This window comes from Cupressus sempervirens, chromosome 4, assembly GCF_028749045.1.
Source record: "Cupressus sempervirens isolate cs-2001-9-10 chromosome 4, ASM2874904v1, whole genome shotgun sequence".
Classification (NCBI taxonomy): domain Eukaryota; kingdom Viridiplantae; phylum Streptophyta; class Pinopsida; order Cupressales; family Cupressaceae; genus Cupressus; species Cupressus sempervirens.
In genome coordinates this window covers 347,284,200-347,572,557 of record NC_143121.1, presented here as the reverse complement: position 1 = coordinate 347,572,557, position 288,358 = coordinate 347,284,200, and the positions used below count along the sequence as shown (strand labels likewise).

General features: G+C 35.0%; 2 protein-coding genes across 5 annotated transcripts; one reads left to right on the top strand and one right to left on the bottom strand.

Annotated features, from left to right (window-relative positions):
- Positions 1 to 91,197: 91,197 nt before the first annotated feature.
- LOC149561457 (Transducin family protein / WD-40 repeat family protein) lies at positions 91,198 to 266,449 on the bottom strand. Of its 4 annotated transcripts, none has more exons than XM_089825160.1 (23): positions 266,206 to 266,449; positions 249,642 to 249,955; positions 249,317 to 249,458; positions 234,726 to 234,808; positions 234,060 to 234,280; positions 233,741 to 233,876; positions 214,053 to 214,135; positions 213,608 to 213,826; positions 176,894 to 177,253; positions 176,603 to 176,795; positions 175,772 to 175,969; positions 175,389 to 175,610; positions 175,085 to 175,177; positions 174,763 to 174,977; positions 173,894 to 174,472; positions 173,632 to 173,712; positions 173,362 to 173,447; positions 94,912 to 95,727; positions 94,696 to 94,776; positions 94,232 to 94,397; positions 93,985 to 94,109; positions 93,652 to 93,713; positions 91,198 to 92,247 (listed from the first exon to the last, which is right to left on the bottom strand). In XM_089825160.1, exons 1-21 carry the CDS (start codon positions 266,327 to 266,329, stop codon positions 93,998 to 94,000), a joined length of 4,524 nt encoding a protein of 1,507 aa, XP_089681286.1. In that variant the 5' UTR covers positions 266,330 to 266,449; the 3' UTR covers positions 91,198 to 92,247; positions 93,652 to 93,713; positions 93,985 to 93,997. The 4 variants fall into 4 exon arrangements, with proteins under 4 accessions (XP_089681286.1, XP_089681285.1, XP_089681287.1 ...); XM_089825159.1 differs by having other exon boundaries at positions 91,198 to 92,244; XM_089825161.1 differs by having other exon boundaries at positions 91,198 to 92,244; positions 94,696 to 94,770.
- Positions 191,437 to 211,350, top strand: LOC149561458 (uncharacterized). Its single transcript, XM_089824161.1, has 3 exons — positions 191,437 to 191,756; positions 191,861 to 192,096; positions 211,272 to 211,350. Exons 1-3 carry the CDS (start codon positions 191,526 to 191,528, stop codon positions 211,348 to 211,350), a joined length of 546 nt encoding a protein of 181 aa, XP_089680287.1. The 5' UTR covers positions 191,437 to 191,525.
- Positions 266,450 to 288,358: the final 21,909 nt, after the last annotated feature.

Sequence of the window (288,358 nt, the reverse complement as noted above, 5' to 3'; positions counted from 1 at the left end):
GAACATAATGGAAATGAGGGAGGGTTCGATGAATCTACCCTAACCCTAAGAGGGAAAATTGTGATCAAGAAATAAGAGATCAAAATTATCTATTTAAGGAGATACATGGTCAAAAGAAAAGTGTGAGTGAAAAAGTGTTCAAAGTCTAGAGGTGTTACTTCATATGGTGGCCAAACAAATGAACCTTCAATTGACATAATAAGCATGAAGGCTTAAGGAGATGAAGGCTTAAAGGATGAACAAGCATTTAGAGATTAAGGGGAATGAATGCCATGAAGAATGGAGGATTGAATTAGAGATCTAAAATTTGAAAGTGAGTTTTTTTGCTATCAGATCAAGTCCTACTATTACACTCTAACAATTGTATTAGTCTAGATAAATCTATTAAATTAAAGTTGACCTAACAGTCATGAGTAAATCATTTAACTAGGTGACATTATAATGGAATGTTCTAAAGTCCTCCAGTAAGGCTCACCTTTAATAGGGTGATTGAAATCCTTTAATCAAGGTCACATTTAATAGTGTGCATTATAACCTTTAATAGGTTTGGCTCCTCACAGAGCTCACTTTAGAAGAGTGAAAATTGGTAGCATGTTACTAGTGGTTTTTTCCAAATTGGGTTTCCACATTAAATCCTTATGTCAAATTGTGTGATTGAATTTTTGATGTTTCATGTTTCCATTTCTACAAAGTTCATTTGATCTAGTCAATGCATGTATATACATATTTTTGGAGTACTAAAAATTTTATTTGTACATTTGGTCCTTGGATAACTAATTCACCTCCCTCTTGGCTATTCTAGATTATTTTGACAATTGGTATTAGAGCTATTGGTGCTTGTGAGGAAATAGTTTGAAGGCACTTGAATCTAAAGATTACAATGTATAGAAAGGAGGTACCCAAGCTAAACAATGAAAATTTTCTTATACGAATTTTTTTTATGAAACCACATCTTGGTGGAATTGGATATTTCATAGTGTGAATTGTGACCACTAAATATGTGGAAGTGATTGGAGCCTCTACTATTCAACAACCTAAGCTACTTAGAGTTTGATGAAATCAAAGAATATACAAATGTTAAACAAATATGGGATGCTATAAAGAAAATCTATAAAGGAGATAAGAATGTACAAAGGGCCAAAGTAGAAAGTCTAAAAGGAAAATTTGATGATATGAAAATGCAAAAAGGTGAAACTATAGTTCAATATTGTGGAAGAGTCAAAGATGTTGTAAATGCAATTATAGGATCATATGGAAAGATTGAACATGAAACTATAATAAAAAAAAAATTAGGAACTATTGGAAGCATGAATGTTGATGATACTTCTATGGGGGAGTATTGTTGAAACATGATTAGATCATTATCATGATGAGATTTATGTTTATGACTTTTTTTTTCATTGATGTTAATGTAGCAAGTTTCTATGGTATCTGATAGAAGAACAGTGGTACAAATCAAGTTGGCACAGATGGCTAGTTGAGAATTTTCAACAAGCAAGGTTAAAGGGAGATTATACTAAGTATCTAGTATATGTAGCTAACCATAGAAGCTTAAGATATTAAGTCTAGAAGGAGTTATGCAAGTTTTGTTGAATACTATTCTAAGATAGAGTTTACAGAGGCATGTTCTAGTAAACTTGTTATATCTCTTAGTAGAGTTGATATTCTAAGAAGCCAAAGTAAAAGATATGAAGAAGACATTCTAGATATGATGTAGCTAAGATTTCTTGTCACAATGTTGCATGTACAAAAATTTATTCAAGTTATAAGGAAAAAGATTAATGTTATCGCTAAGTGTAATGTGTTCTTAATGTGGTCCTATAATAATTAATTGAGAAGGTGTAATAGCCAACTCAAAGAATTGTTTCATGGGTTCAATATAAAGGAAGGAAATTTTCCTTTATCAAGCATGGAATGAATTAATGATTGCAAGAAGCATGAAGAGCAGAATGCAAAGATAAGTAGAGCAGAGTGTATGTGAAGTAAAATTCATTACTGAGGTTTTATTGTATGATTTGAAGTTTGATACAGGTTCAAGACCTAATCTACAAGGTCTGATAGTGATTGGTCTAGTTGACAGGATAGAGGAAAGAAGTTAAAGTATAGTATAAAAAATTATTCTACAAGGAATAGTTGAGAGATTAGTTGGACAATGAGTTCAATGGTCTTGCCCTAGAAGTTGTTTGGACAGTGGTTCCTTCTATCATCCACAACTCCTAACAAGGTTGGCACAACTCCTAATAGGGTTGGAATCTCCTAATAGGGATTCAAATTCTCCTAATAGGGACTCATATGTACTAAATGTTGTAATAGACTCCTAATAGGGTCCATCCTCTAATAATGAATATTTATATTAGTACATGATCTTGTGGGCATTATTCTCACTGGGGTTTTCCCTTTGATCAAGGGTTTCCCTAGTTAACATATCTAGTGTAATTGTATATGTACATCTTGTTATGGTTTTTGTTTACTTTGGTTGAATGGTTAAGATTATTTAAGGTTGACAAGTGTTTTAATTATTAAATAACTAATTCACCCCCCTCCCTCTCAGTTATCTTGGTGGATTATTGTTTCTAACAATTGGTATTAGAGCATAAAGTCCTTGAAAATAAATTTTAACAACTTTGGGAGATCCATAGTGAACACATTTAGAAAGGATAGTCAAAAGTTCAATAGAACAAATTATGAAAATTGGAAGGAAAAGATGAAGACACATCTATTGTGTATGGGTCCAAGATATTGGATCTTGAAAAAATCAAAAAGAAGAATCATTGCTAAAAAAAGATTTGGAATCTTGTACCAAGGAAGAAAGGAAACTTTTCATGTGTGACATGAGAGCTAGGGAAGCACTCTTGTCTGCATTTCTTGAAATTGAGTACAACTGGGTAAAAACACTTAATACTTCTCATCAAATTTTGAAAGCTTTGGAAAATAGTTTTGAAGATGATGAACATTCTAAGAAATTGAGGTTACAATTGTAAATTTGTGCATTTCAAGATGCTAAGATGATGGAACATAAATCTATAAGAACATATGTAGGTAGGATATCAGAAATTACTACAACTATTAGATCTCAAGGAGGAACCAAGGAAGATGATGAGGTGATCTAGAAGATAGTGAAGATCTTAACACCACCATTTAAGAAAGTAGTTCAAATGATACATTGTTGGTCTCTTGTACCAAATATTTCACAAAGGAAACATTACTTGGGAGACTTTAAGAAGTTGAGAATGAGCTTAGATAGTCTAGAGAATTAACTAGAATAGAAACAACATTCAGTGCCCTAAATATTCAACCTAATTTATCAAGGAGAATAAGTGCTAGAGGAGATTTTGCTAGTAGTAGCAGATCTGATGAGGACAAAAAGATAGGCATATCCCTTCTAGTAAGAAGAGAAAATGATGGTAAGAAAATATTTAAATGTCAGACTTGTAATGGATTTGGTCATTATGCATCTAAGTGTCCTAAAGAGAGATAAATTATAAAGGAAAGTTCAAACCTAGAAGAGATAGAGAGTGTTTGTATGCTAATGAAGAAGAAGATTCTAATGAACAAGTAGTAAGTGCTAGTGATGATGAAGTAGAATTTGTAGCTATTAAAAAGAAAGTCTAGAGAAGATGACTTTGGTATCATGGGTTGAAAATAAATTTAACTTGATAATTGATAGTGGTTGTTCACATCATATGACCAATCATATGAATGAGTTTCTTGACTTTAAAAGTCATGATGAAGGCATTGTTAGAGTTGGAAATAATGCAGCTTGCCATGTTAAAGTTATTGGATCTATAACTCTTGATGGTAAGACTAACATTGAGGATGTATATTTTTTTGATGATTTTACTAGAATGATGTGGGTTGTATTTCTTAAAGAAAAATATGGGGCATTTGATAAGTTCAAGATATTCAAGAATAGAGTTGAGAATCAATCAAGTATAAAGATTGAATGTTTAAGATCAAATAGAGGAGCATAATTTACTTCAAATGTGTTTAACATATTTTATGAAGCTAATGGAATCAAAAGAAAGTTATCAACTCCAAGATCCCCTAAACATAATGGCATTGTAGAGAGAAGAAACAAGTCAGTAACAGAAGTAGCAAGAGCTATGTTAGCTGAGAATGATGTATCCAAAATGTTTTGGAGAGAAAATGTGAATACAATAGTCTACACTATGAACAGAGTGCTAGTGAAGAAAGACACAAACAAGACCTCTTATGAACTATAGTTTGGTCACTCACCTATATTAAATATTTTAGAATTTTTGGTAGTAAATGTTATATCAAAAGAGAGGATGATATTGGTAAATTTGATTCTAGAATTGATGACAGTATTTTTTTGGTTATTCATTGAAAAGAAGAGCCTATAGATGTTATCATCAAAGAACTAAGACTTATGTGGAAAATACAAATTTAAAAGTTGATGAGAAATTCAAGAAACAAGAAAGAGTAGTTGATTACAATTTTGATAATGAGAATGTTGCTACTAAACTAAGGAATGATGAAGTATTCTTTGAGACTAACAATGGTTTGTAGAGTGAACGTGAGAAAAGATAGGAATAAAGCTCATAACCTTTAACAGAGCTAAGATTTGAGATAACAACTACTTTCTGTAAGAATCTGACAAGGAATCATCCACTAGAATAAATCAATGGAAGTAGAGATAAAGGTGTGATGACAAGATGCATAATCAATGAAGAACTATGTCTAATATCTCAAGTTGAACCAAAGAATGTAGATGATGCATGCAAAGATGACTATTGGACATAGGCTATGAAAGAGGAATAGAAAGATGACTATTGGACACAGGCTATGAAAGAGGAATAGGATTAGATAGTGAAGAATGAGACATGGGAATTGGTCCCAAGACCAATAGACAAGAATATAATAGGAACAAAATGGGTATTCAGGAATAAGATGAATGAACAAGGTGAAGTTCTTAGGAACAAAGCATGATTGGTATTCAAAGATTACTAACAACAAGAAGGAATAGATTATGACAAAAACTATGCTCTTGTGGCAAGAATAGAAGTAGTAAGGTTATTCATAGCCTATGCAACACATAAGAAATTCAAAGTGTATCAAATGGATGTCAAGTCAACATTTTTGAATGGAGAACTTGAAGAAGAGATATACATAGAACAACCTAAAGGTTGCCCTTTAATAGATGACAAGAACATAATATGTAGATTGAAGAAAGCAGTGTATGGCTTGAAGTAAACACCCAAGACTTCGTATGCAAGGTTGGACAAACATTCAACAAAGCTTGGATTTTGCAAAGGCATGGCAAATAGTAATCTATATTGGAAAGAAATAGATGATGAGTTGATGATTTTGGTAATATTTGTTGATGATATCATACTTGGAAGAAATGATGATAAAAGTGACAAGTTTGCAAAAGAAATGAAGAAGGAATTTGAAATGAGCATGATAGGAGAAATGAAATATTTCCTAGGATTATAGATTGTGTAGGACAAATCTTTATTTCTCAGACTAAATTTTTGAAAGATCTACTAAAAAGGTTTGGTATGGAAACATGTGAACCCATTGGAACACCTATGGTAATTGGACACAAGTTATCTATAAATGATGAGATACTTACTATTGAGCAGAAGAAGTACAAATCTATGATCAGAGGATTACAATATCTGACTCATGCAAGGTTGGATATAACAAATGCAATTGGAATTATTGCAAGATTTCAAGCTAACCCTAGAGAAGCACATAATGCAATAGTTAAAAGGATATTTAGATATCTTAAAGGAACACCAAAGTTCAGATTGTGGTATGATAGATGTAGTGATTTTACTCTATATGCTTATATTGATTTTGATTGGACAAGCAGTATGGATGAAAAAAAAGGGCACCAATGGTGGAGCCTTCTTTCTTGGAGGAAGATTGGTTTCTTGGTTAAGCAAGAAGTAGGACTATACCTCACAAAGTAGAACTGAAATAGAATATGTTTTAGTAAAAAACAATTGTAAACAAGTTGTTTGGATGAAGTAGATGCTAAAGGATATGAGGATAGAATTCAATGAACCTATTTTCATACATTGTGACAACACAAGCATAGTGACTATGTCACAGAATCTAGTGTTACATTCTAAGACTAAGCACATTTCTATTAAGTATCACACGTTGAGAGAGAAAGTTGTAGAAAAGGAAATTAAATTGAAGTATGTATGCACCAAAGAGAAGATTGTAGATATTTTCACTAAGCCTCTTCCCAAAGAGACTTTTGAGTATTTGTGAGGTATGTTAGGGGTTATGCCCCTTCCTACATCAGAATAGATGATACAAGAGTGCATTAGTCCAATGTGTTAAGATTTGAACCCAAGAATCAAAAGATAAAAATCAATAAAGAAAACATAAAAGAGATACAATCAACACCAAAAATATCCTGGAAAAACCCTTCAAGAATGAAGGGAAAAACCTCGCCACACAATGAAAATATATCTTTATTGATAATGAAATGTTCAAGTGTACAATATCCTTTACTTGATACAAATATATAACAATAGGAGGGACTCTTCATATTATAACTGAAGGTATCTTGAGTTTCTCATAACTCCTATAATTAAATTATGACTCTTCAAATATTCATGCCTCACTACATGTGAATAAAACATGTCATTTACATTTATTATTAAAAATTAAACTTAAGTGATCTTTTCAACTGAAGAGGATAATAATGGTAATAACATCCAAGTTTTGATAGATAAAGATCTCTATTGCAGCTACAAACTTTAACACTCCCTCTTAGCAAGAGAAAGATCTTTAGTTGAATAGTCACAAAGAGCTACAACTAAAAATGTCAATGATAAATTCTGATTGTATGAATTCAAAACATAATTCATAGAATTACTAAACATGAACACTTGTAACAATCAATCATATTCATGGAATCACTCAACATGAAAACTTATAACAATAAGTTATATTCATGGAATCACTCAACATGAAAACCTATATGATCAATCATATTCATGGAATCACTCAACATGGAAACTTGTAACAATCAATCATATTCATGGAATCACTCAACATGAAAAGATTTGAAAGACTCATAGCTAAACCTTTGTTCATGGACTCTCTCAATGTGAACTATTATGGAATCTCTCAACATGACATCCAACTCCCATCAGGGAATCTCTCAACATGATGACATCATCGACTCTCTTAACATGATGTTCACTATCGCATAGTGAAAGAGTTATCATAGCTAATTTTTTTTATTCACACAAGATAAAAATAGGTATAAAAAAAATGAGAATTACTTCCATTTAAGTCTCAAGTTTTACAAATACCACAAGCATCACAAGCATATGTGAGAATGAAGAGACTTCCATGAGCACTCCCTCTTAATTATAAAGCCTCGCTCTGGTTGTTTTCTACAACAAAGGGAGATTAATAACAACTCATAAAATTATTTGCTTATTCCAAAATAAAAATATGATTTTACTCAAAATACTTATCTGTTGTAGTAGAATCAATAACCAATGTTCATATACAAGAAATAATACTTATCTTCTAGATCAGCTTCAAGAAAAAAAAATTTGAAGGTAGAAACCAACTCCAGGCATCCGCACACTAAAAGGAAAAAACATACATGGCATATACAATACCATTTCATGAGTTTGCCTAAAAAAATATTATCAAATCTCTAGGCATCAAACTAAAGAATGTATCATTCTAAAAAATGATCAATTGAGTATGAAAAGAAGGTAACATTAACAAAAAACTCTTCTTCTCATACGTTAATATCCTTTTAGAGTAACTGATGCACCCATATTTGATTTCCAAAACATATAATATGTGAAAGTTGCACACATGCTTTGAATGCCAACAATTGTTAACCTTGCAAAAGAAATGCCACTGACCTAGTAGTGATAGTTATAGATTGAACAATATATCAATACCTCTTACTTCCTATGACTCCCAACCAAACATTCTCATAAAACATAGGATTAATCTTCTCGGTAAGAAAACATGGATGAACATCAGAACAAGATATTGCATAAAAATAATCAAGAAAAGATGAAAGATTGCAAGCTTAACTCCTATTGAGCAAGGAAAACATCAGACTCAAGCAATATCTAGAAAACCTCACACACCACAAGCATTCTTCCTTGCACCATTAGACCTACACAAAATGTAAAATATGATGCTACCAAAAGCTTGATAGCTTGATAATTAGAAAATAAAGAATATATTCCAATGCCTGTACAAATTGACAGAATATACTCTTGAGATAGCTTTCAACTTTTTCTTTTCTCCATCATGGTTTTTGGAAATAGATCCTCTTTTTCCTATCTTCTAAAGTGAGAGCCGGGTGGACATCATCAAACTTTTCACTGATGAAACTTTTGTGCATCAGGAAAGTATGATAAGGGAAAGAAAAGCATCTATTTGGGTGCATAATTGGCTAAGATCAAAGCCTGGCTTATTTTACTTTGTCATTAAAATTTCATCAATGAGATAGGTAGGAGTGATTATAGACACAAGTGGGAAGTAGTAGAAGACATGTTCAAAGTAATGATTTAGCTACAAGAGACTGTGCAAATGAATCCACTTTTAAAACCCTTAAAAAATACATAGAAAATTTGAAAAGAGTCTCCATGTGAATTTGATAAGAGAACGATCAAAAAGAAAGGGCTAAGACTAGTAGTCACAATAAAATCACCCCGATAACTCTTGATGCTTCTCAGATTGCAATATGGTAACAAATCTGATGGATGTTAAAAATAATTTGACTTGGAAAAGTGAAGAGACACTAGATAATATTGCCAAATATTGAATTAGCTAGCATCCAAATTCATACAGGATTAAATAGGTGTAGTGTGATTCTGACAAACACTTCTAAGATAAAAACACCACACAATATACTTGTATAATAAGAAGAAATTTTATTTGCTCAGGCATTAAATTGGTCATGCCAAGTATTCTTAATTGCTATCATTAGAACCTAGCTCTGATACCATGTTAAGATTTGAACTTAGGAATCAAAAGATAAACAACAATAAAGAAAACATAAAAGAGATACAATCAACACTAGAAATATCCTAGGAAAACCCTTCAAGAATGAAGGGAAAAACCTAGCCACACAATGAAAATATATCTTTATTGATAATGAAATGTTCAAGTGTACAATATCCTTGGCTTGATGCCAATATATAATAATAGAAGAGACTCTTCATATTATAACCAAAGGTCTCTTGAGCTTCTCATAACTCCTATTATTAAATTATGACTCTTCAAATATTCATGCCTCAATGCATGTGAATGACACATGTCATTTACATTTATTATTACAAATTAAACTTAAGTGCCCTTTTCAGTTGAAGATGATAACAATAGTAATAACATCTAGATTTTGATAGATAAAGATCTCTATCACATATACAAACTTTAACACAGTGTAACAAAACACTATTGTTTGCCTTAAAACTAAATGTTGATGCTTCCTATATGGGGGAGTATCTGTGATGGATAGAGTCATCTACAACTCTTGTTGGATGTAATTTTGAATAGTGTTTTTTGAAACTTGAGCTAGTCAGGGATACTTTTTGTAGAGCTTGATGGTTGCTAAAAACTTTGATATTGATGTCATTGAGAGAAGTTATACAACATGAAAAATAGTGAAAAATAGTTTACAATAGTTTAAAATTTCAAAATAGTTTTTTAAAAATCACATTGAGGTATATCAATGAGGGATATTGATTGATGAAGATGATTTAAAAAGAAATGTTAATAGTCTTTACAGTTGGTATTTTTGGAACTATATGTTTTTTATCTATATTTCCATCAATGCCAAAGGGGGAGATTGTTAGAAGCATAAATATTGATGATAATTATATGGGGAAGTATTGTAGAAACATGATTAGATCATTACTATGATGAGATGTTACATTCATGACTGTGTCTATCATTGATGTCAACATAGTAGCTTTCTATGGTATATAATAGAATAACAATGATAAAGATCAAGTTGGTACAGATGGCTAGTTGAGTATTTTCACTAAGTGACATAAAAGGGAGATTATACTAATTTTCTAGTATATGTAGCTAACCTTTGAAGCTTAAGATAGTAATTCTAGAAGGAGTTATGCAAGTTTCAGTGAAGACTATTCTGAGATAGAGTTTATAAAGGCATGTTCTGGTAAACTTGTTATATCTCTTAGTAGAGTTGATATTCTGAGAAGCCAAAGTTAAAGATGTGAAGAAGAAATTCTCAAGATGATGTATCTAAACTCACTCATCATATTATTTCATGTACAAAAATTTAATCAAGTTATAAGGTGAAAGATTATTGTTATCGCTAAGTGTAACATGTTCTTAATGTGGTCCTATAATAATTAACTAAGAAGGTGTAACAACTAACTTAGGGAATTATTTTATGGATTTAGTATAAAGGAAGGAAATTTTCATTTATCAAGAATGGAATGAATTATTGATTGCAAGAAGCACAAAGAGCGAAACACGAAGATAAGAAAAGCAGAGTGTATGTGAAGGAAACTTCATTTATGAGGTTTTTTTTGTATGATTTGAAGTTTAATACTTGGATCCAAGGTTTATGGCCTAGTCTTCAAGGTCTGATAGTGATTGGTTTGGTTGACAAGATAGAGGAAAGAGGTTAAAGTACAATACAAACAATTATTTTACAAGGAATAGTTGAGAGATCAGTTGGACAGTGAGTTCAGTGGTCTTTCCCAAGAATCTATTTGGATAGTGGGTCTTTCTATCTTCCACAACTCCTAACAGGGTTGGGACAACTCCTAATAGGGTTGGAATCTCCTAACAAGGACTCATATGTACTAAATATTGTAGTAGACTCCTAACAAGGTCCATCATCTAACAAGGAATATTTATATAAGTACATCATCTTGTGGGCATAATTCCCACCAGGGTTTTCCCTCTAATCAAGGGTTTCCCTAGATAACATATCTAGTGTAATTATATATGTGCATCTTCTTATAGTTGCTATATATTTTGGTTAAATGGTTAAGATTATTCAAGAGTGACAAATGTTTTAAAAATTGAAAAATTGATTCACCCCCACCCCCCTCTCAATTATCTTAATGGACTATTATTTCTAACAAGAACACTACTACCTATCCATTATATTAGATTCTTTGTTACACCAAAACTGAGATGTACTTTTGGTAATTATCTAACCCTTGAAGAACTGGTTGGTAGACTCACTACTTTTGAACTTTCAAATTTTGATAACTTCAAATTTGACAATGTTTACTTTACTTTCAAAGCTAAAATAACACTCAAAGAACCTAAAGATAAGAGAAATAAAAAGGTCAAACATGTAGCTACTGATATTGAAATAGATAATGATGATCTAGAAGAAATTGTAGCACAATTGCCTAGGAGAATTCATAGAGGCAAAGAAAAATACAAAGGTAAGTTACCCATCATATGTTTTAATTATAACAAAGTTGGTCATATTGCAGCAAGATGTCCTGAGAAGAAAAATAATAGAAATGAAGACAAATATAGAAGTAGAAAAGATGAGAGTAATAAAGGCTATAAAGATGAGGGAAAGAAAGATTGCTACATTGTTGAAGAAGAATCTAATAGTGAATTAGATGATCATGGTTAAGAATCTAATGATAAATTAGTATCTTATGTGACAAAAAGTGATAGATAGATCATTGGCAATGGATGTTCTCATCACACGACTGGTGACAAAAGTAAGTTCAAAACCCTAAAGCATTATTATGGAAATAGTGTTAAATTTGGTAATGATGTACCATGTCAAATAAAAGGTAAAGGATCAATAAAATTGATAGGAAAGATCATGTGTGACAATGCTTAATATGTAGAAGGACTTAACCATAATCTATTGAGTGTGTCACAATTGAATAATTCAGGATGCAAAATTGAATTTGATAACAAGAAGGCTAAGATCTATGATGATGATGGAGAAATCATTGGAAGTGGTGATCAAACAAGAGGTAATCTATTTTATCTTGACATGACTGAAGCAACTTTTTTTGTTGTACAAATGATGTGTGGCTATGGCATAAAAGATTATGTCATGTAAAGTTTGACAAGTTGGTTAGTATCAGTAAGATGAAAAGAGTCAGAGGTCTGTCAAAACTAAAGAAACTTGATAATGTGATTTGCAAATATAGTTAGTTAGTCAAGATAATAAAGTATAGTTTTAAAAGTAAGACTCATACTTCAAATGAAATTTTGGAATTATTTCATACTAATCTATGTGGACCAATTGATGTGCAAAGTTACAAAGGTGACAAATATTTCATCCTATTTGTTGATGATTACTCTAGAATGATGATAGTGATGTTTTTGAGAGAAAAATATGATGCTTTTCAAATGTTTAAGTGGTATTTGGAAAGAGATGAAAAGAAAACTGGTAAGAGTTTAAAATATTTGAGATCTGACAGAGATAGAGAGTTTACATCAAATTAATTCAATAATTTCTGCAATGACAGAGGAATCAAAGGACAAACTTTTTCACCAAGGACCCCTCCATAAAATGTGATAGCTAAAAGGAGAAACAAATCTATGATGGACTATGAAAGAACACTAATGATGGTGTGAGCCCTCACCCCAACCCGTCATAGCATAGATATTTTTACTTGCATTTGATATTTGGAACTTGGACATTTAGACATTATTTGAGACTTAGATGGGTAGTGGCTTATTTTATCTATTGATTTTGACATCTATGATATCTACTAAGAACCTAATATTGTGTGTAGGATGATCAAACAAATATGGATGCAACTTTACACATGGTATAATAGAAATTAGATTATAATGTGATGAGAAATGTTAATTTGATTATGATGACTTACGTTTAAAGGTGATATGTAGATTTTGATATTTTAATGTTTTTAATGTTTTATTTCAAATGATTAAGAAAATGAAATTAATTATATTATATTAATTTAGATTATGTAGCATTTAGTTTATTATATTGATATGTATTTTATATGACCTCCTCAGACTACTAATGCTCTAGTTTAGTGTGCAAGAAGTGGAACCATGGAAATTTTTAGGGGAAACAAGGTCCAAACTTATTTGAACATGGTTTAGCCAAGGCAAATATTTGGAAGATTCAAAAGCCTCATTGTGATGTATTTTATTTCATAAATGTAAGTTTTCTTGTGTGTCAAAATTTTAATCTCAAGGATGCATTAGGGACATTTCATGATGATGTGTAAAGTGCTTCTATGTGTTACTTGACACTTGTGGATTTTTGTGTGTCAATGACATGTCACTTAGGGTTTTGGTCATGGTAGCATTTTACCCTAAAACTAATTACCTTGTTCATGATTAAGTAAACCCAATTGAAAAGGGATAGGATGAGTCATTATCAAAAAAAATTCGAATTTGGACTTGAATGGAGTTTTGTAGGGTCATTAGGTGGTCCCAAAGTGTCTTTTGTGTGAAAATAAGCTACCCATATGATAGTATAACATGTTATGGACCTAATTTTGACCCTGATAATACCTAGGTAGTCTAGGGGGGGGCCTTTACCCATACATTCTTCCACCAATTCGAAAATGGAGCTGTCACATGAGTTCTTCCCCATGTTTCCACTAAGTCAAATATAGCAAACTTAGGGGGAGACAAGTTTGTAAGAGGAAGTGACTTGGTGTTTTTGCCAAAATAGTTAGTGAGAATTCCTCTTTAGAGAGTCTTGGAAAAACTTGTGGGGTTTTCACTCACTCTATAAGTTTAGAGACAATTAGAGTTTTGGAGGAAGGCTAAGGGAGCTCTTCATCAAATAGCATTGTCTTTAGCTTGGACCAAGGTTGCTGCTCAAACCATGACCATTTTTTAGCATTGCATAATGAATCTGCAAGTAGAGAATGTTGTTATGGGATCATGTATTGTTATTGTAATATTGCATTGTGTTGTGATTTTGCATTGTGTTTCATGCATTTTCTTGGTTTTCTTCTTTGAGCTCCTTGTTTTGTTTGAATGTTGAATTTTTTAATGGGTGTGAAGGCTTCACTCACCCTTGGGAGAATAGAGAAGTCTAGGGTGAAGGGGTTAGTTCGGCTCAAAAATGTAGTAGAGAGCCTTTTCTCTTGGAGGGAAGGGGGAAATTTTATGGAGTATGAGCTCCATTGAAGCCACTATCATGATATTATGATTTGGGGGTGATAAGTGGAAATTGTGAAGAGAAGCATGTATGATTTAAGCCTTGTAGAGGAATGGTGAAATTTAATGTATGTTAATTGTATTGACATAGAAAATCTCCTCTTTGAAGAGCTCACCTTCACCCAATGTATTTATGATTCTAATGGTGAATCAATGTGCAAGCCATGGAAGGGATTGTTATGTGTTGTGTTGTGTGTTTTCATACATTAGCAAATGTTGTGTGTGTAATCCAATTAGGCTTTGTTTCCCCTACTTGGTCGGTGGATTCATAGAAGCCTAGGATGGGAGGTGAGCCTCCATGGTTCCTAGTTTTTGTGTTATTTTGCAGGTTTTGTGAGAATGGATTCCTTGAAGAGATTAGGATTACATTCTTGGCATTCTTTGAAGAAGCTTGTATTGTGAAATCAACCTCCATTATTGTTTCTTTGTTATATGAGAGGGATTCATCTCCTATTGTATCTTGTTGTAAGTGTGTAAAGTAAAATTTGAGACTTTGCATATAGTTGTCCTTGCAAAGAAAGTTTTTGTCATTATCATAGTTGTGTAGGAAGGAAAAGAGATAATGTCATGTTAAAAAAAAAAGGATGAACATGTTTTTTTGGAAATTATCAAGTAAAGTAATAGTCAACATCCTAGAAAATTCATGTTGTAGATGGGAGACTAATTCATTGGACACATTTAGGTTGGTGTATTCAATCTATAGCTAAACTATGTAGAAATTTCATGATAGAAAGTTAGTGTTAACATTTTATTTCCAAGGTAGGATGAGTGAGAGTATTGCAAAGTTCTTGTTATGTGATTAGTAAAGCATGAATAAAAAGTTTCAATATGGTATTTTTATACAAGTATGCATTGAAAAAATTCATTTGTCTCTATGAATAATGGTTTCCATATATAATCCTAATCATCCCTGAATTCATTTTTTCTATGAGTAGTTGTTTTCTTTCATATGTGTTAATAAGCATCCTTTAGAAATGTTTAAAATAGAACATATAAATTAAAGTGTTAAACCTAAAATTATCTTGCATCATGTAAAACTCTAAGGTTATATAGGATAGAGGATAACATCAATTTTATCATCAACAAAACATCCTATCTTCATAGTTGAAGTGAAAGAAAATAACTTCATATATGAGATAGTTTTAAAATCTACAAGAAAAAGCTTGTTGTAGATGCACCTTTTCCTCTCTAGAATTTGTATGGAGAGTAGAAGTAATTCATATTCTACTATAGGCCAATAAAGTATCTAGAAATAATATTCCTTGGGATACACTATATATAAAATCAATAATATAATATGGCCAACTAAGAAATAATACTTAAATTATCCTTAAAAAAATGCCTAGGAGACTAAAACATAGCCAAAACTCAAGATAATAATTCAAATAAAGAGTGCTTGGAAATTCATGTGCCTAGAGGAGGGCTTAGTCACTTCATCTTAATATCACCCCTAAAATTAAATAAATTAAATTAAATTAAAAATAAAACAAATAAAAGAAACCCCTTATATTCTTTTTTTCTTTTCCCTAGGAGATCGATCCCATAACTGGAAAGGAGGAAAGTTGAAAGGAATTAATACATATTAAAAAATGGGGGAAAGAAACAATGTTGGATGTGGCACTTGATAAAGTGCATCCTTGGGAGGAGGGAGGTGGTCCCTACCACTCCCTTTTTCCCTCCACACCAAGCAAGGTTAGCAAGGGAGAGTGGCATCTTCTCCAATGTAGCTCCCCATCACATTAGGTCCCCACCTCATGAAGAAAGTGTGAGGGAAGGGGTAAGTGAGGACACTAGGTAATAGCATTTATAAATGCACATGGGGAAGAGGTCTAGGGAATCGGGGAAGGAGATGTGCTTAGTTGGAAAGTCAACTTTTGCATGGGGGAGTGTGTGCAGATAGGACTTAGAAGGTGATGGTAGTAGTTGTTGGTTGGGGTATTAAGTCAAATTAGGATGTTGTCTCCGATGGATGAGAAAAATTAAGGGTGGATGAAAGTTGGTTAGTAGTAGAGGATTGCTATTTTATTTAGGATTTAAGATTGGTATAATTAAGTGGATAGGCTAGTGGTTATCATCACTTAATTTTATTACCTTTATTTATTAATTAATGTAAAATTCTTAGTACATAATAATAAGAGTGTAGCAGTGTTAGATTTAAAATAATTAGCATATGATTTCAATAATTAGTAGTACATAGTGAACAGGTTACTAATAGGATTTGAGTATAACTAAATAATAAAATGTAAGAGTCCTTTTAGTTAGATAAAACATATTTTTAAAAATGAAATGACAAATGGAAAAGCAAGGTTACTATATAAATGATAAGAAATATATATATTGCAAGAATAACTAGATAATTAGAGAAACTATGGATATCTACATATTTCCATTTACCAAGTTTATGAACCTATATTTGATAAGAATCTTGTGCTTCCCATTATAAGTGCAAATGGTTACTTGCAAGTTAAGAGTAATATCTCAAAATAACATTTAGCCCTTATGTTGCTACTTAAATTTTTACTAATGAAAGCATTGTGCAAACTTATGAAAGGTAGGCCTTGCCTGAATTTTTACTAGAGTACTGAATGAAATGAACCCTATTACATTGTCATCAACTAAAAATATTGATTTAACTAGCTATGTTGTAAGGGTACATAGAGCATTAATAGTCTACCCTTGATACATAACACCTAAACATAAATGTCAACACTACTTAGAAGTTTATTAGTGACTTTACCGTAAGCTAAGCCAACTAACCTAAAGAATTTCTCTAAATCTAATGATTGAGGTATGCATCACCCTAATGTATATTACTATTATTCACAAAACCATGAGTAGGTAATTTTTGAACTCCTACTTGTTTGGTAGATTAAACAACATATTTATGTCTATACATGACTCCTTAAGCTCAAAGAGAAACCAATATAAAAAGAAAAAAAGAAGAAAAAAAAATTGGTTGAGTTTTGCCTTGTAAATTTTGGCATGAAATAAGGAGAAGAATGTTTTGGATACAATTGATTAATTGTGTGTTGTCTTTCATGTTACAAAAATGTCATAATCATTATTAGTTAGTATATGCCAAGCTCACCTAGGCCATGAAGATAGTTCTCAATGTCTACTAAGCATTCTTTTGTTTTCCTAGTTCAAAAGGCAATGTCTACCAAGTTCACTTGGGTGTCGAAGGAAAAGTTGCAAAAAGCAAGTGTTAACCAAGCTCACTTGGGTAACAAAGGAAATTTGGATGGAACCAGTGCTAACCAAGCTTATTCGGTTGCCAAAGAATTATTATAAGTTTGTAGTGTTAACCAAGCTTCTGTTGGTTATTAATGGAAACAATTTTAGAGTTAGATTCTACCGAGCAAGGTTGGCTAATGAAGGATTTTCTTATTTTGTTGTATTAAGCTTAATTGACTTATCTATTGATTCCATCTGACTAAGGTGATGAATATTGATTATTGTAAGTTGTATTTGAGTTGACTTGACAAAGTGGAAGGTATAAGTATATGGTCAAGTTGTGATTTCAAAGTGTGAAAAGTATAAGAGAATGTGTGAATTATGATGATGTGATTGAAGATCTATTGATGAGCAAAGGAAGAAAATTTCAAGGATAAGTAGAATATCATTATGGTGCAACAAAGCCATATTCGATTAGCAAGGATCAAGTACAAACCAAAATAGAGATCTAAAATCAAAAAATTAGTTGTAGTCAAATTAGGTCATCACATTCTTACTCTCTAACCATTGTAGCAATGATCTAAATCTCCTAACAGAGTTGGATTAATAGTTATTTGTAAATCCTCTAACAAGGTGGCAATTCCATTGAATTTTTCTCAAGACCTCTAACCAAGCCACTGCTAACGGGTGATTAAATCCTTTAATGGGGTCACACCTAACAGTGTGTTTTGTAACCTTTAACAGGGTTGGCTCCTAATAGGGCTCACATCAGAAGAGTGAAAATCAGCAACTAGTTGGTATTAGTGGTTTTTCCCAAATTGGGTTTCCATGTTCAATCCTAGTGCCAAATATGTTTATTCTATTTTCTTTATGTGTTTGCAACTAAGTTAAAGTAATGGTAATCATGGATAATAACTAATTGTTTATATGTTAATCTTTTACTTAGCTAATCTAGTTATTACTGAGTTACTACATTTTGTGTGTTTATCAAGCTTCAATAGTATTTAGTTATCTGTTTGCATTCTATACTAACATCTACGGGATCTAGGATTTATTTTTGTAGTAACTAATTTACCCCTCCCCTCTTAGTTACTCCTCTTATAGTTCCAACAATTAGTATCAGAGATTCTGGTGCTTAAAGAGAAGGTTTTAAGGACCTAAGCTAAAGATCAAGATGTCTTACAAAAGATGTTGAACAGAGACAATTTTGCAGCATGGAAAGGACTTATGAGATTACATTTGGCTACCATTAGTGATTTAGGTTGCAAGTATCTTGATGTTGAATATAAGACTCCCACTAGAACATTATCATGATGATTGATATTGCATCTACTCTCAGTTATGCTAAATTTGATGAAGTTAAAGATTGCAAAACTGCTTTTACAATGTGAAAAAAACTAAAAGATATCTATGAAGGAGATGAGAATGTAAGAAGAGCCAAAGTAGAAAGCCTTAGAGGACAATTTGATCAAATGAAAATGAGAGAAGATGAAAACATTGAAAAATATGTGGAATGAGTCAAGGCCAGTGTAAGTGCAATCTAAGCATCTGGAGGAGACATCAAGGAGGAAACTATTGTAAATAAAGTACTTAGAACTCTTCTTCCCATTTATGCAATTAAAGTATATGATATTCAAGAAATGAGATGTGATCCAAATAAAAATATAGGTTTGGATTATCTAGTTGGAAGATTAATAGCTTTTGAGTTAGACAATTATGATAACTATGTTCCTGCTTTAAAGAATATTAAATCTATATTTAAAGCTAAGGTTTCACTCAAAGAAAAGGGTAAAAAGTCAAAATCCAATCAATAAAGAAGTGAAGAAGATGGATCATCAGAAGAAAGTTCAGACCGTGATCTTGAAGTTCTTCAAGCCCTGCTTACAAGGAAGTATTTCAAAGGAAGAGGAAACTACAAAGGTAAAGTTGTTCTAATCTACTTTTCTTGTGAAGAAATTAGTCACATTGCTGCTAGGTGTCCAAACAAGGAAATTAAGGATGAGAAGAAAAGAAATAAGCATAAAGACAAGAAGGACTCCAAGAACTACAAGAGCTTTAAGGACAAAGGTAAGAAATCTTGTTTCATAGTTGAAGATTCTAATAGCTATGAAGATGAAAGTGTATATATTGCTATGAAAGATGAATCTAATGATGAAGGAGGTAAGATGGCACTTATCTCTCATGTTAGCAAAAATGATATATGGATTTGTGATAGTGGCTGCTCACATTATATGACTAGTGATAGAACAAAATTTGAGCATATGGAATATTATGATGGAGGTAGTGTAAGATTTGGAAATGATGAACCTTGTAATATAAAAGGAAAAAGATGTATCTTGTTGACCAAAGAACTTGTGTGTGATAATGCTTATTGGGTTGAAGTACTAAAGCATAATCTACTAAGTGTGGCATAGTTCAATAACATTGGATTCAAGATAAAATTCATGAATTGACAAGTCAAACTATTGGATGGGAAAGAAAATTTGGTTGGTTATGGCAAGCAAAAAAAAGGTAATCTATTTTATCTTGATCTTAGTGATTGTTCATGTTTTATTGCTCAAGAAGAGGAACTTGGTTATGGAAAAAAAGGCTATGTCATGTAAACTTTGATAATCTAGTTAAGATAAGAAAACATAAAAGAGTTAGAGGTATTCCTAAGAATCTTGACATGGGTCTATGCAGAAATTTCCAAATTGGTAAGATGGGAAAGACAAGCTTCAAAAGCATAGACTATCAGTCAGAAGAAGTCTTGAAAATTGTTCATATAGACTTATGTGGACCTATTGGAATAGAGAGTTATAGTGGAGAAAAGTTTTTCTTCTCTTTTTGGATGACTACTCTAGAATGATGACAGTAATGTACCTAAAAGAAAAATTAGAAGTCTTTCAAAAATTCAAGTGGTATCTGGCAAGAGTAAAAAAAGAAATTGGAAAGAAGTTGAAATGCCTAAGATCAAATAGAGGTGGTGAATTCATCTCCCATGAACTCAATAATTTTTGCATTGAAAGAGGAATCAAAAGACAAGTATTTTCCCCTAGTACACCATAACAAAATGGTATAACAAAAATAAGAAATAGATTTGTCATGGACTATGCAAGAACCCTGATGATTGAAAAGAATGTTGCTCTCAAATACTAGAAGGAAGCTATTAGCATTGCAGTTCATACCTTGAACAAAGTTCAGTTGAAGAAAATTCAAACAAGACACCTTACCAACTATGGTATGACTACAAACCTAATGTAAGTTACTTAAAAGTATTTGGCAGAAAATGTTACATATTGAAAAAATCTAGAAAAGTAAAATTTGATGTAAAAGGTGATAAAGGAATATTTGTAGGATACTCCTATAGAAGTAAAGCATATAGATGTTTGAATTTTCCTACTCACAAAATTATAGAGTGTGCACATGTTAGAATTGATGAATTTGTAGAAAAGAGTGAAGAAGAAACTAACAAAGAACCTAAAGATTACAAAAGATTTGTTTATTATGAACCTAATACCCTTCCAAATCTATCTAAGAGAAAAGAATCTTCAACTTCTGAGTCCCCAAAAACTCCAATAGTTATCGAGTTACAGGTAGTGCAACTCAAGCTGCAAGGACCAAAGTCAAAGATAGAAGGACCTAAGCTCGAAACTAAAATTTAAAAAGAAGATGGTGGAACCCACGCAAAGACCAAGGAGCCTATGTTAGCAATATATGTCAGAAGACATCATGCACCTAATTAGATCATTAGAGATAAATCGAATGAAACAATGACAAGAAGAAAATTAAAAGGTACATGTTTACTTGTTGAATTTGAACCTAGAAGTGTTATAGATGCTCTAAAAAATAAAACTTGGATTGAAGCAATGAATGAAGAGATAGAACAGATAGAAAAGAGAAAAACTTGCACTCTTGTTCCTTGACCCAAGGATAAAAATGTAATTGGTACAAAATGGATATTTAGAAATAAGTTGAATGAAGATGGAAAGGTATCAAGAAACAAAGCAAGATTTCTATACAAAGTTTATTCTCAAGAAAAAGGTATTGACTATGGTGAGACTTTTGCTCCTCTAGCAAGACTTGAAGGTGTTAAAACTTTACTAGCATATGCAACGCATAGAAGATTTAAAGTATATCAAATAGATGTTAAATATGCATTCTTGAATGGAATTCTTGATGAGGAAGTCTACATTGAACAACCAGAAGGTTTTGTAGATCCTAGCAAAGGAGACCTAGTTTGCAAACTACACAAAGCATTATATGGTCTCAAGCAAGCTCCTAGAGCTTGGTATGGAAGACTCCATAATTACTTGGTACAGACTAGTTTTCAAAGGACTAATGATAACAGTAGTCTGTATATCAAAGAAGGACAAGATAAGAAGATTGTGTTAGCATAAATATTTTTTGATGATACTCTATTTACAAGAAATATTCCATTGTACTATGACATGTTGTGTTGCCATCAATGCCAAAGAGGGAGATTGTTGGATACAATTGATTAATTATGTGTTGTCTTTGATGTTACACAAATTTCATAATCATTACTAGTCAGTATATGTCAAGCTCACTTAGGAAGTGAAGATAGTTCTCAGTGTCTATTGAGTGTTCCTATGTTTGCCTAGTTTAGAAGGTAGTGTCTACCAAGTTCACTCAACTGTCGAAGGAAAATTTGTAGAAACCAAGTGTTAACCAAGCTCACTTGGGTAATGAAGGAAAATTGGATGGAACCAATGCTAACTGAGCTCACTCAATTGCCAAAGGATTTTTGTAAGTCTGCAATGTTAACCAAGCATCTGTTGGTTAACAAAGGAAATTTTTTTGGAGTTACTTTCTATCAAGTAGGGTCTGGTAATGAAGGATTTTCTTATTTTGTTGTATTAAGCTTAATTGACGTATATATTGATTCCAACTAACTAAGGTGATGAATATTGATTATTATAAGTTGTATTTGATCTGACTTAACAAAGTGGAAGGCAAAAGTATAAGGTCAAGTTGTGATTTCAAAGTGTGAAAAGCATAAGAGAATGTGTGAATTATGATGATGTGATTGAAGATCTATTGATGAGTAGAGGAAGAAAATTTATAGGATAAGTAGAATATCCTCGTGGTACAACAAATCCATATTCAATCATGAAGGATCAAGTACAAGATAGAATAGAGATCTAAAATCAAAAATTTAGGTGTAGTCAAATCAGGTCATCTCATTATTACTCTCTAACCATTGTAGCAATGATCTAAATCTCCTAACAAAGTTGGCTTAAAAACTATTTGCAAATCCTCTAACAACGTGGAAATTCTAGTGAATTGTTCTCAAGACCTCTAACCAAGCCACTCCTTATAGGGTGATTAAATCCTTTAATAAGGTCACATCTAATAGTATGTTTTGTAATCTTTAACAAGGTTGGCTCCTAACAGGGCTCAGTTCAGAAGGGTGAAAATCAGTGATTAGTTACTATTAGTGGCTTTTCCCAAATTGGGTTTCCACGTTAAATCCTAGTTTCAAATGTGTTCATGTTATTTTCTTATGTGTTTACAACTAAGATAAAGTAATGGAAATCATAGCTAACATCTAATAGTTTAAATATTAATCTTTTATCGAGCTAATCCAGTTATTATCGAGTTACATAATTTTGTGTGTTTACTAAGCTTTAGCAGTGTTCAATTATCTATTTGCATTCTATACTGATGTCCAAGGGATCTAGGATTTATTTTTGTAGTAACTAATTAACCCCTCCCCTTTTAATTACTCCTCTTATATTTCCAATAGAATGTTTCTTTGATGTACTAGAGACAAGTTGTTGGTACAACTATCTATAACTTGAACTGAGTATAATTCAAGAAATGTACAAATATCACACCTTTTGAATTATGGTATGGATACCCACCCAATGTCAAATATTTTAAAGTAGTTGGAAGCATGTGTTACACTCTAAAAGACAACAAAAAAGGTAAAATTGATGGTAAACATTCCTAGGATATTCCACAAGAAGTAAAGCTTATAAGTATTTAAATACTAACTCCAATAGAGTTGTTGAAAGTGAAAATTTAAAAATTGATGAATATACAAAAATACATGAAGATGAACAAAAGAAGGAACCTAAAGATTACAAAACCTTTATGTACTACTATGAAGGCATGTCTGTTAATATCGATGATTCTAAAAACCAAGCTACTAATCAATAAGAATCAGTGATTGTCAAGTCACATAAAATAGATGCCAAGTTTTCGACTACGGTAAAAAAAAGTTTTGAAGGGACCTTGAAATCCTTTCACATCCTCAAAAAAGGAAAAAGAAAACCATCCAACAAGAAAGAGCCCATAAACCTACTAAAAAGTAGAACCAAAATTAGGTTTTATAGGAACCTAAAACCACTAATAATGTCCAAATAAAGTACCTAGGTTTTACAAGGACCTAGAACCGTCAGTACAAATTAAAAACTAAAAGCCAAAAAATAGGACCAAACACCGCAACCAGAAGTAAGAGTCAGCAAACAGGACCTGAACAAGAACCCGACCAGAAAAGAAGACCCAAGAAACTATTGTGGTTCTATAATCATCTTCACTACCTCCTTACCAATCTTAGTCGTGTCCTAGATGGAGTTAGTAGTTGAAGAAGCAGTAATAATCAAAGATTTCTTCCTTGAACTCTATCTTTTCCTCTTGCTTGGGCCCTCTGAAGATATTGTTCCTTCATTTGCTCTTTTCCCCAATGTTGTTGTAGTTGCACAGATTCTTGAGCTTGCTTGCTCCATTTTTGTTCCACTTTCCTTGATGAGCTCTCTAAGATTCTACTCATAATCCTTTAGTTTTTTAGGGATATCTCCCATTTGCACCTCCATGTGTTGAATAATAGCTTGGTCAACCTCCTGGTTATGTTGCAAGGCATCCACTTTCTTATTCAACCCCATTATTTCATTATATAACTAGGAATCAACCTGAAGGAAAGAGTCAGCTTTTTGTTTAGCAGAGTGAAGGAAGGAAAGTTTGGTTTCCCTCATCAGGGAGTCACCCATGTCATCAGTAGTGGTATGTGGTAAGGGGCCAAATTTATCAATGTGAATCCCCCCATCCAATGACTCCTCCTCACCAGACTCTGCATGAATATGATGCCTCTGGCCCTCCTTATCTTGTCCCTCAAAATAGATGCCAAGTTATAGTTATGAGCCAAGATACATTTTGATGTTGAGATCAATATATAATAAAGGAATGTCAAGTTACCTGAAAGAGCATTACATAGTGAACTTGATCTTGAACTTCATAAACAACCTATTGTTGAAGAAAGAAGAACAGAGCCAAGATTATCAAAATATGTTAAAAGACATCATTGTGTTGAACATATCATTGGAGAAAAAGAGGATGGGATAATGACAAGGAATAGATTAAGAAATGACACATATTTATTAAGCATACATGAAACTAAAATAGTGAAGGATGCACTAGAGAATGAAGACTGGATTCAAGCCATGAATGAAGAAATTGATAAATTGAGAAGAATAAAACTTGTACGCTAGTGTCGAGACCATAGGACAAGAATATTATTAAAATAAAGTGGGCATATAGAAACAGATTAGATGAGAATGGTGAAGTAAAAAGGAATAAGTCAAGATTAGTTTGCAAAGGTTATGCACAACAAGAGCAAATTGATTATAAAGAGACATTTTCCCTAATCACAAGATTGGAAGGAGTAAGAACTTTGCTTGCTCATTTTTCTTATAAAGTATTCGAAGTTTATCAAATGGATGTTAAGTCAGCATTTATGAATGCTATACCAGAAGAGGAGGTTTACATCAAACTGTTGAATTTTATGAAATATCAACACCACAACTCCTAAGAATCACCTGCATGCAAACAATTTTCACAAAAAGAGATAAGTAAAAGCTATGGAGGCTAGATTTTCCAAAACCATAGATGAGACATTCTTGATGAGAAAAAAACAAAGAGTACTATTATCAAAACTAAATTGATCAATAATTACAAAGTGAGATCATCCTTATAAAGGAGACTGAAAACCTAGAAAGGTCTAACCTAGGTTGCATCATAATAATTAATAAAAGAATTAATTATTAGATGCCTAAATTTTAGCTTAAGAAAACTAGAGTTAATTAGGAAATATCTAATTACTCTAACAACCCCTCCCCCACCCCCCCAAGATAAACTTACGGAGTAGCTAAAAACTTAGAAACTACTACTGAAAGTAGATTTGAGTCCCAACAACAAGGCTAATGAGGTACCCAAGCACAACCAAATATTTAAAAAGATGAGAAATAAAGAAAACCACATGGGAAAACTCTACTCCAAAAAGATATGGAAATAATACTGAAAAGAAACTAGTGAAGGACTAAAGAAGCCTCCAAACTAGGGAACATCCTAGAAGATTGGAACAAAAAATGATCATGCAAAACACCAAAAAAGCATGTAGAAGCTACAAAGCTCTATCAAAAGTAACTACTAACATTGGAGAACTTCCACTAAAATAGAACCTAACCAAGTAGAGAAGACTATAAGCTACATCAAATCAGGAGGAACACAAAGGAAAACAACTAAACTCAAAGATAGAGATGGCATGAAACACCAAAGCTTGAAGAGCTAATCAATCAAACATGGAAGGCATCAACCAAAGTAGGAATGAAAAGAAGAGTGTCTATATGGTAGATGATCCATCTCACTACAATGCATAGGTACCTAGCTACTGCATCTTCCTAGTACATAGGAGAAAAAAATGAATACATAGCTCACTCCATTGAACCAAGGAAGCATGAAAAATAATAGAACAAGGGTGAGGTGATAGGAAATTAGAATAGTGGGCCAAAAGAATTGCATATCAAGGAATCACAACCAAGATGCACAAAAGAGTATATATGTGTGTACTGAGGTGATCAGTCTAAGACACATCACAAGGCTAATGTCATAGAAGGGAAGCTCACTAGACAAAGGAAGATAGAAAAGAAAGACAAAATATCAACTCCCCACCCATGGCACTTAAATAAGAGTAGTGCATGTATAATAAGTCACAAGATATGGGGAATCCCAAGAATGCAATAATTTGCATAAGTTTCCTCATATGACATTACTCAAATCAGAAGGCAAAACAATTGAAATAAAAATACAGATGCAATATGGCACTTTATTTCAATGTGTTTGCAAGAATGCATATAAATGATGTCTAAATAGGCTAGAAGGGATGTAAGACTAATATAATAGATAGTAAAAGTCATGATGAATTATATGAAGCAACAAAATTGATCCCTAGACCTAAAATAACCAAGATATCCACTAGAATGCAAAAGATTAAATAGAATGTGCCTAGAAAATAATTTGGGAAGACAACCAACATCAATGGAAAGAGCTCAAAAATCCATTTCCAATGATATAAGTAATTCCCAAATCAAAAATTTGATGCTTAAGATATGCCTCTCGAAGTGCAAAATTGTAGCCCTAACTTTAACATAAGAAAAAGTTGTAAAAAGGAATCAAAACTCAAAATTAATTGTACCATTTTGATAGGCTTAGAACTAGCTTTTTGATGGGCTCAGAAGTAGCTTTTTGATGATATATTATTTGCAAAAAATGGAGTCTTTATGCCTGAGATATGAAAAACATGTGAAGGTAGGTTTTGGACAGAGCATGAAGAGGTGGCCAGATTATTGATGCAATGTTGATACCAGCAAGTGACGTGCATAAAATTGAAGATCAAATGACTATTTAGAGAAAAAATGTGATAAAATGACCCCTGCTAGAAAGAAGTATCCAGCCACTAGAAACATGTGTTGGAGAAAGGGCTGGTGCCAAAAAAAATAATTCTAATGGCCAATGTCAAAGTTTGTGTTTTAAAAAAAACTATTTTGCATATCAAAAATGCAATACTACCAATCAAGATTGATTACTGCTGACATGCTCTGAGTGCATGGGGTACCAGGAAGTGACTTGGCACCATCTCCAAAACATAAGTCACTACCCAACAATGGAGGTTGAAAAAATACAACAAATCAAAATAATTTGAATGCAAATCTGCACCAAAATCAAGGCCCCAAAGTGAGCACAAAAGACTAGAATCACCCATGAAAATAAACCATCATGCAAGTAATACAAAAAAAATAGCTAGGTGTGAGTCTCCCAAGGACACAATTAACATGGGTTTAAAAAAAACCATCAAAAGCCATGAAACCTCTCGTAAAACATGAATGACCAAAAACACACAAGAGGGGCCACATAATCTACACATAAAGAAACCAAGTGCAGGAGAGGATACAAAAAGACCTTGAAAACACTAGATGAACTCAAAGCAACATCACATCAATGATAAAAAGGTCTTTGAAAATCATGGCTTGGGCTTAAAGGTGAACCAGAACTGTATGATGTGGGTTGGAAAAATGCCATTGGCAGTTGGTAAAATTGAAACCCACAAAAAGGGCTACTTTGCCAATCAAAAATGGTACACAAAAAGATGAAACCACCTTGTTAATGCAAAAACTTCCAAGCAAGTTAGGCAAAAATTGCCATAAAATTTGTCAAAAAAATGTTGAAGACCACCTTTGGAAGACAGTATGGGTGCATGAAAGGGCAAGCTAAACATGACAAGCCCCATAGCTAGTGGAAGTGAAAATCCAAAGGGCCAAAAATAACTATATTCACATATTTCCACCAAAATACCACTGAAACAACAAGGCACAAGAGTGAAAATTCCCATATCCATCATTGAAAAAGGTAATGGAGCCATTGATGACACTATAGAAGGATAGAAATATGGTGTCCAAAATCTCTATAAATAATTATGGTTGGCCTAATTTACAGGGACCTATATTCAACACCGAAAATCATGCCATAACCATTGAAAAATCATGCCATAAAGTTAGGAGCAACAAAGGTGTAAATGGAGTGCTAATTTGTAAAGGTCAGTTGATCTATCAATAAATCCCATGAATCATGCCAAAAATCTCAAAAATGGCCCAATGAAGCCCATAGATCCACATGAGTTGAGGTGGTAGGCTCAAAAAATGCAACAATTTATGAAGTTCCAATGGAAGGCACCATCTCCAAAATAAGAAAAGCAAGAGATTTCAAAAAAAATTGTAGATAAGCAAAAAAACTACCTACTATATGGGGCTTTGATGATGTGACCAAGGCACCAATCCAATCGCATGATTGGAGGGTTGGAAGTTAGTTACAAAGGACACTAATGTGGTTGTTGATGTACATGAGTATGCATGAAGATCCATGAAAGAAATATAAAGCCTTTAGAAAAACTCATAAATCACCACAATGAAAGAGAAACAACCACTTCAATTAATTTGTAAACTTCTACTCAAAAAATTGGTTGATGCTAACAATAAAAGTCAATGGCCAAAAGCATGTGCTAAAAATGTTTACGAATTCTCCAATAAACCCTAAATTAATGGGAATGAATAAGGAAAACAAAATAATAAAATTGTGTGTTCCATCAAACTAATGAGAAACCAAAAATAATTCCTAATGTGTTCAAAGTCCAAGGAAGCAACGTGTACAAGGTGGGGTCAACTCTTAAGATGTATGGAACGAGTGTAAAAAAAACATACCAAAACTTGCCAACGTAGCAACATCAATATAGAATGTTGCTTACCAAACATGCATGGACACCCCACCTTCAAACAAGTAGTTTTGTGCAAAAATATATTTTTGATAAAAATATATCAAAAAATATTTCCACATTGATTTGTGTGCTTAAGTAAACAATGACCTAGGTGCAAGAAAGTTTTGCTTCAGATTTCAACAATGTCCAAACTAGATGTATTATATATGGAAGTGGGGTTTTTCAAGCACTCTAACCTAAATGGTGATGTTTTTTTGGGATCAAAGTGATACAAAAATTAGGTCTACCCTAGATCCAATACAAAATACTTCTAAAAATAAAACCCTCTAAAAGAGAAAGCTCATATCTAAAAACCAATGCCAAATCTCTCACAAATACAATAGGGGTATGAATATGAAAAGCTTTGATACCATTTTGATTTGATGAAAGATCAAACACACAACTCCTAAGAATCACCTGCATGAAAACACCTATGACAGAAAGAGAGAAGCAAAAGCTATGGAGGCTAGAATTTCCAAATCAATAGATGAGACATTCTTGATGAATAAAAAAATAGATTGTTATTATCAAAACTAAATTAATTAATAATTACAAAGAGAGATAATCCTTATAAAGTAGATAGAAACCCTAAAAATGTCTAACCTATGTTGCATCATAATATTAATAAAAGAATTAATTCTTAGATGCCTAAAGTTTACATTAAGAAAACTAGAGCTAATTAGGAAATATATAATTACTCTAACATGAACAACCTAAAGGATTTGTTTATCTAGACAATAGAAACACGGTGTGTAGATTGCACAAAGCTTTATATGGTTTAAAGAAAGCTCCTAGAGAATGGTATGAAAGATTGTACAATTATCTTGTGAAGATTGGTGTTGAGAAGACTAATGACAACAATAATCTACACTTGAAGATAGAACAAGGTAAAGGAATTTTACTAGATGAATTTTTTTTTTATGATATCATATTTAGAGGACAAAATGCATTTTGTAAGACATTTTTAAAATAAATAGTGAAAGAATTTGAGATGTGTATGTTTGGAGAAATAAAGTTATTTTTGGGTTTACAAAAATATCAGATAGATATGGTATTTACATTACTCAGTCCAAATATGTAAAGGAAATCTTGAAGACTTTTGGTATGGAAGATTCAAGAGTAGTTAATACTCCCATGGTGACAAGACATAAATTATCCAAAATTGATGATTTTATTGAGGTAAATCAAACATTGTACAGGTCTATGCTTGGAAGTTTGCAATATGTAGTTCATAACATACTAGATATTGCACACTAGCTATTGGAATTGTTGCAATACTTTATACAAATCCTAAGGAGAATCACTTAATGGCTTTTAAAAGGATTATGAGATACTTAAAAGGGATAGGAGACTATGGTCTATACTATAAGAAGAATGCCAAGGTTGACTTGAGAGCCTTTATAGACGCTAATTGGGTTGGAAACACTGATGAAATGAAAATCACAAGTGGTAGAGCATTTTTCCTAAGAAAAATATTCATTTCCTAGACTAGCAAGAACCAAAATTGTATTTCACAATCTACTATTGAAGTTGAATATGTGGCTGCTACACTAAATTATACAAATGTGGTATGGATCAAATAGTTACTCAAAGGAATGAAGGAAGAAATCACTAAACCTATGGTAATCTACCATGACAATACAATTTAAAACATATCTAAGAATCCCATGATGCACACAAAGACAAAGCACATTGTAATGAAATATCATTATTTGAAAGAATTGGTTTAGGAAAAAGAAGTGAAAATGGAATATGTGAATACAAAGGAACCAATATCTAATATATTCACAAAGGATTTACCTAAAGGAAAACATGAATATATTAGAGGTAAGCTAGGGGTGATACCCCTATCTCAAGCTACTTAAAGAAGCAATAATAGTGCCTTGCATCAATCGAGTTGAATGGCATACTTTACAACTTGATGTAGTGGATCTTACTTTAGGAACTTCCTAAAGTAGGGAAGGAACTGAAACATAAGATTTATAGTCATAATCAAGGTGACAAAGGGAGAACCTTATCAAGGAAACCTGAATTGTTGATATCGGCTTGAAGAGACAATGAGTCTATGGCATTGTTGTCAAAGAGGGAGATTTGTTAGAACATTGAGGAAGAGTTTACTAGAAATATGAGGGAGAGATTAAAGGAAAAAAAAAATTTCTTCCTTGGTTACCCAATTATCCAAGTTGTTTATTTTGTCATTCCCATCTTTATCATCCTTCTTTTCTAGACCCTACAACCTATTTTTTATCTCCTCAATCTCATGAAAAATCCATGTAATAGACTAAAATTTGTTCACCATGTTGTTCCTAGTATTATTGAGGAGATTCATCTCTATTTCCCTAGCATTATCACTAAGGAATACTATGGCCAGATCAATGAGCTCATCCAGATGAATTTTTCCATCATTTCCCTCCAAGACCTTAGGCTATATAGTTTCTCTAACAATGCCCATTTTTGCATTCCAAGTTTCAAAGTTTCTCCAAACCATTTTCCTACCCTTTGACATAAAAATATAGGTAGTTTTTTCCATGCCATAATCCTCATTTCTCTCATCCTTGGAGTGGAGGGGGGTTCTTGTCTCTTACAAGAATCCTAATATGCATCCATGTTGTTGCCCCTTCTCTTCTTGGTTGGGCTTTCCACCTTCCTATGAACTAGGACATTGCTTTTAACCTCCTTATTCACATTATTATCCTCATCTATGTTCATTCCCTCATCCTTCTCATTATAGTCCACTATAAAATTAACGTCAAATTTAATAATTTTACCTATCAAGCCTTTCCCAACCTTGATTATATTCTTCTTTGGTTCATTTTTCTTCTTGTTTTTTTTTCAAATCCTTAATAATCTTGGCTACCTCCTCTTCATCATCTAAATGAAGCCCATTATTGTCCTTAGTGTTAGATGGGAGATAGGATCTTTCCATGTCCTCTGAGGACTCAAATTTTTGGACTATGAATTTTCCATGGGTTTAAATTGTAAAGTCCTCATACATTAGTAACATCAAGCCCTCATGGAAAATAGGGTTGGCATAAGATTTTTTTTTATACCCCATGATATTCTTATTAATAGAGAAGAGGTAGTAAGGGATGGAGATCTTAGTGTCATACTTGAAGTGGTTAAGGATGAAAAAGTGATGGGTACGGACTCTATCATACCTTATGTCTAGCATAATGTAAGAGATGATGATCCTAAGAATGAACCTCCAAAGTTTTCTATAGAAGTTGGTTCATAGTATGCTCTCATCTTCACCAAATCCTTCACTCCTTAGCATTCTTGGAAAAATATTTGACAACATTGAGGGAAACCTTCTTATCTCTAAATAATTTGATGCCCTTAGAAGGGGAGTGAGTGACCTTCGCAATAACACTTTCATTAACCTAGAATTCAACTCCATCAATTTTAACTTTCCCTTTTCTCCAAGAAGTGACTATAAGTTCAGTAAATGTTATGTTCTAGCCATGGAATTTCTCAATGTGATTTGAAATGCCTCCTTCCTTCATCTTCCCCTAGACCTTTGACCTCCTTTTCCATTTCTATGCTTCATCCTCTGGCTCTCTACAATGCCTTTCTCCCACCATAGTGCTATTATAAGTTGGGATGGATCTCTGTAAAGTTCAGAAGAAAATAACAAACCTTTGATATTTCTCACAAAAACTAAGCTTTATTTTTCCCTCAGGAATAAAAGAGGAATTGTGATAGAAAACACCCAGAAATCATGCTAATAAGCCACTGAATTAAGTATTCTCATGTTTGACCCATGCTTAGCATTCATTAAATGGGATGTGCAACTAACAACATTACCTTTCATCATTGCTTTTTTATACTACCAGTCCTTCCCAAGATTATTTCTTTCTCAATCATTCTTTTAACTATCACTAGTAGCTTATCACCATTAATCAACCTAGTTGATATGCCCCTTTTAACTAACTTGTTAGCCATCTAGTTAGCTACCAAATTTCTTCTCTATATTCATGTGACACATAGACCTTCTCAAAGGTAAGCATGATTTGTTTAGTTTCTTCCACTATATTCTCAATAGACTAGGAAGGATAATGTTCACCTTTGAGGCACTTGATGATTTTATTAGAATCCCCCTCAAGCCAAAGGAATCTTATGCAAATTTCTTTAGGAAGATTTGTAGTGTGAAGGGAAGCACAAGCCTCAACAAAGTGATTGGTTTCATGCCCTAGAGGGAAGGTGACAACCACAATTCCATAACCAAAGTAATTTCTAATCACCCCACCACTTCCAACTTCTCCTGGATTGCCTTTTGTTGTCCCATCAAAATTCACTTTGTGTAACCCATCTAGGGGTTTAGACCGTTGGCATTCTTTTCTTATTTTTTATCTATCATTACTTCTTTTGTTGTCTCTTACAAATGGGTTAGAGCCTTTGCAAAATAAGAAAATTTTCCATAAGGACATTAAGAATTTTACCTAACATAATCTTGGTAGGAAGGTTGGAATCCTTGAAGGTATGATTATTGCATTCTTTCTGTATTCCCCAATTAAAGTGGGGAAGAGCACATCATTTGATGGTAGAAAGATAAATTCCCTTTGAAGAATTATTCCATTTCTTGAAGAAGTTAGTAGTCATGGTTGGGGCACACCAGTCCAAACCAAAACCTTGACTGAAACTAGACCATGCCTCTCTCATAAAATTATAATGAATAAACAACTGATCCACAAACTATGCCTAGTTTTTGCATAGAATGCATCTATTAGGAATATATAGGCTCCTTTATAGAGATTATCAATAGTTGGAATCCTATTCTAGAGAAAAATCCAAAAGAAGATGTTGATTTTAGGAATAAGGCTAGGGTATCAAGTATTTTCCATACTGGTTTGGAATCTTGCTTCATCAAAGCTTTATACCTAGAAACCACCAAGTAAATTCCATTAGAAGTTTTCTCCCACACTAACTAGTCCTGATCATTGTTCAAAATCATAGAGTGGATGACAGTCATCAGAGGTTTCAAATCCTCAAAGATAGAAGAAAGGTTTCTCCACTCTTGGCCTAATGTGTAGTCACTGACTTTAATACCAAAAATCTGAATGCAAGTATCATCCCATCTATCAAAAGTGGGAAAATTAAGGAGAGGCCCCTAGAACAACCAATTATCTTGCCAGAAAAGAATATCATTACCATTCCCCACTCTCCACTTCACATTTCTTTTGGCAATATCTTTGGCTTTGAGCATGCCATTCCATATATTTGAGCCATTGGGAATGGCTTCTTAATTGAATAAGTATCGAATGGAAGGTCTTCAAAGATATTTGTCCTCCATGATATCTCTCCAATTCCCCCTTGCTACAAGAGATTCTCCATATTTGTTTAGCTTGAAGAGCATTATTGAAAGGTCTTAGTTTTTTGATACCCAAACCACCATATTGTTTGGGGAGGTAGACATTGTCCCAAGAAATGGGAGGAAATCTCTTGTGACCTTCGAAACCAAACCATATAAAATTCCTTTGGATCTTCTCCATGACGTTGGCATACTTTTTGGGAATCCCAAAGAGGTTAAATGCATAGGTTGGAAGATTTTGAAGGGTGGATATATGTTTCTTAGTGGACATAGATAACACATTTTTGTAGGCAATGAAGCTAAGGAAGGGCTACAAGAATTTGACTATGAAATTGATAATGATATAGTAAGTGCAAATATTGTTTCATTACTCAAAGAAGAGATTGACACTAAAGCTAAGCATGTTGGGAAATATGAAGAAGCTAAGGTGAGAATTACTATTGATATCAAAATACCTTCTAAAGAGAAGAAAAGAAAGAGAATTATTGAATACCTAGAGGCAAAACTAGGCACCCAAGGCAAAGGAAAGGAACCTTTGGAACTCATACAAGGTATTTAAGAAGATAAAGAAAAAGATAGTGCTGACAAGGAAGAGGAAGAAGAAGGAGATCAGGGTAAAGCCCTAGTTTTTGTTGCACCACCCACCAAGAAGGATAAATCTATCAAGCCTAAAGAAAAGAAAGTTGAAAAGAAGACAGTGGTGGCACCTCTCTCTCCTCCACCACTAACAAAACCAATCATCAAGGTAGAATTATCTAGTGTAGAGCTATCTACAAAGAAAGGAGTATCTAAAATCACTAAACCAAGGGGCTCTAGTGTATAGAAGAAGAAATCACAAGCCCTAGAGGGCCATCCAAAGAGGAGAAGTCTAGTAAAGGTAAAAGAAGTTGAAGAAGATGATCTAGAGAAGACAAAATCAGATGAACTGGCCACAGTACCTAGAAGAGAAAAGAATATTGATAAGGTATGTGTCAATCTAAGAAGCTTTGCAGGCTTATCCAATTTTATATTTTTTTAATATATGACACATTGGGTAATGTTATAAAAAAAAAGTTGAGGAGATCATGATAGATATGATGGAAAATAATAAATTGGTTCCTAATAAAGTAGAGAAGAAGATTCATATTTATTTTTATAATAGATTAAATAAAAGATGGGAATATGCATCATTAGTGGAAAAATATATTAGAGAAGGCACATTAGAAAAAGTTATGCCTTATTTATCAAAAGAGAAGAAGACAACATTTTTGGAAAAGTATAGGAATCGATTTCTTCTTAAATTCAAAATTTTTATGATTTTGCAAAATCACATTGAATCTTTGGTACAACAAAATGAGTTACTATGGAAAAAAAATTTGGTATCATAACTAAATAAGTGACACAAGAAAAAGAAATTGAGACAATAACCATCAAGGATGATCAAAATGATGAAATAAGTTTAGGTGTGTCAATGCCACAAGGCAACATTTTACCTATTCATGTCGACATCCCTAACACTCTAGTTACTAGGAAAAAAAAGCCCATAGATGTAGACAAAGAAGAGAAAGAGGAAAAGGAAACAAACAAAGACACAAGTGTAGAAATTTATACAAAAGGTAAAGAAATATGAAATGTGGTAATTGAACCTTGAATTGAGGAAAAAAAGGAGGAAACTAAAATAGTGTTGAGTGTTACTATTTTTGTTTCTAGCATTGATATACAAGCGAGACCAAGTGGTGATATCCCCTCACCATCTCTTAAGGAAGTGTCAAGAAGCAACACTTCTTCACCTAACAAAGGGAAAGAAATAAAGGATATCTCTCCAGCTATTGAAGTTAGTCTAGACAAATTTATTGAGATGCCACAATTGGATTTTGCAAATCTCATACTTTAAAAAACCATTTTGTTACAAGAAATTTTGGTGAAGAAGAAGAAACAAGAAGAGATGAGAAGGTAACATCAATAGAGGAAAGTACTACATGGTGTTAAGGACATAATGTTGGAAGCATTTGATTTACAGAATTTTGATGGGTAAACGCCAATAATTTTCCAACTTGTAACTATTGTTGATCAAATCAATGCTAGAGATAGAAGCAAATGAGAATTTGATGGCTTGGTCAGCCAAGAAATTTTAGAATAAGGTTATGGAGAAAGTCTCAACAACCATTTTTGAGAAAAAAAAATTATTATAGGAATGAGTACAAAATACCATGGAACTTATATAGAAATTACAACATTTGTACAATATTTTGTATGGTGTGCCAAGATTCACTAGTGGTCTTCAAGAAAACATCCAAAAAATTTAGGTTGATATGCTAAGAAAAAGTAGCATTATTTCATAGTCAGTAGAATCTAACTCTAGCCATTACAATAATTTATTGTATGCTCAACAAAAATTGGTTGAACTTTAAATAGTTAATAGCAGCATGAGGTCAAAATTGATCTCTATCCAATCCATGTTGATGCCTTATTTGGAGGTTATGCAATGAGAATAAAATTAGCACAAGACCTTATTCAAGAGGATCTTAATCTTTTGGTGGCTAATATTTTGATTGATTTGGCAACTAGATTGGAGTTATAGAATCATATTTTGGAATCAATAAGGACCACTTGGGATCAAGCACTTTCCATGATTAAACAAGTTCACAAAACATTTATTGAAAAATATAGTTTGATTCCACCCATTCAACCCTAGCAAAAGCCATAAGTGATAAAAACAAGGGAGAATTTAATGATGATTATATATTTTGAATGGAATAATGATCATAAAGGAAATGTTGGATCAAAAAAGTCAAACTCAAAGAATCTAGAGATCAAAGTTTAGAAGAAAAATAGGGTATGACACTAAACCAATCAGACTACTTAGAGTCATGTACATATATGTATTGATACATTGTTTACTTTTCATTGTTTATTCAGCATAAGTCAAAAGTATTGTAGTTCTACAAGAACTAAGTCATAGGCTTAGGGGGAGTACTCCCATTTTTATTATAATGATATAATCATGACAAAGTATTTTTTTCACTAATATCAGAGGGTGAGATTGTTGGTATCTCTAACCATTGTTGTCTATTAGTGTCATGTATAAACATGTATATGTCTAGATCTATAGGAGTTGTGAAAGTATTTAGTCATCAAGTATTTTTAACATGAGTCTAATGTTTGCTAAGCAGTTCAAGCATATTGATGTTAGGTTACATAGAAGGTGTCGAGCATAGTAGAGATTGAACATCAACAATTTGTATAGTGAATATTGAGCATCAGAGATAGTAAATGTTGAGCAATGTTGAATGATACAAACTTTGAGATAAACTATTTTCGGCTGACATTGATAAGATATTTAATACTTGTAGGGGTTATTATGCATTTTATGATGTGGATCATAGATCCCTATGTGATGTGATTAACCAATCAAATGAAGAGGAAAAATAACAAAGCATCTAGGATACTCTTTAAGAAATCTTTAAATAGAGTAGATCTAAACCTCTTTGAGACATAATATGATGATGTAATGAAAAGGAGTGAACAAGCTATTCATGAGATTATAGAGCAGTTTAGGTATGAAAATGTGAACATTGAGAAGAAGGCAATAGAGTTAAGTCTTGTCATTGCATAGCAAAGCAAGTGACCTTGTCAAAGAAGTGAAGGATAGTAAAGCTATATTAGATTAGAGATCATACTAGATTGAAGAGAGGAGACCCAAGGCTAGCTTATAAGACCAAATTGAGGATCAAGTACTAAATCAATTTTAATAGATTGAGTCGTGGATAATCTATTAACAGAGTGGTCTTAACAAGTCTTTGTAAATCTCTTAACCAAATCTTTACCTTGTTGTAAGTGTAAAATCCTCTCATAGGGTAAGACCTAACATTCTTAACAACCTTTAATAGGAAAGACCCCTCATAGGGTAGATCATTATATATGGTCTAATATTATAACCCTAACAAGTTAACTTTATTACTATGGTAGTGAAGATTTGTTGGTATTATCCCCACCCAAGCTTTACCTTCACCTTGAAGGGTTTTTGGGTTAAAAATTCTTTGTGTTGTGTTTAAATTTCATGCATGTTATTGATAGATTAGATCTATATGTTACTACAGTTTGATTTTACAAGCTATGTTATGCATGCATTATATATGAGATGCTAAATATGGTGAATACACTAAAGAATTGTTATAGAGCTTTAAGTGTTATAGATCCTAATTCACACCCCCCCCCCCCCCCCAACCTCGATCTTAGTATCTTAAGCTTTCCAATTAAGACTTTCAACATTGCAAATATGATTCCACTTATGATCTAAATTATATTAGCTAGGACCCAAAGGAAGAAGGATGTTAGTACTAAATCCAAGTTCTAAAGAGGAATGCAATACTAATATATACACTCTCTTAGGCCCTTTGATAGGATAATGCCAATGTGAACTAATTTCTTAGGAAATGTAAATTGAGATGCTATGTCAATACAATCAGCCCAATTAAGATGTAAATCTAGGGTAAAGATATGAAATGAAATGAAATATGAAAAACTTGTAACATGAAATGCATATAGGAAGATTCATTGTTTCTCAATAACTTTCAGACCTAAATATTTTTTTTTTAACTTTCAACCACAAATCTCAAAATGAATTGATGAAAGGAACAAAACCCATAATTCTCCCCAAAATCCAAGACTAAAGGACTAGATCAACTTGGAAAGATGTCCTACAACAAGTTGACATATTCCATGACTCTAAAATTGATGACTCCAAAAATCTTGTGAACTATAGGTTCCAAATATATAATCCTTTTTGCTTCCAACCTACAAACTAGCATAGAAAGAAAGGTTTGGGGGTTAGGGTTTGATGAGGGCTTACCTTGGTCAAGCTCTAGGTTGAGGATTTAACCATAATTGAGAAATGTAAACATAAATGAAATGCTTGGATGTAGTAGATTTGAATAATATCAAGTGAAAGATACAATTACTTCTATAGATGCAGTCACCTTTGATATTTGATCAAGTATGTAAGTGTAGTAGCATTGACTCAAAGAAACCACAAGGAAATCAAAGAAACCATAAAATCATATATGGAAATGTATGTGGCATGCCATGGATGAATAATGGAAGAACTTGAATGAATAGGAATGATGGATCTTCCCCTTAGAGCCAAACTCGGCTCCAACCTAGAAGAATGAAGCTTGATGCAAGAAGGATATGCTTGGACTTGAATGCTTGAAATTATTTTCATAAAGAATACCTTGAATGCTTTCTTGCTTGAGAGAACATAACTTGAGAATGCATGATATGTCAATGAATCATCCAAATATCCTTTTATACTAGTTTTTGGGAGATAAAATAACTCAGAAATGTTAAGAACTTTTGGGCCTTGAGCTCTAGAACTATCAGCAACTAGGTCATCCTAGGTCAACCTTGTTAACTATGTTGACCTAGGTTGACCTAGTCCATAACTATGTTGACCTAGGTTGACCTAGTCTAGGATTGTGTCAACTTGGAAGGAATAGGTTAACCTAGGTTGACCTAATTCAACTTTGTCTAGGAGGATGGTCCTACGTGCTAGAGGAATCTCTAGAATGTGGCACAGATGAGATATGGTTGAAAGGCTATCAAGATGGTACCTAGAAGATCATGTTAAAAAGATAGAGATGATTAAGGAGCATGAAATGGAAGAGGTGGGGAGAAAAAGAGACCAAAACCACACTAGGGAGGGCTAAAAGCTCTCAAAATGAAGTGTGTCCATTTTCATACAGTGCAGTCATGAAGTTAAATCTCAAGAGGTAGAAATGCTAGTAGCTGTACTATATTGTTTGGGTGTATGATGACCACAAAGTCATGGTTAATGAGAAGTGCCTAGTGAAGTTCAAGATCAGAAGCTACTAGGATGAGGTACTTTGTGATATCATACCTATGGACATATATCATATGTCTTTGGGTAAGTCATGGTTGTTTGACAAGCATATTGTACATAATGGGCAAGAGAATAACTACACTCGGAGAAAGGATGGAGTAAATGATAAGTCAAAGGAATTGAAGGAGAAATAAGAAAAGCTATGTAGTGTTATTAGAATATGTTTTGTTGATGGAAAGAAGTTTCTCAAAGGTATGAAGCATAAGCATGTATGTTTTTTTGTAATCTCAAAATAAGGTAAAGAATAAGTAGAGCAGGTATCTGAAGAAGTTACAAATTTTTTGGGAGAGTTTCCAAATATTAGGTCAAATAATTTACCTAATGTATTACCCCCAATGAGGAATATCACTCATGAAGTCGACTTGATCTTAGGAGCCAGTTTTTCAAACAAGGTAGCACATAGAATGACACCAATAGAAAATGAAGAGTTGATAGACAAGTACATGAGTTATTACATAAGGGATTGATTCAAAAGAGTTTGAGTCTATGTATTAGGCTAGTAGTATTAGAACCAAAGAAAATGGAGAATGGAGGATGTTTATGGATTCTCAAGCTATAAAAAAAAAACACAATTACGAACCAATTTCCATTGCCATAAATGGATGATATTGTGGATTGCTTGAGTAGAGTTGTGTATTTCAGAAAGATAGATCTGAAGAGTGGGTACCATTAGTTTCACATCAGACAAGGAGATCAATGAAAGACTACCTTCAAGACAAGGGAAGGAAAATATGAGCAATAATCATACCTTTTGGGCTAACTAATGCACTAAGTGCTTTCATGAGGCTCATGAATCTGGTACTAAAGGAGTTTCTCGGTAAGTTTATCATTATTTACCTAGATAATATATTGGTCTTTAGTAAGATATTAGAGAAGAATTTTATGCATATTTGTAAGGTGTTTGATAAGTTAAGGGAAGAAAGGTTGGTAGTAAATCTAAAGAAGTGTAGTTTTATGAAGAAGGAGTTGGTGTACCTAGGATTTGTAGTTTCAGTAGAAGGTCTAAAAATGGACCCTAAGAAAGTGAAGGTTGTCCTTGAATGTCCTACTCTAAAGAGTGAAACAAAGGTAAGATCTTTTCATAGACTAGCTACTTTTTACTAAAAGTTTATCAAAGGTTTTAGCAATATTTGTGCACCTTTGACTAAAACAATGAGAGAGGATAGGAAATAATTTAAGTGGATTGTAGGAGAAGATAAGAATTTTAATCTATTGAAATAGTAAGTTATCTAGATTAACCTATTTTATCACTTCTAGATTTGGATAAGTTGTTTCAAGTAGACTATTATGCTAGTGATACTACAATAGGAGTTTTTTTGAGCCAATAAGGTAGACTTGTAGTTTATTTCATTGAGAAGTTGTCATGCCCAGCTTTTATGAGGTAAAATAAAAAAAATAAAAAATTGAAAGGTGAACTATAGGATAGCACAAATTTGTTATGAATATTCTACGTTGTTTGGAATATAATGACTCATGTTACTCGAGGATATTTGAATGTTACTTTATTTGATCATTGAGTTGGAGCTAATTAATTCTAGTTGGTGTGGGGAGAATTGTGTTTCATTTGAAATTCTGGACTCCAAGTTTCCAAGGGAGACCAATTAGTTTTCTAACATTCATTGGAACCTAAGTTATAATATAGGAGCAATATAATTTTATCATTTCAAATCCACGTCCTATCCTTGAAATAAGACATTATGTATGTAAATGTGAAGTAAAAATTTTGTATCAATTTAGATGCAATAATTTTCAATCATTTGTGAATGTGAATATGTTTATAATTATTCTAGATACTCTAATTACAAGTCATATAACCTTAACTTGTTATGTTCTATGTCCAATTCTATTCTAGTTTATTATGATATAGATATAACTATTTCAATGAAAATCTTACATTTTATCCTTTATTAACTTCAACTAAATAGATGTCTTACAGCTAGGTATTTTAAATCAATTATCAATTATTTATTTTCTCAAACTACTATAATGTATTGCCATCTAATGACCCTTTATCAATAATTAATATTTTAATCTCTCTTTTTTTAATAATCTTAACGTTAAAACTAACTAAGCCTACATGTGTCACATAACCCTTTCTTACTAACAAGGAATCTCCACTAACATCTTTTGTATTATTCCACATATAAATCTTGTCTTTAATCAACTTCTTTCTAGGTAACTTACTACTAGTAGGATACTTCAAACTACAAAAATTATGTTCATTTTTCAAAATTTATAGATTTAGATATCATCAAGAGGTATCCATCTTATTTTATATTTTAATAGTTTGGATTATAACTAAGTACCTACTCACTAACATAGATCAATTATAGTTCTGATCTCACATATAAAGAAAGTCATGTTGAATATATATGTATTTAATTGCTAAGCTAAGATAATTTCCCAAATAGGCTCTATCTCATGATACCCTAACTAACCCCAAAACCCATCTAAGAATCACTTTATTATCATTTAATAAAATTAATTGGATATAAAAACTCAAATAATAATTACTAACTATTTCCTAAATTTTAATCTTTAAATGACTCTACAACTATCATGTACTCTCCTACCTACTATCTTACCTTACCACACAAAATCCCCTTCACATTATACGTAACATAAATAATTATTACTATATAATCAACTTACTCCTAACACACCTACCAATACATAAAATTATTAGAAAGATTTCACCCCTAAACATTACTAATTACCCCATACTAAATAACATCTTCCTATCTTAAACTAGATGTTATCTCCCTTTTCCTATAATTACCTACTAACTTATCCTACTTCCCACCAACCCCTATCCCATCCTATAATTGTACACTTTTCCCAAGGTGCCTACTCACCTAGGTGGGCGCATTCCCTTTTACCAAGCATGGAGGTGCATATGATAAGCATTTTCTAACTTATGTCAGAACCAAGACAAGATGTGTTTCCTTTTACATGCACCAAAAGGAGGCATGAAGCACTTGGAGAGGGGTGGATTCCATTGTCCTCTCATGTTTTCAACATTTAACTTTCCTTCTCCTTAGAAAGGTGGGCACCTAGTTTTAAGTCGTTAATTTTGTTTCTTTATTTTATTTTATTTTATTAACTTGATGATGTTTTTTTGTTTCTTGAGTACTACTTAGGTCTAGGGGGTAGATGCCTAGGCCTTTCATTATTCTAGACTTGACATAACCTTATCTAATTCTTTTTGTGAATTTGTGAGATTGTGACACAAGGGTCATGAGACTTATATGAGTCTTTACATACCAATGTTTATGAGCTAGGAATCTATTATTTGTTTGAGTCCCATCTCTAATTGTATTAATTATTATTATTCTATGTATTGGATTTCCAAAGTATATTCTCTCTGGATAAAATATTATTCTATAATAGGTTTCAACTTATTCTTTTTTTTTCATCTTCATACAAATTCCAGAGAATAAAAAGTGTAGCTACAAGAGGGTTTTCACTATATGTTTAATAAATTTCTCTCCTTTCTCATTCGAGGAGACCATGTTGATCAATTGCAAGTTTGATATTACTATAGCATCTATCTCATATAAGGATCTATTAGAACTTGAAACCAAATGAACCAAATTTGCATGCACATAAAATGAACTATCAAAATATAATAACTTTCTTTCCACTGTATCAAATACATAACATATGATTTTACAAGTCAATCACTTAATTTTCAAATTTAGTCAACTATATCAATAATAATTTTCCATACAAACAAACTATGAAATATTTCTACTAATTGATTTATAGGTCAACATAAGGAGTATCTCATGTACATAACTTCAATGTGATTCTCCACAATAATAGATAACCTATTACATGGAATGATCTTTATCCTTCCTACCCAACTATGATAGTACCACAAACTTCCTCTTGCAAAGACAACTAAATATAAATCTTCAAACATCACTTTACACATTTACAACAATATGAAAATAGGAAATAAATCCCTTTTATATTAAAATCAAACAACAATGGAACTTAACATGACAACACATTATGACATGGAAAATATTAGTCTCTCCATAACACTTGATTTCTCACATTGCCAAGGGTGAAACCCTAATCTCTTCATAGGATCTACTTTCTCAAAAAACCTAGAAAACAACACAAAACTAGGAATGATGGAGGCTCACCTCCCATCCTAGGCTTCTATAAATCCACCCACCAAGAAGGGGAAACAAGATTCAAATTGGGTTTCATTCCAATCTTACAAATTCATATACATCACATTAAAACAGTTCAATAATTCCATTCCAAGGGTATTTCACAATGGTTCACCAATGGAACCTTGAACTTAAGGTGAAGGTGTGCTTTCAAATAGGAGGCCTACCATATTAGACCAAATATGCAATAAACAATTTTCATGCCCTTTTGGGGCTTTCACAAACATCCTCCAAACATACTACCATCATCTATAGCATCCTTGAAAACTCATACTCCATAAACTTGCTTTCTACACCATCATTTCCCTTATTACCCCCAAAGAAAGATATGAATAAATATGGCATACAATGGAGCCCATAATCCAAGGTTCTCAACTATATTTCAAGCCCAACTAACCCCTTCACCCTAGACTTCTCTTTCCTTCCCAAAGAGTGAGTGAAGCCCTCACACCCATAACAAACACTCATGCACAAAATCATGGAAACTCAAAAAAAAATAAGAGAACAATGAAAATCCAAACTTCATGCTCATCACAACACAATACAACACAACAAGATACAAGATGATACCACATATTCTTCTTAAAATGGCATTCTTCCTACCTACATACCCATGAATGCAACACCAAGATTCAACTTCAAAATGGAAGGAGTCAACTACATGATAAGAACACCAACCTTGAATTCCTCTGCAAATGGAAATGAAAGGTTGTAGAAGAGCTCCCTCCCAGCTTCCAAACCCTAAGAGTCTCTAAACTTAGAGAGTGGGTGAACACTCCACTAGTTTTTCCAAGACTCTCTAAAAAGGCTTTCCCACTAATTATTTTGGCAAAAACACCCAGCCACTTCCTCTTACAAGCTTGTCTCCCCATAAGTTGTTATTTTTAACTTAGTTGAAATATAGGAAAGAACTCATGTAACAACTCCATTTTCCAATTGGTGGAAGAAGGCATTGGTAAAGGGGGCCCCTAGGCTATCTAGGCATTAATATGGTCAAAATTAGGCCTCTAACATGTTATACTATCATATGGGTAGCTTATTTTCACAAAAAGGGAACTTTGGGACCACCTAATGACCCTTCAAACCCTTGGTCAAGTCTAAATTCGAATTTCCTTTGATTTTAACCCATCTTATCCCTTGTCAAGTGGGTTTACTTAATCATTAACAAGGTAATTAGTTCTAGGGTAAATTACTACCATGACCAAAACCTTAGATGACATTTCATTAACACACAAAATCCACAAGTGTCAAGTGTCAAGTGACACATAAAAGCACATTCCACATCATCATGACATGTCCTAATGCATCTTTGAGATTAAAAACTTCACTTCACATACAAGAAAACTTACATTTATGGAATAAAATACATCACAACAAGGTTTTTCAATCTTCCAAAGATTCACCTTGGCTAAACTATGTTCACATAGCTTTGGACCTTGTTTCCCCCAAAATTTTCCATGGTTCCACTTCTTGCACACTAAACTCAAGCATTAGTAGTCCAAGGAGGTCATATAAAAATACATATCATAAATGCATATAAATTCAAATGTTACGTAATCTATATTAACATAATTCAATTAAATTTATTTTCCTAATCATTTCAAGTAAATCATTCAAAATGTTAAAATATCAAAATTTATTTTCTCTCAAAATATTGAATCCACAACTATTGAGTCCTTAGGCATGTGAATTAGGTCCTAATGAATATCACAATCTATCCTTTAACTCTAATTTCCACTCAAACATTACAACTTCATATTACAAGCATATCTACAATTTAATTTCTATCAAAGCAATTGCAAAACATTAGAACATGAATGAAATCATTCAATATATCATTTAGGTCTTAATGTGTAGGCATAAATGTGAATAATCAAAATGAAGGTATTAAAATAACATAGCCCTATAGTCTCAAAAGCTTATCAAAACATCAAATTAGGAGTATCATAATGCAATTATGTCTTCTATACCATGATGGATGAGTTGAGGCCTCACAGAGGTTGAATGATGCCAAAAGAAAATATTTTCTTTATGATTAGGAATTTTATTCTATAGTTCAAGCACTAAACAAGTGGAGACACTATCTTCTTCCTAAGGAGTTTTTTTGTAAACTAATCATTAAGCTTTACAATATTTGAATAGTCAAGAAAAATTGAACCAAAGGCATTTGAAGTGGGTTGAGTTTTTGTAGAGTTATATATTCATTTTGAAACACAAGTGTGTGTTAGGATGAAACCACAGACAAAAAATAACAATTACATGCAAATATAACCAATATCAAAAAATAATAAATCACATAGAAAAGAACACAAGACACCAAGATTTAATGTGGTTCACCCAATCCCTGGGCTATGTCCACCAAACAAAAAATCTGATATTATTACGATCCAATGATTACAACATGATTACAACCCGTAATCCCTTACAGCTCAATACCATTGCAAGAACCAATTTTTGCATCACAACTATAAAACAATCCCTAGCCCTAGGCCCTTTAATACAATTATTTTTACTACTTTAGGGTTACAATTAATAATTACATGTCAGCCCAAAATCTTGATAAAATAGGACTCCAAAAAAATTCTTTCCTAATCAATCACCATGATCTAACAAAGTGAGATGTCTAATAGACTTGTATATTCTCATAGTAGAAGATAAATTTTCCTAATAGAGATGCAGATTGAGGTGGTTGGATTTAAGGAGCTCAAAAATTGGCATCCAAAGGATCTTGATTTTGGAAAATCTTGAAAGGCTTGTACAAAACATGTTACACTTGATAGGACAAAGTGGTTGGATTTCATAATCCAAGATGGTATGATATACAAAGGGAGTCAATTACGCATGCCCTGAAGTTATATGAGAGAGAATATCATCAAGGAGAAGCACAGTAGAGGTTGGTTGGACACTTTAGTAGAGATAATACCATTGTTTTGGTTCCTGAGAATTATTATTGGCCACAATTATAGTAATATGTAAACAAGTTTGTGTAGAGTTCCAAAGTATGTTAAATGGAAAAAGGAGTGAAGCAGAAAATTGGGTTGTATCATCCATTACCTAAACTAAAGAAATCATGGGAGGGTGTTAGCATGGATTTTGTTCTTGGTTTACCAAGGAAACAATGAGGTTATGATTCCATATTTGTGGTGGTTGATGTGTTTTCAAAAATGACACATTTCATTCCCTACAAGAAGACTAGTGATGTTGTTCATGTGGAGGAGTTATTTTTCAGAGAAGTGGTGAGACTACATGGTCTACCAAAGAGTTTAGATTCTAATCAAGATACCAAGTTTGTTGTGTATTTTTAGTGAACATTGTAGATGAATTTAAAGATGGATTTGAAGTTTAGTTCATCACATCATCCACAGGCTGGTGAACAAACTGAAGTTGTGAACTAGAGTTTGAGGAACTTGTTGAGATGCTTAGTTGGAGATAAACCAAAAGGGTTGGGATCTGAATTTACCACAATATGATTTTTCATACAATAATTATATCAATAGGATAACTTTTAAATCACCATTCCATATATGTTAGAAATCCCATAAATGCTCTGAATTGAGGTAATTGCATAAAGGAGAAATAAGTATTATTGAAGTGGAAGATTTCATTAAACATTTGAAGAAATTTCATTAGAAGGTGAGGAAGAACATTATTAAGATGAATGCATAGTACAAGGCTAAGGAAGATGTTAAAAGGAGGTATAAAGAATTTTAGATTGGAGATTATTCATGATTCATTTGAGAAAGGGGTATTTTCTAGTGGGTACACATAATAAGCTAAAAAAAAGTTTGAACTGTACAAGATTGTAAAAAATGATTTTGGAAATGTCTATGAAGTAGAATTGCATTTTGATCTAAATATTTAACCACTATTTAAAATTTTATATTTTGAAACATATCATGAAGAAGGCAATGGAGATGCCACTATAGAAGTATAGTGGACTATTCTAGTAGCTAGTTCATCTACAAAAGAGATCGGGGAGCTATTGCATAGACATGTTGGTAAAAGTATAAGGAATAGAACTTATGCAGAGTAAAATAAAATGGAAAGGGGGGATAGTAGAAGATTTATCATGATTAGAAAAGGAGGAGGTTAACCATATTGGTTTTCCTCTAAACACCTGAGACATGACAGGGTCACTTCTCAAATTACCACAAGTGTGTGATGTAGGAGAATCCTAGGTGTAAGAGAAATTTTGCATCACCCAAAAATATTTCCTTTTTTTTCTTGAACAAGGGTTATCTCAAGACAAATTTATTGTTTCTAGAGGCTTGCTAATTAGTAAGTCAATCATATATGCTCAAAATGTCCTAATTTAAAAGATGGATGTACATCTTGGATATCAGCCCACCAATTGAGGCTTAGTGCCATATTAGAAGTATTCATGGAGTTATTGTGCATATTTGGTATGAAATTTTGGTATAAAAATTTTAGGCTTAGTGTTGAAGGTCTTAGAGACCCCTAGTGGGCTCTAAAATGGGGTTGACTAGAGCTTGTATGAGTCAACTTTTGTATATTAGAAGCTAAGGATATTGAAAAGGTATTATAATAGCCAATTAGAGAAATGATTCAAAATCTATGGTCTTCCCAAGTTGGGCCAGCTAAAATTTCTAAAATAAGTGTCAAAGGTGTATCAGTCAAAATGATTCTATATGTAATTTTAAGGTTAGTTAGTCTCAAGGTTTTAGGTTTGATGTCTAGAAACTTCTTGGGTAGTATAAAAATGTCTACATAGTGAGTGCCTATACATTGTCTAAAATAGGTTTGGGTGATAAATTGTAGCTTTACATTGCAAATTATTATAAGGAAGGCACCCATGTGGGTTTGTAAAATATATTTCCAAATTTTGTAATTCTACATTTGCAATGATAATAAGAAGCCCATATTTTATTTTCATGTATTATTGTTATTTCTTTATTTATGTTATGTGTTTATGGTAGTACGGGGAGCACCCTTCATCACCATAGCCTCATAAAATAATATTGGCCATCAATTATGATTGATCTTAACTCAACCCATACTTTAATCTAGCCATTCAAAATCACCCCCCCCCCCCCCCCTCCCCCAACACATGGGATGCATTCTTAGATAATATCATCCACCTTCATTTCAAGCATCCAAATTATGCCATGTTTTGAATTCATTCTCATTAGGTAATTGCCTTCTTAAGCATGTTTGCATTCATATTAACATAACATTATAATTTCCAAAATTGATATAATTGAGAAATATTGTATTTTAGTGTTCTTCATCGTTTAGTATACAAATTGTATTAGTGTACTATTTTCACTCATCTTAGCATTAGGTTCATGGGTATGTGCAAGGTCATGGTGTGCCAAAAAGTTGTGATATGAAAAATGTTATTTTAAAATGTCTAAAAGTGTTTCAAAATCTGTTCTAACTTTTTTCCATTCATCCTAATACCAAAGAAAGAAGGTAATACCTTGGTAAATTGGGTACTTGGTGTCATATCAAGTATCCAGTATTATGTTACCTAACATAATATTGGATACTTGAAACATGTGACTACAAAACAAAATCAAACAAACCCAAGAGCATAATTTTTATTTTTGTTTGCCCCCATTTCATGTATACAATATACAATCCCAAATGAGGTATAGGATCAACGTCCACCTTCAAGGATCAAAGGTAAGTTTTATTTTAAATTGTTTTCTTGATTTTTTAATTATTTTTAATTTAAAATCAGATTTTTTAATAGAAATCAAGGTTTTTTAATTTTAATATTAAAATGTGAATGCAATTAGTAATGTTTTAATTCTTGTAATTTAATAGGCATGGTTGAGTCAAATGATGTTAATAACACTGAGCCATAAAGTGATGTTCCTTGAATCCTTTGCTAAATATTCCACAACTCCAACAAAATGCTCAACCTCGGATCTACTACCTCCTAAAATTAAAGATTTCATACAAGATAATCTTATCCCTATTTGATGATGGGTTAGACTATGATGAGGTTGTGGCCCTAAACATAACCAAAGATGATATAGTTAACCTTTTTGTGAAACCAAAAACTAGTAAAAAAATTGATTACACAAAACCCAAATTATTAATTAAATGGTGCATGAATGAGGGTATGCATGTGAACTTTTGAGATTTTTGGTGGATGGGTTTTTAAAAACCACCAAACAAAAATTTGGATGTCCCATTTTATTTAATTAAAAAAATTTATGCTAAATTTGTGTTGGGCCTCAAAGTGAACTACTAGAGCATGAGACTCAACATGGTTGTAGAAGGAGGAGCTCCTTAGGATGGCCCATTTTTCTAGTGGAAGAAAGCTAACACTTATATCCACCCTACTAATGTTGCAACCCCTCCTCTAATGCAGCATCCTGATGTCATTGCATAGGATAGCTCTTAGACTATTAGATCCATCCATAGATTGAGTAGCCTTCTAATCTCCTAGACTAAGTCATTGCTTCCTCCCTCTATTGGTGATGCTGGTGCAAGTTCATCATCGGCAAGCACATCACATTTTTTTGTACCCCATACTCTTATAATTTACAATAACTTATGTTTGGGTCTTATTGGTGATCATTCTAATTATCAATTTATATTTAAGGAGAATGATACAGCACAAATGACTACAAATACTATAGACCCTGACGTAATAAAGGAGGAAGGTCATGCAAAGCCATGGGCTCCTTCTGTGTCTATAAGTGTATTTTTTTTGTTATATAATAGTTGAGTTAAAATTAATCTTTATAATAAAATAATTTTAAATTCTACACACTTATACATGTATGTGATCTTCATTCACGTTCAGCTGATGACTAAGGAGGAGCTTAGACAAGTCAATATTGTCACACTCTCAAGTTTTCACTTACCCTCAAGATATCTATGATGCATTATGTTGTGTTCTTTTTACTTTTCTACTTGATACTGGAACATACATGGTTTCTCATCTTTCTTTTCTCTTGCAAGTATCACCTATCAGTGGGGGCCAGAGCATGAGGGGTGAGCCATATCGCATTGACAAGGGAAAGATAATTAGGTTTTTTATTAAATTAATTAAATATAGATTCATACTCATAGCTTGTGTGTACCAATAAAATTTGATTCCATTCTTTATTGTAAAGGGTATGGCCACTAGTGATAACTCTAGAAAAAATAGTCCTCCCAAACCCTCTGGCATTTCCATTCATACCAATAGCCCTATTGTATGTATATTTATCATTTATTTGTTATTTTCCTTTTTTCTTGTAAATATTTACAAAACTAATTTCCATGATAGTAGCAACTATGTTTTTGTATCTTATAAGAAATAACTAGTGCTAAGGAGGTTGGATGTTAGAGTTATGTATCTTTGTTGACACAACAATTGCTTCCAAAGGAGGGATCAATAGAGGTAAGTTTTAGTTTTAATTCTTGATTATATGTTATAAACTTAATATTCTATCAATTATAATGCTATAGTTTAAGTCGTAGATCAATCTCACAACCATACATAAATATACATGACAGAATCACAAGGCTTGTGCATTGCTAAGGACATATGAGAGAACTACTCACCATCATAGGAGGTTGATGCAAGAGGTAATGATGAAATTTTGAAACTATAAATCTTCATTAATAATTTGATCAGTATGAATTTGATTTAATTAATTTTATATATGTACAATCATATAAATTTAGTAGTCTAACTTTTAGTTTTCCTTTTTATTTATGTAGGAGGCATCTAATCTGCATACTACAAAAAAAAGGCTAAATTTTGATGATTCACCAACAGCATAGGATAAAATAGTTTTTTAGAGATGTTTCATGAGATATTTTGCAATGGAATATGTCATATTGTATACATAAACTTTTATATTATACACATTTCTATGTCATGATCAGCCACATTTTGTATATCAATCTATGTATTTTGATATATACTTGTGTAATTTATCTATGCATACAAGTATTTTGATAAAAAAAAAAATTATTTATCTACACATGCATATACATTTTAGTATATTATATTATTTTTCAATTTATTGTGCATCATGTGTATTGTTCATGTTTATATAATATCATTCACTTTGATCATATTTAGTATATACAATTCAAATTTACTAATTTATGAAGAACATTTTTATTAACCTTTAGTATCAAAATTTAATCCAATGTTAATTTGAAATATATGATAAGTTCAATTTGAAATGATGTTTAACTTGTTGTCCATACTATGACCCTTATGTTTAATTATATCAATGCCTATTCAAATTAAGTTTATAAAATATTATCTCCCAAATCTTGAAACCTCAAAATAGTCTCTTAAGATGTCTCTACTTAGCCAATTTCATAGCCAATTTGGTCTTATGATCCCATCTACTATGAAAGCCCAAAATTTGTCTTCAAACCCTTACAAAGCTAGGGCCTCTTCAATGTACTCATTCCCAATTTTTCTAGAACTCAAACAATTTTTAGATAGCATCTATTAGGCATGAACTAGATGTTCCAATCATTAAATAGGGTGCTCCTTTAAGTCAATTTCCTTCTAGTGCTTAGTACACCTTAGGGGACACTTTGGTAAATAGTGGTCATGAACATTATAGGGGCTACATGGTCAAAATAGGGGTGTCACTAGGGTTGACCCACCCGTCTTGAGCTAATGGTGCTTACAATTAGATGTCACAATAAGTGGTTTGAAAATTATGCAATGATGCTCCAATGAACTAAGGTACAAGGAAAGTTTTAGAATTGAGAAACATGGCTATGTGAAATCCAAATGGAATTGTATCTCTTTGAACTAAGAGAGATTGGTGTAGACCATGGAATTAGTGTCCTATATCATTGGATAGATAACCAATAGCCCTCATGAGCTTTGAGTTATGACCCTCAGAAGATCAATCTTCAAACACCTATTAAACCTCAGAGACACTTCAGTGTTGGGTGGTCATGAATGTTTAACTTATTTTTCTATGGAATAGGGGTTGCAATAGGGTTCACCTACTCATGTAGAGATAATGGTGCAAAAAATTTGATTCCATGATCAACAATTTGAAAGTTACGTATTGATGCACCAATCAACTGAGGTACAATACAATGTTTTGCATCTAGCGAGATTGTTGTTCCAAATTCATATGGAATGTATCCTCTCTAAATTGAGAGAGGTTTTTATAGACCTTGGCATCACTATCCTATAGCATTTGATAGAGTACTAATAGCCCTCATGAGCTCCAAGTTACAACCCTTGAAAGATTAATATCCAAATGCACTTAATACAACTTGGGGATGCTTTAGTGTTGGGTGGTCATGAACATTCTATGCTCTTTTTTTACAAAATAGATGTGTCAATATGGTTCACCCACTCATCTAGAGCTAATGGAGCTGACAATTTAATGCCACAATCAAAAGTTAGAAAGTTACACAATGATGCACCAATGAACTAAGGTATAGTACAATTTTTGGCATTGAGTGAGTTCATTGTGCCAAATTCAAATGGATTTTGATCTCTTCACATTAAGATATTTATTTATATTTCTTGACATAAGAATCATGTAGCATTTGATAGAGCATCAATAGCCCTCATGATCTCTAAGTTATGACTCTCACAAGATCAATCTCCAAATGTACTTATGACACCTTGGGGATGCTTTGATGTTGGGTGGTTGTAAATATTCTAGGATCTATGTGGATAGAAAATTAGTGTTTCTAGAGTTCACCTATCCATCTAGAGATAAAAATGCTAACAATTTAATACCACGATTAGTGGTTTGAAAGTTATATAGTGATGCACCAATTAACTAAGGTACACTACAATTTTTGGCATTGGGAGATATTATTGTACCAAATTCAAATGGAATGTGATCTCTCTAGGATAAGAGAGGTTCATTTACACATTGGCATTAGAATCTTGTATCATTTCATAGAGCACAAATATCCCTCAAAATCTCTAAGTTATGATTCTCTGAAAATTGATCTCCAAAGGTACTTAATGCACCTTGGGGGAACTTTTATTTCAGGTCATTTAAAATGTTCTAAGATCTTAGTAGATAGAATAAGAGTGTCACTAAGCTTCATTTTCCCATGTGGAGCTAATAGTGCTAATGATTTGATGTTATAATCAATGGTTAGAAAATTACATAGTGATGAACCAATTTACTAAGGTACACTAAAATTTTTGGCATTAGGTGAGATCATTATTCCAAATTCAAACAAAATGTGATTACTTCAAACTAAGATAGGATTCTATGGACCTCAAGATTACTATCCTATAGAATTTGATAGAGCATAGATAGCCCTCATGAGCTCTATTTTACAACCCTTTGAAGGTTGATCTCTAAATGCACTTAGTGCACCTTTGGGATGCTTTGGTGTTGGCTAGTCACGAACATTCTAAGATTTTTGTGGATGGAATAGGGGTGTTACTAGGGTTTTCTTTCCCATCTATAGATAACATAACTAATTATTTGATGTCATGATTATCGAATTGAAAGTTACATAGTGATGAACCAATGAACTGAGGTACAGTGCAATTTTTGGTATCAGGTGAGATCACTATGCCAAATTCAAATGGAATATGATCTCTTCAATCTAATTGAGGTTTTTGTAGACCTTAGGGTCAACATCTATTAGAATTTTATAGAGAACCAATAATTCTCTTGATCTCTAAGTTACAACACTCTAAATATTGGTCTTCAAATGCACTTAGTGCACCTTAGGGGCACTTCAGTGTTAGGTGGCCATGGATGTTCTAAGCTCTTTGTGGATGGAATGAGGATGTTACTAGGGTTCACCCACCCATCCATAGCTAACAGTGCTAATGATTTGATGCCACAATCAGAAATTTGAAATCTATGTAATGATGCACCAATAAACTAAGATACACTCTAATTTTTGGCATCGTGTGTGATTTTTGTGCAAAATTCAAATGGAATGTGATCTCTTTGAATTGGTAGAGATTTTTATAGTCCTTGACATTACCATCTTGTAGTGTTTTATACAACATTGATAGCACTCATGAGCTCCAAATTAAGACCCTCAAAAGATCAATCTCCAAATAAACTTAGTGCATCTTGGGGATGCTTCAATTATGGGAGGTCATTAATGTTCTAGGCTCTGTATGAATGAAAAATAGGGGTGAACTAACAGAGTTGATAGTTTGATGCTAGATTCAATGGTTTGAAAGTTATATGGTGATTCACTAATGAATTGAGGTATTTACCAAGTAAGTTAGACCAAATAAAACATTATTTTTAGATCCCTCCATGTTATTTTTTGATTTTTTTCTTTTTAGACCACTTTGAAGGTTAGAGGACCTTATGAAAATATGTATTAAATCAATGAGTTCATTTTTACAATTTCTCGAGTATTTTATCATTATTACATCAATAAGTAACTACCAAAAATCCTAGTGTCAAAAATATAATAGAATTTTCTTCATTATGCTCCTTTGGGTTTCTAACTTCATGCATTGCCACTCTTCATGATGTACATGCATTTCAATATCATAAAAAAATATCAGTATTATGCAGGCATAATAAGAAGTAGATCAATAACCAAGATTTAAACAATATTCTAATTGGTTCACCAACTCATTATGAACAAAAGAACATAAGTAAATATACCTAGTAGAGCATTCCTATAGGGTCCTCTCTCTTCTTGAGGATCTCCAATAGGGAGTCATGATCAACATTACTAATAGTTAAAATTTCTTTTACTTTTGGTCTTCCTTGATGCTTCAACATCTTTACATGTGTTTCTATAATAAGGTGTGAATATATGAGAATTATTTAGTGATTTTCATAGCCTTCAAACATGAGAATATAACTTCTAAGAATGCATGTCTATAGCCATGTTCCATCTATAACAACTAAAGTAGTAGGATATTTTAATCAATCATTATTTGTAACCATTTCTTAAAAAAAAAATTAACCTCATACACAATGCGCTAACCAATAGTTTGATTTCTCATCAATCCCTTGTGGTGCAACCAATGCAAAGACCTATCTTGGTTCAAGAATATCTAATAGTTGGTTATGCTCAAAAATATTTCCATGTCATCATCTTTTATAGAGGAAAAGAGAGACCATAAAGTAAGATAATGTGGAGCCCATGTATCCACCCATTCACTTGACTCAAAATGATCCCAATCACATGGAAAACAAATAAGATAAATAAAGCTAGTTATTGTATTCAAATGGTCCATGTACAAGAATTAGAGATCCAAAATGAATGCATTTTTAAAGAATATCTGACAATAGCACAATCAAATCTATCACCTATGGACCTCTCCTCGACCAACCAAAAGAACCTGGGTGTTGTTAGATCAAGAGTGCCCCTCTATGATAATATTGAGCTACACCAATCATCAATGCTACAAGCATCAAGAATTTCAGCATCTAAAATATTCAATTGCTACTAAACTAGAGCTCTTTTTACACATGTCTCTTCTTCATGATATTCCCCTTTCCCATGGTTGAACTCAAAAAACTCCTAATATGAGGAACCCCCCTCTCTACATGCATCTGACACAACTAATAAAACATGTGACCATTCTTGAATTAACATGTGCAATTATCTCAACAAATGATATGTCTACCTATACTAATGTCATGCTCCCACAAGAAATCAAAATAATTCTCAAAACAAAGTTGCACAAACTCATTAGAGTGAGATCTTTCATCGCTCATGTAAAAGTGGTACTCTCTAATTATCTTATGTACTATTAGGGATGTGTCTATACAATATGTGGAAAAATTGCAATCTAAATGGAGTTGTAATATTGAGATTGTCTTGTATTTTGGGGTTGTAGGTGTGTAGTTCTTTGCAAAAAAAAAAATTGATATAATAGTGCTAATAAGAAAAGTGTCCTTACAAATTATAAATTATTGATCCAACCAATGAGACCTATGACTATGCCTTGCATACCTGTAGAAAATATATTTCTTGAAATCTTAAATAAAATCAACCATGTTGATTTCTTTTTCAACCAACTCACATCTAGAGCCCTCATCTCCACTCTTCAATGTGTATTTCAGTGTTTCATATATCTTTTTTCTACTATTGTCCTCCAAAGATCTTGTTTTCACCTCTCATGGATACATGTTATAAATTGGATAAGCCACCACATTATGAGCACTTCTCATTCAAGAAATCATTTCTATAAAAGAAACAACCATTAACTCTAGGACATAAAAATTGATCTTGCAAGTATCTTGGTGATTTTTGATTCATAGTGGCACCTCAATTATCCAACTTTTCATTTATGAAAAATAGAATGGATGAGTGTAATAGTTCATGGTGCATAGAAAACTCCACATGATATTTGCAACATGTATTGTGAATCTTAAGTGGCACACAATATAATGACTTCAATGATTCAAAATCCCTTTTTGATAAATACAATTTTTGATGACTCTCTCAAAATTATTTGAACATACATTGACTCACCTCAAAATAATGTTTAGAATGTGATGTGCGCTCTCTATTGCCAATTCTCAACTTCAACACATCCTTATCTTTTAGTGAGACTATTGAGCTAGAGTTCCATGATTTTGTAATTTCTTTTTCATATCATCAGTTAGCTTTTTATCACAATGTGGAAGTCTCCCATCATAAGCCTTGTTGGAAACAATTCTTCAAATTTTATGTTTTTATTGATGTGACACAAATGCTAGTATTAACCAAGCATGAAAATATTAGCCAAGCTCAGTTGGACAATGAAGGAACTTTAGTATTAATCGAGTAGTTTGGCAATGAACAAATCATAGTTTTAATCAAGTAGTCGGGCATCAAAGGAATCACAGTGTTAACTAAGTGCTTAGGCATCAAAGTAATCACATTGTTAGCCAACTAGTTAATTCTAGTATTAACTGAGTATTAGCATATTACAATTATTAATTAATTGACTAATTGAGGCTGACTAGTTGGATGTTTAATGATTATTTAAAAAGGTATTCAAGACAAATTGGAAAAGATTATGATATATAAGAAAGGTCAAGAATTTTAATCAAGTACGGAAGTGAATAAAGATGGATATGTAAAGATAAGTAGCAAAGAATATTCTAATTATCAAGGATCCAAAGGTCAAGCCAAACAGATATCTAACTATGCAAATGAATTTGCTTCATAAATCAAGTCAAATTATTGTTACCTTCTAACCATTGTAGCAATGAAGAAATCTCCTAACAAAGTTGAATTAGTAGTTAGATTGTAAATCCTTTAACAAGGTGACATTTCAATATTGAAGTGTTTGAAGACTTCTAACCAGGCCACTCATAACAGGGTGAACTAAATCATCTAACAAGGTCATACTTAACAATATGTAATGTAACTTTTAATAGGGTTGGCTCCTATTAGGGCTCACTTCAGAAGAGGAAAAATATTGTAACTAGTTGCATGGTGATTTTCCCAAACTAGGTTTCTATGTTAAATCTTGGTGTCATCTGTGTTTATGTTATTTTCTTTATGCTTTATGTATCTGCAACTAAGTTACTAAAGGATAAAATAGATTAATAATCATAAGACTTCTTTGCTAACCAAGTTATAGAAAGAATATAGTTTTAACCAAGCTAGATAAAGAATAGCATTGTCAATGAAAAGTTTGATTTGGCATATAGGGATAGGGAATTTTTTTCTAGTAATTGATTCACCCCTCCCCTCTTAGTTAATCTCATCATTTCCAATAGTTGGTATTAGAGAATTTTATGCTTGCAGGAAAGGTTTGAAAGACCTAAGTTAAAGATAAAGATGTCATGCAAATGGGAGATTCCCAAGCTTAACAAAGAAAAAAAATTAGCATTGAAGGAATTGATGAAGATACACCTATCAAGCATTGGAGATACTAGTTTGTTCTACTTGGAAAATAGATATATTCCACCACCTAAACCTATAACTTTGGAACAAATGAAGGAGATGAAAGATCACAATATAATGATGATTGATATAGCTTCCTCTCTCAACTATATCATTATGAAATACAATTGAAACTTAGTTCAATCCTATTTTGACTTTCCCTAACATATTCAATTTAGTATGTTCTAAACATGTGTTTATTAATTTTATAAAATAAAAATTGTTAATGTGTTTTTACACCAAATTTTTGGCATGAAATTTTGGTATTAGAGCATTAGTTTCAATACTAGGAACCTAAAACCATTATGTTTCAATTTATTCAAACTTTAAAGTTTTGTAAATGATGTCTCCTATCACACAAAATGTTTAACAAGGTAGAGGAAATAGAGCTATAGGGGTTTGGGTAGAATAGAGGGATGGAATACCACCACCACCATAAAACCCTATTCAAGATATTTTGGATGACCTCCAAATATTGATTTGAGTAGTTCAGTAGAGACTACCACCCATAGTACAGCCTGAGTAGTAGATTCCCAAAAGGAAAGCATAGGTACCAGAAGGAGGTAGCGAAGATACTAGAGAGAGTAGGAGCACCCCACCAAGGAAGGTTGAGGGATAGGGTGATCAAGAGGGTGATTTAGTGCAATAGTTAGAGCCACCACTTGATAGACCTCTTAGATATGTAGAAGTGATCATGTAGTTGATACAACTCCAACCACCATTATTTTTGGGTTCCATAGATGGGGCAGTAGCGGAGGCTTGGTTATAGAGTCTGCAATGGTGCCTTAGATTATGCCCTTATGGGAGTGATCTGAAGGCATGACTTGTAGTCCATATACTATGGGAGAATGCCTCCAACTAGTGTCAGCAAGAAGAGTCTATAGGAGGAGTAAGGATTGACACCCTCACATAGGAGACATTTTTTACAAATTCTGTGAGGAATTGTTTTAAGCACATTAAACAAAAGTACATAGATGAGTTCCATTCTCTATAGTAGAGGGGCCTCATAGTAGCCTAGTATGAGAGCTGGTTTCTCAAGATCCTTCCTTATGTTGAATACATGAAGGTTGAGAAATTGTGGATCCACCATTTTATCATGGACCTTAATCTATCTCTCTAGGGTACAATCTTCTTGGCATTCCCTATTGCTTTTAGATGGGTAGTTGAGATATCACTAGTTGATGAGGATACTTGGGGTAGATGGGAGTCTCAAGATTAGTCTCAAAACTAAAAACTTACCCAGGAATCAAGATAGCAGAGACCCCCTTGGAAAGGGAATCAAAACAACTCGCTAGGGTCCTCTAAGAGCCAATAGTTCTAGTAGCACAAACCATAGCAGGACTCTAGGTAGAAACCATCATAGGGATATCAGAGCTCTAAGCCCAAGTAGTAGTAGTCATAAGTCCTAAATAAGATTAGAGGACACAGACCCCACAGTCACATCAAGTGAGGACTTAGCAATTGTCTAGGAGTGGTTATAGTAGATCAAGTAGGGTTGGAGCTTCATAGTAGTCCAGATAATAGGGTGTATAGGTTTATACCCAGAGATTGTGCTACACTTGTGGTGGCATGGGTTGCCTAGCTAGAGAGTGTCTACAAGGAAAGTTAGTTGGTGGTTAGAGAGGGGATACCTTAGAGCCTATAGTTGGTGATATGCATAGATCCCACAAAGTATTGCAATGGTTGACAACCTCTAGGTTGAGCATCAGACCATAGCTATCGAGGCCATAGATATAATACGATGTAGTATGGTTGCTATTTTATTTGATTTTGGAGCTACTGAATCCTTTATATCTCCATTTATAGTAGAGTGTTGTGGCCTAGTGGCAATTAGGTAGGGTTTCAATTGCGAGATAGAGTTAGCCTCAAGAGCTAGGGTGTCAGTTAGTTCCATGGTATAGAATTTTCAAATGTGAATTGGAGACATGTCCATAATATTTGATCTACACATAACCCCTCTAGTTTCATATGACATTTTCCTTGGCATGGATTGGATTTATTCCCATAGCGCCAAGATGGATTGTCAATAGAAGAGGGTAGAATGTGTGGATGAGCATGGGATTTCTAGGGTGATCTTTAGAGTGAAGAGAGCAATATCTCTTTGCATGATTTTTGCTATGCAACTTAGATGGTGCATGTAAAAGGGATGTCAATTATTTTCTATCACCATTAGTGACAGAGAGGAGGATTAGGAGGGGGAGCCATCCCTCAATGATTTTCCAATTCTACATGAGTTCGTACATGTTGTTCCTTCAGAGCTCCTTGGTATGCCTCCACCTAGAGCAGTGGATTTTCACATAGATCTTGTGCCATAAGCTAAACTTTCCATGAGCTTGGTGAGCTAAGAACCATATTGGAGGAAATCTTAGAGAAAGTAAATATTCAACCTAGTGTGTCACGTTGGGGTGCACCAGTGATCTTCATGAAGAAGAAGGATGGATCACTTAGGTTGTGCATAGATTATCAATAGTTGAACAAAGTAACCATTAAGAACCAATACCCACTTCCCATGATTGATAATCTCTTTGATCAGTTATAGGGTGCCTAAGTATTCTTGAAGATAGATCTAAAGTTAGGTTATCATTAGTTGATGATTTTGGAGAGTGATATCCACAAGACTACATTTTGGATGAAGTATGGTCACTACAAGTTCTCTATAGTACCATTTGGCCTCACAAATGTTCTATCTATATTCATGAGCCTCATGAATGGAGTATTATGTACCTTTTTGAATAATATTGTAGTCATATTCCTTGATGATATTTTGATATATTCTCATAATCAGAAGGAGCATGTGGATCACCTAATACAACTATTACAGAAGTTGAAAGAAAACCAGCTATGTGACATCTTGTGGAAGTGTGCATTCTTCAAACCTAAGATACATTATTTAGGCCATGTTATATTAGGAGATGGAGTCTTATTAGATCCATCAAAGATTAGGGCCATCATAGATTGGCCAGCACCCAATAGTGTCACAGAGGTGAGGAGCTTTATGGGATTAGTAGGATACTATAGACACTTTATTGTGGGATTTTTGAGATTGGCACACTTGATCACATCTCTTCAAAGAGAGGAGAAGAAGTATGAATGGATAGATAAGTGTGTGAGAGCTTTCCAAGAGCTCAAGAGATCCCTCACAAGTGCATCAATCCTTGCAGTGCTAGATCCTTCTGCAAATTTTTTGGTGTGCACAAATGTATCTTTGGATGGTATAGGGGTAGTCCTTATGTAGGATGGATGACCTATTTCCTAAGAGTCTAGGAATTTGAAGACTCATGAACTTAATTACCCTACTCATGACCTAGATCTTGTAGCAATTGTACATGCTTTAGTGAGGTGGCAAAACTTCCTTCTAGGTCATAGATTTGAGCTATATTTTGACTATTAGAGCTTATAGTACATATTCACATAGCCAAACCTTAATTTTAGGCAAAGAAGGTGGACAAATTTCCTTTGTGAGTAGGATTTCAATGTTTAATAGATCAAGGGAAAGGAGAATGTGGTTGTAGATGCCTTAAGTAGAAGGTGTCATGAGCTTTCATCTATGACTAATTGTACCAATTTGAGAGAGTGTATCCTACATCATTTTCCATAAGATGAGCTATATGTAGAGGTTAGTTAGTTGGTACATTCATAGAGACCCTTAGAAGGTAAGTACTAAAAGTATTCATTGGAGTCTAATGGAATTTTGTGTCATAGACAGTGTATCTATGTACCTTCTACTGAGGGTTTGTGTAAGCTCATTGTACTTGAGGCTCACAAAGCACCTTATGTAGCACACCTTGGTGTTATGAAGTTGCATAAAAATCTAAGATAGTTATATCATTGGCTAGGCATGAGAGTGCAGATTGCTAGCATTTTTGCGAGATACCATGAGTATTAGAGGGTGAAGGCAGAGCACTGTCATCCTAGTGGGCATCTTTAACCTCATGAGATTCTAGAGTAGAAGTGGGATGCTATATCTATGGATTTTATTATTGTTCTTCCCATGTCTTCTCACTACCATGATGCTATTTTGGTGATGATTGATACATTGATTAAGGTTGCCCACTTTTCACCTGTGCATACTACTTTAAAAGAACAAGACATAACTTAGGTATTTTTGTAGGATATTGTTAAACATAATGGTATTCCCTATAAGATCATCTCATATAGAGACTCATTTTTCACATCATCTTTTTGGAGAGAGCTATAGGTGACATTGGGCACTATGGTCAATTTTAGTTTAGTGTACCATCCTCAAACTAAGAGAGTGAACCAAGTATTGGAGGATATGTTGTGCATGTACATGATGGACCATTAGGTTGAATGGGAGGAATACATGCATCTTTTTTATTTTGCCTATAAAAATAGGTACCATTCCTCTATAGGTATGCCACCTTATCAAGCTTTGTATGGAAGATGTTGTAGGAAACCCTTGACTTGGGACATAGTCAAGGATAGAGTGTCTATAGGTCCTCAAATAGTTAGAGAGATAGATAAACAAGTAGCTTTGATTAGATAACATCTTAGAGAGGCATTTGATAGATAGAAGAAATATGCAGGAGAGTGCTACTACACAAGAGTTTGATTCAATTCAGAAGGAGCTCTAGCCCACAACTGCCAAAGCAAAAGAAAACCCAATAAAGAGAAAATAGTTTGTTCACCTAAGTAGAACATTCCTTAGAGGCTGAAGAGAAAACTAAAAGACTTTTAGCATAGGAGGAAGAAGATGAAGAAATCAAGTCTAACAATTTGAGAAAAATTTAGATTCTGCCAAGGCCATCTCCAACAATTATAGATAAGGTATGTCAAGAAATTACTAAACTAGCAAGCTTGATAGGATTCAAAGATTTCAATGGTGATTCCTTAAATAAAGAAGATCAAGTAAAAGTTCAAAAATATTTGATAGAAATGATGATAGAATTTAATTCTACACCTATAGAGTTAGGAGAAGGCATTCCATAAAAATTGTTCAATAATTTTCCACTAAAAGATAGATCACAGAGACCACTTTGGCACAAATAATGCTAGATTTAAGGAAGATACATATTCCTATTTCCTTATATGATTTTTTGAATAAATTCATGCCGAAAGAAAGGGCATACAAAATTTTGATGAATAAAGCTCATGAAGTTGAGGAAGAGAGCATAACTATATGGAAGGAAGAATTTGAGTTTCTCAATCCATCAATAAATAAAGAAGATGAGGAAGAAGAGGAAAGAGATGGAGAGTTCAAAGAAGAAGAAAATGATGTAGCAAAACTTACAAAACTTGCTGAGGAAATCATGCAACTAGTACAAGGATGTGAACAACGAGATGTTGTCACTATTGAAGACATTCATGTTTCATCACCACATGATGAGAATGTGTTAAAAGAAGAAGACCTGAATAATTTTGAATATGATACATCTCTACTTAGAAAAAACCCAATTTTGTTACAAATCATAGATTATCCAAGGATTGGCAGTATAAAGACTGATAATTTTGATGTTACATCAGTTATTGAGGATATAAGTTTTGAGAAACAAGGAAAGGCTATAATTGTGTTTCCATAATTCACTTGTATGCCTATGTCTCAAACTAAGGTTAAGATAGAAAAACTAAAGGGTACAGAGTCAAAAAAAAGAGGATAAGACACCAAAAGAGAAAGAAGATACATAGGATCTTATACAATTGCCGAGTGAAAAATCATTAGAGCCATTGATTGGAACACTTGAATAGCAGGTAACACCTACTCAAGAGGGGCAACAACAAGTATCTAGATTGGTTAAGAAGGGTAAACAATTAAAAATATTAGTACCTAGTGATACAACCCCACTATCTCAAATTATGACTCAAATAAAAGAGATGACAGATGAGTCAATAATTCTAGATGAGGTAATTACTTTACCCATGTATGACTTAAAAAAATTGACATTGAAACAAATGCATGAATTACAAACTTTGTTGAGCTGCAAGGAAAACAAATAATAGCTAAGGAGAGAGCACAAAAAGAAATAGGTATTACATATTGTTAAAGAAATTTTTGTTGATGCATTTGGAATCACCAACTTGAATAATCATCATCAAATTTTGGATTAGTTAGTGTATATAATTGATAAGATTCAATCAGAAGATATTGAAACCATTGATAAATCAATGCAATGGTTTGAGAGATAGTTTGAGCACAAAGTTTTGGAGAATATTTCTCAAACTTATGTATAGACAAGTAGAGATTTCTAATTTAGTCACACAACTAGAAGAAATTTTGAAGACTATTCGTTCATTGTATATGAACCTTTGTGATGTTGAGTTCTTCACATTGGAGAACCAATGATCTATTGATTTAATATCTACTAACATGAGGACTTGTGTTGTATCATTGGGCATGAACACAAGTTCAAGCTCACCCTCATATCATAATTTTACATTTGGTTGGCAAAAGATAGCCAAACACACAACTCGAGACAATGAAATGAGAAATAGTTTGAACTAATTCATTTTTTCATTACCACACTTGGAGATTATGTAGAAGGAAGTTTCTATGGCATCGAATATCTTGAAGAAAGACACACATTTCTCAAATATTGAAATCCTAATTGATCTATCCTCTAGGCTAGAAATTAAATTTCAAGTATTGGAAAAAGTAAAGGAGCAATGGAATAAAGGCTTTGCAAAAATTTTGGCAAATCATCAAAAGTTTTTTTATAGGTACAAGTTAACCCCAAAAACCCCAACCCACATGTGACAAAAAAAGGGGGAAATAAGAGTATAAAATAATAAGGGGGAAGTAAGAGTACAAACAACATAATATACTACATATATGTCATAGAAATCAGAGATAGATGCATTAGATGGAACAACATCAACAAATCTAGATTGTAGATCTAAATTATAGTGTTAGGGGGATTATTATTGCATGGAATGATAATTCTTGACAATGTATTTTTGCCACGAATGTCAAAGGGAGAGATTATTGATCTCTATGCCTAAGTTCCATATTAGTGTTCAAACACTTAGTCATTTACTAGGAAAGGTGATCAAGGCATCAAGTATAGGTTTAGTTGAGACCAAGCACATATACAAGACAATCTTACATAGTTGAGATTGAGTAAAATTGTAAGACAATTTTTTCCAAGTGAACATAATAGATCAAGTGTGTATAAGTTGAGTGTTAGCATGAATGTTAGTTATGACTGAGTGTCAAAACATTCAAATGTCGAGTAAACCAATTTTGTCATATGAGTTTGTAATCACACTATTGGAAAACTAATTGAAAAGGTTTACTATCAAAGAGGGAAATTGTTGGAAATCTAATTGAAAAAGATCAATGTAAGAAGAAGATTGATTGAAAGAGGGAGATTGTTGTTAAAAGAATATTTTCAATCATTGTTTTGTCATTGATGTCAAACTTGATATTTGTAGGAATGACAATTGCTTATAAGATCCAAGTATTGTAACTTAGTTGATTGATGAAGAGGATTTAATCAGCAAGATGTAACAAGAGTACCTAAGGGAAAGGTTGAGTTATGGTTTTGTAATAAAGTGCAAGGATCAGCTAAGACAATGATCAAATGATGTATTGATAACATACTTAAAGATATAGAGATTGGTCACACTTAGAAATACTGAAAGTATAAGTTGGAACAAGGTTGACTGCAAAGCTTAAACTAAGATCATTAGTAAGTCCCAACCAAGTTAGTTTAAGCTAAGCAAATTTTTAGTTAGAGCCAAGCAAATGGAAAATCTAATATATGCTGAGTGAACTTCAAGTGCCGAGTGAACTTTAGGTGTTGAGTGAAGTTCAAGTGTCGAGTGATATAGAAGGTGTTGAGCATCAGTAAAACATAGTTGATGCCAAGTAACACTCTATGTGCCAAGCACTAAAATTTCAGAAGTGTTGAGTTGCTACATTATTTGAGAAGTCAAAGATTTTCCAAATCTGAGCTGACAAGTTTGTTATCTTAAATTTTGTGAACTAATTGGAAGATAAGGATGATGAGCTAGTGGCACATAATTTTATGTAAACCATTTTTTAGCGAATTCAAGAGGATTCTTCATGATGTTTTTAGAAGGAACAAAATGCAGGTTAGATTCAATGAATCCTACCTAATCCATTCGAATAGAAATTAAAGGAGGGAAGAATTGAGTGGGAAAAAAATTCCAGACTTCTATTTAAGGAGTCATAGGCCAAGAAGCAAGATTTTTTGGTGTGCCAAATTACGAAGTAGTTGAAGGGTGTCAAGGAGAAGACATCTAGGAGAAGGAAGAATAGAGCACAGAGACTCTGCTTTGATAAGTATTCAGAAAGAGAGGATTGCACTAGTACATTGAGCATGAAGACTCAAGGAGACAAAGCTTGAAAAGAGGGCAAGTTGTTAGAGCTATAGAGATTGAAAGCCAGGCAAATTGTGAAGAGTTGAAGAAGTGATCTAAAATCTACAAGATAAGTTGTATGTTGTAATAAGGTCAAAACCCCTTATTGTTATTCTCTAGCAATTGTATTAGTTAGGGTAAAATCATATGGACTTAGATTGGTTTAATAGCCATTTGTAAATCTTTTAATAGGGTGACATTTGAAGTTAATGTTCTAGAGTCCTCTAACCAGGCCCACTTCTAACAAGGTGGTTAAATCCTTTAACTAGGTCACATTTAATAGTGGATTGTAGCCTTTACTAGGGCAAGCCTTTCACAGGGCATCACTTCAAAAGAGTGAGAATTGAGTAGCATGTTACTAGTGGTTTTTCCCAAATTGGGTTTCCACGTAAATCATTGTGTTATGTGTTATCTTTTCATGTGTTATGCTTGCATGTTGATTTACAATAACTTGTTGAATAGGAAAGTTAAAGCTTGGATGAATAAATAGTTAGATGGGCACACTTTACTTGATGAAAAGTTTGAATTGGACATTTGGACCTTGAATAATTGATTCACCCCCCCCTCCTCTCAGTTATTCTAAAGAATTTGTAACACAAACACCTATCTAAACTATTTTTGATAAACTTCTATATAACATTTAATGATTGTAGGATAGTTAAGATGAAATTTATGCATCATTACATAAGGTAATGATCCTTAGAAAATTAAAACAACCAATCAAAAAATCAGAAGGGAGATGACAAAAAGGGACAAATTGTGAACCATTGATTATGATCCAAAACTTTTGAAGATTATATATTTAGTGATGGATCTAACCCTGGTATCATTATGGATGGATATGAGATGTAATGGAGAATAGGTGATCAATAATGAATGGATGAATGTGCAAGTAAAGGAGTGAATAAGGATACAAAAGAGAAAGGAAGATTGAGTCTAAAAGGATCTAATTGAGACATTAAATAGAGGAAATCCAAAATCATCTTTTAGAGAAAATCAAGGGTCAGGTACTGAATCAATTTTAACAGATTGAGTTGGGGAAAATCTCTTAACAAAGTGAGCCTAAAAAATCTATTTAGAATCTCCTAATAGAGTCCTTACTTGATTTTTAAAATCCTCTAATAGTGTGAGACCTAACAATCTTAAAGCCCTTAATAGGGTAGACCCTTCACCTAGTAGATCATCTATTATGATCAACATTGTAACCTTAATAGGTTAACTTTATTGTTGTAACAGTGAAGATTTGTGAGTTTCATCCCCATCCTAGCTTTACCTTCACATTGAAGTATTTTTGGGTAACCAAATCATTTTTGTTATGTGTTGAAACTTTTTATGCATGTTACATTTTAATTTCATTTCAGCATTACATTTTTTATGATAGATCTAAGATATGAGATGAATTAGGTGTGGAATCAATAATTTATTTTAGAACGTAAAAGTTTAAGATCCTAAGTCACCCCATCCCCCTCTCAGTATCTTGTTTCCCACTAAATCATTCCAAGAATGACAACATCTATGATCCTAATCTAGCCAAATTTCCAGCAAAAAATTTGAGTCATTGCATTTTGAAGATGTTGAAAATTGAGGGATCTTTGTTACCAAAAGATTCTTGCTAAATGATAAGAAGGAACATGAGAAAAGGAAGAATTTGTTTCACACAAAATATAAGTGTAATGGTAAAATATGAAATATCATTATAGATAGTTCTATTACTAATAAAAAAATTACATATATAATGGTTATTAAGTTAAGGTTAGAGAGAAGGAAGCACTTTTATCTATAGCATATTACTTGGTTGCGAAAGTATCAAAAGGCTTTGGTTAATGAACATTATCTATTAAAGAATAGAATTGGAAACTATCATAATAATGTATTATATGATATTATTTCCAAGGATGTTTGTTATCTATTATTAAGTAGATCTTAGTAATTTAATCACCATATTGTACATGATGGGTATTCAAATACCTATTATTTGATGGATGAGGTGTGACACAAATCAAATCCAATGAAAGAAATAGATGAAAATGTATGTAAATGAAAAAGTATGTTTAGTTGATGAAAGGAAGTTTATAAAATGAATTAAACATGAGAAAATGTATTTTTTCTTTAATTCCAAAGTTAATAAAGAGGAAGTAGAAGATGTACAAGTGGATGTTGAAAAAATTATGGATGAGTTTCAAGATATTGTATTTCATAATGTACCTAATGCATTTCCACAAATAAGAAACAATATTCAGGACTTGAATCCTAGAGATATTTTCCAAATAAGGAATCTCATAGAATGCCTCTAGTAGAGAATGAAGAATTGAATAGACAAGTGCAATAGTTTTTCTAGAAAGGGTTGATTCAAGAGAGTTTTGAATCCATGTGGTGTACCAATAGTACTAGATCAAATAAAAATGGACAATAGAGGATGTGTACATATCTTGAGGCTTTTAATAAGATTATTGTCAAGTATAGTTTTTCATTTCTAAGGATGGATGACATTATGGATTGTTTAAGTGGAGCTAAGTACTTCATAATGGTAGATATGAAGGGTAGATATCATCAAATCTAGACAAGAAAATGAGATGAATTAAAAATAGTCTTCAAGATAAATAAGAGCTTGAATGAGTAGCCAATCATGCTCTTTTGGCTAATTAAAGCATTGAGAAAATTCATGAAAATCATGAATGAGGTAATGAAATAATCTTTGAGTAAGTTTTTTATTATTTACTTGAATGATATATCCATCTTCAACAACACATTGGAAGAGTATAATTCTTTTTCACAAGTTTTGGTGTTATTTAATATTCAATGAGTACACTTTACTTAAGCTTGTGTAGGATAGTGCATTACATAGTAGTTTGTCATTTAGATACCTAAGATTTTTCAACTATGTTAAGCACATGAAGTAGGATAATTTCACATTAGGTGGTGATATTTGTTATCAAATTCTATTTTATGTATGAGATCCATCGTTAGTGCATATTTCACATTATCATCCTTATCATATGGAACATAATTTGTTGCATAATAAAGCATGGTCCACCTTTAGGTAACATTTGATTACACTATCCAATAGCTTTTTAGATTCTTATTATTGCATTTTATTACCTTGCCTATATATGTAAGCCTATTATATATTTTAATTATGTCCATTATCAATAGTATTGGTCTTGTTCAAGGGGTTTATCTTAGTTGGTTGAAGAAATGAATTATCATTGTGGAGGCCATGGTACAAATCCCAAGAGGGAAATCTTTGTGGAATTCTAAGTTGTGACTCTTGGTCTTCTATTGGATGTATTTATCTCATTGTAAAAGAGTGTATCTAGTTGTGAATCTTGGTTTTCCAATTGTTGTTTATAGTGTGGGTTTCTTGTAAGGAGCTCAAATAAGCTTTAAGTCTCATGTTCTTTCTTGAATAAGAACAAGGTTTATAAATTATCTTCAATATAGAAAAATTAGTATCATTCTTGTATCATAAAGAATTGTCTTCTCATTCTCTTGTGGAAGCTAACCTGATTTTTCATTTTTCTAGGGGTGTTGTAGAGTCACTTGCACTCTAAAAGTAAGGTATTTGATAAGTTAAGGGAAGAAAACTTTTTGATTAACCTAAAGAATTATAGTTTTGTGAAGGAGTTAGTGTACCTAAGATTTTTTATCTCTATAAATACTCTTAAAATGTACCCAAATAAAGTGAAGGTTGTCCCTGAATGGCCCACTCCAAGGAGTGCTACTGAGGTAAGATATTTTGTGGCTTGGATAGATTTTATTAAAATAAAAAATAAAAACTATTAGTATATGTAGCCCTCTAATTGAAATAATGTGAGTGGATAAAAAATAGTTTAATTAGACTAAAAGAACAAAAAAAAAATTTTGATTTATTGAAAGGAAAAGTCACAGAGAAACTTGTTTTGGCACCTCTAGATTTTTAAGGTATTTAAAGTATACTATGATACTAGTACCAATGTCATTAAAGTAGTCTTAAGTCAAGAAGATAAACCCATTTATTATTGTACTAAGAAGTTGAGTGGTTCCAAAAGAATAAATTTTGTTTATGACAAATAGCTTTATAATATATTTTTTTCATTAATGAAGTGGAGACATCTCTATGTCTTCTACCTAAATATTTTTTAATATTTATTGATCATCAAGCTTTAAATATTTGAATAGCCAAGGAAATTTTAATCAAAGGTATTTAAAATGGGTTGATTTTTTGCAACATTGCACATTCATTCTAAAGGATAGGAGTGAAAAGTCAAATAGAGTTGTAGATTCCTTGAGTCGAAGGCATAATGTTTTGGTGGAGATAAAGATCAAAGTTATTGTGTTCCAAGAACTTGAGATCTAGTATCCTAAGTATTCTAATTTTGGCAAGGCCTAGAGATCTTGCACACATGACCTTCTGCTCTAGAGGTGGACACATGGTTGGATTTTATAATAAAAAATTGTATGTTATTCAAAGGTAATCAATTATGCATTCCAAGGAATTCTTTGAGAGAGAACCAAATGGAAGAGAGGCAAAATGGAGGATTGATTGGACATTTTGGTCAAGATAAAACCCTTTCTCTGGATAGTGGGAATTATTGCTAGTAATAATTACAATAGGATTTTGAAAAATTTGTAAAATATGTCATATGGTAGAAGGAACCAAGAAAAATATAGGGTTATATCATCCATTGACTTACCAAAGAGGCCATGGGAAAATATTATTAGTGGTAGAAAGGTTCTTGAATATGACACATTTCTTTCCTTATAGAAACACTCATGATGTTGTTTATATGGTATAGTTTTTTTCCAAAGTAGTGGTGAGACTGCATGGTGTACCAAAGAGAATAGTTTTAGATCAAGATATTAAGTTTGTTGGGTACTTTTGGAGAACATTGTGGAGGAAACTAAATACAATTTTGATCTTTAGCTCAGCATGTCATTTGTAAATATATGGGTGGGCAAAAGTGGTTAATAGAAATTTGAAAAATTCATTGAGATGCTTAGTAATGAGAAAAAAAAAAAAGGAGACCACAAACATAATTATAATACAATAGGTCTACAAATGGGAGAATTGGTAAATCATCATTTAATATTATATGGAAGTAGTGCCAAAAATACTTCTAAGTTGAGAAACTTGGACAATGGAGAAAAGAGAGGTGTTAAAGTTGAAGACTTTCTAGAACACTTAAAGAATTTTGATGAAGAGATGTGAAGGCATATTGTTAAAATGAATGTGTAGTACAAGGAAAAGATGGATAGGGAGAGGAAATATAAAGAATTTCATATTGGTATGGAATTTATAGTTCATCTCCATATGAAGAGGTTCTCAATAGGAACATTATTAAGATGAAGGTGATATTTGAATCATGCAAAACCATGAACAAGCATGATTCAGGAAATGCCTATGAAATACAATACCTAGTGAATGCAATATTTCACCTATGTGCAATATTTCACATTTGATAGAGTATTGTGAAGGAGGTATTGAAGATGAGATAGTAGAAGCATGGTTTAATATTCTACCACCTACTTTAGATGAGAAGAAAATAGAAGACATCTTTGATAGTCCTATTGGAAAAAGTGTGAGAAATAGGAGGCATGAAGAGTAATTAGTCAAATGGAAAAGAAGATCAAGACTCATCATGCTTATCATGAGACAAGATCAATTATCTTGGTTTTTATCTACACACTTGAGATATGACAAGGTTAGCTCTTAAAGTACCCCAAGTGTCTAATATAGGAGCATCGAAGGTGTAAGAGTAATCTTGCATCATCCAAACACATTGTCTAGTTTTTTTATAAGGGTTATTCTGGGTGGGGTTACTATCTTTTATAAGTTTACTATTTTTAGTAAGTTTTAATTTTAAATTAAGTTGTTCCAATTACTTCCTTGCATATTCATTTAAGATATGTCAATAAAGATTCATGGTACGATCAAATCCAATTTTAAAAATATTGAGGTTTCTATTTTAATAGGGTAGTACAAAAATTTCAAATCTAATTTTGAAGGTCTTGGAGGATTCTAAAGATCATCAAAAGTTGTTTGAGATGGAATTTCAACATCCAAATTGTAGATATCATAGAAATTTTTTTTGAAAGTTCTTATAATGGCCAATCAGGTACACATTTTGCAAGATATGGCCTTTAGAAGTTGCACTATTTAAGGAGGAAAAATAAAATCCCCTTGAATACTTCAATTAGTGTCAAAACCAATTTGGGGCATATTCTCAACATATTACAATGTAGGGAAGAATAATATAAAAGTGGTTGACCTAAAAATGGGGTTACAATTTCCAAAACATTCTAGGTCAATTAAACTTCCCAATATTTAGAAGACAATTAGGGGTTACCAAAGGAATTTCTTATCATGCATATGGTGGTTTTGGCTTGTAGATTGTTCTAATGAAAATTCTCATGTAGTTGTAGTGTGTTATTTTTTGAATACTAAAATCTCATTTTTAATTGAATATCATATAGTGCAAGCATTTCTATTTCTATTTATTTTTTTATTGTGTTGTTTTTGTTTGGGTTGGTAAAGGGTGTAGCCTTCATTAAAAAATATCTCCAAGTGTTGAAAATTAAGATAGCCTATTATAAAAGTTCATCATGTGACCCTATAAGTTTAAATAGAATGTTAAAATGTGATATGGATCCTAAGAAACAACCCATCAAATTATTACATTTTTTTGCACCTATGACACTCAATGGATAATATAACTATAGTTGGATTTGGACATTTGGAAAAGCTATAAATCCAAAACTAATTTTGGACCTAATATCATTTCAAAATGAATCCAACTAGAGTGAAAATATAAAATTAGAAATGTTTGACAAATGCAGTAAGAGACTGTAATGTTGGACCTCTGTGTGGGACAAGAGGTGTACTAAATCTAACTATGTCAATCTTCTATGAACACTTTTCTATGAATGTAATGGTGTGGTGTGGGTTTCTTCTCAATAGACCAATACCTCTAATCATTCATCTATTGAGACACAAAGACATTATACCTAATGATAATTGTGATCATAACTTTGGTGATTGGTTCCTACTTGCACTTCAATACCATTAGTGTATGTATGTTTTTGTGCACCATATTTTTTACCTTGAGTTGGTTCTCTGAGGTTAGACTTGATTTATTTGGAAAATTATGTGGCTATAGGAGTTCAATAAATATGATAATTTTATCCATGTACTATGGTGTGTCAAGTATATTGACTTTTGAATTGAATGTGATACTCTAGATAAAGTTTAATAAAACCTAGAAGTAAGAGATAACTTGAGATATGTAAAATTTAGACCATTTGATCCAAAAGGATATATGAACAAGCTAAAGTATGAGAGATTTAAGAGGTGTTAGCTCATCCATTAAATTTATTTTGAAGAGGATGTCATGAGGAATCTTCTTAACCTACTACAAGTAATTTAGAGAAGGAAGAAGTGGGTTATCTTATCAAGAATTGAGAAAGAGAAGGTAGACTTAAGAGTCTATGATTTCTTGGCTAATGAAGCAAATGAAATGTATATTGAAAAATTAATGTTTGAAAATTTTGATAGAAATATGTTAAAAAATTGTTTACAAAGAAAATCCCAAAGTATGTGGCTCCAAGGTTGGAAGAGTTATAACCAAAAATGATCAAGATCTAGGAGATTGATGATTATCTCACATAGCTCCACCAAGAAAAGCAATGGAACCAACATATAAGATGCAAACAATTGAAGTTCAACCCTTACTATTGCCTTATATAGAAATGGGTGAGAAAGTAATAGATATGAGTGAGGTCAATGATGCTATGTGCAAATTAGGATTTGAGGAAGAAGATCACCAACCACCAGCATCACCACCAAGGAAAAATGTTACTTCTGAAGGAGAGGGTATACATGCAAAAGACTACCACAATGGACCAATTTGATGATAAAAGGATGATTTTTTCTTTCCAATTCATGGAGGATGATGACTTCATCTAGAGTCCTAAATTTAAGTGTTTTTGATTAAAGATGAAAATGAAAGAAACAGAAAAGGGGTTATCTTTTTCATCTTTCAATTAAATGAACCCAAAAGATATTGTCATAACTCATGATGGAGTTAGGAGGATGGTTCAAAAGAGTGGCATGTTAGTAGCAACCAATTAACACTTTGAAATTATTTCCCTACTAGATCAAATTAGAAGACAAGATGGCCCTTTGTATTGATATTAAAGTTGATATTAAGTATAGTATTAGAAAAATGAGGTACCACACAAGGCTTAAAGTACTATCTCAATGGGTCATAACCCCAAGAAAAAATAAACCAAGATTACTATAGGGTGTGCATGAGACCAAGGGAGTTTTAGTGATTGGAAATTTGAGAGATACCAAAGTAGAAAAAGACTACTATAACTTTTCACTCTATAATCTCAAGCTATAATAGAGGCTAGAAAAAAGAATCTCGATAAATCAATACTTGCTCTATTTTTGTTGAATGAGACATATAACAAAGTGTATATGGATTATGAAAATTTGATGAGTTGTCTCCAAGTTAGAGATCAACCTCATATTCTTACAAGTACAATAGTTGTATAGTAGTCTCCTATTGCCACTTGTGAAGCCTCCTCATGAGGGGAGACAAAAAAAATTAACGATAAGGTAGAGGAATGCATGCATGAATGTATTATATGAAGTTAAAGAGATGACAAAGCATAAGATAGTGGAAGTGACAAGTAAATGTTAAAAATGATTGTCAGTAAAATGAGAGAAGTGCACTCTTTCTTTCACTCTTTGATACAATTTTTCCAACAATGTAAGGATGTACTACCAATTCTTAAGACTATACATGAAATATGGAAACCTAAAGCATGCATTCAAAACATTGATTTTGGATACCAGATAATTACAAGATTTCCTTCCTTTAATTAAGCTAACAAAAAAAATGATAAGGATGTTAGTGAAGAGGTCTCATATGTAAAAGCAAAGAAGAAATCCATATAGAGAGAAAAAGATCTCTTACATGCTTTCAATCATTGGTCAATTCAAATTACATTGAACAAGAGTGGATGGATGAAGTCCCTTGAGGTTTGGAGAGAGGAATTGACAAATATGTTCCCCAAATACTATAAAAATTTGATGATTGAAACAAGTTGCAAATAGTCATATGTCATCATATCCTAGACAAAATATTTTTCATATATATGAATTATGCAAGGTTTATAGTGATTACAAAAGCCATCATGGACTTTATGTGTAGAGAGAGTCCAACAAGAGTGCAACTTCTACAAACATGTAATTGTCCATCAAATGTTGCAGTAGGGTAGTGGAAAATAAATATTGCAATATTGATGATTGAGAACATGTTACAAGAGATAGTAAGCTCTGGAATTATGAAATTTTTCTAAGAAGGTACGCATGCTGATGATGAGGTTACATTTATGCTCCAACTTATAATCAAATATTTCTTAAATAAAGACCTTTCTAGACCAATCAAAGTTATAGATTATTTATTGATTATTATATGAAATTGATCATAGTCAAAAGAGAAACATAGACCTCAATGCCCTAGTAGTCTTACCCCTAAACCATTCTCCTTTTCTTGTCAGCAATTTATTTAATCAACTCCAATTTTTTTGAGAGTCGACAAATCCTTGTCTTTTCTAGGAGCTAATCAATTAGGGTGGAGAATATTTCGTATAATGAAAAAAATAATTGTGATTATGGTTTTCTAGGAAAATGATCCCAAGTTTGTAGCTTTCCTTGTTTTAGTCAAAGGAATTCAAATACCATGTCCCACTCTTCTAAAATATTTGTTCTAAGAAAATAAAAAAATTGTGAGTCTTAAACTTCATGATAGGATGTCTAAAGTATACAAGTTTCTTAATGGAAAAATAAAATCTATTTATAGATTTGCAAACAACTTCACAATATTGTCTCCAACTTGTGTACTTTTATGTAAACTCAATATATGAAGCATGTTTGAATTTTTCATTTCAGTGTCTATGATCTTGTTAGTTGTTTTTTGTATTCTTTTAAGGAAATGATTCAATTACACTAAATAACTAATAATAATAAAATTGAGTACATATTTAGGATCTACAAGTAGGATATTGTGGTAATATGTATAGGATTGTTAATGCTAGGCATTAACTAAATGGAATCTAGTAGTTTGATGTGGATTTGTTGATATAAAATGTTTGGAATTGTTCATCTAACTCCATGGCTCTAGGATTATGCATTAGTCTCTAGTATTTATTTAGATCTTGTTTAGAAGTATTCAAATATTCAGTCTCTTTTAATTTTAATTTTTTAGAGTAGTTTACTATAATTCTTTGTTCCCAATTGTTGTAGCAAACTATGAAAGCCAATAGTACAACTAAATTAAGACTTATCTTTTATTTCCTTGGTATATTTTTATTGGGAAGTCTACTAATCTTAAGTAATTGAAGTGCACTCGCCTAGGTCTTGTAGAGCTCAAAGTGAAAAAGTATTATACCCCTAGATATAACTTATTCATTGGCCTTCAAGTTTTATTTTCTATCGATCAAAGATGGTATATTAGTAGGATTTTTAGGAACATTAGTTGGTGATACCAAATGAACCATAATGAAAGTGGGAGGCATAAAATTTGGTGGATAGCATATTAAATTAATGTCTTCTAGTTTGCATATAAACAAGAGATAAGAATCTCTATATGGCCATTGGTATTTTATTCGATTACATATTGGTCTAATTGTGAAAGGTCTCCTACAGTTGAGTGTGTTGTTAGAATTGTCTTTATAGAAATTATTGACCCTATCTCTAAGGAATATTCTTGTTCTAAATACAACAATTCTTGTGATGTCTTTGTGGATATTTTTAGCCCCATTCCATGGGTGGATACTACATTTATCTCTAGTTCAGCTTAGTGTGCCCTTGTAGTTGGATCCTTTGAGTTGGATTCTTTAGCATGGAAGAATGCAACTACAAGGGTGGAAGATGGTTGGATTATATTAAAAGGTCAAAATTCTAAGAGATATTTTCCCTCTTTTGGCATGGCCCTTTGATCACATAAGAAAGCGGGTAATGGAAAATCATAATCTATTTTTTTGGCACATGTTCTTCTCATGTTATGTCAATTTTGGGTGGGGGATCCTATAGTTAAAATCATTTTTTAGGTCATGGACCATCTCATGTTGTGGGCTTTCTCTAAATATCTTGTGACTAGTCTCCTTGTAAAGGGTTTTGGGTCTCTTTAGACATTTGTTCACCTAATAAAAACTAAGAGATTTGTCTTACATCTCTTATTGAATACAGAAGTGATAAAATTGTTCAATTTTTGTCCATATCACGAAGGCTTCACTTAGTGATCCTAGTTCATATCATGTGTATTTGTATCATACCATTAAAAAAACTTCAAAAATATTACCCCAAACTCCTTTTTTGTCACTCCATCCAATTAACACCCATTTTCCTCTATAGCTCCCCTCCACACACACCCCAAAATATAGGTATTTTCAAAAAATACTACCCCAAACTTCTTTTTTGTCACTCCAATTAAACATCAATTTCCTATATAGCTCCCCTCCACACACCCACAAATGTTTTGTCCATTTTGAACCCCACAATATGAATCCACATGATATGGTAGTTTTCCATTTAAAGCCCTCATGGGCCAATTCCATTAGTCCTCAAATAATTGACGAATTGTAAAATAGATGTTAAAATGAAATGTGAAAAATAATTTGAGACCTTGAGATAAGGGTATTGATCTAATAAAAGTGTTAACAATAGAAGATCATCACTTAGCATTTGTGTGATTTTAGATGGAAAGTGAAGTAGCTTGTAAGGATTTTCAAAGAAATAGAAACAAAATTCATCTATTTTAGATATCCTACATTTTAATATGGATGGAGATACATTTTAATTTAGATTCGATAATTGGTATAATTATTAGACATTTGCAACCTCGTGTTTTATCATGGTTAGTTTATTAACATTCTAAGAAGTGTCCCAAGAGATGAAATAATTCAAAAATGTATTTCCTTAAATTTATCGTAGTAAACCAAAAAACTTGAAGAGAATACAAAAGGAACACCTAGTGCTTTAACCAAATGACTATTGAATGAAGACAAACAAATGTGTAAAGGTTGCAAATTTTGATGAGATTAATATCATTATGTCATGATCCCTATAATGACTATAGGATATAAACTAACATGATAGTTTATTATCAACTCAAATGAAAGACCTCCATTATTATACACACAAATATATTAAATCTAATAATACATATTATCATTTATTTCAATCTCAACTTTAATAATGAATATTCCAATGTCAATCTTATTAAGATAATAACAAGTTAATAAAGTTTAATAATTATTAACAATCACAATTCAATAATACAAAATAACAAAGATATTATATAACTTATGAAAATAATAATATTGACTATATAATGACAAGGATAAACTATTTTACTTAGTTAAATAAAAGAGCCACGTCAATGAACTAGTGTGTCTTGTATGCCCAATAGCATATATATAACCCATTACACTACAAGGTCAAAGGCATAATAGAAAAATGGTACAATAAAGGAAAGAATATATGAAAATTATGGAATATGAAATAATTGTGGAAATAATTATTGACGATGATAAATTTACAAGAGGGAATACATAAAACAATATCAAGGAAATTACCAAAAATCCAAAATAATAGGATGGCCTTAAATAATAGGGTGAAAAAGAATAGACATGAACATTCAAGTCTTCAAGATGGTCAACCACTTATGTGGTACACATATTTTATTATTATTTTTTGCTATTAAATTTTAACATATTGAATAACATATGGGTTATGTTAAATAAAACTCTAAAATCAAGAGAACAATCGTATGATTAAGAGGGCACCATAAGTAAAATATATGACAATAATAAATATGGAAAAGACTATAACATGTGTAGAAATATAAATCCAATGACAAGGAGCAACATAGGAAATATTTATATAGTTGGAAGCACTACATGAATATGTTTTAATGCAAAAGAATTAGGATGTTTATAGTTTGTTCCTATATTATATAGCTATAATCTTGGGAGTTGATAATTGGTGTTGTGTAGGGAAAGGTGAAGTGAACCTAGAGAATATATTGGTGTCAAGTGTCCTTTGACAAGTAAATCAACAGTCTCTTTGGGATGATTTTTGGAGGGCAATAGGGAAGAAAGTCCAATTAAATATGATAATTACTAGAAGCATTATGAACTATATATTATTTCCTCAAATTGAATTAACTTAGTTACATAGTAATAAGTGTTAGACTTTAGTTATGATTAACCTCTAAGTAGGGATCATTACCGATTGTTGTGGATAAAGTCATCATGCCATGCACTATAATAAGTAAACAACTTAATGTAGCCAAGGGAAAGCATGGGGTCCATGGTGACTTTTGTGAGGATGAAACTGAATATGCTTATGTGTTCAATGATTGTATTCTAGAGGAAACTTTCTACAAGATAAGTCATCTAGAAAAATAAACTTTACATCTAAATGAGAAGATGTGGTTCTTCAAAGTTCCCCCAAAAAAACTTCTGTAAAGGTCAAAGTTAAGAAGAATTATTGCAAGTGAAGTCATTTAGACCAAAAAAATGATGATAGAAGTTGTGTGTACTATCTTATCTTTTAGTGAGCAACATAGTGTTCAATTTGATATTCATATGTCACCAAATCAACATAGTAGTGTACATATTTATGTGTTCATTGGGTCATCAACAACTAAATGATTCTAACTAGGCATAGATTTCCTTAAGAGCGGGCTACTATCAAAGTTCTATTGGAGAAAAAAACTTTCAAATGTATATTGGACACATTAAGTTCTTGGCTATACAATTTAATTTCATGAATGCATGCCCAGGTTGCATTCCACGTTGAGGAGAATCAATTTTTTAATGTTCAAATGAGCCAAAAGAAAATCATTAAAAAGTAATGATATGATGACATACAAAAAAGAATGGAAGGATTAGATATAGCACTTAAATATAGTTCATTAGATTCTAGAGCATAAATTTCACTTGATAAAATAAAAGATTAACTTGAACTTCACTACACAAATTTTCTATACCTGGGCCATATTGTTATAGTTCAATGCACACAATAAGTCAAATGAGAATTCAAATTTCTTTAGTTTGGGCTTTCACTACAACACTAACTCTATGGAGAAGATTTCTTAGTTTATATAGCACCCATTGCAATAGGGTTCTTAAGGGATATTTTCATTTAGCGGCACCTTTAACCAACACAACATAGAAAGGAACTCGGTGCATAGATGGCTTCCACACAAGATTTTGAAATTCATGTTAAGATAAATTATGATATTTTAGGAGAAATTAATAAAAAAAAGGGATTCCATAAAAAATTGAGAGCACCAAGTTCAAATATTCAAAAATGGGTTCTTTTATGTATGATGAGAGGATGTATGTCATTATTTATGTTTTCCAAAAAAAAAATAGATATCCAATTGATGCTAGATCTATGGTGGAGGTGAATTTAAATAGATTTGATCCCTTTTTGGGTCAACATAATCTAAAAATGAGCTACAAAAATGGGTGAGAAGAATTCAAGTTTATGATTTGATATAGAGTCTACAAACAAAAACTAGAATGTAGTTGTTAACACTTCTCTACGATACCCTCTCCATGTTCCATTTATGTCATTTTTTATGATGGGAAAATTAAGCTCATGAGAGAACAGTCCCTTAATATATTTTTTTATAATATCCTAGATGGGAACATGAGGGATGAGATGTGCTAGCAAATGATCTCATTTTGTAAGAGGGTAGAATAACTTTAAAGTGCTCAAATCTAAAATGAAGGGAAAGGTTTTGAGTATGCCACTCATGGTGGGATACTCTAGATCCTATAAATTTTGTACCAAAGAAAGAGGGAGGTATGGTCAAAGTAGCTTAAAGGGCTATTTATACACAAAGGATGAAACATAGTGTTTTTTTAGCATCATCTATTCTTGTGAGGGAGTTGAGATCGCCAATATTTTTCTTCTCCATGACATGCATCTACCTAGTGACAAGTTTTTGTTTCTTTCACGGTTATAGTGTAGTTTAGTTAGCAAAATCTACAGTAGATTTTGTATTACCTTTGATGGTAAAATCATACAAATACAAGTGTAGAGTAAAAATATGATATAATTTATTTTAATAAAAAAGTTATGATATGATGACATAAAGAAAAGCACGTTAGGATTAAATGCATCACTTAAAGTTAGTTCACTTAGAGTGGAGATTTTACTTGAAAAAATAAAAGATTAACTTGAAATTCACTACACAACTGTTCTATAGGTAGGCCATGTTGTTATTGCTCAATGCACACAATGGAGTCAAATGAGAATTCAAATTTCTTTAATATGGGCTTTCACTACCACACTATGGAGAAGATTCCTTAGTTTATATAGCCACTACATAAGGCTTCTTAAGGGATTATTTCATGTAGCAGCACCCTTAACCAATACAATATAGAAAGGCACTCAGTTCATAGATGGCTTAAATACGAGATTTTAAAATTCTTATTAAGATAAATTGCAGTAATTTGGGAGAAATTAGTACAAAAGGAAATCCATAAAAATTGAGAGGACCAAGTTCAAAGATTTAGAAATGGGTTCTTTTATGTATGATGAGAGGATGTTTTCCATTGTTCATATTTTCCAAAAAAATAGATATCCAATTGATGCTAAATGTGTGGTGAAGGTGAATTATAATAGATTTGATATTCTATTGAATCAACATGATCTGAAAATGAGCAACAAAAATGGGTGAGAAGAATTTGAGTTTATGATTTGATATAGTCTACAAAAAAAACGTAGAATGCAGTTGTTGGCACTTCTCTATGATACCCTTGCCATGTTCCATTTATGTCATTTTTTATGATGGGAAGATTAAGCTCATGAAAGAACATTTCCCAAATATATTTGTTGCTAATATCCTTGATGGAAACATGAAGGATGATATGTGCTAACAAATTATCTCATTTTGTAAAAGAGTAGGATATCTCTAAAGTGCTCAAATCTAAAATGTAGTGAAAAGTTTTGAGTATTGCACTTATGGTGGGATACTCTAGATCCAAAAAAATTTATAACAAAGGAAGAGGAACACATGGTCAAAGAAGCTTAAAGGGCTATTTATACACAAAGGATGACATTGGGTGGTTTTTCAGTGTCATCTTTTCTTGTGAGGGAGTTAAGATCGCCAATATTTTTCTTCTCCATGACATGCATCTTTCTAGTGACAAGCTTTTGATTCTTTGATGGTTATAGTGAAGTTTATGTAACAAAATCTATAGTAGATTGTGTATTACCTTTGATGGTAAAATCATACAAAAGGGTAGAATAAACAAACCTGAATTGCAAATACTCTCAAGAAAAATAATTTTTTGTTAATTCTCATGCCCTTGTCCATTTGATATGTGGTCATGTTAAGCATTCCAAAACTTGCCTTCAAATCTACAGTTATAAAACTTGGTTATATGGAAAAAAATGTCCAGCCTTAATGGGCCTAATAGTGGAAACATATGCAGCCGAGGGATGACACACAAGTTCAAATCCAAAGTAGGATACTGAGAAATGGAAACTAGAAAAACCCACATGCAACTCTTGTGCTAGTTAGAACAAGCAATTCTCATTCAGAAGCTAAACTAGTAATACTAGTGAAAACTAGATCAAACCACCAAAAAATGCTTGGAGCTAATAATATTACAAGTTAAACAAGTGTTAATGACAAACCTAGTGGTTCTAGTATTTCAAAATGATAGCTTTGATTTTATGAACCCCTCAAAATCCACTTTTTGGTAATTTTTTCCCTTGTGGCCACAGTTAGTAAAAATTACAAACTTTTACCATCTCCTTTTCCCCTAATTTTCCTGTTTTAGACCCATATAACTAAATTGCATTTATACTTCGATTTTTCCATTAAAAAAAATTGATACTATGCTTGGGTACACTATATAAATCCAACATGAACAATATATAATCTATGTTACACAAGGTTGTGTTTCTTGTCCCCAAAACACTCATCCCTATCCCTAAAATGTTTTGGGAACAATAGGGTGAAAAAGAAATGTCCCAAAGCCGCCCCACATTTCAAAAATTGCAAGGAATGTCCCCTGACATTTGGTGGTAGTTAGCCATCCTCAAAACAATAAGGGGACACCTAAAACATCCCCTATCCATCCCTGAAATGAATATGTGACTTATTTACATATCATCTTGTTATAAATTATTGACATATCTATCTTCATGTCCCTCACTATATCTATAATATCTTGTAGTTTGAAAATTCATATATATATTAAAACAAAATTGTATAATGTCATCCCCAAATGTCTCAGAAATGTGTTCCCTTTCATTCACATGCCACTGTCCCTATCCCCAAAACATTGTGAAACAATAAAAGGTAAACAAAAATCAAACTCTTTGTCAGCTTAAAACTTTAGGTTATTTCTTTTGGATCCCTTGGTAGGGCGTTACATCTACATCAAGAAATTGTGCACGAAATTAGCTCTATTGCTCGGTGGTAAATTAAAACATAACTTTACCTTTTTGTGCAAGCCTTATAATTTCATATAAATTGTCATAACAATTTTAGTAAGTTTAAATTTGAGTTGCTAGCAGTAAAAATATCAAGGATGTCTTAAACAAGTGGAAAGAAAATGTTTAAGTCAATTTGAGTTTATCTTAGCAAAAGTGCTTGATAGAATAATCATAGTTCCTTGAATGAAATGTTATATGAGGACATGTCACCAGTATCTTTTCAGTTGTCCTTGTCCTAGAAATATCTTGGAGACTTGGGGACACATAAAGGACTTTGACTTTGTCGTCTAGAACAAATTAGACTTTGACTCTCAAAGTAACACAAATTTGGCATATGAATTCTACCAATTCTTTTGTTTTAAGGTTCTATTATGTGTAAGTACATGCTTTATCCATGTTTTCATATAAATATTTTGAATTTCTTTATATATTTTAATGTTTTGTATTGTTATATAGTCGTTCCCATTTGTCATTCCCCTCTGCCCCCAAAGTTAGCAAAATTGTATGTTGTCTTGAATACCTGCCCCATTGTCCCTTATCATTTTTGTCTTAGAAACTTTTTGTAATGCCTTGCTCGAGAACCCAAAAGAAATAAATCTAATATGTTACAAAGTGTACTAAACTAAAAAAAATTAAACTTTAAACAACATCAAAGTAACAACATAGAGCTAATATACAGAAACACAACATTTAAACAAATACAATTACAATACAGATTTCATTCCTGAAGGGTTCATTTGTGTTGAGTCACATTTAAGAAAGTTTTATTAATAAGTTTAATTGTCAATTACAATGTTCATAATCATAAAATGAATAAACACATATATAGTCTCATATACACATACATAAAACTAACTAATATGATAAAATACATTCAAATAACATCATCCATTGCACATGTTGTGAGGTATGCAATAATAAATGCAAGTTCAACAATATACAGTACATCTCATAGGATCTCAAAATACAAGATACAAAATATGTAGATACATCAAATGAATAGAAGTTTCAAAGATAAGAAGAAGAATGATAAAGGGACAGTTGTATCCATGAAAATCTGAAAAGTGTCAATTTGTGGGTGAACCCAATGGTAAGAAGTCATTGCCTCCCGACCGCGTGGTCACCTAATTATACTCCCACTCCCACCATGCATGAGAGATAATGCACAATCCACACACAGATAATTAAATCATAAAACAATCCTAGGAAAGGAATTCTGATAGCTAAATTTACCTCGAGGGTACATAAACTACTAATAAAGAAAAGATAACCGAAGTTGAAAAGATGCACATCCAAACCAACATCACATACCAAAATCAACAATAGATACCAAGTACAAATCAAATATCAAAACTGAAAAGACACAACCACTCTAAACCAATGTCAAGTGTCACAAGCACAATAACCAACAAGTAACAAGTGTCATCAATAAAAGTAAACCACAAATCACTAACTTCAACAATAAAAGCACCACCAATAAATAATTGACACTCATCATAAAAGTCAACTATCAATGATAAATAACATTCAATCAATAAATAATGAATACACCATCAAAAATAACATCCAACGAGTACACCACCAGAGGCAAATATAAAAAAGTCATGAAGGAGACCTAGGCTACATATTATGGAGTATCATCACATGAGTCAAACTCTAAGGTTACCCTCGTAGTCTCTCAGGACTTTGGACCCACAGTGACTCTATGCAAAACTAGAATACCCTCTCGTGAAGACGAGGAAACTAGTCATACCTCTCAAAGTATCATCTCATTCTCATTTTTAGCCTATACAAGCACTCGAGGCATGGATGAGTAAAAATCTCTAAGTTATCTTTTTAATTTATCTCAAGGCATTGGTGAGGTAAGATTTTTAATTACTATGTTATCACTTGTTACACAACTTACAATGAGTTACCTAACCGCCACTTTAGGCCTTGGTTCCAATTACAAACCACTCTCATAAACATGCACCTAGACTACCTTCTCAAAACTCACAAACCACAATTGTGTCTCATACCAAAAAAGCAATATTGATCAAATTTGTTTCTTTAATAGGCATCTTGAAAATAGCATTGGTTCTTAAAACCCAAGTTCTCATGAATGTTCAGCAAAGGAAAACTAATCCATAAATCTCAATTTAAAACATAAAATGCATCATGACATTTAGTGAAATAATCATAAAAGAAATCTAAAAAAATGTATCTGTTGCACATCCTAACTTGGCTAACTAAATAACCCACAAAGAAAACCATTGCAAAAATAAACATCACAAGCTTATAAATAGAATGTTTAAGAAAAACACATAATTTTTAGCCATATCATTCATAATTTTTAGCCATATCATTCAATTCCATCACTTTCTCTTATTTAGTTTGGGCTATAAAGATGTGTTTAGAAATAAAGTAAGAATATAAATTAATAAGTATTTAAGTGTCAAACTTTTTTCAATAAATAAAATATCATGCAATATTATCATGTTAATTTAAATAATTCTAAATCATGAATAAGTTAATTATTAACATAAATGGATAATATTAGATTAAATATTAATATAAATTTCATTTCTAAAATATTAATTTGACTTCTATTTAAGTCTAATATCAATATTTAAGTTTCCTTTAACTCAATATGCAATTATAAGCAACTCAAACTTGAATTAAGGTATTTACAATTTCTCTCATAATATTTAAATATTCATCACTGGATGATCATATAATAAACTCCACTATAACTTCTCTTAAAATATAACTACATCACAATTATATATTTATTAATTTGTAACTCAACTTGCATTTATAAATATATAATAAGTTATAACCAAGAGTTTTAAAAATGGTTAATATTAAAAACTCACTTACAAGAAAATATGTAGTAAATTTAATTAATTTTTAAAATAAATGAATAATAAATTTTTAATTGAATTTTAATACTTTTTAATTTTTGAAATTAATAATAAACTAAAAAATCTTATTATTATTAATAACTCTAAAAATTAAATTAATTTTTTATAAAATAAAAATAAACAATTAGTATTTTTGCATGCCTTTGATCTCTCAAATCATGCAACCATAATATACTTAGTTTATATCTTTAGTATATTTGTTTTCACATGCATGTGTAAGTTTAATTACAACATATTTTCCTCTTAATTAATCTTTTATTTTTTCAATAAATTATGCAACCAAATTATTTTATGTATAATAAGAATATATATATTTATTTAGAAAATTCATTATAATCATGTGGTTCTAATAACAAATTTAAAGTTGAAACCTTAATTGTTCAATTTTTTATGTTTTCCTCCAATTTTTTATAATCAAATCTTCCTTATATTAGAAAGGATTTTAACAAAATAATCATAATAATTTTTTAAATTTTTCTATAGTTTTTCTTAGTCAAGTTTTCTTGATTAATAAATTTTTATTTTCAAAATCTACAACATAAACTTTTATCCAAAAACTAATACAATAAATTAATAAACATTATGCAAACATTTAGGAACACACAAAGTAGACAAATCTTTCAATAAAATTATACAATGAGTTTTCAAAACCTACCTCAAAACCATGGCTAAAATCTGAAATATTTTGTGAACACATACAAATTCAAACCCTATTAAACTTTCAACAATTCACTTACTTCAATTATGAATTGTGCTCTCCAAAACCTGTCTGAAATAATGATCCAAAAACCTCTAATATAGAGCCCTAACTCCTCTTGGGGTTTCTATCTCTAAAAGCCCTAAAATAATAATTATTTTATTTAATTAAACCCTTCATGCATTTTTAATTCACTTTTTAATTAAATTAATTCTTTAATTTTATTTTCTCACTTTATTATTTAATGCAAGCTCGTTGAAAGCAATTATTAATTATTTAATCAATGAAGATAATTAGAGTTCATTATTTAAATACTTCTCTAATTTTAATCAATATTAATTAAATATTCACTCTAAAATAATATTTTATATTTTATATTTATATTTATTTTATTTTACTTTTTAAATTAGGACTTTTAGTTAAATCTTTTAATCAGGCCAAGTATTCCAATAATTCAATGATATATTGTTTTATTTTAAATTTTTTTTCATTTTTAATTGAATGACATTTAATACTTGATGTGGAAATTATCTCCTACTTATCAACATTTAATACTTCAAATATCAATGATTAATCCAAAAAACCATAAATAAGCATTCTACCAAGCACACCCCAAAGTCAAAACCACATTAAATGCATAAGGAACCAAAGCAAAAGTCAAACAACATACATATAGAAAGAAAAACTCACATGCTGAAAATGGTAGATAGTCATATACGAGTCCTTGTAGGATAAGTATTTAGCCTATGGTTGGTATTGAATCTGATCATTAACTTTTCATTCTTACCATTGAGTTATTGTGATAGGGCATACTCATCTTAGCAATTCAAGAAAGTTGATGCCCCTGATAGCTACAATGCGTGCGTGTGTGTGATTTTTTTAATAAATTATACAACCAAATTATTTTAGATACAAGAAGAATGTCCATCTTTATTTAGAAAATTCATGATAATCATGTAGTTTTAATAGCAAATTTAAAGTAAAACCTAATTGTTCAATTTGTTGTTTTCTTCCAACTTTTATAATCAAATCTTCCCCATATTAGCAAAGGTTTTAAAAGAAGTCATAATAATATTTTAAATATTTTTACAGTTTTTCTCAATCAAATTTTCCTTATTAATAAGTTTCCCTTTTCAAAATCTACAACATAATTTTTTATCGAAAAATTAATAAGCATTACGCAAACACTCAGGAACACACAAAGTAAACAAATCTTTCAATAAAATTATATAATGAATTTTCAAACCCTACCTCAAAACCACAGTTAAAATCTGAAATAATCTTTGAATGTATACAAATCCAAACCCTTTTAAACTTTCAACAATTCACTTGCTTCAAATTTGAATTTTGCACTCCAAAACCTATGTGAAATAATCACCCAAAAACCTCTAATATAGAGCTTCCTACTTATCAATGTTTAATAGTTCAAATATCAATAATTAATCCAAAAAATCATAAATAAGCATTCTACCAAGCAAACCCCAAAGTCAAAACCACATTAAATGCATAAGGAACCAAAGTGAAAGTCAAACAACATACATATAGAAAGAAAGACTCACATGCTTGAAAATAGTAGACAGTCAAATACGAGTCCTCCTTGTAGGATAAGTATTTAAGCTATGGTTGGTATCGGATCCGATTATTAACGTCTCATTCTTACCATTGAGTTATTGCAATAGTCATGCTCATCTTAGTTGATGTTCGATAGCTACAACCTACATAAAAGAAGAGTGTGTGTGTGTGTGTGTGTGTGTGTGTGTGTGTGTGTGTGTGTGTGTGTGCACGCGTGCTAAATTGACAATGGCAAAGAGTAGTACATCGTGTAAACCCTCACTAGCAAGTGACTATGACTCCCTCCCTCAACCACATCAGACAAAAAATAAAAAAAACACACATACAATACACATGCAAGTATGGGTAAGTACCATAATAAATCTCATGTACAAATAATCGCATGCTCAAATATAACAATTTATCATTATGAATATAAAATAATCATCATTTATAGATCATCTTATGATATCATCATGAAAGCAACACTATTTACTAACTAATAATCATCAAAGCATCATTAATGTGCAAGTAACCATAATCATCAAATAACATGTGAACTATAATCAACTAAGTAATTCTTTACTGATATATGTGTAATCGAAGTCATAAAATAATGTCATATAACTATAAATCAAATATCTCTAAAACTAACACATGCATAAAATAGGCCTAAAAGAATTTGGCAAATCGAACAGAAAAGCAACATACATGTGGCATTACACTTTGGGGAAGATAGTTTAAATATCACTGTGAAATTTTCCTACACCTGCTTTCCTAACTTTTCTTCACTTTATGTATACACATTGGCATGCATCCTAGCACTCTCCATTTTCTTCGAAACATGCATGTATATCAATATCAATAGCTTAAACAATATTTGAGATTATTTTCCTTCATGTATTGTTTACCCTGGGAAGACTTGGAATAAGACAATCAAGATACATGTTCTTATATAATGATCTAAAATTCAAACAATTATTGAGTGTGAAGTTGTGAACTGAGTAAACATGCCAAATGGCATGTCCCATACATGAGGATGAGATCACAAAGACATGATTCTCCCTATTGAAGTATATAATTAAGCATATGATACAGAAAATTTGATGGCAAACATCACAAAATTGACTTTTATTCAAACTGAAAAACCTGTTTACCATGATCTTAATTAAAGGAAATCAGAATTATACTTTCCTTCTTCTCTCCAACTCAGCTTCATTCTAAAGGTGTCATAGAAATTAATTCATAAGTCCAGGATAATAGAACATTCAAGTTGTTTTTCCCCGTCAGCTTCATGATATATGGGATCCTTACAGAACGGTTTTAGTTTAATGCAATTGCAACCTTTAATTCTGTTGCTCAATTTGAATCGTTAACATTATATTTATAGAAGTCTAAATTCAATGTTAACAGTTTACCAAGTGCCTGATAAGGACAAATCCATAGAGATTACAAGAACATTGCAGCAACTTTTGGTAAAGTAGACTGCATGGACTGCAAAGGACTATGCTCACTGCCCAGTTGATTTCTGCATTGAAAATGGCACTGTTTTGCCAATGTAAGGAAGGGCATAATGTGATATGGGTCAATACATTCACTAGACTATACAAAATCTTTGAGAGATATATGCATATACAAAGCTTACAGAGTTATATGCATATGAATTACTATTTGTCAACAAGTACCCTCTCAGGTTAGACTAGAATCTTGCAAGGTGATAGTGGCAGACAAGCAAAATTGAAGTTGGTAGTAGTAGTCATTAATTAGCAGAAAAAGAAAACCCATTAGTACTGTTATAGCGACTTTCCTCCTGACTCTGTACTGCTGTTGCTGCTATGGTGGTGTGCTGTATATATAAGGATGCTGCCAAGTGGTGCCCCTCATGGAGCATTTGATTGAACATTTTCCTCTGTTGCTTGTCTCTCTGGAAGTGATGGGAATCAAGCTTCTCTTGAACTATTCCAGTGATCCTTCTTGCATTCTTTGACAGAAAGGTAACTGATGGACTGGAAGATCTACTCATGTTGCTCATGATCACATTCAGACTCTCTATGTAAGTATTCATAGGTTCTATTTTCTTTTTCTGTTCCCATCTACATAAAGAAGCCTCAAAAGCCCAATTTTTCAATAATGATTTAACTGCTTTTTCTCCCCTGGAAGTTCCTGCTTTAAAGATAATTGTATCAGCAGTTTCATGTAAAACAGCATGGAAATTAGACTTGACTTTTACAAATTCTATAGGGTTCATAAGGTTAGAGAAAGTGTTTTGGGACTTAAAAATTTGACAGTAACCTTAGTGGTAGATGGGCTGGAGTGCTGGTAGATAGACAGAAAATGTCAAAATGGGAGCGGAAAGGTGGGAGATTTAAAAGGGCAACTTTGATGAGCATTAACTCCAAATCTGGTGAAAGTAGGGGCTACAGAGGGGGCTCTAGCGCTCAAGTTAAAAGCTAAAGACAGATTAAAATTTGTTTACACTGATGAGTCTTAGGGTGATGCGGTTAAATAAGAACTCTGGCAAGACGGACCAGACAGCATTACCTGGGTTAGATTCACTTCATTGGGATAGGGAACACTTGTAGATGAAGCAGCATAGAGAGACCCTCCCACTATCCATAATCAGCCAGATGTTCATTATCATCTAGAGAGAGTCTTTATTTTGTGTCTTTTGTGTCAATGAACAGAGAGAAACATTGCTAGCTTTTTGTGCATCTTTCCCTTCTAGCATGCTAATCTATAGAATCCTTAGACTGCCTTGAGCTCCTTGTAGAATTATATCTACAGAAAAATCAAGATTAACTTGATAGGGTTGATTGGAATATGATTGACAGAAATAATAACCAACTGCAAATAGTGGACACAGAAAATTTGGAATGATGAGCTCTTGTTAGTATTTTACGATGAGAATCAAATCTAGAATGCATGAAGAGTTGAGAAGAGGAGAAAGCAACAGTTGAGTTTATTGAAGGGTGCAAAAGGATTAGCGCCTTTGCTATAAGTCTTACCAATGCTACCAAAAATAAAAGTAGCATCAGTGCTAACCCAATCTATTTTAATTTCTTTGGTGTCTCCTTGTAATGGCTTAAAAAGGAGCTCTGAACATAACAAATTTGCATGGTTTCAGAACGCTATGAGAGGAGAATACCAAATTGGGTAGTGTAGTCCCTAAAGACTGTCAATCTATTCAAGGGCTTCATCATAGAAGCAATGTGCTGTCAGAGAATCACTTCTGCCCCTGTAACACTTTGATGATCATACTCAGACATGGTAAGTGCTTAGAAACCAGATTAAGGAATAGCTATGTGAAACACAAGGAAGAGCAGAGTAGTAATTTTAAAAGGGGGAGTAAAGGAATTAATGTGGTCAGAGGATGACTGCAAGATCTAGGAATATATGTGTTGAATGTGGAAGTGGTAAATACTAATAAACTAATGACAAGAAATATATAGTTTCTTTAAAAAAGGTTAAGAGAAATATAGACTGCAGATAATGGCTATTTCAAATTCAGATCTAATAATTAACCTCTTTGTATTTGACAAAAGTTTTGATGTGATAGGTGTCAAAACAAACCTGTAATCCTGGTACTGGTTTAAAACTGATGATGCAAAATGGATTTGCTTGAGATGTACCTTCTACAGAAAACACAAGAGTATGAGAAGATATAAGAAGACTATCGGTCAAGCAGTGAAAATTACCATTATAATGAATACCAGAAACATCACTAAGAAATAGGAAGCTTCCAAAAACAAAGTTTCTGATCAACAGTTCTCTCAGATCTAAGGATCTCATTTCTTAAAACCATAAAATCCAGTCAATTTTATTTTTTAAATTCTCTAAAGAAATTTAACAATTTTGTTTTGTGACCACTAACTTTGTATACCCATGTTTACAGAAAATACTTACAGGCAAACATTTATCAATTATAGCTCACGTTCTTGGCATCTTCATGTGTATCTTGAATATCAATGTTATTTGAAAAATCAACAATTTGCATGCCCCTTCCAACTATAGCAATCTGATAATAGCTTCTGGACCCAACAAAAGTACATTACAGACAATAGCCTCTTCTCAGAGTCCAAGTGTATGTCAAGCATTTGCATGAAAACAAATAAAAGGACTTCAATGCAATCCAAGCAATTCAAATGTTTACCTTTTCTCATGAACTATAGTATGTAATGCTTCAGGTTCTAAAACATTAATGATTGAACTACAATGCTCTCTGATAGTATAAACTTCGTTGAGGGATGAAAAGCGCCAGTAACGAATGCGTTGATCTAGACCAGTGCTAAAAACCCAATAACCATCTGTCCACACACCTGTGGTGAAAAAATGGGTCAATGAATTTTCAAAATGGAAATTTTCAATTGTATTATCCATTTAATTAATACACAGTTATACTCAAGAACAAAATGCACAATTCAATCATTCTTAGCAAAACAATTTCTACAATTCGAACTATGAAATCTGAGGCTGTCTTTAACATTATATAGATATGAACGATCCTAGATTGTAACACAAACTAACCTTCAAATTCTATGTGGTCATTTGTTTAAAATGATACATTATTGACATCATTAAACTTATATCCAGTGAAGCTTGGAGGAATTTACTTGCCTTTAATAGATGAGCTGTGGGCAGAGCAAATTACTTCTCGACTTAAGCAAGTGAATTCGTATGCAACTTTAAGTCCTGAAACTGCATTGATGCAATCAGATATAAACAAGTAAAGCTATGGAGGCAGATCTTAGGTGTATTAACCAGTAACTAAAAACTGATTATCTATCTATCTAGAAATCATTAACTAATCATCAATTAAAAGCAAGACTAAACCTGGAGTCTTGTCATCTTCTGTGCCTGGTGCAGTATTTCCAATAATTTTCTCAGCAAATCTACATTGTTGAATTCTGCTGTAAGCACAATTTTCTTTCCTCTCATTATACATAGAATTATTCATAATTTTTTCCTCACTTTGTTGCACATGCAACTTAAAACTTGCAATGTGTAGAGCTTGATCATCCCCTCCACTAACAACACAGTAAGGTGAATCTGAGTTCGCTGGGTTAAGGATCCCACTGTCATTTAAGATCGATATGTGGAGGCAGTTGACTCCAGACTGGTGAGCATGATCAAATACATGTAAAGGATGTAACTTTGGTATTTCATCGTGCAGCCTTCCCAATGATGTGACTTTGCTACTGCCCCTTGTATCAGGATTTAAATCACATTCAGTTGGACAGTTCAAAGAGCCCTTTTCATATTTGTTAGCAACCTCTAATTCATTTTCTCTGTCCTGATCCTCAGAACATGTAAACCGACTACTGTTAACTGAAGTATTCAGAGAGATCTCCTCTCCCACATCTTCTAAGGGCAATGTGTCTGAAAATGGCTTGGAAACAGCAGTATGTACAGCATCTGATCTACAAGCAGGTTCTTCTGAAATCCCATTTTGGTTCCTTAAAAACTTCCAATGACGGCCACCTTGACTACCTCTGCCTGTTCGTGGGCGCCATTGGGCAACAATTTCTTTTCCAGGATTACGAGAAGAAATTTTCAAAGTGAAATCATTCACTACATCTGTAAGGTCCCACACTGCAATGCTCCCTCCTGTTGTTCCACCAAATACCAGGAATGTATTTTGTGTGCTGTCTACAAATAGAAGTTTCAAGAAATATGAGATACAATTTCCTTAATAGATTACTACAGACATTCCATTTGATTCAGTCTCAAGCTCAATGTTTAACTTACCTTGATCTCTACTCAAGATGATTTAGGTTTGGACCAACAAAAACCTTTGACCAATACAAAAAAATAAGAATTTGATACAGAAAGATAGGCAAATAAGACCAACAAATAGAAAGGATCACTAGAGAGACAATATCCTATGTATAGGCAAGATTATTATATCTAAGGGGAAAGTATACAAAATACATCCATGTCTGGGCTGTAATCAGAAGCAGAACCCAACTATGAACAGAAATAAAGCCATTACCCTGCACAAATTTCTATGTTCTCATCTACTGAGATAAGATTATTTTATTAATGTCCAACAAGAGACCACGAGGGTCTAAGGGACTGCACAGATACAACAAAAGAAACCAGCCAATAGAAGGAGCACCACACGTTGTCCGAGAAAAAGTAGAAACAAGGAAAAAGAGCAAAGAACACCAAGAGGCAGAGGTAACCCCCAGGAAAACACTAGCTGTAAACCACCACAAAGAAGAAGCTACGGACCGAAGGATAGGACATCTCCAAGGACAATGGGTTTGGATCCACTGTCTACCCGTACAAGGGGCTACGTCCTCACATTGGCTGAAAGCTAAAGCTTTCTGAATAACTCTCGCAATAGTCTCACAAGAGAGAAATTGAAAACTGAATCATAAATCAAGCATGCCCGAATGAAAGAGTCTCTCTCCTTTTTATCCACACACTGTGATTCTTCGACTCCCTTCCTGGCTTTTCATCTCATCTCTCCTTGTCACTTTTGGCCCATTTTATAATATTAAATTGACCTTTTATAATTTGAATCCATGCTCTCAAAGTCAATTTTAATATTATATGAATATGTCTTTAAATATTCTAATGTCCCAAAAAGTGGACATTACAAATCTTCCCTCCTCGAGATTGCTTGTCCTCAAGCAATCAGTGCCAGGATCCCATATGAATCTGCAAGTACCTCTATAGCCCAAACTAAAAACAAATCCTGTCACACTGCGAAGCAAGGTGTCAAACTGCAACCCATCCATCAACTAGATCCCTGGATCCCATGTTAATCTATGAAATATTGTTGCATCTATAGGCTGTACAACTCTGATTATCATCACATCTAGTCTCAAACTAAGTACAACTACAACAAAATCCTCAACAAGCCATAGATACATACGGTCAACACCTAGATCTCAAATCCTAATGTCATAACCAGCTGATATGATGAGGTAGAAATGTATCAATGAGCTATGTATAACCCCATAGATGGTGACAACTCGATCTAAATAGATGATGTAAGAAACAAGCTGCTCAAAAGCTGAAAATAACACCATGGGTGCATCAAATACCATACTGTCATCATCAATCTGGAGAACCTCTGGATACATGAGTACTATGAATAAGAATGAGGCTGAAAACCCATTCCTTCTGATTGAAACATAATTCTCATCACCTCTCCACCAAAATCCATTCAATGGCTGATGTAGGAAATCCATCCAACTCTTGTATGGGTTGAAATCGGGAACCATATTTGGACTGATCAAATGACAAGCGACGGTAGTCAATTCACCACTCCCATCTGGTGACCAAGATTCACCGCTACAAACTGTAACTAGATCCAAAATTCTCAAGTCTAGATCATCCTCTTCATGACAATCAAAAGGAGTGTCCTTGTTTATCTCAAAAAGAGGATTATCGGAAATCCAATCAGCATCCACTTCAAACATGGGGTTGTCTATAAGCTGAATGCGATCTAAAAATTTGATACTTGGTCTTTTAGGACAGTTGTCCAAGTCATAAGTCTTCTGAATGCTATCAAGTTCCTCAATTACTTCTTGCAAAAACTCCTGCCTCTCTTTATCCTCATGCTCCCAAAAATGATTTGTGAACCTAACCCGATCTTTTGCTTCCTGAAGAGAAGCTTGAGTATCATCCAATCCCTCATGAGCATACTTAAGCTCCCTGTTGAGCGTCATAATCTCATTCATTTCTTTATTTGATTGATCAACATGTATTTCAGCAACCTTAAGAATATAATCCCTGTCGGAAAGCAAACATAAATAATCTAATTTCATAGTTTCAAGAGCAGTTTTGACCACCTACAAATCAGCAATAGGCCAATCTCCTTCCACTTCCTTTTGAGCCTTCCTGTAGAGATCCTCAACCATCTTGTGAGTGCTACCATAATGTACCAAAGATGCCACAACCATGTCTTCACTAACATTTAGTCGGTTCTTTAAGGTATGCATTTCATTGTTGTCATGTTGAAGCAGTTCATCATCTTGCAATGTCATCTTGGATGGTTCCTCTAAATTCATGTCATGGGCATAAGAGATATATGGTTCATCACACCTCTCAAAATCATACAAGGACCCCAACCTGCTATTACCTCATGTGCAACCGACCTCATCAACCTGCTTGTCAAAGCTAACCTCCAAATCACCAATGTAGAAACTTGCACCTTGTGTAACATCTACATGATCACAAGAAGGTTGCAAATTAGTGGTAGTTGATTGTTGTTCTTTTTCAAGACCCTCTATTAGATGATTTTGGTCTAATGAAAATTCTTCGTACACATTTTTGCACTAGTCTTTTGCAAGGAGATCCTGAACCACTTCCAAATTCCTTTTTGCCATATCAGTCTTATTTTGCTACTCTAGATGAAAATCCATGTAATCATTGAATGATAACTCATTCTGAACTCAGGTAGGAAGTTTTTTATAGTCTCTATAAATGTCGAGTATTTCTGCTCTTATATCAGATTCAAAATTCTGGGCTAGCTACTCTTGTAGCTTCATAGTACCATTCCTGATTTTATCCAAACCCTATATTTTCCAAATTATCAAGATGGATGCTCTTTCAATAAAGTAGAAAATTGATGTGCAGAGATCTTTAACAACACTATTGTAGCATTTTTTTTTTAGAATGCTTTATCAAAGGAATGCCCTTTTGAGCTAAACTACTCTGATTAAAAGTGAATGGAATTATCTACTACTCTGCAACTCCTGGCTCTTAGCAGACGTGATCAAGATGTAAGAACCTATTTTGTAATAGAACTCCAGCCAACATGGTGACCACTGAAAGAGCCCCTTAACAAATTCCGTTACCAACAGAGACTCTATACCTCTTGTAAAATATATCAAATCATTGGCATACTTAGAAAATGTTTCCAATTCAATGTTCAAATCTCTTCACAAGTCATTCATTTCATTTGGAATTCTGACAAAGTAGCCACATCCTTGTGATGTTTCTAAATGCTCATGATGGTATTGCAACGATTAAAGGATAACTCTGTTAATCTTCTTTGCACTTCTATAACCTTCAAATAAAGGTTGAGTCATGCCAAGAAATAGTTTAAAAATTTGTTCACATCACAAGTTATATTTACGATGATAAACAAGTAATCTGAATTTTACCCAACAAAATATAAATGAGAGCACTGTGATATTTGAATGAATCTCAATTTAGTTTTGAGAAAGATGCAGGCCAAGAGCATTTACAAAACTGAACAATTTGTTTTGTATAGAATCTACGAATGGAATTATTGGCATGAAATAAGAAGCTGAACAGCTTGTTTAAATCACGGCACCTGGTAGCTAATTGACACCATACGAAGATAAAATTCAGCTCAAGTAGTTCAGATTGGTGCAAAAGGTGGTCCCTGTTACTACCAAACTTCAAAGTTGAAGACCTTGTAAGTTTTTCTGCTCATATCTCTTTGTAATTTACTATGTATGTAATCTGCCTTTGTCTTTTATTACGTCGAATGATACACAAGGAAATCCTCAAAACTACGATGGGTGCACACTTCAAAAAGTCTATTCCTTGCAATCAGAATTGTCCCATATGCTCCCAATAGGCTTTGTCGGCTATGATATTTGATTTGAATGAAAAATATCGAACAATCTTGCTTCTAAATTGGTGCCTACTACAACAACAAACTCACACATATATATGGTTTGTTCCAACATGCAATGAATCCTCAAAACTTAAAAAAAAAACTTCCAAATATTCCCCTTTGAGACCACTTATAGTGTTGTGTGAACAATTTACTCGACTCCTTTTATTCTCCAATTGCTACATATTATGGAATACAACTCGGTAACTGCAGAGGTTATAATTTATGGCTACCCAATGGTATTGTTCCACGTGATTATGTAACTCTCGTCTCATTACCACTGCATCTATGATTACGTCCAAGCTGGACCCGACACCTCACAGGATTTAGCTATAATGCACGAAGAACTTATTACACTTTTCATTCCCCTATTCCATGTGTCGTTTCGGGATTCCCATGCGCAACATGCCCTTCTATTCCCGCCCAAGTAAGTATATTTTCCATTTGGCTTTCACCATCAACGGAATCACTTTCATTCATTCTAGCGGCCAGAATGAATGACTTACAGTAATCAAAATGTATCCAATTCCTGCACACGTCCCCTTCTTTTCCAAGTATCCTTGTTCCGATTTCTAGATGTCGAAGAAGAGTCTCCGCGGACATTGCTTCTAGAATTCTACTTTCTTGACCTCTGTTAACAATTATAGAGACCACGATAGGGAAATTGACTATGCAATTAATAATCCAATAGTAATTTGAATATGTACTCTGTCATAATGTTCTCATGCCCGTGAAACAAAATCTTTGGCTGCACAATATTCCTTCAATTCTGTTATGGAGTACAAGTGGTGCTTAGGTAATGCTCCAATATTAATCTACCTCCATCTGTCATTCTCTATATAGACTCTTTCTCAAAATGAACACTTATCACTCCATTATTAAAACAAACCTGCCCGATTATTTTAGCCTGGTCAAAGTAATATCCTGCAAGTGACCCCCTTGTTTTGAAGTAATTGTTGTGGAGCTTGTGATTTGGGCAGAAACGGTCTTCAAGAAAAACGTTTCAAATCATCGATGCTTGCTGGACCCGATACTCATGCAAAGCTTGCATTGCATATGGAACTTGTCCAAACAGGTGGGCTCTAACAAATTTCTATATTCCAAACGACACCTTTTCACTTCTATTCTTATGGAAAATTTTGGAATATTTGTAACAAGAGATGAACAGAGTCTTCTGCAACCATTCAACTCTACCTTGAAGAACTCTATTAGAAAATTCTTGTTTTGGCGCCTCGATCTTTCTCTAGGAATGGCCTATTCAATTCCATTTAAGATGGGACTATGCGACCTCAAATTGGTCAAATGCCCATTCAAATACCTTCACAAGAAGCTTCAAAATGAAACAAGCCTTGCATTTCAATACTAAATCGGTCTCTTGCCTTACCCAGTGTATATACTGAAATAGAACAGAATCATCTTTACACTATAATAGATCTTAATTTAACATTTCTAATTTTCATATAAGACTTTGTCTTTATAACACATTTCCCTTAGACTTCATGATATAACATAAATAATGTTTTCTATCAAAGTCCAATGTTGCCCAAGTTCGACTATGAAGTTCACGACAGGAAATTTCAGCAATCCCTTACTAGAGCTCACATATAATTTGCAATCTTTATATTCTCTAAGGATATACTGGCTCAATAAATTTGGGAAAACCTTGAATGTAGAAACAAATTGGAGAAGGGATTTTCTTCACCCAAGCTTTGTATAATATTCACCTTCAAACGAACCATTCCAGAAATTATTTCTTAATTTTTGATTCTTTGAAAATTCATTAGCTAACAGAAAGTCTATTCTGTAAAAACCAATTAATCCGTTTGTATTTTTGAAACTCTGTTATGATCGAACATTTGACTATAACCAACAGGATGGTAGGTTCGAGGCTCTAATACCACTAAAATATCCCAAATGGATATTTACCCAATTTCTTTGTAAGATATCATTCAAAACATGAACATGTTAAGTTACATTATTAAAACCCAGTAATATAAACCATAGGAAATATCCTTAATAGATATTTATCCAATTTCTTTCTCAAAATAATACTCAAGATTCAAGCATATGAAAATTCATTACAAACCAACAGTACAAAACCAATAAACTCTCATAAAATTCTTTAAAACATGCTATTGCATTATACAACAGCAATATAATAACCAACATTCAAAATCCAATCTTAAACACGGTTTTACACTCAAATTGGAACACTAAGAGAAGAACCTGTAAGCACATGCGAGGCACCTGATGTGATGTCTCTGCGGACAACGGGTTTGCATCCATTGTCTACTGGCACGAGGGGTTGCGTCCTCACACTGGCTAAAAGTTGAAGCTTTCTGAATAACTCTTGCAAGAGAGAAACTGAAAATTGAATCATAAATCAAACATGCCTGAATGAAAGAGACTCTCTCCTTTTTATCCACAAGTTGTGACTCTTCGACTCCCTTCCTGGCTTTTCGTCTTATCTCTCCTTGTCACTTTTGGCCCACTTTATAATATTAACTTGACCTTTATTAATTTAAATCCACGCTCTCAAAGTCAATTTTAATATTATATGAATATGTCCTTAAATATTCTAATGTCCCAAAAAGGGGACATTACAAGGAGGTCCTGTGTCGTCTCCGAGAATTACTGGCATTGGTAACCTATTGTTGTGCGTAACTCCTGCAGGGCCCCACAAATTGGACATACCCAAAAGGAACTATTGCATAGCAGTGACCCTTAGGAAACTCGTCAAGATTGGACTACTAAAATATTTAAACACTATAAAAAATGAGAATTCAATACACAATATGCAAATAAGATACCATGGATCACCATCCCTTTGATTTGTTTTCTAAAGGCAAGCTTATAAAAAAAGATTACGAAATATAACGAACTCAAACTGTAATAAGGATCAAAGCCCAACTAAGAACCGAAACAAAACCATTACACTAGACAGAATCTAATGTACTAAAAAAGCATATTGCATATAAGTGACCCTTGGAAAAATTTGCAGAAAAACCAAAGACACTATAATGTACCCTTTTGTGATAATTTGGACACTACATGAATTATTAAATCCTCCTTAATGTAATGTGCAAACATATGAGTTTAGGTATGCAATGAAGTGAATTATGAACAAAACTTAATGAATTATAGATATGATTGGTAATATGAAATGCTACAATAATGGAAATGCACTAATGAATAATAATGCAGAGGCAAATGGATCGTGCTGGAATATATGACTGGTAATTCCAAATGCCAATAACCGATAGTTCCAATACAATTACAATTCAATGATAAAGAAGAGATAATTATATCAATATGTACCAATGACTGTAACGTATATTTAACAGTTTGAAAGAAATGCTATTATACACACACACACACACATATATATTTGCCTTTTCTGATCTAGCAATGTCATTGTGTGGACATTACCCTCTAAGCCATCTCTGATATATATATATATATATACACACACACACACACACAACCACTTTTTCCAAGTCTTAATTAACAACTAACATATCAAAGAAATATAGTTATTACTATTAAGATAATATCTTATACTTTCTATAACAGTCAACTACTTGTCTATAGTTCGTCTTTCAGTCTAGATAGGAATGTTTCCTATCTTGCCTCTTTTGTCTTCAGTCCAGATAGGAATGTTTCCTATCCTGTCTCTAGTTTTGTTTCTAATTCCGTCTTCAGTCTACGTTGTTTCTTTTAGAAACAATGTCCTTGTAATTCTTTATAAGGAACACATTTGTTCCTCTGTTTATCAATCAATCATCCGGAAATCCGTTAATCTGCCAATTCTTGAATCTTGTAACATGGTATTAGAGCTAACACTTAAATTTTTTTGAAAAATTTTATAATTTCTTCTTGAAATTATTTGTTTAAATTTTTTCAAAAAAAAAAATTTCAGTTAATTTCTCTAAAAACCGCCTAGGGTTTTCTGCCTAGAGAAAATTTGAAAATCTCAAACTAGGGTTTTACGGATTCGTGACTAGTACAAATCGTGATTTTTTGGCCGAACTCCTTTGCAAATCGCATCCGACCTCATGCCCACATTCGTTTTGGCTCTCTCTGCTGCAAATCGTGGTCCTTTTTTCAAGTATCTGCAAGGAGCTCGCAGATATTCCTTGGCGTTTGTTTCCTTGAAAAATCACAGACGTTCTTGGCTGCCATTTTCAGACGGCTCTGCTCCTGCTAAATCTGCATTATTTGAGATTCGACCTCCACGGTCGCCGCCTGAATTTTCGCTCGAAACCCTAATTTTTCGGGTTGAAAAAATATTTTGTTTGCAAATTCTTGGTGGGTTTTTCAAGAGCTCAACTGGGTTGTCGTCTGTTTTTTTTGGGTGCCTCGATTTTTGTGCCTTGATTTTCGAGCCAACGGATCCAAAAACCACAGCAAATTCCTTTTGGGTTTTTTGAGCTCTCTTCTGGGTCATTCTCTGATTCTTCTGGATCTTTCGTATTTTTGCCTCAAAGAACGTGCCTTCACAGATTTTCACAGTTTTTCATTGAAAAACGTGCTATGGCATCTCTGACAAATATTCTGCTCGAACATAATTCCAAATTCAATGGTCGCAATTATGGAACTTGGAAGCAACGCATCATCGCAATCTTCGAATATCGAAACACCGATCAACTTGTTCTGGGTGTTACGCAGCGTCCAACTTCTCCGAGTCCTAATCAAGGCGAAGCTGCATTTTTCGCCTTCTGAATCTGTTTCTGTTTTTATGGGTTTGTTGATTTTCTCCTCAAAAATCATTTCAAGTTGTCTGTAATACGCAAGGTTGCGTGAGATTCTGGGTTTTACCGTTTTTTCCACAAAAACGAAGTTTTGTAATTGCAACTTATTTTGAGTCATAGCACTCTTCTGACAAAGCTTATTGGTTTCAGCATTCTGTAGATCCAGGGAGGGTCTCAATTATCGCAAAATGTTCCGACATCCGTACGTTGACCATTAAGGGAGGGTATTAAGATAATATCTTATACTTTCTATAATAGTCAACTACTTGTCTATAGTCCGTCTTTCAATCTAGATAGGAATGTTTCCTATCCTGTCTCTAGTTTTGTTTCTAATTTCGTCTTTAGTGTACGTTGTTTCTTTTAGAAACAATGTCCTTGTAATTCTTTATAAGGAACACATTTGTTCCTCTGTTTATCAATCAATCATCCGGAAATCCGTTAATCTGCCAATTCTTGAATCTTGTAACAATTACTTCATTTTCATAGGAAGACAGTTATATCAGTTACATTCATGTGAATGAAATTAACAGATACAATCAATTAAACAGAAATTTCATAACTAACAATTAAAAACACCATCAATGAATTTACTATGGAAATTAAAAATCTACATACCATGGAATTTGAAACCGAAATCAATCTAGGAATGCTTCTGCAAACACCCAAGTTAGTCTACAAATACCACTGAATCAAAATCAAATGACGATTACCATCAAATACCACTATATCAATTAGTGCATCAATTACCATTGGATCATTTAGGGCATCACATACCACTATATCAATTAGGGCATCTATTAATCATTGGATCATTTAGGGCATCACATGCCACTGTGTCAATTAGGGCATCAATTACCATTGGATCATCTAGGGCATCAGATACCACTGTATTATTTAGGGCGTCGATTATCTCTGTTTCATTCATTTTCTTCCTATTGCTATTGGTGGCAATAATATAAGATTTGAAGATATGCTCATAATCATTACTCTTATAAATGAAAGACTAAAATAACAATCTTATAGGTATATTCCATATTCAACTGGAAGATCAACTAATCTAACTGGTTACAAATTATATTGATGAGAAAGGTTGCTTTCAATAAAGGAAAATATCTTAAATGATGATATATAATAAATTCATTTTATCTTCTTACTTGAATAAACATCACAAAAGTAAAATACCTATTACCAATAAATGTTTGAATGCTCAACTTATATTTATCTGATGCACATCCTAACATCTCATGGAGAGGGGAAACATTATCAAGGGCTTAACCACCCACCCACGGATCTCAAACTTATCCCCACACTTTCTCTAACCAAAAAGGCCCTCCCTACTCAGAATAGACATAGAACACCTTGTCAACCACTGAGCATTCTAGTACATAATCACACCACTCAACTTGACAACAAAGAATGTATTGGACATGCATGAGTTATCAAATGATTCTTTTTAGAATAATAAATAATTGTTATGTCACATCTGAATTTTGTTTCCATGCTAATGCAGATTCTTCTCTCTCACCTCTTCACCCTTTTCCTTGGCTATATAGTCGGGTGAGTCCCAGGTGATTGAATCTCAGAAAAACCAGCTCTTTATGTTAATCCTCAATTGATATAAGAATATTATATGTTTCTAGCTCATCACAATTTGTGATTCCGAGAAAAGTAATCTTTAAGACTTGCAGAATAAATATCATTTAATTCTGACTTTAACTGGTATAAATAAAATATGATAGCATGTCATGGATACTTGGCTTTTATTTATCATAAACAGCTCTATCTTAGAGAAGGTCTAACTGATGATACTTAAGCATGATGAATATAAACTGCAGCTTACTGCTATGGTAATCGGAATACAGTAGCAACTGATAATGAAATTCATAGCATTACTTGGAATTTGATTGACCACATAACCTGGCATAATCTGGAAATGTTTGGAGTCTTGTTAAATGCTAATGATTCAGCTCTTCCTCTAAATGATCTTCAGGCGCAATCATAGTGTGAATTATAATCACGTCTTCAGCAAGGAAGAATAATACAAGGCAGAATGTGAAAGAGATTGGCAATGTTATAAATGCGAGGTTTCGGATGGTATCTGCAGAGTTATCGGGTGATAGAAAGGAAGTTGGAAATGAGTTATATCTCCTCTGTCTCTCTCAACCTCATGATATATGAAGGTTAAAATGACTCTTTGGCTTCCAAGAAGCCATAACATAAAAAGAAGAGTCTTGGCTCTTAGATGCCAAATAAATATGCAAAGTGTCATTCGGTTTTCTAGCAAAAAGAATGAATAAAGATGGAAAAAGATTTGAAGGTTATAAATCGAAAATAATTATGGTTTATATCTATCTACATGCACGTAGATAAACTTATGAGGTGGCATTATATTATTATAAAAAATAATATTATGGTGTCACTTTATTCTTATATCTATGTACGTACATAAGTATTTATTATAATGATGTAGTGGAAAGATCAATCAAAACCTTTGAGGTATGTATTATATTTTAATTAAATTAATTTATGTTTTAAAATGTTTACTTAATAGCTCATGCCTGTCTAATGTGTGTATCATGTTATGCAATCGTTAGGTCCTCAACCATGGTGATTCACGATTCACACCCATTTGCCCAGTGATAGTGATGCTCCTGTGCCCAATTCTTTTCTGATAATGCTTCCACCCCTTCGACGTGCTCCCTATAAGGAAGTTCTCCGCAGTTAAATCATATTACCATAACAAGTTATTAATCGTAAATAATCATAACAGCTAACCGCCTTTTCAATTCCATGAATTGATGATAAATAATTAACTAGCATGTTATCTTCATATGAAATTATAACGACTAACCATATTTACCATTTTGTAGGATTATAACAAATTTAACTGTCAACTGACTTCATGCAAACCTCAAATATGAATATTTTAAATTGGGTCGAAAATTTGGAATGTAACACACACACACACACACACACATATATATATATCCTGGTTGTTTCTGATCTAGCAATGTGATTGCATGGGCATTACCCTGTGAGCCATCTCTAATCTTCCATATGATATGTGTTGCAAGTTACAGGATGAATGATATCTGGCAAAGTATGCTGTCTCAAATGTTCTGATATCAATTATGCAAATACTCTTCTATATGAGCCATCTCTGATATATCTTTGGTAATATATGCTCTTTCAATGATGTCATCTCTGATCTGCAATTGATATGCAGCAAGCTTGCACAAATGGGTTGCGGCAGCAATCAACTATGCTCTTATTGTCGAGCGGAATCCAAAAAGGGAAATAAGTTATAAAATCAATTTGTTTTCACATCCTTCAAAAAGCTGACCAGCTTAGTATAAATATGTGCTTAAGAGGCATGGTGGAAAGACACCAATCTTCATTACCAGTAATTGCCATTACCATTTGATAACCAATACAATTATTATGAGTAATCACATCCTTCTCATTATTAACCTTGTATTTTTTCATTCAATATGACTCCATTAGGAATGATTACCAATTGGAATAAATGGTGCTTCTGTGAGTTCCTTGACATGATTCCTTAGAATTGAATGACCTTTCAAGATGTTGTTATTTAGTCTTTGCTTCCGATAATAGATGTAGTCTACATACATGGTTCCACATTTAGTATGGTGTGTTCGACCTGAAGAACTGTCATCGCCTCCCTATGATATATGTATTTTAATAGCTAGTGAGTGACATGACAATATAATTGCATAAATCCTCAAACAGGAGCTATCCCTATTGACTCATATGATTGTATGGACTTCTAGGTAAGGTTTCAATATTATACTTTAGTCTAGTTTTGCCCTTGTCATTTTCTTCAAACTTGATGACTTAGTATTATTCAAAGTAACAAGAATCGGAATCGGATCGAAATCGGCAAGGCCGAATCAAATCGTGAATCGGCCATGAATCGGAATCGAATCGGCCATGAATCGGAAAATTAAAAAAACCCTTGAAATTTAGTGAGTAACTTATTTCATAAACCCTTTATCGCTGATTCGATTCACCGATTCACAAAAAATCGTTTGGCTTGAATCGAATCGCCGAATCGCGTGAATCGCATGAATCGCCGTGATTCTTGGAACTATGGTATTATTACAATTTTTTACTTATCGTCTATATTGGCAGCCTTCTAATGTGTAAATTGCCATTTATTCAATATATAGATAAATTTCGATCTTTTATTTTAATTGTATTTTGACTTCTCTAAATTTGGGGATATGACTATCTCCCCGCCTTGGAAAATGCTTGCTCATAAGCATTCTTATAATTTTATGATGATTCCTGGATCCCAACTACGTCTCTAGAGTGATTCAACATATTTCTATAAATTTATATATTGTAAAAAACCCTAACTGGTTCCTAACTAGCAAATTGATATCGTTTGTGTGTTTTATTTTTAAAGTTGATACCACTGTAAAAGAACTGTATGTATACTCTGATAGAATTATTGGTGCCCATAAACAATGTTTTCAAGTTCCTTTGTAAAGGAGAAAGGAAAGACATTCAACATGAACCGAATTCCAATATTTATTCAATAATGAAAACCTGATTTCTTCTATAACATAATCCTTTGCATTGCCGGCTGAAAGGAGAACGGAAAATATATACTAGAAGCGACTTCTTAACACAGCACTCTCCATTCCCATCTTCAACACGAGCCAAACACACCTTCGCACTAGTCTGGTAACAATTTGCATTGCTCCTAATGCAGGTCGCAAGCAAAATATTAATAACGTCCAACCTCAATGGAGATCGCAAACTACACAAGCCGACCGTAGGTTAAATCCAAAGTGCTAGGTCTGTTGTAGATACTTGCCCAGCCCAATTTCATTTTCAGCAATCTGCCAACTTGCAGATATGGCGTCCAGACTGATATCAAACCCACATGCAGCACTAGTATTGAAAACGACAGTCACATATATGCCCAACCAGATCTCAATTCAATTGCTAAGTCTCAAAAATTCAATCAACTTCCTTCAGAATGTTTGTCTCCTTAGCCACAATGAACATAGTAGGAGAATCCAACAAAATATCAAATCCACTCTACTTCAGCAATGGAATGAACACACTTCTCAAATACAATGATGAACACTAGAGAAGTAGGGTAAACTTAGCTATAACTCAGCAACTAAATTGCAAAAAGAATTTCCAAACCCTTATACATCAGCAAAGGCATACAGTTCAGAACCCAAAAAAAAGCCACAAAGGTACAAATTCAAATATATAATCAAACGTGTTTTTCTCAATGAAATGAGCTCTCATTTATAAGCTTTCGTTGGCAAAAGTTTCCATAAAACTCCACTTCAAAAAACGTAGAAGTTTCCCAAAAGAACTCAAAACTAGAAACTTTCCAACTTGCTTTTTAGAAATATCTCTAAAAGTCATTATTATTATAATATAAACATTATTATAATAATGCAACTCAATGAATAATAAATAAATAAGAGCTCATGCAATTATTAGCCTGATCAACCGCAGGTGACGACCAACTGCCAAACCACCCACCACACTGCCAAGAATAGCAACTAGTAAAAATAGACTTACTAAATATAGTAAATCCATAACTACGACCCCCAAAATGCCCTGTCAACTCACGAGGGTCGCTATGATGAGCTAACTCTATCAACCACACTGACTGGCCAAAAACGGGGTCATTTCATATAGACATTGAATTCGTCATGCAATCCACTTACTATGTACATTTGGATTACAAAGATTATAATTCCAATAGACTGTTATTGCTCCCTTGATTAAGGATGTACCTAGATCCCAAAACTTATTTTCATCTTCTCCTGTGTGTGACTTGAAACTAACCTTTCCATACAACTCAAGGGGTGGGTTGTCACAAATTTTATTTTCTTTAATTCCAAATAATGAAGTAGGAGTAATTTGAAGTTCTAATCTGTCGCTTAATTCAAATTCATCTTTTTCCTTCCTTCAACTGATTTGTTCAAGCCATGATCTTTCCTTATTTTCAACTTCCTTAGTTTATTAATTTCAAGGAGTAGAATACACCAAGTGACTTCTGTGTTATCCTCCTGATTTGCTACTAGGGTTGAAAGAATTGTGTGTTTGATCAACTGCAAATAGTCAGAATTATAACTTCTTACTTCTACCTCTCTTATATATATACTTTATCATATGTATGATTCTGCACGATCGGACTCGTGATTCTTATAAGTCTACATGCTTGATTTACTAGTGATTAAAGCTTTGTTTGAAGATTCCTCTACTTTCAATTCTATAGAGGTGTTGAGAACGATTTCTTCTTCTGGTATTTTTTACTCTTTGGAAAGTATAGTGACCATGTCTTGATTATCATCTTCTTCTTGTGTTTGATGATCATCTCTCACTTTGACTTCTTCTACACTTTCTTCTTTTGATGCACCTACTTCCAATGCCTCTAGAGGGTTGATGAGCGAGACTCCTGATGCAATTTTTATGTTGCAATCATTTATCCCCTGTCCCTTATAATGTGTATAATTTTCATCCTCCCTTTCAAAGTCCACGACATGACTGCTATAAATTTTAGGAGAATATTTCATCCATTAAGCAATTTAGTCCTCAAAAGAGATATCTTGTCAAAGACTATTATACAACCAATCATGCCAAAAATGCTCATATACATCTACTGATTTTGGCTTATGTTGCCATTGATCTTGTAAATCAGGAGAAGTAACTTGGCATTCTTTCTTTGGAAGGAAAGTAAGAAAGTTTGGTTTATATTTAAGGGCATGATGTCTTGAATATTCATCTTTTTCTCTTTGCTCTTGTTTTCTGTGATTGCTATTGGCTGGCATTATTAAAGCAGACAATTGATCTAATTTCTTTTGTGTTTCTTGACCATACCTGAAGCATGCGGTTACATAGTTCTCATATTTTCCAATATTTTTGAGCTTTAAATTAGTTCCTCGATTTCTTTCGTTTTCTACCATCTGAATGTTCATCCCAAAGCTGACAGGATTATGGCTCTGATACCAATTGTAGAGTACCTTTTGTGATTATGTGGACACTATGTGAATTATTAAATTCTCCTTAATGCAGTGTGCAGCTATATCAATTTAGGAATACAAAAGAATGAATTATGAACACAAATTGATGAATTTTAGAAATTAACTGGTAATTCCAAATGCCAATAACCCATAGTTCCAATACTACTACAATTCAATGATAAAGAAGAGATGATTATATCAATAGGCAACAATGACTGCAATTTATGTTTGGCAGTTTGAAGTAATACTGTAATATATACATGTGTGTTTATCTTAGTTTTTTTTGATCTATCAATGTCATTGTATTCACATTACACTATGAGACGTCTGTGATCTTCAATATGATATGTGCTACAAATTACAGGTTAAAAGATATTTGGCAAAGATATGTCATCTCAAATGTTCTATTATTAATTATGCAAATACTATGTATAGGAATTGTCTCTCATATATCTTTGGTATTATATGTTCTTTCAATTATGTCGTCTCTGATCTGCAATTGATATGCTTGCACATAATGGGTTGCAACAGCAACCAACTATGCTCTTATTGTCAAGTGGATTCCATGAAAGGAAATAAGTTATAAAACAATTCTTCTTCACATCCTTTGGAAAGTCAATCGACTTAGTATAAATATGTTTCGAAGAGGCACAATGGAAATATGCCAATCATCATTAACAGTAATTGCCATTACTATTTGATAACCAATATGATTATTACAAGTAATCACATCGGTCTCATTATTAGCTTTGTATTCTTTCATTCAATATGAGTTCATTAGGGATGCTTATCGATTGGAATAAGTGGTGCTTCCGCGAGTTCCTTGACATGATACCCTAGAGTCGAATGACCTTTCAAGATGTCATTATTTAGTCTTTGCTTCCAGTTATAGATGTAGTTTGTGTACATGGTTCCAGTGTGTACGACCTAGAGACCTGTCATCGCCACCCTATGATATATCTATTTTTATAGCTGGTAAGTGACATGCCAATATAATTCCATATATCCTCAAACAATGGCTATCCCTATCGACTTATATAATTGTATGGACTTCTTGGTAAGGCTTCTATATCATACTTAAGTCTACTTTGGCCTATGTTGTCTTCTTCAAATATGATGACTTAGAATAATTACAACTTTTGACTTATCATCTATATTGATATCCTTCTAATTTGTAAATTGTCATATATTCGATATATACATAAGTTTTAATTATAAATCATACTTCGGTTGCTCTAAATTTGGGGATATGAGAAACACAAATAAACCAACAATATTGTTAGCAGCAACACCATGCTATGAAACCCTAAATTATAGTCACCAAGAAACCATTTTATGGTCATTAAGGGTTTCAAATTTATGAAAAAGGATTGCCCATTTTTTAAAAATTTATCCCAGTGTCCATATGTGAGGATTCACGAGTTCATGGGATGAACTATTAAGCTGAAGAAAATTATTTACCTTAACTTGGGCAAGTTTAACTACTCTATGCTTGTCTAAGGAACTTAGCTTAATCTAGGTTGCAGAACCCTGAAGAATGAGAATGTGTTTGTTCATTCTAGTAGTACAAGAGCCAATTTATCACATACGCATATGGTCACTTTAGTAGGTGTCCACATGACACGCCATTTTTCTTCTTGCAACAAATGCATTTTTTGAATGGCACTCACCATTCACATGACAACCCATAAATATTCACATTATCCCTCTTAACTTCCTTTGATTATTATAAATAGCGGGTAGTGAAATTGGCATGGTTAGAAAGCATTGTAGAGCACAACAAGCTTCAATTAGGCCCCTCGGACATTGTTTTAGGAAGTTATTAGTAGCATAATGGAACTATTTTTTTATGTTATTGCATTGTTTTATTCCTTGTTGAAACTCAGTAATCACTTATGGAAGGTAGTCAACCATGGGTACTATTAGATAACTGGACATAGCTGATGTTACATCCCAAATTTTGACCTAATTTGAAATATAGCCGTTGAGGTTCGCATGAAGTCAGTTAGCAATTTTATTTGTTATAATCTGGTGAAATGGTAAGATGGTTAGTCGTTATGATTTCAAGTGAAGATGACATGTTAGTTGATCATTAATCACGAATTCATAGAATTTGGAAGATGGTTAACCGTTGTGATTATTTAAAATGATAATATAATTTAACGGTGGAGAATTTCCTTGCAAAGAGCATGTCAATGGGATGGAAGCATTGTCAGAAAAGAATTACGCAGGAGCGTCACCATCACTGAGCAAATGGGTTGAGGACCTAGTGACTTGAAACAGGATGCATCTACAGGACCTGCATGAGTTATTTAATAATTAATTTAATTAAAATAATTGAGTTTAAATATAAAATGTATCTCAAAGGATTTTAATTTATCTTTCATATTTAAATACGTGCATATAATATAAAAATGATTCGGCGGCATTATAATTTAATAATTTAATAAAATGATGTTTAAATGTACCTATAAGATTATAATAATGTTCATAATTTAAAAACGTTTGAATTATAATTATAACTCTATTATTTCCATTTTATTATTCCTCGCTTTTAGCCAATTAGCACTTGGTTTGGAAATCAATTTAATATTTGGCATTTGGAACTATTTTAGTCTTTTCCCTTTTTAATCATTTTCTCCTCTGTTCTATGTTTTTAAACGATTTATTACTTGGGGATTTAAATTGAATTAAATATTGGAAATCATGTAGTTTTCTTGATAATGTATTGAAGCCAAAAAGTCTCTTTGTAACCGTATGCAGCCGAAGAACCAAAGCAACCTTTTTAATAGAGTTTCCTTGATTGTATTTGATATAGAACTTTTTTTTCTCTTTGCTTCTCGGTGACCTTTCTATTTATTTGTTAATGCATCTAAGCAAGGTCAAGAGTTTTCTGAGATTTGTATCGACCTCACAAGCTTGCCCTTCCATTTCTTTCCACTATAAATTTCAGTCACCATTCTAACACCTGAATTCCTGATACATCAAACCGAGTGAATTCTGAACCATAACAATTGCATAGCTTGCATTCCATCCTTCTATCTCAATCACGATCTTATTCTTCAATAAGTTTAGAGCAAGGAAAATCATGGAAGAACATCATTTCCGGCCGCAGATGGAGGGGGGTCATAGTAACTGGTCACGTGAGTTGTATCAGACCCGACTCCTTGTATATATAGTTTGTTATTCTTCTTCCTTTACTGTTTACCAAATCAGCAAGTTAATACTGTCGCCCAATATTCGTAACATGGATTGGAAAATGTGTGCATAAGCATAGTGTTTTAGTCAGATCATCACAGGGTCTGATGACATGTTGCCAATAGTAATAAAATCCTTTAATTCCTTTGTTCATAGAATTATGCCAGTCAGTTTCCTGCTATATTCATCTTTTCATGTAAAAACTAAATACTGTTGCCAAAGTTGGAGTATGCATTTATATAGTTTTCTAGTAGGAATTACTTTTATTCTTGGCTTGGCTTTCCTTCATAAATATCGTCCATGACTCCTACTGTGGAGACAAATGTTAGATTATATATCTCCATAAGGATGTTGCATGGAGTGGCTGTTCTTGTCTAGCAAATCCTTCACTTCTCATATTGTATTTATACCATCAGACTTTTAAAGTGTCCTCTAATGAATGACTTACCTCATGATCCAGACTGGGGGTGATCAACAGGTAATGTTTATTGAGAAGCTTTAGAAAGAAATAAAGATCTATGGATTCATAAGTGAATAGATATTTTACGTTTGAATGTTCTCAAATTGGATATGACTTGTCTGCAACCTTAAAATGGATTTAACCCTGTTTTCCTGTATGTATCTGAAATTTGTTGAACCTTGAAGATTCATGAAAAACTTCTTCTTAACTTCTTTATTTTCAGTTGATCAGTATCAGATTAAAAGAATTCAAATGGCATCAAGAACTTGTATGAACGTTGCAGATCTCAAGAACAAGTTTTTTATTTGTCACAATTCCTTATAAAAGATACGAGTAGTTTGCTCATAATTTTCCATAATACTGAGGAATTCACCAGGCAATGATGCCAATATGAGTGAAGAGATGTTAATCAAATATAGTGAATATAAACTCGTGAGCACCTGCAAATCACCGGCATGGTAGCCCGAAATGGTGAGGAGGTGTAGAGAGTCTGCACAAACAAGAATGGAATTCAGATTAAATAAATATATGGACAAAATCTTAATAGCTCATGCAAGACCTTGTTTAATGTTTCTCCTGCTATCAAGTCGAGAGATGTATCTAGATACCAAGATGCTAGAAGATGGCAAGATGACCCCTGTCTATTCCGAGTAGGGAGGGCCTTTCTCGTGAGAGATTGTGTGGGGATAAGATTTGGTCTGAGGTTGGGTGGTTAAGCCCCTAACAATGTTTCATCTCTCCACAAGTTACCGGACACGCATCAGACAAAGATAAGTCATTCATTCAATTGTTTATTAGAAATCAAGTATTATCACTTTTATTTATGAGAAGGTAAGATTAAATTGAGTTAATTCATTGTTACCGTTATTTTACACCTAGATGCAAGAGAAAGATACGTGGATTGCTTTTCATTTATATGAATATCAAATATAGGTATATTTCTAATCTTGAGATATTGTCACAGTTAATTAGAAGGAAAGGAACCTGAAGCCCTAATTGATTGAGTGATGACTGGAACCCTAAGTGATACAGTGGGCTCAGAAGCCCTAATTGATTCTGTGGTAGTGAAAACCCTAATTGATTCCATGGCAGTGGGAGCCCTAATTGAATTCTGTGGTAGTGGAAGCCCTAATTGATATAGCGGTATCAAAAGCCCTAAATGAACTGATGGTAAACAATGTCCTAATTAATATAATGGTATCTGATGCCCTAATTTTAATTTAGTGGTATTTAATTGTAATTATCATTTGATTTTGAGATATCAGTTTTTAGATGATAGTCGTCATGTGATATTGTTAAATTGGTATTGTGGGCTAACCCGAGTGGTTGCAGAAGCATCCCTAGTTTGGATTTCGAACTCAGTTTTCCGAGGTATGTGATTTTTAATTTCTATAATAATTTCATTTGATGGTGTTTTAAGTATTAGTTAAGAAATGTTCTCTAATTGATTTTAACAGTAAATCTTATTCACATGAATATGAATGATGTAACTGTTTGCCTATAATATTGAAGTTATAATTGTGTTTCCTTGAGTATGTTAGATGTTAATTTAGACCCTAGAAATCTGGATGTTACAGCTGAGATGGCAATTTCAACATGGTATCAATACATGCCTATCTTTTCAATTTGGCTTTTCCATCATGGCTTTGCAGTGTCAAACTACTTACACTGGAATCAATAAAAAGATGTCTTTTACACATTCATAAGTTTCAAGGCTTTATGAGTCAAATCCATGTGTGTCATTGCATTAGGAAGTGTCCAAATCCTTGATTCAATAACAATTTGTTTCACTACACCAAGAGATTGCACAACACAGTTATAATATTTTTGGGTGATCTTTTAGATCCTAGATTTTCTTTTTTTAAATTATTTCTTAATTAGATTTTAACATTTATAAAAAAATGGAGATCTAAACAATCTTTATTATTTAAAAGATTAGCAAATTTTGGGGGATACAAAATGTTGTGGTGGTGAAATCTATGCAAGTTTAATAAATAAAAAGTGAGGGCAAGGAGCCCTACACCAAACCGAATCTTGCCAATCCCATTCCAAACATAGAAAGCTCTTTATGTCCTAACCGAAGCTTGCTCGTCCCTACTACTCCCATACCCAACCTTTCAACCTTGCATTACCACTCCACCCAAACTAATCATATATGCTCACAATCTGTGATTCCTTCATGTTGTGGCTCTAAAATCATTGCATGGTCTAAATTAACAATTTCTTCAATATTTTCTACTACTAATGCTCATGGGACCATCTTTGATACTTGTGCAATTGCAACTTTGCTCATGGTCCATGACATCTCTAAATGAAAAAATTATGTATTTTGCACCAATTGGGTACCAATAAATTCTGAATGGAGGCGTCTTTACCCAATTCATTTTCTTTCTTAGCACTTTTTAGGACAAAGTTCCTAAGATCGTCCAACATTCTCTCATTCAATGGTGTTCTAAACTATTATCAATAGGTGCTTTAGTGAATTTGGGAATCACGTCGGGACATCCTCCTTGATTATAACCTTCTAACATCAAGATTTCCTCTATTTTGGGAACTTAAGATCCCAAACTTATTTACGCAAATAGGGTCTCATTATCTTCTTCATATTTAGTTATCAATAATCGTAACCTAGGTGTTCTTTCTATCCTAATTTTATTCGGGATTCTCTTCCATGGAAGCCACATATGTGAACAGTCATTAGCAATGTATCCATTCAATTTTCTTGCCCAATCTCTACCTCAAAGCATGCCATATCCTTCAGGGATATCTACAACGGATATATCAATGCAGCCTCGAACACGTGGATCCGATGCCAATTGCATATGAATATTATTCAATTCTTGATAACCAAGACTTTATGTTACCTTCTTATTAGTTTGTTGTGGGATTAATCCCAACTTTCTACATACATCTAAATGCATTATATTACTTGACACACCAGAATCAATCAAATAGTTATGCAACATATTTACGAAAATTATGACCGATACAAGGAAAGGAGGTGGCTCCTCTTTCCCTTGATACAAACCACAAGCTTTTGTGCTCTCAGATTAAATCCTTCATTGTTTCGTATAGTATTACTTCCGTTCTATATAGTTGTCAACTATTCCACTAGGGAAGCACTATCCCTAATTATTTCTTGTGCATTATCATTTTGTGAGATTCCTCTAGTTGCATTTGTCTAATCATAAAGAGAATTTTGTACCATTCCAATAGATCTTGAAGGATTTTGAGGAATCTTTGGTGCACTTGGTAGCACATCCTCAATGATATTGGCATTTTGTACAAACCTAGATTGTTGGACATTGGGGTGCCCCTCTTGGTGGATGTGATAAATTCTAAGAAATAAGCTTTGAAGGAGCATTGTTTAAACTTCCCAGCAATGTATCTCTAATCTCGAGAACTTTCACCAATTCATATAATGGCAGACTCACTTTGATTTTCTTGAATTCCTCTAGTACATTAGAGCTCAACCTCTTAAATTCCTCTCTAGGAGGGCTTTCTTTATGTTTTTGTTCTAGATTTTCCTTTTACCTCTGTTCTCCATGTTGTATGAAGGATTTTATGTTAGGTCACCCCTTCTCATTTTACAAAGCATTTGTCTAAGTTAGCAATCTATCGATACCCGGTTGAGTCTCTTAAAGGAGTTGGGATATTGCTCGCATTGGGATGTGGAGGAGTTGTGAAATTATTCGGAGGAGTTAGCATTGCTAACAGCTCATGATTCCAATAATTTCTTTTATGTCTTTGTCAGAGCATTACCAAATGTAAGCCAAAAAGCTTGCACTTTCACTTGTTCCTTCAACTAGGACACTATTATAGAGAGGGAAGGAAAATCCATCCTTATGTAGTGATTCATTTGGGAATATATGTGGAGGTTGATTCTCAAAAGGAACTTGATATCATGGTGCCTCTACAAGACCATTCAGGGATGCAAGTGGGAACTTGTGATTAGCTTGTAGTGGCATATAATCTTGAGGATCAGGAGGAGGAAACTTGAAATCATCAAAAAACAATGCTTGATTGTATATTGGTGTAGGTACTAGTACATACACTATAGGAGGAGGATTTATATGAAGGTTGATTCTCGGGAGAAACCTCCAGAGGACCATTTGCGGATGCAAGTGGCAACATGTGATTAGCTTGTATTGGCATATGATCTAAAGAAACTAGAGTAAGAAACTTGAAATCATCAAAAAGAAATGATTGATCACATCTTGGTGTAGGTACTAGCCCATACCCTGTAGGAAGAGGGTTCTCAAGGGCAACAATGTTTCTTGCTTCTCCCTTGAAAATCTCAACAACTCTCTGAAATTCCTAATACCACAATTCAAAATATTGATTTGTCTCATGTAATCTACACCATCCAAACAATGTTGCCTCTACTAAGAGAACTTTATCATCTAGTCAGTTTTCAAAAGTTCAAGGATTGTCCAATAGCGAAGGTACACCTCCATTATTCGGATGTGTGTTACATGATCTTCTCTTATGTCCTTGGTTATTGTTACAATATCCAAAATTACTCTCTTCATGGCCTTGATTATTGTTCCACTATCCTTGATTATTATCTCGACATCTCTGACGGTTCCCTTGATGGTTATCATGATGCAAGCAGCATTTCCTTGATATCCTCAGTTGTTGCCTTGATGTGACTAATAATTCCTTTGTGAGTTTTGCAATTGGTTATTATAATTTCTAAGGTAAGTAACCTCAATTTACTATCTGGCTATATCCTTAACAAACATAAATTTGCTTTTGCTAATCAACAGTTTGATATTTTGTCAAACATTTGGCAGGCAAATTATTATCACTCAATAAATAATGCTTTAAATTCACAGCCAGCTGCTCACAATTTTAGTTGATTAAGTATTTATCAATTTGGACAAATGAACACCACTAAACAATTCAAAAGTAATTCTATAATAGATAGCAATGCTACTAATATCCAATTTAGAAAATTGACTTCTAGAAATTTACAAGCATGCAATAATGAACCTGGAAATTGACTTCTAACAGATGAAATATGGATCACAGCTCTCAAGAAATAATCCAATTTACTTGCAGGTTCAGAAATGCATGCTCCTTGCTTATAATCGCAGGTGTTCTAAAACTTGATCGCTGCCCTCCAATAACTGATTGCAGCCTTCCACAAAATCTGAAATCGCTGCCAAATACAGGGATCACAGCCACAATACATTCTTATTATAACCATGCCAAACAGTAGACAATAATGGCGTTCCAAATCATATATTCTCCAGCCACAATGAAATTTCCAAGTACAATACATAACAGTCGGGAAATACTATAATTTTATTAAGACAATTCTCAGAATTAATTCACAATACCTCAGCTGTGAATTACCAGGCACTTCTTAATTCCAAACCCTTATACTTCAGCAAGGGCAAAGAAATCGGCAAACTCGGAAACTCTTCGCAGGCAACAAAAGAAAATAATCAATCGGATGCTTTACTCATCAAATGGGCTCATATTTATAATCTCCTAATGGCACAAAGTTTCCCAAATGAACTTCACTTAAGAAGCTTCCCACACACAACATTAAAACATAATAAAGTGCTATTATAAACTAATTTATCAATTTCTTTTAGCTCCAAAAATGACCATTTCCACCATAACTTCAATTTCTGACATGTAAGGCCATTGTTTCTTATTCCCATGATTTAAAACTTTTCATCCCAGTTCCAATGAGCTATAATACTGAGGTGACCAACCAACAACACCAACAAAAATAGCAACCTCAGCGTATTTAGATGAATAATAATAATAATTCACCTGTCTTGCGAAAACAACTGAAGAAGCATCAGAATCAAAATCTGACAACACCAAAGTAATCATGATGATGAAAGACGATGAATGAACCTGATAGGGTAACTTGCTATAAATAGATGCTCCCTCCAAGATTCTTGGAGCCCAAACTAAAAGCCTAAAATAAAAACTAAGAGCATCCTCCAACTCCTCTGACTCAACTAAACTCATCAGAACCAACAGATTGACTTACTATAAATAGTAACTCCCTCAAACGGAGCCAAGACACACCATAGGTTGATGGAAAGCCTATGACCACACAACTAAGACCCTCAAATCTTATTATCAGCTTACGAGGGTCACGATGGTGAATTAAACTAGCCCATTGCAGGAACCTACTAAAAATGGGGACATTACAGTCCTCCCTCCCTAAGATTGTTTGTCCCCAAGCAATCTTGGAGCAAAATGGACATCACAATCTACCTCGATCCCAAAGGTAGAATTGCGTACTATCCCTGCTGTGTACAAACAACTCTTGTAGCACCAACACACAAATAACGGACATCAACATCAGAATCATCTGAAAATTGATTCAAGGTGCTAATGAAGGCAAAAACTCATCGAAACTCAACCCAACAGAAATAGCAATTCTGTCCACACCTAAGTCTCCATCAAACTGATACTCACACCCAACTGCATTGTGGAGATGGTAACTGAAACACTACCACCAACTCAAACCTCTGCCAAACTATCCTAGGTGTGTAAATATTGCAAGGGGTCTAATTTGCAGTTATCAATCCCATCTGCAAAAGATGGTGCTAACCCATCCCGTAATGGATGGGATGAAAATAGAGCCAACCCACACTGACATGACAACAAATCCTTTACCTATGGGTCAAAATAAAAGTGATGAGCACTCCTCACAATGTAATGTCAATAAAAACTCCCAATCTCTATCAAGGGCTCATCAGTATCAGTCTACGAATCAAAAGATGGCTCAAATCTCTAACTCTGAACTACTAGTCAGTCAGGATCCTGGGCAATCCTCTCAGCAAACCCAACCTCGAAATTCTTGTGGGAAAGCATAGTAGATAGAGTCTCTACTATCTTTCCCACCAATCTCTGAATGGCATGAGAGCCTCGGATGAGAGTACCCTCAGACACTCTATATGAATCCTCCCACACATCCGAACTCTCCAAAAGATACTCCATGAAAGACTATGTAGTAGAAACTATATGTGGAAGCATCAACTTGCTCCCCTGCAACCCACAGTTGATCCCTCTGAAAATGTGTCACCGCCAACTATCCAATGCTATCAGTTGCATGAGATGAAGAAATAGATTCACTTCTGGCAGAACGAAGCAAATCAACATGAAAGCTCGACTCCACTGATACTCCTACTTCATCTATACCTACTACACCCATATCTGAAATGGATGTCTCTGCTACATCATCACGTCCATCATCCCCAACCGTAGAAGCAAACTCACCACCAACCACAATATGCAAATGAACTGGATCTGGGGCTGGTGTGGTTTGAACATGCTCCACTCCATGGTCATCTCATCTAGTCATGACTATGATTCCTGAAGAGCCAACTGAATACATTGAACAGAGTCCATAGTCACCTCAAGCTCTTGGGTGAGCTCAACCACCTCCTCCTCTTTCTCTAACAATGTCTCATAATAGGTGCTACTCCACTCGAGAAGGTAATCCCTATCAGCAACTAGCTGCGAATAGTTATGCTTCAAGATTCTGACAGCCTCCTGAAGTGCATGAACCTCTGCTAGAAAAAGAGTACTATCATTGTGCTCATCAAACATAGGAGCACCCCAACCAGATGTAGCCAGCATTTGACGAATCACATCATAATGCTCAAAAGCTGAAGAGACATCACTCACTCACCTTCAAATGACTGGTCACATGATGCCTTTGTAACCCTTGCCTCCTATGCAACCTCTCTGTCTCACTAACTGTAGTGTGATAGAAAATTGAACCAGAACTAACCACCACAAGATCACTTACTGCATGTGTGCTATCGACCTCGCACAACTCTACATCTAAGATCCAACTACTATGTACCTCAATCAACTCCTCTTTGAAGAAATAGAGGCCCTCACAATATCAATATCCCCACATGTCTCAACTTCCACCTCAAAACCTCCTCTTGGGACCCAACCAGAACCTCCTCGGAGTCATCAGTTGATACCTGACAAGGGATATCATACCCGGTACAGCTCATAGCACCATCAGATGTGTCCATACTATCTACTTCACATCTCCTAATAAAGCCTCAACTACTGACACCCGACTCTACACACGACTCAACGTCAACTTGTGAATCAATAATGCTAGAGTATGAACCCTCATCTACTGACTCTGTTGTATCACCCAAATCACCAACATCAAAGCTGGGTGACAGCATACATGCATCGGTCCCACCTGAGGAAGCAACTAGCTACCTCCTGCATTGGAGCAACACTATGACAGCTCACATACAAATCTCCAATAATAATCCCGTTCTCGAGAGAGTGTGAAGTATCAGTAGTAACAATTGCATCAATTGTCTCTACACTAACTGCAGCAACAACTCTGGGAGCCTCAACCTACTGAAACTTAATGCCACCATCCACCAAGGGTATTGGCACATCTTCATGTCCCAGTGAAGTAAGTTCATCATCAATACTGCAGATAGGACTAGCAGATGTCGTACTAAATATAGGTACATCTGCATCATGGACAACTGTCGGGGAAAACTCAATCCTCTTTCCAACCGAACTAAAGGCAAAAACCATGTTCCTCGCAGCTCTCTAGACTGTCTCTAGATTTGACCAGCTGTCAGCCAACCTCTACTGATGAAGCTTAAGTTTTTCCATACTCTCCTACAAAGCATTCATTTTTGTGCTAACTTCTTCATTACTCCAACTTTCAAAACTATCAGTCCTCCTATGTCTATCCATGGCTAGAAAATGCTAGAGTGCTGGTCACTCCAAACATAACAGCAGATCTGAAATTAAAAAAATTAAAAAAATCCCTACCCGACAGGATGGCAAGAAACCGCTCTGATACCACCATAGTAACCCCTATCTGATTATATCCTTAACAAATATCAATTTGCTTTCACTAATCAACAATTTGATATTTTCTCAAACATTTGGCAAGCAAATTATTATCACTCAATAAATAATGCTTTAAATTCACAGCCAACTGCTCACAATTTTAATTGATTAAGTCTTTATCAACTTGGACAAATGAACACCACTAAACAATTCAGGAAGTAATTCTATAACTAATGGCAATGCTACTAATATCCAATTTAAAAATTGACTTCTAAAAAATTGAAAAGCATGCAATAATGAACCTGGAAATTGACTTCTAACAGATGAAATATTCATCACAGCTCTCAAAAAATAATCCAATTTACTTGCAGGTTCAGAAATACATGCTCCTTGTTTATAATCGCAGGTGCTCTAAAACTTGATCACTGCCCTCCAATAATTGATTGCAGCCTTCCACAAAGTTTGAAATCGCTGCCAAATACAAGGACGACAGCCACAGTACATTCCTCTTATAACCATGCCAAACAGTAGACAATAATGGCGTTCCAAATCACAAATTCTCCAGCCACAATGAAATTCCTAGGTATAGTACATAACAGTCAGGAAATACTATAATTTAATTAAGGCAATTTTCAGAATTAATTCACAATACCTCAATTGTGAATTACCAGGCACTTCTTAATTCCAAACCCTTATACTTCAGAAAGGGCAAAGAAATCGGCAAACTCGGAAACTCTTCACAGGCAACAAAAGAAAATAATCAATCAGATGCTTTACTCATCAAGTGGGCTCATATTTATAATCTCCTAATGGCACAAAGTTTCCCAAATGAACTTCACTTAAGAAGCCTCCCACACACAATATTAAAACATAATAAAGTGCCATTATAAACTAATTTATTAATTGCTTTTGGCTCCGAAAATGACCATTTCCACCATAACTTCAAAATTTGACATGTAAATCCTTTGTTTCTTGTTCCCATGATTTAAAACCTTTCGTCCCAGTACCAACGAGCTATGATACTAAGGTAACCAACCAACAACACCAACAAAAATAGCAACCTCAGCGTACTTAGATGAATAATAATAATAATTCACACGTCTTGCGAAAACAACTGAAGACGCATTAGAATTGAAATCTGACAACACAAAGTGATCCTGATAATGAAAGACGATGAATGAACCTGACAGGGTAACTTACTATAAATAGAGGCTCCCTCCAAGATTCTTGAAGCCCAAACCAAAAGCTCGAAATAAAAACTAAGAGCATCCTCCAATTCCTCTAACTCAACTGAGCTCTTCGGAACCAACAAATTGACTTACTATAAATAGTAAGTCCCTCAAACGAAGCCAAAAACACACCATAGGCTACTGGAAAGCCTATAACCACACAACTAAGACTCTCAAATCCTACTATCAACTCATGAGGGTCGCAATAGTGAAATGACCTAGCTCACTGTAGGAACCTGCTAAAAATGGGGACATTACATCAATGGACTACTTTTTTACTTGCTCAATCAAATATTTCATCTCATTGTTTTTTGCTCGAGTCTTTGTGTTTTTGTTGTTCGAGATAAATAGGTTGCACAAGTATTGTCTGAGACATAGGAGCGTTGGGACACAAAACAAATTAATTAGTAGGAACAGGATTGATAGCAGGAGTGTCGCTCAACATTCAATGATTTAACATATTTGCATTTCCAAAGTAACTAGGTGCTCCATCTTCCATTGTTGGTGACTGTAAACTATCTTGACCTCAGCATATGCTTGAATAAGACTAGTAGGGGCCAGATGATTTTTTTTGAACAAGGTTGTGAAACAATCCAAGGTCGTATAGTAAATTGGTCGTGTTGCATCATCGCCTATACAAAAATGATCTCACAATCTTGAATAAGCCCTCTGAAATCGGTTATTGAAAGCACTGCTCAATTCACGTTCTTGACTCATTATCTCAAAGAATTGCCTATAAATTGAGCAGGGGTGATAGACAATCTATACTTCCTCAAGAATGCATCTATCAATTATTGCCAAGTTTGTATTGAATTTGCTAGTAAATACCATTAAAATGCTTCCTTGTCCAATGAATAGGGGAATAATCTATAGGCTACATCCTCTTCTTGAAGATTTCTACTTTGAAGGGCATCCTCAAAAATCTTAATGTGTTCATCAACAATGCGATTAACACCATTCACAAATAATTCAAAACAAAAGTGTTTAGGATTCTTCGGCAAATTGTGGTAATCAGAAAATGTCGCCAAGGGTGATGTATTTTGCAAATGCCATTATTGAACCATTACTGGAACTTGTTGTGGAGTATTTGGAGGTGCAGTGACTTGTACTAGCATTTGCACAAATAATTGCTGAATTTGTATAGCTCCTTGTGGAAATCCTCCTTGAGTTGATCCTTGTTGCACGTGAATGTCCTTTTGCACATGATGTTGAGGTGGTGTTGTTTGGAAACTTCTAGTTACATCGGCTACACTTGGTGAATTTTGACTTGTAGATGTTTCTTTCTTGCCTCACCTAGGCTTTGGATCAAAATTTATTTCTCGTAGTCCTTTCACTCCCAAAGTGGATATTAGAATTCTTTGATGTTCCTCTAGCGGGAATGAATAAATACACTTTACTTTGTGAAACTTATTCTAAATCTTTCAAATAATGTTCATTTCCTCTCCCTCTAGTCGCAATTTATGTTGATGGTATGATGATGGAGAGAGCATCTTCAACTAAATTCTACCTTTGATAATTCTTCTTCTTCTTGATGACTTAAGATGATTTAGTGTTCAAATTTAGGTCGTCCTAGTGCCAATTTTTTGTTGATGTGTGTTTTATGACCAAGCAAACAATAGAACAAAATACAGCTATATCTTATCCTCTCGTGAACAAAGGCTTGTGTATGCAAAGATTGCGAGATCATAAAATGACTCCAAGGTTCCTTCTATGTTAGGTCTTAACTGTGGATAAGCTCAGTGGTTGATATGATTTGTTGATGATCACAAGGGGCTTTATGTATATTTCCTCTTATTCATTTCATGTCATTTTGGATGTGGGGTGTATCAAAAAAAATTTGCAATGAAGAACATTTTTGGAGATTTTCACAAAATATGCAGAAATGAAAGGAGATAGGGTTTAGGAATTATATTATACTCCTAAGGGCAGTGACAACAATATTCCTTAATTACTTTAGTGGACACGTTCGTTAATTACCATGCTTTGCCTAGCCAAGTTATAGTACAACTATGCATTAACTAGTGCAATCTTCAAAGGTTATGCAAAAGCTAAGCACAAACACCATCATGAAGAACAATGTATGTGAATGATAAAAGCTAAGCACAAACACCATCATGAAGAACAATGTATGTGAATGATAAAAGCTAAGCATATGCATGAATAAAGTTTAGGCTAACTTTGCACAACAATCTAGAATCACTAAAATCAAAAATGTTAAAAGTATGAACCAAAGGATCTCATCAAAACAACATCATATTTTCCATCGCAATCACAACTATTTATCTATAAAACTTAATCTAAATAAGGGAATTTAGAAACAAGCAAGCACTTAAATATAATGTTCATGACCCCGAGAGGTTCGCATGACTAAGAGTATGTTACCCCAAGAGACTTGTGTGGCTAAGGGTATGTTACCTCAAGAGACTTGCATGATTGAGAGTATGTTACCCCGAGAGACTTGCATGACTAAGAGAATGTTACCCTGAGAGACTTGCATGACAAAGAGTATGTTAACCTAAGAGACTCGCGTGACTAATAGTATGTTACCCCTGAAGACTCGCATGACTAAGAGTATGTACGATAATTACCTAGTCGTATGGTAGGTAGGGATGTTTTGGAGTTGTCATACAATGATAAGGAGTTGGAGTTGTCGTATGACGATGCAAAGTCAATCTGGAGGGGTCATATGGTATGAGAGAGGTAGATTAGAGATGTCGTACTGTGGAGATTTATTACTAGTATGTACGGTGAGGTATGCAAATAGATCATACAGTATCTATAGGCTACAAGTTGTACGCTTTGTATGTAGAGGTTTGGAAGTCGCACTATGAGCGAATTCTCAATGACAAATACCAATAAAGGTAATAAAATTAGAACACCAACTGCACAAGAAATTTGTCAATAGAGATATTCATCAAATCACAAAATAATGAAATTAACATCGAATGAAGAATTTATACTCGCATATAATAATGGCACATAGATTTGCCTAGTCCAAGCAAAGTAATACAAAGAACAAAATAGGGTGAATGGTGAATCCCAACAAAATCGGCAAAAGTCAAGTAGGGAAGATCTTCCACTTTCAAAATAGCAAAGAATACTGAACTCCAATAGGACTTCACAGTACAAAGAAAATAATCCAAATCACATACCAAAACAACTCAACCTCAAGGACATAAATACCCTGTCAAGGGAGAAACTACGTGGTGACAGAAGACACAACAAACTCATATGCAAACAATGAAAATAAAAAATGGGTTTGTGATATGCTAAATCAATTGGCCCATAAACAAATTTTTAAGTTATTATTTATATTATGACGAGGACTGTACATAAAGCACATCAAGTATTCACCAAAATTCAATAAAAAATTTATTGTCTCAATAGCTCAAGCAACAATCTCAAAATCCTCCCTTTTACAAATGAGAAGTGAAGCCTTTATATAGGTCTTCAAATGTAATGGGTGGCCTAGATGAAAACACTAGCTAATGGGCCAGATCATTTTACATCAGCCTTTATAGGGTTAGGGCCAAGAAAATGTAATCTACATTAATGCAATAAGAAATCTACTATTGTAGTGGGCAATAAATGCCCACTACGCATGTTCACTCAAGAAGAGGGTGGGGTGCAATAAATGACCATTAATCACAATGCATTAAATGCATCTATCCCTAACTACAATGCCTAAGCGCGTGGAATCGATCCAATACAATTTCTATCTCTTATGTATTTATTATTGCTTGAGTTCAAGAACCATCACTGCACTTTTAGCTTTTCCTAAATTCACTTCCTAATCTGGTGACAAGTCTTAAGTGGTATGCATGGTGTTTGAGAAAATGGAAAAGTTATCAAAATCATCTCTCTCGAAAGCTTTCTGCTGGAAGAACTCCAACTTACTTTTCAAGGTGTCCACCGTTATTTCCTTCACTATAATTCTCTATGACAACAAGGATGCAACTATATAGGAAGCCCCTTGCTCAATGTTGTCCTCTACCTTTCTCCATCGAGCAAATTCCTTGGTGAAGCTCTCAAATGTTTCCTTGGTTGTGATCAATGCATTGTACCACTAAAGGAAGTCATAGACATCCCTTTCACCAACGACCCTATCATCGATCAATGTATGTTTGGGAGTCTCCATCGGATTATGTCTATCTAGGATCACCTCATCCTAGTAAATGTGCTCATCCTCCTTTGATTCATCCATGCATTAGATCCTAGAGACTACAGTTAGTGCTCTACTATGAATGACTTAAACGCTTATCCCTATCGAGTAAAGGCTTATGCAAATTTAAAGGAGGAGAGAAAAGAAAACCACAATGAATGACTTAGCAAACAACATCAAATCCTATATGGAACAAACCAACCAAACTATATTAATTCAAATGGAGAAGCCTAATCAGGCCCTCCTCCAAGTTTTATAGAACATGGGAAACTCAATCAATAATTTAAGAAGTCAACCTAACCAAGGGAGAAATGCTAGTTCAAGCCATTCTGAAAATAACAATGACCCTAAACAATAGCCTGCCTCACCCACATTCTTACCTAGAGAAATACACCCAAGGGAGGAGGAGGGGGTAGAGCAGCCTATGACTAGAACCGAGGACATTGCAAGAGCTTATGCAGCTCTAGAACCTCACATTAGAGAAGCAGTATCATTTAGGGAATTTTAAGAGGATAAAAGAAGAGAGATGCCTAGAAGGAATATGATTGAAGAACTCAAATGTAAAGTAGGAAAGGTAGCAATTCCAATTTTTAATGGATCAAGGGAGATCACAGCCCATCAATGGTTAGAAAAACTAAACACATTTTTTATTCTAAATCCCATTACAAAAGAAGATACCCTTGAATTCGCGATAGTTCATCTAGGCAAGGGGCACCACGTGATTGGTGGACCCATGGATGTATCTCATTAGGACATAAAGATGTAAAATCCTATGAAAAATTCTCTTCAAAACTTAAGAACGGATTTGATGAGAAAGATATTGAATGGTACTATCAAGAGCCAATACATCATAAACAAATAGGAACATTGGACAAATATGTTAGACGATTCCAAGAATTCACAGTCATGAATCCACAAAAACTATGGACAAATCCCTTGAACTAGAAACTCTAGAAGAAGTTATAAGAAAGGAAAAAATGGTTGAATCTAATAATAAGGAAAGGGTTCGTAGCTTCACTTCTAAAACATTCCATTGTAATGAAAGAGTAAGAAGAGATAACCAAAATAGAACCATGTTACTTGTGTTAAAAAACATAGAGTATTGGAGATAGATGTCAACAAAGGGAAGAATTAATCGAGAAAAACATATGCTTCTAATGTAAGGTACCTTGGGAATGGGCTCACTGATGTAAAAGAGGACAAGTAATCAAATTGAAGAAACAAACAAAAAGGTAAGAGTGGAGGAATTAGAACAAGGAACCCCAGCAATCATCTCTCAAGACAAAAATAGGCCTTTCCAAATTAGAGGCATACTTAAAGGTCAAAAAGTAATTGGATTAGTAGATATAGGAGATTCGCATGATTTTATTAGCAAGCACTTGGTGGCAAAAAGGAGGCTAAAACTCAATATTTTGAAGGCTTCGAGCTTAAGTTGGCAAATGGATCCATAGATCATCGTACGAAGATGGTGACACAAGTAGAAATAGTCATCGACAGACATATAATCAAAAGGAATTTTTATATAGCGAACATACAAAATGATATAATCTTAGGGATGCCATGGATAAACTCTCTAGAATGCTTTATCATGGATGCGTCAAATCTCAAAATTTGTTTCAAACATTAAGGAAAAGAAATAACTTTAAGAGGAATGTCTAATGGAACACCAAAGATAGTATCATGTAATAAAATGGAGAAAATGTTAAAACATGACCAAGGGGAAATGGTAGCTCAATGTATGGTCTTAGATAAAAGAGCCCTTAATGAAACAAACATTCCATGTGGACATTCATCCCATAGAAATACAAAAAGGTATTTTAAGATATTCCACCAAGCCTCCCTCCCAAAAGGAATTTTGAACATGCCATAAAATTAGAAGAGGAAAACTAGTGATTAAAACAAGCTATAGACATCCCAACAAATACAAAGAGGAAGTTCAAAAAAACATCAAACAATTATTAGAGATGGAGCATATACAAGTGAGTAGCAGTCCATTCATATCATCGATGGTCCTGGTTAAAAAGAATGATGGAACTATGAGAAGACTATAAAGAATAGATACTCAATTCTCAGAATTGATGAGTTGATGGATGAATTACATGGGCCATACTATTTATCAAAAATTGATCTAAAGTTTGGATATCATTAAATTAGGATGAAAGAAGAGGATGTGCTGAAAACAGCTTTTAGATGTCATTATGGACACTTTGAATTCCTAGTACTTCCCTTCGAACTCACAAATGCACCAGAAACTTTCCAATCTTGCATTAATCATACCTTTAGACAACAGCTATGAAAATATCTTCTCATATTTTTTGATGAAGTTCTTATATATAGCAAAACATGGGAGAAGCACCTAAAACATTTTGAGGAAGTTTTGAGTATTTTAGAGAAAGTGTCCCTATATGCTAAAAGTTCAAAGTGTGAAATCGAGCTCCAAGAAATGATTAACCTCGGACACAAAATCGACAAAGGAGTGAGTGTAGATGAGGAAAATAACAAAGCTATTAAGGAATGGCCAAAACCATGAAACCTTACTCAACTTTGGGGTTTCATGGGATTATGTAGTTACTACCAAAGATTTGTTAAAGGTTTCTCAAAGGTGGCAGATTCCCTTAAGGATTTAACCAAGAAAGGAGCTTTTACTTGGAACGAAAGGACTCAACAAGCCTTCGAACAATTAAAAGAAGTTATGAGTTCGTGCCCAATATTAGCCATACTAGATTTCTCTATATCTTTCGAACTACAATGTGATGCCTCAGGAGAAGGAATGGGAGTTGTGTTAATGCAAAAGAAACATCCTACAGACTTTGAAGGCTGCAAACTCAGGAAGCTGAGAAACATTATTATATTTATGACAAAGAAATGTTGGCGATTATGCATGCATTGGTTAAATTTTGTCAATATCTAGTTGGTGGGAAGTTCATAGTCAAAACAGATCATAATAGTCTATGCTTCTTCCTCAGTCAAAAGGGACTTAAATGACGTACAACAGAAGTGGGTAAGCGAAATTCAGGCCTATGATTTCAACATAGAATATGTGAAGGGTGTCAATAGTGGCGCAGCAGACTCATTATCAAGAAGACCCCATATCAACACTATTTCTAGTATCTATAGTGATTGGAAAGATGAAATAATAGTTGACTACGCTAATAAACAATTTGCAACCGACATTTTGGAACGAAAAGTACCGAACAAAAATTTAAAGGTTTCAAATGACATCATCTTCTACAAAGGGTGGATCTACTTAACTCCAAAATCCAAAATCAAAGAGATAATTATGAAGGAATACCATGATAATCCCTTGGCAGGACAACCCAAATACTACAAAACATATAAAACATAAGAGAGAGGTACTCATGGAAAAGATCAAAAAAGGACATACAGAAATATGTACAAGAATGTATGATTTGTCAACAAAATAAAGTCAAGCAATCCCATCCTGTAAGACTATTGTAACCCTTTCCCATTTCAGACCAAAAATGGGAGAGTATATCCATGGATTTTATAATAGGATTACCAAAGGTCCAAGGGAAGATAGAATCCAAGTAGTTGTGGATAGAATCACAAAATTTGCCCATTTCATCCCAGTCTCCATTGAATACGTTGTCCTGCATTTTGTCACCACAATATAGAGGTAACAATACGAAACTTTTCCAATTAAGTTTCATATTTCTATGAGAAAGTTCATTATTTTATTGGTAAAAATTGATCAAACAATTACTATCGATTCATATAATGAAGTGTTTTATTAAAGGCTTTCGTCAAGTCTTTTTATTTATTTTTTAGTTTGTTAGCCTATACATGATTTTTGCAGCCTTCAAAGTCCTTATTTGCAATTTTGAGTATTTTTCTAGTTTGATTTAAGTTTTTTGTTCCACTCATCCTCTTTCTTTCATTTTTCCCTTTGATTCAGTATATCTTAGGGCTTAATCAGACCTAGTAGTCAAAAGATATGACATTTTTAAGTGCCCAAAAGTGGACTCTCCAAGCACAATCACATTTAAAATATGGATGTTATGTTTTAATGTTGACTTTCACTTTTTTTTAAATTGAACTTAAAATGACTTTATGTTATGTTTCTAAGTTACTATATCGCTTTTGATTTATCATTTAAGTGATTTAACTGACTATAGTACACTTTATGTTATAATTTCATGTTGAGTTGCCTTTTGATTTTTCACTTAAGTGACTATAGTGTACTCTATATTCTAATTTAATGTTCAGATTTACTTTAATGTTTTATTTAAAACATCTAAGTAAAATGTTGCCTTTAAATAAATATTTACACAATGTGTAAACTATATATTGTAAATATTTTATTTTGACCTCATTTAAAGTGATATTTGCTCAATAATCAATTAGACATGTGCTAAATAGAAAATTTACGTTGTGCAACTCAATAACATATCTATTTTGAAATGTATCACATGCAATTGCATCTAGAGAATGAGATCTACCTCTTGCAAATGATTAAAACATGCAAATGCATCTATAGAGTGAGATTTACCTCGTCCAACCAAAATGCATGATAAGTCAAAGCGTATTTTCAACACATGCAAATGCACTTCGAAAGTACGATTTGCACTTGAATCCAAAAATAACATATGCATTTGCACCTCAAGAGTGTACTTTTGCACTTGAAGGAAAAGTTTGACTTAGGCAAATACAAAAAACAAGTTTTAAAACATGTAAAAGGCTTCCAAGAGTCTGATTTACATGATAATTGCCTTTTACATGCAAAACATAACATACATTTGCACTCCTAGAGTGCAATTTATAGAAAAGCATGTCATTCCATGTTATTTTAAATATGTAATGCCCTCCCAAGAGTCTAGTTTACATGAAAACTTCCTTTTACATGCAAAAACATTACATGTAGTTGTACTCCTAGAGTGCGATTTGCACCAAAAGGCTCTAAACATGTAATTGCTAAGTTTCTAAAACATGCAATGACCTTTCTACAATCCAATTTGTGTGTAAAGATGCATTTCCAGCCTCCTAGAGTGCGATTTGCACTAAAACATGACATTTCCAAGTCATTTTAAATATGCAATCACTCTTCTAGAGTCTGATTTTCGTGGAAAGTGCTTTGTACATACTAGGTGTTGCATGTAATGACCCTCAGAGTGTGATTCGCATTTCCAACTCAAATACATGCTTATTTTAAATGTCTTTGCATGTTTAGGGCCCGATTTTGCTCTCCAAGCAAAAATGTTGGAGTTAGAGGAGGAAATAACAAATTCATATACATCTATAGGATGGAATTTTGCATTTAGATACATGCACATTGCAAACATGTTCAAAGGATGTTTTTCCTTCATTTCATGCCCAAACGTCTCATGTAAAAGGAGCAAAAGGGCATGTTTTTCTCACCCAAAGATAATCATTTTTGCCCATGTGTATGCATTTGGAGGGCACGTTTTAGCATTTGAATGCATGTATATGCATTTGAAGTTCACATTTTTTACCATTTCAACCAAAAACGACTCATGGAATTGTAATTCTAGGGCATATTTTTCTCCAAAAATGCCCAAGGATATATATTTTGCTAAAACATTTTACATTTAAAGGGGATTCAAGACCACATTTTGGCATCTACATGCAAAAACATCCATGCGTTTGACCTTGGAGATCACAATATGCAACTTTGAATTTGTCAAAGGCACTTAGTTGTTGCGGTGGCTGCACTTAGTTGTTGCGTGCGGCTGCACTTGGAGAACCCGATTTTGGAGAAGACTTGTTCATTTGAACTTCTCTTTCCTCCTTTTTTGGCTCATTAAGCTCCAAGCAAGTAAAGGGTTTCAACTTTGCTTGTATTTCTTACTTGTTTTGCTACATTTTTGCATAATTTGGCTCGTTTTTGTCCATTTACAAACACAACCCATGTCTTTTGCATTTTGTCTTTAAATAAGTTTGAAATCCTCTCATTTGCAAACGTTAAAACTCCTCCAAAAATGAAAAATTGTGTAAAGGGATATCTTGAAGTTTGTCATGTCTAAGTCAATAACAAGAGGTATGTTTTTGTTTTGTTCTTAGTTTTTCTTGTTTGCTTTTTGCTTGTTTTCATTTCTTTTTGGAAGAAAGTTGAGGATTTACACCCAAGAATGCAAGTGCATTTCAATGTTTCCACCTCCCATACATCATCCATATTCCAAGCACATTCATTTTCCACTTTCTCATACATGTAATTGCACTCTTCGAGCCCAATTGCATGTTTTACATCGTGTAAAATGAGGAGTTTTTACCACAAGCAATGACATCTAGAGAACCCAATTTGGGTGAAAATTCACATTTTAAAAATGCCAGAACTCTCATTTTTCACATATCCATATGCTTCCAACTTGCATTCTAGGTCACCCAAAGCAAAAACCACATTTTGCCCGCATGCAATCCACCATCTTAAACCTGATTTGGCCATTTTCGCCCAAAATACATGTTGCTCTATTCATTTCCACCCATCAAAGGTGTTTAATAGGTATCTAATTCATACTTCAAACACTCATCCTTCGCGGATCCATCATTATAACTCAAATCCAAAAAAAATCATGGATCCAATCTCATTGGAAAATATTTTCATCTTCATGTTGCAGTGCACTCTTCAAGATATGTCAGAATTTCTTCAAAGAGCAGAGGCATTATGTCAAGAAGAAATGCTTTGATTCTCAAGATGCAATTATTCATAAGGTCTCCACTTTCCCAATGACAACCTTGGAACCTGAGTTCATGTGGGAATGTGCCAAACATTTTGATCCAACGGAAATGTTTTTTTTAATTAATCAATTATAGATGTTGATCGTGAAAGTTGTTTCGGGTTTACATCTAGGCATCATCGAGGAGGTTTTCAAAGTGCCAAAAACTTTATGATGCGGAAAACTGACAAAGAAGAATTCATAATTTTGGAATGAGGAAAAGCTTGATTACATCGAGTTTTCAAATAGTAAATGGAAATTCATCAAGAAGAGTGGAGTATGTAGAATACAAGGACTTTTAATCTGGTGATCATCCACTTTTCTATTACCAAATTACAAAGGCTTTTGCTGACAACCTACAAGATTGATTCGACAATTCCAACTTTTTCTTCATATTGTTGTAATTGCAAAAGATGAATTGCATGTGATGCAATTGCATGTAATTTGATTGCATGTCCTCATGACATGTAATCCAATAATTCTTCTCACCTAGTTTTACCGGGTCAAAGTGGTTGAATTGCTCCCACTTTTTCCTCCTTTCTCTCACTTCTCTTCCTATATAAGGAATGCCCCCTCATTCTAAAAATCATCTTTTATTGTATACAAGAAAGCTCTAATCAAATTGTGCAAGCATAACTTTGATTGTGTAGTACTATTTTGCAAAAAAGTGAATACAAAGAAGCAATTGGAGCTGAAACTTTGATTGAGAGCAATTGTGATCGTAAAATTGGAAGCTTTGACAGTAATTTGTGTCTGTTATCTTTGATTCATGTTATTATTGTATGTTTACTAATAGAGCATAAAGAGTTAAGAAGCAATCGGAGCCAAAGTTTTGACTGGGAGCGATTGTGGTGATAAATAGACTAGAAGCTTTGACTATAGCTTGTATTGCCATCTCTATTCACATAAATAGTTAGAATTCCCTACTTTTGGATGTCTTTGCGCCCCAATAGTAGAGGTTATTCTTATAGAATAAATTAAAACAGGACTTGGAACCAAACCAATACGCTTTCAATCAGCCTTTGAGTTGGTGTTGGTTTATCAGTATCACCTTTTCCAACTATTAGATAGAAGTGTAGTTAGAGATTTCATCTTGCCTGTTACTTGCTCCAAGGGTAAGTGAATTCTTTCCTGAAAGACAAGAGGAAAGAATGTTGGTAACACCTCTTAATAAATATCTCAACTTTTTGCTTAACTTGAGTTGATCCAAAGAACGGTGAGAAGTGGGAGCCTTTCCTTAAAGGTAGGAGAGACTCTATCTCATATGTTGTGCCTAGTCTACCTATTTTGCAATTGGATTTTAATAAAACTGTCGTTTGCAAAATATCCACCCAATAGAATATAAGGCGCCCCAAATAGCATACATATTTTTTTGAGAAGTTTTTCATCTCCATGTATTACCCCAAAATATTGTAACAGAGACAAGAAATTCCTTAGTAAATTTTAGTAAGAACTATTCAAATTACCCGAAACTTCCCTCACTCCTAGCACCAGTTATCATCTTCAAACTGATGGGCAAACTGAAATTGTAAATAAATGGATAGAAGGATATCTAAGAAATTATGTTACAAGACATCAAACAACATGGATTAAGTGGCTACACCTAGGGGAGTATTGTTATAATAGCACACATCACATGGCCATTGGGATGAGTCCATTCAAAGCATTATATGGGTATGAAGCTACCACATTCGGAGGATTAATCATCTCAAAAAGTAGGGTACCTAGCGCAAAAGAATTTATTCAAAAAAGGATTAACACTTTAAAAGCACTAAAAGAGAACCTACATAATGCCCAAAACCAACAAAAACCCTATGCAGACAAGAACAAAGTGGAAAGATCATTTGTGGAAAGAACCCTAGTATTTTTACACCTGCAACCATATAAACAATCATCCATTAAAAAGAATGGAACTGAGAAACTAAAACCCCAATTCTATGGACCATACAAGGTGATCAGAAGAGTTAGTGAAATAAATTATGAATCAGAACTACCTAATAATGGTCGGATTCACAATGTATTTCATGTATCCAGACTCAAAATGGTTTTGGGCCAGCAGGTAGTACCTTGTGCAAAACTACCCCCACTCAGTGATGAAGGACAACTCATCTTGGAACTAGAAATAATCCTTGATATTTGAGAAAAGACATTAAGAAATAGAATTGTGAGAGAGCTCCGAGTAAAATAGAAAGGGCTACCAGATGAAGATGCCACTTGGGAGAAAGAAGAGAATCTTAAATTGCTCGAGGACAAACACATTTGGGACGGGGGGACTGTAATAACCCTTGAATGAATGATTTATTAAATATATGTATCATATCTAAATTAGTAAACAAATCTATATAATTTTCTTTTAATATTTGTCTACTTATTAATTTATAAAAAAGAGTTAAATATTATAAATGGTGTGAACATAGAAATTACACAAATTATTAAGTTATAAATAAGAGTTGAATTATTATGAGTATTTCCGTATTGACATATAATAAACATGTCAAATATATAATAAATATTCTGATATAACGAAATTAATAAATATTTCAAATATTCATGAGAGGTCATTAGTTGCATAACCAAGCCATGACCAAAGGGTCGCGACCTTGGTCCGCAACCAATGACTCCCAAGTTACTCACGATCACCGTATAAGAGTGGCAATAATGGAGCATGAAGAGGCATCATGGTCAGCAATACAGAATAGAAGAAACAAACATGCAGTTCGGTAAAACAATAACATATTTCTTACCAGTGTAGACAGGAGACTTAGTCAACAATGAATTGAAGGCGATGAGGTGGACACTTTCCAGCACTCACAATAAAACAAATAATAGGACGAATGCCACAAATCATCGCCAAGCAAGAAATGAAGATCTTGAACCACTGATCGCCTGGCAAAGGCAATTGATCAGGACAAAGGGGAAACAAAATAAAGACAAGAAAGAATAAGACAAATAGAAAAGAATGACACTAGGCTAGTAGCAAGGTAGAGGTTAAAGTCTGTGGAACGTCGAAGAAACAACAGAAAAAAACTGAAAAGAATCAAACACCTAGGTGTAGTTAGCAATATCAACAGCAATAGAACATAGAAAGAGTTGGCGGCATGACACCTCCTAAAGTGGAGAGACATCGAAAGCAATAAGGATCAATAAGACCCGACTATGACGCAATAGATTCACAACTATAAGAAAGAATAGTCATATACCGTGACGTTAAACTACACAATAAAAGAGCAGTATTAAGAACTCCAAGGAAAGAACAAAATTTATTAATAGCCCACAAAGCAGTGAGAAGAAAAGATAGTAAGCATTTGAACCTATATAGTGATAAGATTACTTTGCTACGCAAACAATAACACTGAGAAGAGAATATACTCTCAGAGGTGTGTGTGTGTGTGTGTGTGTATATATATACACGCATAAGGATACTCCTCTACTATAAGAGGATCCATCTTTGATTGATAATCTTATCTACTATTTTATCTTTGAATATATATATATATATTCAAAGATAAAATAGTAGATAAGATTATCAATTATCTACTATTTTATCTTTGAATATATATATATATATATTCAAAGATAAAATAGTAGATAAGATTATCAATCAAAGATGGATCCTCTTATAGTAGAGGAGTATCCTTAGTTACGCATAAGGCAGGCAGCGGGACATTCACTTTTGAATGTCGAGTTTCTCATGAAGAGAACTCAAAGATTGAGGGCATTCTTAATTGAATGTCACAGAGAGAGAGAGAGAGAGAGAGAGAGAGAGAGAGAGAGAGAGAGAGATTCGTAGGAAATCTCTCCGAGGCAGTATATTATAGTGGTTAATCATATGCATATATTAGAGATGGGATCTTTACCGACTAAAGAATGTTATGAGTATGTTGATTAATAGAGATCCCAGAGGCTCTAGAGAGGTACTCTTCATATGACGATTGCGTAATCAAGAATTACTTCTCATTAGAGGGTTAGGTAAATTTGAGAAGAGTCCTTTCTAGGGATTAGGAGGGGTTAGTAAGAGGTAGTGCTTAAATTAATATGTATATATCTCATCATTTCTACATATTCTAGGATCTTTGTATATATACTGTTATCATGTACTAACAGTAACAATATATTGCAGGTTTCCAATATTCATTCCTCAAGCGAGAAGAGGGGACATTACAAGATTTGAGAGCAGAAGTTCAAGTCAGAAATTGTTGAGGACCTTGAAGGGACCTAGGGCAGATCCAACAACATTACAATCACTTTGCTATTTTAAGGTTGGTGCTTTCTATTTTGTGAGATGTGGAGGTTGAAGCCTCTCAGTCAAAAAGATTGGTGTCTCTTGCACAGTTGGTACTTAGTGATGTTTAGTAAACAGGATTGGATCTCATGTAAAGCAGTACCTAGTACCTAAAAATCTTGTAAGAAGATACATATGAAAGCAATATTTTGTCGTGGTTTTCTCTGGCAAGGGTTTCCACGTATATCTGTATGCATCTTGTGTGCTCTACTGTTAAAGATTACTTGTGTGGATTCTTTTGATTATCAATTTGTGGTTGCTAAACAGCAATAAGTGAAAATTGTCTATATTAATTCACCCACACCCCTCTCGGTGTGTATTTTCTCTTCAAATCCTTGTTGAGTTGTTCATTTGGACCAGCTATGACTCAAACCTAGGACCTTCCATTTGCTGCTAGAGTGCTCTACATGTTCTACCAACTGATCTATTGGACCCTCTTGGTCAGCCCATCATCAATTTAGCTGACTGATTTCCAAAACACCCCCTTAAACAACATTGCAAGTGCAGGAGGCTCCTAGCTTGGCTTTGTTCATTTGGACTAGCTCAGACTTGAACCCAAGACCTTCCATTTGTTGCTGGAAAACTCTACTGACTGCACTACTAGCCCCTGTTGGCCTGCCCATTGTTAGTTTGGGTGTGGCTTAAAAGGAATGTTTATGATTTATCTAAAAATAAAAAACATATATAAATAAGAGATAAGAGGAAAAGAAAATATCTATATATGCATATTTTTTAAATAAATAAAAAGAACAAAAACAAATAGTGTTTCAAAATAGAAAATAAAAATAAATAGGGATTCACAAAATCAAACAAAAAAAACTTTTAAGATAAACCTATGTCAGAGGATTCGCTGAACTTCACGTATGAAGTTTGAAATTCACCAAATCCTTATAAAATCTATAAAGTTCATTCAAATTTTCCTTACAGTTTGCACGGAACCAAGCTAGGGTATATTATTAAACCTTGTTAGATAAATAGGTGCAAAAAATGGAACCATGCTCCTCCAATGTTTTGCATAATAAACTGGAATCCATTGACTTTGTCAAAGGGTTTCAAAGATTTAAACGGTAAACTAATAACCATCGTCCACGTAGCTGAGATGCATTCTGTGTCGAACAACCATCAGAGGACTCTTCTCTGGATTGATGTGTTGAATCATTGATTCATTGTTGGGCGAAATTGAGCAAAATTTCTTCGGAAGTGTTGCTTGTTTACTCGCATGAACTCGAACCATTGATGAGAGAGGGAGATTGATTATTCAAATGCTAAGCAAATCAATATTATAATATGCTTAAATTTGTTATACTGTATTGAGATTTAGTAACATTCTTTCATTTTTAATTATTTTATTTAATAAGTATATTTTAAATTTTAATATATTTTTCTTTTAATAAAGAATAGATTTGATTGTTTTATTTTATAATATAATTCAAATTTAAATATTATTGTTAAATCATTTTGACAATTTAATGGATCTAATATTTATATATTTTTTAATTCAAATCTATATGGTGCAAATTTTATGTAGCTTTTTTTTTTCAATTTGTTCCCTTCATCCAATTTCATCCAAATTTTATTGTTGTTGAACTCGAACTCAAACCTTGTGACTTAAAGGCAAACATTTATAAAATAAAATAAAATAATAAAAAATGTTGTAGGGTTAGGAAATTCAAGAAAACAAAATTGAAGAATGGGTAATCTTACCTGGTGTTTCAGTATTAAATTTGAAATACATTTGTTTTCATCGATTTCGAGATCATTGTTTGCAGTAAACAATGTGAAGTGTTTTACTACATGAATCTACTTCAATGTCAAACTCAATCAATGACAATTTTAAAAAGCTAAAATACAAGAATTCTATTAAGCCTTTCAAATATTTAAAAAATTCAAACATCTCCTAATTAGATATCTGTATGTTCTATACATATTAACATTTTAAATTTTATACTTCGATACTATTCATATCAAAATTAAAAAATTTAAATAATAAATTTTTTTTAAGTTACTTTTGAGTTTAACTATAAAAGAAAAATTAAAAATTGTCAATATTGGCATAGTACAATGTTTAAGTTCTGTTGTAGTTTTTCTTGCCATCAAGGTTCAAACCCAACTAGGATGTAATTGTTGAGTGGTTATATTGGGGATGAGGTCCCCAATTTGTGACCACACTAGTTCATAGCTCTAGGTCAAAAGGATCTACTCCTTTTTTTATAAATAAATAAATAAAATTTCTCTTGAAATAGAAATATAAATAAAGAGACAATTATATATGCATAATTTTTAAAATATTAAAAAAACTAAGAAAATTGAGAATAAATATACACTTTAAAAATATTAAAACAAAAACGGAAGGGACTATTCATCAAAAAAGAATATCCCAAAAAAATTAAAAAATTAAATGGTAAACCATGCCTTGTTAGAAAAAAAGAATACTTGGAGCTGAAATATTCAAATGTCATGAACCAAAGCTCTAACATACCAAAAAGTGCAGGTTATGACTTGGATGCAGTCAAAAATCTGCAAACCCTAACTATAGGTCTCCAGAAATCTGCAGACTAAATCTTATAAGCAAATATACAAATGTTATACAGTCAACAATATTATGAAAATCATCAAGATTGTCCTTTTGTTTACAAAAAAGATATCTATGAAAAAACATAAGGAAAAGGTCAACAATTTTTTCTCTTGATATCATGTATTGTTGGATGATAAATCAGTCGGAAGGGCAAGACTTGAGATCTCACAGTATATGCAGATTTTATCACAATCTTACTCTACGGTACTGAACTGTATTTAAGGATGTCTTATATTTTACTTACAAAGATCAAGATTCACTCCAAAAAACTAGACTACAAAACCTAGTACATTTAGGGAACAAAAAAAGATGTTATTCTAAATTGGACAATTGAATGACGCTTTCAACTAAGATAAGATAAGATAATAATATTAATGTCCACGAAAAACCAACACGGTTTATGGGACTGAGCATACAAACAGAAGAGCCGGCCAAAGCAAAAGCACCAAACGGTGAATGAGAAGAAACAAAAGCAAGAGACAAAGCAAGAAAGAAAACAAGGTAAGAACTAAGGGTCCTTCCTTGCCACAAAGAAATCAAGAATAGAGGGGTAAACCCGTGTATGATCCACAGTCTTAGAATGTCGTGTAGAACCATTGTAGGACTGTCGCTGCCTAGAGAGACTAGTGCAGAGTCTAACCGATCTAGAATGAGAAGTGCTAGAAGGCCTTTTCAAACCCCGTAGAGGAGACAAGGGAGAGAAAAAGGCAGTAATGAACTGATCTGAAGTACGCCCCTAAGGTATAAAAGACTACAGGGTAATCTCTCGAAGATGGGTGGCCTCCTGAAGATAAAGTGCAAGACACCGCTGATCAATATAGTTGAAGAACATCAAAAGAGAAGAACAGTCTCTAAAAAGGCAGTAAAATCTCCCCCTCATTTCATAGTAAAGAGGACATCGAAATATGAAATGGATCTTAGTCTCCACCTCTACCAAAGTACACAACTGACATATCTGATCAATATGGTGGTTTGTCCAAGCCCTGAGGCGATGACAACCAACTCTGAAAGAACCTAAAGAAAACCGTAAGGCATGATTCCAGTGCCGATAGAGATAAGTAGGGCGAATAATAATACCATCTTGAATCTCAAGAAAATGCTTAGCATAGAAGGCCATCGGTCGCAAACCCCCTGGGGGATTACTCTAGGTAGCGGTAATGTACTGTCTATAAATATCTTGTCTTACATTCTCATTCAACTCCTGGCGTGAGGGGAGAAGATGAGCAGAAGCATCCAGCAAGAACTAGTAAGGAGGAAGACGATCAATCTCAATCCCGATCGAACCCAATAAAGAGGTGGCCTAGGCGTACCAACAACGAGACCTAGTAGAAGTGTCGAATCTCATAATCTCCACAGAAGAATAGTATGCCCGATGAGTGTATCTGTGTTGTTCCACCACTCATCTCCATAAAACCACAAAGCCGATGAAGAAACCAAATCAAGTCAAAAATGGTAGCAAGTTTGAAAGGATAAGCTCCAAACTCAACCAAGACAATGTTGTGGGGGGGTGAGTCTGTGACATCTTATGATACATTGTAATAGCAACGTCTAAACCCGCTCAATAGAAGCCCAATCAGAAGCAATAAGAGAAGGCTCTCAAACAACCGAGCCATAGAGAACTGTCGAACGAACGAAGGAGTCAAAAAGGGACAACTTGGACGAAATATCCAGGAAACGATGCCTGAAGCATTGTCTTTCCAACAAAGCCAAGGAACCCATGCCCTTACTAACTCTAGACTGAATAGCTGGTCTCAAGCTGAAGCACGGCCCTGAGAACTTCACACCGAGATAAATATAAGAGGGAGTAATCTCAACCTCCTGACCTTGAAAGAAGAAATGAAGATGAGAGGTCATTAAACAGTTAAAGACCATAACCCGAGTCTTAGACAAATTGATCACAAGCTGTCGTTGATCATAAAAAGAAGTCAGACCATCAAGGAGTCTCTGTAAGCTGTTGGGAGAAGAGGCTAAGAGAACCACATCATCAGCAAAGAGGAGAATGGAGATCAAGACCTGATGCAAATAACACCCATCTCCCGGTTGGGAGAAGTTCCGAAAGAAATCCTCCAACTCATCAATATACAAACCAAACAGTGTAGGAGAAAGAGGACAACCTTGCTTCACTCCAATGGTGCTTTGAATCGGAACAGAAAAGCCCTCTGGAGTCCTGAGCCTACCGATTACCCTCTCATAAAGTCTCATAATAGCAGTCTACAACATATCTAAAATCCCAATCTCATGAAACCACTGAAATAAGGCCAACCTAGGAACAAAACCAAAAGCCTTAAGGAAGTGCACAAAACAACAATAGACCTTCTGAGAACGGTGTCTAGCCTCCTCAATGATAGCCCGCAGCATGAAAACATGATCCATAGTCTAATAGTTTGCCCGAAAACCAGCCTGCCCTTTAGTTCTACAACCTCTTCTATCAAGCTCACTAGATAACATGGTGTTCAGAGCAATGGCATAAAGTTTGGCAAAAGTATGTTCCATCATAATAGTTCGATAGTTATCGGAATTAGAAGCAAGCCCAGACTTGTAAATAGGGTAAACCACATGTCTAGACCAGGATTCTAGAAACCCAGTGCAAACCACTCTATTAAAGAGTATAGGAAAGTAAGATCCAAGAACCGAAGCACCAAGTTTAACAAGTTCTGCCTAGAAACCCTCTTCATCTGTTGCTCTGCTACATCTCAAAGATTTGATAGCCTCAATAATACTAGAGTAGGTGAACAAGCGGCAATAAGGAGGTCAAGTGGAGTGGAGAGGTGGCAGCCCAAGAATGTCGTAAAGCGTAATGATATGGGAGGTCAGAGAGTGGTAGTCGAGAGTGGAGGACAGGGGGGGAGTAATGAGGGAAAAGGGTACACCAAAATATCTAAGGATTTTGAATAAGCGTGGAGCATAAGGTTCTGCACTAAAAGGCAGCAAAAGAGTGTTTCTTGTGGCGAAGAAAATGGAGGTATGAAAGGCGCAGATGGGTGCGGGCAGGAGATTGAGTCTCAAAAGTGACGCGAACAAAGCGATGGAAAGCTTTGCAATCAGCATCAAACCATTTATTCATACGACAAGTATCCCGACACTTAGCTCTGAGAGAGGGAGGGGAACAGTGGGGGATAGAAAGGAGAGTAGAATCCCAAATGGCAGAGGCAAATGAATCAAAGATGTCAGAGGCCATAAGCGACTCATTAAAGCTAGTAGGTGTCAAAAGTCTCCTAAGGTGATAAGTAAAAAGCTCACCATCACTCTCAGGGTAATGCAAGCGAGTAGGAAGGGAGATAGTATCAGCCAGGCAGTGAGAGGACTGAGGGTCAGGTGAAACGCAAATGGAAATGCTAAGAAGAGCATGATCAACTAAGGGGAGACACGAAATGGTGATACTACGAATGGAAGAAATGAAGGAATGAGTGTGGTTAGAAAGTAAAGAGGTCTGATCCAGGAAGGAAGGATAAATCGTTCAGAATCAATAACCTAGAAGACTCACAAAGCTAGAGGAGATGACGGCCATAACCTGAGAGCGGTCCAAAAACATCCTCTAAGGTGCACTACAGGCCCATAGTAGTCGAATCTAACTCAGAATTGCAATTCGAATTAGAGCCACGATCATGCAAAGGAATCTGAAGATGCTTGGTTTGAGTTTTGAAGTCTCCAAGAATAATAATATCACCCAAAGCCTCAAACTGTGAAATGCTCTCCTGAAGATCACAATAAGGATTTCCATTCTCCAGGTCATGAATGGCATAAGGAGAGGATGCCAGAGGAAAATAACAAATAGCAATAAAAATATCTCTCTGTCGGTATTTCCGCAGACCATTTCGAACCCACATAAATCTGGCATAGGCGTTAGAGTGAACAATTGAAGTGAAACTGAAAACATCATCTCGAACCAAGCAAACAACACCCCAGGACCCACAGACCCCACCAGAAGTCCAAACCTCATCCCTACTAACTGACAGCCACTGATAACCAAGATAACCTGGAAGAGGGCACATAGAGCTCTCGTGAGTCTCAGTAATGGCCAAAATATCTGAGAACCCCACTACATCCTGAGAAAGACCAGGTAATGACCATAAAGAGCCATTACCATTCCAGCAGTTGACAAGAAGAGAAGGGAGCTTCCTCTTGTCAGATTGTTGTCGGGACTGTCATGTCGATTTGGAGGTTGTCCTCTCTATCCAACCAGTAGGAGGAGAATCATGAACCACTGCTCTAAGATTCCCAATAACAACCCATTTCCTAGCACACCTAGCATCTACCACAATTCCCCGAGAATGTTTGAGTTCTGTAACCTGTGCCTCAGTAAGATCTTTGTCCAAATAAATTATAGAGGGGAGAGAAAACAACTTTCTATTCACTCTAAGGGCACGAAGCCTATCTGGAAAAGAAGAGAATCTGATGAAAAGGGTGTCCCCCGTACCAAACCAGTATCTAGCCAAGGTCATATCTAAGATACCAAGTTGATCAAAGAGAAAGGAATGTCCAGCAACAACAGGGTCGGAAGTGGGTGTAAGACCACGAACACGCAAGTTGAGATCACGTGCACGCTGCACCCGCTCGTCATCAATCTTACCTTGGACAATCTTGTCTATACTCAGCATCAAGGTAGTAGTATCTATAATGGTGCAAAGTAAAGCCCATGATTTCACCTTATGTTCCATTTCCGCAATCAAAGAAGAGTGTATTGTTGCCATTTCAATCTGTTCTTTGATTTTGTCTAGCCCATCCAGTTGTTCAACGACAGCCTCTATGTTGGATTTTAACCCAGTTGTTTCAGAGATGAAAATATCTGAAAAATGTTGAATATTCAAGGTGTTTGATTCTGTGGACTGTTTGAGGTTCACAATTTCTATTGTCAATTCAGACACTCGTTCTTTCAGCAAAATATTATCATTCTGCAACTTCAAAACACGATCACATAAACGTTGGTATGTGATGCTTTGATTATCACCTGAAGTCATTGTTTGGAGCCGTACAAAAACCCAAAGGCCAACTGGATTCACAGCAAAAACCCACCAGCAAGAACGGCCACATTCACAGTAAACACTGGTGACTAACCCTCATCAACAGGAAGCACAACGAAAACCCACCAGCAGGAGCAATCCGAAAACCCACAGCCACGAAAGGAAAAATGGAAAATCGCAGAACTAGTGCTGTCTACAACAATCAACGCAAATGAAGAAGGTCAGCGGTAGTTGTCCACGGCAAGAGAATCCCGCATTCACACAACCCGTAATGAACAAGATGTCTGAAAATTCGTCTAAAAATCCAACTAAAACACAAACCCGTGAACACTCGTAACAATCACAGGTAGAATCCGCCGAAAATAAGAGAAGAAAACCAGAACCTAAGCTGCCAGTTTGGGTTTAAATTAGGGTATAGCTTCAAAGTTTGCATTCACAGTATGATATTTTTTTGTTCTCAGGTTCCACACACACACACATATCTTAGTTATAGGATGCATGCATCTCCTGTACCTCTGGATGCAGTTGTTTCCAAGCATGGTGCAGAGGTGGGATGCTAATTAGGAGCACATTAACCCCTAAGGAAATAATAAATCTTGGGTTCTGGCTGTAGCATTTTGAGTATTGGTGGAAATTACTTATCTTAAGATCGATGAAGCAATGCATTTTTAAGAATGACGATAGTCAACAGAGAATAATATTATCTGCAAAGGATGGAAGGGAGGAATATATTGTGTTGAATATAAATTAGTGGCAACCATTGCTATGCTGGAATAATAACATCGTACCTTGCAACCACACAAAAACTCAATAGTTGGTGACATATTTCATTCACATGGGATGGTGAAAGTGATAGTGCCATGAAATGAGAATGTTAATTGGATCAGGCAAAGCAATTAGCAAGAGGAATATTTGATAGTTGTAGAGATGACTTTATGAAGAAATATTATCAAGAACTATAGAGAATTGAAGCAATACTTGTATGTATTATTATATAAAATCAACCGTGCGACCATTTATTCTCTACTGACGATTTATTTTTGAAAGTATAGATTAGTATTTCGTGCCGAAACTTTTTTTTATTTTGATTGCTATAAGGCTGAAGCCATAAAATGTTAAATTAAAAAGGGAAATACAAAATCTCTGTTCAAACAAGCACTAGTAGGAAAGAACGGAGAAGAAAACCTGTAGTCTTGCCCAGGGCAAAAGCCCTATACATGTATACAAAGGTGAAAGAGGCATACTCCAGTATCTAATCTTTTTGAAGGGAATGCCCTTCTTAACAAAGTAATACCTTCCAACTGAGGTACTCTATCTCAATTTCATTAATTATACATGCGCCCTTAATACAACAAGGGTCTTAGGAAGGCATTTCTTCCTTTACATCATTTTTAAAAATGAAGAAATCCCTTGTTTAGGATATTTTAAGTCTCTTGGATCTTGCCATGGTTTAGGTGCCCACTTATCCATTTTGGTTTTGCAAATTGATTTCCAAGATCCTTCTTTATTCTCTGTATAAGTTTCATGCTCATTGAAAATGTTAGTCTCGAAAAACCAATTAAACAACCAAATGACTAAGCCCATTTTCTGAGATAGTTTTTTTTAAGCTTTCATTTAAAAGAGATTAGCTTTTTTATTTAGAACATTTTCATCTTTGGTTAATGTGGAGGTCTTCCCATTATATATGTTAAGAAACCTTAACTCTTAATATCAATTAGAGAGGATTTGAACTATTAGGAATCAAGTTTAAAAGGATAAGTTAGATGAGTTATCTTTTAGAAAATGGATGAGAGGATAAATTGGAACTTGAGACTGTTTGAAACATTTGGAAATGAATAATATTCCAAATCACAGTTAAGATTGACCCGGAAAGTTAATAAAATTTTACAAATTATTACAATGGATGAGCTATCTTTTACCCAACCATCCAAAAGAACAAATTGTCTAATTGAGGGATTACCATGCATATTATAAAAACCTTAATCAAGCATCTGGAGCAGTCTATTCTTAAGAACCTTCTCATGGCATTTTGAGTAGGAGAAGCACCAGATTGCTTGAGGGATAAGGGTTTTGGTATGAATGTCAATAGGAGGGATTGAATCTGTATCCTCAGAGATATCTGTATACTTGGATCCAATGGATGCCTAGGTACTATGATGACGAATAGTTTGATAAAGGAATCTTTGGAATCTATGCAAACTTCAAAAGGGCATCATACATAATAAGGGATATAAAATACTTGAAACGTTGTTACTCATTTCCTAGATTGACAAACGAGGGAGGAAATAGGAGAGGGATGGGAGTGAGAGCAGTAAGATAAGAGATCAGTATTAATACTGAATCCATAGTGAATCTTGATTAAAAGTGAAGAGTTTAAAATTTTCTGATTCTAATGTGTGACAAATATCCATAATTCCTAGAAACAGGAGTCCCATCTAGAAACAAGCGCAGTTTACTTTGTCAAAATAAGGTAGCTAATAAATCATAAGATAAGCTTCATAAGTCCTGCTGAAAAAAGAAATATCATAGCAATGGTAGTATTTAACTAAATTTCTTTTATTAAGTAAAACTACATATAGAATACCAGAAGTACTAATAGTAGAGATACTTAACATTTCAAAAATGGGAGATTAAGATCTATAGTTTGTATTCACAGTCTCTGCATTTTTAGATCAAGAGCAAAGACTTTATATTCCCAAGCCTGTATACATTGCTTCCATTCTAAGATACAAAATAATGACTTTTTATACCAAACATACTATAGGTAACTAACTTTGACTTGCTATTTAATTTTATATTAAGGAGTATCTCGCCTGAGGATAGATGGTCTGCAAAAATGGTGACTTCTTCCTATGGTCTCACCAGGTTGAAATGATGACAATAACTTCATCAATGTCTGATTCATAATCCATAATGTTTTGTCATGCATCCTGAGTTGTCATTTGTTTGTGTTGTTCCTGGGTGCCTTGCTGAGAAACGATATCGTCACTTCATATTGTCTTTTATTCTTCCAATTGACATTAGGGGGTATCTCAGCCCCAATCAACTAAATTCTTCACAAGGGTAAGATATTACATTCCAAAGATTGTGTTTTCCGATATAGCTTGGTTGAGACCATTCGAAGTTGCTCGACGGATCCAAAAGTTTCTAAACCTTGCTGGATCATCATTAGATGTGGTTACTTTAGAAAGTAAGTTCAAAAGATTATACTAAGCGGAGGCAGGGAACTTTTGATCGAATTTGAGGGCAACTTTAATGATTGAGCTCTTCTATCAATGTTATATTGTGCTTCTTAGGTATTGAAAATCTTGAGTTTCCACCTTTTTGTCAGTCATGGGCTAGGTGTATGAATGCTTTCTAGATGATTAATTCAAGAGCCTCGATAGGATCAAATCTATCAAAAGGCAAGAAATGAGTTAAGCCTATATTTAAGGTCTATAGTGCAATATTATAATATTTTATAATGAAGGGGTCATTGCTAATTGGGGGAAGACTTTGCAACCTAGATACTAGCCTTTTTCTAGGTTTTCATAAAAAGATATCATGTCTTCACCTCCAACCCCTTTATTGGCTAGTCTATCTGCATCTATATTTCCTTCTCTAAATATATGACCAATTCTTGTTTCTTGAAATTTGTCCAGCAGTTCAATTGCTGATTCTAGTTTGGAATCGATAATCTAGTTAGGTGTGTTTCTCTTACAGAGTGCATTTAGAATGATTTGGGAGTCACCTTCGATAAATAATTTTGAGATTCCTAGATTGACTTAATTTTAGACCTTCAACAAGAGCTTCAAATTCAACTATGTTATTTGAAGTCTTTCCTAAATGTTTAGCTCGTTTTGCCAGACACATTCCTTTTTCATTGCGGACAATGCATCCTAGTCCTGCCTCTCCTAGGTTACCTCATGATGCACCATCAAAATTTAGTTTGTGCCATCCGACTGAGGGGACTTCCCATTTAAAATTGGCTCTCACTGACTTATTGGCTTTATGGTAGATCATTGGGGGATTGATTAAGGCTTTCCATTTTTTTCTCATTTCTAAATTGCATTATGAGAATGAACCTTCTTCTATAGGAGTGTTTCTAAGTTAATTATTGAGAACCTTTGTAATACTAACCTCTATTTTGTTTAAGAGGGATTCCAGACTCATTTTTTTATTGTTGAAATCCTTCTATTTCTTTCTTTCCATAGTTCCCATAGAAGAATGGATGGGCCAATTCACTAGATCTTGTCATAAGTTGTGGTTGTGCTTTTTTGGGGCCAGCTTTTGAGAAAGTTGTCGGGATTGTCCACAAAAGCGGTATTCCAGTTGAGCTTTTTGCACATCCATTTCCAACATTGAGATGAAGTTTCGCAATTGTATAATAGGTGTTTAACTATTTCAAATTCTTTTTCACATAGGGCACATCTAGAGGGGCCTTCAAAACCCATCTTAGTAAATTTGTCCATCATTAAAATTCTATCTTTCATAACTGCTCATAGAAATATCCCTTCTTTGGATAGGCATGTTGGACCCCAACATAAATTGAGGGCAATTTTCATTTCTCCCAGCCTCGCGTTTTAGTAATGAGCTCATATCCTTTTTGGACACTATATTTTCCATTCTTTGTTGCTCCCCATGATAGTCTGTATTTTCTTTCTTTGTGGTTTAAGGGCCTTGTTTGCAGGAAACTCTTTAAAAGTTCCTATTTCATTAGAAGTATAGTGTCTGGTGTTTTCTTTTATTGTCATCCCGCTATATTATTTTCAGTCTTGTATTCCATATAGCTATGGATGTGTTCACCCCATTCTTGAGTTAGAGAGTTTTTGATGTTGGGAGGAAACTGATAGTTGCCAGGGGTTGGGAGGTCGTTCCATGAGTCCTCCCCAAAAAAGCCATCTTGACCATTTCCAATAACCCACATGAGATTATTTGTGATGATATGTCGATTATCCATCATAAAATTCCATACTTCTGATCCTTTAGGAGGATTCCTAGTGCAAAAAACAGTTATGGGTTTTGCATTACTCAGGTATTTGTGGTATAATATTTTGCCCATTTGTTGTTGTACTCTTAGAACATTCTCCATACTAGTTTTGCTCCTAATGCATCGTCTTTGCCAGTTTGGATTTATGATCCCTAGACCCCCAAACTCCCTGGGTTTGCATATTTGATCTCATTTAAGCATGGCTAATTTTTTCTTCTCATCTGTCCCTTGCCAAAAACAAATTCTTAAATTTTGGTCTAGTTGTTTTTTGACACCCTTGGGGAGAGGTAAGTAGGACATTTGATTGGTGGGGATTGTTGTCAGAATTGCTTTAATCATAGTGGCTCTACCTACTTTATTTAAATATTTCCCCTTCCAGCTTTCTAATTTAAAAACAATTTTGTTGCGATTGTATGCCAAGTCCTATTATCCTTTGTCCCTTTTTCTAACTGAATACCTAGGTATTTGCAAGGAAATTCTCCTTTCTTATATCCCATCATGTTACATATATTCCTCTCTATCTCTAGATGAGTGTTAGGGAAGAAAAAAATTTATTTATCTGCATTAACTTCTTGACCCAATGCTTTCATATATATATATATACTCTATCTCTAGACGAGTGTTAGGGAAGAAAATTTTTGATATATCCGCATTAACTTCTTGACCCAATGCTTTCGTATATATATATCTTTAAAGTGATTGCCTTCTTTTAAGGAGCTCGCTCCTAGAAATAAAGTATCATCTGCAAATTGTTGATGAGTAACCCTATCTATTTCATTGGTAATTTTGACTCCTTTAATTAGACCATTAGATTCAACCATTTTTATAGCCCTTCTGAAAGCTTCTACGATAATAATAAATAGGAAAGGGGATATCGGATCACCTTGTCGAATTCCCCTTGATATAATAAACCTCCTAAAGTGCCATTAATAAATACTGATATCTTTGGTGTGGATATGCAGTTAAAAATTAGGTTAACCCATTGGTGAGAGAAACCAAATGCACTCATTACTTTACATAGAAATCTCCAATCCACCTTGTCATATGCTTTGTGGATATCTAGTTTCATCAGCATACATGGATCCTTATTTATTTATGTTGAATGAATGAGTTCTTGGATAATAATTATACCACCATAGATAGATATGTTGGGTACAAAGCATGTTTGCTCTTCTGATATTAATTTAGAATTACAGTTTTAAGCCTGATTGCTAGTGCTTTGAATAGTACTTTGTAAGTGGTATTGCATAGTGCTATTGACCTATAATCTCCAGGGATTTCTTAACTTGTGTTTTTAGGAATAAGTGCTAGGAATGTGTTGCTAATTTCTGCCAGTATTGACTCTGAATTTACAGTAGCTTCTATAGCTTCCCAGAGGTCATTGCCTATAATATCCCAATATTTCTGAAAAAAAAATGGCTTGAAATCGATCCGGTCCTGGGGATTTGTCAAGGTTGAGTGAGAAAAGGGCCTCCTTAATTTCTTCCATGGAAAACTTTTTATTGAGGTATTCATTATCTTCATCTGTTAGTAACTTAGGTATTTCTTTTAACATTTCACTTTGAGCTGTGAGGTCTAAGTAATCATGGTTATTTAAAGTGTCTGAGAAGTGCTTGACAAAAGTTTCTGCAATTTGACTAGGATTAGGAAGTTCTTCATCTTTACAATCTGAAATTTTCGTAATTCTATTAATATTTCGCCTATTGAGGGTACTTGCATGAAAGAATTTTGTATTCTTGTCCCCTTAAGCCAAGTTTCTCTTGACTTTTGTCTCAAATATATTTCTTCTTTCGCCAATATATTTTCTTGTTTAAGCAAGAGTTCTTTTTCTGTATAAAAAAACTTCTTGTCCATACCCTTATTAATTACTTCATTAAGTTTTTTAAGTTCTTCCTCATTATCAAATTTCTCTTGAAAGATATTTTTTAAGTGCACTTTGTTCCATTTTATGATTTTTTCTATAAAGGTTTTTAATTTTGTTACAAAGCAGAACATTTTTGAGCCATCAATTTTTTCCTCAGACCACCATAATTTGATTTTTTGTAAAAAGTTGTCATCCAAGAACCACATCTTTTCAAATTTGAAAGGGTTTCTGACGGGTTTCTGCTGTTCTGAAATTTTCAATTGTATCAGGAAGTGGTCTGCGCTAGCAAAGGGTAAAATAGATGCATGCCGAGAAAAGAAATTATTGCATTGATGTCACCCTTAAAGATAAATCTATCAAGTCTTTCAACAATGTAGCAAAAACCTTTCCTTCTGTTGTTCCAAGTATAGACGTCATTGGATGTTGAGATATCTATAAGAGAGTTCTTCCAAAACCAATCTCTAAAGTCTAACATAGTTTGTGATTCCTTATAAGTACCCCCTGACTTTTCATCCAGATTTAGTAATGTGTTGAAGTATCCGCCCAGTAGGAAGTTCAAAGATGAACTAGAATTCATATAATTACTGATATCCGACCATATTGCCTTCTGCCTTCTTTTCTGCTGTAGGAGTGGGTTCATAAACATTGATAATGTTTAGTTGAAACTTGAATGTCATTCTTACAACTAGTTATTCTCCCACCCAACCAATTGCTTTTGGCTGAATAAAGCGTGAAATCTACCTTTCTTGGTCCCAAATGATTTCCAATCCACCAGATGCTCCTGCTGATTCCATAAATTCACATTTCCAAAGTCCTAATTTCCTTTTAAAGTTCTCACGTTCGTCTTTGTTGAGTTTAGTTTCTTGAATTAAAATTATTTCTAAGTCGAACAGAGTTAGATTGCGCTTGAGTAAGTGATTCTTGTTAGGGGCATTTATGCCCCTGACATTCCAGGATGTAAGTTTCATGGTTCAGTGGTAAGGCACTTTCCTTTCCCAGCTTTAAGGAAATCATTTATCTTGATTTGATTCTCTGCTTGGCCTATTACTGATCTTAACTCTTAGGCTTTTTCTGCATATTTGTCCACATCTTGGTTTTTGTATACCTTCCAAATTAGTGGCTGTCCCAAGTTTGTCCATATTCTTAGTTGCATTATCAATGCTTACTGCTATTGACATGTCTTCTTGGTCCTCTTCTTCTTCTCTGATTTCATCCATTAGGATTTTACTTAAGTTGACTCCCTCACTTTGGGTGTCTTCAATATATTGTAGGTATTGGGTTGATCCCTTGTTTCTAGATCTAGAATCTGTACTCCAAGCTCTTCCCAGCCCTGAATTTCTTATGCGCTGATCTGTTTTGGATCTATAATATCAGTCTGTTTGCAACTATTGATGATTGTGTTTACCGCAACTGGGATGCTTATATCTATATAATCTTCCCCTACTTCTGTTGACTAGGTGTTTGATTCTGGTTCATATTCTTCAAAGACAGTTTTGCCATTCTCAAGGGTTTGCCAAAATTTGTAATGCTTCAGTTTTTTTCTCATTGCTTTACCTTGGTTAGTGCTCGATTCAGTCCTTTTGGTTTTAGGAGTCTCCATCCTGCCTTGCTGGTTATTCATCTTTTCTATAGGTATTGTCCTAAGAAGTACTTCCTCTAATACTAGTATATCATCTTTTGAATTAGTTTGGTTCTTCTCAAGTGTCCCAGCCTCAAGGAGATGATTTGCTTGAGTGCAGTGATCAGCCGAATTCACCTCCGAGTCTTCCTTTGATTTCTTTTTTGAACTGGGCTAAATTGTACAGGATTATCAGAGTCCTTGGTTTGACTATTGATTTGAATCTCTGATTCCAATCTCTGTTCCTTATATTTTAAAAAGAAATCATCCTATGAGAAGACAATTTCTGTCATATCCATTTCCTTATTTCCAGTTTCCTCAGGAGTTCTTTCCTTATTTTCCTTTAATGGATTTCTCTGGACTAAATCCAGGTGTTCTTTATGGGTCTCTTCCCAGAGGGTAAGTTGGTCTCCTATATCATTTTGAAGGAGAATAATATCATATATGAGTTGTTTGTAATTCCTGAGGCTGGCTTTTATGTCCTCTGGGAAAAGATTTTGTTTAAGACAATATTCACATTGCTCCAATCGTCTGACCTTATCCTCATGCTGCTTGTTAATAGATTTCAAGTTCTCTTCTAGCTCTGACTCCACACCTATCAACTGTTGTGCTGCATTATGATCTTCTGTTCTGAAGTTGTCTGTTGGTAAGTTCTTGGTAATATCTGCTTGTATTTCTCGTCCTTCCAGTATCTCCCCTTCTTTCTCAATGCTACCATAATTTATGGTACTTGCTATCTGTTGGTTTCTAATTTGTTGGGACTCAAAAATGTCTGCTTTGGGTTGAGAAGCTTCTTTCCGATATCTTAGGTTTTGAAGAATTTTATTAAGATTTGAATCTCTATGGGTAGATTTGTAATTTTATCTTCTCCTAGAATTGAGATTTTTAATATAGCCTTCAAATTTTGAGTAATAAAGTTCATAACGTGATCTGTTAATAATGATATTAAGTTTATCTTCAATAGGAATGCCTGGATTAAGATTAATGAGTAATCTTATTTTGCTTTTTTCCTTCTTATCGCTATCCAATCCTAAGAACAATACTAGAGTTGATCCTATTTTTTCCAGAATATGAGAATGTAGAATTTCTACTGGAATATTCCTAATTGCAATCCATATTGGAAAGGATTGACATTCAATGGTTAGAGTATTGATGTTAGGTCTCCATAGGAAGAAATCGAAAGAATAATCTTTGTAAACCATAACGGTACTATTAAAATTTCTTCCCTGATTTGCACATTTTTGCAGTGTAAATAAACTAAACAAGGAGTTATTGATAAGATACTTACCTGGTTCCAGTTGAAGGATTCCAACCATTCCCCTAGTTCGGAATTTCGGTTCTTGGGCCCATTCCAAAAGATGTAGATGCGAACGGATTGGCACTCCCACCATCGGTCTTCACTGATGGTATTGCTGATAGCAATAGTGTTTCTCTGATTCTTCAAAGATAGTTCTTGATTAACATCTGTGTTGGCTATTGCTAAGTGTTTGGTGTTTGATCTGGAGCTCGGCTGATCGTTCTTTAGTTTTCCTTCATTGAGTTCTACTTTACTTGCTTCCCCTTCCTTTTGCATTATCCTCAATTCCGAGTCGGGGCTTCTGCCATGGTTTACAGGAAGTCTATGGGGAGGGATATATTTTTGGTTTCTGCAAGGAGTATTGAGGGATGAAGTAGAGGGTTTGAAAAATGGTTACTACCAAGATTCCTACGGTTTGGATTCTGGATTCCTAATGGGATGCTATTTACCATAGAGATGACATCGAGTTGCGATGCTACTAGCTGTGGGTTTACAGGGAGTGCTATAAGTGGATAACTTACCATATTTATTGCCATTGTTCAGGGGTTAGGTTGAGTAGCTTTGCTTGGGGTTAGATTCATCCTGCATTCTATACATTATTTTTACATAGAAAATTGCTTGTTCCTCCATGTTCTTTCCTCTAAAGTTCTCGATTGCATTGTCAATGTTCATCTGTGGTTTGAGACTTTGTTGGCTATGGCTGATATTGAGCCAGGTTTCTTGGTTTTTTTGTTCAGTACTATCTGCCAGTCATCTTCTACTTCTGCAATGACGGTCTCTTTATGTTACATCCCAAAATTTTGACCTAATTAAAATGAATTATAACCATTGGGATAATTAGTTAAAATTGTCATTTCTTTTGATTGCATGAAAAGGAGAGTTATGATTAACCGTTTATTTCATGTGAACTTGCTCGTTAACAACTTTTTGTGTATAAGTAATTAATGAAAATGGTAGTTAACCATTTCTTGATATATTTACTTAATGATGGTAGTTAACCATTACTTGAAGATATTCACTTGATAATAGTAGTTGTTGTCATAAAAGTTTGCACCCTTGTCCAAAGTTTTTACCTAAGGACAACCTTGTGAAACATGGAAACAACCTCCAAGCTGTAGGACTTGAACTATGAGGTTGAGTCTCCGGAGAAGGCTGGCTTCCTTTGCTATCAGAGTGCACCTAACTACACTTGGAGAGGAAAAGAAAGAAGGAATGCATGAAAGCAAATCTACCTATTCTAACCTAAAGGGGTGATGCACCAAAATAGAATGCTCAAACTAATCTCTACCCATACATGCACTTATGAACCATCATGACACCAAAAGATATACACATCCAGACTTATTTTAATCTATCAATCACATGCAGATCAGAAAACCCAAATAAATGACACAAGGAAGAAGAGAGTTCACTTATATATCATTCATAGGCCAAATAAAGATACTATCATGCAAGATTGCAGATATCCACAATACACTAATGAGAGGCAAATAGGTCTTGCACAATACATCAATGTCTAAAGAGATAAAGTAGAATGTCATATAAGTTCAGAGGCAAAGGGAATTTACAATGAACTTGCAGAGCACTATCAGAAAAAATAGAGAAAAGTCGACCTTTAAAAAATTTACAAAAACTGTCTTTATAACTCAAGCATAACTGAGATATTTTTTGTCCTAAACCAAACTCAACCACTACCATTTAAGATTGCAAAGAAAAATCATGCAGATCTGGAGAAAATCTAATCCTGGCACAAATTCAAACATAATGAAATCCAATATTTTGCCAAAACAGAGCCTTGAGAAGGCAGAATTTCACCATTAAATCACTCTGACCAAGTAGATGGATAAAGTTAGAGATGGTGGAGTGTTTTCCTTTGTTTACTAGACGCAGCATTCATTGGAAAGTGGTTGGAAACGGTCATAAGATCGGATCGTGCAAGAAAAAGCATCCTTCTCACTTTTGGCTCAACGAATCAGTAAAGTCAAAATGTCAACTAATTTTTGCAACCAAGATGGGCCACGTGGGCCAATAACCTTATTTCATTTTGCCACCCCAGCAAGGTCTTCTGCGCGGTTCACAATATTACTCACTAACCGCACCAACTTTCCAACTTAACTGCGATGTCACATAATGGTTAGCCTTAACTGTGACTACCTTTCTGGGCCCGTCGGGACATGTGGCAAGACCTCACTATGTTGCTATAGCTAAAGGTCGATCATTTTCCCATAGCGACAAAGTGAGAGACGTCAATCTTCCTCCATTTGACGGCTTCAGAGGTACACTCAACCTGTCAATGCACCAACCAATAGAAACATGGTGCTTTGCCAACCTATCTAACACTGACCCACCACACCGTGGCCCACAAAAGAACGGACCCACCTGCCATGTGTCAACTCATCGCTTTGTCTATGAATAAATATCAAGCAACTTCCTATAGCGATAAAGCAACCATCATTGATCTGTTTGCATTGGATGATGGAAGGTATAAACTGACACCCTTCAAAATCACTGACCCCACATGTTTCTCAAGCGTAAGATCGGAACCAAGAAAAATCTCCTTTACGACCTTACGAAATTCGGCAGCCTCATAAGATCTCACGTCTTCATCTTTGGCCTTATGATCCTACGGCCTCTTTGGCTATTCTGGCGTATCATCGTATCACTAACATTTCTCCTTCCCGATGCTATGGTTAAAGCTTCTATCATAATGTCAAAGCTAAACCCTTTAAGGCCTTCGACTACTCAACCGTTGTTTAAGCTTTTCTTTCTCCTTTCCTGATCAAGTCTGGAGTAACATCGTAAACCTTATGTTTCACTTTCTCGACCTCTCAACCATATCGTAGCATTGGAGGACCTCACCTTTTCCTTACGCGATCTTATGCCATATCGTAACATTGGAGGACCTTTGAAAATTGTCACGCGATCTTATGGTGGACCCCTTATCGTAGCATCATGAACCCTTGACTTTCGGCTCTCGATCTCACAATATTATTTCTCCATGGCATATAATATTAAAATGGGAAGTGGTCGTTTATCCTTTTAAATTTGAATGTGGTGATTTTGGCAGGAAGGCAAATTTGGTCAACAATTCTGGCGACTTAGAAAGGATGCAAGCCGACTATCATAAGACCAGTGGCCTAAAGCATCCATTGGGCTACGGAGTCGTAAAAAATGTGGATCTTGTGCATTATGAAACCCTAACCCTACCATTGCGACAACAAAACACTGAAAATCCTGCCTCTAACTGTAAAACAAGAACTCTACAACTGAAACTAGGAACCAGAACCCTCTACAACTTCTGCAAAACACATGTGCTCCTGCACTTCTTTAAAAAAACAAGAAACAATAAAGGAAAATATCCTAAACTATATACATGAAGTGCTCATCCTTTGTTAGAAGCAGGACTTAAGATATATTCCATTAACTGGAATAGGCAGAATTTCACCATTGGGCCTACTTAATTGAAAAGCATTGGCCTGTTCACAATTAATAACCACATAGGGACCACTCCACAATGTATCTAATTTTGAGTGCCTCCCCAGTTTGGCCATGTCTGCATCCCACTTTAATACCAAATCACCTTCTCTAAAAATTTTGACCCTAACATTCCTGTCAAAACTCCTTTTCACCTGTTGTTAAGGCGTTTCTAGGGTTTGCTTTCTCTTCTAGTTCCATCAGTTCTGCTATTCTTACTATCATGGCATCATTTTCCATTAGCTCCAGTTGATGAGCTAGTTCTAGGGATGGAAAGTCTAATGAAATTGGAAGTCTGGCTTCCTTGCCATATACCAACATAAAGAGTGAAATTCCTATGGCCCTCTTAGGTGTTATTCTATCAACCCACAATGTTGCCCTCAACTTTTGATGCCAACATCTCTGATTGTCCTCTATAGTCCTTTTCATAATCCTGATTAGGTTTTTGTTGGATGACTCAGTCAATCCATTGCCTTGAGGGTAGTAGTTTGAGGATGTGCTCAAGTAACTATTATGATCAAGTGCCCATGCACAAATCTGAGCTCCTACAAAAGATTTTGCATTATCTAAAATAAGGGTTGAAGGGGCACCAAACCTGGTCACGATTCCATCAAGGAATTCAATAACAGAAGATTTTGTGGCATCCTTTAGTGTTATTGCTTCTGTCCATCTGGTAAAGTAATCTGTAGTAGCTAAAATCCACTTGCTACGAGCGCTGGAAGAAGGATTGATAAGGCCTATGAAATCCAATCCCCATTGAGCAAAAGGTCGGTCCACCTGAATGGGATGAAGAGGAAGAGCTGCAAGCTTTTGCTTACCAAAGAAGAAGGCACATTTTTCACACTTCCTTAAATACTTATGACAATCATGGAACAAGGATGGCTAGTAGTAACCAGCCCTCATGATCTTCATTGCAGTTGTCCTTGCTGAGAAGTGGCCACCATCAGGACCATCATGAAGCTCTTTGATCATTCTTTCAGCTTGGTCTGTGTCAATGCATCTTAATAGGGCTCCATTAAAATCTCCTCTAAAAAGGATACCATCAACTATGACATAAGGAATTGATTGCAGCCTATATTGTCTCCTTTTAGTTCTATCCAATCCTTGCAGATATCCACTTCCTATCAAGAAGGTCATCATTTCATCTATCCAACTCTTTGGATTATCGTTTCTTGCTGGTTGCTCATCCTGTATTACGAGGGCAGCTTCCCCGGGTGTCTCAAAAGAAGAGACCATTTGCTCACACAATCCCCTGCCTCTCACAAGTTTGGTGATCCTGATATCAATGTCATATTCCATGACTTTTGTGACCCAACCAGCTCTTTTTTCATTGAAATTTTTGTTCAGCAGGAACTCCTTTACACTTGCATGTGGAACCAAGAGCTGAACCTTGTTATGAGACAAAAGATGTCAGAAGTTTTTGAGAGCCCTTACAACAACAAGGACTTGTTTCTCTACATAGCTATATCTTCCTTCATAATCCTTAAGCCCCCTGCTAAAGAAAGCAATGGGCTGCTCCAAATTCTCGTCATTCAGCTGTGTCGAAATAGCTGATATACTTGATTCTCCTCCAAGGGAGTAAAGGGTGAAGCCTCTATCAAATCCGAGATTGCCAAGAGTGGGAGCTGATGCAATTGATTTCTTGATCTCTTCAAAACTTGCTTTCCCCTCCTTGGTCCAAGTAAACACCATGTTCTTCTTCAACATAGCTATGAGAAGCTTCACCGTGGAGGCAAGGTCAAGGATGAATCTTCTTACGAAGTTGATCCTACCAAGAAAGCTCTATAATCCTTTCTTATGACTGGGAAGTAGGAGAGAGAGAATTGCTTCTACTCGCTCTGGATCTATTATCAACCCATCTCTTGACACAATGTCCTAGGAGCTTTCCTTGGTTAGTGGCAAACACACACTTCTTGGGATTCTGGGACACACCATACTCTCTACATCTTTCAAATATCAGTCTCAAATGATCAAAATGATCTGCTGCATGTTTTGAGAAAACATTTATATCATCAAGATAGACTAATACAAAATTTTCCAGCACACCCTTGAAAGCCATCTCCATTGCCTTCTAAAATGTGGCACCTGCATTAGTTAGTCCAAATGGCATTTTCCAATAAGCATAGGTACCCCATTTGGTAGTGAATGTTGTTTTACATCTATCTAACTCTTGGACTAGCACCTGATGATAGCCTGAAAAACCATCTAAGAAAGAAAACCTTTCTGAGTCACTCACCTTGGATAGAATTTGTTCCATAGAATGAAGGGGATGGTGATCTTTAAGAGAAGCCTTATTAAGATCTCTAAAATCTACACATAACCTAATCTCTCCATTCTTCTTTCTAACGCGAACAAGATTGGCTACCCATGAAGAGTGCTTAATAGGAAAAATGATAATGGCTTCTATAAGTTTGGATGGTTCTTTTCTCATTAAAGGTTCAATCTTAGGATTCACTGGCCTCTGTTTTTGTCTAATAGGCTTAGCATCATGGTTTAAATCTATGGTATGCTCAAATAAATTTCGGTCAAAACCCCTTAAGTCTTCATATGTCCAAGCAATAACATCTTTGAATTCTTGACATAAATTAATGAAAACTTCTTGTTCAGCATCAATGCATACCTTCCCCAAGTTAAGAGTCTTTCCGTCAGCAACAGTGACAAGAGTGTAGTCATCCCTCTTTGCGATCAGGTTTGGACCTCTGCCTTTTGCTTGATCATCAGAGTTGAAAATGCCCTCTAAGGTGACTAGACCTTTAGGCAATTTGTTGGAGTTTAGGTTCGTAATCTAGTCCCCATACTGACTTTGCAGCTTGGACTGATTTCTAGCAAAGAACTCTGCTTCATTTGCAAGAAATCAACAATATGTAAATCAGAATCAAATACTTGCCAATTTGTGCAATTATCTGGGATGGCAGGTCTTACAACAATTCTGATTTGTTGCTTCCTTTCATCAGTAACATGCTCTGGTATATCATAATGAGCACCAATGGTTGCAAGCCTATCATCATTTTTGTTTTTGTTTGTTCGGACACTCTGAATATTAAATGCATTTAAACCTTCAAGCAAATCCCAAACTCTATGTTTGTAAGACTTGAGCAAACCATTTTTAGTGATATTTTGATTTCTCACTTGATTAACCACCAAGTCACTATCTCCATATACACTTAAGGCTTGAATTCCTCTTTTTTGAGCAAGTAGGAGACCATAAATCAAGGATTCATACTTGGCCAAATTATGAGTACAACTAAATTGGAGCCTAAAAGAGTAGTACCTTTCTAGCGCAGGAGAAATCAACATCACACTAGCCCCTAATCCATTCTTATTTATTGATCCATCAAAATACATACTCCATATCCCACACACATCTTCTTTGGTTTCCATAAGGTTAGGGACAAGGGCATCCTTTTATTGACACACAGTATGTACCAAGACCTGTCTCAAGGGTTTCTAATATGGGATCAAATTGATATGCACTAGCCCATTCATCTAAGAGAAAATCAGGTATCTCTGCTAGAGAAATGGCAGGCTCATTAACACTGTCATTCTCATCCATTTCTAGGATAGTGCAATTCATATTGATGAGATTAGGGGTGTAGGTTTCAATATGATGGAGGGTTAGAGGCTCTGCTCTGATTGAAGCCTTGGTCCCATATCTTGCTCTAAAAACCATATATGACCAATCAAAAGATATGTAACCACCTATTTGGGCGATAAAATCTCTTGAAAGATAGATGGCAAAGTGTGGCTTGACTTCAGCAATTGATATTTCTTGGACTACAGTACAACCAGGGCATGCATGTAGGGCCATTTCCACATTCCTATTGATCCCTACAGTTTTGACAGTCCTACCATCCAACTGTAATACATCCCTAACAATGGGTTCATATTTCATTTCTAAAGCATCAACAACACACTTAGGCATCACTGAAATACTAGCCTCTAAATCAATCATGCAATTGTGGACTAGTTTATCCCCTATAATCAGAGAAACATAAAATGGAGGTCTAACCTTTTTATTTGTTTCTACCTCCTTTGATGGTTGTACTAGGCTTGTGGCACTTTCCATGCTAGGTGGCTGATCCTTTAGTTCAATGCTCTCCAATTCTTGCTGCAGTAACCTCTTCTGCATAGGTATAGCAGCAACAACATCCCACAAAGAAATGTTTACATTTGTCTTCTTCATCTGATCTACTACATTGAATGAATGCATTATGTGCTCTCGTAGAAGCTTTGGGAGCTGCATTTGTAGGAAGTTGAGATGGAACAACCTGAGGATCACCCACATCCTTTCTACTATTATTTTGCCTTCGCTGCTGAAAGGTATTTGATTGATCATTTACTACTTGTATATGAGGTATTGTATTTGAAGTCAAGGCCTACTTAGGGAGGGGGGTATAGCATCTTCAATGGCTCTCCTCTTTCTCGTCGTATTGTGAGCAATAGAATCTTGGTTTACATTACAATGTTCCTCCACTTGATAATTCATAAAAAAGCAATCCCCTGGTTGCTGCAAATGGGCAACATTAGTAGACTGAGGGGCATTATATTGCTGTCTAGCATATGGGTCCTGTGTAGTTACTGCTAGGAACTCTTTTGCCTTCTGGCACATACAGGAACCATATGAATAATTACAAGAAGGACAAAAGTCTTGATCTTGAACCAAATTTTTCTAAGGGATTAGAGCCCTACTTTGATTTGTATTTGAAGTAGAAGCATGACTATTCTGCCTATTCTGATCAAAAGAATTATTCCCATAATTATGATTTGGAGGCCTACCACTGTTCGGAGTTTGATATTGCAAGGCCTACCACTGTTTGGAGTTTGATATTGCAATTGATGAGCCTTACTACCTTGAGCTTGCTGCCTTTCCAACGTCACCACTTTGTTACCCAATTTTTGGACCACTGAGAGATTGTCCTCTAGCTTCTTTCCTTGGTCTCACACCTCCTTGCCAATTTTAGAGCCCTGATTGTGCAATTTTTGATTACTTAACATAAGGGCCTGCATCATGTCCCTCAATTCTCCGAACTCACTTGCAGTAGTGGAGGCCACTAGGGGTATAGCAAGAGGTTGTGATATGGAGGATGTTCGAATACGGGCCATTGTTGGTTAGTGATTTGGGATATTAGGGAAGAAAGGCATAGGAGGCCTTGGAGCTAACTTTCCTCCTTGTATCAATATGTTTGCTGCCCTTATTGAAATTTCATAAGCATTAGGTAAAGTGTCTCCTCCCATGGTTTGGATTGTGGTGGCAATGTCATTATTAAAAGCTTTGAGATAATGTAGGAAGGCATTACCAAGGGTAGGCTTTACTGAAGTAGGTATTATATCCCATGTCTTCTGAAATCTATAGTTAAAATCAGTCATGCACTCATGGGGTGCTCTCTTGATAGTTGTCAATTGCTCCAAAAGTGATAGGTGATCATTTTTATCTTCAAAGTGCTTACATAATCCGGCTCCCAACCCATCCCGATCAGTAATAGAGTTATGAGCTAAACTTCTATACTATTGTAAGGCCTTCCCTTTTAAGGATGAAGCCAGAAGCCTAACAGCAACATCATCCTCAGATATACCATGAATATTACAAACATTTGCAACTTCTTGGATATGTTCTAAGGGAGAAATGGAAGTTTCACCAATAAATTCAAGTATACATTTGAGGGCTGATACTGGTATGTCATGTCTTTGGGCCAATAAGAGAGGACTTCCACCATTAAAGGTGGCAAAAGCATGAGCTCTAGGCTGTGCTATATGGAATAATGGTCTATTTATATGGGCAGACGGCAACCTAGGCTGAGATCTAACAACAGGAGTAGAGATGGATCTTGCAAGTGTATTTGTTACTGCTGTACTCCTAACTGGTGATAAAGATACTCTGGTCTTTCTTCTTCTAGGATTTGAAAATGAGAGTTTTTGATATTGAAAATTACCTATAGAAGATGCCATTGTTTCAGCTTTAGGCATGAATCACTGCAACTCGATCTGAACTAGATATGACGGGTGTAGAGTCACCAAGTGCTTTGTAGAAATGAGCCTCTTAAAAGCCTGGAATACTAAGAGCAGCACTGTTTCCTCAGCATTAATCTTGAAATCTTCCTTTTGACACCAGTAGACTTGAAATTTTTTGAATATTGTCCCACCGGGCGTGCCAAAAACTGTTGTCACAAAAGTTTGCACCCTTGTCCAAAGTTTTTACCTAAGGACAACCTTGTGAAACATGGAAACAACCTCCAAGCTATGGGACTTGAACTGTGAGGTTGAGTCTCCGGAGAAGGTCGGCTTCCTTTGCTATCAAGGTGCACCTAAGTACACCTAGAGAGGAAAAGGGAGAAGGAATGCATGAAAGCAAATCTACCTATTCTAACCTAAAGGGGTGATGCACCGAAATAGAATGTTCAAACTAATCTTTGCCCATACATGCACTTATGAACCATCATAACACCAAAAGATATACACATCCAGACTTGTTTTAATCTATCAATCACATGCAAATCAGAAAACCCAAATAAATGACACAAGGAAGAAGAGAGTTCACTTATATATCATTCATAGGCCAAAAGGAGATACTATCATGCAAGATTGCAGATATCCACAGTACACTAATAAGAGGCAAATACGACTTGCAAAATACATCAATGTTTGAAGAGATAAAGTAGAATGTTATATAAGTTTAGAGGCAAAGAGAACTTACAGTGAACTTGCAAAGCAATATCAGAGAAAACAAAGAAAAGTCAACCTTTACAAAATTTACAAAAACTGCCTTTATAGCTCAGGCATAACTGAGATATTTTTTGTCGTAAACCAAACTCAACCACTACCATTTAAGATTGCAGAGAACAATCATTCAAATCTGGATGAAATGTAATCTTGGCACAGATTCAAACACAATGAAATCCAATATTTTGCCAAAACAAAGCCTTGAGAAGACAGAACGGCGCCATTAAATTACTCTCACCAAGTAGATGAATAAAATCAAAGATGGAGTGTTTTCCTTCATTCACTGGACGCAACATTCATTAGAAAGTGGTTGGAAATGATCATAAGATCGGATCGTGCAAGAAAAAGAATCCTTCTCGCTTCTGGCTCGACAAATCAGCATAGTCAAAAAGTCAACTGAATTCTACAACCAAGATGGGCCATGTGGACCAATAACCTTATTTCATTTTGCCACCCTAGCAAGGTCTCCGCGTGGTTGACTATATTACTTACTAACCACGCCAACTTTCCAACTTAACCATAATGTCTCATAACAGTTAACCTTAACTGTGACTGCCTTTTTAGGCCCGCCGAGACACGTGGCAAGACCTCGCTATGTCGCTATAGCTAAAGGTCAATCATTTTCCCATAGCGACAAAGCGAGAGACGTCGATCTTCCTCCATCTGACGGCTTCAAAGGTACACCCAACCAATCAGTGCACAACCAATAGAAACACAGTCCTTTGCCAACCTGTCTAACACTAACCCACCACACTGCGGCCCACAAAAGAACGAACCCACCTGCCACGCATCAACTCGTCGCTTTGTCGGTATGAATAAATATCGAGCAACTTCCTATAGCGACAAAGCGACCATCATTGATCTATTTGCATCAGACAGTGGAAGGTATAAACTGACACCCTTCGGAATAGTTGACCCCACATGTTTCTCAAACGTAAGATCGAAACCAAGCAAAATCTCCTTTACGACCTTACAAAATCCAGCAACTTCGTAAGATCTCACGTCTTCATCTTTGGCCTTACAATCCTACAGTCTCCTTGGTTGTTCTAGCATATCATCGTATCACTAACATTTCTCCTTCCCAATGCTACAATTAAAGCTTTTGTCATAACATGGCAGCTAAACCCTTTAAGGCCTCCAACCACTCGACTGGCATTTAAGCTTTTCTTTCTCCTTTCCCGATCCTTTGATTCCCCGATCTTACAAGTCTGGCGTAACATCGTAAACCTTATGTTTCACTTTCTCGACCTCTCGATCATATCGTAGCATCGAAGGACCTCACCTTTTGCTTGCGCGATCTTACACCATATTGTAACATCAAAGGTCCTTTGAAAATTGCCCCACAATCTTACGGTGGACCCCTTGTCGTAGCATCATGAACCCTTGACTTTTGGCTCCCGATCTCACGATATTATTTCTCCATGGCATTAAATTTTAAAATGGGAAGTGGCTGTTTATCCTTTTAAATTTGAATGTGGTGATTTTGGTGAGAAGGCAAATTTGGTCAACAATAGTTAACCATCGTTTTAGTTATCTGTGTTATATTCTAATATTGATTTAAATTGAAAGAACTGGTTATTATTGTGGAAATGTTGCACGGATGGTTGCAGGAGTAGACGAAGTGTAGAAAGCATTGCTAAACAGGATTTAAAGGAATGGGGCACTACTTTAGTCCATTGATCTAATTTTTCAGGTATGGCCTCTAACTATCTTGGTAAGGACCTACTGACTTCATAGCAAGGTACATACATTGGACACACAAGAGCTTACTTGGAAAACATATAAAAACACTTATATTTTATTCATAACCAAATTTCATATTCAAAACCATTAACTTGTTAATTCGATGATGGCATCTTCATTTTTTTCTCCTCTTCATATATATATATATATATATATATATATGATACCACCATGGTAATAATTCAATAGATCGTCTCTATTAGCATATGTATAACCATATGCATGAGTATAGATGAATATCAGGAGGATATGAGACTAAAATAAATCATAATTTCTCGAATTACGCACGTATATAGATATACGTATCTAATAGGTATGACCTTGGACAAAATATCAGCATGATGGCATCATTGCTAAATAATATATATGCAAATATATATATACACGAATAGACTTTAAATTTCTTTTAAATTATTTTTCAAAGGAGCTCTTTAAAATTTATGTGAAACATTGAATGCACATGGCGCTCCTTGAAACTCTGAATTGGTGAACCAAGAAACCGAAGTTCTTGTTTTAAACTGCCACCTTGGGACACGGCTTCAAGCTTTATATGTTTATTTCACCAAGTCAGGACTCGTATTTTCTTTTTCCTTCCATACGACTTGTTCTTCCGTTTGGCACCTTTTTTTTTCATTCAACTCTCAATTTTGAGTGTTACACCAAGCATTGCGATTATACAAAGATCACAATTCAGACCTTGGAAGCCTACCAGTCGGGACTACCCGATTTTTTAAATCACAATAATCAGGTTATGTAAAAACTTTTGTTCTTGTCATTTAGATAGCAGAACCATGATGCAAGTATTGATTTCCTAAGATATGCCATTGTTTTTCCTCAAGCATATTTGCGATGCAAAATGATTATAATGATAGAGCAAGTCTATCGAGCTTCCTTTATTTTCTTTAACCAATGTCTATGGCGAACTGATATAAATCGATCAAGAGAAGTATGTGTCATATTTGAACAATAATTCCTTCCTTTAATCTGATGATTAAAATCTTTGTCTTGAGTCTCAAGATGGCTAAATGCCAGTAATTGATTTTCAACTCTGTATCGGCTGAGTGACAGCCATGAATTGCAAATGGAAAATTCCCATAAATGATCAATGCTTGCGAGTCACCTCGATTGGAATAGCCATGAAAGGGGTGAAGAGGTGAAGATGGTTCCTAGAAGGGAACCAATAGAATCAGAACTATCATAATAACTTTTATGCACAAACTTTATGGACTATAAAGTAATCTCATGTATTGTCCAATTCATATACCTTGTTGTCAAGTCGAGCTGTGTTGATCAGGTAACTTAAACCCATCTAAAAACCTTGGCCAAGATCGTTAAAGGCATGTTTGTCTTCTATAGATCACATGATGCCAGTGGTGCCAGTTAATCAGTCATGTTCGTCTATTAACTAAGCGGACATTCTAAACACCGGTATTGCTTGGATGGCTAGACTGATAGTGAGTGCCCCAAGCCTAACCCCATGGTAGGGAGGGCCTTTCTTGTCAAAAAGTATGTGTGGGAATTAAAAAGGTCGGTGGTTGGGAGGTTAAGCCTAAGCTAATGCTTCTCCTATTACCTTAAAGTCGAGGCTTGCACAACATCAACAAATACCTCAGCTAGGATTGTATGTTTTCTTTTCAAATCTTTATCATGTAATATATTTTCTTTTCTTTCTCGTAATTAATTCATGAAAAGAATGGAAATGATTTAGTTTATGTTGTATAAATCAATTAGTTCAGTTTTTCAGTTATTTTTCACATGAAATGGATTGTAAGGTGTTATGAATGTTTACTTCTTTAATATGATCATGTATGCTTCTTTCATTGCTGCTTTTATTTAAGTATTTAGTAATTTATTTCAGCCTAGAAAATTCTTATGTTACAATTTACCTATAGGTGTCGTTGAATCTTAGGTAACCCAAGTTCCCTTGGAGTTGTTGTTGTGCCCTAATTTTTGCAAATGTGTGGATTAGGGGTTTTTTGATTTCCATTCTCTAGTGATTTCCTCCCCCTTGATGTTGTGTAACTTGGACAGAAGCTCATAACTGTTTCTACAACTGATTTTGCTCGGATTAGTTTTTCGTTGGTTGAAGGCATTGAGCCTTGTCTACTCTGTGTTTGATTGCTTGCCCATTTCACATCTAATTTGAATCTTAATTTTAAAAAATGGGCTAATACGCCGAAGCCAACAATGTTCTTCAAACCTTGGTTGTAAGCACTGAAGCCCACTATTTCACCAAGAGTCAAAGTCAACAATTCTCAATTAAGAACCATAGTAGAGAGCAACCCTGTGGAGACTTGAACCTTGGTTGTAGGTGCTACAGGCAAGAAGCCCCACCATTTCACCAAAGGCACAAGCCCATTTTGTGCATAAACTATTGATCCTTTGACTGAGTGATAAATTATTTAGCATTTAACTCTGCATGTGTGTGTGTGTGTGTGTACATATATGCATATATCTATACACACACACACACACACACATATACTATTAATTCTTTACAGTTCTTTAGTTTTTTGGTGTGTGTGTGTGTGTGTGTACATATAATATATATATGGACATGTACCCAACCACATCCAAAACCACCCCGAAAAATCACATAGCCACATACAAATTTCTCATACCTGCATCTGCGTCCAAATTCAAACCAGTAACATATATATATATATATATATATTGATCCTTTGACACTGATTAATTATTTAGCGTTTAACTTTGCACTGGGCATTTGGAGCTGAAAATTAATAAATAAATAATACTATCAGTATCAGATGATTTCTGTACATTTCTTTAGTTTTTTGGTTATATAAATTTATAAAAAAGTTACACACACATACACAACTGCAATCCATAACCACCAAAAAATAATCACGTAGCCACAAAAAAAATTCCCATACTTGCATATGCATCCGGATTCAAACCAGTAACTTATATATATAGTAGAGCCAGATGCAACCATATTAGATTTATATGGATGGATAGATAGACTAAAAAATAACAGAAATTATATATAGTTTTTATTTTCAATTGTAATATATATAAATATATTAAAAATAAAAATATTTATTTATAATTTATGGTTTGTTAAGATTATAATATTGATAATAATGTAAAATAAGCAACTCAATAATACTTATAACAGCAGACGAGCATTAACAGTCTAATAATACATTATTGGGAATTCCTCCCTTCAAGACCAAGCAAACAAACAAAGTATTTATGGAATTTGTGATATAATCAATTTGTAGGTCTTTCACCCTCTAAGGGATATTTAACTGTGTGAATTGACAACAGGGCATTCAGAATCTATTTCATATTTGTCTACAACCTAGAACACCTCTGTACAGGAAAGAAGCAGTTCAAACTGGTCCCCTTGTGTCGACAAGTATGGGCCCCCAGGATGTATGTCAATGTGCCAAATAGGATCTTGGGAACGATTCCAATCAGACAAATGGCCAAATGCATTGTATGAGGGTGGCAGAAGGTCATTGTTCCAATCTTTCAATCCCACGGAGAATTGGCAGGATCAAACCCACAGTGAAACCAGGACCCTTGCAGACCCATACCAAAGCCAAAATTTCTGCAATACATCAGCCTAAATAAAACCACCCAGAAGCATTGGCTAGAACAAGTGCCTTTAATTCATTCTCTCATTCATACATGGTGAAAGATGAATAACAAACATTTTGATTTCAAAATTCAGCTGAATATAGAAAATGCACTAAAAGCACATGACAAAACAAATGGCAGTTGGTGGACAAAATCTATGCTGAATACATATCTAGACAGTTTGAAATCAGTTTACTCTCTAAAAGTGACTATAAACTCTTGAAAGCCAAGGAGATTACCAGAGCCAAAATGGTAGACAGGAATAACAACATGCTGTAAGGCTAAAATCAGTGCCCTCTCGTGATCCAAAACAGCCACCTCAAACCTTAAAACAACACAAATAAATGAATTAAATTTAAACCAATACTCAATTAGGGATTTCAATGGATGAATAAAAACACAATTGGTTTCAGCTAAGCCAGCTATTTCTAATCAGTAATTTCCTCCATTAGGTACAGAAACTTCACAACATAATCGCAAAAAGTTGCCATGCTGAAAATGGATAGTACCAGAGACGATCTGGCAATAGGAGAGCCTGCAAGGTAAGTGTGGCATTTGAACATGCAGTTACAACAAAGCAGACAACTGACCTGGATAAGAAATATAAAAATACCCATCAGCAACGTTGAATGCTATGGTATTAGTGTCCTACATACCTTGTAAAATCAAGGCCTGAACTAGAGAACATGATTGATGTTCATATAAATATAGAGAAATATCAAAGCAAGCAATTTAATGAATCAAATGACATTAAAATGTTGAAAAATGCACCTGGGGTCAGTTGCCTGCACCATGAAAGCTGTCACGGCTAAGTACCTCCAGTCATCTTGAGTCTTCTGCCCAATGATGGGCTTCAACTTTTCTCCACCACTTTCATCTTGCTCCGATGTATGCTCGATGAGAGCTTCTGGCATCACTGTTCTAGGGATTGTGCCATTTGTGGGACTCTGCTTTTCTCCACGTCTCAGGTTCTTGGGAAGTTTATGAAATCTTGGTTGCATGTATGTACTCAACCATTGGAAAGAAATCTTTTGGTTTCTCTCTGATGAATATTTTTCAAAATTTGATGTATATTCAGGGCCCACTTTATTAGATAGTTCATTCTCATAGCAGTCATCGCTTTCATTGACCCATTTCAGCTGCCAGCTTGTTAAAACTTGCTTGGCTCCAACAGATAGTAGCACCAATAAATTATCTTTGTTTCCCGTGCTGCAATTATGAATTGTATGACCTTCCAAGACTAAAGGATAAATCGTTGAGACGATTGTAACTGATCTTACTGCTGATCCACCCACATGTTCCCCGAGTAATAAGGATAGACTCAATTTGTTTATCTGCTTGGAGGAATACCTAAATAAAATTTCCAACATCCAGAAGATTGTATGTGTCCAAATAAGGAAAGGATTGCCATACATACCAATGCAAACACTCAACATTGCAGATAGAAACCTCATTATCAACAAATCTATGCAGACAAACTAGATTGAAATCTCTTACATATTAATAGTTACAACTTACATTATATATAATAATATTTAAAGACCTTTTACTGAATGTCATTCCACTCATCTGAATGTGCTATTTAACATGACAGGGGTCCCAAGATAAATAAAACCAACCAGTAAACAATAAAGGGTTACCTTGTTATGCGTACAGTTCCATCTTCACTCCCTGTAGCTATCCAGCTCATTTTCGGACAACCAAGATCATTCTGACCACAAAACAAGCTAGATGGCATGGGAATAAAATGAACCGAATGAATCTCTCTCCCATGAAACTGTGTGTGTAAAGATTGAGGAAAAAAAATTATTTGATCATCCGGAACCCAGTTTCTGAGCACATAAATTGTGTTATCCTAAAACAATTCAGAAGGGTTGTCAAGCTTGGTAATCCATAAACCTTTTTCTCAAAAGCATACGAAAACAATTAGACCTGAGGCAAAATGGCTAGGTCAAGGCAAACCTTTAAATAGGCAAAACAATTCTGAATTTCTGGCATCATTCCAATGAAATATGAATGAGGCCTTCTCCAGCCCCCACAAGGAACTCTTAAAAGCTGGCATACCAATTAAATTAGTTCCTTTTCCTGCTGGATGCCTAAGTATATATTGAGCACCATTCAAATCATTGCAATCTCTCAAGGAAACAAGGAAATCTATTTAGACATCATTTTATCCACTCCTAATATCATATTATTAATGCTTCTACATTGGGCTATCTAAGAAATAAAGAAGCTCAATCAGAAAAATCATGCCTGTAACAAATACCTCAGACTCGTTTGTTATGTCCCACAAAATAAAGTCTACAGATGTAAAACCTGCCGCAAAACTCCTTACAATCCCATCTCCCATGACATTTATGTAATTGAGGACAACTTCAACCATAGTAATTTCTGGTACATCTTTAATCCCAGTGAATATCAATTTATTTGAGTCTTGAGTGGTGTCATTATCAAATATATAGCTACAGATACATCCATCCTTACCTGTCTGGGACACACAAAAGAGTACATTGACAGAGAGGATAAGAGATGCACCAATTTAGAATACATGTCCAAATTACAATATCTTTCTTTGGTACTGTCACTCAGAATCTGGAAAAAAATGTTCTCAATGAGCATCCCAAAAATGAAAAATGCAGTTGGCCTTACCGAACAAATATGGATTTGATTTCCATTTGGTCTTGCAACTGAGATGCTAACCACACTAGATATGCCATGAGCTCCTTTAAATGAGCAATATGCTTGAAAGATTTCTTGTAAATTTGTGCCATTAGGAGAAAGTGCAAGCAATTCTGAGGGCAACTTAAATACAACAAGATTCCCTCTCTGATCACCACAAACAAGTAACTGCAACACAACCAGTTGTTGAAAGCAAAAAATAGTGAACCAGATTTCATTTTAGATGCAAACAATGTTTAATTATGTAAGGTAGATACCTCTAACCATTCTTACTTTAGTGTTTTAAAAATATCTGACTATGTATATGACTAGAAATTTACTATTAAGATTCTGGGGATAGATATGCAGACAGGAAAATCAGATTTGCCACAGTGAACTTTTGGGGAAGCCACAGACTTGATATAAGATTTTTAGGTATTTGTTGTTTATATCTTGTCTGTGCATGCATCATCTCTAAAAGAAATCTACATTCTGATAAGAAACCTAATCAATATATAGTGGACAACAGTTAGTTGAAATCTATTGTTGATCTATGTGTAACAGTTAGTTGAAATGTATTGTTGATGTATGTGTAACTCCCTCAACAAAGTTCAGAGTTTTAGGCAACACACAAGTGGAAAGCTAGAAAAAGGGGATGCAGAAAGTGCTCATTGAAAAGTGCTATGTAGTTCTTTGAAAACATATGAAGAATCCCAGTTGTTAAGAATTAGGATGTATCTAAGGAGCTGAAAATGTAAATACAGTAGAACCACCATATAATCCAAAGCCAGTAGAATTTGACATGGTTAACTTAACTAATACCTCATTCTCAAGATTTGCATCCATGCAAACAATACGTGCTGAGAAATTTGAGACAAATTCAGCTATTAAAGATGCCTGGGCCGCCTCTGGAGGATTCCCTTCAACCATTTCATGTGATTCAATTATTTCTCTAGATGGGTACCTCAACCTCCACAGTTTTACTCTTCCTTTGGGATCTGTTGTAAAAAGATGCCTACAAAGTGAAGAGTCCAACATATTACCTCAAAACTATTCTGTAGTATGACAGAGTACAAATGAAAACCCAGTAAGAAATTAAGGTTTATGGTTTACCTATTTCCCAAGGACTTACACCAGTAAATCCCTAAAAGTTGCCTTTGTTGTTCAGCAAACCATACGGAAGTGCTTGAAACTTCATGCTTAAGACTACCAGATATAAGTTGCACGACAGTCACTCTTCCTCTACCATCACCTATTGCAACCCAATCCTCTTGAAATTCTGGATATTTGGGAGACTTCAAGACAAGTAAATCCAAGCAAACAATGGGTGCCTTATCATCACTCTTGACTATAGTTGTCCACTTTTCCTCCCCGGGCACAGTCAAGTCAATGCAATATAGAAATCCATGGTTGGTCGCAACATAGAGACATCTTTCTTGAGCTAATTGTAAGCATCTCACATATTCACTCTTACTGCACCATCACAATACAGTTTTCAGTAATTTGATGAGAAAAATGAATAAGCTCTTAGAGCATAACCAAATGATTAAGAATTAATAAATATAGCTGTAATAACCCCAAAACCACACAGAAAAGAAGAAAACCTACGCGTTGCACTCAAGATAGGTCATTTTACCAACTTTCCAAAAATATTTCTTCATATGCTACTTTCACATTGTAAATTTGACCCGAAATATGAAGATGATCTGCTCAAAATGGTTATGCCCAAAACCTCACATAAAGAAAACCTTGTATTTTATAACTGAATAGTATATGATTTTTAAACTTGAAGATTAAATGCATATTCATAGCCACCATTTACAAGTCTACCTACAAAAATTCAATTTCCCTTTACTAAAAATGGATTAAATATATTTTTAAAATACATAATCATGAATAGTGTCTAAGGGGTTTAGCTTAGTTGGTTGAAGCAATGAGTTCTCACTGTGGAGACCCTGGTTCAAATTCCAAAAGGGACATCTTTGTGAAATTCTAAGTAATGGCTCTTGGTCTTCCATTGGCTGTATTTGTCTCATTGTAAAAGGCAGATTCTAAGTTGTGACTCATGGTCTTCTTATTGTTGTTGCTAGTGCAGCTGCTCATAAGGAGCTTATATTCGTCTTAGTTTGATGATTGAATAAGCTTGTAATGCTCTCATGTTGTTCCTCGAATGAGCAAAAGGTTTGTAAATGATCTATAATATAGAAAAAAATGCAAATAGTTTAAGAGATGATGATTTATTGTGGACAGCATGTCAATTCTTTATGACCAACTAGATTCGATTTCCTTAAGGAAACAGTGTAAGATTTAACGTACCCTATCCAATGTTCTAAATGGGTTTACCATTAGATAAACATTGCACGTGAAACCATAACAAATACAGGAGCAGAATGGAATGAGAAGAAATCGCATTGGCAAATGAGGATGGCAGCTAGGGAGATTAGCCATGAAACAACCTTGGATCTACTGAGATATAATAATATTTGGGCCATTTGCAAAGGAAACCTTCAAACTAAAAAACTATGCACTTTTTCAGAATGTTTTTGGACAAAAAAATAAGACATCTGTGTGGACAATGATAAACTTTGGTCCGCTACTTCTATTGCCCAAAATCAAAAAACAAAATATACAAAAGAAGTCATTTTTAAACTGCATTTTTAGTGACATTTATTTGAAATTTTCATAAATCGATTTTTTCAGTTTTCCACTGAAGTATTTTGTTTCTTTTTGAACTTTTTGCTTCTTCTTTTCTACAAACACAGCTCAAATGATTTGGACAAATTTTAGTACTGGCTGGCCCATCCCTATTCTTAGCATCTATCTCTTACACTCAATGCACGTAGGTAATCAAGCAATATAAACACCAACCATAGAATTTAAACAGTAGTATTCTTCCATTGAATTTCATGCACCCATTGGATGTATACTCACTAATGTATAAGACAGGATAGTAGTAGGCAGAAATTTGTGTACTGTAAGCCAAGGTATATATAATTATAAAAAGAATAAACTGTTGGATAACTAAAGGAGTAGACCTGTTAGAATATTTGTATCATTGAAGTCAAAATATAATTAGACATATGCAGAATTATAAGAGAAACAGAAATTAATTGGCAATGAAGTGCTATTCACCAGGTCAAAATTAAGTATGATAATTTGTTGTAAACTCAGCTTGTAATAATATTCACTATTTGCAGAAGGCTGTAGTCATCAAATGCACTATACAATCATACTGCTTTACCTTGGCATGAATTGAAACAAAATTGTCGAGAAGACCGACTGCCAGAAGTTGAGTATTAAAGCTTATGGGAAGTCAGGCTAGACAAGAGAAGAATGGAATGATGTGATGTCATGAGTTGATATTGCTTCGTTTTGGAAACATTGGCAACACTACAAGAAAAAAATTATCGCTGTTGTTGCTAATGCATCTGCATCAAAATTCTTCCACTATTTGTATACTCTTTGTGAATCGTTGTTTGTAATCTAAGTGGCTGAATCAGGTATGGAAATGGGTACAGGTATGTGGGTGCGGAATCCTGGTACGGCAAAAATATTTTTAGTTTGGGTACGTCCATGTGTGTGTGTGTGTCCGCTGCTAAAAAAATACCAATACCAATGTTACATCCCAAATTTTGGCTCAAATTAAAAATGTCATATAACCATTGAGGTTTCATGTGAAGTCAGTTGGCAGGTAAAATTAGTTATGATCATGTGAAATGGTAAGATGGTTAGTCGTTATAATTTCTTATGAAGATGGCACGTTCGTTGATCGTTATAATGTTATTTTAATGTTACCTTGAAATTTTGGAAAGTTGGTTATTCAGTATTAATTCATGGGAAGTGATATAGTGGTAACCAGTTATGATGGTTTATGAATAATCACTTGTTACAGTAATTGTGATTATATTGAAGAATATGATATTATTGTGGAGAACTGTTTTCCTTGTAGGAGCACATTGAAAGAGGGAAGCATTGCTAGAAAGGAATTTGGCATGAGGGCACCACCTACCATTGAGCCAACAAGTAGGAGTCTTGACTACCATGGCTAAGGGATGAAACAGGTAGACAAACAAGAATGTACAAAGGGCGACAATGAGCTAACCAGCAACTTTATTACATTAAATATATATATATATAGATAAAAGATTACCTTCATTATATGGATGATGTCAATATATCTTGCAATTTCTATTGTGTCTTAATATAATAATACCATATCTGTACTCATACTTGTGTGGGTATAAAACATGTACCTATGTGTGTGTGTATGTCTGTGTAATCTCTAATAAAGTGTATGCATAGGTATGCACACACACACACACACACACATATATGTTAGACTACACATATAAGCATGAGGGACGATATTATTATATCAATGAATGAGTTTAAATTATTGTTGCTATCCTTATTCTTTCACCTTGGTGATAGCTTTATTGATTTTGCCTTGAGCGACCACCTTGCATATTTCTATTATTCCATCGGACTTTATATTTCAGTAATGACTCATCATAAATTATTCATATTTTGAACTGATGGCCTTGTGAGTGCCCCGCCACCTCAAAACTTCTTGCATAACAGAGCGTGCACGCAGGAGCTTTTCTTGGATATCTATGCTAACCTGCGGTGAGGGAATATTATCATTGCTTTTCACCTCTTCGGTCTGCAACAATCAAGTTTCATTTGTAACGAGAACCATTCTTGTTTTGCCATAGTTTATGATTCTATCTAAACCCAGTGAGTGATCATCACGATTCTCTAAGAGAGTCATGTACAAGACTAGATATCTAGCATCCATTACGACTATACCATAAGTTTGAATTGCACCTACTCAATTCTACCTGGTTATTTTTGCAAGTCAAACTATACCTCTAACCAAGTCATGCATTATAATCCGAATTTCTTTGCATCTTTCCCAAATTATGCATTTGAATTAATCGGTTCCCTATCAAGGAATGGTTCATTATTCTTCATAGTCCAGAATTTGAAATGTTTTTCAGCTTACCTATTCCTTTGGTTGTTCCTTCTAGAACTGATATAATTGAGTAGCCATAATAGAAAGATGTGTTTATCGAATAAGATTTTGCAATCGTAATAAATCTCTATCAAAAGTGCTAGCTCGTACAGGGGTATTGTCAATATACCCTTTGAGATGAGTGCAACACCTGCATGATAATGGATTATTCTTAAAGGAATTATATTTCTCATTGTAATGGCACAGACCAATTTAGGCATAACAAGATGGCAATGTTATATACAAAACCAAATACCACTTAAGGAATCACCCAATAATTCATCCATGAGGACCAGCATGGTTAAGATGAAGAGTGAGAATAGAAATATCCCTGCATGATAAGAGAAAGAACAATCATTAACAAATAAGGAAGTAATAAAAAGAGTTTTACCTTGAGTCAACTCATGGTAGTCCAATGAATAGATCTTGTTGTCAAGATGAATGGGGGGGTTGGATCTCTGACATTAGGATGTTTAGTGGCTGGACAGTAGTGTCCTAGGCCTAATCCCAAGGTAGGGAGGGCCTTTCTAGGTTAAGATTGTGTGGCAATACTTAAGGGTCAATGGTTGGGAGGTTAAGCCCTTGGTAATGCTTCTCCTCTCCACCAGACACCAAGACTTGCACAAGATAGAGATAAGATATGCATTCAATTTGTAGATTTCAAGTTGAAGATATGTTAGATGGTTAATATCGTTTAATCAGTTATTTACTTTCCAGTCATTCGGATTATAGCCATTGGTTCTCTTTTATCTAAAAATGTGTGGTGTGAATATGTCTTCCTGTGATTATGAAAAGTAAGGTATCCTTATTAGTAATAAAGATCTCACTTCCATTAAGTAACGGTTGGTTACGATGGCAGTTATATTCACCATATTTGTTGAATGAATACTCCTCCAATTGTTAGTTAAGACATTGTAGTTAAGTTGGTTATAGCCGTTAACCTCTTTCATATGAACATGTAATATAGTTGTTATAACTATCTTTCCTTGCTCATGAATATGAAATGTAACTGTCTCAATGATATGATAGTTGTTAGCTAAGGCCCGAAAAAAGGGGTTGCTACAACCAATACATGTATATGGCAGGTTATTATAAATATATGTACTACTAAAAGTAAAAATCAAATTAAGTTTAGAATTCTGATGCAAGAGCATCCTGGGTTGCCTTGTTATCCTGCTCATTTTTGTTCATTCTGCATGTTGGTGCCGAGTTACTGTAGCACTTGGTGCCGAGTTACGGTGTCGAGTGTTAACATTTGGACATGATTTCTGCAAGCCGACTTGCAGGATTTATTTCGATCGCGATATTTATGTTAAGATTTTTTCTTGGGATATGTCCAGACCGTTGTTGGGTCGGCCTTCCTCTTATATAATGTTCTAGAATGATCTGTAAGTCGTTTTGGCAAGTATATATAGAGTGTTTAGGCTTAGAGTTAGAGCAGTTTGTGTAGAGGATTGCAGAGCAGAACTGGAAAGTGTGAATTTGTTGTTGGATCTTTGAATGTGAATGTATTTGTATTTAGCCATAACCCAGAAGGCCTTACAGCTGGGCATGTGTGAAGATATTTTGATGAATCAATAAAAGTATTTCACTCTTCTTCCTCATTTGGTTGTTCTTTGCATTTGCTTCCGTTGTGTTAACTCTTGCAAGGTGGTTTGGATAGCTAGGTGAGCCTTTGGCCCTAATTAATCATCCTTTACCTGCGTCAGGTGGTATTGGAGCTTGAGGTTCATCCTTGTGGAGATTAGATCGTGTAGAACCCTGATTCGAATTTGGTTGTAGGGTGGTAGATCTGCAAATTTGACCTATAACTTGCAGAGGGTCAAGATCTTGCAGGAACCTAATTTATAAAGATGGTTCGTGGTAGAGGAAATGTTGATAATGTCATATTGGATCAGTTGAGACAAATTGCAGCCATATTAGATGCTGTGGAGACAGCCCAGAGGAGAGGAGCACATCTTGATGATGTAAGTGATGATGAAGCAGCAGCACCAAACCATAATCCAGAACTTGAAGAAGATCAAGATGGGGAAAGATTGTTGCGAGTGTTGTCTAGGGCAAATTCAAAGCCTACTATAGAAGTTGTTCCTTATGATGGAAAATTGGATACCAATGCTCTGTTAGATTGGATCTCAGATATGGAGAAGTTCTTTGAATATGAAAACACTCCTGATAATAGAAAGGTGAAGATTGCAGTCACTAGGTTGAAAGGTCATGCATCACTATGGTGAGAGCACTTGCAAACTAATAGACAAAGGAGAGGAAAGGAGAAGATAAGAACTTGGTCAAAGATGGTGAACAAGGTAAAGAACAAAATCCTTCCTGCTGATTACCAAGTTAGCTTGTTGAGAAAGATGCAAAATTTGAAACAAAAGGACATGACTGTGAAAGAGTATACAGAGGAATTCGATAGATTGGATATTAGATCTAGACATATGGATGATGATGTTGAGAAAATTGCAAGGTACATAAATGGATTGAGATCTGAAATTCAAGATGAAATAAGTTTTGTGAAGTTGGAAAGTGTAGAAGAAGCATATCAATATGCCTTGAAAGCCGAGGAGATCTTGACAAAGAAGCATGAACAAAGACAAAGAGGTAGAGGTTGTAGATTCTAGAAAGGTAGAGGTAGATCTTATGGTGAAGGTGGCAGATCTGAAAGTTTTGTACAGGATAAAGGCAAATCTGAATGGAAGAATGATGACAAAGGCAAGACTGAATGGAAAAGTGGTAATTCTTACTGAGGAGGTACTAATTCTTACCGAGGAAGAGGTAATTCTTATTCTAGAGGTGGAATTCATGGGAATTGTTTCAGATGTGGTAAAGAGGGACATAGATTTTTTAATGTAGATCCTCTGAAAGTGGGCAAGGTAACAGAAATGTTGTGATTCAAGGAGATGATGAGGCTTCACCAAGTGGACCTAAGGCTAGAGAAAATCTAATGGTGAGAAGAACCTTATGTAATAAGGGAAGTGATGAGTAACCTGTTTTAAGAAGTATTTTCAAGACAAGATGTAAGATGGCTAGAAAATGCTGCAAAGTAATCATTGATAGTAAAAGTTCTACAAATTTGGGATCAAAAGAGCTAGTTACAAAGTTGCAATTGCAGAGGCTAAAGCATCCTAAACCCTATCATGTTTCATGGACCAAAGATGAGCATAAGATATTGGTAAGTGAGCAATGCCTTGTGAAGTTCAAGATCGAACATTACTTTGATGAAGTTTTGTGTGATATTATGCCTATGGATTGTTGTCATATTTTGTTGGGTAGAGCTTGGCAATATGATAGATATGCTATGCATGATGGAAGATTGAATCAATATACTCTTTGGGTGAATGGGAAGAAACAAATATTGCTGCCTTTAATTGAAAGTCCAGATGAGGTTAATTGTACTGCTATAAAAATTTGCATGGTTAATGGGAAACAATTTGAAAAGGAAATGAAAAAGAATCAAGTTTGTCTTGCTATGACTCCAAAGAAACCAAGTTGTGTCAATAGTAGCCAAGTGCCAAAAAACAGTGCTAACCAAGTACCAGTTAGTGGTGACCAAGTGACAACTGGTAGTACTGACCGAGTACCAGAAGAAATTGTTGAATTGCTAAATGAGTATAAAGAGATTGTTGTAGAGGATATACCTAATGGTTTACCTCCAATGAGAAGTATAAGTCATTGTATGGATCTAATTCCTGGAGGTAGTTTGTCAAACAAAGCACCATATAAATTGACACTTACAGAGAATGAAGAACTTAATAAACAAGTGCATGAGTTGTTGTAGAAAGGCCTGATCAAAGAAAGCTTGAGTCCATGTGCTGTACCTGTTGTATTAGCACCTAAAAAGAATGGAGAATGGAGAATGTGTACTGATTCCAGAGCTATTAACAAAATAACAGTGAAATATAGATTTCCTATGTCAAGGATGGATGACATAATGAATTGTTTGAGTGGAGCAAAGTATTTTACCAAGATTGATTTGAAGAGTGGTTATCATCATATCAGAATTAGAGAAGGTGATGAATGGAAGACTGCTTTCAAGAAAAAAGATGGTTTGTATGAATGGTTGGTTATGCCTTTTGGTTTGACTAATGCACCTAGTACTTTCATGAGGTTGATGAATGAAGTTTTGAAAAGATTTTTGGGTAAGTTTGTAATTGTTTATTTGGGTGATATTCTGATATTCAGTAAGACTAAGGAAGAACATCTTGAGCATATTAGATAAGTATTGCAGAGGTTGAAAGAGGAGAAGTTGTTGATTAATCTGAAAAAGTGTTCTTTTATGCAAGAGGAGATTGTGTATTTGGGATTTGTGATTTCAACTGATGGATTGAAGATGGATACTGAGAAGGTTAAAGCAATTTTGGAATGGCCTACACCTGAGAATGTGGGTGGGGTAAGATCATTTCATGGTTTGGCTAGTTTTTACGAAAAATTCATAAAGAATTTTAGTGTTGTTTGTAATGCTATGACTGAAACAATGAATGGAGATAAAAAGGAATTCAAGTGGACACATGGAGCTGATAAGAGTTTTGAGACTTTGAAACAAAAGGTTGTTGAATTACCTATATTGGCTTTGTGGTTGTTGAATTACCTGTATTGGCTTTGCCTGATTTCAACAAAGTATTTCAAGTTGAATGTGATGCAAGTGGTAATGCAACGGAGTTGTATTAAGTCAAGAAGGTAAACCCATTGCTTTCTTTAGTGAAAAGTTGAATGATGCCAAAAGGAAGTATTCTGTGTATGATCAAGAATTTTATGCTATTATTCAAGCATTGAAGAAGTGGAGACATTATTTGATTCCTAAGGTGTTTGTGTTGTATATTGATCATAAAGCTTTACAATACTTGGGAAGTCAACATAAATTGAATCAAAAACATATGAAGTGGGTTAAGTACTTGCAGAGTTTCACATTTGTTATTAACCATAAGAGTGGAGTTACTAACAAAGGTGCTGATGCATTGAGTAGAAGATGTTCTTTGTTGACTAAAATGAAGGTTGAAGTTCTTGGTTTTGATGAAATGAAAGAGTTGTCTGATGGTGATCCTGATTTTTCTGAGGCGTGGAGAGAATGCAGAGCACCAAATCTGACAAATCACATAAGTATGATGAGTATTTCATTTTAAAAGTTATGTTGTTCAAAAGCATTCAGTTGTGTATTCCTAGAAGTTCTATGAGGTTGAATCCGATTAAGGAAAAGCATAGTGGTGGATTGGCTAGACATTTTAGAATTGATAAGACATGGAGTTTGCTGAAAGAGAAGTATTATTGGCCACAAATGTATAAGGATGTTCAGAAATTTGCAAAGAATTGTGGAGTTTGTCAAATTGCAAAAGGAGTAAATCGAAATAATGGTTTGTAAACACCTATTACTGTTCTTGAGAAACCTTGGAGTGACATCAGTATGGATTTTGTTCTTGGATTACCTAAGACAATGAAAGGGGTATGATTCCATATTTGTTATAGTGGACAAATTTTCTAAGATGGCTCATTTCATACCATGTAAGAAGACATCAGATGTTGAGCATGTTGCTGAACTTTTCTTTAAAGAGATTGTGAGATTGCATGGATTACCAAGAAGTATTATTTCTGATAGAGATAGTAAGTTTGTTGGTTATTTTTGGAAGACTTTGTGAAAGAAGATGGGTACTGAGTTGAAGTTTAGTTCTACATTCCATCTATAGACAGATGGACAGACAGAGGTTGTGAATAGAAGCTTGGGTAATTTGTTGAGATGTTTAGTTGGAGATAAGCCAAGTAATTTGGAAGTAGTGTTGGCACAAGCTGAGTTTGCATATAACAATTCTGTGAATAGGAGTACAAGGAAAACACCTTTTGAGATTGTTATTGGAATGCAGCCTAGAGGTATATCAGATTTGAGAGATGTTGCTGGTGAAGAAAAGAGAAGCGTTGTAGGCGAAGAATTTGTTGATTTTATGGAGTTTCTACATAAGGAAATGAAGTTGAGGTTGGAACAAAGTAATTAGAAATAAAAGGATAATGCTGATAAGTCTAGAAGACATCATGATTTTGAAGTTAGTGATGACGTAATGGTTCATTTAAAGAAAGAAAGATTTCCTGTTGGAACATATAGAAAATTGAAGATAAAGAAATTTGGACCTTGTAAGATTTTGAAGAAGTTTGACAATAGTAATACTTATGAAGTCGAGTTACCTGATGACATGGATATATCTTCTATATTCAATATTGCTGATTTGTATAAGTATCATGAGTCAGATGATGAAGTTGTTGTATTAGAAGATTATCCTAAGAAGCCGATTGAAGAAGTTGAACAGATATTAGATCAGAGAGTTGGCAAGAGCACAAGAAGAAAAGATTACTATGAATATTTGGTGAAGTGGAAGAATAGGCCCATTGAAGATGCTTCATGGATTTCTCAATCTGAGTTGGATTCAACTTAGATTGCGACATCTCAATGATTCAAGAGAATCATTTCTTTCAACCCCGGTTGTCTAATGCAAGAGCATCTTGGGTTGCCTTGTTATCCTACTCATTTTTGTTCATTTTGCATGTTGATGCTGAGTTACTATAGCACTTAGTTGGTGCCGAGTTAATGTAGCACTTAGTTGGTGTTGAGTTACTGTAGCACCTAGTACCGAGTTACTGTAGCACTTGGTGTCGAGTTACTATAGCACTTGGTGCCAAGTTACTGTAGCACTTAGTAGGTACCAAGTTACTGTATGTGTCAAGTGTCAGCATTTGGACGTGATTTCTGTGAGCCGACTTGCGGAATTTATTCGATTGCGAAATTTATGTTAAGATCTTTTCTTGAGATATGTCGAGACCGTTGTTGGGTCGGCCTTCCTCTTATGTAATGTTCTATAATGATTTGTACGTCGTTTTGGCAAGTATGTATAGAGTATTTAGGCTTAGAGTTAGGGCAATTTTTGTAGAGGATTGCAGAGCAGAACTGGAAAATGTGAATTTGTTGTTGGATCTTTGAATGTGAATGTATTTGTATTTGGTCGTAACCCAGAAGGCCTTATAGCTAGGCACGTATGAAGATATTTTAATGAATCAATAGAAGTATTTCACTCTTCTTCCTCCTTTGGTTGTTCTTTGTGTTTGCTTTCATTGTGTTAACTCTTGCAAGGTGGTTTGGATAGTTGGGTGAGCCTTTGGCCCTAGTTATTCATCCTTTCCTTGCATCAAATTCACATACCAATACATATGCTAGCAGCTAAACAAAAACATTACATTTAAATTGAAATTTAGCTTTTAATATCAAAAAGATTGAACTAGTTTCATGATATATAGTCAATGTTTAAAATAGAAATAATACTAGAAATCAATTATCAGCTCACTAATCAAAACCATATGGGTCATCATCAATCTAAGATTGTCATCAACATTGACATTAGATGATTGAACCCTATTGTTACTTGAGCTAAAAGATGACGGCTACTTGACTCCTCCATTGTTGAAGTTTGTGCTGCAATAGAAAGATCCAAGTCAATATGCTCTGGTTCTACATCCCACAACTTTGTTGGCCCTTCCTTATACTCTTCATTTTTGTGAGTAAGAAGGTGCAATTTGAATGTACATAGACTAAATCCTCAGCTTTGTCGAATGCCAACCGATTGCCCTTCAATAAATGGATGAAGGAGAATGTACTCCAATATCATTCAGCTGAAGATGAACTAGCAACCTATTGAAGCAAAGGAAGATCTCAATGGATTCCCTAGAATTTTAGTAAATCAAATGAGTTTGTTAATTTCAAAATGACAACCAGACTAAGAGAGTGTATACAAATTCAAAAACTTGTGATAAAACTTTGGTTGCGAGAATTTGGAGGTGCAGTGATTTGTAATCATTGAGGTAACACCATCCTTCATATACTTGTCACGAACAGCAATGGGATTATGACCAATGGATGATGCAAAATCAGAAAATTCGCCTATAACTACATCTTCCATTTCAGTATCAAGGAAGAGTTTAGTAACAATTTTCCTAAACCCTTCACCTACTTTTGTATCATGATATGGTGGCCTACGGCATAGCAAGAATCTCTTCACTATAAAATTTGGGCTCAATGAGAAGGGAAGAAGATGGAGTGGGCTGGTCATTTTGTTCCATTGCTCAACACCTATTGATTGCGCCTCTTTGAAGAAGCTTTCTTCAGGGTCTTGTTCTTTTGGATTTATGATGGATCTCTATATTCTCAATCATTGGGTCTATTTCATCATAAACCACCCCCAAGCATGGCTTAACCTTGTCAATAAAGTGTATCATACCTAGAATGGGCTTCGTGAAACTAACAAGATATTATGCACGATCCCACCAAGTGTCATCCAAAATCCTTTGCTTGACATTTGTTATCCTCTCAGTGCTAAACTGCCTCCTATATGTTCCATTGTTGGTTGATCACCATAGTAGAAAGTGTCTCTCGAACATTTACAAGCTATCTCCAGACAATTGTAGTTGATGTGAATCTAGTCTCAGCAACCTATTTGAGAATTTAAAAAATTAAGAGATTAAAAATAAAGAATATATATATATATATATATATATGAATATATGTATATGAATATATGTGTATGTATATGTATATGTATTTGCATATATATACATGCATATAAATCATAGTAACGAGAATCGCCCATCGTCGATTTCTGGGCCATGAATCGCCTGAATCGCCGATTCAGGTGATTCATGTAAAAATCGCCAAAATCACCTTTAAAAATCGGGTATGAATCACCCACGGCATGTAAAAAGGGAAGTTGAAATTTAAAAAAAAATCACTTGTTTTTTTCACTTTGTTTTTGACCTATTCTCTTTGTTATAACCCTAAAGGGCCTTCTATTTGTTAAGCATGAGTAGAAGAGAGGAAAAGTGAGAGAGAAGAAGAGAAAAGAAAAGCCATAGGTTTCCAACCGGCAAGAAGGAAGAGGAAAAATAAAAATAAAAATAAAAAAAAGGAAGAGCACCAAAGAGATCAGCAGGCCATTTGGGGAGCCCATCAATTGCTTTGGGAGCATTAAGGAGCTAATATCAACACTCCTCAACTCATTTGCAAGAGGTAAGTGCTTATTTTTTTCTTGCATATTAGTGTATTATGCATTTTTTGTTAAATTTCTATAATTTTCAAGAATTTTAGTGTAAATCTTGAATGTTCTTTATTTTTACTAAGTTGCAAGCTAGGGTTTGTTGTTTTCTAATTTTTATTAGCTTCAAACTTTGATATTTTACATTAAAAAAATTATTGCAGCAACCTTTGCTCTCATTTTTCGCAAATTCCAATGGGTAAAAAAGATGAATGTTGGAAATATAATGAAGAGTTTCCTGGAAGAACCAAATATCAAACAAAATGCATGTTTTGTAAAGAAAAAATAACTTCCAGGGGTATTTATAGATTGAAATTTCACATTGCTGCTATACCTGGACACGATGTTATAGTTTGCACTCACCAAACTCCTGAGGCAAAACGCACTTGATTAATGGCATTAGAAAAAATTGAAAAAGACAAAGCAAATAGGAAAATGCAAGTTGAAGGGTTAAGGGGTATTGGCTCCCATGTTCCCGCATCCACATCTGCATTTGCATCAGCTTCCACATCCGTAGGTTGTGTTGGAGAGGGTTCTTCTAAGCCTCCTTTTTATCCTAGTTCTTCTGCTCGTGCTAGTGCTAGTGCTAGTTGGTCACATACTGAGACAGAGTCCCACACCAACCTATTGCAGCCTAGAGTGCGGAAAAACAGAATAGATAGTTACTTTGTGCCCCGCACTACTCCTGGTTCCCAACCCACGCTTGAGGGCATGGGTTTGAACAAGAAGATTCACGATGCTGCCAGAAAAGGAAATATGCAAATTTTGGTACTTTTGCAACATTCCATTTATTGCAGCCAGGTAATTGATTCTTTTTTCTTTGTTTTCTTTAAAGTTAAAATTAAAAGTAAAAGTAAAACTTTAATTATATCTACTTGTTTTATAATTTGAGTCTTTGACATCTAAACTTTTATTTGTGACAGGGCTCCTTATTGGCAGAATATGATGGATGCGGTTGCTATTTGTGGTCCGGGGTTTAAAGCCCCAACTAAGGCTGAGTTGAGCGGATACCTCCTGGATGAGATGGTAGAGGACATGAGGGTTGACCTCGAGGAGAACCGAAAGGAATGGATTGCAAAGGGTTGCACCATCATGACTGATGGTTGGACCGATTGGAGGAATAGAACACTCCTTAATTTTCTTGTATCTTGTGGAGGTGATTGATCATTCTACTTTCCTACATACATAATTGTAAATTTTGATTTGTTGAATGCTAATTTGTTAATGATCCATTTAATATTATAATTCGTTGTTTTGTTACTTGTAGGATATACCATGTTCATAGAATCCATTGATGCTTCCGCACATGTGAAAAATGCCACATATTTATGTGAGGCTATTGAGGAAGTTATAGCAGAGGTGGGGGAACAAAATGTGATCCAAGTGGTGACGGATAATGCAGCAAATTATGTTGCAGCAGGTAAACTTTTAACTTTTCAAGTTTTGAAAATAAATTTATTTGAATTTTGAAATTTGAGTTTCTAATTGACTTAAAATTGTTGTAGGTAAACTTTTGATGGAAAGGCATCCCACCATATTTTGGTCCCCTTGTGCGGCACACTGCATTGACCTCATTTTGGAGGAAATTGGCAAACTTGAGTTTGTCAAGTCATGTGTGGAAAGGGCAAAAAACATATGCAAATTCATTTATAATCATGCATTTGTCCTTAGCACAATGAGGAAGTACACAAAAAGCAAGGAGTTAGCTCGCCCAGGTATCACGAGGTTTGCCTCGAATTTCATCACCTTGCAGTCCTTGTTGACATCAAGGGATGGATTGAGGAGCATGTTTGTTGGGCAGGAGTGGATTTGCTCTTCCTATGCTACGACCACTGTAGGGTTAGATGTGGCAGATTGCATATTTGATGAGGATGGTTTTTGGAAACCCGCTAGAGAAATCCTTAAGGTAAATTTATTGCAATTTAACATTTAGCATTTTGCTTTTACTTTAAGTTATATTATTTTATATTTAAGTTTTGACTCAAATTTTTTGTTTTACTTTATATGTAGGTCACTGAGCCCCTTGTAGCTTTGCTACGAACTGCTGATGGGGAGAAGCCCTCTATGGGCTACATTTATGAGGGCATGGATAGGGCCAAGGAGGCCATCAGAGCCCAATATGCAGGAGTGCAGGAGAGGTATGGCCCTATTTGGGACATCATCGATAGGCGATGGCAGAATCAGCTCCATCGACCCATCCACGCAGCAGCTTACTATCTAAATCCAGCATTTCGTTTCCGTCCTGAGTTCAAGGCAGATGCGGAGGTTCTCACTGGCTTATACACAGTGATTTAGAGATTGAGTAGCAATGAAAATAGCGCTACTGCGATTGTTGAGCTAGACCAGTTCAACAATAAGGAGGGGCCACTTTTCTCTGGCAGGATGGCCATAAATGCTCAAACAACACTACAGCCAGGTAAAAATTAAATAATATATTCAATGTTCATGAATCTAGATTCTAAACTTAAAGTTGATTATATAATGCATTAATTTTAGAGTTGTAATTTGTAAATGAGACTAATTGTTTTTGTTTTTTCCTTATTTCAAATAGATGGTGGCAAATGTTTGGGGCCACAACCCCAAACCTTCAAAAAATTGCCATCTGCATTCTGAGTCAGCCGAGTAGCGCTTCTGGATGTGAGCGCAGTTGGTCCATGTTCGAGCACATCCACTCAAAGAGGAGAAACAGGTTGACAGTGCAGAGGTTGAATGATCTTGTCTTTGTTCATTACAACCTTCGTCTTAGGATCAGACAGATCTTGGGCGCTGACTCCTCTCCGACCATTCTGGAGGAGATTGATCCAGAATCAGAGTGGATCACAGAGAACGTGAACCTAGTCTTCACTGAGGAAGACCGCACGTGGGTTGACCAAGTGGATGTAGAGGTTAAGGTCGTGGCCAGGGCAGAGGAGGCAGCTAGAGCACGTTCAGGCATTGGTAGACGCACACGCGCACGCACAGACGCAGGCCCTAGCGACGTTATTCATGAGCCCATTGCCCATGCAGGGGACATGGCTCGGCGGTCCTCTAGGACCTACCTCACACGCGTTTCTCATAGGCAAACTGGATACTCAGAGGCTGAGGTTGAGGCTGCAGCAGAGCTAGAGGATGATGATGAGGATGATGAGGCTTGAGCTGGAGCCTTGTTTTTATATTTTGTTTACACTGTATAGATATTGATAGTGATACTGAATCACTGATAGACATATGTTTCAAACTTTCATGGATCTTCATCTTAGATTTATACATACATTTATGATTTGATGTCTTATAGATCTTCATGATTTCATCTTACTGATTCTATGATTTGAATCATTATGATCATTTGATTTTTATTTACTTCAGCTAGCATACAATTTACATTTTAGTACATAATGATAACATAGTTACGTATGTGATGGATTTTATGTTTCATGTTTATGTATGTTAGATTCTATTTGATGATGTTATAGTGTTTTTAAGTTATATTCAATAAAGGGTGCATGAAATAAGTCTTAAATTGTTAAAATCTTTACATTTAAAGGGGTTTTTCAAATTTGCCGATTCATCACCGATTCACCCCCGATTCACGATTCGATTCGGCTGTGCCGATTCCGATACAATTCCGATTCACGTTACTTTGATATAAATATACATATATAAATATAAATATACATATAATTTGTCGAAATAAATCCCTAGACTAAACATAAAATGGAATGTTTGAAATTTGAATTACTTTCAATAGCTCTATCCACAAGAATGATCCAAAAATAGCTTGTGAGAAGTAGTGGTTTGTTACGAACATTTGGATATCTTGAGCTTCATCATACACTTCTTTAACCCAAGCTATTTTAGTACCCAACATCTATTGCATGAGGTTGAGTAAATGTACAACACAAGGACTCCAAAATATATGCAGTAGTGTCTCAACTAGCCTACCAACTTCTCTACAGTTTTTTGCATTGTCCATTACAATTTGGACAATGTTTTAAGGAGTTACTTCATTAATGGATTGTATAAGAATGTCAGCAATAAATTGTGAATCTTTCGCTTGGCCTTTACAATCAACAACGTTTACAAACATTGCCCCTTTAGGGGGCATTGCAGTCACATTAAGGGTCTATTTTTTGCATCCTTCCACCCATCAGAAATAATGGATAAACATGTCTCTTTCCATGAGGCAGTTATGGGAGATAATGAAGCTTCAATATGTTTGATCTCCTTTGTCAAATAAAGTGGTACGAACCTTCTCATAACCTGGGCATGTGTACCCCTTTCGAGCTTCATTTATTTTATTACCATGTCTTACCAATAGAGTGAGTGGAGGACATTGATTAATAAACCATTTGCATAGAGGCACCTAGAAATCGCTTAGTTAGCAATATATCTAGCATCATTAATATGCCACCCACAATGGTCCTCTTGCTCTCTTTGGATAACTAGCCTCATCTTCATTTCTTCTCATATATGGATGGCTTTCTATCACAATATCAAGAGAAGCACTAGGTGTATGACTATGAGCTAATGAAGCATGTGAAATCTGTGAGCCCCTTCCTTTAAGCAATGGATGCCCCAGCCTACTTTCAACCCTTGCATCTGCTTCCTCTTTTTCCTTAATATATGTTGCTACTTTAGAAGCTAGTATATGTACATTATCTTTTCCTCTACAAGATTTGATTCCCTTTCATGAATTGCACACAAGTGCCCTTACAATCGATTGTAGGAACTTGTAAACTGCACACAATACCCGAGTCATATCTAAATACATGTCCCTCTACCTGGAACATGGTCTAATATTTTCACATGCATCCATAATGGTGAGTTGGGTCGACAGTGAATGGAGTAGTGCCTGCCATGATAGATTTGAATAGTTGCTATAACCTATAACAGTAGGACCCTGCAATTTAGAGAGAAAAGCTTTTAAAACAAATAATTTCAATAGTGAAATTTGAAATAAAAAATATTTAATAAACTAAAAGTTTAAAACTAATCATAAAATAGTAAATACCAAATAAAAAAATGTAAATACTATTTCACTTCCTAAACAATACCATTGCTCCTAAACCATGGAATCATTTTTAGATCGATGTTTTGGAAAACAGTACAATCCACACATGAAATCTCAAAGAAAATTTTGAAGTAAAAGGTTTTTATCTGCAATAAAAACCCATTATAAACAATTCAATTTGATTGTGTCTTTGCAATATTAGCTGACTGGTCTAACGTGATTAAATTTGGCTACTCAAACCTAAGATACCGATTCATTGGGATTTTACCCAGATGCTAATTTTGGTGAGCACAGATGCACTGATGCGTCCAAGTTTTGCATTGATGTGCCCAGGAAGTTTATCTTGGGATTGAAGGTGCTCTCAGGATGCACTGAAGAGCATCTAGACAGAACCCACAATCCCAAGATGCACTTCCTAGGCGCATCCTGAGAGCATCCAAATAACACCTACAACCAAAAGACCTTTTGGACACCCAAAGTCACTTAAGTGACTATTTTTGCATGTGTCCAATTGCTTTTTTTTAATTCTTTTTTTGCTCCTTTTTTCCCTTAAACCCTAAAATGGCCCTAAAAGAGGTCATTCATTGTTCATTCTTCTCATTTTATTTGCAACTAGGCTCTCTTCTCATTTGCTCTCTATTTTGGCATTTTGAAAGCAAGGCCATTATTTTTGAAGAGGACCATTCGTAGCATGTCAAATAGCTTCTACAAAGGACTTTCTAAGTATTTAAGGTAAGCATTTGATCCCATTCATGATTTTTTTTACTGATTTTTTTTGAGAGGATGAATTTTTCATGGTACTCTTAAGGTAGGGATTTGGTGACTCCTTAGCGTTGGAGCCCTTAAATATTGCAATTGAATTTGTGCGGTTGGATTAGGACAATAGATCCTAGCAGCATTTCTCACCATAGTTTTCCCATGGAATCCCATGTGAAATTTTGTGTCATCTCTTTTTGTGGTGGTATATTCCTTTTTAACACAATAAAACTTGATTTGAATCTTATAACCACAACTAATATTATACACATGCTTTTTATTCATTAGGGTTAGATGGGAACATATAATTATCTCAAATTGATAAAATAGACTATATCTATATTACTACCTAGTATTCAATCACATCGGGATTTGAGGAAGAAAGAATAATAGGTCTACTTGAAGTCATCCCCATATGAAGCCCAAGAGCAGAAATTAACCCTCTTGACCCCATGGCAAGCACATAAGTCCACTTGGGTGCTTGTATCTACTTTCCCTATTCATACATCATTCATTTGAGTCAATAGTCAATCATCTAAGAGTTGGGAGAGGAGATTGCAATAGGAAACTTGTAATCTATCTACCTAAGCCTAAGAGAAGACATTCACCCACTTGGCCTCAACAGCAGGCACATTGGACATCGACTTGGAATGGCCTACTTAGATGGTGATCTTAGAATTGCTTTTCTTTCTTATACTTCCATAGGGGCATTGTAATCTACCTATCTAATCCCAAGAATAGGCATTCACCCTCTTTCCCTTAGTGCCAGGCACATTGGACATCCACTCAAGATAGTCTACTTGGCGGTAATCTTATAATTTCCCCCCTTCCTTACAACTCCTCACATTCCCTATGAGATTGGTTATGAAGCTTACAAATAGATTCATATTTGCATACATGAATATTACAATCTTTTTCTTATATAGATAGATAGATAGATAAGCTATTTTATTGTCATTACAGAATTTATCTTCCAATCAATATATATGTATAAGATTTAATCATGATTGCTAACTCAAAGTACATATGACAAATATATGCCTTAAAGGTAGCTGATTTGCTATTAATGGTTTGAGATAATAAATCTGGATCTCGTTTCTTTATTTATCACTGCATGTATGTCAGTCTCTTCTGATGCTCTTCGAGTCATCCTCTCTATTTCTTAAATATACCTTTTCTCACATTGGAAGGTTGTTCCTTTTGGTGCATATCCCTCTTCGAAGAGTGGCATCTATTTACGTGCCCATTACTCTAATATGTTGTTTTTAATTAGGACTTGACTTTTTTACCAGATTGCTACCTCACTAACCCTTAATGATTGCTGGTTCCTCATTGGTTAGTTAATGATTGTCATCTTATGCCATCATCATTTTTTATTAGATAATTGTTGTCTTTAATTGTAGATTGTTATCTTCATTATGGAGTTTCCTGCTAATTAGGTGATTGTTGGACAGGTCTCATTTCAGAAAATCATGAAGTCTTCGGTTAAGATGATTTTCTTAATGCATTTTAGGTTTAGGGGATGGCAATCTAGCTCTCATAATGATCCTTCTTATTTCATCACTTGTCCTCTATTATGATTTTCTCGTTAGGGAGGCCTTGATGTACTTTGTATTGAATGAAGATATTCCCCAAATTCATTTTTTTCTGTTCTAGCATTCAGATTTTGAGGTGATCTAGTCCTTTCATAAATTTGTACATGACATGTTCAATGATATTCCAAACTTCTAACCACCACTGTATTAGAATATCATAATGTTTCTTTAATTGGTCATCTTAGTTAGTCTTTGGTTTGTTCGGTAGTTTCTCTTTACATCTTTAGTTCACAATTGTTTCTTTTAAAGCATCGTCTTTGTAAATCTATATGAGTTTTCATCTCCTATGTTTAATACAACAATTGCAACAACATCGATTTATCATAACAATGTATCAAATTAGGTCAATGGGATTTCATAAAATTTGACAAATTTTTTAAGAAAAAATCGAGCCTCTTTTGATCTGGATTTTTTTCAAGAAATTTGTTTTTTTGATTTTTTGAAATAAAAATCATTAGAGTTGTTTTATGAAATTTTTGGTCTGTCATCTGATGGGGACACAACCCAAGACAAAATGGACACAACAGAAAGGGAAAATTATATTAACTGAGAAAATAAGCTAGTACAACAGTACAGGAAAATAAACTTCAAAACATGCCCTAAGGGATTCCAATAGCATAAATCTGGAGATAATTTCTCCTTTCAGTACCTCCTCTCAAACTCCACTCCGAACTGCCTTTTACAATGCCAGAAATCTCCTTAAATAGACCCCGAAGGGTTAAGGACTAGGAGTACATTCTAGAAAGTGCTAGTAGGCATCCACCGACCAAATAGAAGGTTCCGGAAGCTGCGGTAGAAGTTGGCGCAAATCTAGAAGAATCTAGAAATGGTAACCAAACTTCCGAGAGGCATAACTTTTGAACCGTAGCTCTGATTGACGAACCGTTTACATTTCCGGAAAGCTCTCGAAGCACTCTATAGCCCTATGGACCAGCTTCGCTCGTCCCCCATTTTTCGGCCCTTTTCGAGGTCATTTAATGCCCCTAACCTGACTTTGAAGCATTCTTAGGAGGTCTCCAAAACCCGAAAAACTGCAATAACTTTCAAACCGTGGGGCCTTTTGACCTGATTCTTTTTCTAGAATGCTCTAAATCACAATTACATTCATCTGGCCAATTCACACCTTCTAGGTCACCAAAATGATGGCCAAATTGCATGCTCCTATTTTTTCGGGATTTTCTAGCACACTGATAGTTGAATTGTGAGAGTTGGAACCTTTATTTGACCCAAATGGATATCCAAAAATGTAAAGACATGAAACAGAAACTAAGTCTAAGTACATTTTTTTGGGTGACACAGGATTGCCCTTATACCTCTGGATGCTCCTGCATCATCATCAAAGGTTTTTTCTAAAAATCTCAAGCCTATTTGAGGGTATTGATTGCAAGATTTCTTGGTTTAGGCAAAAGTCTTTGATTTTCAAAGGTTGCATGTGAGTTGCATGTCCTTGCATGTTGCTTGCATGTGCATTTTGTTACTCGCATGTACCTGAATATATTGTTTTAACATGCGAAGTCTTGTGTTCTTCCCCATAAAAATCTTTTTAATGGGTTTTCATAATTTTTTCCCTTAAAAATTTATCTAATGGGTTTTCATAATCCCTCAAAAACTTTCTAATTCTGTAATTCGCAAAGTTGTGTGGGATTCATTTGTGGGTTTATAGTTTGTTCCTCAAATGGTGGGTTTATAATTTTTTCCTACAAAATTATCTCTTGGGTTTATAATTTTTCCCTCACAAATTATCTAGTAGGTTTATAATTTTTTTCCTCATTTATTATTTGTTAGGTTTTATCATTATTCCTCGAAAACGAAGCTTTGTATTGTCTTCTTCTAATTGATTTTCCACCTCAAAACCGTGCACATTTTTTCTGATTTTTCTCTTTTAAAATGTGGCTTTTTGCAGTCTATTTTGGGGCATCATGTTCATCTACACAGTTTGAAGTGTTTGTCGATTTTCCTCAAAATCATGCTACTTGTTCTCAGTGTTTGTCTATCTCCAAGGAAGAGAAACTTCATTATCTAACATCAAGTTGGATATTTTTGTGATGATTTTTGGTCAAATGTTTTGTTGATTCTGGAAGGGTTAGTGGCAGAGTCAGTGGCAAGTTCTCTCTTTTTGCAAAGCTTTCTAAAGAAGGGAGCAACCTTCTCTGTTCTTTTTTGGACAGATTTCAGCTTCTAGGTCATTTACATTTTGTAGATCCAAGGAGGATCTCAACAGAAGCAAAATGTTTTAAAGAATTTGTAACCAAAATGTTAAGTATATCTAATCAAATAACCTTCAGATCTAATAGTACACACCGTACTTCCTCTTCTTATCATAATATATCTTCAGACTAGCATCAGATTATATATATATATCTCTTCCTAAAGGAGCCGGCTACTTCTCATGAAGAAACTCTATAATGTTTAACTAAACTAAAACATAGTTAAGTGTTATAAATTTTGTCTTCCTAGATCGCCAACTTAGAAGAGGTTTAATTAATGCTAGTTTAGGAAGGGATATGTCCCTTTTAGGGACATACCCTATAGCAAGGATATATAGGAGGGTTATTGGTGCAGTTAGAGAACACACAGAAACAATTAAGTCTGCTCTTCTAAGCACCAATACCCTGCAATTAAAGATCAAAAGGTACTCTTAGTCACAAGGTTAATTATTACTTATTCTATCAGCATAAGAGAAGTTCGGTGTTCTTCATATATTACACCATTAAGGTTAATTTCTCAACAATATATTACACTGATCTATTTGCAGATATAATTCTTAGATCAGAATTATAAGTGTAAACTTCATCATATTCAGAACGTAGAAAATCATTGTCAGCAATCAAAGAAAGAAAAAGATGTCTGATTCAAAGAATTTTTAGAATCTTTACATGGTATCAGAGCTCTAGTAGTCAAACTTAGGCTCTGCAAATTCAGTTATCAAACTCTATATATATCTAGCAACTATCTTCTATCTTCAATGGCATACACAATCAAACCTAAGGACAAGTTTGATGGGAAAGAGCACTTTGAAGCTTGAAAATTCAGAATCATGATGATTCTTGAAGAGAACGATGTAAAACAATTCGTTGATGGAGCATCCAAACAACCCCTAGTTGAACCTCACAAATCTATCTAGAGCAGAGGAAATAGAAAAGCTATTCAAATCATCTTGGATGGAGTAAAAAATGATATTGTATCTATGCTTACAAAACATCAAACTACCTTTGATATGATGAATGCATTACGAAATACATATGAAATAAACAATGCAACTAGGGTTCTTGCACTAAAAAGGCAACTGAATCACATTCAGATAAAGAAAGGAGAATCGATAAATTCTTACTTCCTAAGAGTTGTCGACAATAGAGATGAACTATCAAGTATAGGAACCACCATTAGTGACACAGAATTAACACCTATGGCTATAGATGGATTGCCAGATTCCAAAAGAAAAGAGAACCAAGTTAGAACCCTTTGGGAGGAAAGGTAATTTTGTAGGGTATAGTGAAACATCTAAGGCATATAGGATTTTCATATTGGACAGAAAAGTATTGAACTTAGTAGGGATGTAATCTTTGAAGATCTTGCATTCAAAAGAGCCATAAGTTCTGTTGAACCTTCTCCTTTATCTAGTTCTGAAAGAAATAGTGAATCTCGGTCCCAGAGGGAGAAATTAGAAGAAATTGAAGATGAAATTCAAAATATGACCTTAAAGAAAATTCAAAGAAAAAACCACTTTGGGCCATTAAAACAATTGAAGCAGCTCAAGACTTTGTTGCACCTTCCATAACAATCAGAGAAAGCAAAAGACCTAAAAGATTTTCTAGTTATACAGCAAACATGAGTGATTTATCCAAAACAGAACCAACAAATCCTTCTGATGCTATTAAACATACAGCTTGGAAAGAAGCTATGACAGAAGAACACCAATTTATTATGAAAAATGATGTTTGGAAAATTGTTCCAAGACCTAATGGAAAATCTGTTGTTTCTTCCAAGTGGATAATTAAAATAAAGCATGCTGCTAACGGTAGTATTGAGAAGTATAAAGCCAGATTTGTAGCCAGAGGATTTTCTCAAAAAGAAGGGATTAATTATGAAGAAACCTTTGCTCCTGTTGCTAGATATACCTCTGTAAGAGCAGTTTTAGCAATTGTCGCATCAAAAGGATGGAAGATGCATCAGATGGATGTAAAAACAACATTCCTAAACGAAAAGATTTCAGAAGAAGTATATCTGGAGCAACTGGAAGGATTTGAAACTCATGATCCTAACGTTTTTGTTTGCAAACTCAAGAAAGCTCTCTATGGGCTTCAACAGGCTCCCACGGCCTAGTATGAAAGAATTGATAAGTATCTCACCAGCTTAGGATTCTCCAAGAATGAAGTTGATCTAAATTTATATTATAAAAGAGATAAAGATGATATGGTAATTCTGATACTATATGTCGATTTACTAATAATAGGTGATGATCATCTCATAGATCAATGCAAGAAAGATCTAAGTAGAGAATTTAAAATGAAAAATTTGGGACTCCTTCATTACTTCCTAGGACTGGAAGTACGACAAAATTCTCACAGTATCATACTTAATCAAGGAAAGTATACATCAGACATTTGAAGAGATTTGGAATGTGGAATTGCAAACATATGTCTTCTCCAGTGGAGACTAATCTACATAAACTTAAACAAGCAGCAATAGAATCACCTTCCATAGATTCTACTCTCTATAGACAGATGATTGGCTCCCTTATGTACTTGGTAAATACAAGACTGGATATTTGTTATGCAGTTAAAGCCTTAAGTTAGTTGTAAGAACCCCAAATAGGCTCTACGCTGATCACTGTTTGTTTCCCTGGGTGTAATGATTGTTTTTGGTTTGTTTTTTGAATGTTTTAAGCTATTTTTGGGTTTTTGAGTTGATGAAAAGAAAATACAAATATTGAAAACTAATCTTACCTAAAATTATAACTCAAATCTGGTTATAATGCTAATCAAATTCATTTATTCGGATGGCTCCTAATGTATGTACAATACTTATTGTTGGAAGAATACATTAAAAACATCATCATTAATAGTTGAAAACAACCTAATTTTTGTCTCCAATATGCAACCACGCTGCTGGTTGCTTCCTCCTTGGGCAGCGCCTATCAAAAACCGCAATATTAAATCTCTGATTTTTAATTCACTGTAGCGCTGTACTGTTCACAGCACTGTAGCTGCTGTTATAACCCCTTCCAACCTGTAAACAGATTCATCCACTTTTTCCCTACTGAAACACAATATTGACTCCAGAATGAAGTCAACTCACAGGCAAAATTCAAGTGATATTTCACAACCTCAAATTGCATCAACTCTGAAGATACTACGTTCTCCACAGTCTGAATTCTTCTCAAACTTGTAGAAACCCTTGTTGCCACAACTTCAAGAAATTTCACAAGGCAAATTTTTTAAGCAATTCTCATAACCTGCTCTTGAAGGAAGACAAGGTTTGTTTATAAGGACTCCTCAACTCCAGAATGAGTGTCCACGCTCAATGTGGGATAAAAGATATAATAATAACATAAAAAATGTTATTACATTAAAACTTAGAAAACCCTTTTTAATTTTCCATAAGCTTGGACCCACAATTAATTGAAACGATGGCCCCTTTTATGATATCATAACCCTCACTTAAGTTATATATTATAACTTAACAATATAGGCTCAAAACCAATAATGTTTATTTTAACTAAATAAACATTAATATCTCTATTATTACTCAACATTTTTGAATGTCGTTTGGACTGGGAGCTAACATGATAGAACTGCATATGACCATACCCCTTTTCTAAAAATAGCAGGGGTCTATCTTTATAACTCCAAAACTGCTAAAAATAGCCTGACCAAGCCAAACTCAAAGGAAAACTCATCATAAACAAACTCTGGCAACCCAGAAGAGTACTCTGCTCTGGTCCTTGGAGGATCTCCACACCAAGGTGACCCTCTATCCAATCTTATTAGCCTACGAGGGTCTCTGATAGGCTAATCACCAGCTAAAGTGATGTCTCTAGCTAGAAGGGGACATCACAGTCCGCCCTCCTTGAAATTGCTTGTCCTAAAGCAATCTCAACTCTGGATGTTGTAAAATCTCCTCGCTCTCCCAAGTAGCATCCTCTACCAGCAAATCCTTCCACTTCACCAAATATTCTCGGATGGTACGTTTCCTCAAGTTCCTCTCTCTAAAATCAATGATAGCCTCCGATATCAAAACAAGTTTTCCCTCATCATCCAAGGGTGGTAGTACTGTAGAAGGCACAATATGATGCCCTAGCGCCTTTTTGAGGCGTGACACATGAAAAACATTGTGCACCTTGCTCTCCGTCGGCAAGTCTAACTCATAAGCCACCTCTCCCACTTTTCTGATAATCCTAAATGGACCATAGTATCGTGGCTTGAGTTTCTCGGCACCACTCTTCTTGAGAGTGGATTGACGGTAAGGTTGCAACATAAGATACACCATGTCTCCAACCTCAAAAGTCCGCTCAGTCCTCTTCTGATCTGCATACTGCTTTTGCAGATTTTGTGCCTTAGTTAGATTATCCTTGAGAGTCTTAACAAGGTCTTGACTCTCCTGTAACAAATCACCTGCACTGGGCACTCTACTGTCACTCAAAAGCAGATCCATAAAATTGGGTGCCTCATACCCATACAGGGCCATAAAGGGTGACATTTGAATAGACATGTGATAAGTGGTATTGTAGCAATACTCACAAAGATAAATCCACTTTACCCATGCCCTCTGTTGCCCTGCTATATAATTTCTGAGATATCCCTCCACCCATTTGTTTACTATCTCTGTTTGACCATCTGTCTGAGGGTGGTAGCTAGTACTCGGAGTGAGCTCTGTCGCACACAACCTGAATAGCTCCTGCCAAAAGTGACTCATAAACCTGTTGTCTCTGTCACTTACAATGCTCCGAGGTAAGCCATGTAATCTGAATATCTCTTTGAAGAACAACTCTGCCACCTGTGTAGCAGTGTATGTAGCAATGATCGGAAAGAAGTGTGCAAACTTCGTAAGGCGATCCACAACCACATATATGCAGTCTCTGCCTTGGGCTCTAGGCAGTCCTGTGATGAAGTCCATAGACAAACACTCCCACTTCCTATCAGGAATCGGAAGTGGCTGAAGTAAACCGGCTGGATAGGAGTGTTCTTGCTTATTCTGCTGGCAAGTGGAACACTCCCTAACATATTGAAGTACCTCTGCTTTGAGCCCTTTCCATGTGAATTGCTCTCTAATCTGTCGGTATGTCTTGTAGAAACCAGGATGTCCTGCCATAGGTGAATCATGAAAAGATTTCAAAACCACCCTCCTCACTACTGATCCTGGGACCAAAAATATTCGTCCTTTGTAAATGATGAGCTCATTCACAAGGGTGTATCTGCTGTCCTGAATAGTCCCATCTATGAATCCAGCTGCCCAAGTGTCCTTTGCATACTCTGCAAGGATCAAGTGTCTCCAATCCTCCGATATGTCTGTCAGTAAGCTCAAATGGGGCCTACGTGATAAGGCATCAGCAACTACATTCTGTGTCCCCTTAAAATATGTAATGTCAAAGTCATAGGACTGTAACTTGCTCACCCACTTTTGCTGCCTATCATTGAGATCTCGCTGCCCCAAAAAGTGTCTTAGGCTATTATGGTCGGTTTTGATACAAAATTTGCTACCTACCAAATATTGCCTGAATTTGGCCAAAGCATGCATAATGGCTAACATCTCCTTATCATATATGCTGAAGCTCCGCTCTGGCCCTCTCAATTTCCTGCTCTCATAAGCAATAGGGTGCTTCTCCTGCATAAGCACCGCTCCAATGCCCTCTCCGAAAGCATCACAATGTAGCTCAAAAGGTTTGCTGAAATCTGGTAATGCTAACACTGGGCAATAAGTCATCAACCCCTTAAATTTCTCAAAACACTCCTGTGCTTCAAGAGTCCACAAGAAAGCTCCCTTTCTCATCAAATCTGTCAAGGGTGTCGCATGCCTGGAATATCCATCCACAAACCTTCTGTAGAAACCACATAGTCCTAGAAAGCCCCTCAACTGTGTAAGGTTCACCGGTGAAGGCCACTCCACAATGGCACGAATCTTTTCAGGATCCATGCACACGCCCTCTGCACTGATGATGTGACCCAAGTACAACAAGTCTGTCATGCCCAAATCACACTTCGACTCCTTTGCATACAAGGATTCTCTGTCCAATATACCCAGCACCGTGTCCAAGTGAACCAAGTGCTCCTCCCAAGATCTACTATATACCAAGATATCATCGAAGAAGACAAGTACAAATCTCCTCAACTGAGGATGGAAAACCCTATTCATTGTTGCTTGAAAAGTAGCAGGTGCGTTAGTTAGCCCAAATGGCATAACTACAAACGCAAAATGGCCACAATGACATCTAAAGGCTGTCTTCTCGATATCCTGCTCTCTAACTCTGATCTGGTGATAACCTGATCTCAAATCTATCTTTGAGAAGAAGCAAGCTCCATGAAGCTCATCTATCAACTCATCGATCCTGGGAATGGGGTATCTGTTTTTAATCGTCTTCCTATTAAGCACTCTGTAATCAATGCACATCCTCAATGTCCCATCCTTCTTCTTTACTAACACCACTGAAGAAGCAAAAGGAGACTTACTTGGTCTAATGTGGCCCATAGCAAGTAACTCCCTTATGGTTTTCTCAATTTCATCCTTCAACCTCTTCGGATGCCTGTAAGGTGTAATCATGATGGGCTTAGCCCCCTCCTCTAACTCAATGATGTGCTCAATACCTCTGTCTGGTGGTCTACCTGGTGGAATGTCACTGAACACCTTAGAGTGTTTAACTCTAAGCTCCTGAATATCAGGAGGATATTCAATCTTATGCTGTCCCTGCTGTGATGGCATCAACATGCACTCTGCTGCCCACTCTACTTGATCATGTCGAATCAATCTAGCCATTCTACGAAAAGAGACCATCCTGAGATCACTGTCCCTGATTGCCTTAAGAATATGTGTCTTCCCATTCACTTTAAACCTCATCTCCATCTCCTTGAGGTTAAGAGTGAACTCACCAATATCGTGCAACCAACTCATCCCAAGAACTATATCTGTATCTCCCATAGGTACCACATAAAAATCTGCCTTCAAGTCATAATTATTAACTTTCAATGGGAGTCCAGTGATCCTACGATCACATTTGAGGACATAGCCATCCGCTACCCTCACTCTAATTCCCCCAAACTCCTCTGTTTGTATGCCACGCTTCTCCACCATCCTAGCATCAATGAGATTATGAGTGGCACCTGTATCAACCAAGGTTATGACTCGCTGTCCAGCAAGTACTCCTCTCATCCGGAATGACCCTTCTTGCTTAATACTAGTGAGACGAGCTTCCCTAAGTTGCCCATCTCCTTCCCCATCCTTGGACTCCATTTTAGACAAGTTTTCAGCCTTGTCTTCCTCTTTTTCACCATCTATTTCCTCTATATCAGACTACTGATCTGAATTATCTGATTCTGATTCCTCATAGTATGCCCACATAACTCTGTTAGCTTTTCCCTTTGGCCTAAGAGGACAATCATGGTTTGCATCATAGGGTCCCTTACAGTAGAAACATAATTTTTTCTTCCTCAAATCATTTAATGTTTCCCTGTCAAAAGGTGCTGGAGTTTTATCTTTAGAATCATTTTTAAAATCAGTCCTCTCTGGTTTTTTATAAAATGGTTTGTTATCCTTACTAGAAGATGCTCCTTTGGACTGAAATTTGTTTGTTGGGACTGCATGTTCCATACTTCTTGCCTTTTTCATCGCTTCCTGTAAAGAAATAGGATCAAATGCCTTTATCCAACCTCTCAGTGGTTCGGATAGGCCCTCAATGAAAAGAACTATCAATCTATGCTCTGAAATGTTTGGCACCATGACTGCCAACCGCTGAAATTCACCAATGAAATACTCCAAGTTGCCTGTTTGTTTCAGCTGTGCTAAGTCCCGGAAGTAAATCTCTAGATCTTTCTTGTCAAATCTTTCAACCAACCTATCCACGAAGTCCTGGTATTCTGTCACTTGGTTATGCTGAAGTGTTACCATACCATGGTACCACCAATCATGTGCTATTCCCTCCAAATGCAAGGTGGCATATTTGATAGCTTCAATCTCTGTCATTGGCCTCAGTGCCAAAAATGTGTCAAGCTTATGAATCCAAGCTTGAGCTGTCATCTTACCACTCCCATCAAATGTAGGCATAGTAAGCTTGCCTGTAGCCCTCTTCAGCTCACTATTTTGACCTCTAGGCCTCCTATCCTGTCTGAGTGACCTGTAATGCTCTCTCCTCTGATTTACAAAGCGTTCAAAGGTCATCCTCTCCCGAACCTACGGAGCTAATAATTCTCATTCATCATTTGCAGCCATGAGTGCATCTGCGAATATGGGGTCTCCTATCGCTTCCTCTACCGGAGCTTCTTCTGGCTCCTCCGGAACAAATGTAGGGCGTGTAAGCCTATCAGCTGTTCTGGAATGGTCCGTTGTGGTCTCTGATTACCTTTAGCACTCCTGTTATCTCCCTGTTCTCCCGGCTCCCCATTTTGTCTAACAGGTGGGTTCATCCTTTCTACCATAGTAGTGAGTGCCTGTAATGCCTGTGCCATCTGCTGCTGCCCTGTAACCATAGCACGGTAGAATTCTCTGGTATCCTGATCATCATTATTCCTCCTATTTCTAGGTGGACTACCATCATGCCTTTCTTCCATATTTCCTGTTTCCTGTAACTGTTCTCTTTCAATCAGAGCTCTCCTACGAGTATGGTACCTGTGTGGTCCAATTTCCGATGGCTGCATATGACTCCCCAAACCCTCAGGATGGCAGGAATGAGGCTCTGATACCAATGTAAGAACCCCAAATAGGCTCTACGTTGATCATTGTTTGTTTCCCTGGGTGTAATGATTGTTTTTGGTTTGTTTTTTGAATGTTTTAAGCTGTTTTTGGGTTTTTGAGTTGATGAAAAGAAAATACAAATATTGAAAACTAATCTTACCTAAAATTATAACTCAAATCTGGTTATAATGCTAATCAAATTCATTTATTCGGATGGCTCCTAATGTATGTACAATACTTATTGCTGGAAGAATAAATTAAAAACATCATCATTAATAGTTGAAAAAAACCTGATTTTTGTCTCCAATATGCAACCACGCTGCTGGTTGCTTCCTCCTTGGGCAGCACCTATCAAAAACCGCAATATTAAATCTCTGATTTTTAATTCACTGTAGCGCTGTACTGTTCACAGCACTGTAGCTGCTGTTATAACCCCTTCCAACCTGTAAACAGATTCATCCACTTTTTCCCTACTGAAACACAATATTGACTCCAGAATGAAGTCAACTCACAGGCAAAATTCAAGTGATATTTCACACCCTCAAATTGCATCAACTCTGAAGATACTACATTCGCCACAGGCTGAATTCTTCTCAAACTTGTAGAAACCCTTGTTGCCACAACTTCAAGAAATTTCACAAGGCAAAGTTTTTAAGCAATTCTCATAACTTGCTCTTGAAGGAAGACAAGGTTTGTTTATAATGACTCCTCAACTCCAGAATGAGTCTCCACGCTCAATGTGGGATAAAAGATATAATAATAACATAAAAAATGTTATTACATTAAAACTTAGAAAACCCCTTTTAATTTTTCCATAAGCTTGGACCCACAATTAATTGAAACGATGGTCCCTTTTATGATATCATGACCCTCACTTAAGTTATATATTATAACTTAACAATATAGGCTCAAAACCAATAATGTTTATTTTAACTAAATAAACATTAATATCTCCATTATTACTCAACATTTTTGAATGTCGTTTGGACTGGGAGCTAACATGATAGAACTGCATATGACCATACCCCTTTTCTAAAAATAGCAGGGGTCTATCTTTCTAACTCCAAAACTGCTAAAAATAGCCTGACCAAGCCAAACTCAAAGGAAAACTCATCATAAACAAACTCTGGCAACCCAGAAGAGTACTCTGCTCTGGTCCTTGGAGGATCTCCACACCAAGGTGACCCTCTATCCAATCTTATTAGCCTACGAGGGTCTCTGATAGGCTAATCACCAGCTAAAGTGATGTCTCTAGCTAGAAGGGGACATCACATTAGTTTATGTGTGAACTGAAGGAGATTCACCTAGTTGCGGTTAAACACATTATGAGATACCTACAAGGAACTCTTACTTTTGGACTCAAATATGAAAAAGTTGCTTTAGACTTGCATGGATTCACTGAGTCAGATTGGGGTGGAAGTGTTAAAGACAGAAAAAGTACTTCAAGATGTTGTATCAGTTTAGGATCAGCTATGATATCTTGGATATGCAGAAAGCAATCTTTTGTAGCTCAGAGCTCCACAGAAGCCGAATACATTGTAGCAGCGATGGCCTCTCGAGAAGCAGTTTGGCTAAGGAAGTTACTTGTGGGATTATTTGGGCAAGCCATGAATCCTACGATTATTCATTGTGATAATCAGAGTTCCATCAAGCTCTCAGTGAATCCAGTTTTCCATGACAGGTCCAAGCATATTGAAATTGCTTACCATTATGTAAGAGATATGGTAGACAGGAATTCTGTAAAATTGGAATACATTTGCACTGTAGATCAGACAGCAGACATACTCACCAAACCTCTATCTAGAGTGAAGATAAAACACTTCAAGAGGAGACTTGGTATGGTTGAGTTGTAATCCATTTGTACTCTCTTGATTATTAATAAAATAATTTTATTTTGTCAGGCTATTGACTGTTTTGGGCTCCACCATTTGAATTCATTATTTTAGAGGTGATGATCTTTGAAATGATGAACACTTGTATAAAAGGCATTATGAGAGATGACAATCTCTTAGATAATGTACTAAACAGTAGAGTTTTACTGTAAGATCTAGATGAGTTTTAGATAATATTGTGATGTTGAAATTGCTATGTTCATGAGTCACAAAATTGGATAAAGGAAGAATCTTAGTATTCTCCAGGTTTATCCTGCATTCTGGTAGATCTTAAACTCAAGATCTTGTTGAGATATAGAAATACCAATTTCTATGAATCACAACTTGGATAAATGAAGAGATTACTCTTTAGATTTATCCTGTATATTATCACTAGTAGCAGTGATTTGTCATATCACAGGTTTAGTAATATGACTTTGTATCATGTGTTCTATGATACCACATGCTAAGAAGAATCAGACAGATATAGAGTACTAATTCTTGCTTATTCATCTATATTGGTGTTGCTAGATATAACATCTCTCTATAGGATCATCAAGTTAAGAGGGAGTGTTAAGTATATCTAACCAGATAACCTACAGGTCTAATAGTACAGACAGTACTTCCTCTTCTTATCATAATATGTCTTCAGACTAGCATCAGATTATATATATCTCTTCCTAAAGGAGTCGGCGACTTCTCATGAAGAAACTCTATAATGTTTAACTAAACTAAAACATAGTTAAGTGTTATTAACTTGTCTTCCCAGATCGCTGACTTAGAGGAGGTTTAATTAATGCTAGTTTAGGAAGGGATATGTCCCTTTTAGGGACATACCGTTTAGCAAGGATATATAGGAGGGTTATTGGTGCAGTTAGAGAACACACAGAAACAATTAAGTCTGCTCTTCTAAGCACCAATACCCTGCAATTAAAGATCAGAAGATACTCTCAGTCACAAGGTTAATTATTACTTATTATATCAGCATAAGGGAAGTTCGGTGTTCTTCATATATTACACCATTAAGGTTAATTTCTCAGCAATATATTACAGTGATCTATTTGCAGATATATATAATTCTTAGATCAGAATTATAAGTGTAAACTTCATCATATTTAGAACGTAGAAAATCATTGTCAGCAATCAAAGAAAGAAATAGAAGTCTGATTCAAAGAATTTTCAGAATCTTTACACAAAATACAACAGCTAGACAATGATCATAAAGGGAAGGTATTAGAATATTATAACGTTTCTTTGAAGGTTATCTTAGTCTTTAGTTTATTAGGGAGTTTCTGTTTCTGTCTTTAGTTCACAATTGTTTCTTTTAGAAACATGAAACAGCGTCTTTATAAATCTATAAAAGGAGTTTCCCGGTTTCCGTTTCCTCTATTTAGTACAACAACATAGATTTACCATAACACACTAAACCACCTTTGTGGAGAAATAAAATGAGAGAGTGCGTGCTTTTAAATCTGAATCGAGGTTTGTAGGAAGACCTACTTTCAGGATTTAAAATGTGATGGACTAAAGAACAAAAACTATATAGTTCCTAACTTAAGTATGGTTTTACATGTTTGTTGAGACACAAACATAGAAAATGATTATTAATATTGGCTTCCTTTTAATCAAGTTGTCCAGGTGAAAAATTCTTCGGTAAATCCATATCCATGATACTACTAGTCTTAACAACAGCCATAAGAACAATTTTTTTGTGATGTCAAAAATAAATTAAAAATCTTCAGGACGATTTTTTTACCAAGATTAGTTGCTATTTAAACTGATTTGCTCAAGATAGGCCATTTTAGTATTCTACATTGAGGGGCTTAGCATTTACAACAGTGAAATATTTCTGCGATTTATAAAACTGAAGAAAAAAACCATCCCTCATCAAAGGGAGGCATAGGAGTGGAAGACATGTAATTGTATCTGAGTAAACACCTTAAAATTTGAACAAAACTGGATGTGTTAGCTGCACCAGATTCGCAAATATTTAATCCTTTGTAGATTCTTGGATCTTGTTTTCTCTTACATCAACATCAAAATCTTGTTGTCTTTCACTTTGTCTTTGACCAAGACACATTTCTCAGGTAAATCCGTACATTTTGCATCCCCTGTTATTATCTACATCACAAGAATTTTAGTAACATTAAAGTTCCTTCTTCTGAGGGCAGCTCCAAGTTAGAAAGATTTGGCATCTAGATCTGCGAAATTTTCATCAATGCCCCCTCTATTTATGGGTTTTCCTCGATTTCTATAGACTCGATAAGTAGGAGATAATTTCCTGATAGCAATATCACAATTCTATAGACTAATCGGATTTCTTTTTTTATTAGTACCAAGATATTATACATAGCTGTGGCTCCTGTATTTATTGATATTTTGGGATCAAATCTGCCTGAGTTGTTTGTTAGACATTTCTTATTCCTAGTATTTGGCTTATGGAAATCAGTCTTCAATGTCAAATTATAAGGCCAGATGACTTAACTTTGTGATTGGATTTCCATTTTGCAGATCCCCTTGGATTATTTGAGGACCGGGGACCATGGTTTGAAGTAGCCTCATCCCCTCTGTTTCCTATCCTACAAAGACTGCAAATGGGTTTGTCAAAGCTATTTGGACTTCCATTCCAGTTGTTTCTGTTCATTTAACTACACATGATATATGAAGTTGTATTCATCACGGCCCTTCCATTTTCTGCTGATTGTTGTGATATTGCATTAATGTGCTGGCAAATTGGATTCAGAGCTTGCTATGTTTATTTTATCTCGTAAGGCTGCATTTGGATCTACTAGTTGTGGATTTCCCATGAGAGGTGTGCCCTCACTCTCTAGATCCAATTTCCAAGGTCTGTATATCATACAGACTTCTCCAAGTCAAGGTTGAATCAGATTCGTGCTTACATAGTATCTCCTAAATTTATTTTGAAGTTAGGTGCTACCATATACTCACCAATTACAATCCCATTTTATAGAGGCTTCCCAGCAACATTCTCCTGCAAGTATAGGCACCTTTGCACATACGAGGACGGTAATTAATAGATACTCAATTTGGTTGAAAACTTGAAAGCCATAGGTGTTTCATAAATAAATGGACTTGATTTCTTCATTAACCATGGCCCTCCTCGAAATATTGAATCTTACTGTTGTTTTAATGAAAATAATGCTATGAAGTACCATTTGGCGATAATAGTATTTTAATAGAATCTTGGGGCTTTCAGTTCTCTTGTACATAAATCCACAATGTTTTTTGGTTCAAGAAGAGTGCCCATGAGCCTGTAGATAGGAGATCCTTTCTTTCCACAGCCCAATATTTTGTTCCATTTTATTTATCGAGAAAGAGGTCTTGTTTCGATTGAAGGATATTACTTTGAAAGAAGGCCATGGCCTCTAGGAGGAAAGCACAAAAATTAATCAGTTGTTAAATTTTTAGGTAATAATTTCACTAGTTTTGATGGGTTAATTGAAATGGTTTAGAGGACTGCCCAGGCTGGAGCTAAACTAAACTGAAACTATAAAAAATAATAGTAAAAAAAATGAAGACATAATTCCATCCATGTTTCCTTCTAATTTAATGCTATTCGTTAGCAAATTTCATCTATTTAAATACAAGATCTGATGCAGTATAGTATATGTTTCTTGCAGGTTTTAAATGGAATTCAGACAACCTATCCATGAAATCACGACTTTCTTTTGTTACATCTCCTAGCAAACAAATATTGAAGACCTCCGTATTGTCAGCGACATAATTATCCTTTACAGTTGTATGTAACATTTGATTCACAGTCTGCTTTTTCAGACACTGCATCTTTATTAAAGAATCCGATCCAGCTGTAATGAGTATAGAAGTTCCTGGGTCATATCCACATCGCCAAACACCTCTTCCACTGCACATAGATACAAAGAAAAGCCACGAATATGATCTCAGATATGAAACATAAATATTAAATATTAAAATCACTTTGCACAATAGATTTTGAAGCTTAGCCATTGCCCAAAGAATACAAAATTCCTTTCAAATAACTTCATGACATGTTTCCAAACCTAGAAGAAAAGAACATTATCTCTATGTTTTATAGTGCACTGCTATTGCACTAAGGTGATAACACTCACATATGTCCCCTGATAGTTGCAACATGTTCTCCATTTGGTCGCCAAATGCGACATGTGCAATCCTCACTGGCTGTAACAATTAGCTACACAAACTCATCAACAAGTGACATAATTAGAACAATTTCTAAATCAAAAATAAATTACTAAAACGCACGCAGTTATATTAATAGTAAGCATGTTCCAAGCAGCACAACCATGAAAATATAGTTCGATAAAACAGAAAATCATCCATGCAGTAGAAAATCTGTTCAAAGTTCAAACACAAACACTTAAGAGTGGATGGTCAACAATGCAAAACAAATGGAAAGACAGTTGTTTAGAATCAATTTTAAAATGACAAGGTTCTGAGTCCATAGGTAGACTTCCTTAGAAACAACCTTACTAGTAAAATAGTGTAATGAACCTTACTATAAAGGTCACTAAAAGAACCAATGCTAAACTGAGACAATTCGTCAAACACCTGTCTTGTAGTCTGAACTGCACTATGGAAAGATAATGTACTATGAAATTTGTCAAAACTGGGCATGTACTGAATACTACTGCTGGAGGTAATTTCCTGATTATAGGGAATTGTTTACAGAACTAACAACTTGTTGATAAATGATGCCCAAACGTACTACACTAACTGAGACAAATTCACAAACAGTTGGCAAGAAATGTAAAGGTATAGCTGTAAACTTAAAAATTTGCCATAATGCTAAATACTGAAAACATCTATTATTTAAATCATTCTTCACCTTCATATGTCTGATTATTACAATGAATGATTACTCAATTATGTCCTTGGCCTAATCTCAAAATCGATTTGCAAACAATTTTAACATAAGAACCTGAAAATGTCAGCGCTGCCCAATTGCTGAGGAAATTCTAATAGCCGAACAGACCTGTACATGAATACTCCAGTCAATATTTTAATTCCCAGCTGGAACAGGCCTCGACTTAGCCATTAGTGCCGATGAGTCTGAATTGAATCTTCAAATATGTTCTTGACTCGCCTACCAATACTGCTGTACCTGTGCGATTTTTTTGTATAATTTGCAACCTTCAAACAGTGCCTAATCTGATATGAACTGAGTCCGCCTGGTGTCAAGGAAGACAATGCCCTAAGTCGCATGAAATTTGGATCAGCTATGAAGGATTTATAACTTAAAATATGCTCCCAGCCCTCCTCCAGTGATAATTCCAGAATTTGAAGTCCATGAGCAGTCCACACGAATTTCTCTGAGGTGGGGAAAATTAATAAACTGAGCCGCTTCCCAACCTCCAATTACTCTTAACACCTTCGGCCTAACTCCAGGAATGATGCGCCCCAATCTCCAAAGTAAATCGATGCTTATATGGGCTCTAGCAAAGAAGAGTCTAAGGGTGCCTCTGCTGCTTCAGATTAGTATGAGGAATTTCTTCTATAAGCCCTGGTTTTCCTTCTTCAACTAACTGCTGCCTCCAATAAAATCCTTCACTGCTAACAGACTCCAATGTAATCTGTAATATCACCTCCAATTTGCAATAATTCAGGTGATATTCCACACCCTCAAAATTGATTATCAATGGGAGTTTTCGTTCCCAAAGATAATTTGAGAATTTGCAGACCAAATGACTACAAATTGCTCCAACTAGAATAGAAGTTGAATCCAAAAAACCGCTTGCTCAAATGGATGCTTCCCGCCCTCTATTTATTCACCTTTCTAAGAAGTCACTAGGAACTTCTAGAAGCATCTTTTATAAGATCTTATTCTAATGCACTTTATTATTAAATAACTTTATAAAATTAAAAGTGCATTCTCAATTCAAAATTAGAACATGTAGGCCCCACTTACTGGATGTAGGCTCAAATAAATCATCTGGTCAACAGGATGACTCTCTCTCCAAAATCATTTGCCCACGAGAGTCAATGATAGGCAAATCTACTGTGGGAATCATGTCGCTAGAAAGGGGAGATGACAAATAGAGAGCCTAAAAATGGAGAAATGTAGGTTTTGTTGATATCTTTAAAACAAATCAAGTGGTTCTCTGTAGAGATGTCTGATAAGATTCATAAGCCCAAGTTTGTTGGGTTTGAAATAAGAAACTGTGATACTTATATGATTGTTCTTTCTTATTTTAGCATTTAATGGAGACAAGAACATTTGGACAGTAACAAAATCTTCAGTGTTAGTATCATTCAGATTGATACATGATCATTTAGGTTTGAAATGGTGTCCTCAGTATATTAATAATCTATAACCTGTGCCAGCGCAACCTAGATCTACATATCTATTTTATCCAATGTGTCCTGAAAGTATCATTGATTCCTTGCAGTTCCTCAATATAAATGACAATATATTGTTTACTCTGATCTTTACCCAAAAAAAATCAATTTTCAAATCTAGAAAGACAACTTACCCAAAAAGTTCCTTTAATAACCACCACTCAATCTTTGTCTGTTCTGACAAACATCTAGGACTTAGATCGTAATATTTGTACCAAAACATTACCTTGAACGAAAGACATAACCAATACAAGTTGGAAAGCCCACTACAGATCAGTAAATATCCATAAAGAAAATTTAACTCCAAGACATAATAAATACAGGTTGGAAGGCCTAATACAGTTTGGAAAATATCTATAAAGAAACTTAACTCCAGAAAGTTGAAAAATCAAGCAAACTCAAAAACAATTTACCGTCAGTTGCTTTGCAGTTAAAAACAATATGCCCTTGCCCAATTTTTATACTGGGGTGGACCTCTTGGGAAGTCCCAGTTCTTCACCTTTGTGAGCATCACCTAGATCCAATGAGTGTTAAGCGTTCCATTCATTCTCATGAGAGATGGGTTTTGTGAACCACTCCTCATGAAACACGGGTCAATGAGTTTGATTCAAAAAAACTACACAGTTCAATCCTGAGAGCAATATCACAGATTCTTGATTTTAAACAGTTGCTATTTACATACGCAACTTAATACTCTCCAGATCATATATAACTTTGCATTTATCTGGCAGAATTCAAATAGAATAGTTTTCACCAACCCTAACTTCAGTAGTATTAACTGGTCTTTTAATTAACTAGCAAAACCCTCATCACTCTCATATATAGTTATTTTAGCTTGCACTTGAAACTTGCTCAGGTGGTAATTACTAATTACAATGTTTTGGGACCTCTGTATCTGGGAAGGTTAACCGAGTTTCTAGACAGCCTTGCTAGTAATGCATGGCTTAAATAACAGGAAGCATAATATATTCATGCCAGATTCTTGTGGTCTGGTGGCAATTCATATGCTCGACCCCTGTAGATTATACTCAGCATTACATGAATAGTTGTACCCTCCGAGAGAAGTCTGCTAATAATGAAATAAGTAACAGAAATTAGAAGACTCAACCATACAAAGAGCACGCACACACACATAGGCTTCCAATTAAGGCTTGAATTAGACCATTGCTCTGTCCAGGTAGTCAGCGAACTATTCCAAGGTATACTCAGATGCAAAGCAAATACAGTTTCGGCAAAAATATTAGGAGCTTAAATGTTTATTGGGCAGATTTACTCAAACTATAGAAATACCAAAGCCTTTTCCCACATGGAATATTATTTCTCATGGAAATAATATTCATCAAATATTTGTTCACACAGGAATATTATTTATCTCAGCGATAGCATTCATCAAATATTTTATCGACTCATAAGCTTCCCATCATATATTGCCCAATGAAAAGTAGAATATAATTAGTGACTTTTTATATCTGCCAAACCTTGTTAGAAGGGTAGGACCCTAATGTTAACCTCTGTCAAAAAAAAAACAGTATTTCCTTCTCAGCAATGCAATAAGGGAACCAATATTGTGATAACATATTCAAATGAAAAGTTTGGCCAAAATTTATAAATATGTCACCCAGCTGAACTTAGAAAATAAGAGCTTCGGAAAATAATATTGTAATAAAAATTTCTGCCTTTGTATTGATGTTTACAATAGCCGAACATATCAAATATCTATAGATAACCTTAATCACCAGCCTCGTAGAAATATTGAAACCTTAACGGAACCCTGTGTTATGCCAAAACAGCAATATGAAACATGAAATATAAAATGCTTTATGAGGATACTCGGGACATCAAAAAAATTCACCCTCCAACATTAATCTAGCCACTGATATTATTCTTTAATTCAATGGCAGAACATGCCCTTTGTCATTAACAGCCAATATAAAATACTCAGAATTCAAAAATCATACCTCCCCCTTCAATATTCAAAATGCAATATTGAAATTATAATATACTCAGCTAAAATACTTCAATTTCTTACAAATTTGTCTTCTGCTGAAACCTCATACGCTGGCAAGAGAGTCGACTTTGATAACACTAAAATATCCCCCTAAGGATATGTGCTCCAATTTTTTCTAAATGTTTCACAAAATTCATAAAAACATTTATATACAAACTAATTTATTTTTATCCAATTGATTATATGAAAATCATATAATATCAGACTGATATGATAATTATGTAGATAAGTCATTACAACTTTTTTTTCAAACAGATATGAAACACTTTATCATAAATTTGCCCAGCTGTGTACTCCATCACAAATCCACCAAGAAATGAACAGGGTTTCCATCCGATCCACCAAGAAATCCTGAAGGATATTGTCCTAAAGCTTGAGATATGAAAGCTAGGAGCTCCCAAACTCTCCAAGAGTAAATAATAAACCAAGCCTCCAGAGAATGAGCCTCTTAATGTTGTTTAATAACACAACCCTGTGACTCTTTGTTTTCCCTTTGTCTTTCTCTTGGAATTCCTTTTCTATTCTATTATTAAACTGACTTCATTAATTTTCACTAAGCTCCATTAAAGTCATTTTATTACTTTATTTATTATTGATAGATAATTAAATTAAGTTGTCATTAAATTTGATATGATTTGACAACTTAAATTTATTATTTTATTGACTGCTGATGTACCAAAAAGGGGGATTTTATCAGGAGTTACCCATGGTATGAAAGGGCTTAGCCAATTTTCACAAATAGCATACACATAATAGATGCTAGAGCTACCCATACCAAGTTGAGCTAACTGTTGCCAATAGCAAACAGGCCAAAGATGTCAAGGGCCACTATCTCAAAGGTTAAGAAAATTATGGAAATCATATTAATAGTTGCATTTGTTTTAAGTTATTACATTTATTCCCTTGCTAGTGACGATAGAGTAGTACAGGATCTTGGCCTGATCATGAAAATCAGTTAAGAAACTAAGATAAGGATGGAGCCACCATATAGTATGGGATGCACTAGGTTTTCATTTCCCCATTTCAACTTATTGTGAAGGTTTTAAACTTTTATGTGTTAGTGAATACAACCAAGGGAAGTTGCATTTGGTAGGGTCACATCCACTTCCTATTGCTAGCTAGACACTATATGTTAACATGATATATTTATATGATGTATGTATAAGTTGGTCATCTTGTGGTTTTGTGTTATATGTTGTTATTAACTAAGTTGCTATTTGGCAACATTGATCTAGGATACACTTGTTGTAATGTGCCCTTCTGGATTTACCCTAGAATTTGCCCTAAATCATAAATGCAATAAAAGCAACAAATGGGATATGGTTAGAGATATATTTTTAACCAGTGAAATATCCCTTCTTACAAAATAAACCATGGTTTAAATCTTGCTACAAAAACCAATCATATATACATATGTACTTTTCAATTGGGTTAGATGGAACATGTAATTATCTCAAATCAACAAAATAAACCATATCTATATTACTATCTAGAATTCAATTGTGATAAGATTTGGAGGAGGGAGCATTAAAGGTCCAGCTGAAGCCATCCCTTCACTAAGCCCAAAAGCGGACACTGGCCCTCTTGGCCCCAATGTCGAGCACATTTGACAAACACTTAGGGTGGTCTACCTAGTGGGGTGCTTGTATCTACTTGCCCTATTCATTGATCCTCCCTTTAAGTGAATATTAAATCATCATAGAGTTGGGAGAGAAGATTGCAAGAGGGGAATTGTATTCCACCTATCTAAGTCCAATTGCACTCAGCATCTTAGCCCCAATGGCAAGGGCATTGGACATCCACTTAGGGTGGCCTAATTAGATGGTGATCTGATAACTGCTTCCCTTCCTTACACCTCCTCCCCTTGCCTATATGATTGATTGTAAGGTTACAAACAAATTTATTTCACGTATATGTATTTTACGAGATTATATCATAAATCCCACTTGTCACTGTGTAGCATCCTGCCCCAATGACAGAGGTGGAGGTGCTCTGATGCAGAAGCACATCAAATTGCCCTATGGATGCGCACAGGAAGCGCATTCACAGAGCATGCAGGAGCATTGAAACACCTCCACACAAAAGAGGCCTGTTCTGACTTTTTTTTGGACCAAAAACAACTTAAAATTTTGTAACCACCACGAAATAATTACCCTTGGGGTGCAATTTTTCTGAGAAACTTACTATTAGGTTCTGATGCATTGAACCTCTTTGCGTGGAAATAATGCCAGCAGTACATACAACTTGCAAGTGTAAAAAGGTGCCAACCTATGAATATCCACCATATCACAACAATAATGCTTTTAAGTTTTCTCAACTCGAGGATTTTAAAGTTAAATCATCAGAAACACACATTTGGAACTTTTTAAGTGATCAATGCCAAAATGCCACATCATCTGCATCAGATCCTGTAAATACATGTAACCAAAAATAGGTGAAGTGACGATGTATTGTAGATCAGATAATTTGCATGTTTTAAAACATTTAAGTGACCTCATCCAAAGGCGTCATACTATCAAATAATTTAATTTTGTATATTTCTGGCATTTCTTTGTGCGCACATATATGTGTGTGTGCGCACGCGCACGCACCTACATCCCAAAAAAAAAATTCATCCATCCAAATCGGCAACTTAGTCATAAATGCTAACTTATAGTGCAGAGCCCAAATATATCTCAAAAAGATAGTTCTTTAGGCTATTAGCAGTTTGGCATAATGAATCTGGGTCTGATATATTATAGTTCTGATCTTGGTTCGTACTTGCTGCTCACAATGATCTTTTCCCAATCTAGCCGTCTTCCTTTATTGACTGCTGTAGATGCTTGAATCTATCTTGATTATTGTTGAATAACTGTTATTTGTATGAATAATTGATTGACTCCGATGGAACCTAAATTCAAGTCTTCATTTTTGGAGAGTGAATGAACATAATAAGTTGGTGCTTTTGATGCCTCTAGAGAGTGGACAGGTTCAATATACAGAATTTCAAGCACAATGTGTTTCTTTTACCTGGTGATCTTTTATACGTAGATTATAAACAAAACCTATGAAACTCATTTGATCATTTGGTGGAACCTTTGTTAAGCAAAAGGCCTTGGGTGGTTACAGAAGGAGTACACAATATAAATATGCTTGCAGATACAATATATGTATACGTATGTATTTGTAGGTTTGCAAAATAAAGATATCAGCAGGGACAATATTCACATTTCTAAGTGTGTCAAGGTCAGACCTACACATCCAATAATAAGAAACTTGCTACCAACAGATATACTTAACATCAAACTGTCCATTATGCCATTTACTTGTTAAAATAAGTCTCACCTGTAGCATTTCACTCCCAGCCAAATTTCTGAAAAACACAATCAGAAAGATAAACAAATAATCCACAGAAGCATCAATGAATAGCTTGTTCCTGGGTATTTATGAGTGCCATAGCAACTTGGTAAATACTTTGAGCACTGATAACTATGGACATGGACTATTTCGAGAGTAGTAACCGAAATATTCTGGAGTTGACTACAGGACCAAATTCTGCAACTTCCTGAGTTTTATTACTATCACAGGCAAAATAGCCATGAGCAGTGAAAAGACACAGAAACAAATAACATATACACAAAGGGACCAATTCCAATAGCAGTGTTGATGGCAAGATAATGAAAATAGATGAGTTAGAAGCAAATAAAGGAGGCATCGGGTTCATAAGCTACAGATTATTCCAGAGCAATTCGATGAGTGATTTACATTCAATGATTGTCTCATTAAACAAAATAACAACGAAAATATGGTAGCCCACTGGTCTGAACAATAAAATAGTAAAATAGTGTGGGGAAATGCCACAAAATATCATTGGGCGGAGAAGGATAAACCCAGGCATTCACTTGATTTGATGATTCAGTCACAAACCAAGAATGGTGGAGTATACTATTACAAGGTAATTGGTAAATACTTGCTTATAAATAACAGAGACCGAAAGGTCAATTTATACAAAAGAATGAGACGATGTTTCCTTAGGAAACGATCGTAAAGAATAGAAACATTCTATTCCAGAGAAAGCAAAAAACGAAAGCAAACTAAAGCTAAAGATATTTACAAGATAACCATTAACTAATAATAGACGTCTTATCTATTATTGTAATACCCTCCCTTAATGGTTAATCTATCTAACACACCAAGCTGTCCTCTGAATTTGACAAACTTATCGGGACCAAGAGGCTTCGTGAGAATGTCTGCAGTCTGATCTGTGGTAGGAACATACTGCAGATCTATAGTCCCGTCTTCAACCAGCTGTCGTATGTAATGACAATGAACATCCACATGCTTGGTTCGTTCATGGAAGACTGGATTCTGTGCTAACTTGATAACGCCTTCGTTATCAACAAACAGAGTAGTCGGTCCTGCTAGTGACATCTGCATATCCCCAAGCATCCGACGAAGCCAGACAGCTTCACATCCTGCCTTAACAGTCCCTCTGCATTCAGCCTCTGTAGAAGAGAGAGAAACTGCCTGCTGCTTCTTGCTGGTCCATGTGACTGCACCGGATCCCAAACTAAACACATATCCAGATGTTGACTTTTTATCATCAACAGAGCCTGCCCAATCTGAATCTGTGAACCCACTGAGTTTAGGATTAGAACTCCGAGAATACAGAAGTCCATAATCAGAAGTGCCCTTCACATAACGAAGCACACGCTTTGCTGCCATCCAATGATCAAGGCGAAGCTGTATTTTTCGCCTTCTGAATCTGTTTCTGTTTTTATGGGTTTGTTGATTTTCTCCTCAAAAATCATTTCAAGTTGTCTATAATACGCAAGGTTGCGTGAGATTCTGGGTTCGTTGATTTTCTCCTCAAAAATCATTTCAAGTTGTCTGTAATACGCAAGGTTGCGTGAGATTCTGAGTTTGTTGATTTTCTCCTCAAAAATCATTTCAAGTTGTCTGTAATACGCAAGGTTGTGTGAGATTCTGGGTTTTACCGTTTTTTTCACAAAAACGAAGTTTTGTAATTGCAACTTATTTTGAGTCATAGCACTCTTCTGGCAAAGCTTCTTGGTTTCAACATTCTGTAGATCCAGGGAGGGTCTCAGTTATCATAGAATGTTCCAACATCCGTACGTTGACCATTAAGGGAGGGTATTAAGATAATATCTTATACTTTCTATAATAGTCAACTACTTGTCTGTAGTCCGTCTTTCAGTCTAGATAGGAATGTTTCCTATCCCGTCTCTTTTTTCTTCAGTCCAGATAGGAATGTTTCCTATCCTGTCTCTAGTTTTGTTTCTAATTCAGTCTTCAGTCTACGTTGTTTCTTTTAGAAACAACGTCCTTGTAATTCTTTATAAGGAACACATTTGTTCCTCTGTTTATAAATGAGTCATCCGGAAATCCGTTAATCTACCAACTCTTCTTGAATCTTGTAACATGGTATACCCTCCCTGGATCTACAGAATGTTGAAACCAAGAAGCTTTGCCAGAAGAGTGCTATGACTTAAAATAGGTTGCATTTACAAAACTTCGTTTTTGGGGAAAAAACGGTAAAACCCAGAATCTCACACAACCTTGCATATTACAGACAACTTGAAATGATTTTTGAGGAGAAAATCAACAAACTCAGAATCTCACGCAACCTTGCGTATTACAGACAACTTGTAATGATTTTTGAGGAGAAAATCAACAAACCCAGAATCTCACGCAACCTTGCGTATTACAGACAACTTGAAATGATTTTTGAGGAGAAAATCAACAAACCCATAAAAAACAGAAACAGATTCAGAAGGCAAAAAATGCAGCTTTGCCTTGATCAGGACCTGGAGAAGTCGGACGCTGCGTAACACCCAGAACAAGTTGATCGGTGTTTCGATATTCGAAGATTGCGATGATGCGCTACTTCCAGGTTCCATAATTGCGACCATTGAATTTGGAATTATTCTCGAGCAGAATATTTGTCAGAGATGCCATGGCACGTTTTTCAATGAAAAACTGTGAAAATCTGTGAAGGCACATTCTTCGAAGCAAAATTACGAAAGACCTAGAAGAATCAAAGAATGACCCAGAAGAGAGCTCGAAAAACCCAGAAGGAATCTGCTGTCGTTTTCTAGATCCGCTGGCTCGAAAATTGAGGCACCCAAGAAAAATGGACGACAACCCAGTTGAGCTCTCGAAAAACCCACCAAGAATCTACAAACAAAATATTTTTTTGACCCTAAAAATTAGGGTTTCGAAAAAAAACGGCCCTGGCTGAAAAAAAGCTTGAAAAAACTTCAGATTTCTTGATAAAAAATGGCAGATTTTTCTTCAAGGATCGATGTGCATGGACGAATGGGGCTAGAGTGTGCTGGACAAACACAGGCAGACCCGAGTTTGGGAATTTCTCTAGGCCGAAAACCCTAAGCGGGTTTTAGAGAAATTCAACAGAAAAAATTTTGAAAAAATTTAAACAAATAATTTCATGAAGAAATTATAAATTTTTTCAAAAAAATTTAAGTAATAGCTCTGATACCATATTACAAGGTAATTGGTAAATACTTGCTTATAAATAACAGAGACCGAAAGGTCAATTTATACAAAAGAATGAGACGATGTTTCCTTAGGAAACGATCGTAAAGAATAGAAACATTCTATTCCAGAGAAAGCAAAAAACGAAAGCAAACTAAAGCTAAAGATATTTACAAGATAACCATTAACTAATAATAGACGTCTTATCTATTATTGTAATACCCTCCCTTAATGGTTAATCTATCTAACACACCAAGTTGTCCTCTGAATTTGACAAACTTATCGGGACCAAGAGGCTTGGTGAGAATGTCTACAATCTGATCTATGGTAGGAACATACTGCAGATCTATAGTCCCGTCTTCAACCAGCTGTCGTGTGTAATGACAATGAACATCCACATGCTTGGTTCGTTCATGGAAGACTGGATTCCGTGCTAACTTGATAACGCCTTCGTTATCAACAAACAAAGTAGTCGGTCCTGCTGGTGACATCTGCATATCCCCAAGCATCCGACGAAGCCAAACAGCTTCACATCCTGCCTTAACAGTCCCTCTGTATTCAGCCTCTGTAGAAGAGAGAGAAACTGCCTGCTGCTTCTTGCTGGTCCATGTGACTGCACCGGATCCCAAACTAAACACATATCCAGATGTTGACTTTTTATCATCAACAGAGCCTGCCCAATCTGAATCTGTGAACCCACTGAGTTTAGGATTAGAACTCCGAGAATACAGAAGTCCATAATCAGAAGTGCCCTTCACATAACGAAGCACACGCTTTGCTGCCATCCAATGATCAGCCTTAGGAGCTGTCATAAAGCGTGAAATATAGCTGACTGCGAAGCTGATATCAGGCCTAGTAGCAGATAGGTAGATGAGGCTGCCTACTAGTTGCCTATACATAGTATCATCAACGGAAGGAGAATCAGACTTGGCTGATAACTTGAGACCTTTCTCCATAGGTGTAGATGCAGGTTTGCAATCCTGCATTCGGAATTTGTCTAACAAGGCCCTAGCATATTTGGACTGAGAGATGAATATACCAGAAGACTGTTGCCAAACTTCAACACCTAAGCAATAATGCATGAGCCCAAGGTCAGTCATATCAAAAGACTGGCATAAGTGTTGTTTGATTCCCTGAATCAAAGATGCCGAACTGCCAGTGATGATCAGATCATCCACATAGATAACCAGAAGGATGATGTCACTGTCAGTAGTCTTGATGTACAGATTTGAGTCTGAAGAACTCCTCTTGAAGCCTTGATCACTAAGGTACGTATCAATCTTGATGTACCATGCCCGAGGGGCCTGCTTCAAACCATAGAGAGCTTTTACCAATCTGAGAACCTGATGGTCTTTACCAGCAACCTTGAAACCAGGAGGCTGCGTCATGTAGACCTCTTCATGGAGATCACCATTCAGGAAAGCACTCTTTACGTCCATCTGATGGACCTTCCAGCCAAACTGTGCTGCCATGGCTAGGACTAATCTGATGGTGCTCATCTTTGCAGTAGGAGCAAAGGTCTCTTCATAATCAATGCCCTGACGCTGAGAAAAGCCCTTTGCCACTAAACAAGCTTTGTACTTATCCAAAGTACCATCTGATTTGTATTTGATTTTGTAGACCCATTTGCAGCTAATGGGTTTCTTCCCTGGGGGAAGATCAGAAAGGACCCAAGTGTTGTTCTTCAGCAGGCTCTGGTGTTCAGATTGCATGGCCTGTTCCCACTCTGGAATTCCTTTAGCCTCGGAATATGTTTGAGGTTCAAACACACTGTGAATGTTGGCCGTAAGAGCAAAGTTAACAGAATCTATAGTTTTGCTCTTTTTCCGAGTAGTTCTCCCATCAATGAGCTCATCATCATGAAGATCAGCAAGTGTCTTAGCCCACCGCTTAGGCCGGAGAGGAGAATGACCAACAGTAGTACTAGGAGATGCTTGATCAGCAGGATCCTGATCAAAAGAATCTGGATCAAACTCAGGTGAAGCATCTTCAAAACGAGGTGATCCTGCAGGAGAAGCCGGAGGTGGCTGTACAGGTATCACTGGCAGGACTGGAGTTGTAGGAGCTACTGGAGCCCTCCCATCAGGTGGACCTAATGGAAGCCGAACTCCCAAATCATGAACCTGCATAGGCTGGTCTGCTGGATCAGGAACAGGAGAAACAGGCATGAATGGTCCTCGCTGCTCATCAAAGACTACATCGCGGCTGTATATGAGACGAGATGTCTCAACATCAATAAGGCGGTAGGCTTTGTGAAGACTGCTATATCCAGCAAGCATCAGTTTCTGACTCTTGGCATCCAACTTGGTGCGTGAAGCATCAGGGATCCAAACAAAAGCAAGAGAGCCAAAAACCTTCAGGTGACTGATTCTGGGCTTGCGACCTGACCAGGCCTCTTCCGGAGTTTTACCTTTGACCGCCACTGTGGGTGACCGGTTCAACAGATAAACTGCAGTGTTAACTGCTTCTGCCCAAAAACGCTTCGGAACATGTCTGTGTTCGAGCATGGAACAAGCCATCTCGGTGATTGTCCTGTTCCGACGTTCAACTACACTGTTCTGTTGTGGCGTGTGGGGTGTGGTGAACTGGCGTTGGATGCCATGTGTATCCAAGAAGCTGGAGAAAACATTAGAACAAAATTCCCCCCCATTGTCTGATCTAAGAGTAATAATAGATTTCCCAGACTCTTTTTCAACTAAGGGTTTAAACTTCTGAAATACAATAAATGCATCGGATTTCTTTTTAAGGAAATACACCCACATTTTTCTACTGAAATCATCTACAAACAACAGAAAATACCTGTACCCAAGAACAGAAGGAGTGGCCATAGGGCCGCAGATATCAGCATGAACAAGCTGAAGTACTTGAGAAGCTCGCCAAGAATCGCCACTGGGGAAAGGTGTGCGATGTTGCTTCCCAGCCTGACATGCGTCACAAACTCCAAAGTGTTGAGTTTGAATCTTTGGCAAACCAAGAACAAGCTCATCCCGAGCAAGTTGTGAGAGATAATGCACATTTAAGTGCCCATATCGCTGATGCCAAAGTGTGCTGATGGAAGATCGCCGAGCAGCCATAGCTAAGTCCTGAGAATCACCAGAATCAGTAAGTCTGAAAAGACCATGATCCTCAAGACCAACTGCAATAGTAGACTTAGTCGCCCGATCAGTGATGGTGCACTGATGTGAACTGAAGGTGACTGCCAAGTGTGGAGAATGTTGCAACAACTGACTGACCGAGAGTAGATTTAGTTCCATCCCTGGAACGTAGTACACATCAAGGAATATGAGCTTCCTCCCAACAGACTAAATTTGAATGTTGCCTTTACCAACAACCATGTACTCTTCTCCACCACCAAAGATAACAGAATCTGAATAAGGCTGGTAGTCAATAAACCAATCTCTGCGGTGAGTGACATGTCGAGAGGCACCTAAATCAATGTACCAGGCAGATGACTGTACATGATCTGCGGGTCTTTTAGCCATGAAGGCGTAAAAGGCAGATTCTGCCTGCTCAGTGTGCTCTGCACTGTTCGCTTTGAGTTGCGAACCTGATTGCTTAGACTGGGCAGCTAAGCGTTTCCGACATGCAACCTTCATGTGACCATACTTGTGGCAATAGTTGCATTGAATGTTCTTCTTTTTGGTACCATCGGATGCTGGAGCAGAAGACTTCTGCTGAGATGGTTGCTGAAACTTGCCCTTATCCTTCTGAAAGGATTTCGCAGCAAAGGCTTGCTCAGTGGAGGTGGAACTGGAGCTGCTACCGAACTGTTGTTTCCACCGATCTTGCTGAAGTAGCAGGGTGCAGAGATCAGTGAACTTTAGATCAACACTAGTAGATGTGATGTTGAGAGTCTCGATAAAATGCTCATAGGAATTTGGTAAACTCCGAAGAGTGATTACCACAATATCCTCTTCCTCCATCTTGCGACCGATGGCAAGTAATTGATCACGGATTTCCTAAATCCGATTCAGGTGTGCCTGGAGCGAGGTGCGCTCATCCATGACAATAGAAAACAGAGTGTTTTTCAGAAAGAAGGCTCTGCTCTTGTCGGAAGTCTCATGAAGACCTTTTAGATGTGTCCAGATTTCGGTCGCTGTCTTGCCGGATGGAATCTGAGAGAGTTGGTCATCAGCTACGGATAGTTTGAGAAGCATTACTGCCTCTCGATTGTTCAGATCCCATGTATCTTGATCAGGAACCGGAGAAGTCAGACGCTGCTTAACACCCAGAACAAGTTGATCGGTGTTTCGATATTCGAAGATTGTGATGATGCGCTGCTTCCAGGTTCCATAATTGCGACCATCGAATTTGGAATTATGCTCGAGCAGAATATTTGTCAGAGATGCCATGGCACATTTTTCAATGAAAAACTGTGAAAATCTGTGAAGGCACTTTCTTCGAGGCAAAAATACGGAAGACCCAGAAGAATCAGAGAATGACCCAAAAGAGAGCTCGAAAAACCCAAAAGGAATCTCCTGTCGTTTTCTGAATCCGCTGGCTCGAAAATCGAGGCACCCAGAAAAAACGGACGACAACCCAGTTGAGCTCTCGAAAAACCCACCAAGAATCTACAAACAAAAAAAAATTTCGACCCCAAAAATTAGGGTTTCGAAAAAAAACGGCCCTAGCTGAAAAAAGCTTGAAAAAACTTCAGATTTCTTGATGAAAAATGGTCGAATCTGCTTCCCAGAGCACGATGACAGACTGAGACGGCTAAGAGCATGAAGATTTGATACAGATACATGCAGATTTTCACCCCAAAAACGCGAGTCTTCAAAAAATGGCCACGATTTCCACGCAATTTGCAGACTCGTAATTCAGGAATTTCTCCAAGCAGAAAAACCCTAGGTGGGTTTTGGAGAAATTAGCTGAAATAATTTTGGAAAAATTTAAACAAATAATTTCAAGAAGAAATTATAAATTTTTCCGAAAAAATTTAAGTATTTAGCTCTGATACCATATTACAAGGTAATTGGTAAATACTTGCTTATAAATAACAGAGACCGAAAGGTCAATTTATACAAAAGAATGAGACGATGTTTCCTTAGGAAACGATCGTAAAGAATAGAAACATTCTATTCCAGAGAAAGCAAAAAACGACTAAAGCTAAAGATATTTACAAGATAACCATTAACTAATAATAGACGTCTTATCTATTATTGTAATATATACATGGAACCCGATAGCAAAAATTCTAAGTTCAGAACAGGCCCGTAAATTTGAGGAATTTTTTGACAAATCATTTATAGAATTAACAATGATTTGAATCATGTGGATAAAGAATGAAACAAAGAAGCCAAAGGAAATATGAGGCATGACAGAATAGGCTCCATTCACCACATTGCCGATTAATGGAAGAAGACAACTTTAAATACGCTACAGATGGGTAAAAGGATGTTCGAATAAAGACTCATGGCAAGTGTCGAGGCCAAAGACTTTCATATTAATCATTGCGTATCTCCATGAACTTGGTTAATCAAAAGTTTAAGAAAATTACTTAAGATTGAAAGGGCATCATTTATTTTTGTAGGGAAATGACTGAATTTGAAAAGTCACATTTCATTAAATATCAAGATATAAATGGGGATGTATTCATTTGAAACAAAAAAAACATATCCGAACATTCATATTCCCAAGGAGGATTATTTTATATCTAATTGTATGGAGGAATAAGGGCTATAATATGACTTTGTAATATAAATTCAATTAGTTTATTTTTATAATAAAATAAAAGGTCTTTTGTTTATTTTTTAAATGGCATGGAGATTTAAACTGCAGATGAATCATCCTTTGTAATTATTTTTTGGAATTTTGTATACGATTTAAATGTTGGATAAGTGGACATGGTCATTTAGCATCTTAAATTCGATCATCATAGATATTGTGAAATATAAAATTGTTTCCGTATTTGTGTCCAATTTGTCTCCCTACCAGAGGAGTTAAAGCTCAATCTGGACTAATTTAAGATTGCATAATATTTGGTCCGTTGCATCTTGATTATTTAATTGTTGGCAATTCAAGTGCATAAGAAATTTATAAAGTTGTACGTGAAAATTCACTGAAGTTGACTATATTGCCCAGATGAGAAGAGGCACTGGTCTTTCTATTATTGAAGTCAGAAAATCTATATCTTCCTTCCTACAAGCATCAAATTCATTATTAACAAACCTTATACAAAACATTCAATTATTTGAAGTACTCAGCATTCAGTTTCAGTTTCATCGAGTTTAAGGACCTTGCCAATCAAAGAACTCCAAAGCTTAAATTTTCGTTAGAAAGGCTATGAACCAACTGATCAAGTTCGACGAGAAGGTCTAATAGAGAAGTATTCCCGTTTGTTGGCCAAAACTGATTGCGGACTCTATCGGAGAAGTGGCAGGCTCTTGGATTTCCAATCTGCAATTTTGGGAACCAATAGACTCAATGAGTTCCTTTGGTTTGATGATTTAAGGCATTGGTGAGTTACGATGAAGTATCTATTGATTAGATGATTGGAGTGATGATATAAATGATGATTGTTTACTTCATTTCTTGAGGATGGTTGATGGATGATGGATTTGTTTGGACACATTCATGAGTGAGGATTGATAAGCCCTCCTTCAATGCTTATCAATCCTCTTACACTTTATTGGTGAAAGGCTCAGTGCTCTTCATCAAAATCAAATTGCCATTTTTCATTTTTATCTTTGAGAATTATACATTATTCCCCAAATCAATCTCCCTTCGGTGTCCCAAAATGAGATGTAGAATCACACCTCTTCATCGTGTTTTCTCTTTGCAATGATCACAAACTTTCACAATTACTACCCTTTGGAAGAGTTAGAATCCTTTATAACTTTTGCATTTTGAAGAATTCAGTCCATTATTTTTTTGTTGATTCAAACCTTCAAAGTTTCAAACCACGTCTGCTATTTATACTTCTCCTTTAAGTCTGCATATACTTTCCTTCTCAATTTTCATCAGTATATTATATCTCCATATATATCTCTTTTGTTTCTGCATATTTCCACTTCTACATCTGCATATAGTCCACTGCTATATCTGCAAATATGTCTCTTATATCTGCATATAGTCTTCTTTTACTTCTGCATATACTCTTCTTATAATTTCACAAAAAACTCTTCTTGCAATTTTGCCTTCAACCTTTCATCGATGATCTGCAAGTCCAATAAAACTCTTCATTCCCATGCTCTCCTCAAATGCACTTCACAACTTCTTAGTATTTCTCCCCAAGAGTTATGTCTTCCACTTTATTTATCGCCCCTTATCTAATCTTTGACTGTTATTCTTTATTTCTAATTCAGGTTTACTTCTGAATACTTCTCCAATTCTAACCTCATTATTTGATATTTTATTTTACAATTTTCCTTACTACCTCACTCCAAATAAAATGTCTTTCCTTTTATACCTCTATATCCAAATGAAGTGATGCATCGCCTTGAACAGAGATCTCTTTTCTAAGAGACATGGCTTTCTATTTAAACTCTAAGCAATGCTTTATACATATTAATAAAGGCAATAAATATTAGTTATGTTGTTATTACTTCGTTTATTAATTGTGCTATTTCAAAGACCACCACCCATCATATGATTAAGATAATAAATATTTTTGTCATTGCTACCTCTACTACCCAAGGAACCACCGCCCAGTATTAACGAACATAAATTACTATTGCTTCCTTAAGGGAATTGCTATTGTTGTTTTCTGATCACCCAAGTCTTTAGCTGCAATTTACATGCTGTGAGGTTTGTCAGTAGCAGAGGTATGACACTTGTGAATTGATATATTGCAAGTGTAATCTCAATGAATATTTGTAATTCAAAAGAAAGGTTGGAGATCTCATCTCAACTGTGAGGATGTAGTCATTCTATTGTTGTGTGTTCATACTATCAATTGAGCCTCTGATTCCCTTAATGAATACATAGGAGGGCCAAAAATTTGGTTCCACGAGGAACATTTACGGACCAAAAAGTATGTCATGATATAGAGAGCTTGCCCTATTTAGTATAAGAATGTAAATTACAAGGCTCGCACTTCTAAATTGGCATAGAAAATTAAGTTATAGAAATACTTGGTGCCACAATTCAATGCAGACAAACATCAATTGAAGCGTTAAGAACTAGAAAATAGTAACTGGTTCAGTTGTTTTTCTCCACTTTCCATGAAGAGGACAGATAACTATGATATGGAATGTGCTATGATTTACCAACAAACTATAATCTGTATGAACAAATAAAATAGTGATAGCCAAGAATGATTATTACAAACATATTGGAAGAGTTGGAACATCGAAACCATGATCACTAACAACCTTTGGAACAATCAATAAATCAAAGATATGCAAAAATTCTGGTACCATGAAAAAAACGTTTAACCCCAAAGTAAAGCATTAAGCCTAGCCACCTAACATTACTAGCGTATAAAAAGAAATAGTGATGGAAACCTGTGACATGGCCTACAATTGATTCTGAGAAATAACTCTCAACATATTGGATCAAAGAATTCAAATGGCATGAAACTTAAGTCAAGAATAGGATGAAATAAGATGAAACAAATTTCCTTTCTAACATGCCCAACATAACTTGATAATAAGAGCTATACAGTTAATTGACAATTATAAGCTCCTACACAAAATCTTAAATCAAGACGAAAAGAAAATGCTTGATATAATTTATTTCAAAAATAAAAATAATCATGGAAAGGATCCTCCATGAAAGTAAACTTACTTGGATAGGTCCTACAAAGTATTACACATTCTGATCTAAGGATACTATAGGCATTCTTATGTTACATATGGATGCATTGCATATTTAGTTTCATGATCAATACCATGGGATGTTAAGTTGTGTAAGGAAGAAATATTGACTAAATAAAAAGTACGTAAGTGTTCATGAGAATGTAACAAATCAGAAAAGGAAAAATTAGATACGTACTACATCAGAAATGTAGCAGTCCCAAATACGAGCACTGTGACCAAAAAGTATTGGTCCTGCAACTATGGAAGGGTAAGGTAATGACCGTGCATCATGAATATCTGCCCCATTGAAGTTGCATAGCCAAACACGGGCACTGCATCAAGGTCAATGCAAAACATTTCTACAATTAAAAACTAATGCCAGACATCACATTCATGATATCAGTAGACTTAGGTGGACTACAATGCATTGTGCACAGACAAAATTAATCAAATTGAATTAAGCACAGCATATACATTCACTATAGCCAATACATACTTGCAAAGGAGCAGTCTACCTGCGATCATCAGAGGCAGAGATAAGTGTTGATCCATTCAGTGACCATGCAATTCGAAAAATTGACCCCTCGTGCCCAGTGAGTCTATTCAATAAAACAGAACTATGTTGACTATGCCATATTTTGTCTGTGCACTCAGTATAAGTATCAGTGCAAGGTGGCACCTCTAAACTTATTTCACTGGCACCAGTTTGTTGAGAAACAACTTTCCAAATCAAAATCTGACATGAAACAAAGCAAAAATTAGAAAATGATACACACAGTCTTAAACTAATTTAAGTACTCTCTCCTTTAGAATTTTCCTCAATGAAAAATATGTGATCAACTAAACTCATATAAGTAGTTGATAGAAAGCAGCCACACCATATATTGCTCTACAGAAATATCTCAACACAAAAATTTAAAATGGGACATGGGATATTAACCATGAAATCTTAGACTGAGTATACATGCAATAAGCTTAAATTTTCACACTTTGCCAAACAAAAATTAAAAGAATCTTATTTATGTTTAGATCTCATAAACTTTATAAGGGCGACAGGTTCTGCAAGCTCCACATTAGATATCATAATACCAAGAGGTTTAGCAATATAAACATGATTTCTACAGAATGTAAGTTGAAAAAGTTACATCTTGCAGGGAATTAGAAAAGAGAAAAGATTTTACCTCATTATAGATCGTACCAGATGCAATACAAAGTGTCTTTACTGAGTCACCCCATAAACTCATAGAATACAAAAGGCACCTCTCTGGAAATGAAGACCATGGCAACAATGTAAATGTAAAGCAATGCCATATAAAAATAAAATTGTCTTGCTCCACTATCAGAGATTGTGAAATATAACGTCATATGTCTCCCTGATAATCTGATCACCATGCACCAGATAATGAAAAAAGCTAATATATTCATATGATTGATGACTTTTACTTTTACAGTAAATATGAAGTGGAGGATAGTATAATGGTGTTTTATGTGCTTTCCAACTCGATATTCCAGGAAAATAACTTTAGAATGGATACAAAGAATTATTAAAGTTGGCATTATGACAAGACAGATTTAATTGCATGTAGAAAAACAAACATCCATGAGAAGTAAATGGAAGCATTAAGGAAACATGAGATGACATTACAAAGAATTATAGGCATAACAAAACTTTAATCTGACTAACAAGGATTGGCCAAAACAACCAAAAACAACTAGAACATGACCAAATGACAAAGATAAATGTTGATAGAACACTACAAATAATGTTTTCTGACTATTTAGATATACAATTATTTGAGCACAGTAAACCGATTTACAATAAACCGATTTACAAGATAAGAATAACAAAGTATTTCAGAAGATATAACAGTGTTTCTTTGTTCATGCAATGCTCCAATGTACTCATACAAAAATGAGGAAGGATGATTTTCCAACAACATGGTCCCATTTCTTGACTACTGAAGAAGTATAAGCTAATTTTATTAATGTCCAACAAAAGACCAGCAAAAGGCCTAAGGAACTGCCATTAAAAGACAGCAACCCAGCAAATAGAAGGAACACCAAACTGTGTCCGGAAAAAAATCGGAACAATAAGAAACGCTCAAACAAACAAACTAGCTACTCTAGACAATTAGGAAGAAGTCTGAAATCGACAAAAAGGTCATGTTGGTTCCCAAAACCACAGATTTGAATTCCAAGAGCTTTGCCACTTCTCCAGTAGGATTCCTCAATCAGTTCTAGCCAATGAACGGGAATGACTTCAATCCCCTTGCACTTCAGACTTTGCTACACCTAGGCGGGTAAACCTTCACTTTAAACGACAAAAAGGTTATGTTGATTCCCAAAACCACAGATTTGAATTCCAAGAGCTTTGCCACTTCTCCGGTAGGATTCCTCAATCAATTCTGGCCAACGAACAGGAATGACTACAATCCCCTTGCACTTCACGCTTTACTACACCTAGGCGGGTAAACCTTCACTTTAAACCTAATCAACTTGTTCAAAGCTTTTATATAGCGAATTCGATGAGCATGAATTCTTTAAGAATTCTTAGGTTGGCAAAATATTTGAAACTTATCCAAAAACGAAATTTGTATGAATTCTTTGATATTTGTTTGTGAAATGAATGTTATTTGAATGGAAGGAATAATGTTTATGAAATATGGATATGAGGGAATATCGAACTTCAAGACTTCAGATGTTAACCCATTTTCTACATAAAATGCAAACCAGTCCCTTATTCCACCTTGGGCAAGTAGAGTCAAACTTCTTCAAATCCTTATATACAAGCCTGAGAGACAGTATTATACCATCTGCTACTTTATAGGCTAAAACTTCAACTAGCAACACAAAACCTAGTCTAATTGAATTTAATTTCTTCGGAAAGCCAATTAGAAAAAATTTCCATAGACAACATTTCATATGCAAATTTTGATAATCGAAGATATGTATTAAAATCAAACTTCTCCACCATTAGCAGCAATTGATTAAAAATCAATAATCATAGAGGACAAATCTGAACAAAATATTTGAACTTCAATTTTCAAGACGAATAAGCAAAACAGGACTCTTGCATTATATTTATAAAATGGGTACAAGTGATCTTTACTTATTTACAATATTTTACATATCCAAATTACAAATAATATATTATTCCTCCTTATTTCTCCTTTTAGCTCTCATTCACCTTCTAAAATTTCTCTTTTACATCTTATCTAATATATGTCTTCTTGCCGCATCTCTCCCCCTTTATTTCCTTATTTATAAGTTTATGGAGAGACGGGAAACTCCCAAGCCAAAGAGACACATCTGATGAAATAGGTGAGCATTTTGACATAGAAGGTCTATGTTGAGGAAAAACAAAATGGAAGATTAATAATGATTGGATTGTATGTAAAGGAGAAAGGAGGTTGTTTGTTGAGTATTGGACATTTCTTTTACCATGAAGCCTTAAAGGATGAAATCCCCTTGAGCTTTTGATCTTGACGCCATTGCAAGACAAGGGCTTGAGATGTTGTGGGAGTGTGAGAACATATGAGGTATCGGTCATTGCTTACGGTTGTACATAGGAGAAACTCGAGTAGAAGCCAACCTATCTGTGTTTAGGTATCGTGGACATTGCCATTAGACACGCGGTGACTGAGAAATAGTTGTCATCACAGGTTCAGATTCCATCATTTGAAGTTGTGTGTCACCAACTGAAGCTATACTTATAGCCGCTGCTAGAAAGGTTGCTTTACTGGCCATGTAAGGAGGTATGAAGTACAGATGCAGGCACAGTTTAATCATCTCAGATTGATCAAACATATATTTGATGGTAACCAAGCATGTACAAACCGACTGATATTTATCCTGAGAAGTTTGACTGACAGTACCAGAAGGATAAGTTATAGTTGAGTTGTGATTGTTGTAGAAGAATGCTCACCAATGGAACTATTGTTTCTTATCAATAACGAATTCCAGTTGCTGTGTACTACAGGTTGGTCTCTCCATGAAACAAGTCAATGTAAAATTTTCTGGTTGTAACAAAGACTATTTGATTAATGAATGAAATCACTAGTTTGTTGCTGTTCTATTATTCCATTGGTTGTTTCTACATTCAATTCTTTGTTGCAAAACCTTTGCAAATCTCATTGAACAATAACTCTACCCATTGACTAAGAAGAGAAAAGAAACAATTAAAACTTAGCAGGATTCTTTCTTTCAAAGCAAATTGTTGCCAGAATTACTGAACAATCATAGCTTAAAAGATTTAGTGGGAAAAAGGGGTGGGACATTTCAGTGGTATCAGAGCTTATGATCTTGTCATCCTTGTGGGTAAATAATGTAATAAATAGGCAGTGATATGAAAGATTCGAGTGTTCATCCATTAACACATCATTATAAGTTGAGGAGAACCAAGGCACAATTAAATGTAGGTCAAAAAAAATAGGGAAATCAGGAGGGAAGTTTATTGCAGATGAACAGGTTGTTGATAGTATGGGGGACGGGAATGTTAGGGATCCTAGAGAGAAGAGGTTTCTGCATTTATTGGATACAATAGCATGGGGACAATACATAGTTGAACATGAACTTGGGAACAGAATCAGCAGAGGAAAATTTTGACACAAATGATACTAGGCAACTGGGTATAAATGAGAAAGCAAGTGTTAATCATGTTGGGAATGAAGGTGGGAATAATACAGAAAATAATGGTGGGAATAATGTAGGTAATAATGGAGGCAATAATGAGGTACTTAATGGGAAGAACAGTGGAGGAGCATAAGTGGGGGATAATTTTGAGCAAGTGCCTAGACCAACAAGAACAGTATGCTAAAGACCCATTATACCTACCTTTCCATCCCGATTTCCAATTCAGCAGGGACACGAGCCTCAAATTACTAAGTTGCGGACTAAGTTTAGGAGAGATTGGAAAGTGGTGGAAAGAGTTCATGACAGCCATTACTTTCGAAGAGTACATGGATGTGAGGCTGAAACACATGCCTCAGACAGGTGGTAGGCGACAACACACTGATTTGCAAAGGAAAGTTGGTAAACTTTCTTTACCTTATTTTGATGGATCCAATTGGATGACTGCCAGGGCAAGGGTACAGAAGATGGATATGTATTTTCACTTGAACTCAATGTTGGAAGAAGTGGCCATTAAATTTGCAACGTTACATTTGGATGGTCGAGCACGTGAGTAGTGGCACCATACCATGGTCACTTTGGGTCATGACCAGTTTCTTCCTATACTGATTACACCAAGATGTTGATTGAGCATTTTTACAAGGACCCTGAATTACGCTTTAAGGAATTACCTCAACTTACACAGTGGGGTTTAGTAATACTTACATCACAGAATTTCAGAGACTCGGTTTTGGTTATGGATATCTCTCAAAGGCGGTTATTGGTGTTATTTATCGATGGACTTGTGAAGCCTCTAGAGGGATGGGTTAAGGTTTCAAATCCAACCACCTCAGGAAGCCTATAAAAAGGCTAGAGACATGGAACCTCCATCTTCTAGATAAGAATTTCATTCTAAGGCATCCACTTCTAAGAACGATAAGGATAAGAAAATTGTCCGGAAAGACCTTCCATCCAAAAACGAAACAACAAGGTTAGATAGTGATCAGCTCTTCAAGAGAAAGAAACTATGATTCCAATGTAGGGAAACATGGGACCTATCTATCTTCCAAGTGTCCAGTAAAGGCCAAGGCAGCCCAAATAGAGTATTTTTCAGTAGAGGAATCACTTTCAGAGGATGAGGATACACAATCTGATTTAGAGGACAGCATAGAGACAAAACCCATGGGAGATGAAACAGGTGATGGAAAAATAATTGCGGAGCTCTCCGGTGATGACCAAGCAATAACATTTAGAATAAGGAGCGTAATATAGGGGCAGTGAGTTATTACTTTGGTGGATACATGCACTATGCAAAATTTCATGTCAGAAAAGTTAGTTAAGAGAATAGGACTCCAAAGAGAGGGGCATGGGGGCTTTAGAGTGATAGTAGCCAAGGGACACACACTTCATAGCACTCATGTGATTAAGGAAATGCACCATGCACTTGCGGATGGGAGAGTACGATATGGTAGGGAAATTTTTCATTGTTAACGTAGAGGGCTATGATTGCATTCATGGCATGACTTAGATGAAGTCACTTCACTAGTTCAATTTCAATTTGCACAGAATGGGCCTAAAATTTGAACATCAGGGTAAGAAGGTGGTAATTAGAGCACTATCAAATGGGAGGCTTAAGGCAGTGTCACTTAGATAGATGGAGAGGTTGATACAACATGACTAGGTAGAGTGAGCAGCAAGGATTGTGGTGATGCCAGAGGAGAGTGCGCAGCACAAACGTGATTATCCCCCACAGGTTTAGGAGCTTTTGATCAAACACTCTAAAGTGTTTAAAGATATACCATCAAGCAAGTCACCAGACAAAGGTATGTAGCATGTGATAGAGCTCGAGGAAGGAGCTAAATTGGTAACTATTACTCCCTATAGGCATCCAAAGAGATGTAAGGATGAAATTGAAAAGACAATTAGAGAATTAATTGAGATAAGACATATCAGACCTAGTAAGATCCCATTTGTTTTAGCAGTAGTTTTAGTTAAGAAAAAGGATGAGACTTTTTGCATGTGCATAGACTATAGGGAGTTCAATAAGAGGACAATCGAAAATAGGTACCAAATTCCCTGTATAGATGAGCTTACTTATGAGTTACATGGAGCGTACTAATTTTCGACGATAGAACTGAGATCAAGGTATCATAAGATAAGAGTCAGGAAGGATGACATAGAGAAGACGACTTTATTATGGGCATTTTGAATTCTTAGTGATGCCCTTTGGCTTGACTAATGCACCAACTACCTTTCAGTCATGTATGAACAAGATATTCAAGGATCAGCTAAGGAGGTTTGTGTTGATTTCCTTTGATGATATTCTTATATACAACAGGACTTGGGAGGAGCATTTGAAACAACTTGATATTGTACTGAGCATTCTTGAGTGAGAGTCCTTGTATGCTAAAATGTCAAAAATTGAGCTTGGGATGACTGAGTTGTTATATCTGGGTCACATCATCAATGTCGAGGGTGTTCAAGTGGATTTGGAGAAAATCCATTATGGACTGGCCACCACCATAGGAATCTATCATGCCTTAGAGGATTCAAGGGGTTATGTGGCTTTTACCATTGCTCAGTGAAGCGATATTCATAGCCAGCAGCTCCTCTCACATATGTGACTCGAAAGGATGCATTTGAGTGGATAGATAAATTACAGAAGTGCTTTGACATGTTCAAGGTGTTGATAAGCACTTGCCTGGTTTTAGCCACCCTATATTTTAACAAACCATTTGAGGTACATTGTGATGATCTGGAGAGGGAGTTGGAGCAATTCTAACAATAAAAGCCTAATTGTTTTTGAAAGGAGGAAACCAAATGGTATTGAGAAGAGTTACAGCATTTATGAAAAGGAGATGTTAGCCATTGTGCATGCATCGGCTAAATTCAAACATCTATTTGGTGGGCAAGATATTCATAGTTAAAATAGATCATGACAGTCTAAAACATTTCCTTGGACAAAAAGAGTTGAATGATAGACAACAAAATTAGGTCAGTAAACTACGGGCTTATGACTTTGACATAGTTGTCAAAGGAAACAAAAACATTGTTGTTGATACTTTGTTGTGGAGACCTTACTTGTGTGCCTTAGGGGCTATATCAGATGATTGGAGAAAACTGATCTCAGCACAGTATGCAAAGAACTACTAGGCTACGAGCATCATGGATGGTATTACAAAAGATGAGGAGAATTCAGTGGTGAATGATTTGATCATAGGTAAGGGCCAAAAATAATTGGTACCTCGGTCTACTCTGAAGCTATAGATTTTGAGATCCTTCCGTGACTCACCTATGACTGGTCATCAAGGATACTTCAAGAAATCATGCAAGTGAGAGAGAGCACTTTACATGGAAGGGGCTCAAAACAGATGTATTACACCATGTGAGAGAGTGCACAGTTTGCCAACAGAATAAGCATAAGAACTCTTTTCCTAGTGGGTCGTTGCAGCCCTTGCACATTCCAAAGAGGAAGTGAGACAACGTATCAGTGGACTTTATAATGGGCATGCCTACAATCCAAGGCAAAGATTATATTTATGTAGTAGTAGATCATTTCACAAAGTTTACACACTTCTTAGATACATAGCGGTACGAGTGGTCGATTTATTTTTCAAGGAGAAATTTAGATTGCATGGGTTGCCACTGACCATTGTCAGTGATCGAGACAACAGGTTTATGAGTCTCCTTTTGGCAGGATCTTTTCGGATTATCTGCGAGTGAGCTCACCCCAAGCCCTAGCAACCACTCTCAAACCGATAGTCAAACTGAAATAGTAAATAAATGGGTTAAGAGATATCAATGCAATTACATAGCAAGACAGTAGAAGGCATGGGTGAAGTGGTTGCACCTTGGTGAGTATTATTATAATACCACATGTCTAGCTAGATGACACCATTCATGGCTCTCTATGGATATAATGCTCAAAGCTACTTAGACTTTCTTCTTAGTGACAACAAGGCACCTAGGGCTAAAGCTTTACCACAGGAGGACCAAGATATCATGAGGTCTTTGAGGGAAAATATGTAGAAGGCACAAAACCAGCAAAAACAATATGCAGATCAGCGCAGAGTTGAGTAGTTATTTGAGACAGGAGACATGGTTTATCTTATGCTACAGCCCTACAGGAAATCCTCACTTAAGAGGAGTGCAGCGGAGAAGTTGAAGTCGTGATATTATGGGTCTTTTAGGGTGAATAGGAGGCTTGAAGACGGGGCATATGAGCTGGAGTTAGCAGTGGATAGCAAGATACATAATGTATTTCATGTGTCACACCTCAAGAAGGCATTGGGACTTAATGTGACACCTTCAGCAGTGTTGTCTTCTCTAGATGATGAAGGGAAATTGGTATTGGTTCCTGAGGCCATTTTGGATACTAGAGAGTGTATGCTCCGTTGGAGGACTATTAGAGTATACTTAGTGTAGTGGAAGGATCTATTGCGTGAGGATGCTACATGGGAGAGCAAGGCTATCTTACAACATCCAGCACTGAAATTGCTTGAGGACAAGAAATTTCAAGGGATGTGAACTGTAATATCCCCTGTTTGAGATGGACATGGAGACTAGTCATTATTTCATACTCTTGTGATCCCAAGGGATGACTAGGACTTCAAAGGGATATTGGCATGACTTTATAGTGGTTGTGAATCAATGTGTCTCGTTGGGGCATTTCCAAACACCTCAAATACATGGGATTCTAAGCTTATTTACACCATTTATTATATATTTGAAGTCAAGGCTATAAGTGACCATTCAAATTTAATATTTTAATATTGGTTAAGGAGGGGGACTTTATAAACTTAAAATCAATATTAAATAGAATTCCCTTGGCTATACATAGCAGCTCACACATACATCGTGGGAATAAGAAAATAATAAGACCGCAAGAAAATAAAGAAATGATTGGAAGGGAAAAAATTCGGGAGAACATTAACAAAATGATTTGCATGATACAAGCATTTAAGAAGACTAAGACGTGTCTAATGAAATAGGCGAGCATTTAGACACAAAAGGTTTATGTTGAGGAATAACATAATGGAAGAGTAATATTGATTGGACTATACATGAAGGAGAAAGGAGGTTGTTTGTTGAGTACTGGACATTTCTTTTACCATGGAACCTAAGGGACGAAATCGCCTTGAGCTTTACATCTTGACACCATCGCAAGACATGGTCTTGAGATATAGTGGGAGTCTGTGAACATATAAGGTATTGGTCATTGCTTATGGTTGTATGTAGGAGTTGGAGTGGACGTCAACCTACCTCTGTTTGGGTATAATGGACACTGCCACTAGACACGCTCGAACTAAGAAATGGACTAAGAAGAGAGAAGAAACAATTAAAACTTAATGGGATTCTTTCCTTCAAAGAAAACTATTGCTAGACTTACCGAGCAATAGTAGCTTAAAAGATTTAGTAGTAAAAACAAGCAGGAGATTTCACTATAATGCCAAGAACTTACAACAGTTGTAAGTTCATCAATGGAGAAAGAGTTGTGCAATCTGAGTTGTACAGGGATAACTTTAAGAAACCCCTTCCGAGAAAAATATGTAAAATGTTGGCGAATTCAACATTAAATATGTAGGAAAAAATTCTAACCGAGGACAATTTATTCATTTGAGGCAAGGGAGAAAATTATTTTCTATTGGCGAAATTTTCATTTCCGTATCAAAATTTAATAATAATTGTGGCGAATTAATTTTATTTTTTTTGGTACGCAAATAAATGTAGGTGATTTTTTTTATTGGTCATAAACATTTTTGTAATGTAAGAGGCGAATTAATTATTTTATATAACACAAAATATTAATATAGTTGGATAATATGTTAATTTCCAAAGAGAGATTATTTAATTTTTTGGTGAATTTATAGAGTCAAAAGTGGTCCATGACCCACATGCCAAGTGTACACTATATAGTGTACTTGTAGCATGCCAATCCATTAAGATTCAATTAATAATGTACCTTTTTTTATTGCCAACTTGGTCGTCATCACTTTTAATGTTGTCATTTTATGGTGAAAAGAATTAATTTGGACCGTTGATTTAATATAGATCAATGGCTTCATTCTATTTCGGGCCTAATTTTAAACGACATACAATAAAGTCTCAATCTTCCCGGAATTAGGACACGTGTGCCAAAGACTAAAACATAAAATAGTTGGCTAAACGGGGATAGTTAGAGACACATGTCAGTGAAATGGTGGGCGATGCACAACCCGAGGGAAAATATTATTTTATTTTAAGGGCGAAATAACATTGTCTAATAAAAAAACATTAGGGAAACTAGGCAAAAATTTTAAAATAATTGTGTTTTAAAAGTAGATTACATCGGCGATTGGACCGGGATTTGTGACCAATTGTGTGTAAACTAATAAGCGATTAGCCTCGAATTTTGACCCAAATTATTTAATATCTTGGCGACATGGTTGACCCCTTATGTAGGTTTTATTTGCCAAATTGCGATTTCCCAAAGAGACGGAATAGCCAATTGGCAAAGATTCACCACTAAAAAAAACACTGGAGTTGTAAAGATACTGGAAGCTTAGAGTGGCACCTCACCTAGAGAGAAGAGGCTATGTTAGATGAAACAACAGGCCGCCCCATCTCACATTCCTTCCAACACATCAATGTCTCTCTCCACTTTTGTATTAATCAATAATAAGCAGCAAAAAAATCATTAATTTATATATTTATCTAACTTATTACATTATTTATAATAATCGTGACCAAACTAAAACAAAGAACTAGGTTCTATTTATTTATTAGTTTAATAGTAATCAATTAAAATATAAATTATTATTATTTATTAATTATTAAGCACTATAATATTCATATAAAATATGTCATTGTACTTTTTTATTTCAATATCCAATAATTACCTTGATCATTTGTTTAAATCACATATAATTTGGATTGTATTGTTGTTGAGTTAACCCCCTCAATATCATCATCTCATGAAAGAATAATTTCTTATTTAGGTATATGTTTATTGATATTACTATAATTTTCTATACTGCAGATCTTGATATCCATATAATTCAAATCTTTCTTAAAATAAATACAATAATAAGAATTGAGTACTATTGTGGGGCTCTTAAAATAATATTTATTTTTTTTTATATTCTTTTTAGATTATTTTGTACTTAGTATTGTAATAGAATTTGTAATTATTAAACTTGTGATATTGCTATTAGGATTCAAGTTATAGTTTTTTAATTAAACTCCTTGTCTCGTGTTTCATGAGTACTGGTTCATAAGATTCCATCTCATGTGACAATGAATGGAACATTTAGAACTCATCACATTAGGAATAAATGAAGCACTCAGCATTAATTGAACTTTCTATTCATGCTATTCCAATTTTAAATTTTGTTTAATAAGTTATTAGCAATTGTGCCATTAAGTGTTAAAAGTCAAATAGGGAAAAAAATGGCCTATTGTTTTGCATATAGTGCATGAGATTATTAATGTGTCAATTGGAAAATATTGTTGTTTGTCACAATTGTGATTCTGAAAAATTCTAGGAAAAATTAGGAAGGGGACAAATTGCACACCCCTACCTCTCATATCAGATTTTGATGATGGTTTGGTCATTTCAATGTCTCATTTGACATTCTTAGAAAATATTAATTATCAGTCTATAATTAGTAAATGCTAAATGTAAAATTATTCAATTTTACCTCTTATGACCATGTTCCAAATCCACATTTTAGAAAAACATTTTAAGTTAGATAGGATAAGATAAAATAAAATAATGATATTAATGTCCAACAAGAGACCAACAAGGGTATATGGGACTGAAAGATACAACAGTACAGTGAAGAAAAATAACCAGTAGGAACACCCAACGCTGTCCGGAAAAAAAAAGCGCTACAAAAGGGAAAACAACCAGAAGAAAGAGAGGACCATCAGTCCTTTCTCGGTACAAAGAAATCTTGTACAGAGGGGTAAGGACCAGAACGAGCACGGGTTTGGGCCCGACTCTGCCTCTGCCTCTCGTAGTAGTGGGGATAGGGTGTTGTTGTCTAAGGAACCCATGCCAAGGTCTAACAGATCGGGTGTGTCTGGAGATGGGTCGATGAGGTCATTTTGTACCCCCTGAAGTGGGCGCAGGTGGAAAGAAGTCCGTGATGAGCTGATCCAAGGTCTGGTTCTGAGGGAACCAGAGCTGTAAGGTGTGATCTCTAAGTTGGGAGGTCTCCCGGAGGTAGAGCGCTAAGCATCTCTAGTCCGGGTAATAGAAAAAATGCAAAGAGGGATCTACAATCTCTAAATAGGCAATGGAATCTGCCTCTGATCTCATAGTAGATGGGACACCTGAAGATAAAATGGGTCTCAGTTTTCGTCTCAGATAAAGTGCAAAGGCAACACACCCGTTCCTCTCTGGTAAGGTGGTGATCGGTTTGGCAACGAAGTTAGTGGGCTCCAACTTTAAAAGACACCAGGGCGATGCGGAGGGCATGACACCAACAGCGGCTCAAATACGAGGGCCGAACAATGATAGCATCACGGATCTCTAGAAAATGCTCTAATTAGAAGGCTAGCTGATTCAAGTCATGGAGATGTACTGCCTATAAATGTCGAGTTTGTCATGTTCGTTCAGCTCCTACTGTGAGAGGAGGAGGTGGGTAGGAGCATCCATAGAGAACTGGTATGGCGGAAGATGATTGATGTCAATCCCGATCGAGCTCAATAAGATAGTGGCCTGGGTATACCAAGAACGAGCCCTAGTTGTCCCTGTCGAGCTAGCTATGTCCCTTAAGGAACAGTAAGCAAGGTACGAGTATCTATGTTGGCCGTCAGTCGAGTCCACGAAGCCTCTGAGATGGTGAATGAACCAAATCAAGTCGAAAATGGCATTGAGATGGAAAGGATGAGCTCCAAACTCGGCCAAGACAAGTGGAGTGTAATGGTGGCAACGGATAATCCAGCGGAGGAGAAGTGTTTGTACCCACTCTATCAAGGCCCAGTCAGAGTCAAGAAGAAACAAACCCCAAACCACTACATCATAGAGAATTGTGGGTCTAACCAAAGAGTCCAAGAGAGAAAGCTTGGACTTAGTGTCCTAGAAGTGGTGCTAGAAGTATTGTCTCTCAAGGAGGGCAAGGGAGCCCATGCCCTTGGCCACTCTAGGAAGGTGGGTCGGTCTCATGCTAAAACGAGGACTGGAGAACTTGACCCCCAGATAAGTGTATAAAGGGACAATCTCAATCCGCTGACCCTGTAAGCTGAAGTGGAGATGTGAAGTCTTCAAACAATTGAAGACCATGACCTGAGTCTTGCTCAAGTTCATCGCCAACTGACAAGGATCACAAAACAAGGCAAGACCATCAATAAGCCTTTGGAGCCCCTCTGGAGAGGAGGCTAGGAGGACCACATCATCTACAAACATAGAATGGAGATCAGAACCTAGTGCAAGTAACAACAGTCCTCGAGGAGCAAAGCCTCACGAAGGAAGGACTCTAGCTCATCAATATAGATGTCGAATAACGTAGGGGAGAGGACAGCCCTGCTTCACCCCAATGGTTTTGTGTATTGGATCTGAAAATCCCTCCAGAGTCCTGCATCTACCAACCACTGTCTCATAGAGTCTCATAATCGTTGTCACTAGAATATCTGGAGTACCAATATCTCTGAGTCTCTGAAAGAGAGCCCCCCAGGTACCGAGTCAAACGCCTTACGGCAGTCTACGAAACAGCAATAGACTTTCGTGGAATGGTGTTGGGCCTCCTCAATGATAGCCCACAAGGTTAGGATATGATCCATAGTTTGATGGTCTGCACGAAATCCAGCCTGTCCACTAGCATGACACTGTCTCCTGTCAAATTGTTTGGTAAGAATAATGTTCAGCACCGTGGCATAAAGCTTGGCAAAGGTATGCCCAATCACGATGGTCCTGTAGATACCAAGGTCCAAAGCCAGCTCAGATTTATGAATCGGATAAATCACATGCCTCGACCAAGAAGCAGGGAAACCAGTGCACACTGCCATGTTAAAGAGCATAGGGAGAATGGGGCACAGGATCAGAGTATCAAGCTTGAAAATCTCAACCTGAAAACCATCTTTGTCAGACGCTCTATTGCATCTCATGAGCCTGATGGCCTCCCCAACTATGGAGGGAGTGAAAAGGTGGCAATGGGTGAGGAAGGTGGGGTGGGTAGGTAGCTGGCCAGGGATATCATAGATAATGAAGGCATGTGAAACTAGGGAGTGCCAGTCAAGGGTGGAAGGTGGGGGGGGGATGGCGGGGGAACAAAGTGCGCCATCATGGGCGAGTGTAAAAGTTGAAATTTTAAATGATTTTTATTTATAAACAATTATAAAATATCTTTCCAAAATATTGTAAAACAATATACACTTTCATATTAAATATTACAAAAATAATTAAAAATTGAATTTGAAATTTCAAAAGTGAACCTTTTGTCATGAATGATGATAATTGATTAAAACGTTAAGATGAGTGTGATAATATTTATCATATAAATTTGGAAGAAGTAGACATCTAATGAATTAAATAAAAGGGGTGAGATTTTGAAGGGAAAAAAATAATAAATACTATATTTGACATTATACATAATAATAATTTGAATACTATGCGATTGAGAATTCAGATTGTTGATGAGATGTTTAGTACTTAAAAAATGAGCGGCCGTAGCTCATTAGATTAATTTTAGTATTATGGTTAGAGATAATGTGTTCATATTAGTGTTGGGATGTTATGTAGACTATGGTTCTATTTGTAATTTTGTAGATCTTATTATTATTATAATCTCAATTTTATTAATTTGTATCAATACTATTTGTACGTCAAATATATTACTATCAGCATAGCCATTGCATCTTCTTTTGATGCATGTGCTATAGTTTATTCTATCTACAAATAGCATTGCCTCCAAGACATTTTTGTCAGTAGATTCACACCCTTGGTACATCAGGCATATTATCTGTAACCAGGAATTAAATTTATAAAAAAGTCCTTTGTAAATATTATATTGACAGCAGTTGGCAATTGAATGGAAAATGTGTGGTCAAAGGGTTATTGGTTTGAAGTCAAATCATGCATTTCAAAACTATACAAAGTCATAAATTTCGAATTACAAATAAAGCAAGGAATAAAAAGCTCTTGAAAATATTGGGACTCTATCCCAAAAGGTCACAAACTAACCTGTGCATTTCACCTTGAGCACATGGCATGATTGACCAATATCCCAGAGATAAACAGAATTATCACTTAGGCCAACAGCAAGCAAACTGCCAATAACCTTTTCTTCAGTCCCATAATCCTGCTTCAAGGCCTCGTCTAACCCCTACAACATCAAAGTTGCCTTAGGGTTTAAAAACATGGCAAAGGGAAAAACTCATGTTCTTAAAGAAAATATGTGTATTTTAGAACTAAGTGTACAGCTAAATCCAGGAGGAAGATATAAAATACATAAAGTTTTCAAATAACAAAGTAGAGAAGTGAAGAAAGATCATCCTCCAGAAAATACCTTCAAAAATCGAATGTCCATGACCCAATGACCAAAGGTAGGCAGGACCTGTAACAAATCCAAACTAATATGCCCTTTAAGCTTATGATTGCTATCTGATTTTCCTCTAAGATGTACGTCAAATAATTTGACTCTTCTTTCCCCAAAAACTGCAACTGTAACCGCTGAAATCCTTACACAAGTGGAAGTGTCAAAATCTTTAAGTAAATAACAAGATGAATGAATTCCATGCACTCGAATACCATCAAACACATGGGATGAAGAAAGCAATTTTCCAAGCCCAATGTCATATACAAAGAGTTGTGATCCTGTGCCTGAGATAAAAATAAAGCCAAACAATGTAAGAGATATGTAAGCCAAACAATGTTAGACATGAAAAACCAGACATCGTGGGAATAATCAATAATGTAATCAGTGTGATCTTACTATTCATTGATGTGTGGGCAAAATTATCATTAGCATAATAAATCTTCCCATATAAAACTTAAGAACAACTCAAGGGATTACAAATCACTGTTTGTTTATCAATATTTTTCTATGTTCCACAGCATTTCTGAGAGGCACACTACAAGACTGCTAGTCACAATTCAGGTACAGCAGTCCAGCATGACATTTTTATGGAATGACAGGGAATAAAAATATAAAATTCAAATATATGAAATTTGATTTAGCAAATTCAGTTGTATATGACATCAAGATTCAACTTTAGCCATTTGTATAAGGTTTAAGATACAATGATCATCGATTCAAGTATAGCAGCATTGAAAATTATAATTTCATTGTTTTCATTATAACAAACAGCCCCAGGGCTACAAATTGAAAAAAACTCCAACTATACAGTAAGATTACATGCATAGAATTCTACAACTGTCAACAACTAGACCTATAGTTGCACCTCGTCTTTGGCTATTAATATGAAAATCAGCCATTGATTCTGAATCACATGCTGTATCAAATTATCACTCATTCTATGAGACCCTAACCTACGCTTGCTGCACCAACTCCCCATTATTTTGTCTTAGTAGTTTATTGACCAATATCCCAACTTGCAGCTAGAATCTCTTAATCCTGAATTTTCAAAATACTGTGAAATGCAACTAACTTTTCTGATCATCTCAAGGCAAGCATGTTCCTCTTGACTGAATAGATGAAGTTGTAGGTGGACAAATTCCTCTTGGCACACAATGGTCACATTCATTTTCAGCCAGCTTGAAAAGATGTAACTCTATTCCATGCAACATTGATTATTGCTGTCTCCTCAAGAACCTTTCTACTTCCACCTGTAACAGTTTACCTACATGACATTAACTGACCAACATTTTGAAGAACTTTGCAGATTTTCTTATTAGAATCACAAAAGTGAAACTCATTCCATAATTCTATGATAAATTACACCCAATCCCTAGTTTTGGAGACTCCTTGAGAATGGCATAGAACTTATGTACCAACACTGCGAAATTTTCTTACCCTTTTCTCTTCTAAACCTGGATACATGCCCCAAGGTGAGCCTCTAAACAACTTTGGACCTCATACACAAAACTTTTCTCCCCCACTACCACAAGTTTCTCCAACAGACATCAGCAAGCATCATCCGACCTGTCACTGTACATCTGTAAGAAGCTCGTCCCTTAATAGGATGTTTCACTAATGCAAGGACTACAGCATCCAAACATATTAATTCGAACAGAAGTCCACTGCCATATCTATCAGACACATCTCCCCATCCTTTGAGCTGTCAATCTTGCACAATTCCAATTTCTATGCAAAAAACCTAAGCATTTCCCTTTACAGGAACATCAATGCTCCCATATAAGAAAAGATGTATAAATGTGTTAATCTATTTTATGATAAAGCTGTGTTCCAATAAAAAGAAAATGTAGATTAACATATATTTGTGTTTCATATGCTATCATAATTTTTGACATTTTTCTCTATTATTATATATAACTTAAGTAATATAGATTGATATCAAACCTATTTTCTAGTGCATAATGTTTAACTCTTCATCTAATGCATTTATTCCTTAGTTTGTTTACTATTTAATGGTTAATTGTATTATCTTCTTCCTTCTTCCTATTAATTTCTATCATTTTCCATTCTCTTCTTAGTATCTTACTCATGCTTGCCCCTAGTCTCCTATTTAGGAAGCTCACTTTACAATCCAACACACAATTCTTTCTTCATCCTGATGATGGATCACTCAGTGTGAACCAAAACACTGGTGCAAAAACTACTGTGCAGTTATTTCCAGAAGCTTCTGAAATTATTTTCATGGACAATGGAAATATCATGTCTAGCAACAGCTATGCCTATTGTAGGACAAATTTCTGTGACAACTGTGTTGTTTCTATGGAACAACCTTAGCAGCATCGCAAGGCAATCATAGTACAGCTTTGGCAGCAACAGTGCTGTTACTACGGAACAGCTATTACAGCACTGCACAGTTATTGCAAAGAAATTTTCGCATCAATATTCAGACTGCCATAAAATAATATCCTCCCTAGTTACCTTTACACAATCCTTCATTGCCCGAGTCTATCCTTCCCTCCTTGTTATAACATCCTCATAATCTTTGATGCATGCCCTACATGATCTTTGATCAAAGAGGACTCACTTTATTCCCTATATGCCAACCTAAAGGAGGGTGTGGCACAGGGCTAAGGGACTGGAAACTTCTCAACACTGCCATGGGTGTGAAGCTTATCTGGCAGATGTATGTGATGCCTGAATGGAGGTGGGTAAAAGTGCTAAGAGCCAAATATCTGAACAGCATGGAGAACGAATCTTGACATTAGCAAATCCACCTAGGGGATCGACCTTATGGAATTTTCTAATCAGTTGCAGAAGCCTGATAACAAATCACATATCCTGGCAAGTTGGTAACAGTCAAAAAGAAGATTTTTGGCATGATTCATGGGATGGACGGAAAATTTTGGCAGTTGGAAGGATCTCTTAAACAATAATAGATATGACAAAGAACAATTGGGTGAGAAGGTGGCAGATTTTGTGGACCCTCAGTCCCAGGCAACGAGTAGAGTTCTCAAATGGAAAGACCCTGCACTCTTGGATATTCTGGTAGCTGATCAAGTTGTACTAAAAGATCTTTGGAGCAAATGATCAATCATTGGTTCTAGAGAGCCAGATTCCCTTTTTGGTGCGGGTCAAAGAGTGGAAATTACTCTATGAAGGTGGGCTACACTTTGCTAGAAAACTTCCATAGGAAAGTGGAATGGGAAAGTAGACTATGCTAGCACAGTTCCTGTCTTTCCCAGGCAGGATCCTTTACTTGGTTGGCAGGGAATGGGTGAATCCTCACTGGAGACAGATTGATGCAGTTAGAATTCGCAGGCCCATTTAGGTGTGAAAGAATCATTGGATCGCCTTATTCTCAATTGTGATTTTGCAAAGAAGGCTTGGCATTCCATCTTCCAAAAGCTCAATTGGCAAGAGCCCAAGCTTGCAAATTTTTTTAAATGGTTGGAAGCTCGGTCGAATCTAAATCAGTCCTCCATTTTGGCAATGATCTAGAACATTGTTCCTTCCACAACATTGTGGGAAGTCTAGATGGAGTGAAATAGGAGGATTTTCTAGGACAAGGCAAAGGAAAGCTCAAGGTTTTTAGGCCGATTGGAATGGGCAATATCTGAACTGGTATCAAATGCAACCTCCAAAATAAACCCAGGTAAGGTCTTGTTTAATCAGAAGGATGTTATGATTCAATGATCTTGGCCAATGGTAAAATTCAGGCCCATTAATGGGCCCATGAGGGATTATCCTCTTTAGCATTTGAAGGAAATTTGAAATATTCAAGTTGGATCTCGCCAGATACCGAATGGATCAAGATAAATTTGTAGCAAGGATCATCAAGAATCAAGGTTGTAGCAAGGAATGCAGAAAGAATTTTTTATCACAATTGGGGCAAAGCGGGTGACAGATGGAACTAACAATCAAGCAAAATGCTTGGCAGCAGTCAGAGCAATCTTGATGAGCATCAAACTTGGGGTCCGCAATCTTCATCTTGAAGGGGATTCGCAAATTGTGGTTAACAGGATCCTCAAACGAGAAATGGATACGTGGTACTTAAACAGATATATTAAACACATTCCTACACTATTGGGGAAGTGGTTGAATTTAGAATCTCCCATGTTCTAAGAGATGCTAACTCAATGGCTAATAAGCTTTCTAAGGTTGGTGTGACGAGATCATCACAGGACAACCTGAAACTTTTTGAGGACTTCAATACAATCTACCCAGAATATTTAGATTCGTAACCGATCAAAGGATTCAAAATGATCATGTGTTGGCTTCAATAGGAAAGGTGACAGTTTCACTCATTATTTGGCAGGTGTAATAAGTGTTTGTATGATTGTGCAAAGGACAACAAGTTGATGGATATAAGGTAGGCAGTAACGGTAATGATGGCTCACCCTTTTAAGCATGTTTTTCTAGAGCCTTCATTTGCAAGTTTTTATTGGGGCTAGAGCTTGTGAGATTGCCAAGACAATTGTCCCCTATGAAATTGGTGAAGGACTCTATGAAATTGGTAAGGCCTAGTGTACGTTTGAGCCGAAGATGGAAGCCAACATTTCTCTGTGTCCAAATTCCATCATTCACAGGGGCTATCATGGCTGGGCAATGTCTTCATACTCAATGGTGACGAGTTTTGAGAAGCCATTTTCCCAATTTTTGGGGAGGAATACTTGATCCATGATTGTGACCTCAGTCCAATCTAGGAATTTCCTACCTCTTCCTTGCCCTAGCTCTAATGATTGGTGGTGGAAAAGAAGAGGTGGTTCATGTTACAAGGGTGTTTCTTGAGTTTAAATGGGTCGTGGGGCTAGAAGATGTGGTGAGCAGAGTGGAGGTGGGCATTGGCTTTTACATTGGTCAATGGTTGTAGGACCTAATTGGTGGCATTGAAGGTGAACTCCAACAACTATTGGTTTGGTCATCATCTACCCCGACAGAGGTGCATCTCCTCATGGCAACGAAGGAATGGTTCCTATCACTACAATGTTCGTGTAAACGCGAGGAAAACCAAAGGGTTGAGGTGTTGAGCAAGTGGCGAACAAGAGTGTGTCCATCCGTTTGCTGGCTCCACTCGATGCAGAGGGTCGTGATGGTGCATCACCAACTACCTCAGAAAAGGGATAGGACGCAAAGGGGCATGGAGTAACCAATTGTTAGCAGCAATGGGGTGGTTGCAAGGGTTGATGTGTCATCGATGGAAAGCATAAGTGTTGGTGAAGCTAGCAGTGGTCGCAGGTCTTTTGCAAGGCACGAGGTGGAGGAGGTAGGGTCAAGCCATGAGGTAGAGATCCCCAACTTCACCAAGGAACAGGCTATGGGTTGGTTCCGTTAATGGGCCAAGGCTGCCCCTATTTGAGTCCTTGGGCCTGGTTTTTGTCTAGTCCGGATGCCATGTTTTTGGTTGATCATTTTGAATTTGTCAATGTTTGTATTGGGTGGGGTACAGTTGTTTCAGTAGTTTCTTGGGAGTCCATTTTTGTCAATATGTGACTCCCCCATATGTATGTAAATCTTGTTTTGATTAATGAAAGTCCTTTATTATAGGACAAAAAAAAAAGTGCTCATCTATAACAAAGTGCATTAATAATATGAACTTGAGTTATAAAGTTACTTTACAATAAATAAATTAAATCTTCAGGCATAAAAAATCATAGATCAAATGGACTCGGATATGCGAGTATTAGCTCGCCAGAAATGTTGAAATTGGCCAACAGCTAGAATTGCCTAGGCCAAAGCTCGATCTAATCCCAAAGAAGACCCAGTTAGCCCACAGGGCCAAGGCAAAACGAGTCAACAATGCAACAAACTTTGCTAACCTAGAGAAGGGGACATGACATAGGTGAAAAGATTTTGCAATTTGTCATTCTTAACTTGCCAAGAAATCTCCTAGCATATTTGGATTTCTATTCAACCAACCTATTTTTGCAATGCTCCTTCATATGACCAAGTGGTTAGTGACAAACAATGTTTCTTGACTTTCTTTTGAGGCCACTTCCCTTAGCACTTGTCTTTGGCTAAAAAGGCATGTTCTACACTATATATCATTGTTGCTACCAAAATATCTTCCATCTTGCTACAAGATCTTGTAGCACAAATCGTTAAACTTCAAGTCAATTGGTAGATGTGATGTTGAGTGTCTCAATACATTTTTCATATACATGTGTTGAGCTTTTTAGCACTATAACCATCATACCTTCTTCCATTATGTGACCTATAGCTTGCAATTGACCATAAATGTCTTTCATCTTCATTAAAAGTGATTCAGGAGCATCTTGCATGGGAAAAAAAATTAAAAAATTAAAATATTGTGGAGGAGAAAGACAGTGACGAAAATAGAAAGAAAATAATAAAAAAATAGAAAATAGAAAAAAGAGGAAAAGAGGAATTTCTATTTTCAAGGTGCATAGGTGGCGTTAATAGAAAAAAATAAAATAAAAATGGTTGTAATTCCATTTATCAAGGTGGAAATATAGAAGGTTGTGGATATTGTGTAGGTGGAATCCTAGAAAGTTGTGGATATTGTGGAATTCTAGAAGGTTGTGGATAAATCATGCATTGGGTGGTAAGTGCCTATTTAAGCAAGGCATATGAGCATTTCTAATCAAGCTTTGGAAGGAAAAGCTTCAAGGTGTGAAAGTTCGGAAGTAGAAGCTTCAAGGTGTGAAAGCTTGAAGGTGTGATCTCTTCTTTGTAGAAGCTTGAAGAGAAGAGGAAGCGAGGAGTGAGTTTTCCTGAGTCTGTGGACAGAGCGCCGAATGTGAGGCAGTTTACAGCAAGATTGTGGTGGAGTTGTGAGCGTGTGGACAAAGCGCCGAATGTGAGGCAGTTTACACTTGGATCTTGGATAAAGTTTGTGAGAAGAGCTAGTGGCTGCGGTTTAAAAACAAGGAGGTTGCTCGGTGGCTTGCGAGCATGAGTTGAGATCTTGAAGGTTTCTACCAGAGTGTGGATCTGGACTAGCTAGTGTTTGTGTTGGATCTTGAGAGATCTTGCAGAACTGTTATTGTAATTGCTATTGGATTTTCAAGTATAATAAAATTGTTTGGGAAGCATTTTGTCATCTCTTTGTCTCCATATTGTTGCATTTTTTGTTGTGAGTTCGGTAGGGTGGTGTGGCCCTTCATCAAGTGGTATCAGAGCGGGAGTTCCTAAGTGTACAAGCAGATCACCGAAATGTGAGGCAGTTTGTACCAGGACCTTGGTTGGGCAAAGTTTATCAAAGCGAAGGTTATTCCTGAGTGTGTAAACAAATCGCCGAAACTGAGGCAGTTTGCACCAGGACTTGGGTTGGAGAAGTAGATCTAAGTTGGTCTTGATCTGAGGGCTTGCAGATGAGTTAATGGATGCGGAGATGGAAGACTGAACTTGTTGAGGCATGATTGTAGAGAGTTTGTGGATTACAGATCTGTGGTCTTGGACTTGTGATGTGGTTCCTTATTGGTCATGTGAGGTGGCAGGTTGCGATCTAACTTGCAAACAATTTGAGGTTGTCACAAGGAGCATGGGAAGGATTTGTTGAAGAGGGTTTACGAAGATCTTGGAAGATGGCTCCGAGAGGATTGGACCCTGAGATGATTGCAAAACTCCATGATATAGTGGAGAGGAATTTTTCTAAGATGTCTACTCAGCTTGAAGCTAGCTTGGCTGATCGACTTAAGGATGTTTGAGAGATAAGATTGCATCGCAAGGTTGAGGTGGAAGAAGTTGGTATTGGTGATCAGTTTGTGGAGCCTAATACAGAACTTGCAAAGCAACTAGAGGTTGTTGCTAAGGATATTCCTAACCTTGTTGATGCTGGGATGGAGATTGATTTTCATGATCAGTTGGTTGAGTCTGACATAAATATTGCTGGGCACTCAGTCGTGGATGATCCAATTGTTGTTGGTGGTGGCTTGTATGTTGCAGAGCATCTTGTTGTGAGCAATGAGACTGCTAATGTTGTGAATTTGGAATGTGTTGATGGAGATCTACATGTTGTTGCTGATGCGGAGTTTGTTGTTGCTGGTATGGATTCACTAGTTGCTAATGTGGATGAGGGGTTGCTATTGAAGCATTATGTTCAGTTTGTTCTTGGGTGCGAGCATGTTGATTAGATGGTTGAGATTCTAGTGTTTGATAGAGTAATGCAGATGTGGAGGATTTGCATATTGGTTTTCTTGTCCTTGTTGAAGTGGAAACCTTTGGTGAAGATGAAGATGGTTGTAGATCTTTCTTTTTGGCGTCAAAGTGTGGGACACACTTTTCTATCTACCGGGGGAGTCTAATGCAGGAGCATCTTGCATGGAAAAATTTATTTTTATTTTTTTTAAATTGTGAAGGAGAGAGAAAGTGACGAAAAGAGAAAGAAAATAATAATAAAATAGAAACTAGAAAAAGAGGAAAAGAGGAATTTCTATTTTCAAGGTGCATAGGTGGCGTTAATAGAAAAAAAAAAATTGGTTGTCATTCCATTTATCGAGGTGGAAATCTAGAAGGTTGTGGATATTGTGGAATTCTAGAAGGTTGTGGATAAATCATGCATTGGGTGGTAAGTGCCTATTTAAGCAAGGCATATGAGCATTTCTAATCGAGCTTTGGAAGGAAAAGCTTCAAGGTGTGAAAGTTCAGAAGTAGAAGCTTCAAGGTGTGAAGGCTTCAAGGTGTGAAAGCTTGAAGGTGTGATCTCTTCTTTGTAGAAGCTTGGAGAGAAGAGGAAGCGAGGAGCGAGTTTTCCTGAGTCTGTGGACAGAGCGCCGAATGTGAGGCAGTTTACACTTGGATCTTGGATAAAGTTTGTGAGAAGAGCTAGTGGCTGCAATTTAGAAACAAGGAGGTTGCTTGGTGGCTTGCGAGCACGAGTTGAGATCTTGGAGGTTTCTACCAAAGTGTGGATCTGGACTAGCTAGTGTTTGGGTTGGATCTTGAGAGATCTTGTAGAACTATTATTGTAATTGCTATTGGATTTTCAAGTATAATAAAATTTCTTGGGAAGCATTTTGTCATCTCTTTGTCTCCATATTGTTGCATTTTTGGTTGTGAGTTAGCAAGGGTGGTGTGGCCCTTCATCAAAAAGTTCTTGCATACATCTTCTCATACATCAAGATTATAAAAAGCATATTTTTCAAGAAGGCTTTGCCTTTATCTGATATCTCATACAAATATTCCAAGTTCTCCAAAATCTCCACAGAGGTTTCACCTATTTGAAACTCTAAAAGCAGTTCATCTATCATTGATAACTTGATCAATATGATTGATCTCAACCACACTCATCAAACTTGACCTGGTCCTTACTTGCAACCATTGGCCAAGTGTCACCAAGGTTGATTTGTACTTGAAGATCATAAGCATTTGTTGCTTCCATGTGTTGCCTTGCCAAAAAAGAAATAGTTGCCTTACAAAATGATGTTGGCTAATGAAGCCATCCCTCCCATAATTCATAGTCGTTGAAAACATAGAAAACTTGGTTTGCAAACATTGAAGAACAAATTATATTTTTCAGCCACACCCTACTCAGCAAAATAAACCCCAAAATGTTATCAAATAATTGCAAATAACTAGTTAGAAAAAAATATATTGAAACCCTAACCATCATGGTTTGCAAAAAACCTCCCACAATTTTATTCAAAAATAATCAAAAAAGTTGTTGGGTTGTGCCAAAAACCCTAGCCACATCAAAATAATTTTTTTAAAATGTGTTGCAAACCAAAAGCTCCATGGTGTTAATTAAAAATTCATCAAAAGAAACAGATGCAAATTTTACAAATTTGTGATTTTGATGGAAGAAATCTGTAATTTTTGAAAAAAAAGATAGGGCAAATTTAGCAAAATAATTTGGGCAAAATTTGTACCAAACAACCAATCAAGATTTTTATAGAAATGTTGCAATTTTTAGCAAAAATAGTTGTGCAATTTCCAAAAAAACAGACTCGTGGTATTTAAAAAAAATTGCCCAAAACAACTTTGTACAAAATACAGTTTCATTATGGAGGTGTCTTTTGGTCCTTCTGTGTCACATGTGTGCTATTTGTCATTGCCAACAAAAGTGTGAGAACTCCACGCATTCTCAAATCGCACAGCTCAACTTGGGCTCTAATACCCATATTAAAAATAAAATTACACAGTTAAAAACAAGATATTTGATAAGAAAGCAGAGGAAAAGAACTTAACAAAAAGAATTTTCCTAAAGTCTATCCTAAAGATTTAATTGACCATTATAAACCAAATAAACGATATTGCTTTAATATATTGTCATACCCACCATGGAGTCTAAAGAAATATCAAATATAATGGCTGACCTCAATGCTAACTTCTAATGCAACAAATAATTGTGTTATGCACAATGAAGAATGGGTATAAATCAAAGTCAAATGCTGGGCAACCAATACCTAGTCCAGCACCACCTCTGGAAAATTAATTATAGTTTTAATATAATTTAATTTAACGATTGAAAGCTGACCCTATTTAGAGATCATATTAAATTAAAGTTATAAACCTATTTATTAAGCTGGCTGACTCTCTTTCTGAAGGGATGTGTCTTTTGGAGGCCACCCTCTCTAAAATAGATATATAAAGAGATCGGTTTACAAAATTAAAGTATGGGGAAAAATTACGTTATCAATAATAAAATTAATTAATTGATACAAGGCGCCAATTCATAGGGAAAATACCTACCCATAAACAGCAATCAAAAAGATTGATTAAAGGCATCACTAAACAGCAATTGAATTGTTAGATTATGCAAAGCAAGCAGCAGCAGTTAAATTAATATAATCGCAGGCATAATAAGACTAATGATTAGTGTAATAATTAATAAAGATAATTAATTATATGGAAGGAAGCACTCGTGAAGGGTTGTGATTCACAAAAGATTGTGTCCACTTCTGAAGGGTCAGCAACCTCCAAAGTTCACCCAACTTCATGAACAACCAGGTTATACATAGGGAAGACCACACCCAAAGTAGCCAGCAAGTAAATACAATCACATAGAAGAAGGTAAATCAGGACGATCAAAAGATAATATCAAAGCATCCAAACAAAAGCAAAATAATCTAAAATTGACTTGTAAAAGTCTAACAGCAAATACATCAAAGGGATTAATCTTCAGATCAGGCATAATACAGCAGTCTGATATTATTTTCAGATCTGCCCTATTCGGCAGGCTACATTCTCAAAACCATTTGTGGTATATAAATGGCTGCAAGTGTAAAGAGGAGAGATAGAAAGGGATATCTAAGTAGGCCACCCTAGAGATGACCATATAACTGGCTCCTAGGGCCAAGAGGGCTCTATCATCAATCCCTTCCTAGGTTTAGACGAAAAACCAAGAAACCTCCTTTACAACCTCCATCTGATTTTTCAATGATGGCAATTGTCTTTAGGGAGATGAGGCTTTGATAGAGAATGTAGGTACAAGCAACCCACAAAGTAGGCCATCTCAGTGGATGTCAATATCAACTGCTTGTTGAGGCCAAGGTGGGGCTCTGGCATTCACTTAGCAAAGATATTGATTTGGGAGAACCTATCATGTTTCTTCATCCACACCCTAACGTATTTGTATAATATTATAGATATTGTATGAATGTAATGTGTTATTGTCTCAACCTGATAATTGTAAGTATATGTATCGGTTTCTTGGGTTACAATTACAAGGTTCAAATCCAAGATCACATTGTTTAAACTTAAAGAGATCTTTTTCTTAGTAAGATGTAATCTTAACCCTAATTTGATGCAATTGTGATTCTAGGGCATACAGTAGGGTAAATTTGGAAGGGACATTACAAATGGTATTAGAGCATAAACCTGCCAGCCTATAGGACAAACCTACGTTAACCACCATCCAATTAGATTAACTATTCAGTCCTTTTTAAGTGGGTCAAAAATAAAAATCAAATAGGTCAACATTGCATTTCTATATATGTCCCCTAAACTACTTCATGTCGAATATAAACATTCTCACTCCATGTATACTTTATATGCCTACCCTTCACATGTATGCCTTGGTTTGCTTTGCAACCAATAGACATGAACATGTTTACTCTATAAGAACATCATGTATACTACTTCATGCCTTACATGTTAGACGTGTATTTGAGTGCGTTGCTTCATGCTTTATGTGGCTGACATGCATTTACGGATTGCCTCATGCCTTACATGTCTACTGTGTATCTGTGTATTGTTACATGCCTTACATGTTTGAAATGTATCTAAGTGTTTTCCTTCAAGCTTTACATGTCTGACATGTATTTATCACTTCATGCTTGACATGTATACTTTGTGCCTTTTGTGCATTTATGTTGCTTCATGCCTTATACATGATTTCCGTTCATTCATATGTATTCATGTCTACAATCATGTCTTAAGTGTATTCTTGTGTATGATTCATGCCTTGAGGTATTCGTTTGTATGATTCATGCCTTACATACATTCATGTGTATGATTGGTGCCTTATGTATATTCATTGCCTATATTCATGTTTATGATTCATGCCTTGCGTGTATACATGTGTGTGATGCATGCCTCATGTATATTCATATGTATACTTCATCCTTTATGTGCTACATGTATTCTTGTGTGTGCTTCATAACTAAAGTGAATTCATGTGCTTCATGTGTTGCGGGTATTCACATGTATGCTTCATGGCTTAAGTTAATTCATGTGAATCCTTCATGCTTATGAACGTGTTTTCACATGTATGCTTAGTGACTTAAAGTGAATTCATGCTTGAAATGATAATCAATTGATATTCAATATTAAACAAAGGTGATGAAAGCTCCTTAAATAAAGATCACATGGAGAGTTTCTTAAACAGAAACAAAAGGCATAAAAGAAAAATTCTAAATAAGAACTAACTACGTAAAGGAAAGATCCTAACTAAATTACAATTATAGATACATTACATAATTACTTTAGCAATGCTTATGCACACAGTGTATTTATGTGCTTTATGCCCCATATGTATCCAGGTGCCTACTTCATGCTCTATGTGTTATTGTGCATGAATCACACCTTATGCCTATTCAGGTGAATACTTCATGCTTTATGTGTTTGATTCACGTATATTGTAGTTTTGGCACGTTTACTTCATAAGGTCATGGATTTAGGTGCCTTACTAATGTATACACTTCATGTTGATTCCATGAGTAGCTAAATGTTTCAAGGGGTATATTATTGCATTGAAGTTAAAACAGGGTGCATGTTTTAGATTATCAAGATAATCTGTCTACAATAATATTGATAAGACACTAGTAAAAACAAGCTAGGGGTTGTTGACAAACAATACCCAACTAATCTATAAGGGTTGCCAAAGGAGGGGAAGGAAGAATACACATACCCTAAAATAACAGTAAGAACCTGATGAGTATAGAAAAAATGTGTAAAAATTGTCTTAGGAAATGTGTTAAGACTATGAGAATAATAACCATGAAAAACAATAGCAAGACATCTCCAAGTCCAATGGTAATTCAATCATGCCCCTACTATCAAAATGAAATCCAATTGGAATCAAACATCTTCTACTGCTGTCAAGATCAAATATCTTTCATATTCTCTAGAATTGTCATAAGGCCTCTTAGCCACTGTCTAGACCATAATCATCCCACAAACTATGGAGCAAAAACCCTAGTAGCCCAATTATGAACAAAGCACGAGGGTGAAGCAAACATTATTTAGGGCATTACATGTTCCAATGCCACCATCATAATCCATGCACGATAATCCTTGTTCAGAAAGCTCTTCCACTTTCTAGACAGCACTTATCACTTTTCAAACTCTGTATCTCTATACACATAGTGAAATATTACTAAGATTGTGTTCAAGAATAAAATGCATATTGAAACCTAAGAAATTACAGAACCAAATTGTAGACAGTGATCTGTCACTATGTTTCTTTATGACTATTGAACAGTCAAACTCAGGTCATTACACCTTCCCCCAAAACAATTGTATAAAGGTACAGCTATCACAAAAACAATTGTATTAAGGTATAGCTATCACACGAACAATTACAATTCGGTAAACATATCTCTAACATCCTCAGGTCTCTATTTTGATTAATATTCCATGTATGAAGAGAAACACTTTAATTGAGAACAACAAAAGTGGACCGAAAAGATATAAACTCATTGTAGGAAAGAACATTGCACATAAAACCTTAGAGGCAACTCATGCTAAGTTCTTGTGTCAACGCAACAAGATATCCATGATAATGTGCTTACATTGGGTCAAATAAATTCTTTACATTTCAAACTTTAAAGTGATGGGGAAAGAAGTATGAGAGAAAAAAAACTTGTCTTAAAATTATAGAACTTGCAAATTCCAATCATGGGTTGAGATATCTCGCATTTGAATTAAAGAAAGAGATATATGTCTTGAGATAATATCTGAGTTGCATAGCATAAGCTAAATATATCACAAGGAGATCTAAGGATTAGTTTAGGGATCCTCACATTGGAAAAAGATTTGATTTTGACTGTCACAGCTTAAGGATAATTAATTTTGGGAAGGGCATGTTAGAGTAATTATTTGTTTGCACTTATTAATTAAATCACTTTGATTTAATTAAATAAGTTGTCTATTACTCTAGTTTGCTTAAGCTATCTTGTAGGTGCATATAATTAATATTTTATTAATTATATTGTGCAACCTAGCTTTTTTAGGCTTTTAGGTTATCATTTTCGGGTTTCGATCTCCTTTTATAAGGATTGATCTCTTTGTATTTTTTATCAAGAATCCGTTGAATAATATTTTTCTTCGTCTGAGCTTTTCAAATCAAACCCTTGCCTCTTCTTGTCTTTTTCTTCTCCGTGACAAGTTTCCTTGGGTTTCATGGATTTGTTATTCGTTTTTGCCCAAATCCTACAGGGCGCACTGGCATGCCCTACCAAGGAGTTTAAAAAAATACAATGGCCAACCTCAATGCTGAATTCTAAGTCCGAAAATATTCATGCTATGGGCAATGAAGAATGGTTGTAAATCAAAGTCAAATTCTAGCCTGCCAATACCTAGTCCAGCCCCAGTTTTGGAGATTTAATTTAGTTTTAGTACAATTAAGTTTAACAATTGAAAGCCAACCCTGCTTAGAGATCATATAAAATTAAAGTTGAAAGACCTATTTATTAGGCTAAGTCTTTTGGTGAAGGGACGTGTCATTTGGAAGGTACCCTCACTAAAATAGATATATAAAGAGATTGGTTTGCAAAATCAGAGGCCAGGGAGAAAATACATTAGAAAACAGCAATTTAATTAATAAGTTCAAGGCAAGCATTTGCAGGGAAAATACCTACCCATAGATGGTGATTACAAAGACTGATTAAAGGCATCACTAAACAGCAATTGAATTGTTAGATAATGCAAAGCAAGCATCAGCGCTTTAATAAATATAATCACAAGAATAAGAAGACTAATGATTAGTCTGAAAATTAAATAAAGATTATTATTTGGAAGACAGCACTCATCAAGGGTTGTGATTCACATAGGTTTGTGTCCACTTCTGAAGGGACAGCGACCTCCAACGGACACCCACCTTTATGAATTAACCAAGTTATAAATAGGGAAGAAGTAACTTAGGTGAAAATGTAAAAACATCAATTTTAGCGGTAGGATACAAGTGAGTACCAAGAAACATTTCATTTCCCTCTCTAATTTATGCAAAAACATGAAAGAGTCCAAACAAATCATTTCATCCATCCCCAATTTCTCATTCCTAGCAAAAGATCATAACTCTACACCGAGTGATTGTATCAATCATGTTTGTTGATAGTAATTAGTATTTATCCTGATAAGCAAAAGATTCACTAAAGGTTACAGCACACAGGTACTCTGTATTGCCAGCCACGGTATAACAAACCTCTGGCAGGTATGAAATTCAGATGGAATAAAAACATAGTTTTCGGGAAATCTTAGAATCACGAGATAGAAACATGATATGACCCGGTCCTGTTTGTCATAATTTTAAGCACCTATCTCTCATATTTACGCGGTATCCATTACAATTAGTATTAAATAAATGTAGCTGTCAATTTAAACCAAAGTTTAAAATTTCTGCCATAGTTTCAGCAATTATGACATATCTTACTTCATTGATATTCAACTTGTAATCCGTCATTGCGTGTTAGCTTGCCATCACATTGCCTGAAGAGTAGTTGCCAGGTTCTAAGGCCAGTATTTTGATACATACGAATTGCAAATATCAGTTGATAAAAATCTCTCTACGAGATGATTTTGAGCACCTGATACTGAAGGATCAATATTTTTCTAACACTTATCAACACGCCCAAATTCAAACCTCAGCTAGAATAATGCTAAAATGCCCTTGCTCTCGACCCAAAGTATGTCCAGTGATGTCATGCCAAATTATTGATAGTGATGTCACCATTTATTTCAGGCTAGGAATACACTGCGCGATTATTAATGCACTTTGGCAGGATATTTCAGTCTAGTCACATCAGTAAAACGCCAAGGTCTTACATTGAGATTGAATTCAGGAAGTTGCATTCTATGATTATTCAGTCCATGGAAACGTAAGTCTCCTAATTAAGAGGAGAGAGATGAAGTATACCTGCTAGAAGATAAGGAATAGATGAGTCCCATGGATGATGCAGGAAACAAAGGGCTGAGACGTCTCCGAAGTAGTCTCCTTTTTCCACCCGCCATGCTTCGCCTGATATGGCCATTGCTACCATACTTCTTACTCCGATAGCCGTTTGAGGAACCAAAACATATCAGAATCTGAGCCTCCAACGGAAAGACATCATAGTACTAAGGGTGCAGTCCCATGAGGGGGGCTTAAGCTCTATTTTCTAGGAAGTGGGTGGTCTCATGAGCAAAATATAATTTTGCTACGAAATTATTTAGAATCTTTTCTTGAAAAGTAGAAGCCCCAAATTTTTAGGAACCGGGTGAAAAAGGGGTGGAGCTGGAAATAGCCCCACTAGCTTAAAAATGCTTTTTGCCATTTGTCAATAATCTAAATTCTACATTTTAATTAAAATGTAGTTTTAGAGGGAATTTAAGTTTTCAACTTATTTTAAATGCATATCTTTCTCAAATTTCGGAGCTATAATTTTGAGCAACATAAATCATGGGACTGCTAGCTTTAAAATATTCTCTAAAAACTAGCAAGTGGGTTCTGCTTTATTTTATAAGAAGCCCCCTTCCATGTGACCCCAGCCTAAGGATCTATTTAACCGCTCCTCGCATAGGTAAGTTTGGCTTATCAAATTAGAAGACAACAAGATACAATAATAATAATAATACAATAACAACAACAACAATAATAATAATAATTAAGCAACAAAAGTCTTGTTAGTAGAGAGGGGGCACATTTATTTAGTTTATTTAATACATTATCAAGGTTAAGTTCAATGTTCAATGGACTTCTACTTCACCATTTACAACATGACACATGCCATAAATTTAGCTTCACAATAAGGTTCACAAAGTAGAATGTCTATCTCCATAAAAGTACCTTATATGTGGTAGATAAGGAGCTCTTCCCTTTTGCTAAATGTTTCTCCATTGCTTCCTTTGAGCACAAAGATTCAATGTTGTAGAGTAAGTTGTGGTCTTGGGAAGAGAAGTATCTCTCCTTAAAGCCTTTGCCAACTTCATCTAACCCTCCTATTGATCCTCTCATTGGAGGTTACCTCTTATGAGGCCATATTGAACTCTAGAAGTAGATTCTTAGAGGTTGACTGTATTGCTTCCTATATTGGTTACTCCACTTTTTCTCACATTCTAGAAAATATTAAGATCTCCAAGCCTTTTCACATCGATGTGGCTCTGATGATTGGAGGAAGAACTTGAACTTAACTTTCTTGCTTATGAGAGACCCCCTTTTGATGTAGATCTTGTCTATCCATTGATTACTTGGCTACAAACTATCCTCCTCTATCAATGAGTGCACTAGTGCTAGGTGGATGAATACTAATAAAGTACTAATAAAGACCACTTGATTGTGTTTATTTATGATTCTTCATTAAATAGGTATTCTTGATGATGCTACCTTAGATTTCAATGTAGCTTTGTTGTACCCTTCAACCCTTTTGAGGAATGTCATCCCTGTTGACAATTGGCTAACAATGATATGTAATTGTTGTCATTTATGGCAACACATGATGTACATGTTGACAAGAAACTTCGGAAATAAAGATACTTAATGTTTGGTAATCAGAAAATTGTCTAAGTATAGATTTTGGTTTACAGCAATGTATCGTTTTGTTTATAACTTGTTGCTGACGTCATATTATGACTAGCGAAGTTACATGGAGATTGTATACGTGTCGATGATGATGTGTATAATCTCAAAAGTTAGTATAGACTATACGAAATAGAGATAATCATGTTTGAAGCGAAACAACACAACGAAATTGAAGGAAAGAATTGTTTTGTTTACAAAATAATTACTTGTCTAATTAGGGCTGACATCCTAGATGTTTACCCTAAGTTCAAAAAGTGGTTTGTGGTCTTAGCCGACCTATCAGCAATTTGTGTAAAGGTATGGTATTTATGCAAAGGACATTTTGTGATAAGTAGTCTATATTGTGTAGGGCTATTGTGTAAGCAAAGTGTAAGTGTGAATTGTGAATTGTGACTATACATGAACTTTTGTGAAAGCAATATATGCGAAGTTTTATATGAGCTATTTGGTGATCCGAGATCGAGATGAAGATCAGAGATCAGTAAGAGAAGAAAGATAATAGTAAATTACTTGTTTGAGCAGTGAACTCTTCTTGTAGTTGAAATTGCATGTTTGGGCAGTGGGCTCTTCTTGCATACATTATATTACAACTCTTAACAGGGTTGGAATCTCCTAAAAGGGATTCAAAGTCTCCTAATAGGGACTCCTTATACTGAATTTGCTCATTGACTCCTAACAGGGTCCATCCTCTAACAAAGAACTTATATATTAGTATATTATATAATGGGTATCATCCCCACCGGGGTTTTCCCTTGGCTAGGGTTTCCCTAGTTAACTAAATATGGTGTTATGAGTTATCTTTGTGCATTGTTACGGTTACTATTCAGCATTACTTTATTGCTTTGTTATGAATGGTTTAAAGTTAGTAATAATATTCAGTTGGTGGCTAAAGTTTGTAGATTACTGATTCACCCCCCTCTCAGTAATCCCTATTTCTAACAATTGGTATCAGAGCACAATTACTTTGAAGAGGCTTAACAGCTTGAGTAAGATCCTTTTGGATATGGAACAGCTGATGAAGAACCTCAAAGAAGCTCTTGAACAAATTGATCTCCTTACTAAAAAATGAGATAAGTTGAACAACAGATATGAAGACTCCAAAGTATACATTGGTCAGTTGAAGGAAAGATTGAACATCTCAAATCCAAGCCTAAATCTATTGAATCTGGAACTAGTGATTGTAACTATTCAAAGTTGAAGACAGAGTACAAGATCTTGAAGAATGAGTTGAAGATTAGAAATCTGAAGTTGAATTTGAGAAATAATCCTAGCAAAGTTGAATTGGATTTGAAGACTGAAAATGCATATTTGAGAGCAAGTTTGGCAAAGAAAACATCTAAGTTTGAAACATTAAAAGAAGATCATAAAGAACTTCATAAGTACAATACTATTGTGAAAGGTGAATTAACACAATGCAAGCAACAGCTTGAGAAGCTTTATTCTCTCAGAGAAAAGCTTGATGATTCAATGTCAATACAGAGACCTACCTATGATAAGACTAGTCTTGGTTATCTAATTAACATGTCTATGAAAAGACCTAAGATTAGATCAGATCCAAAAGATAAAGACAAATATAATGATAAGATTGAATCCAGTCAATCTTCTGATAGACTTAAAGAAGTTGAGCAAAACAAGGAAGTTGAAATCTTGGATGAACCAAAGCATGTGGAGAATCCTAAGGCAACCAGTTATGAATTTAAAGATAAGTGCTTTTTATGTAATGAAATAGGTCATATGCAAAGAGATTGTACAAATAAGTCACTTAATCATGTTAAGGATTTGTATCGTCATAATTGTCATGGTATGAGTCATAATGCAATTGATTGTAGGAAACCTAAGTGTGATAATGATAAAAGAAATAGTAGAATATCTATAAATACTAACCTACAAATAGAAGAAGATCTAATGAAAGGACATCAAGAGAAGGAAGATCTTATGAAGGCAAAAGACAGATTGTGTGTTATAAGTGTAACAACTTAGGACACATTACTCAAAATTTTCATGTAACTAATGGTCAGTACAATCCTAGAAGCAAAATACCTATATGTCAATTATACAACAACTTCAAACACACAGCAAAGTACTATAGAATGGATAGAAACTTTGGGAACAGAAGGAATGAGGGAAGTAATAGAAGGAATCAGGAAAGGAACTCTGGAACTAACAGAGACAATGAGGAACACAGAAACATTGTCAGTGAACTTCGAGAAGAACTTAATGAAGCATTTGTGAAAGGAGTAGATATCTCAAAAGAAAAGTTAGAAGATGATGAGATAGGAAGATCGAAGTCAATTGTTGAGTTTGATTCAATTAAGTTAAATTAAGCTTGTTCATAGCATTAGAATTTGAGAACTTCATTCAAAGATTGAATTAGAGGTAGCAAAGTTGGGAAAAGATGTATCTAGTTATGTTTAGATGGTACCTAAGCTTGCTAGTAATTTGATGCTCATTTAAGCAAGTTATGAAGGAATTCAAAGTTAGTGGTATTATAGTAAAGGTTAATTCTGTAGTAGAAGATGTAAAGTATGTTTTTGCAGAGAATTTCGTGATGTGAATTCTGGTAGAGTTTTGTCATGATGAAAGAAGGCTATAGTAAACCTCGAGTGACATCTAAAGAATGGATAGATGATCTTGAGCAATTATTTGATTACATAATGTAATTGATAGCTTTTTTTGTATTTGCAAAGTACGCAATTAATGCAAGTTCAAGTTGATGCAATAAATGGAGTACAAAATTGATTTTACTTCATTGCGAACACATCCAAAGTGAAGAGCATTCAGAAGCAACTTGTCAAAGCGATTTTGAAGCAAACCCTATTTTCAAAAAGAGGTATTCTATCATTTTTCTGCAAATTTGTTTGGTAAAAGTTCATAATAGATAGAATCATGGATATTTCATTAGTGCACAGTGTTGAGAACAATAAAACCTACTAAAGGAAACCCTAACTTAGCGTTATTTATCACTCTGAACAACATAGTTTATCTTGAAGATGTAGGAAGTTATTTAAATAGCAAGTTTGAATCGATTAGTAGCGAATTCATCAACAAATATATGGAATTGGTTTTCAACCACAACATGACTGTGAAGCCTGGATTTGAACATCTAAGGGAATTAGACTTGTTTAAATATCACTTCTACCATGAGTTAGACACAGATGAGTGGACACAGATAATATTGAGTACAATAAATGATGGTAAATTATGGATGCAAGATAATGTAGTTGACATTTATGTCAACCTTATTCATGAGGTAATTGGTCTTAGTAAAAAAGGCAGTGTACCTATAGGTGAGAAGATGGTGAAGAAGAAAGTTGAAAGTTATACTAAAGCAATGTACAATGTAAAGGCTATGGTGATCAGCACCATCAAGCAAGATGATGTGAGATTTTTGAGTAGAATTATTGCTTATTCTGTTTGTGCAAGTTCTAAGATTGATGAACTCTCAGCGGGATTCATTTATGTAGCATATAAGATATGTATAGAGAAAGAACAAGCGAATCTTAGTGAAATACTGAGAATGCAACTCCTAGAAAACCTAGAAAAGGTCAAGAGAACAAAGAATGGTGTGTTTAGATTCCAATCATTGATCAATCACATATTCTTTCATGTACTTAAAACATTTCCTTACTTATCAGTTACAGACATCATGAGTAGTGATAGATGCATAATGGAGAAGATTATAGAGGTATGCATAAGGCATCTTGTAGATAAGATATTGGATAGTGGCAACCTGATAATGAGGACATTTTATAATGAAATGAAACAAAGATTTAGAATTGCACCTGCAATTGTGGACAGATTCAAGGAAGATATTTGTATTTTGGTTGATATAGATCATACATATATTCAAGCAGTGGAACCTCAAGAGACATTTCTAGATCCCTTGAGCTATGAATTGAATGATGATGTAGCAGTTGGTTATATTGATTTATTATTGAATTCAGACAAAGATAAAGTAGAGTATAGATTTGCTACATATTATGAGATTACACAGACAACTCATCAAGCAACCTTAGAGAAGGCATCACACAAGAAAGTTGAATCTATAATGAAAAAGGCACTATCAGAGGTCGAAATGACAAAGAGTGAATCTAAGGCTATAAGATAGACAATGAAGTAAGGTATACTGAACATACAATATTTGTTAGTATTAGTTGCTGAGACATCTTCGGGACAGAGCATTTTGTATGCAGCAGTGTCTGATGTTCAACCTAGTGAACCAAAGAGAAAGTCTGAGAGATTGGTGGAAGCAATGTCTACTAAGACAAAGAGAATCAAACAATAGGCCACTGGACTAGGAAAGAGACAGAAAACATTGTTGACAATTGATTCCAATGATAAAGAAGATGAGGAACAAGAAACCGAACAAGCAGAAAAAGTGACTCCATCTAAGCAAGCAACAGGCAAAGCTCGACAACCTTGGAAGCCGAAGATAGAGAAGATAAATACACCTATTGCCAATGAAGGTAATTTTGTTCAGATGAACATGTTTTATGATTTATACAACAATTTTGAGAAGGACTAGATCGATATATCTACTATAAGATATATTGTGGCTAACAATCTGAAACTAAAGGACCTTGAGAGCATTATTCACCAAAAAGTCTATGAGAGACTCATCCAGAAGAAGGTTCTTGCAAAAGAAGAAGACCTTGAACTTTGGAAGTCTATGCTCAGAACCATTTTCAATACTGATGATGAAGAAGAAGTTAAAAGACTGTTGAATAACCTTGTACCATACTTAAGGAATAAATTAAGACCATTTCTATTCATGATTGGTGAAAAGGATAAGTTAAGAAATGAGACTGCAGCAGCTATTAATCAGATGATGACAGAATCAAAGGCAACATCTCCTCCAGCTCCTAGAACCTCAAAAGTATCAGTAAATGGTGACACCATGCAAATTGATCAAACCAATGTTACCATTAACATTGATGATACCAATCCATTGGGTGGTTCCAAACCTAATGAACTAGACACTGAGGATAACTTGAGATAGATTGAGCAAGAGAAAAGGCTATTGGTAGAAGAAAAGAAGAAAATAGAGGAGGGCAAGCAAAAATTTCTTGAGGAAGATAAGAAAAGAAAGGAAGAGGAAGAAAAGAGAAGAATTGTAGAAGAAGGGAGCAAAAAGAAAATGGAGGAAGAAGAAAAGAAAAGATTGGAAGAGAAGAGAGAAAGAGAGGAAAAGGAAAAGAAAGAAGAAGAAGAGAAGAGAACAAAAGAAGTAGTGAAGAAATAGAGGGAAGATGACACTAAACCATCTAGTTCATTCACTCTACTCTCTCTTGCCAATTTAGCTACTAATGATGATGATCAAACAAATCTGGTCTCATCCTTACCTAAACTTATACAAAAGAAGTAGTGAAGAAATAGAGGGAAGATGATACTAAACCATCTAGTTCATCCACTCTACTCTCTCTTGCCAATTTAGCTATTGATGATGATGATCAAACAAATCTAATCTCATCCTTATCTAAACTTATATAGAAGAATAAAATAGTGAAAAGCTTATGGAAAAAATTAATGGAAGTGATAGATAGATTGCATAGTACCTTGCCAGTTTGGTACATTAAACCAGATCTTGAACTGAAAGCACAAGTAGTGCTAAAATCATTTGATGAAGAGTTAAAAAATTTATTGAATGTTGCAAAGATAAAGGCACAAATTTCCCATGATGCTAACTTGTTTAGCACCATTTGTCAGAATATCAAGAATGACTTAGTTAATCTTGATACTTGTATAAAAGAACTTCAAAAATGCCAACAAGAAGGGAAAACTTTTTATATTAAGTGCACCATGTCATACAAGAAATTGACAGTCAGATAGAGGTAAAGATGAGTCAGCTAGATGCTTTATCCAACTAGATCCAACATCCATCTTGGAAAGTAGATGATTTTGAAGGACAAGTTGTCAATATTCATAGTGACATCAAGAAACTAAATCTTCAGAAAGAAAAGATTTTGAAGAGAACATCTGATTTCAAAGAATCCATTGCTCTGAAATTATCTTTTGTTGACAAACAATTAGAAGAATTTGTCAAGGCCAAAGACACATATTCCAACTTTTTGTATTCAAATATCAATGCAGTTGAGATTGCATCATATGCTCTATGTAGCTGAGTCTACTAAGGAAATATGGACTAAGGGAATGGATAGTCTGAAGGCTAAGTTTGATGATTGCATGAAGATCATATCAGCATAAGAAAGGACAACATTTTTAGACAATTTTTTGATAAAATCTTGATATTTTGACCTTTGTCATTGATGTCAAAAGGGGAGAGATACATGTGAAAATTGTATGCATGTCAAAAAAGGGGAGAGATACAATGTGAATAAAAGTGTAAAGTATATTGTAAGGGGGAGCATATGTAAAGTTGAACAAATTGTAATAGATTTAATCTTTATATGTTGAGTTTTTTTCACTTAGCTGATTTTTCCTATTTTGTTGCCATCAATGCCAAAGGGGGAGATTGTTGACAATTGGCTAACAATGATATATAATTTTTGTCACCTATGGCAACACATGATGTACATGCTAACAAGAAACCTCAAAAATAAAGATACTTAGTGTTTGGTAATTAGAAAATTGTCTAAGTATAGATTTTGGTTTACAACAGTGTATTGTTTTGTTTATAACTTGTTGCTGATGTCATATTATGACTAGCGAAGTTACATGAAGATTGTATATCATGTTGGTGATGATGTGTATAACCTTGAAAGTCAGTACAAAGTGTACAAAATAGAGATAATCATGTTTGAAGCGAAACAGGATAGCAGAATTGAAGGAAAGAATTGTTTTGTTTACAAAATAATTACTTGTCTAATTAGGGCCAACATCCTAGATCTTTACCCTAAGTTCGAAAAGTGGTTTGTAGTCTTAGCCAACCCAACAACAATTTGTATAAAGGCATGGTATTTATGCAAAGGGCATTTTGCGATAAGTAGTGTATATTATGTAGAGCTATTGTGTAAGTGAAGTGCAAGTGTGAATTGTGAATTGTGACTATATGTGAACTTTTGTGAAAGCGATATATACAAAGTTTTATATGAGCTATTTGGTGATCTGAGATCAAGATGAAGATCAGAGATTAGTAAGAGAAGAAAAGATAATATTAAATTACTTGTTTGAGCAATGAGCTCTTCTTGTAGTTGAAATTGCATGTTTGGGCAGTGGGCTCTTCTTGCATACATTGTATCACAACTCCTAACAGGGTTGGAATCTCCTAATAGGGATTCAAAGTGTCCTAACAAGGACTCCTTATACTAAATTTTCTCATTAGCTCCTAACAGGGTCCATCCTCTAACAAGGAACTTATATATTAGTATATTATCTAGTGTGTATCATCCCCACCAGGGTTTTCCCTTGGCCAAGGTTTCTCTAGTTAACAAAATATGGTGTTATGAGTTATCTTTGTGCATTGCTATTGTTACTATTTAGTATTACTTTATTTCTTTGTTATGCATGATTTAAAGTAAGTAATAATATCTAGCTGGCGACTAAAGTTTGTAGATTATTGATTCACTCCCCCCCCACTCTTAGTAGCCCCCCCTCTTAGTAATCCCTATTTCTAACAATAACTTGATATTATAGTTCTCTTTGTCTTTAGTTTTAAATCATCTTCATGATGCTCATGTGGTAGAATGTCACCTTTCACTGCATTCTTATATTGCACTTTCTTTGCACATTGATGAGATATTTATGGATGAATTTCCTATGCTTCCCCTTAATATGAGAATTCAAAAGATATAGTTCCTAAGATATTATTAGGAGGAAGAAATATCTTCCTAAATTACTATCTTAACTCATGCTAGAGTATTACGTGAAAGGCCAACTCTTACAAGGACTTTAATTATCTAAGGTAAAACCCTAAGGGCCTAAATTCATCATGTTATTTGTAATTAATTCTAATAGCTTGGCTAAAGTTGTTTATCATTCCTTTAAAGTATTTTATTTTGTTAATTTTGAAAATTTGGGGTATATTTTATCTTTTCTTATTAAAAGTTTTGTAAAGAATTGGGACCCATATTTCTCACTTATAATTTTAATGGAAAATGAGACTTTATAAACTATCAAAAGATAAAGATGTAGCTTCTTGCAATTAATTTCTTAAAACTAAATTCATTGTTAATGATTATTTGGTAAACATAAATTAAGACTAATTCATTGAGGTTTTAATGAAGTTTTTGTTTAAGGTGCTACTAAATTGAATTGTCTTGTCCACCAAATGTATGTTAAAAGAGGTTTTTAAATGATTTTTTGTATGATGAGATTTTTCCCCACTAATAGGTTTTCTTATGAAGTGATAGAGCATTTAGCTTAAAACTAAAACTAATCTCTCTAAATTCATACAATATCTTAGACAGGGGTAAAAATATATATTTTTCTTTATAAAGGTTTGGCTTAAAATAAAAAGTATCCGAACTTATGGATAACAAAGGATATAATCAATATATAAACATGTTGTCAAAAAATCATAAAAGAGTGATTAAGTGCATAAGTGGCCTAGGGCAATAATGTGATCCTTCTCTCATGTGATTTCTTTCATTAAAAGAGTTGAGAAGTGATGCAAGGTAGGTAGGGGAAAGAAGCCAATTTCAATCTCCTAACACCTTGCCAAGAGTACACACAGAAGAAAACACATATCAAGCATCAAAGAACCAAATTTATCCCCAAATAGATATTGATTGATTAGACAACTTGCATGATAAAATATAGATGATAGGCTGTAAGGCCTTCCTGATTGTGGCCAGCACAATCAATTAGAAAATAAGAGCAAAAACGTGTTATCTTGAGACCTTCTCTATTTCTCTACCTTCTTCTACCTAAGAACTTCCTAAAGCTTCCCAAAAAGTATACTTTCTTATTTATCTAATCCAAGTTCTTATATACCCAACAAGACTACAAGTCAACCTTTTAAGCATTTAATAACAAAATAGGTCTTTCCTTGGACGAGAAAACGAAATGACTAGAAAATAATCAAAAGGGATTCTAGGCTCTTAAGGATAGGTCCACACATGATCCAAGAGATGATCCTCAACCATTCACGATGCTAAGTTATCATAGAAAACTATACAGAAAGAAACTCCACATTACATTGGATAAAACATGCAGTGAAAAGTGAATAGAGAAAGAGGAACAAAACTCCAAGAACAAAGAATATTAGATTCTGCACACTTAGGGTAAGGATAAAAAATGGGTCCACTTTAAGATGCCAACTACTCATAGTTTAAAGCCATGATTAGTAACGACTATTCCACGAACAACAAACTAGTATAAAAAAAAAAGCATTATTTTTGGTTGATGCAAGATTGCTCATTGACCCAAGATGCTCCTGCATCAACCACTTAAAGTAAATAAAGAATTGATGTTCACATCAGTAAACCCTAATGCTCTGACATAAATCATAAAGATCCAACTTAGCTTGTTTTATCCATGTTCCAAACTATCTTCAATTGGTTTTTCCTTCCACTAAACAAGGTACCCCATGTAGTATTTTCCTCTGGTGCTCTTACGTACTCTGGAATCCAAAACCTTCTCAATGCTTTCAGTTTTTCTCTTGGGATAATCCAAGTTATCTTTCAATTCCTTGTCTAATTCAAAATACTCAAAGATGTCAGGGATATTGAATGTAGGTGAAATATCCATGATATTCTCTAGTAATTCAACTTCAAAAGCATTTCCACTATCAAATTTCTTCAATATCTTACAAGTGGGAGAGAGGACCAAACATGGTACTTCAATTTTGGAGGTGCCCACCTTAACATTAGGCTTCATGTGGTGATCTAAGGTTGAGTTGGCGATTCGAAATTGAAAGTTAAAGGGTCTATTTGAAATTTATTTGTTGTGTTCAGGTTTAATTGGTCTAATGTGTGTCTATTATCACATTTTGGTACTTTGATTAGGATGTGCACACAACATAGCCAAAATCTAAGTTGTTTATTGTATATATAAGTTGGGGTGGTCGCATGGCATTTCATCATATGCCCACTCAATCCAACACCATGATCGTTGTTGTTTCCTCCAGCCACCTTATGCTACAAGATGCACATTTACTACGTCCCAACTGGTACTTTGATTAGGATGTGCACAAAGCCCAGCCAAAATCTAAGTTTTTTATTGTGTATACAAGTTTGGGTGGTCATATGGCATTTCATCATATGGTCACTCAATCCAACACCATGATCATTGTTACTTCATCCAGCCACCTTATGCTACAACATACACATTTACTACATGTCAATTGGTAGTTTTATTAGGATGTGCACAATGTAATCACCTAAAAATAGTCACCTAGACTATTAGCCCGCTTCTCAGCATTTTGGTTAAATTAATTAATCATTTTCCTAGACCAAATTTCTAAAAATCAATTAATTTCATTATAACCTATAGTTTGACTATACTATCCTAAGTTCATTATTTGATTAAAAGAACATGTCCCCTTTTAATTAAATAAAAGAACTCATTCTTCTAACTCACTCAATGTGCACACATAAAGCATTATTCCTATTTCAAAATTAAAAGAAAAGGCTTTTGTCTCACATGCAAAGTCAACTCTTTTCATATTGGTTGACTTCCTCTTGCACATGGATCATGCCAAAGTCAAATTTCACCCTAGATCCTTCATCCATTAATCTTGATCTCCATCATCCATACGTCTTTAAAAGAAAGAGCTCTCCCCTTCTTAAAGGATCCACACTCTTGAGTATTGTTATGCTGCAAGTTTATCGTTTGAATTCTTGAGAGCTTTTGTGGAGAACTTATAATTCCTTATCTCATTCTATCATCCATGGAATTCTAGCTTAGATTCATGTAATTTAGCTTTCATTTGCAATAATCTAGCTCACATAGTAACTAGTTGGGATCTTGTGACACTCTCATTCTTGTTTAATATAGTTGCATTTTGCATATTCAAGTTAAATTAATCTATATTTGCTTTGCATATTTCAGGAACTCATTGTGGACACTTGCATTCTTACTCTTGTCTCAAAGAACCTCTCATTGCATGTTTTACTAACAAGGAATGTGTCTCTAAGGCTTACGTAAGAGCCCCTTTTATGCTTAAAACACACTTCATGCGTGTGATACCTTTTGAGTGTAATTTTTGGTGCCCACTATGGGGTAGAACACTCTAGTTTTGCTCCTTGTCTTACTGCATTTTTTGCATTTTCCGTATTTTGTTCGCACTTTATTTTTTTATAGTCACAGGTATTGAGCAATACTTTTCCAATATCGTATGATATTTGTTTGTACTGTCGATGATACTATTCTAGTAAAAGTATCGCATTCCCTTACTAAACTATATCGCCTTAGTATACTAAGTAGTATTGTATGTGAAATGTCCCTTTCTCTGATTTTATATGATATTTCAAGCCTCTAATCAGATCTTTAAAATCAAACCAATATTTCAAAGATCCACCAATTTCTCAATAAACCCCAAATCGGGTATGCTGGAAATAGTGCCAAAAACTTCACAGCTTCACACATTATTAATAAATCTGAAAGTGGACATCTTTAAAGAAATTTCAGCAGCATAAAAGCCTACAAAATGACATTTCTAGATCTGTATAACATTTAGACAACAGCTCCCAAAATGGAGGATAAAAACAATGCTCATCGAGCTCCCGAAAACAACACAAAATAGCTGAGAACACCACAAAAGCACTGATAATCTATCACAGAAGTATAATCATGACCAAATACATATATTCAACTCTATTTTAACATCTAAATGTCTGATATACAGCAGCAACCCAAACTAATATGAAATACTCAACCAGAAACACCAAAATCTTACAAAAAACACACCCAAAAACCCACAAATCTGCACTGTTCAGCACAAACACAAACTCTGCATAAGCATGCACATGGAATGGCTTTAAACTCCCATCCTTAGCCTTCCTAGAAACCTTCAAACTCCCATTCTTGGGTCTCCTTCTCCACAGGTTTGGCAGCCTCTGAAGAACAACAAAGCAATAAGCGAAAATCAAGTTCTGGAATGAGCCCAAAATGCCTCCAAACCCCTTAAAAGAGGGCATAACCCTAACTCATGTCCAAGAGGGGTTAATAAAACATATTTTAATAATAATTTTCATTTATTAGTCCATTAGCTTCCAAAGATTATCGCCTTTTTCGAAACTTAATTTTTTTGAGCCTGCCTGCCTTAGCAAAGATTATTATTTTTAATTATTTGAAAAGGGGACATGACAATATGGCTTAGGGAGATATATCACATGAAGGAAAAGTGTTGCACAAGTATACTGAGAAGTATCGTATGACATTCTTCTAGTAAAAAATATCTTCCTACGTGAAAATTCTTGTTATTTAGGTGATTTGATCAATTTATCAGTTGTTGCTTGTTGTTTGTTCAATTTATAGTTCCATTACAGTCTAACAGAGATTTATTTACAAATTTTGTTTTTCTTTTGGACTAATGTGTGGGGGAACTAATGGTTGTGCTTTTAGGGTGTTGCCTTGAAACATTTGCATACTTAACTTGAAAAGCACACATCTAAAAGCTTCAAATGCACAAGGGCTACTAACACTTGTTTATAGGGCTTCCCAAAGCATAAAAACCAAATGCTTGCTTATATTTCTTTCATTTTCATGTGTGACATTCTACTAGTTGTTTCATTTTCTAGGCACATAAACTTGTGATTGTGTAGTGCCTCTCATATTTGTAGTCTAAACCTTGTTATGTTTTGTTCTGTGAGATACTTGATACTCATGTTATGTTACTTTTGAGATGACCTGACGGTCAAGTGTTATACCTTGATTTCAATATCATAGATCTTTCACTACTATGTTGTTCATCATATTTTCATGTTGATGCCATTTTGAGATGATAGTAGGTCTATGATGATATCTAGTTATTTGGTATTTTGGACATATCTTCGATTCTATTATGTGATGGATTTTATGCTAAGGTGATTTACTTCATTCATGTTTCATTATGCTTTATGCGAATGTGACTGATGCAAATGAATTATTTCAGTATAGTTGAGTAAATGGTTAAATTATTTATTTAATGCATTTATTGCTTTGACTATGTTATTATATGCAATTGCAATTGATCGTGTGTTTTAGTACATACAAGATTTATATCCCTAGCAGTGGCACAAGGAGTTAGTGATTTAACTATTCATTTTACCAATTTCATCCCTATATGGTCGACGTATCTTATTTAAATGTTTAATTAAACCCTCTGGTGATTTGTTAAATTTGGACTTATTTGCATTACATGATTAGACCAATGAGTGTATCTGTGCATTTAGAGTTTTGCATTGTCGCAAAGTTGTTAAGACCTTCTTTGATTTTGATTTCAAGGTTTTTTGGCTTTATTGAATTGATTTTTAATTTTTGGCAGCTTTTCCATAGATGAATTCCTATTACTAGGAATATCCTATTTTCATTTGAGTCAATTAAGAGTCTAGCTAGCCTAACTAGCTATTTACCCTAATTGATTATTCACTCAAAAAGTGAATAAATATTTAAAGAGAAATTTAATTCCTCACTTCTCACTTTTTCAATTTGGAAAATCGAGATCTTTTTCTGAAGGATTGGTTTTCTATTCATTGTGAGAGCTAGAGGCATGGGATCATCGTGAGGATGGACTCATTGGATCCAGCTTGGGAAGACCTTGCCTTGCCATCATTTTCGATTGTATCTATGGACTATTTATTTTACCTAGTTGTTTTCCATTTTAGCCCTTTTAGCTGTCAAGTAGGGCTCTCCCTTTTTCATGTTTTAGCTCAGTTTCTACTTCTTTTTTTGGTAGTTGTTTGTTAGGAGGTTGAGAACTAGTGTTCCCCTTTGTTTCTATTTATTGATTTTGCCCGATTGGTCGAGTACAAACATTTTCCTAGTTTTCAGGATGAGATGAGGGTTTGGGGTTTCACACCATTATGCTAGTTATCTTTGCATATAGTGTCCAAACCCAAATTTTATTGGATTTTTTGGGCTTTTATGCCCAAAGACCAAATGGGTTTTAATTTCAATTTTTTCCAGTTTTGGGGGTTTTTACCTCATTTTGTGTTTCACCCTATTTTCTTGGGTTTTCTTGGCATGATGTTGGTCATGGAACCAAATCATTCATTTGGATGTCAGTTAGACCATTGTTGCACTTTTGTTGTTGCATTGGGATGCATGTCACATTTGTCCTCCCAAGCTTATTTTCGATTGACTGATATTTTGCTTGTGTTCTCATCTAGTCCTTGGGTAATGATCTTCATGATGGTGGTGTGCCACATGCAAGTACATATGCATACATTTTTCGGGTGACTTGCAAGGCCTGATCTTCTGTGGTACTTCCAAGAGTTATGATCATTTGGGTTTGGGTTGGGAATCTGCATGCCTACGAGCACTCATCATTGGATGAGCATGGGTAGAGTAGCATATGGAGGGGGCTTCTATCTCACAGCCTGGTGACCATTTCCCAATTGGTTGGCAAAGGAAGTTTTAAGTAAGTGATAACTAAATAAAACACTAGGTGGTAATAAACTTAAGATAATAAAATGTTTAGTGTGAGAGCCTTCCGTTGGGGAGTTGAGTCGCACAATCCAAGCTTGGGTCCTATGATGTCAAGCGACTCTCCATGATGTTAGCCACTACATAGCAACTCATTGAGTGTCTGACCAGGACTTGTAGTTCTTGCATTGTCTCATGTTCTTGGTTTCAGTCATCATTACTAGCTGGTGTGAGTGTTAGCCATGGAGGTTTTTCTTTATGCATGTTTGTGGTTGGATTATTATCTTCATTAGCATAGTGAGAGTGGACCTATGAGTTTCATGTGGTTGGGAAGCATAGTTATCTATACCACTACTAGGGACCGGTGTATAGAGATGGTCTATTATCCCAATGCGACCATTGTTGGATGTTTTCACTGGGTACTTTCGGTTCTAGAGTATGCTTCCTTCTTATTTATGCTTTCATTGGAATGCTTGTATATCATGTTTAACTAATGTGAACTTATTGATGCATTCCCTTATTATGATGTTTAGCATATGATTAGATGATGTTATCTATTTATTTGGAGTATCTATTACTTTTGGTTTAGCATGTTAGATTTCTTGTTGTTATGATGTTATTACACTTGAGTAGTGGCATCCTTATAAGACAACTCCAACTATCTAGTTGGTAGTTTGGAATGTCATGCATAGGGGATCCCTGGGACCTTCGAGATTTCATGATGCCATTTCAATTGGGAGGAATTATGCACTTAACTTGTTATTTTAATACATTGCAATGTTTCTTTCAATTCTTTCCCTTCACTGCTATGTTAGATGGTTAGATGCAGTGTCTATCTTGTACTTATTATTTCAAGTTTCTATGTGTCGACTAGGGATCTGGCACTCCCTGGTGGGGAGGTTTTGAATTCTTATTTTTTCCCTTTATTTGTTCTTGGACCATTTCTTTATTTTCCTAGGCAACCATGTGTCAGCATTGGGTGATACTTTAAAGTATCACACACCCAAAGAAGAAGAATCATGTGATACTAGAAAGTATTGCATGCCCATAGAAAATCTATCGTGCGATACTTAGAAGTATCACATGCCCATTGGAGAAAGATCATATGATACTTATGAAGTATCACATGGCTTAAAGAGAAGTGTCACCTAGACCCTGAAAGTATCACACTCCTTTAGAAAGGTCATATGATTCTGGAAAGTATCACATAGTGCTAAAATAAAGTATCACCTAGATCTTTGAAAAACTTGTCCAGGCGGACAGTTTGGCACTTTTTGGTTTGACCAAAAGTTTTTGAGAGGTGTTTTGGCTACCATCTCTGGTGTTCTTGAATCCTTTGGAATTGGGTTTTGAATTCAAAATGTTTCAGATTCAAATTTGATTGCATTCTTTTGTGGCTTGTCATTTTTGCTCAGTAGTGGCATTTGGAGATCCATTGGTTTTCGGGTGTTTGTTTTGTCTTTCATTGTAATCTTTGTGATCCTTGTATGTTGTATGACATGTGCATCCATACTTTAAAAATAATAATCTTGACTTATATTTATCCTTGTTCCAAGGATCTCTGGGTGGGGCATTACAGATTGGATCCTTCGGTGATAGGAAAGTATGTTCTTCACCCTTGTGGTGAATCGTAAATCTTGACTCACCTTTGGATTTTGAAAGAAAGGGGGTTAATAGAATATTTTTGGCATATTTGGGGGAAACAATCAAGATAAGAGATTATGCTCTTCATTCACGTGATGAATTAGAAATCTTGACTCTTGAAAGTGGATCCAATTTTCCTTAGTTAGAATCCTTTAGAGGGCTTGCCCTTGGGCAACCAAGAGGAATGATCCAAGTGGGGACAAGAGATTCCAACCCACTATAATCTCAAGGCTATCAAAGATACAAAACCTTAGTAGATGTAGCGTTTGTCTTTGCTTAGTGTGAGTACTTGTGGGATTGGGACCATGAGGAAAGTGCTAGGCAAGAGTGCTTGAGGTGCAATTTTGGTAGCTCAACTCCTATAGGAAAAGGAGGCATGTATAAATTCTTGTCAAAAGGAAAAGTACAAAAAGTGTCTAGCATGAATTATTTAGCCAATTTATCTTTGTCTTTCAATGTTTGGGCCAATTGCTCTTGCATGGCATGTTGTTATTTTTGTAACTTGGGGGTTTTAGATTCCTCTTCTTGTATGAAAATTGTTTCAATGTTGTAGTTTTGAGTTAGTTTTGCTCCTTCTTGAGCAAGTTTGAGGAAATATTTCTTTGTCTCATCATTGAGCAAGATTTCTATCATTTTTTTGGAAGTTTTATCTTTATGACATTTCTCTATATCTTATGGGGTTGTTTCTTCAGTATTCCCATAGTCATTTGTGTAGGTATAAGGATCCTTGAGCCTTTTAGTTATATGGAATTCATCTTTATTTTCTCTCCTATTGTTTTCACCTGTTTCTTGATCTTGATCGACCATTCTAGGGGTGTAGAAGTTTTCAGTTTGTTTAGGGTGTATAGGTGTTTCAAATAGAAGTTTAGTTGTTCTATTTAAAGATGTGGGTGTCTTGTCAATATATGGATGTTATTGAAATAATGGATTCCTAACTTGTTGCAAGTTTATGGAAAACACTCATCGAGCACTATGTGGATCAATAGGTGAAGTAAGTTGTGGGGATCCTTCACTGTACTTAGGTTGTATGTATAACTAGGAATGACCTCTACCATGATTCCTTCCCCTATCTCTACCTCATCTATGTCTATGGGGGCAAAAAAAGTTTCCACTGCTAGTTGCAATAGTCATAGACAATGACTTATGATAAAGTTTAAACAAGGACCACACTTAGAATGTTGTCTCAAAGTGAGTAAGTAATCAATACACATGATGTATACCAGTTACGAGTAGTTAGAGAAATGGCTAGAACATTTGAGAGTTTTAACTATCATGACACAAGGTATGAAAACACAATAGAACAAATAGGACAACAGAGTAACGAGACTAGTTCGTATGCAGGTTACAAGTGATCAACTAAGCAAGTTGTCTGAGTTTCAGACTATTGTAGATAGAGGAATGAATTAGTATTCTTGGACAAAGACTAGATTTGGATCAATTTTTGAAGAGGGAGCTGAAAATAACTCATTGTTTTGGATAATTCTTGATCGACTCATGCGAGGAAATGACTCTGAGACAAGTGAATGATCTAAACTAGGCGATTAAATGCCTCTAATAGACAAGTTTTGAGGAATTTATGATAATATAATGACTAAATCTCATGCAAGGATCTTGATAGACCTGTGCAAGGAAATGACAAAAAACAAGATTAACCAGTATTTTGACCAATTTTAAACAATTTGACAATGTTTAGGTACAATTTCACATGAGAAAACTCAGCTTCGCATGCAAGGAAGTACAAAGGACCATGCTAGGAAGTGCAAACTGACAAACACAAAGGTCTTGACTCACAAAAAATTTTGTGAGTAAAGGATAAATTGACAAGTTTCGATTAGATTTGAAGAGACCTTGATAGATTTTGATAGTGTTTGGACATATTGCAGACAACATTTATGTTTTTCAATCAAATTTTTTTCAAAGTTGACATCATTTTGGATTGATTTGGCAAGTAGACATTTGATTTTCAAACATGTTTGTCAAAAAAAAAAGACAAGGGGACGCAAGCAATAGTCATAAGTAATCCAACTGAGGACAAAGCAACTTAGAGGGACAAGGGAGTTTTGACCTTTTGTTTGGATATTTTACACAATTGTAGACTCAAAAATGATGCTCTTTATCCGTATAACTAAAATGGTAGAGGTAGCAAAATCTTTGTCTCACATCTTATGTGCAAGTGTTCACCTCACATAGCCATGTCAGCACATTAGAGGGTAGTCGTATTTTTAGTGTATCCCAAGGCCTCAATAATATATGTTCAAAAGTTACCCTTGAGATGATAGCTAGTGTCATATACAACCTTCCAATGTCTAGGTACATGCCTATGGTGAGGATCTATAGGAAATTTTCTTCCCCCTCCTTGCACAAAGATTATGCCCCATTTTGGAGCTAAATCGAGTAGCAAATGACTACAAAGTTTTTAATAGACTTCTATTTATATTAATCCTTGGTGGCCTCATGAATAAGGTTAAGGTGAGTAGCCCACACTAACACCTGAAAGTGAACACGCTTGACTAACAAGCTTGGAGGCAGTGTCACCCAATGCAATAGACATAGCCTCCTCTTGATATATGTGATATCAAAATCAAGTGAAATATATTAACATGGATTTGAAGTTTTTGACTCTACAAAGCTTCTTTATTATAGTGAGGTGGAATCACTGGTGTTAGGTGCGTGCTCACTTGGGTTGTTCCCAGAGGTTGGATCACTCTGACAAGCCCTCTAAAGGTTGACTCAAACTTAGCTTGGATTCAAGGGTCCAAGTTTCTAATTTTCCCAAAGGGAAAAGAGCATACCCCTCTACCTTTTTACCTTACCCAAACACATAGAACATATTCATCACCAAGCTATCTTATCAGTCCAAACTTCTCTTATTCTAGGGTTCTAATTTTCCCAAAGGAAAAGATCATTATCCCTTCATTGAAACACTACCTTTCTTGTCTCCCTAAAGTACTATCTTCCAAAGGCATTTAGGTTTCTAATTTACTCTTGAACATCACTTCTAAGTAATAAAGAGCATAACCCCATATTCCTTTGTCTAGAGCCCTACGAAGTTCACAAGCCCTATTAAACTATATGTATTTAAAACCATGTAAAAAGACACAATGTTTGAGTGGGTTTGAATTGTTATTTGACAAGTGGTTCTTTGACAATCATCCTACAATCAAACCATGAGTAAGGTTTGTATGTTCATTCTAAGGTATCTTTGATAATCATCTTGCAAATCACTGTTATGCTATTTTAGAAATCAGAAATCACAAAATAAGCACTTCAGAAATAGAGGTTAGAACAAAACAATGAATGACTGACTATTAAAATGTAATTTATTAACTCTTGGTTTTCAAGTCTCACATGAGAATTTGAACTAGACCGCGTGAGGAAGTGCTTTATGTCACATGAGAGAATGCTCCCACTATGCAACCATCTACACTTTGGCACAAGAAGGTACAAAACTTTTAGATTTCTCATGTGACAAAGTTTCTTTGCACTCAAGAATTCAATGTTTTGTATGAACTAGATTCCATAATGTCAAAAATGAAGATAAATGAGGCTAAAAATTTGATTTCTCTACCCCACGGTGGGCGTCAGAAATTTGATTGTTAAATATGGGCCTCTAATTCAACCACACACTTCAACATGATCATCATTTGTCTGTAACATCTCAAAATGAACATGAGATTATTCATTCAACATTTCTGCACAAGGCGATATGTTTCCTTCTAACTAGATGGGGTTTTACTATGCGCTCTCAGAATTGAGAGCTCAGTAACTAGACCAAACTAGTATGAAGGATTTGAATGAATGAAAATGTAAGATTAATCTATATTTTTAACATTTTATATGCAAAGATATGAAATAATCTATATTTTTAATATTTTGTATGCAAAGATATGAATTAATCTAAGAATAGGAATAAGAAAATTAAGCTAAATGAATGCATTGTAATATAGATGATGAACATATAAAAGCAACATAGATTCGAATGTAAAATGCTTGAGTGATCAATCCAACAACAATTCGATACTCTTCACTTGCATCCTCCTCAAATGAGAGGTCAAAGATCTCTTTTATAGAATCTTGGACCCAATCAATAGTCAAGATTAAACTAAATGTATGGTTCAGATCGAATGAGAGATTGAATCCTCCATTTTTTATGCAGTTGAATGAGATGAATTAGGAGATAATATTAATCCATTCAAATATGAGCTCATAATTATTATTCTAATTAATCAAATAATTAGTTTCAACAATTATGATGAGCATATTTGATTAAATCAATATATTTAATTTCAATTTCATGTGAGATGAATTAGGAAAGGATATTGATCCATTCAAACATGACATCATAATCTAATATTAATTGATTAAATAATTAGTTTCAACACTTATGCTATGTATATTTAAT

Bases quoted from the DNA above. Each gene is read 5' to 3' on its own strand.
- LOC149561458 (XM_089824161.1), top strand. From the start codon at position 191,526: ATGAGGAAGTACACAAAAAGCAAGGAGTTAGCTCGCCCAGGTATCACG. The intron at 191,757-191,860 runs GTAAATTTATTG...CTTTATATGTAG, and splicing joins CCGCTAGAGAAATCCTTAAG to GTCACTGAGCCCCTTGTAGC. The intron at 192,097-211,271 runs GTTCAAGGCAGA...TGTTTCTTTTAG, and splicing joins GCATTTCGTTTCCGTCCTGA to AAACATGAAACAGCGTCTTT.
- LOC149561457 (XM_089825160.1), bottom strand. From the start codon at position 266,329: ATGGTAGCAATGGCCATATCAGGCGAAGCATGGCGGGTGGAAAAAGGA. The intron at 249,459-249,641 runs GTATTTTCTGGA...TTGATGTTGTAG, and splicing joins TGGACATTCGATTTTTGAAG to GGGTTAGACGAGGCCTTGAA. The intron at 213,827-214,052 runs GTGAGTGTTATC...ATCTATGTGCAG, and splicing joins GCAACTATCAGGGGACATAT to TGGAAGAGGTGTTTGGCGAT.